At 38.9% G+C, this 288,358-nt stretch overlaps 2 protein-coding genes across 19 annotated transcripts; both read right to left on the bottom strand.

The window, feature by feature from the left end:
• Positions 1-17,312: 17,312 nt before the first annotated feature.
• POSTN (periostin) lies at positions 17,313-57,089 on the bottom strand. 14 transcript variants are annotated; one of them, XM_074913878.1, is made up of 24 exons: positions 56,965-57,089; positions 55,339-55,437; positions 46,644-46,708; positions 45,251-45,408; positions 44,461-44,625; positions 43,448-43,594; positions 40,741-40,882; positions 39,334-39,546; positions 39,041-39,175; positions 38,060-38,208; positions 37,382-37,518; positions 36,384-36,514; positions 33,944-34,074; positions 33,670-33,772; positions 33,229-33,296; positions 32,724-32,769; positions 29,633-29,680; positions 26,234-26,329; positions 25,545-25,634; positions 23,916-23,993; positions 23,431-23,511; positions 21,172-21,258; positions 19,077-19,118; positions 17,313-18,541 (listed from the first exon to the last, which is right to left on the bottom strand). In XM_074913878.1, the coding sequence occupies exons 1-24, from the start codon at positions 57,081-57,083 to the stop codon at positions 18,501-18,503; spliced, it is 2,571 nt and encodes an 856-aa protein (XP_074769979.1). In that variant the 5' UTR covers positions 57,084-57,089; the 3' UTR covers positions 17,313-18,500. The 14 variants fall into 14 exon arrangements, with proteins under 14 accessions (XP_074769979.1, XP_074769996.1, XP_074770006.1 ...); XM_074913895.1 differs by lacking the exon at positions 21,172-21,258; XM_074913905.1 differs by lacking the exon at positions 25,545-25,634.
• A 36,104-nt stretch (positions 57,090-93,193) lies between these two features.
• On the bottom strand, positions 93,194-258,224 carry TRPC4 (transient receptor potential cation channel subfamily C member 4). 5 transcript variants are annotated; one of them, XM_074913833.1, is made up of 12 exons: positions 257,715-258,224; positions 198,054-198,162; positions 196,610-197,014; positions 168,980-169,498; positions 135,269-135,605; positions 119,515-119,654; positions 113,115-113,428; positions 111,984-112,179; positions 110,122-110,316; positions 100,471-100,512; positions 98,576-98,665; positions 93,194-96,042 (listed from the first exon to the last, which is right to left on the bottom strand). In XM_074913833.1, exons 3-12 carry the CDS (start codon positions 196,985-196,987, stop codon positions 95,326-95,328), a joined length of 2,928 nt encoding a protein of 975 aa, XP_074769934.1. In that variant the 5' UTR covers positions 196,988-197,014; positions 198,054-198,162; positions 257,715-258,224; the 3' UTR covers positions 93,194-95,325. The 5 variants fall into 5 exon arrangements, with proteins under 5 accessions (XP_074769934.1, XP_074769924.1, XP_074769943.1 ...); XM_074913823.1 differs by lacking the exon at positions 198,054-198,162; XM_074913842.1 differs by lacking the exons at positions 168,980-169,498; positions 196,610-197,014; positions 198,054-198,162; positions 257,715-258,224 and adding an exon at positions 156,756-156,850.
• Positions 258,225-288,358: the final 30,134 nt, after the last annotated feature.

Below are 288,358 nucleotides of genomic sequence, written 5' to 3'. Positions count from 1 at the left end.
ATTCTCTTAGCCATTCAATTTCTTGAACAAGAGTGGTTCCAGCCAGTTTACCACCTCTATCTTATATAAAAGCACTAGCTTACTAGTTTCTACTGTCCATATAGACTCAACTTGTTAGAACACATCTGCTTTCCATGCCTCTTATTTTTGCTGAACATAGTAGTTCTCGGCAAGTTTCCACAGAAAACTGCTTTGTTTAGATGAACACAGTAGTCCTTAGTAGGTTTCCACAGAACAGCCAGGGCAAGCGGGATTATTAAGCAATATTTAGAAATCATTATAATTTGCTATAAGTAAATAAGTTGCAAAGCAGGTGATCATTTTCTTGTATCACTACTAACAAAAAATATAGTGATACAAGCAATCTAACAATATTGAGATTGAGACGAATTAGAGGGAACAGAAATCTTTCCCAAGTGAAGCCTGGGGAAGAAGATACGACTTTAGTGATGGGGATATACATTACACAATATAACTTGCCATGAGGGATGAGATCAGGGCCATGGTTTCTGCCTCCTTCTCTTTTGCTGCATTATTAAATATCTATCCTGGCCAAAAACCCCAGAGCAAAATATTATCCCAGATTTTTCTCTCAGTACATTGGAACTATCCCTGCATATGAAGATTGCACTGGATGATTTGGGATGTCTGGACTCTTTACAACATATCTGGCTGACTAATTTATGGTATGCCTCAAAGTAGCCCTGTAATCAAGCAAACATCATGACTGCATGTCTTCTGTCAGGCTCTGCTCACCTAAAGTCACCAGCTGTGTTTTGCCCTGGTATCTTTCCTTTTCTGCTTTTATGGGTAGATATTTTAACTGTGTGGGTGGGATCTGTGGTCTTCTCAAAATTTTGGTTGCCTGCTTGTCCACACCAGGTTGCCTGATACAGCACATCACTGTTCTTATGCACATGTATTTGGGTTTCCTTCTATTGGAAAATGTAGGCTTGTGAGATGATGCTATATATTCAGGTTTTGTCCCCATTTCAGTAACAGTGTCACAAGTGTGCTCTCAGGTCTGAAAAGAGAAAGCTCTCCCAGGTTCTCCAGGTGTATATATGATGTTTTTCAAATCAAAGCATTGCTTAATAGCAGAAGGAAAATCTAGTGTAAGAGAAAAATGTTAAAAAATAGCTGGACAAGCGTCTATTGTGTTGAAAGCTGTAGTAGATAGCAGTGTTTAACTAGGCAGGTCTCCACAGAAAGCTCTGTGTGGACTTGTGTGGTTGCCTGAACAGTCCTGTGCTGCTTTCTTATCAAGCTTGAGCACCTGTATTTTCTCACCCCATAGGTTTTCTGACTATGCAGTTAGCTAGTAACTATATACAAGTGAATAAATCTGCTTCAGGGACACTGTGTCATATGAGGACAGTGGTTGTATCCATATTGTTTAGAGACAGCTTCCTTTACTGTGAATTGGCTCATCCACACAGAGCATGAATCCAAGCTTTCTCTAAACCTTGCAATACTTTGGTCTGTGCCTTTCAGTCCAGAGTGTCAAAACCAATGTGAAGTCTGTGTTCAACCCAGCAGAAACATGTGTCATGAAACTTAAGGCAGGTGCTGAATTTCTTGGCACATAGTATGACCATGTAGGAGGGAATGAGGATGGAAAGCCCACTGGATGTCTGTACATAGGGCAGAGGGAGCACACCTCGCCAGCCCAGTAGTGCCTATGGACTCAGGACCCAGAGAGAACTATCACTTACAGCCAATTTTTGTCTTAGAGGGAGCCCCAAAGATGTTGTAGGAGTAGACTAACACTTCTACACAATGGACAATCAGGAAACTCAGAGAGACCTGCTGAGATAAGTTTCTGATTGCATAGAAATACAGAAGAATCAGTCCATAGTCTGCTTACCTGTGGCTCTCCAGTTGTCCTGTAATGATCCTTATATGTTTGCTCAAGCATGCCTTATCCTTAAGTATTGTTTACTTTCTCTTTTTTTTTCAGTAACACCATTCATTCAACGTACATAATCCCACCATAAAAATTCCCATAATGAGTTTACATCCAGTACTCATAAATTGTTACAGTTCCATGTCTGTCACCTGACTTAAATCTGATATTTTCACCATAATGTTATACAAGTATTTTTTAAAACATAGAAGTGATGTTCTGACAAGCTGCTAAGGATAGCTGATGTGATGAAAAGGATGGCTGGGTCAGGAGGACAAAAAAATCCTAAAATTGAATTAGCTGGAACACCATTATCCAAAACAGAGACTTTCTTTGTTAGAAGCAACATCAGTAAATCAGATTCCCCAGTTACACTGCTGTTTCAGTAAAAAAATCTGAACATGTTTTAACTAACCACATCTTAGACCATAAGCCAAATGTTCCATTTCTCACACTGGTATTTGAAAGCCAGTCACTTCGTACAGATGACAGCCTGTCATGGTTTAAACCCAGCTAGTGATCTCAGAGAAGAAAGAAGCCTGAAACCACCATCCCAAAAAACCCAGTGCAGCTTCCCAATCAACCCTTCCTGAGCATGATGTTAGATGATATGGAATATTCCACTGGCTGATTTGGGTCCATTGTTTTGTCTATGCTCCCCCCATCTTCTTGTGTACCTGTACACTAACAGAACACGAGAAATTGAAAAGTCCTTGATTTCTTAGCTACAACTAAAAGCATTAATACATTAGCAACATTCTTCTCATATCAAATCCCATACTAAAACAAAAACACAGCACTATTCTAGCTACTAAGAAGGAAGCAAAAAAAAAAAAAAAAAAAAAAAAATCCAGTTAGCTCTATCCCAGCTGAAACAAGGACATAGTCGTAATTGCAGACAATTCTTCTTCCTGGCTAGTGTAAAGGCTAAGACCCATAATCTGTCTCATATCTGTAGAGCAGATAACAGACTTGGGCATCTACCTCCATTTCTAAGTCCAGGAGGAGAGTGATATAGATCCAAACCACGCACCTGTCAGGACCTCCCACCCACAGCTCCCTTTGTTGTAGTTCACAAGTGCTGGGAGCAAGGCTATCTGATATATCAACCCACTGACACCATGTGTTTAAAAGTTGTATTCAGATTCAGAGTCACAGTTCCTCCTCTTCAGGTAATATAATAAATTGTTTGGAGAGACAGTATTTAAAAAAAAAAGGAAAAAGTCTATGATATAATCCCGCCTCCACTAAAATTAATGACAGAACTCCCACCAGTGTCTGCAGGGGTAGGATGTCTCCTCCCAGATAATATCCACCTACTGTCACTAGTCAAACAGCTGCTACAATCTTTGTCCCAGCCATACTTTTTGCATCTCCCAAGTTAATCTTATGAAATTACCTATTTTGCTGGTACTTCTGTGAGTCAGTTAATGAATGGTTCCACTTCATCCCTGATGAAGGGCCGGTGTACCTGGAAGCTTGTCTGTTACCTGCAGCTGTAGCCATTGCCAAAAGAAAAATATTTTTATTTCCTGCAGATTGGTGAAAGTGACAAAGAGAATAAAAAACCAATAATGGTGTCATAACAGCAAAAATAAATAATTAAATTACATAAGTAAAGGTTTATCACGCTGAATAGTGCAGAGAAATTTACGTAGATGAATCTCTGCCATGTACTATGGAGGAGGTTCATTAACCTGATTGTAATGTTATTCTGTGACCTGAGAGTACTTCTAAAGTGCTGGGCTTGTGTATGTCATGCCATTGCTCTTATGTTTATGTCAGCTTGTGTCATAGAGGGATTTCCACCCCACACTCTGGTTTCCCTGAGGGCAACATGGTGACCAAGGGGGATAGTGGAGCCAGGTCAGCTTCTGATACTGCCTCATCACTTGTGAATGAAAAATAGAGCATCCAGGAATAGAAAACATACAAAAAGTCTGGTTTGTCTCTTCAAAAATTGTTACTCCTTACGTGGCAACTTTCCACTGCAAAAATATTTTTAAAGGCATTCACACAGAAACCACAAAAAGATCATAACCTCACAATCTGATTAGATGACAGTATGTTAGCAATACTAGAAGGTGAGTCATAAATGCCACCAACAGATCCCTGTCATGATCCTTGTTGACCTGGAATTTTCAATAGGGGGAAAACAAAGGATCCAAACCAGCTGTTTAGCATTGGTCCTTGGATTTTAGTGCTGAAGGTGTCATGAATCATCGTTGGTGTCATGCATTTTAATGATTAAACCAGAATCCACCATTGAACTATCCTTGAGCAGAAGGAAGGCAGTCCCTGATCAGTACTTGGTTTGGTTCTTTAGCATTTCTAAGCCACAGACACATAGGTAGCATCTGTCTCTGGTTGCTTATATAAAATTTAGAGACTTTTTCACTTAGCATTTCAGACTGAATGGTTCTGTCCTAAGGCCTTTGACACCGTTTCCCACAGCATTCTCCTGGCAAGACTGGCTGCTTGTGGCTTGGATGGACACACAGTTTGCTGGGTGAAGAACTGTCTGGATGGCAAGGCCCAAAGAGTTGTGGTGAACGGAGTTAAATCCAGCTGGCGGCCAGTCACGAGTGGTGTCCCCCAGGGCTCAGGTTTGGGGCCACTCCTGTTTAACATCTTTATTGATGATCTAGACGAGGGGATCGAGTGCACCCTCAGTCAGTTTGCAGATGACAGCAAGCTGGGTGGGAGTGTTGATCTGCTCGAGGGTAGGGAGGCTCTGCAGAGAGACCTGGACAGGCTGGAGCCATGGGCTGAGGCCAACTGGAGGAGTTTCCATAAGGCCAAGTGCCGGGGGCTGCCCTTGGGCCACAACAACCCCCAGCAGCGCTACAGGCTTGGGGAGGAGCGGCTGGAGAGCTGCCAGTCAGAGAGGGACCTGGGGATGTTGATTGACAGCTGGCTGGACAGGAGCCAGCAGTGTGCCCAGGTGGCCAAGAAGGCCAATGGCATCCTGGCTTGTGTCAGCAATAGCGTGGCCAGCAGGGACAGGGAAGGGATCTGACCCCTGTACTCGGCACTGGTGAGGCCGCCCCTTGATTCCTGTGTTCAGTTTTGGGCCCCTCACTACAAAAAGGACATTGAATGACTCGAGCGTGTCCAGAGAAGGGCAACGGAGCTGGTGCAGGGTCTGGAGCACAGGTCGTACGAGGAGCAGCTGAGGGAACTGGGGGTGTTTAGTCTGGAGAAGAGGAGGCTGAGGGGAGACCTCATCGCCCTCTACAGCTCCCTGACAGGAGGTTGCAGAGAGCTGGGGATGAGTCTCTTTAACCAAGTAATAAGAGATAGGACAAGAGGGAATGGCCTCAAGTTGCACCAGAGAAGGTTTAGACTGGATATTAGGAAGCATTTCTTTCCAGAAGGGGTTGTTAGGTGTTGGAATGGGCTGCCCAGGGAGGTGGTGGAGTCCCCATCCCTGGACGTGTTTAAGAGTTGGGTCGACATAGCCCTGAGGGATATGGTGTAGTTGGGAACTGTCAGTGTTAGTTTGATGGTTGGACTGGGTGATCCTCAAGGTCTTTTCCAACCTAGACGATTCTGTGAATTATCCTACAGAACTGAGCTGAAAATTTTGACATTTGTAGTTGAGTGCACAGTTACAAAGTTTACAAAACTATCCATGTGGTAAACTCATCGTGACTGTGTATAGGTTCTGTATAGATAGAAGAGGCTTATACAATCTCGTTTCCCAGTGAACACACTGCAGATGCATATACTCTGCACATATGACTTACTCTTTCTCTGTGATCAACTAATACAGCCTCATTTTCTCTTGGTATTTCAGTCATCTGTGCTCCTACTTGCAAGCAATTCTATCTGTAAAACCAGAAGCCTAGAGGCTTTCTGAACTTTGATTCTCAGGGTCTAGCTGCCAAGATGCAAATGACTTGACATGGTTTTCTGCTGCCTGATTCTTCTGGGCAGCTCTGGTGTCCTGGCTGCCAGGCCGTAAAGACTTTTTGACCAGTAAGATTTTCAACAATGAAACTGAAAAGAGTGCTGAATCTTAGAGTCAACCTCTGCCACAATTCTACTGATGTAACTACTCAATTCATGAAGAGTGCAAACAATACATGAAATAGGTTCTCATTACACTGGTGTTTGAAAAACGCGTTTGATTTTGTACAAGGGGCGAAATACATAGATATATTTCCAGCTCATAAGACTGCAACTGAGTCTTTAAGTATTTTTCAGAACTCTCATTGACTCTGCTGGAGGAGGGGGGTTGGACCAGGTGACCTCCAGAGGTCCCTTCTAACCTTAAAAATTCTGTGCCTCTGTGATTTCATGAACCACATATCCTGAAATAATATGGCATCATCAAGAAGGCAATAAACTAGTGGCAGACCTACGAGGCAATCCACAAACTAAATAAAAGTCAATAGTTTGTTCAACACCAAAATAGATCTCCAATTGTACAGGAAAATATGGGCAAATCCATTACTGTCACATTAACAGGATTTTCATCCTTGTTATAGCTAAAACATCTGTCTTTTCTGCTGAAAGAGTACTTGATAGAATATGTCTGCCTAGTCTGATGGTGGGTAAGCCAGAAAGGGGATCAAAATACGGGAAAGTGCCTCTGAGGAGGGTGTGAGAGAATGACTGTGGGAAGGTACCACTCGCCTGGTCAAAGCATTATAGACTCTAACAGTGGGGAACAATCCAACCTTGGCAAGGAGATTGATAACATGATCTAATAAGACTTTTCCATATGTAATATCCCTGATCTGCAGCTGGAGAAATAATAAATACACAGTTGATGTACAACTATTTTGTTCCAGACTTGCTTCTGTTTGGATTGTGGCATGACATCTCCCCAGGTCATGTCAGAGTCCTTTCTGGTGACTGGAGAGGGAATAGAGTACACATTCAGGTGTTGTTCCAATAGACCTAGGACATATTTGGGATATACATGAAGATTCACTATCTTGGAAATGCTCCTGAGGCTTCTGCAGACTTGTACAGGAGGTGTATGCCTTGGAGTGGTCACAGGCAGTTTTGCCAAAGTCTTGACACTACAGAATAAGCCTTTCCAAAGACAACCTCATCCATATCCATTTTCATATAAAAATGCAAAAGAAAAAAAAAAAAAGCAGCAATATATATCTTATTTTAAAAAGGTCTTTGCCAGGATTCCTCTTTAAAAATTGTGCTTACTGTATTTCCTGTCTCTGACCAGCTGGGATCCAGAAATGAGTTATCCTTCTGCCTTCCCTGGAAAGAACAGTCTTTACCAATTAAATCATAGCTGTTTTTTTCTAGAGATGGAACACGGGGTCTCATCAGACTCACTCACCACTCCATCTATATCTTCCACTGCTGTATGGGTACTCTGTAATCAAGGTCTACTTGAAAGACAGAAACAAGCCCTGCTAAATCCTCCAGACAAATGGGTCTAGGTGTCTGTAGACAGATGGATCTGCACTTGCCATTGAGAGCTGTGGGGTCTGGATTCGTTATAGATCATGGTGACTGACAGTGACAGGCAGGCACCTGAGATCTGGGGTTTGCAGGGACACTGACAACCTTAAGAGGTTTCTTAGACTTCATTTGCAATAGTCAACAGCCTGAAGATCCTGTGGTAAACATCTACAAATCATACCCCAAGGCACTCCTGTCTATGCCCCTGAAAATATCCCCATCTCTTGCCAGTAGATTTTGCATTGATATATTTTTCTCAGTTAAAAAACATGCTGTTTTAATTCTGTTTAACATCACATTCACATCACATGGCTTCAATGTGGCCCTGATTCAGGCCACATGTTCCATTGTGGGAAATACAGCTGTTGAAGAAACTGTTAAATATTTTGGTGAGAAAAAAATTAAAAGATAATTGGACTAGCAATTATAGGGATAAATGCCTGTGATTCAACCCAGACATGATTAAAACAACCCTGAAATGTATCAGCAGGAGTTACATGAAATTAATTATTATAAAGCAGGCATGCAGTAAGCAGCACTGCTCATAGCTTAAACATCCAACAGACTGTGACCAGCACCATCTTTCATCTCATAGTGGCATATCCCAGAGGTCAGTACTGCGTTCAGTATTGGTTAACATCTACATTAATGACTTGGGCAATGGGACAGAGTGTACTCGCAGCAAGTTTGCATGGACTACAAAACGAGGTGTCATGATTGATATACCAGATGGCTGTTGTGCCATTCAGAAGACAAGTTGGAGAAATTGGGTGACAGGGATCTCATGAAGTTCAACAAAGGCAAAAGCCAAGTCTTGCCCCTGGGGAGGAACAATCCCAGGCATTAGTACAGGCTGTGGGTTAACAGGCTGGAAAGCAGATCTGCAGAGGAGGACATTGGGTCCTATTGGACAACACATTGACTATGGATCAGCATGTGCCCTCATGGAAGAGCAGGCCAACAGCCTGCTAGGAGAAGGTTTTCCATTAGGAAAACCACTGTTGGCATATCAAGGGAGCTGATCCTTCCCCTCTACTCAGCATTGGTGTGATGGTTTGACTTTGGCTAAATGCCAGGTATCCACCAAGTCACTCTATCACTCCCCCCACCTCTTTTCCCCTTGTTTTCTCAACAGGGCAAAGAGGGGAAAGAAAATAAGATAGACCAACCCTTGTGGGTAAAACAAAAGCAGTTTTAATATAAGAAAAGTGAAGCAAAGATCCACACGCAGAAGCAAAAATGAGAAAACATATTTATTCTCTACTTGCCATGAAGAGGCGATGTGGGGCCTTCTCAGGATCAGGGCTCCCATACGCATAGCGGTTGCCTCGGAGGACCAAGGGTGACCCCACTCCCTTCCTCCTTTCTCCTAGCTTTATACTCGAGCAGACGTCATGTGGTCTGGAATATCCCTTTGGTCCGTTCGGGGCAGCTGTCCTGGCTGTGTCCCCTCCCAAGATCTTGCCCACCCCGTCCCACTGGGAGGGGGGAAATGTCGGAGAGAGCCTTGGTGCTGTGTAAGCACCACTCAGCAGCAGCCACAACACCGGGGTGCTACCAACACCCTGCCAGCTCCAACATAAACACAGCACCGTGAGGGCTGCTATAGGGGGAAACCAATTCCAGTTCAGCCAGACCCAGTACAACTGGTTAGGCCACACCTGAAGAACTGTGATCAGTTTTGGGCTCCCCAATACAAGAGAGAAATAGAGCTACTGGAGTGAGTATAGCTAATGGCCACTAAGATAATGAGCATCTGGCAAATGAGGAGAGGCTGAGAGAGCTGGGGCTATTCAGCCTGGAGAAGACTCAGAGGGATCTAGGAAAGTGCATAAATACCTGAAGGAAAGGTATAAAAAAGTGGGAGCCATGCTCTTCTCAGAGGCTAACAAGGACAGAGAGGCAATGGGCAAAAACTGAAATACAAAAAAATGCCATTTAAACATAAGAAAAAGATATTTATTGTGAAGGTGGTCAATCACTAGCATAGGTTGTCCAGAGAGATTGTGGAGTCTCCATCCTTGAAGATACTTAACACCTGACTGGACAGATAACCAAGCAACTTGCCCTAGCTGCACTTGCTAAGTCAGGAAGGTTGAACTTGATGATCTCCAGAGATGCCTCCAAGCTTCAACCATTCTGTGATTCTGTGATGTCCAGGGAAAGTGTAAAGATTATATTTTTTTTTTCTACAAATAACCTAAATAATGTGATTTGTAGATAAAAGTGATCATCTTTCACAAGGTTAATCTCACACATTTTTTTCCAGAGGTGAGTTCATTATTGGAAATGAAAAAAAAAAAAAAAAAAAAAAAAAAGAAGAAGTGGCACGACAGTTGATAAAAGGATGTCTGAAACTAGTAATTTTTTCTTTTTTGTTCTCCCCCCATACATTTGAGTATGCCAGACCTATACAAATATTGCAGCACCTAATTTTTACTTGCTCAGATGAAGTTAAACATGAGGTACTGTATTAAAAAAGAGGGAATTCTAACTGTTCTAGTCCATAGCTACATCTGTACTATAAATAGTACAAAGTACTGGAAGCAGTACCCTGCTGATAGAGCACTCTATAGCATGGTTTTAGCCACATAAACTTGCCCTTTTTAAGCCATTCCCATGCCTTAATCTGTGGATAACAGATTCCAGGAAATGTTCCAACAGACAGCATAGACAAGGCTGCACAGATTTAGCTTTCTCTCTTCCTCCAAACTTGCTGCAGCAGACTTTGCACTCTGTTAACTCCTGTACACTTTATCACAGTACATACAATGCAAAACTTCTGTGTCATGTTAAAACAACATCTTCAAAAGCACCATGTTATTTCACACAAAGTGGGGAGGGGGAAAAATAAAAAGCATTCCCCCCAAGCCCCTGCCAAGAAAATTAAACCACAGGGGCACCAGCTAGTAAAAGAAGCTGAGGACAAATTGCTGTGTAGTGTGAATGCATACTGTATGTGCCACAGGATATAAACACATAAGCAAAGTCTTTAGTTCTGTTTGTATTTAGCAATACAGATATGGAAATTAAAATAATAAGTCAAGAAATCTGAGCAGGCAAGTGATGCATCAGATCAGAAAGTGAAGCAAGAATACAAAACCCAGCTTTATGATCCAAAGTGTAACTGCTAATGCCATTCCTCTGAGTTGCATGTTCCATCATAGAGGTTACTTCTGTTTAACAAGGAAGAAATCTATAAAAGAAAGCTTGAGCCCTGTGACATTTAAAAGATGTCATTTAAGATAACATTGGGAATAAATTAGGCTGTAAAGGAGACCAAAAAGTCTCCTGAATAAGAAGTTATGCTACCTTTCAATTAATATTATGCTGGGCTCCTAATAATATAGTGTCATCCTGAACTTCTGTGAATTGCTTGTACAACAAGGAATTGTTCTCCATGCATGGCAGAATCTGTATCTAGTATTTCCTCTTTTGTTCTAGCAGTTAAACACAAAACTCTTATATCACTGAATTATTGATTAGTGCTGTTTAAAAAAAGGTAATATACTAATGTAAAAATTTTTGTATAGGTCAAAAATGGATTATTGCTATACTGAAAAAAACAACTCCTGGAAAATTTTGGCAAACTTTTATACCTTCATACTTGCATTTTCCTGAAATGCTATAAAAACTTACATTTGGAGAAAGGTGACACAAAGGAGAAGGCAAGCTTTTGACCACACTTGTGGTTTATGCATAAGAGGAGGCAAACCTTCCTTTAATAATTGAACATGAAGCCCTATGCCATCATGAATTTTGAAAAGGATTTCTACAGCACACACAGTCCCATTACAAAGAGGATGCTATCTCGTGCTATCACGAGGAAGGAATCAGGTCTTCTTTTATTTGAGCTCTGCCTAGACTTTGGTATCCCTTTGTCCCTCCATTGGGGACTGGCATTTAGCAATTCAAAGCTTCAGACAGAAAAAGAAAAAAATCACTATATACATTTATCTCTCAGGTCTGCTGCCTCCACAAATTATCTTACTAAAATACTTTGTGGACAAAAGATGGAATTCATTAATTCAGTGTTGCTATTCTAGATATTTTGACAGATGAATGACACGAAAAAAGATATTAGGTTTACATTGAAAATGCTCACTTGCATAGCACGTTTTCATTTGTCAAAATGGAAATGGTAAAAAAAAAAAATCCTTCCTAACATTACTTAAGATTTCACACTACTGTCTTTATAAAAGGACTATCCATTTGATTTTACTTGGTAGCTTTTTATAGTTATTTCTGCAAAAGAAAGAATCTTGCATGTAAGAAACATGATTTTCAGACTTAAAACTCATCAAACATTATTCATCCAACAGAAATCTGCTACAATGTAGGGGTAGTCTATGTTTGAGCTTGTGACCTTAACACCACTTTTTACACAATGGATGTTCAGACGGTGTAGATTACAGTCCTTCTACCCTGGAGCAGATGCTTACTTTTACTCATATGAACCTAAATTGCTAAATTCTATTGACTATGCTGGGGCTGTCATTGACACTAGAGGGAAATGCTGTCAATTACCTCAGACAAATATACCGTGTAGACACTCCATGTTAGGTGAGAGGAACCTAATCTCCATTTGTAGTCAGCACCTGTGATGGATTTTATTTTTAAAACATATTACCACTCCTTTCCCAGGAATCAGAGATGCACCTTGGCCTTCCTGAAGCAGTAACTCTGCTCAGATCCTCCACTTGGCTAAGGAGAGCAATGAGCACCTACGACTGGGGTGAAGGAAGTACAAACAAGGTCTTATCCAGTCTTTATCTTTTTTAAGGCAGAAAGGCTACTTCAGGTTCCTAAAACAGTGAAACCAGGGAGCTAAGGAGAGGAATAGAGACAGAAGAAGACCAGCTGGCCCAAAATTGGTCACAAAACTGGTACTATACACACCATTTATACTAGCCAATAAAAAAGATGAAGGCCTGTTTCCTGGCAGTGCGGGAAAGTGGCACTTCATGGCTCTCTGTGAGTCTCAATACTCCACCCTGCTTAAATCAAGGTGGCCTTGGCTATGCTTCCTATTGGGAACAGTCTCTTCAGAGTGACCTCTGAACCTTGTCCAGACACTACTTGGTTTTCATAGGCAAAACCCAGTCCAAGGAGTGTACTATCAACTAAATAACATGAAGCACCAGACGTCAGTGCTCCAGCTTGTTTCCCCTCTCTCTTTAGTTTGCTAGCATAGACACAAATCTATTAGCCTGGCACTCTCCCCTTCCCATGCAGTAGTATGGTGCACATTGAGATTTGTGACGCTACTATAGTATCACCTTTCTTCTCCAGTTCATATATATGAACATATTTCTCACTCTGAGTGGCATGTGGAGGAACCTAATGTTTATCTAGCATCCATTGGAAAAGAACTGAAGGAAATGTAGGTCTGCCTGATGACAATGCATCCAGCTAAAGGATATAATCTGCTGCCAAGCACACCAGGACACTCAGTCTGTGCATTGTTCATGGAGCACCCAGATGGATCAGAAGCAGAAGATCAGGAGGCATGTCACCTCTACCAATTGTCCTATTAGTATAGCTGCTTTCATAAAACCATAAAAATTACCACCATCTGAGTAAGAAGATGTCAATTTTTTATGGCATTTCGATATCAAATGTTAGCTAGTGAAGAGGAAACCAGAGAAGTGTGATCTGGAAAATGGTGAAATGAACTGGAACTCAGAAGAGAGGATTTAATTTTTTTTCTGTGTCTCCATCTGTGGAACTGACAAAGTGGTGATTTTTTTTTTTTTTTTTTTTTTTAGATGCTTGGGAATCTGCTGACTTGCTCTTCTTCAAGCTAGAGAGGGAGAAATAGAGCTCAGTGAATCTTTTTGCTGAATCATGTAAAGAAAGAATCAGTCATTATTAGGAGTATTTTTTTCTCCTTTTTTTAGGCCTTGTTTCATCAGTCTTGTGGTCATGGTGAGGGTACACTGATGGGTATGTGTATAAGAGTATGGAAAGATTTGTACATGGATGTCAGTCATCTATTAAATTTTGCACGTCAGCAAATTTCAGATCATTTTGACAAAAGGGTATTGAACACAGAAGACAGAAATCTGTATGAAACAGCATATGATTGTGGTGCTGCTTTTAATGGTAGTTTATTTTATGTCTTTGATCCTTTACTTTTCAGCTTTAAAGGAAACATTAAACAAAGTTTTGTTTTGGAGAAGTCAGTTTTAGTTATTCTCTCTTATTCTTTATCATAGCCAAATTTGAGAAGTGGGCTTATTATGTAATATATATTATTAGACGATCAGTTTAGGAATGTTTTGACCACATAGATCCATGACAAAGAAGTGTTCAGGCCCTCTTGCTGGTCACTTCACATGGGAGATAAGAGAATGAGGAAGAGAGGACATGAGTGACCATTTTATATTCAAAAAAATCGTATTCAGTGATCTAGAATAAGGTCTATTTTCTGCCATTGCTATGTCAGGTATTTGCTCACCTCTCAAGTCTTCTCCAACAGTAATTATAACCATAAAATGCTTCATAAGTTTTCAGTCTTCTCTGACATATCTGTTGTATAAGAATTGATCTGCACCTCAACTTCAACATTATCTGAAAAACTTTGTAGAAACTTTCACTCAACGCTGGAAATATTTTTTTTACTCCTTAGGGATTCCTTTACATTTACCAGTTTTGTGGTTGAATTATTTCAGTGACATTGAAAAGAAAAAGGCTTTATTGCTATGTCAATTTCAAGGTCCTTCTCCGTCAACCCTGGGGTTGTTACTATGATGATATCCATTCTGTGGACTGTCACAATTGGAAGCTGCTCGGAACCCTGTATTATCATAGGTTTGGGGTACAGACTTACTTCTAATTTCCTGGAACAGTATGATTGGCTTTCTCTCCTTGGCATCAATGCAGATATACTTTAGTACCCTCTATTCCTCCTCCTACTGTGTTATTTCTCATATGGCATAGGTTAAATGAACGGAGATGAGAGCACCCTGTCAAATACAGACAATGAAGGCCTTGATGAACAAAGAACAAAGATGAAGAATTAGATATATGGTGATAGTAAAACGTAAAGTATTAATTCCAGGGCCATTTTGTCACGCACCTATAATGTCTGTCTTGTAGCTTCCACTTTTTATCATCTTACCCAATATATCAAAAACATTCATCATGGTCTTCTCTGTTCAATACTTGTCAAATTATGAATATTTATGAATATTCGCCTTCCTACATCACAAAGAAAATAAGTAGATACAAATCCGAGTTTCAAGAAAATTACAAGGTAAAAATTTAATGTGTAATTCTAGAATTTCTTTATTTTTAAAGAACTATATATTTTTAAAGACTATATAGTGATCTTATAGATCACTTACGTGCACCTACTGTTGTCAAAATTGACAGATATGTGAGCACTGCTGGTTACAAATTCTTTGGCATCCGTTTTTCATACAGGACACCAAAGGAAGCAGATAAAGCCTTTTAAGAATTCCATCACCAACTCAGCTGGGCATTCCTGCTTATAAATCCCCAAGAGATTATAAGGAAACAACAAAGAAAAGAGTGAGTTCTCTGTTATTAGTAAACATTCTGACTCAGTCGTATGCTAATCCCTTGTTTAATCACATTATATTAGTTTATGTTACTATAAGGTGAGGGGAAATAGATAACGGGGCAGGAGGATTTGTAGTCACAACAGTTCTCCAGATCTGCTCTTTGGCAAAAGACTGTCTGTGCTGAGACAGAAATTACTAAATATATGAAAAGCATTTAAAAGAACATGTTGATTTTCTTTCTACATTGAGTTGTGGGAGGATTGTTCAGATAAATAGAAAAAGCCAATCCATAAAAAGAGTTGTCAATGTACAGTGCAGCTGGACTCAGAGAGATGGAGTGTGTCAGAGAAACAACTGTTCATGGAGGAGTGCCCTTCATATATTCTTGCATTTCACCTGGATTATATTCAGGAAGGGTGAAGTACAGAAAGGTATTTTATTGACTACCAGAGCCTCTGAAATGTTATTAAAGCAGAAAATATACCAAAATTAGTATGTTACAAATTTATTCCCACTTGAAATGGTAAAAATGTACTACCACAGAATAGGTTTCAATCCATTTTCTTGCCTCCTCACGCTTCCTCCCTAGTTCCTGTACATACTTTATCTGTCAGCTCCATCCCATTTTCTTCCCCATCTCTTACTCTTTTTTGGGATAGGGCAGCACAGACACATTCCTCCCCTAACATAATTACTGCCCTTTAAAATCGTTCTTGACTGACAGTTCATAGTGGAAAAGCAGAGAAGAAAGTAGATTGAAGATAATGATTTAATAACAGTGAAAGGCCCCAGACAAAGGTGACAGCTTCAGTTCACCCTCTAGGGAGTACTAGAGCTCTCGTTCTTCCCTAAAAGTTCTCAGCAGGGTTAAAAGCTGTCTTTCTTCCAAAGTACTATGATAGTAAGTACTGAGGTCACATTACTGAGACAGTAACATCCCAGTAAAGCTACACAACATATCATTCCAATGATCAGAGATGTTTACCATTCAGGGACTAGTGCTTGTGGTATGTGATTAGGGAATTAGGGAAGGTTTTATCTGTGTTTAAGGAGACTGTTACAGTTTAAATACACTAATATATCACAGAATCATCAAGGTTGGAAAAGACTTTGAAGATCATTCCATCAAGAAGTAAGGTCGATTTAGAGCTTAAGGATATGCTGTAGGTGGGAACTGTGCTAGGTTAACGGTTAGACTAGATGATCTCCAGGGTCCTTTCCAACCTAAATGATTCTATTCTATTCAGTCCACCCATCAACCCAACATTAACAGTTCCTAAATACACCATATCCCTCAGCACTAAGTCGACCTGACTCTTAAACCCCTCCAGGGATGGGGACTCCACCACCTCCCTAAGCAGCCCATTGCAACACCTAACAACCCCTTCTGGAAAGAAATGCTTCCTAATACGCAGTCTAAACCTTCTCTGGTGCAACTTGAGGCCATTCCCTCTTGTCCTATCGCTTATTACTTGGTTAAAGAGACTCATCCCCAGCTCTCTGCAACCTCCTGTCAGGGAGCTGTAGAGGGCGATGAGGTCTCCCCTCAGCCTCCTCTTCTCCAGACTAAACACCCCCAGTTCCCTCAGCCGCTCCCCGTACGACCTGTGCTCCAGACCCTGCACCAGCTCCGTTGCCCTTCTCTGGACACGCTCGAGTCATTCAATGTCCTTTTTGGAGTGAGGGGCACAAAACTGAACACAGGAATCGAGGTGCGGCCTCACCAGTGCCGAGGACAGGGGTCAGATCCCTTCCCTGTCCCTGCTGGCCACGCTATTGCTGACACAAGCCAGGATGTCATTGGCCTTCTTGGCCACCTGGACACACTGCTGGCTCCTGTCCAGCCCGCTGTCAATCAACACCCCCAGGTCCCTCTCTGACTGGCAGCTCTCCAGCCACTCCTCCCCAAGCCTGTAGCGCTGCTGGGGGTTGTTGTGGCCCAAGGGCAGCCCCCGGCATTTGGCCTCATTGAAACTCCTCCAGTTGGCCTCAGCCCATGGCTCCAGCCTGTCCAGGTCTCTCTGCAGAGCCTCCCTACCCTCGAGCAGATCAACACTCCCACCCAGCTGGGTGTCATCTGCAAACTGACTGAGGGTGAACTCAATCCCCTCGTCTAGATCATCAATAAAGATGTTAAACAGGAGTGGCCCCAAAACCGAGCCCTGGGGGACACCACTTGTGACCAGCCAACAACTGGATTTAACTCCGTTCACCACAACTCTTTGGGCCTTGCCATCCAGATAGTTTTTTACCCAGCAAAGAGTGTGCCCATCCAAGCCACATGCAGTCAGTTTTGCCAGGAGAAAGCGCTAAGTGAGAAAGAGAAGCATCAGTTTGTTTTTGTGAAAGCACATTTTTTACCTAAAAACTACACTAAATGCTTCAGAATATTTAGAATTTACTTTACTATTCACAAAGTATTTATTAATGAAAGCAAGCACAGTTTATCCAAATCCTTTATTGAGTATTTGTTTCAAAAGAGAAGTATAAAAGCACATTAGATAACTCCTCTGAAACTTTGGTCTGCAGAATCAAGGCACTTTGAAGACATTTTTTCTATTTCATGAGTAATTGTTATCCAACTTTTGTTAATAAAGGTAAACAACTTTTATGAATACAAAACTAGAGTTATAAAATTAACATAATTTACAGAAAACTCCACATTAGTACCAGTCATTAACAAAGCATGTTTTGATAAAAAACTTTTCAGACTTAGCCTCATTTTTGTAAAACCTTCTTCCATGCTGTTAACTGTTTACATAGATTTTATTTATCCCTTTTATAATCCACTTTAATAATCAAAAGACACATTTAGGGAAAAGTGGGAAAACACTTTAGAATCTCAGTATATGTATTGGTATAATATTCCTTTAATGGGAATGATTTTTCTTATAAATAAAGAAGTCAACATGATCTCAAATACAGTTCAAGTTGTTCATGTTTGCTTTTTTCTTTTTAAGAGCTTCTATGAGCCACGTTACTAAAAGGCATTTGGATATGCAATGTAGAACAAAAAAAGAATACATTTAGTATAAGGCATATTTGTTTAGAAAGGGTAATATTACTGATGTCATTATGACACTAAACATGTAATGAATTTTTGACTTATAAAAAGCATACAATACTACTGAACCAAAAGTGCTATGTCAACATCTCATATTTCCTTAGATTACTCTAAAAGTCACCTGAAGTAATTTTTTTCTAGAAATGTTCTAATTTTATTTATATTTCTTATTTATTGGAAATAATAATAATAAAAAAATACACTCTGTAATGTTCCCTGCTCTTTTTGAATCCAATCCTGCAAACACTTACTAGCCATCATAAGAAGGAATCCTGGTTCTACAGATGTTCTGCAGCAGTTCCAGGATCCCACCCTGCATAGTGCTTACCATCAAGAGCAGTTAAAGCACCCCAAATAGACGACTACTCCGGGTGAGCACTGTGTTAGCAGTGAGTATCTGCAGCTTCACATTTTTTTGTGGATTCATGGTTCAGTTTACATTATGTTATCAAAACAACGTCATTTTCTAATGTTCTCATCTTTTTAAAAAACTGGTTTATCTTCCTCTCAAAGACCATGCTGTTAATTTGTAATTCTGTGGAATTTCTGTCTTGGAAAGCTTTTAGGGATAAGCCAGTCTTGTCCTCCTTCTTGCTGTTCCCCCTGAAAAAATGGAAAAAAGAACCATAATTATTACCTATAATTATATATAATGTAGTCACACTATATACTGTATGTACTTGTGAAACAGATATGTGAAGAAAGAAGCCTGATGCTTAATCTTTCACTCTTGTGCTGGCAGCTAGGAAATTACAATGATCTCTCAGCTTCTTAATGGATCAAAATAATGTAGAATCAGTGAGTCACAAATCCTATGGTGGGAAATCCCACAGTGCCATTTTCACAATGTTAGATTCCAGATTCAGATCTCACTTTGATGGCTTTATTCTAATCTAAACCACTGTTTGACCAACACATCTAATCTAAGTCATTTTCAGATAGAAATATATATAAGGAAAAAATCTAGAAACCTAGTAATTAACAACACAAAGCTTTGTCTTTTTCTTTTTTTTTTTTTAAAGCATAAATGCAACTCTCCTTTTGAACTTAGTTTTCTTAAGGGTATTTTTTTCCCTCCTGACTTTTAACATAATATTTGATGCATGTTAAAATGTTTAAACATATGTTTTGCTTTTACCTTGTGTTCTCCTGGTTGGTTGTACTTTCCGTACAGGTGCTTCTAGAAAACAAAAACATTGCTATCAGAAGTGATTTGTAAGAGCCTTTGAATTAAAACTCATTAGAAATGCTGAAAACCCATTGCTGACTTGTGAAGTTTGTTCTTTTAGTTTTTTGGTAAATTAAGAATTTTGTGCTATTAGCATGTTGACTTAATCACCTGTAACACGAATGCTTATAATACAATTCACCCACTTCTGTTACGTGCAATCATCCATCAAATCTTACAAACATTTCAAAAGTACTTTTACACTTTAACAGTATGTATTAATCTATTATTCACACTAATCTCTTACAAACGATATGTGATGTAGGCAGGTGCCAGGATGTTTTGCCCATGCTCTTCATTCAGCAAACACCATCTGACACTGCCAGCAATGTACAAGCTCAGGTTAATGTCCAGACTGGGTCTCAGTCTCAGCTATTGGCAGAGGATATCGAGGTCTGCTACACAGACATTACTTCAGAAATCATTTATAAGTTATGTTCTTGAAACTCAAACATCACAAGATGTTGGCCACATTTCCAGATGTGTTTGGGTCTTGATGTGTAACTGAATTGTGAGTCCACAGTATGATTCCACATTTAGAGTTCAGTTAATTTTCTCAGAGACTTCTGTTTTAAAGTGTAGAGTAGAGCAAGGACTATTGATAGGTACCACTCTCATTAGCAGGTATATCTATTTTCCAAAATACCTACTCAGTGAAACTATGGACACATTTTCCTCTTTCTCATCAAACCTTGAGACATTTTTTAAACCAGATGTCTCCTCATTGGAAAGAAAAACATTCCACGAGCATAAGAAATAATTGTTCTGTCACTGTCACAGAAATGTTATTGTGGTATTTTTTCCTTTTTTACATCTTTGCTTAATCGGATGAAGTCATTGTCTTTTCATCCTGAGGTACAGAGTATACGAATGCATAGCCCTGAGGTACAGGCTTCATCTCATTACAGCTGAGGTTAAACACTGGCTATCTGCACCAGTGTGGTGATAGAAAATTTCAAGATCTGCACTGCACTGACAAGGACAGACATTGGTCCATCCAAAGTATGCTTTCCATAGTTATATGCTGCCCATACACCTACGCTTTCAGGCAAACCTCATGGTCGAAGATCACATCTGTCATTTTCAGGCAATAGTTGACTTCCCTGCATGCCTCGTACTGCTCAACATCGAAGTAATACAAACACGACGGTATACATTCAGTACGTAGCATAAACTTCAAAATTTAAAAAGTAGAAATATATTTATTTAACTTCATTCTCCACAAGCCATAATAATTTTTCCTATGAATGTAGCTCAAAGGCTAACAGAATAACTTATTCTGCATTACTAGAATTAGAATTGGAAAAGGACATACTACAAATACAAAAGAAACCCTAAACAAGCTACTTAAATTCGTACAAAAATAATTAAAAAATAATTGTTAAACCTGAAGAAAAAATTCCTGGTATAAAGTCAGGGTGAATTGTATTTGGCTTCCTTAAGAGACTCATTTCAGACCTCAACACCATTCAGCTCTTTCAAACCCAAGTGTTTCCTTCATTTAACAATAGGATAAGGGTAAAGAAATTCCAAGACCCTGTGAGATATTTACTCAACCACAGGGTTATACTCCCTCCACCCTACACCCCCTTCACCAGGTTGAGAACCCCTCACATCAACAGATCATATTAACACTGACAAGAAATAACCAAGTTAAAAATAACTCACGTGGTCTTCTTCGGGATGTGCTGCTTAAGGAAAAGGCAATTCTTATGGTGCGTGTTCCTTCAAATGTTTTAACCTAGGCTTTGTGGTTAAACATTTCCTCTTGTCTACTATGTTTGCCAAATCTTTTAGTTATTTTAGCTACAAGATAAGCCTCAACATTTTTCTCTGCATTGTCTGCAACAGAATTCTTTTCCTAACTAATTTTAAATTTGTTCTTGTTAAAGTACTGGATTCAGACCTTAGTAATTTTTGTGAATAAATACTACAAAACCCCACCTGGAATGATCACTTCAGACAAAGCAAGTCCTAGTGATACTGGAATTTTAGACAAACTAACCTTCCAGATGGACTTTCTTGATTTCTCTCTCGATAATCTGTGGCTCTCCCTCAATTACTTTAGTAACCTTGGTGTACTCAGTTCCAGCTATGGTAAGCATCAAAAACAAATGAGTTAAATCTGGTATAGCATTTTTCCATATGCTAGGAGCCTTCAGTAGAAACAACATAATTTTGGGAGTGTAGGTGTATGCAGACCACCATGTTATCCATGCTGTAAGGTCCTGCTGATTTCCTTGGCCCTGCCACAGGTGATTCCTTTTGTACAGCTGAGGGACATTCGTTGCAATCTTTGCTTGAAGTGTTGTTTCAGCAAAGACTGCCAATTGTAATAAGCAGTGCTGGATATTGTACAAGTAGAATTATAGCCTATACAAAATAATTGTTTTACTTTAGACAGTGATAATACATTCATTTGTGACTGGACTTGGATTTAAATGTTTAGGAAATTTTCAGTAAAACAGAAATAATTTGATGTAGACAAGAGGGCCATAAAGCATTATCACCATTATCACCAACAGCCATAAAGCTACATGTGTATCTGGTTTTATTGGCTAAACATATGGTAAGGTATTATCATGGCAGCCAAGGGTAGCTGACTGGATAAATCATGGAAAAGATAGAGAAAATCAAATTAAAACAAGAGAATATCTGTCTATTTGGTCCATTCCGTAAAGCAGGATGCTTATGCAAACTAACATATAATAGCAAGGAAAAATAGTAAGAATTCAAGAGAATTACAGATTTACTACAGATAAATGATTTAGCTCTTTTCCATACACTTATAGTGTCACTGTAAGATGTATCTCTACAGATTATGTCTATTTAATTGTATATCTCTGTAACTAAAGATGATTATGATTACAATAGTAATTTTTGGATTCTGGCATCAGACCTGTCACAAGAATTTTGAACAGTTCCACAGATAAAGTTTGATCCTGCTCTTCATTGCCTGGTTGACACCAGTAGAACATAGTTCAGTATAGGGAGGGATTTTCTTGCTATAATTTCTTCAATTTTCAACCTTCTTTTCAAATATTCAACACTGAAACAAGCATCTTCAGAGAGCAACTCTTTTCACATGGCTGGGACACTTAAGACAAGATGAAAAACCCTCTGGAAGTTCCTATTTCTCTCCAATGATTATAGGCAAATCCTGGCTTAGATTTGTAAAACTAAAATTTAGATGTTTAAAATGGAAGAAATACAGTCAACAGTGCATAGCCATATCTTGGCTTTTCTCTAAGACTATGTATTATCATCTGTCGTGGTTTTATTTGGTGGAAAGCTGTTCAGCCATCTCTAAATTTTTTACTCATCTGGAGTTTAAGTCCCATGCACAGAGTAGTGCTTTTGAAGGACTACAGGATTTAGTTCAGTGAACACACAGCTAGCTGTAAGCTACTTCACTGGTATTCATGTTTGTAACTTACTAAAAAGTGAACATAAAATGAAGTGGCTTCAGTCAATTTATGCCAAGAGAAACATTCATACATATTCTTGAGCTTCTGTCTCAGGTTTACACAAACATTTACTAAAAACACAACACTTGAATTCTCTTTTTTCATTCCCCATTGCTATTATAGATAGGTTTTCTAATCTACATTAAGCAGAGAACATTCCAAATTCATAGACAGATTAATTTCATAAGCACAAGTTCTTTTACCAGTTTGCTACAGCTACTGGTTATATATTGCCAAAACTGTTAGAATTAAGAGAGCAAGAAGGAAAGAAAACCATTCATTGGAATGCTACATTTGAGGAGATTTAAAGTTAATGCCTTGATATCCATCACCTGTAAGCATTGAAAGAATGATGCTAAACATGCCTTTAATTATTAACTTGAGGGCAATGAATATTCATTTCTGAAGAACTGATAAGTAAGATGAATTTGGCCTATTACAATACTTTCTGCTTCATAAGTGTTTTTCACAGATTTAAATTTTCTGAAGAGCTCACAACTAGTGGAATAAATCTTCATTGCTCCCCTGAGTTTTAATTAGACAACTTTTTAAAGACTGAAAAAAAACAAACAATTTTTTTTCATGATCAATATAATAAAAAAATGATTAATCAAACTTCGGTACTTATTTCCATTTCACAGACATCTGGCACTTCATATATGGCATTCTATTTTTTCTCCCATTGTAATTATACTTCCTCTATGTCAGTCTTTAAAATGTTGAGATCAATATATCTGAGAGGGGTTTCAGTTATCATGACCTGTTGCAAAAAGGTTAGTTATAATACACTGAATTACCTCCCTGCAGAAGTCTTTTGATTTCTTCGTCTTCAAGTAAATGACCATCACCTTCAATAAATTTGGTCACCTTGGTAACCTCTGATAGGATACAGGTTATGGCAAAAAATTGATTTGCAGAAAACATTTGACAAACCTTTAACAGCATATTATTGAATTAATCCTGTCATAGCATTTTGTTGAATTACAAAATCTGTTATGGTATTAAATTCCATGTAAACTCTGAAAACACAGTATTTTATTATGAATGTAGCATACTACATATTAGATCCAAGCAGCCTCAACTCTGGAGCCGACTGAAATGTGAAAATCAAACCACAATGTTAGATTTGGACATTTTTCAGCTTCTGAGTTTTAATCTGGGTATGATTTTGCAGTATGAGCATTTTTGCTGAAAGCATGGAGTAGCCATTCAGTAATTACTTCAGTAATATATTTTTAGATTAGTTTTTATTAAAGTAAGGAAAGAAAAGAAGGATACTAACCTTCTTCAAGTAACTTCTTTAACTTCTCTTCATTGTCTGTTCCACCTGCAGTAATTCTGGTATATTTGATTTCAGGACCTGGAAAAAAGATGTGTAAGACAGTGACTTTAATTGGATATAACAGGATTGCGTTTTAAGGGTTTTTTCTTCCTGTTTGATGCTTAGTATGGTTCCATGGTTAACATGCTTTAAACTGCTTTTATGATAATTTTGTCTTTTACTGTGTCTCAAACTAAACTGAAAGAGGGTTACAAGTAGTATTTGGAGCTATTTAGGAAAGTACTTAAATTTAACATACTTACAGTAAATATCTGCTCATATTCTTGAAGTAAGACAGTTTTAAACACTTTGTTGTATTAGGTCATGGAACAGGTATTTTCTAAGTGCAAAAAGAGTCTGGATTCACTGTTGTAAATAGATGTTGTTGCTTTTATTACTGCTATGAATCATTTTAACATTTGAGATTCTTTATCAGTTTCTACTACAGAGGGAAGAGAAGGAAATATGAGGTCTGAAATACTGGCATTTTACATTACATTGACCATTTTAAGTGGGATATTAGTGAAATCTGAATTTCAGAAATGAGAAAATGGTGTATTACTTTTTTCCCCAGAAAATTTGTGTTGTAAAATAGTCCCAGTTTTATTCAGAAACCACCAAGGTTTTCAATTCAGTTATTTTCATTACAGTAAATAATTGTATGAGACTTGCTTAAGTCTGGTTCTCTATTTCTCTCTTGCTTGAATTACTTTGTAAATTGATTTTTAAGATTTTCTAAATAAACTAAATATTAAGACTTTTAGCTAAGTCAGTGTGCTTGTATAACACTGTCTTTCCCTTACAATTGCTCTGACTGACAGAATTTTAATGGCAGCATTTAAACTGATATTTAACCAAGGGGATCAAAATGTTTTAGCAAAGAATTTGTGATGTTGTACTCCACAATATCTCTGTAGTAGGTCAAATATAATTGAAATTGGCCAAAGAATTCGAAAGTTACTGTAGTAGAAGACTAAGGGACACAGATGCACATTAACTTTATCTTATATTAGCTGAATACAAATGTCTAACTTGTGGATGTCAGATCAGTCAAGGCCCCCTCTTACAGAGGAACAGAGAAGTTCTTTTTCTAAAACGATTGTCAAGGGAGCCTGGGATGACATGCAAAAGAAGGTATGTACACAATGAAGGTCTATCTTTGGTCAAATGCAACCTACCTGGAGATATACAACCCAAAAATTCAAGGAAAAAAAAAAAAAAAGTCTTTCTAAAGCAAACCAGTCTAAAAAAATGCAATAGAAGCAGTCTCATCCTGAAATAGTAGAAAGAAGCTTGCAAAAGCAGACACTTTGCAATACATTAAAAAGAAAAAAAAAAAGTTTTCATTGTTTCTCATGTTGTTAAAATACTGTTGGCATTTCTGTGTATGTGTGTGTAGCACACATAGCCAGAATTTGAACCATACATTGTCAGTGGGAAGCATTAGGGAAAAATCATCTCTCCAGGATATACAGTTTAGCCATTTCTCTCCAGGAAATGCAGTTTAGGCATTAGGACAGAACTTAAGATGTGTTACTGTTGTACATAATGGTAAACTTTACTAAGTATGAATAGCTCAGCATAATTTACCTTGAATAATTCTTTCTTCTGTTACTTTTTTCTCTGTCACTTCCACAGGTCGCCCATCAATAATTTTGGTGTATGTTTTAATAATTGGTTCTACAAGGATTTTAAAATTCAAGATATCAATCAAGTGATGAATAGTGTTACAAGTACTGGTTTGGGGATTCTGAAATTTACTGAAGCACACAAGAAAATACCATAGCACATTTTACAAAAATTAAAAATGTTCAGAGGAGACCAAAGCTTCCTCCAAAGTTACGATGGCCACATGCTGTTTTTCCTTTAAAAGCACCCTAGATGTGACCTTCTCAATGCCCCTAGCAAAGCAGAAGGCAAAGTTTACCTCTGTCTGATAAAACTGCCTTTCTATCATAGAATCACATACTGCATTTTTGATTCCAGGACAACAACCAGCAAATAATTCTTAACTAAGACAGATATTATGTCAGCATGTAGAGCATTTCTAGCACTGTCTTAACTGTAGATACGGGTCACAGCTAGGCAAAACCCCCATTTTCTTTGAAATACATAAGTGAAATGAAATTATGCAATATAATTCCAACACTTCCAGAGGGTCTTGTTAGAACAGTTGTCTAACGTGTGGCATGAATCACATACGTTAAGTAGAAGCTGATTGGGAATAGTGTATGTTTCAAATTAACTAATATAAATTGAGTTGCTGAAAGCATACCAACCTCCATGAATCACTTTAGTTATTGTCTCCCCTTCCCTGACTATTTTGAACTCAGGTTCCCCTTCAATTAATTTAGTGAGCTGTGTGATAGATGGGTCTGTGACACAGGAAAAAAACAACAGGTTACAAATAGTCATAAAAATATTTATAGAATTCCATGGAGCTAAGATGAAGCTAGTATTATTCCCCCCTAACCTAAATAAACCAGATGACTCTAATGGAGGATTTTTTAAATCTGAGAAGCCATTTGCATCAATGCTGGACAATCTTGCAATTCTTCCTCTGCCATCTCAAATTTAGATCCTATTGTACACTTCCTATGTACAATTGTTTTCATATATCTGATCTTTTTAACATCTGTTGACAAGTCTCAGGAAAAAAACAGATCCTCAGCAGCTGAAAGGAAGCCTTCCTCTCTATATATTGGAAAGAAGCCTGTGGAATTCTGGAATCTTATAGCTATTGCTCTCCTAGCGATCAGCATTCAAACTATTGTGTGAAGTTTTAGAAAAGAACTATATAGAGAAAAGTTTGGCGTTTTTTTTCCTACCAAATGTATAGATATCCAAGAAGAAACTAAGTCTTTCAATCAGAATTTCCTTGTCATTTGGGATTTTTTTTTTATTTATTTGGTGTTTTTGGAAACTTGTTTATCTGGTGTTTTGGGCACTTCTTATTTGGTTTTCTTTTCGGCCAGTAGTCACCCAGCTTAAAGAAAAAAATAAATAAACTTCAGAGATCAGATGGAATGGCTGTAAGGATATCTGTCATTCATTGAGTTACATGGGAGAGATGATCTTGAATTCAATGGCCTAAACAAACCTTTAATCCTGTGCAATCCCTGTACACTGATCCAAATATATCTGTCTGACAGGCTGGAGGAACAGATAATAAAAAAATTAGGAACATACCACTGATGCCACCAGTTAAGAGGAATAACGTTGTTCTTCTGTTACAAGTATTACAGCAACATCTTCTCCTTAAGAAGTTGCTGAAGCACACCCTTCCTTTATTCCCTGTTCAGAGTTAGAAACTTATAAAGTCCATTACTCTCACTTTACTTAAAAATCCCCTAAGAACCTTTCTTTATGTGAATTTATGTAGAAGTCAATGCTGCATAGATTTCTTTTTTTTTAAATTACTGATCAGGATTTAACAATAGATTTTTAATATGTCTGCCCAGTGTTAATTGTTGAAAACAGTGCAATTCAGGCTAACTAGTCCTTCAGTAGTAACAAATCCAAGCATATGTTTTGATTTGCTTTTGAAGCAGAAGATGATTGTATAAGTTAGACTTCAGAACTCAATAATTCATTTATTTGCTGCAGATGAGGTGATATGATAGGGTCATAATGATGCCCAGTTATTATAGAGCTCTATTCATCTACTCTGAGTTTTAAATAGCCAAACAAACCATTACTACTTTTTTTTTTTTTTTTTTTCTAATAAGTCTGGCTGAAAAACATTTATAAATATTTTAAAGAAGCAATCTTACAGATTCATTCACTTGCTTCTGTTTTAAATTTAGACACATTTCTGCATGTTGAGAATCCATTAAATACCAAAACACATTGATACAGGTGATGAATATTAATGAAAACGTCAGAGGCATATTTATGAATGTTTATAAATCCTTTAAATTTTTTTTAGATTTCTAAATTATTGTACCTTCCTATGTGATTGATGTAGCAGGTGTACACAAAACAAAAGGTAATGCCATAGTTTGCCCTACTGCCTAGTCTAGGATCAATCCTTTGAACATTTAATCCATTAAGATTTGGGTTTCCATCAGTTTTGATTCTTTAGATCCCTTTAACTTGCCTGTGTATGGACAATGGAAGAACAACTCAAGTAGAAAACACTGAGACAGGAAAGGGTAGACATCATCCCTAAACTTGGGGGCGTGGTGGTGGTTTTTCTTTTTGTACTGAAACCTCCTTTTCATCATGATCTGCTAGAACTTCCTGACGTGCTGTGAAAATTAACATGCAGCTTTGCCAACTTTTTTCTACAGAACATTGTGGGCTTATGTGGTTTTGATGAAAGCTGCCACTCACTTACTGTTACTACTAGCAAGCTCAGAAGGGCCAGAATTGGCTTGATTTAATCTATTTCTGAATCATCAGCAGGAAGGCTGTACTGGCCAAAGATCATTCCCTGGTGTCCCAAAGCAGAAACACTGTACTGGCAATGGAAAGGATTAACTCTTCAGTACTTACAAACTTTACATTTTTTCTCTCTCCGGTGAATAACAGTTGTTCATTTGACTATAGAAGTGCTCAGACATTTCATTTTTTCTATAAAAAAGGGTTTTGTTTCAGATAGCTTTCAACTTCTAAACATCATGTAAGTTATGTATATGTATTTGTCCTGTCTCTAGATTTAACATAGAAGAAGGTATAGGTACTTACAGAGGTAAGTTACATAGGTACTTTCAGAGAGGGATTGACCTATATCATAGGAAGATTTCTAAAATATCTTGGATTAATTACTACATAGAATCGTCTATCCATTTATAGTGCTCTGTGGATCTGATTTAATGATAGAGACTAGGCAACAGAGATCAGCATATATGCTAGACGGTGTCTAATCCTAAATGAGATGAAGCACAGACAAGCTGCTGAAAAAGCAGGTTCATGTCACTTCTGCTGGGAGGAAGTCCCCCCAGAAAGAATGATTAAACAGTCTGGGTAAAATTTTTGCAAGACATTTTTAACTGCCTTTCTTCTCAGCTGAGCTCAACCAGATTTCCTTTGAGCATTTTTATTTCAATAGGAAACTGGACCAAATTAACAGTGTACCTGGACTAGTGAAATCAATGTGTGTTTTAGTTATGAATCAGAAGTGATTTTGACATTTCCAGCCTACTTTTTGTTCTTTTCAGTCCCACCACTAATTTTTAAGTCATGCTTTTGTCTCAAGAAATTGAAAAATAAAGTTTGGCTAACACGCCTTTCCAGGCATCTGACAGATATTGGTATTTAGAACTGATTGAAAATTATAGAAAAACAAACTTATTTTTTTCTTCTTCAAAGTATACTAATATATATATAATTTTTAAAAATAACTGGTTTAATTAAACAAAAAAGATAAATGTTTTTATTGAAAGTATAGTAATATTGGGGGAATTTAAAAGAAATTAAAAAACCATTATTTTTAAAATCTTTTTTAAATGCTCATAGAAAAAGGAGAAAATCCATTTGGGGAGAAGAACTGTGGGAAATCTTAATATATTTCAGTCAGTTCTAACTGCAATATTTGTATCTTTGCTTTTCTAGCAAAGTGCTGAATGTCCTGGACTTATGTACAAATTCACCCTGTTAAAGAAATATATACAATATATATACTGTATATGTATATGAACATATACAGAAATATATATTCTAAGGGCCTCATTTACCTTCCTTTTTGATGATGGGCTGGACGTTGCTTTCAATTATGTTAATTTCTGAAAGTATAGAAAATGGAATATAAAACACATTCCATTCTTACAGTTTCTTTATGGTAATGATCAGTTAGATTTAGTCTGGTCCAAGAATGTGGATAAAATTACAGATATTAATGGATGGAAAAGTAACTTAAAAGCATCTAGAGTATGGATCTTAGTTCCACTTACTAAATTATGGTGTACATGGGTCACTTGCAGACGGAGTCTGCTGGCATGTTATTTGCCTTTGTTCATGCCTCATGAAACCCACTGGTCATGAAACCCTTAACAATGTAAGGTACATAATAATAATGGCTCATACAATTCCCACATGCAGATTTGCACAATTCTCTGAAATATTGTAAATTCAAATCTTGCCCTTATCATTAGGGAGCTGACCTGTTAAACAGAGGAAATTCTCTGACATTCAGAACTGATCTCACACTTGATAGAATATCATGAAGAGCATGCCTGTAGTGCCCTTGGAAGATCAAGCTGTCCCTTTATACACCTAAGACAGGTTTAAGTATTCACTGAACATATCTCACAGATAGTTATTTGATGCATATCCATTCACTGGTAAGAAGCCTTCACTGGTAGAGGTCCCAGCCTTCCCATTCCCGTATTCAACTAAGTCAACAATAACAACTTTCTTGATATCTGATATTGACCTCCTTTGCTTCGGTTCACAAGCATTACTTCTCATGCTACTCTCAGTGGCTATGGGAGGTAGAATCATAGATTATCTCAAATTAGAAGGGACCCATAAGGATAACTGAGTCCAACTTTCTGTTCCTCACAGATTACCTAAAACTAAACCATATGACTAAGAGTGTCATCTAGACACTCCTTGAACTCTGACAGGCTTGGTGCCATGGCCACTTCCCTCAGGAACCTGTTCCAGTGACCAACCACCCTCTCAGTGAAGAACCTTTTCCTAATGTACAGTCTGAACATCCCCTGACACAGCTTCATACCATTTCCTCTGTCAAGGAAATTTACTCAGATCAGCACCTCCCCCTCTGCTATTCCCCTTAAGGAATTTGCAGACGGTGATGAGGTCAACCCTCAACCTTCTTTTCTCTAAGCTGAACAAACCAAGTGATCTCATCTGCTCCTAATAAGTTTTGCCCTTGGGACCTTTCACCATCTTGGTTACAATCTCCTGGACACACTCTAATAGTGTGATGTCCTTCTAATATTTAGGCACCCAAAACTGCACACAATACTTGAGGTGGGGCTGCAACAGTGACTGTAGAGTGGGACAGTCGCCTCCCTTGACTGGCTAGCTATGCTGTGCTTGATGCAGCCCAGGACATGGTTGGCCCTTTTGGCTGCCAAGGCACACTGTTGACGCATATTCAACTTGCCAGCAAGATAAACTATTCCATTTTTTGTTCCAAGAGTCTTAACTTCAATGTGTCTATTCTCAGTTTTCAAAAGCCTAATGTGATGATCTCCATTTTTACTGAGAAATGTGGGTAGAATCCTATAGGAATTTAACTATCCGCCTAAATTCATATTCCCTCACAAGCCAAAGCTTCATCAGGATCTTTGTCTTCTAACAGTTTTCTTCAACAGATTCTACTTTATATGCAGAAACTAAATGCAAACCCTGAGACAGGCTACAAGAGAACAAAAAAAATGTTCCTTTTTTACATTTGCTCCCTAAAGAGAAAATGGTCAGAACAACTACCTCCCATACAAGCCTCATATTTCCACATATGGGAAACAGTTACAGTCTGTCCCACTGGAAGTATTTTTGAAAAAGAAAGCATCTCATTGCAGAGTTTCATAAAAGCTACATCTTGAAGAGTCAGTACAGTATAGTGCTATGTCTTGGAGAGAGAGGCAGTTGTGATGGTCTGATTAAACCATAGTTAATGTCTCAACCATCTGGTAAAGAACTTTCACAAAGGAAATTATTTCTGTGGAAACAGTGGGGCTGTGCAGGTAGTCAGGGAGGCACAGCAAGAAGCAGCTGTCCTGCAGAGGTGGGACCACACTTTTTGGAGGCTGAACCTCTCTATCTTAAGTGACTCTTAGACCCAGTAGAGACTCTAAGACCCAATAGAGAAGCCATTTTCACGATGCATGTGCCAAAAGGAATGGTCAAACAATGGTCACACCTGCAGGGAGGGGGAAGTAACTCCCCAAAGACTCCCAAGCCCACCGACTCATTTCCAGAAGAATCTGGAGGTATAAACTGTGCATGTACCAAAACCAAGGAGAATTCTAGAAGTGCAAACTGTGCATGATGCCTAATTAAACTCACAAGTCCAGATGACCTCCCAAGGGAGGGGCAAGGAATTATAAAAGGGCACAAGTCAAAGCGTGGGTGGCTGTGCCTCTCCAGAACTGGACCCAGGCTGGCTGGACCAACAGTGGAACCAGGACTGGCGAAATCTTCCTTTTTGTCTTTCTCTCCCTTCCTCTCTCCATTTTCTCTCCCATTCTTAGTCTGTATGTCCACATATAAGGCAAGGCTTGCTTGGGCATGTTTAAGGTTTAGCGGGGTATGTTGTAAGATCTGCCACTAGTTGGTGTAAGTTTAATGCCTGTTGCAGAGAATGCAAATATTACTGACAAGGTTTCATGTCAAATATCTGCTGTGAGTGAATGAAAAATTGAGTTTTGTGAACGGAAGATTCCCTGGTGTCATTTCACCTTAATCTTGACCTGTGAATCAGCGAATCTGAGTTTTCATCCCATGAAATCGGGACATGACAGCAGTACAACTCTACTATGCACCAAGCACTGAACCTTGGCTAAAAACTGAAAAACAATCTCTTCCATATGTATCTTGCCTATCCCAAAGAGTTTGAACAGCTTACTTCAGAGTTTCCTGTCACACATCTGGAGAGGGAAAAAAGTACATACAGTAGCACAACAGTCAGAAACATTCTACTTTGAGTCTTTCTCTTCCTGTGCTTCATTGGCACATCTTACTTTCCCATAAATTACTTTCTTTTTGATTGAAAAAAGATCTTCAATTCAAGATCAGAATTGGCAACATTTAAAAAGCAATTGCAAAACCATCTGGAAATATTTAAAATGAACTTACTGTAAAACGTCAGTGGAATCTCTTTGAAGGTACTGTCACGAATGAACTATAAATACAGAAAAGTAATTTTAAAATTTGAAAGAAAGAGGATTTCTAGTTTCCAAATGAGTGTGGGTAGGATTGACTATTGATCTAGAAGTTAGACTATGCTATTTGCCTAGGTTCTTGCATTTATTGTTGAGGGAGAATGTAACCTCAAGAGGTTATCTGAGATACATAAGAATGCCTATTTTTTTCACAGGCTATTGAGGCTGGTGGGCTTAGTGACAGCAGTTTAGCCACTCGATATTTCTTTCAAAGAGGGATTGCCTCAAGGATTCAGAAATGATTTATTTTGGTGGAGTTATAAGGTGTGCCTGAGCTAAAGAGCAGATTTGGGCTGGTTCACATTGAATTTGTTGTCTGCTGAAGAAACAGAGGGACCAGAGAATCGCTTATGAATAACAACATACATGGTCTCACAGTTCCTGCCAAAAAGACAAAAGGATTATTATTTAAAGAGTACCTTAATTTGAATGTACTTAATCAATTTCTTCAGGATTGTAAGCAACTGATCATTTCCAACAGGCAGATCTGACAAAAGAAATAGGCATGTAAGAGGAAACACACATGTATGTTCATTTTACTTTCATGTACAGCGATCAGGAGGTGTAATCACTCTCAAACACTCACACAAGCATGTACTTTTACATATACATTCTTCCGTATTGGTGAAAAAGATAGCCTGCAGCATCTTGTATTCCACATACTTGAATTTCACAGAATTTCAGAGTTGCCATGACTTCAGGCAAGGTTGTTCCACAAAATGGGTAGTGAGGTACATTTTCTGTTTCTTATTCCACATAGGAATTGTCTCTTCAAATGAATTAACTTTAAGTTACTGCAACTACATGACATGTAAACAGATTCAGAAGAGCATGTATAAATTCCTAGAACAAATATTCACCTGCTGGATATAGGAGTTTATCAATAACATGAATGACACCATTGGTTGCCATGAGATCAGATTCTCTTGATTTCAGTTCATTAACCAGAAGAGTATCATTCACCTGGTAAAGGATGAAAAGAGAACAGAAGTTATCAGAGACATTAAAAAAACAACTCCAAACCCTGGTATAATGCTCAGAGAAATGCATCCCATTCTGTAACATGGATGGACATAGAATGTCAAATCCCTGTTATGAGGCTGTATCAAGGAGACTTCTTTTTCAACACTTAACTGTTTTCAAGTAGAGTTTCCCTCCTTGGATGGTTTTAAGAATGTTTGTCACACCAGGCTCAAAGCCGCTTCCAATGAAAACTCCTTGTATCAAGTGATAAAGAAGAATATTCCTCAGAGCATTTTTGTCTCCTATTTAAAAACAAAATAAAAGTAGGAGTAAAATTTAAATAGTAATGGATAGTTCTTTCTGGAAGTTCAAAGAATTCACACAGCCTTGAGCTGGAATTAAGCACATTAAGAATGAAACTACCATGAACACATAAAATGTTAATCTGCTAAAATGAAGATGAAGGAAGAAAAGCAACCATATGACAAAAAGGCTCTCAGAACATAATCATAAAGATGCTATGAGAACTCCTATACAAAAGTACAGAAAAGCAGCCAGCATTTTTCCATTTTTCTGTATTATTTTCTCTTATTTGCTTGCTCTTTTAATAGGATTTTTTTGCCCTTTTCTTAAAGGTGCTTCACAAATCATTCACAAACACAATATTTTCAGGACCACTAAGCAGTCAGCAATATCAAATTTCACCAAGCTACTAGAAAAATGCCAGCTTTAATACTGTTGAAATTAAAGTGAACCATAGCTAACAATATAATTATTTTCTTGTGTTAATACCCTTCTAAGATGACTGGGGGTAGCTTGCAACTCTTTATATGCACACATATTTTCCCACCTGGGGCAGGAGAAAGTTGCTATTTACTTCACGCAGAAAAGGAGTCATTGAGAGTGCTGTTTTTGTCTGTTCTCATAGAGAACAGATGCAGCTTGAAGAAATTGGGAATTTGTGACTGGACCATTCATAGATAGCGTCAAGTTACATACAAAACCTAAACATGGACATTCAAAAGCTGTTTTCACAAGCATCAAATTATATGTTTTCTATGCCACAGTGGTTACTGCTTAAAATAATACTCGTTTTGTGCCTTTCTTACAGACAGATATTTTTTTATATTCCTTTAAAAAATTACATATTTTAAAGTTTCATTTTTTATGGAGAAAGCAACATAATATCTTTAATGAAAAACAAGACAGAATTGCAGAAGTAACCTGACACAAAATATTGACATTCTGCTGCAAAAAAACAGTAAGGGTAAATTAAAATCTCATCTACCAAGGAAGGTAAGTAGAAACTGAGTCACAAAGATGGGAAAAGATAGTACATAAAGCCCCTTGAAAAGCGGAATGGCAAATATATCTGTATTATTAATTACAGAAATAATCCAAAATGGTATGTACCTTGGGTGCAACGTCAAGCTGCGAATTGAAGACAAAAATAAACTCAATCTTAGTTAATAAAATAAATATACAGTTTAATAAAAACAGAATGATGGCATTTATCCAGTTACTTCAGTTCACAACCTTGAGAGAAGCTTCATTTAATTTTATAGCTATCTAATATTAGTCATTTAGGCTATCTGTTAATTTATGTTAGTCACTAGAGACACACTGGGCTAGAAGGTAATTTCGACCACTATCATAACTTTAAATGCCTGAAATGATAATGCGAATTCACAGTGCCTCATTAGTGAGTTAAAAGTTGTATAGTCCTGGGGTTGCTGCTTATCAGTGCTCTGAGCTTGACTCTAAAGTTGTTAAGGATTCACGGGATTTGGCTCTATGTCGTTGAACTTTGATCTGAAAAGTGCAGGAACAGAAAATGTAACTGACCTTCTGGATGTGGTATTCAAGGCAACCACTCCTCTTGCACTTACGCACGAGCCAGATTCACATTATTCTTAAATAAACTAAAAATATTTATAGTGCTTTGGCCACAGTCTACTGCTCTAGTGGAAGATTCTGCAGTAGATTTAATTATTCGCTCTGCATTTCTTCTCTTATGGAAATAAAGCATGACATTAAAGAAACTACTTGTAAATCTTGAGAAAAATCTATATAATTCCATAGTTAAGAGTGTAAGATGGAAAATAATTACTTAAGTTGGCATTTAGCAATATATACCCAATATTTAACTTGTGGAGCACCTGTGATATCAGAGATCACTGGGTGGATGCAGAAAAGAGGAAGGAAAGACAGAACAGTCAATACTCTGCATCTTTTAATGCGATGGTCACGACTAAAAAAGAAACATAATAAAAGAGTCTTTTCAGTTTAAGAAAATCTATAGCAAGGTTCAATGATGAAAAGTTGAAGCTAATTAAATTAATGTAGATTTTTAACTTGGAAGATAATTACAGTTTAGAATAATATATCAGGGATTGAAACTGAAATAGAAATTTTAATTCAGGTTTTCCGCTTTTTTTCCAGAAAGATATTTTCTCTATCCCCCAAGGAATTAATCTAGGGAAGACCTGTGACCTGCTCTATGCAAAAGGTAAGATATTTTATCAGATATCTTTTGTGTAAGAAATGCACTATCCACCTTTTCCATTAATTTTACCTTTGCTTATATTTCTGGTTTTCTTACATTACTTACTTATCAATATATCCTTATCGTCATCAGTCAAACCTTTAAAGGCATCATTAGTTGGCACAAACAGAGTCCATTCTCCAGGACGTGACAGAACATCATCTAAATCTGCAGCTTTCACCAGACTGAGGAAAACGCTGTTTACAACAAACAGACAAACCACAAATATATTCTATTGAAGTGTAGCAATTATACTTGGGTCCAGGCACTTAGTTGCCTCAATTTTTCTGACAGGCCATCAATCTTCAAACACTGCCACTATTTTTCCCAGAAATAAAGAGAGGGAAGGAGGGAAGGAGGGAAGGAGGGAAGGAGGGAAGGAGGGAAGGAGGGAAGGAGGGAAGGAGGGAAGGAGGGAAGGAGGGAAGGAGGGAAGGAGGGAAGGAGGGAAGGAGGGAAGGAGGTCTTTAAGAGTAGCAGAATGAGGAAAAAGGACTTGAGAAATCAAAATATATTGGCAACCTGGATCAGAGCAGAATGCATCACATAACCCCCCCACAGATCAAAGAGATGAAGAGAGGTTTCCAAGGGTAGTTGCTCTCTCTAGTATATTGAGATACTTGCAGGGAGGGGACAGAAATATATACTGGAAGGATAAGCAATCATGCTGCACCTGTATAGAATTATACTACACATTAATTAAACCTCCAGACTCAGCTGCATTTATAGCTCTGGATGTATCATCCTATCCCTTTTGTCCTCTTATTCCTCTCATTCTGGTGTTTTATGGACTCCAATGTGCTGTAAACAACCATTCTGACAAAGTCTGGGAGCCCTGTCAGCATACAGCTAGATGAAAACTCCCTTTGTTTTTTCTTTCCCACTGCCCAACCCCAACCCCCTCCCCCCCCCCCTTTTTTTTTTTTTTAAAAGGAGGTAATAACCACTTCCCTGCCCCCAAAATCCAGCAGCCCACAGTCCACAACTATTTCTCACACTAGCTGTGCCGTGTATACTGTTACCCTCCGTCGGTAGATCTCAGTGCTTTCAAAACCGCTACTCACCTAAAACGCTTATCATTTCTCAGCATTTCATGTAATGTCTTTTCTGCTGGATTGATGATCTGTCTGAAGACGTGAATAAAACCATTCCTTCCTTCTTTACTACCTCTGACCATGCATGAATTTTCTATACATACAGCCTGATTAAAAGAGAAAGACATGTAGCTATTCACACAATTATACACATTTAAATCTGTTCGATAAAATGAAATGGATGCTTACTTCCTAACAGGTTCCTACATTTAAAAAGAATATTCATATCTATTTCCCACAGTCAAATTGTATGTTCTTGCTAAGAACTATGGTATTGCTTGAGAAAACAAGAGTAGCAAAATCTGGTTAAGTTAATACGGTGTAAATATTTTCAAACTTGATCTTTTTGTTTCCCTTGATAAGGTTCTTAATTAGTTCTAAAAACTAGCTTTAAAAATTGGTAAATAATGAAGTATGAAATCTGTAGTCCTGTTTTGTTTTCCAAAAGGGTCTTCCATGCAAACAAAGGTCCCATCAATAATAAGGATCAGATTTACATTTTTCCCTAGCTTCAAATTTTTAAAGATTTTTGCTAGATAGTCGTAATGGTAAGCGTTGGAGGTTTCATTCAGCTTTGTCTTTTATTCTTGCGTGACTCTTCTTTTTCATAGTTGGGATATATATTGTTAGAAAGCCCCATTCACTTACTGTGCGATACACAAAGACTCTAAGCAGTTTTCCTCCAATTGTCTCCAACTCTTGTCCATTGTACAGTTCATTGAGACCAACTTTCACTTTTATAATGTGATTCTGCAGGATTGTTTTAAGAAGCCGTTGATCCATCCTTAAGGTGTCATCTAGAAAGCCATTTAGAAAATAATACATAGTGATTTATGTAGTGAGTTTTCATTCAGATAAGGTTAGCTGTGGATGCTATATTAAAACATGATGGAAATACTGAATCTTTCTTTGAAATGCTTGAGTTAAAGGCTTGTATGCAGATAATTAATAGTTAAGTAGTTTCTGCAATATGCCATTCCTTATTTTTGACATAGTCTTCATTAATTACTATAAATAATATGGCTGATGATTTATATGTGGGCCTGCTCCATCTTCTGAATTACTGTTGAAATTCTTATTACAACCTTTCCTTTCTGCATGTGCATTTTAAAACCTTTCCAGATTTGTTCAGTGGAGATGAATTAACACTCATATTCTTGACAGAAGGGCAGAATGCCCATGGTGCGCTTCTGCAAATATGCAAACACCAGTTTTCTAGTATATTTGTATCAGTTTTGCTCTGCTTTAATATACAGGAAAATACAAAACTCGTATACATTTTTTGAGAATAAATGTGAATTTAATGCAAGTAATGCAAAGATTAAGGGAACTGGCAGTTGATTAATAGCTTTCTTTTTGAACAATCTGTGCATATTTTATATCTTATTTTAGCGATACTATTTCCATTAACAAATGATACCACTAAAAACAAGCTGTGCAGCCTGGTGGAAAGGCTTATATTGTCTTTCTGTATGGTATGTATTTTGAAAGGATGAAGTATCTATTTCTCTATGACTTTCTTTCCTTGCGACTTAGAACACGTACTGGGGCTTATTTGGAAAACCATTAGGGTAGCATATATTCTTGTTTATTTTGACATTCAGAGCATAATCCTTTAAGGCTACTAACCTGAGAAAGCACCATTCAGAGGTGCCAGGAGTGTGTATTGGCCTTCTGGTCTTAGAGAAGATGCCAGTCCTAGCTGTGCCACCAGGTCAGTAAAAGTAGTCTGCTGGGCACCCCCAAGTTCAATGACTTGTTTGGCTGCCAATAAAGGAATAAGAAAAGGTATTTTAACACACAATTTATTCCTTTTCCAGTTTGATTCTCCATGCTTATCCATAACAATATATCTGAGGCAATCTAGGTAAGATTGTAGAAAACATCTTCAGTGTAGAAAGTTTTTCATACACATCACTGACCAGAATCAGGAATTAACACTTCATTAATGAGGTGGATAACACCATTGCTTGTCACAATATCTTTGCGTTTCACCATCTTCACTCCATTCACAGTCAGACTTTCACCATCACAACCAACTTCAACCGTGTTTCCTTCCAAGGTTTCATAGACAGCTCCACCTGTGATGGCTTCAGAGCACTGGAGAGTATTTAAAATATGGAACTTCATGAGAGCTGTAGAGAAAAGAGCAGGAAGTTCATATATACATGTTTGGACACATTATTCATATATATATATATATATATATATAATTCACATATAGGTATGGGATAAATCTACACTAATTTTAATAGTTTACCAGCTTATCCGGTATATTTGTTTATTTGCACTCAAGGATTATTTATTGAAAGTTATTTATATGAGAATTGATACTATAGGCCTCTAAACAATGCCTTTGGTCAAAAATCTTTGGTATTCCTTATATTACAAAAACCATACTGGTTATGCTGTGATCTGCATGTAACAGAGTATATAACTCAGTGACTGCAGATAATATGCTCTAAAAGGACCTCTGAGTACAAAGCTCTATAGGCTATGCCAAGTCAGCCCCAGATATATATTTTGTTATGCCTATGCTCACTATGAAGTGAGATTCAGTGTACTATCCTTTGTGGGTATCAAAAGAATCAGCCAAAAATTCCTGAAAGGAAACTGAAAAAAATAATTAAAGAACCACAACAAAAATATCACGTTATTTTAGGATTCCATTTTTAGTCAGTCTCATTAAAATTAGCCCAGATCCCTCTCTTCACTATTTTTCACTGAGATACTATACAGTGATTTAATCAGGCTATAATGAAATGACGGAGAATTTGTTTAGTGCAGTTGGAGCTCACAAATGAGAATAGAAATGAAGCCTTCCATTTCTTAGTGAACTGTTAGATTACTGTTCACATAACAGTTATTATTTAGTTTCACTGTAGTTCTCAGAAGCATAAGTGTGCTGACTGTTATAGTTTGCCAGTGTATATAGTATAAATTCAGTTCAACTTGCAGGACAGAACTTGCCTTTTACAAGAATATGTCTTTTTTGTATGAAAAAGTTGTTCATGAGAAAGCTATGAGAGAATCCCACATTCACATAGCCCTGCATTTCTAGAGGCAAGAATTTCTATCAGAACTATGCAGCTGAACTATTAGAATTATCAATGTGCCTATATTTTCACAGTTCCTTTTAAACTTTTGGAATCTAAATTTTCAGTGAATTTTAATCCTTAGGTAACTGGAAAAATCAGAGACAGAATAAGTAACTCCTCCTATATGTACGAAAGTACAGGTGCTTCATTTCAGAGCTACTAGGGTAATGTGGTTTCTACCTCCTGATCTACTCACCTGTATTTATGATTTACAATAACAAGGTTACATACCTTCAGAAGCTACCTTGTCACCCATGATCCTTTCTAAGACTCCCCTTGGAAGTCTCTCAAAAGCTTCATTAGTAGGAGCAAAGAGTGTGTAATGACCAGGCCTTCCAAGAATATCCAAGACATCTGATGCGATGGCAGCAGCCTAGAAAATAAATTTGGTTTTTAACACTGTTTATTAAAAATATTATCAAAATACATTATCTGTCTAGTTTCACCTAGTGCTTGCAGGTATGTTAATATTAGACTGAAATGAGATCAGTGTTATAAAAAGATGAAAAAAATAGTTGACAAAAAGGAATATAAAATTAATTTTGTGGGAAAAATGTGTCTTTATTTACCAAGTTACATTCTTAATTCAGCACACAGTAATCAACATATTCTGATAGAGGTGATAACAGGACAGAAATTTTTCTTATTATGGACTGAATTTTTAAATTAAAACTGAGATCATACATGTTTTCGCAAATTAGATGAAAGCAGATTATTATCAAATTATCAAAGCCAAAAATTTGCCCCTGAAATAACAAAAAATGTATTACAGGTGTATGACTAATTTGATTAAATACAAGGAGAAGGGTTTGAATCACAACAGGAGGCTGAGGGGTGGCCTCATTGGTCTCTACAGCTTCCTGAGGAGGTGAAGTGGAAAGTGTTGGTCTCTTCTACCTGGTATCCAGGGGCAGGATGCATGGGAATGGTTCAAAGCTGCACCAGTGGAGGTTCAGACTTGACATTAGGAAATATTTCTTTAAGAGACAGTAGTCAAACACTGGAACAGGCAGAGAGGTGGCTGATGCCCCAAGCCTGTCAGTGTTCTGAGACATTTGGACAACGTCTTTAATAACATGCTTTAACTTTTGGTCAGCCCTGAAGGGGTCAGGCATGGACTGATCATCTGATCATTGTAGGTCCTTTCCAAATGAATTATTCTATTCTATCTCAGGCTTTGAGGCCAGGAAAAATTATCTCCACATTTTTAATCCCCAAAGTGTTACTCAGCTGTGGACATTAAAAAAAGTAAAATGAAACACAGCTGATGAAAAATTCTCTACTTCCTAGTACTGAAGAAGAGATAAGCAGTCTGAACTAAATAAAACGCAATTCAATATTTTTCAAATAAATAAAATTTCCCTTTTATTCCTTAAATAAATGTTTTTAACTTGCTTAAAAATCTGTGTACAACCTCAAAATTTGGGTGTTTCTGTTACTGGATTAACCCTAAAGACTACTGTAACAATATGTATTTCTTTGGTGGCTGCAACCTGTCCTCATTAGAATCAAAGACTGAAGAAAAAGAACAATGCAGGAAAAGTAATCAGAGATCTTGTGAAAATATATGATGGATTAAGAGGGTAACATGATAAAGTATGCCAGTATAAAGTATGAATGGATTTTCTAGAAAAAGAACATATGTAAAATTGAATAGATCTGGACTTGAGTAAAAAATTTGCGCAGTTAAATATGAAATACTATTAGCTCAGTCTAAGACAGGAAGATAAAGTGCATGTGAAACTGGCAATCTGGAGGATAGGAATAACCATCCTAAAATAAATGTCATATTAGAGTCTTGGGGCTGATTTTGTTTAAGGGTTTCCTTAGCACATTTTCTTTTGGAGACAAAGTCATTAAAGTGGTATGAAGCGCAGAGGCACACACAAAGGAATTAGCAGGTGTATGTGATATAAACACAGACTTCACCCTTTGAAAAGTCAGAAAGGCAGAGTCCAATGTGATGCAACTGAAAATAAATAATCCAAGCGTGTACCCTGGAAACCAGTAAGTATTTTTCAGGCAGAGTTAGGGAGGTATGCAAGTTAATATAGAAGGAATAGGTAAGACCTTATCTAGGATTAGGTGAAAATGTCTGCTTAGAGTTCACAAAAGTTAAACCCAAATAGAAGAGATACAAGAGAGAATGCACCGGAAAAAATGAAATAGAGAGGGCTTCCTTTTCAACTGGAGACTAGAAAGGTGTGGCTTTTATATTCAGTTATTTTAAAGGGGTTTAATTATGTGGTTGGCTATTACATTCATAGACTAGATTTGACAGATCCAGAGGGTCTTTTCCACCTTTCTGTCTCTGCATTTAAAATATTTTATTTTTATTTATTAAACAGATGGAGGAGCAAAAAGGACAACAGCTATTTGCAAAACCATTACATATTTTTTTAAACATGTGCAGCATGAAATCCCATTAAACTAAGCAGACACATCCTCTAGAAAAAGGTGAAATTAGAAACTTGGACAGAAAAAAACATGCTGCTTCTGCAAGAAAAAATCCTTCTGACATGAATCTACCAGTGTTCTGAAACTTGCCATGAGTCAGGTTCTGGAATTTGAGTTGTCTACCATTTTCTGTTGTTCATTTTCGAATTATTCTTATTTTTCTAGCACCAGACACTAACTTATGCTCACGTTTCATTACGTCAGTTCCTGATGAGAAGACATGATTTTTATGTACAGGGACACATTCTGTCCCATTGATGTGGTCTTATTTGATCCACAAAAGAGCAAAAGTAGACTCCTTCTGTAAAATATACCTTACATTTTAATATAGCTAGATTTGCAATATTAGCTGGAGTTTTAAATTTAATTCATTTCTATCTCTTACTGAACTAACCCTTCCTACTTCCAGGTGTCATACACAAATAGAAAAGAAGGAAAAAAACAAAAGACCAGAGAAGCATTTTTATTTTTGCCCACTTACTCTAAGAGATGAAAGATCATCCTCAACTTCAATGAAATCTTGAATGGTATTTCCAACAGCGGTCAGGACACGGTCAATGACATGAACAACACCATTGGTAGCAATCTGGTTTCCATGGATGACCCTGGCACAGTTAACAGTAACAACCTATATTTGAGGAGACAAGCAGTAGAAGATTAAGTGTTAATTTGATCATATACTTGGAATGTGATACTTACAATTGGCAAAGCAGGTACTGTGCATTATGAATTAATTGTTGTTCTTTCAGTTTTTATTTTAAATTTTAAGTAAAACCTCGAAACATTTGAAAGGCTGACTAAGCTTCTGGAAAGCTAGCAGCAGATTTATTCAGGCTACACTGATTTCATATTTATGTTTTATTTCTTGTTGCAATTATTCAGATTTGTTTTCCATCTCTGATTAATATGGTGATTGTATTGGTTTTTACTGGTGTAAACTGCAGTCATACATAAACATTTTGATGTATTTAAGTCAACAAGGATGAGTGACTTAACTGGGAGATTTCAAACATTTTAAAAAATAATTTTTTTTCCAGCTAAATAATGGATGTGTGTCCCCTACAATCTTAAATGCTTCTACTGTGCACTCCAATTCAAATAAAAGATCTGATTTAATATTATTTTGTAAACACATGAAGATTAATAGTAGATTTGCTCTCAGATTTATTATGATCATATATTTTGACCACAAAAGGCTTTGCCTTTTAGGAAGAAAGTTCATTCTCGTTCAAACTTTGACTTCTAAACAGCAAACAGCACGTGTTCATTAATTCTTTCTTAGGGATTAGTCTACACAGCAGACACGATTTCTTCAGGAGAATATTATTTATTTTTGTCTGTGACAACTGACTTGCTAGATGTTGAACTTTCTATAACCTATTTTCTTAGCTATAGAAGAAAATAAAGACTATTGGCTATAACTGAATAATTATATTATGAAAAAAAAAAAAAAAAACCAACCAAAACCTAACAAAAAAACCAGAATAGACTTACCCCATTAGGATAATGGTTAATAAGTAATTTCTGGTCATTATACATAGACACCAAAGTCATGCCATTCTTAAGATCTTTTGTCAGCATGCGCTTGTTTACCATGTGATGGTGAAGAGCATTATACAGTTCTATATTTACATTGTCAACCAAATTCCTGTGAATTTCCTGAAGAAGAAAGGAATTTAATTAATTAGAAGCTTCAAAACATTCTTCCAGTCAGGAAGACATACATATTGCTTTAACTTAACATATGGTTTCAATATATTTAACAATGGATACTCCTTGTTAGGAGACACAACTTTGATACCTATCAATCTGGCTCTACTTAAATGATGTTTTAGTCTGATCTGCTTGTAAATGAAAGACAAGAGGTCTCATTACAGTCAAGTCATTGGAGGAGCTTTGATTCAATATTTAACTGAAAAGATTACTAAAATAAGAACACCTGAATCACTGACGCAGTACAATTTTACTCAACATCATGCAAATGCTGGAATTCCTGTCAGTTTTTTCAAAACTATGGTATTAACACTATTTGTCATGCAAGTGATTAAATAGGAAACACACATAGTTGTTTAGTACTCTTGAAAATAAATTCAGACTCTTTAGCTTCAGCAATGTATGTTAAATATGCAAATCACTTTATTATAATTTGTCTAATGTCCTTTCATATCTAAAATATCAATACAGTTTCTAGTCTACTTTATCACAGACTAGCCGTTCAAGCTAAAACAGCATTAGCTGAAAGAGAAACATACTTTAACACATGCATGCGCACACACACACTTACTGAATTTAATTGCTCCCATGCTTCATTGCTTGGTGCAAAGAAAGTGAATGATCCTCGTCCCTCAATCTCTTCTCTCAGCTTTGATATGTCAGAATACTGCTGTGTGGAGATAGCTCCCACAATACCCAGCGTACCATATACATGATCAATAGGAACAACTAAAATAAACATATGAATACTGTAAACTCTTCAGCCATCCAGTTTCTCACAATCAAATATACTTTGTTTCTTTTGTTTGGACAATACTATTGCCTTTCCAAAACTGTTTTAATATTGATTTAAACAGTGTGTTTGGATTAAAATTTTATTGTCAACATACTCAAAACCCACCCAAACAGATCTGCTTGTTATTCAGTTTTTTGGTTTGTTTAATGAAAAATTAGATCAAACAAAAACAAATAGTGTAATATTTTCTTTAGAAGAGTTGTCTTGTTTTGTGCCAACCCAGTCTGAAATGGGAAGCTATGCACTGTCAACATGAGTAAATTCCATCTATAATAACAAAAAATTTCAATGGAGTGGGTCTCATCTGGTCATGGTAGACCAGAATTATTCTTATGTGGCGTCTTGCTCTTCTTCCAGTGTGTGGTTAAACATTGCTTCATAAGAAAAAGATTCATCTCTCCTAATTCTAGGCATCTAGAAGTGAACCATCTGTATGGGAGCGAGTTGTTCTTGGCTCTTTTTATTGTCATGGAGCAGAACAGGCAATGCTAGAGTGTGACTGACCTCATCCTAATGTAAACTTCTAAAGTGAGATTAATTCATCTAAACAAACTGAACTCTGCCTTAGATATGCCTAGCTCTGTTGTTAAATGTCAAAGGATTCATTCAGATATAGGGATCTAAATTAATGAAATATATTCCTTCTCAGATTACTCTGTTTCAATGAATTTTATTTATGCAAAACAAAATAGCACAAATAGAAGAAATCAAGAATTCCTGTCTTCATTTTCATTCCTTCTTAGTTTATTTAAAGCTTATAACACTCCTTTAGTAAATAAGATTCAAGTCTTCTCAGGAAAAGGAATAAACAGAATTTAAATATGTCACACCTCATGTTTTGGGTTTCTGACCTCAGGGGTATGCTTTACGTTATTCTGGGGTGTGATGGGAATAGGAATAAAAGTTATTGTTTGGGAACTGAAGACACTATCTTTTCTCTCCAATTCAGCAGCTGTAAGGAGCTGGAAAATTCAATTTAAACTACATAATCAAATTCAGTGCTAGCTGATTTTCAAATGTCTTGGCTGTGTGTAAATGAAGCCATGTATTCTCAGGCAGTAATTCTTTAAAAAAAGGCAATAATTTCTCTAGACGACCATCACTGAAAGTCTCTTGTGTTGTAATGCCTCTCATATACTGACTCATCCATATGAAAATAAGCTTGTACCTGCAGGACATCCTCTCATACCATCCATCTTCATATAGCCAGGACAGCACTCATATAAGACAGTTCTGTGGGATATAGAAAAAAGCACAGTTAAATAATATACAGGACAAGGACAAGTGTATACTAATTTTAGTTGGGTCTAATTTTAAAATTTTTTTATTATTAATTTTTCATTGCTAAGTACACACTCTCCAGATCTTCATTCCTTTTTTATCTTTCAATCTTTTCTGTATAGACTACAAATTGGTGTATTTTACTAAATGCAAGGCTTTTGAATTTATAGAATGACTGCCATCACTAAGTTTAAGTGCCAGGAAAGAACATGGGATGGGATGTGGAACTTATGTAGAGTTACTAAAAGATGATGTGACTAGAAGAGCAGCTGAAGAAAATTAATTTAACTGGTCTAATTTGAAAAGATTAGGTAGGACTGAAAAAGGGGCAAAATAAAGAAAGTTACGATATTGAGAGAAACTGATGGCAACAGAGTTGTAAAGGGGAAAACAAATTAATTTAACTGAACAGAAATTAAATGACAAAACTACATGGGGTCATCTACATACTGGATATAGGAGCTAATCAGGTATTTAGGAGAAGGTCCTGTGGACTGTATGGTGGTAGAAAGTGGGACGGCAGAGCCTCGGTTTTTCAAGGAAGACTTTGAAGAAGCTCAGGAATGAGAGTGAGAACTAATTAAGAACAGACATAAAGCAGGTTATAGAGAAGGAAGACACTAAAGACTGGATGGATGGATGGATGGATGGATGGATGCAAGCAAAAGTTCACTGGTAGATGTAGTGAGGATAAAACCCAGACTACGAAAAATGAAAAACAGAGTTAAAAGAGTATGTCATCACAGCATATATAGAATTCAGCAATACCAGGGACCAGGAACTGTTATATAATGATGACAATAAAATATTCTCAATCTTGAATAACTGTAAGTTATACATAACGGCAAACTAGGGTTAACTGATAATTCTATACTGTAACACTCAATTTAGCATTGACGGTCTTATAGGTTATAATGTCTTCTTAATTAATATGTCAGAAATAGAAGCTCTACTATAGATCTGCTCTTCAAATTCTCCTCTCTTACACAAAAGTGAAAATTCACTAAAGTTATCACAGAGTTGATTCTGGCTCCTCAGGAGAGGGAATGCCAACAAATTATACAATCTTACCAAAGTCTAAAACAAACTTTTATACATTAGACTTCAAATATTATTTTTCAAATTGTGGTTCACTGTGAATGACAAGGGAAAATTACCATCATGGTTTTACATAATAGATTTATTTTTATAGGTGTGACTGTTGTTTGCAGTGCTAGAGTTCTGAACACTAATTCCTTGAAGGTTTTTGCTGAGTCTTTACCACTACATTCCAGCTTTTAATTTGTAGATTCTTTGGTGGCAGCTGAGTACACTCCTCTCATTTTTCACAAACTAAAACCAACAAAAGATTAACCATAAACACATTAAAATGAACAGCTTATTCACATGAACAGTTGAACTTAAGACCTTCGACATTCAAACTACTTGAGGAGATTAAGAAATGAAAGTAGACTGAAAGAAAAAATAGCATTACAAAGCATGATTATAAAAGTGAGCATTACTGTTCAATAATTGACAGCAATCTGATAGAGCTCATGAAGGTTAAATATTTTTTCTTAAAAAAAGATAGACTTCCATTGCTCTGTGTTACTAAAATACTTTGTCTCCATTCCCTCGTATTCATATACACACATGACATTGTGCCATGTGCATCTTTTTAACCAGGAAGCCTTATACTGAAAGTATTTGTATAGTTCTTTTAAATACATCTCTTTCTTTAAAACAATTTACTGAATGGCTAGTTCTTGGAAATGCAAGAACAGCATACAGTTTAGGCTACATATTTTCTTACTGATAAGGAAATTAACTTTATACTCTTCCTTCTGTTTCATCCCTGCTAGAGGCTAATTTAAAAAAAAAAAAAATCTATTTAAAGAAAACTGTGCAGCAGAATAGGAGTCAGAATGTTCTCCCAGTTGTGTGAACTGCTTTGTCATGAGAAAATATTCTTTTCTTCCATGGAATAGAAAAGATCTCCTCCTCACCCCATAAGCAGCTATGAAAGATTTCAGTCTTAATCAGCTTTTGGAAAAGGGAAAAAGGAAGCCGACTTATAAGCATAGAATAACACATGGCAAGGTTAGTCTTCTTACCATATCCAGCAATGACACAATTAATGAAAGGCAGAAAATTGGCTGAAGAACATAGTTAAGAAACAAAATGCTTTTTCAGCCAAGCATTACAAGATCAGTGCCTTTTTACCATGTAATTTGTTATACACAGCCAAGGCTTTTTTTCAGACATCAAGGATTACTCTAAGTTCCTACTTACAGTATTCATGTTTCCTTACAGTTGACTGCAATTAAAAGGTCCATATATCTTGTGTTCAAAATGTAGTGAGAAAGATGGAATGGGAGAAAGGGGTCTGTTTGGAGAATCCTATGATAAGGTTAGAACCGGATAAAACACTGTGGAAGATGCAGTTCCTCAACACTACTCATGTATAGACACAGTACACAGTGGAAGTCCCATCTCACACCTTAAGTTATCTTCACTCTTATTTCCCTACCGGTTCAATATAAGATGATGCCCAAGCAAAGAAAACTGTTACTCAGATAACAAGCAATGCTACATTCTTGAGTTTTAGGAGTGGTTTTTTTGTTTGTTTGTTTGTTTCTTTTGGGGTGGTCTTTCTTGTTTGGTTGGTTGTTGGAGGTTTTTTTAGCACAGAGTTATTCTGACCTCATCCAAAGGAGTATATTCCAAAGGAAAAAGGGGCAGAGCAACACTACTTTATATATTTGTTATTCTTGGCTAACAGAGACATTTTCAGTTTATTCAGATCAGCTCTGTGACTCATCTGTTTCTAGTCTTGCTGGCATGGAGATAAAATACTGCAGAGAAACTGTGGAAAGACTTCTGATCAAATAGGTTTTGATTTTAGCAAATCTTTAAGTTGCACCTCTATTGGAAACTTACAGCAGTGGGTAGAAAGTGTAAATAGTAAAAGCATTCTTAATATTTTATAGATCATATACACAAGTTAGGGAGGACATGTTAACATGCAAATTTTAACATGAGAAGATCCATTGTCATTTGGATTCACATTCTTATTACAGTAACCTCTTTAGTCATGTCTGCATTTCTGTTTTGAGTACACAGAGTGTAAAACTTCCATTAACAGCTAAGACTAAGTTGTAACAGATGCTCTATTACAGCCAAAGAAAAACCCCTCAGGAGTTCTATACACACTGTTTTCCCCCTCTAGCCTTGCCCTTTGAGTGCTTGTACAGTGGTAGGAGTGCTAAAAGAGGAGGGAGAAGGTAGGCGATAGTTTTGTGTAGACTCTCATGACCAAATCCACCCAGCCCCACTGATCAAGGTCCTCCTCTGTTTTGCTGTAGCAGGCTTCTTGACTAGGGACTTACACAGGCTCTGTAAAATGTTTTAGAGCTTACATGCCTCTAAATTCTAGTCAGTGAAGAGAAAAAAGTCACCACCTGACTTTAGTTCAGTGAGTCCAAACTGCATCTGGTTTCAAACTATTTTTCCTGACACATAAAGGTATCTATCGCTGCATAGCTCATTTTACTCAAAGTAATTAAATCCCTGTTAGATTTGTGTTAAGAGCAGACTTTCTCTCATGGGAAGACACTACATCTATCTAGGAATAAAACCACAAGAGTAGGTTGCTTTCTAAAACTGACTTTGAGAATATCCAAGTTTCAGTCTAAGTTGTTTTCAGGAAACACCCTTCTTCCCAATGTGTCTACAGTGGAATAAAATGTAGTGCCAAAAAAGTCAGTAGTATGGCAGACTTTGCACAAAAGGTGAAGTATTTTGGATGACTTGTAACATGTCCACTGAAGGAAAAGGGAAGTCAGTATTATAGAATCACAGAATCATCTAGGTTAGATAAAACCTTGAAGATCATCCAGTCCAACCATTAACCTAACACTGACAGTTCCCAACTACAGCATATCCCTCAGCACTATGTTGACTCTACTCTTAAACACCTCCAGGGATGGAGAAAACACCACTGCCCTGAGCATCCCTTTCCAACACCTAACAACCCCTTCTGGAAAGAAATGCTTCCTAATATCCAGTCTAAACCTTCTCTGGTGCAACTTGAGGCCATTACCTCTTGTCCTGTCGCTTATTACTTGGTTAAAGAGACTCATCCCCAGCTCTCTGCAACCTCCTTTCAGGGAGCTGTAGAGGGCGATGAGGTCTCCCCTCAGCCTCCTCTTCTCCAGACTAAACACCCCCAGTTCCCTCAGCCGCTCCCCGTACGACCTGTGCTCCAGACCCTGCACCAGCTTCGTTGCCCTTCTCTGGACACGCTCGAGTCATTCAATGTCCTTTTTGGAGTGAGGGGCCCAAAACTGAACACAGGAATCGAGGGGCGGCCTCACCAGTGCCGAGGACAGGGGTCAGATCCCTTCCCTGTCCCTGCTGGCCACGCTATTGCTGACACAAGCCAGGATGCCATTGGCCTTCTTGGCCACCTGGGCACACTGCTGGCTCCTGTCCAGCCAGCTGTCAATCAACCCCCCCAGGTCCCTCTCTGACTGGCAGCTCTCCAGCCACTCCTCCCCAAGCCTGTAGCGCTGCTGGGGGTTGTTGTGGCCCAAGGGCAGCCCCCGGCATTTGGCCTCATTGAAACTCCTCCAGTTGGCCTCAGCCCATGGCTCCAGCCTGTCCAGGTCTCTCTGCAGAGCCTCCCTACCCTCGAGCAGATCAACACTCCCACCCAACTGGGTGTCGTCTGCAAACTGCACTTGATCCCCTCGTCTAGATCATCAATAAAGATGTTAAACAGGAGTGGCCCCAAAACCGAGCCCTGGGGGACACCACTCATGACCAGCTGCCAGCTGGATTTAACTCCGTTCACCACAACTCTTTGGGCCCGGACATCCAGCCAGTTTTTTACCCATCAAAGCGTGTGCCCATCCAAGCCACATGCAGTCAGCTTTGTCAGGAGAATGCTGTGGGAAACAGTGTCAAAGGCCTTGCTAAAGTCAAGGTAAACACCATCCACAGCCTTTCCCTCATCCAATAAGCAGGTCGCTCTGTCATAGAAAGAGATCAGGTTTATCAGGCAGGACCTGCCTTTCATAAACCCATGCTGACTAGACCTGATCCCCTGGTTGTCCATTATATGACTTTTAATGGCACCCAAGATGCCCTGCTCCATGACCTTCCCTGGCACCGAGGTCAAACTGACAGGTCTATAGTTTCCTGGATCATGCTTTGTGCCTCTCTTGTAGATGGGTGTCACATTTGCCACCCTCCAGTCCAATGGCACCTCCCCAGTTAGCCATGACTTCAGGTAAATCATGGACAGCGACTTGGCGAGCACATCTGCCAACTCCCTCAGCACCCTGGGGTGTAACCCATCCGGTCCCACAGACTTGTGTGCATCCAAGTGGTGCAGCAGGTCTCTGACCACCTCCTCTTCCACTGTGCTGACCTCAATCTGCTTCCCCTCCCCATCTCCCAGCTCATGAGGCTGGGTGTCCAGGGAACAGCCAGTTCCACTGCTAAGGACTGAGGCAAAGTAGGCGTTGAGCACCTCAGCCTTTTCCTCATCCTTAGTTACCACGTTTCCCTCTGCATCCAGTAAGGGAGGGAGATTTTCCCTAATCCTCCTTTTGCTATTAATGAATTTACAGAAACATTTTTTGTTATCCTTAACAGCTGTAGCCAAGTTGAGCTCTAGCTGTGCCTTGGCTCTCCTAATGTTCTCCCTGCATAACTTCACTACATCTTTATAGTCTTCGTGAGAGACCTGGCCCCTCTTCCAAAGGCAATAGATTCCCCTTTTGTTCTTGAGATCCAGCCAAAGGTCCCTGTTTAGCCAGGCCGGTCTCCTTCCCCGCCTGCTCGTTTTTCAGCACACGGGCACAGCCTGCTCCTGTGCCTTTAGGACTTCTCTCTTGAAGTATGTCCAGCCTTCCTGGACTCCCATTTCCTTCAAGGCTGCCTCCCAAGGGATTTTGTTAATCAGTCTTTTGAACAGGTAAAAATTATTATAATGCCACCTGGAGGAGAAGATTCTAATAAAAAACTGTAAACCTATGGGTCCTGAAAAAATTGAAGGCAGTGGTAGGGCAAAGGACCACGCATAGTCTAGTTTGACTGGAAATTTATCATTAGTACCATCATCAAATGCAAACAAATCTGCAATCGGTATAAAAAAATGAGTTCTAATCTCTCCAGATTTGTTTATGAAAACAAAGCCAAAATCAAAATGGGAGTGACTGGTTAGGATTACAGACAGTCAGTTATATTCAAAAGAAACTTTTGGGGATACAGAATAATCAGATTTCTTGTCTTGCTAGTATGTTCATTATGATTTGTTCTAAATCTGCTCTAACTTACTGCTGTTACTTTCTTCCACCTCCTTAAGTAAGCAATTAGTAGCTAATAAAGTTTACAAGAGCAGAAAATATAGGGTCACAGGTTGGTCCATGAAAATCAGGTCTTTTTCTTGGCTCTGGTGGGGCTGTGGTATCATTCTTCTTGTCTAGACTGACTTTAAAGTTGAGACTTCAAAGCCATGGCAGTGCTTGAAAGGCAAGATTCTGTGTTGGAATCAGTGTTTCACTGTATTGGAAGTGTAACTCAGCTCCATTAATTTATGGTATACTGTCAGAGCACTGAAAACATTCTCTCAGAAATAAAATGGAAGAAAACTTTCTCCTAGTATATCTTCCCTCAGTCTTTTTCCTAAAGATCTTTTCCAACACTGTGTTGTGACATGTAGCATCTTTCAGGAATCAAAAAATTCAAAGCCTCTGACACCCAACAGCAGCAGATGAAACCACAATCCAAGCCCATGTCAGGTCCTTGCCTGACTACTATCTGATTACATGTCTCATTTTAACAGTGCGAAAATCATTACTAAAGGCATTTTCTCACATAAATACTCATTTGGGAGTCTGAATCAGTTTTACATTAGTAAGTATACAGATCACGCTCAAGAAGAACAATGAATATAATTGTTTCTCAGGACAGCTGAACCAGCCAAAAAATGAAACAAAATATAAAGATGGATTTAAAGAAAAATAAATAGGAAAAGGATACTTATTTAATTATGCCATATATGTAGATGTACTGAAGAGAGCATGAGAGACTGTAGTCTGCTAGTGATACATGCACACTGCACAATTTTTTGTGCTTCCCCTCATTCCCCAGCACAAACCCAGATTGCATCTGCATCTAATTATTTTTCAACATAGAATTCTTTGACTTTCTGTAAAGGACTGTTGAATGAATTTCATACAAGTTTACAAAGTCTTATAGTTTTACTTTGAACTTAAAAGTATCCTGTTTGTAAAAGGCCACTTAGATTAAATGTGAGCTATGTGTAACTGTTTAAAGTTAAATATATATATTTGTTTTCCAGAATTTATTGGTTTCTATATTTAGAAACACTTTTTTAAGCTTGAAGAGTTGACTGGAAAATGTGGAACACATTTATTCATTACTTTGACAATCAGGAGATCAGAGTATGACTAATTAATTGCAAATTATCAGTCTCTTCTTGTTCAAGCTCTTCCGACTAGTTCATTCAGTGAATTACTATTGAGTGTAAAAATGTTTTCAAGAGAATTTAAAAGATCTTTTACAAAGAGAGTCACCTTCAACTGTCTTATGTTACTACCACTGTGGATACTTTTCTTCCACATTATCTTCTGTTAAGGAAGCCTTTCTCACAGACACAAAAAAATCCTTATTCCATATTACATTGATATCTAAATCAGTGGTTGGTGTTCATTAAGAAAGTTTTAAATACACATCTTACTTTAAATGGAGTTAAGTTTCCTAAACATATAATTTCCACCAGGTTTCAATATAATATAACATCTTTATGTCTTAGTGCATATAATCACTCAGTGACTATTCACATTGTGTACTTAAATATTACTTGTGCATTTGGAAGAGTTTTATATGCTTTCACTAAGAGACTTCTAATACCCTAAGACAGTTGCAATTGAAGCCTGGACTCCCTGTTCACTCAAGCCTTTCTGAAAATGTCAGCCCAGACCTGTTTGGACCCTGTAATAAAATAATGAGAAAATAAAAATAGTGATTTCCTGTGACAACTACTGCAAAATGACAATTTAGATACACACGTAGATTCCAAAAGAATGCCAGCCTCACCCAGATTTAATCTGTACTCGCAACCGTATTTTTTTTTCCTCTGTGGAGAGTTGTGGTCTGAGCACACAGCTCTGCTGGGTAGTGCTGAGCTCTTTTCACAACTGGACTATTAGCTCCCTCTGTGTTTTTGGGTAGGTGACTTACATCATATCTGTGTTTAAAATAGAGCTATGAATACTTAACTCAGAGAAATACCGCTGAAACTAATACTCTGAAGCCTCTTAAACTTAAAAAAAGGCTATATACTATGCTGTCATTTGCAGACTTTCCACTCCTTTTATGAATGTTTTTGGCAACAATTATTGCATCAGTCACCCAGGTGGTTTTATAAGCAGCTAAAGAGAAGCTGTAACCCTGTAAAACTATGAATTCTCCTGTGCCTGCATTTGAAACAAACTTGTTTTCTCTGAGAAAAGAAGAATTTTCTATTGTCTCAATGAATGGGGAATAGTTTTGAAACAGAGCATACTTACGCTTTCTTTCCACAGATGGCTCCCTGGTACCAGTTTCTGCAGGTGCTAAAGTATTTCTTTTTTGTTCCCATAACTTGCTGAAGGGCACAGACATTTTGGCTATGGGTGGGAAGGAGAAAGATTTTAAAAATAAGTTTCTGTACATCTTTGGAAAAGTTTTACATAAAATAACAGCAGATACTATTTCTGTTGACCAAGAGTAAGAAATGAACATACGGCTTTATTTCCCAGGGCAAGTGTGTTTTCAAGCATCCACAGTGCAAGCTCCCAGGACTGCCCAACTGGGTTCCTTGACAAGCCCACCCTCCTGGCAGGGACAGAAGATTCCCCTCTGCTCTACCTTGACCTGCTGTCTCTGATGGGCAGTGATTGCCAGCTGTGCCTAGTCAAGTCTCAATATGCCTTACATTTTTCCCTTCCTCCTGTGAAGTGAATTAATTACCACCCACCAGAGAACAAGCTGTGAATACCATCAGCCTCTTTTCATTAAAGTTTTTGTCTTGTACACATCCGTGCAGCTGAAGGTCATGGGGAAATGGGGAAGAAAAGGTGCCTTGTTCTTTATGTAGAAGGAAAGCCTGTCTTCTGTAAATCAATCAGCTATTTTGATTACCAGACTTTTGGAGTACCGCAGGCACCTAAGTAAACATTCTGGGAATTACTGGGGATCAAAGGGTAAATTGACATGTAAATAAAAGGAGTCACAGATTTCAAATGAGGAATACTTTTTCCTTAGCATGGTAGTGCACAGAAGACAAATTTGTTGAGGGCAAATTCCATGGAACAAAGGCAGTTTGTCAATAATTTTTATACTTGCACCATGAAAAAAAAAAAATCACCAGTTCAAAAGTTAGAATCTATATTTTACATCAGTGAGAAACCAGTGAACTTTTTATATTTGAAATGTTCAGTGTGTGTGGCTATGTTTGTGTGTAGTAGACAGAGGAAATTCAACAAAGGAGGATAGGATGGTAAAGGGTTCTTATTCACAGAACGTTTTTTACTTAAAAAGACTGAAGGAAAATATCTTTAGAGACATGTGTCTCCCTGACATCAGCTGTTCAAATTATTTCCACATCTCTGAGCAGCATGGCTTGTAATCATTGTCTTTTGGGTACCCTGCCGAGCAGCTTGATGTATTGCTCCAGTGGGAACAGAAGTTTTACAAAGGGCTCCCAGTATATATTCCCATGTTAGAAAGCATTTAAATAAAATTCATGATTTTCGTCAGGATGGAATAAAGAAAGCAAATATTGTGGGATAGATGTCAACTCTATTCAAACATTTGAAATCTTACATTAAATGTACCTGACATCCCACTACATTAATTGTGAACTATAATTAACTTCAGTGAGTCAAAAATGCATTTATTTTATCCATTGAGAAGTGGTGATTTTAGATTTTTCCACAGTTTATGAAGTTTCACAGTATTCTGTCTCCTTTGGAAACTCCTCAAAAAGTTTTTTATTTAGGAACAATTCTTGTAAAATTAAGTGAGAAAGACAGTGCTTGAATGATAGTAAGAATTCATAGTGAAAAATCACATTTAATGTAATGCAAGAAGAAAGGGGAGAATAAAGATTAACAAACTCCCTTTTAAAATAGAAATAAAACCCAGTTACTCACCCTTGGTCGCGTGCCCTTATTCGACTATGAGTTAGAATCTTGTCATAGTGAGCAGAAGCAGCTGCTTGTTCAAAAGCAGACAACAAAGTGGAAAAGGTGAATAAGAAAAAGATCTTCATCTTTAGTCCTCTGTGGCTTCTGGCACGTCTAGAAGAGAGAACTGGCAAAGGGTCTGGAGAGCTGACAATTTATATACATGTTGGAAGGTGGTGGGAGGAACCACAGGATCAACCTGAAACTTTGTACCACCCCCCTCAGAACAGCAGCTTTTGCTGCCAGCTTCAGTGACCTAAATTAGTACCATACATTAACCATATAAACTATTTTTTTAATCCCCAATTGACTAATTTCTTCCTTATTACAGAAGGCTTAGCATTTCATTCTGCTGACACAACAGCAGAGAAAGTTTGAGAAGTTTAGACTTTGACTTATGATTTTGTATTTATAGCACTGAAGCATCCAGAGGTCATGATCATTGCATGTGGTTTTGTTCAAACCCAGAGGAAGATGCTGTCTGTTCCCAGAAGAACTGCACTGCTTTCCTTTGTTTTCCATGTCCTCACAGTTAATCAGCTATGAGCTGTTTAACTAATGAAGTTGATGAAATTTCCAACCAATACTGTTGTCAATAACCCGGAATAGCATTTTTTTCTTGAGAAAAATAAAAGCTGTATTAACACACTTCTGATTATGAAGTAGTTACACAATCAAATGCAGTATTAGCTTAAATATTAATTTTAATTCTAATAATAGTTGCTATTATATAATGCTTTTATTCAGAATTTTATGCAATCATATAAAAATCACTGAGTATCTCAAAATTTTAATATATACCTTTCTATACTTATTAGTCAGTCCTTGGGAGCCTCTTGTGAAGTAAATGGATTCCAAGCTGTAAATGAGGGAACTGTAGCAGAAGGGTGAAGTGACAGGGTCAAGCCCCCAGTGAAGTGACAGTGTTAAGGCTCCAGGGACCGTCGGCGTTTTTGGACTGCAATCCAGGAGTTTGCAATTTTCATGTCAAGGAAAAAAAATAAAATCAGCATTTATATAGAAATGTTTGCATATGAATAAAATTTCAAGGTATAGTCTATAGATTATTTTAGATCTTTATGAAAGTAAGGTGAGTTTGAACGGCAGTACTTTGCTGTAGCCTGTTCCTCCAAACCAGAACAAGTAGTGAGATGAATAACTGGAAATAATAACTGGAAATGGATGCAGTATTGGACTGACACACCTGGAACCAACCTCTCTTTATAGAACAGACACAAATGGGGCAATGAGTAGTGGGAAGAGACAATGAATATTTCCTATATATCATCATAGGTAAAGATTATAACTAGACACAGATATATAGATATTTTATTATTAAGGTCGTGTCTTACATAACCATAGTACTTCATGGTTTCTAAGGTTAAGAGTAGGGGAATTTGATTAAATGGTAGGTGGACTTCTTTTCTACTGCGATCTGTATTCATCCTACCTGCAAATGACTCAAGATAGTTCATGGAAGTATCAGCATCTCTAGAGTCACTGTGTGAGCTCAGTAAAACTCCATGCCTGAAACCATCACTTCAGATAACCTGATGGAGATGACAGGTCAACTCCTTGATATAATATTACAGGTTTTAGGGGAATATTACTGCTGCCCTCCTTCTATTCTTCTCAGAGTTTTTTATCTCTTTCTGGTCTTTGCAGCAAGAAATAACAGTGAGAAATGTCACCTCTTAAATGTCTAGCTATGACATTTCAAGCTGCTCATTGGCCTCAGTTGATTACCCTTACCCTCAATCTACAGATGAAAAAAATAGAAGATACTCTATTAAAGTAACTTGGCTAACTTCAGAAAGTCCCAGAACTGTCCCAGTAACCTGTCTTCTGTGCCTCCCTCCTGAGTCTCTCGACTCTCAGCATAGCTCATGTTCTTCTCTTCCACACTTTACCATGAACATCAAAAAATCAGTAGTAATTAATGTTGCTGCATGCACTGAGCCCCTGTTGTTTACAGAGCTATCCACCACAATTAAAGAAGCAATCTGAGCAGGGCAGGTATTTTTATTTCCAGATTTTTCCAGCTTTCTTATTAGTGACCCAGTCTCAAATCGCAGACAACCCTGTTTGTTCTCTGCGTAGAGTACAATAGGCTAGAATTCTTAATTTTTAATAGGCTAGGTCTTATTAGTAACACCTTACTCTGTTTCTACTTGTCTTTGATTGTGATAGGAACTGGATATAATGGGAATACATAATGATCCTAAGACCATTCACCTTCCCCCTTCCATACACTAAGTTTATAAATTTCTGCATTCCAATTCAGAGGTATAGAAGAAAAGATCTGAAGGATTGTTAGATGTGAAGCTTAATATCAAACATGGTTGCAGAAGTAATAGGGCAGCACAGAAACTGGTGATGAAGTAATGTGTAGATATAAAGTCATATTAATTAACCAGATTAAACATAATCAACATTAAATCTTATAGCAACCCTGGTGACATCATCATATTTAATGAGGCAAATGTGAGTAAAATATAGTCAATGTGTAATTAAAGTTCACTGAAATAAAATACCATGAGAAAAAAATAATGATCATGAGCTTGACTTTCTGAAAAATCTCTAAATCACTGAATGAGTTGTTCTGGTGAGTGGTGTAAAGATGCACAGATCCTAAAATAGATAAAGCTCATCTTTAACTGATTTATTTATTTATTTATTTATTTTTTAATTATCAACCCAACGGAAATTGCACAAACAATTTAAAAACTTCCAGGGGTAAAAAAAAAAAAGCAAACAAAAAAAAATTGAGAAGAAAAAATACTCCAACTACATGAATCTTATTCCTCACTTACGTTTACGTTAGCCTAGATATAAACACAAATAATAAAGGCAGGCTCTGTTTTGCCTTCTGTGATATAATGGCATGCTGAACAGCACACAATAGTAATAATTTTCTAATTTGCCAGCTAAAACACTGTTCTGGTTAACCAATACTTCACTTGTGCTCTTTGCTATTTTTTTAAAATTTTAATTTGTTCTTTATTTAGCAAGGTGGCTGCCCCAGTAAGTACCCACCTTAGTTTTTTTCTTACTTTGGCTAAATACTTATTGCAATATTATACTTACTAAGAAAGGTGATGTTAAAATTGTTATAACTGTTGAAAAGCTAATTATAAAATGAATTAAAGCACCTCACGGATGTGAATTATTATTGTGGTAATAAGTCTTTTTATTATCCACAGCAGAAGAAGCATATCCAAATAAATATCTGTTACAAGTATAGAACAAGTGTTGACTTCCATCTTCCACAAAATGTATATAGTGTCAGGAAGAAAAGCCTGAGGTGTCTGCGATTTTGAATTGTTTCTTGTATTTCTCTAGAGACCTCTAGTGGACAGAACTCTGTAAAAGTCGTTTTCTCAAAGCTGTGTTCTGTTTACACAATAATTTATTGTATGATAAAGCAGTTTATTTTATTATTCCTAAAGAGGATTGGTTTAATTATATGATGCAAGAATCCTTACATTCAAATATTTAGGAGTTTGAATAGGTGCCTTTACATCAAATTGAAGTAACAGAAGTATATTATTAGTAATTTGTTGCTAATTCTACTGATGATGTGCAGAAAATTAGCAAATAAGAATGGAAGGAAATCAAACATTTTTCAAATACTCTCTTCCCAGTTAAAACCTGCAGATGTTTCAGATCATTTATGTTGTGTGTCATCTGTTGTACATATTCTGCTTCTTTATTTTATAACTACTTTATGTGTTTACTTTTTATAGTGCATCTGTCTGTGCTCAGTGGAAAGAGCAAATGGGTGAAAAGGTTTCAAAATTAAAAGAGGCTCCCTCTATACTGCAGTTTCTTCTTGATTCTTAGTTTTCCTTGGAAACCTTGGTTGAGCAAATTTGGGACTTTTGTCATTAATTTCATTTAGATCAGCAATTTGCATCTGTAGTAACCTTCAGTGTCTCCTCTTAAAAACTAGTTTGTTTTTAGGAATGCCATCAATATGTACTAGAAGAACCCAATCAACCCATTGTTCTTTTGGACAAACTAAGAGGTTGATGGTAACACATGTATAAGAAATTTAGTGTTTGTAAATGCAAAGTGATACACCTTAGAAGTAAAAGGTTTAGTTGTAAAAGAGTTCTGTGTCAGTCACAGCTGGGGTACAGAGCTTCTTTGCATATCTGCCTTAGAGGAGTGTTGTAAGGGAGCTGCAGTCAGGGAAAGAAATATTTAACACCTGGTGGTTTAGTGCAGCACCGCTTAGGAACCCCATCAAATAAAGCGTGAATAAGCCATGTAAAAAGTCTTCTGTTTCCTTGAGAGTACCTAGCAAAGAACCATTGGGGATAAAGGTGTAAAGCATAGACAGTTTAATTTAGTAAGTATTTTTACCTTCTGGAGATTTAGATCAGACAATTTTTTTTTTTAAGTGCAGGGCATGGTGAGCCTCACTGCCAACACAAGCTACCAAGGGAGGTGAGTTTACCTGCTGTAGTGAAGGGCCCAGCAATACTTAGACCAGATGCAGCCTGGTTTCCACACAAACCGATATAATATACAGGGGTTTTAAATATCAGATAGAAGGAAGAGGGCTTGCTGTTTACATGGATACAAAGAAACCCAGATTTATAAAGTAAAAACCTAATAATAGAATAATAATAGTGATAATAATACCTAATGGAAATTTTGTAAAGGAATCAAATCAAGCTTGGTTTGACTGAAGGCAAGATCCAAAATATTAAGTGTGTTTCCAAGTAGATGGATTAACACCAAAACATTCACTGAATGGTTTCTGAAATAACTGCCTGGAAAAGGTTTACTGCTGTCAACTCTTTCCATACCTATTTTAGTGAAGATGAATCCATATATGACTATCACCACAAATGGGAAATGGAAATAGACCTCATGGAACTAGGAAAGACTTGATGGTGGATCCTGTGAAGAGGATGATCAGGAGTGCTTGTGTTGACAGTCATAGTCAGTCTCGTTGGGAAATTAAATAAAATAGTACAAGAAGGTTGCTGATTTTTTCACTATCCCCAGTGTTTAGAAGCCAGCAACCCTTCTTAAGTTACTCGCTTATTCTCTGTCACATCAGGGTTTTACTTTAAGGTATCCTAACTCACTTCTGAAACATCATGACCATGCTCATCTGACAATTATTGATGCGATCATTTTTCAAACTAGGGTTCAAATCACCTACATTTTAGCCATCTCAAAGTCAAAACTAGTCACCTTGGATCCCCTTTTATCCTAGATGGAGAGAGGGCAAGTCAGGTTTAATGTGCAGATAACTTGTGTTCTCAAGTGCTTTTCTCCTTTAACAGCAGAGCAGATGAGGTGACTGATTGGAACGAGACTTCTAATGTTTAGGCAACCCAGTGTCATGTGAGAAGAATCCCACCCTTTGCATTCTTTCTTGGGTGGTTTGCTTTTCAGGGAGTAGACACTTGGAAATATACTATGTTCAGTAAGATTCCTTTACAGTACAACACATTTTCTGGGGATCAGCTGGGTTATTACCTTTCCCTCTACTATTTCCCAACCTAATGACTAGCTCCACAGGGCCTCTTGATGGTATTCTGCCTAAATTTTCACTTTTAATAAGGTCATTCTATTAAGTATAGCTGCACCACACCTGCAGGAGCTAATTAATTTTCCTCTTACTGTTGTGTTTATTTATTCAAATGCTTTTAAACACTTCTCATAAGTCTCATTAGGTTTCTCATTGCCAAGCTATACAATTTGAAGTTTCTAGTGTTTACCTGTTACCCAGTTCTTCCAATTTATGTTGCTCTTGTCTGAACTTAGCCTCCTTTGTCAAAAATCTCTCAGCCAACAAAATACACAAAAGTTAAAACAAATCTCAACATGGCTGTAGTATGGTTCAAAAGAAGCTGGTATTAATTCTGGGTTCGTTTCTCTTTGGTCATTTACTGCAGAACTTAGACAAAGAATTCTGCTCCTATGGATTTTTTTTTTTTTTTTTTAATTTTAAAATTTAGATTTCATTTGACACACCTCTACAAATCATTTTTCACCTCATATTTGCACTTGTTTTCTAAATTTATTCCATACATTATTCTGTCTTCACAAGCTTAATCAATATATTAAGTAAGGTTTTAGCAAAGTAATTTGGTGTTGTTCTTCCCCATGACATCCTCCACTGAATGCATGTCACAGCATGCGTATGTATATGGGGATTAAATCACAGACAGCATTTCTAGATGGAGCAACATAAAGACAGCTCTAAGGCATCTGAATTTGGGAGAGAAGGGAAGGAGAAAAGAAGTCTCAAAGTTGTCATTATTGTGACTCATTGTTGGTGATACAAATCGATACTTTGGCTCCTCCAGTATGTAAGGAAATACCCATCCTTGGTTATCCTTGGAAGCTATAGATGTCTAATTTTTAGGCAAGTCAACAGAAGTTGTGAAATCAGTCTGATCCCTTAGAAAGTGTTATTTTATAGTTATATGCTGATGGAAGAAGAGCTATTGCTAAATTTTAAAATACCATGGTTTATACTACAGTTTTTGTTTATTACAAAATTATTCCATAATGTTTATGCATAATGTTTAAATTTAAAATGTAATGTTCCTAGATATGATTCTAAATTAAGACTCATAATATCTAATATGCCAGTTTTTGGTGTCGTGTTTTTTTTTTGTTTCACCTTTAGGAAACCATCTTGAATATTGATTTACAAACCCAGGGAAGGATTATTTCTAATAAATTCCTCACAAGGTTTTTGTAGTATGGACTAAGCTTCCTTATGTATTTTGGCATAAATCTACAGCCCCAAATAAAAAAATATTCTGCTTTCTCTCTGTCGAAGTGACACTAGAGATCCCAACATATGAATTATTTACTGACAAAGTTACGAGCATATGGCAATATTTTATAAAAAATTACAGTTCAGCATACGTTCTATGATTCTATTCCTCAATCCTGATCTGCATATTCAGCTCAGTTATGCTGAAAAAGAAAATGGGACTGTTAATTTCTCATCCAACAGCAGGTGATGCTGTTGCCGTAGGCAAACAGTTTTCTTAGAGAATTAACACATCGTCTGATAATGAAGCCTGAGATAAGATCCACAATAATAGCAAGTCCTTGTGATTAGACAGCACACGGTAAGTGTCAGTGCAGGACTGAGATAAGAGATGTGTGAACGAATCAATAGTCGCTAATAAGTGATTCAAGCAGCAGCGGAATGTAGTACATGGTCTCAAGGAAGCTGCAAACGCTTACATCAAGGGTGCTTGTGCCGTCACCCACTAATATTTCAAGGTTGTGTTGGTACTAGACTGTATGATAGTGATCTAGACTGCGTGCCCACAATCTCTGTTCTTTACTGCTTGAAGGAAGAAAACAGACAAACAAACAAAAATGCTGCAGTCAGCCAGTACCATCCAGTTTATTTATTTAGTTAACAGGTCTCCTTGCAAATAATTCTTCTCTGGCTGAGGTTGAAATGACAGCAAATTGTCAGCAATATGCATTCTAAATGGCCCAATTAAATGCTTATTTACTCTGCTGGAAAGCTTTTACAGATTTCAAAGATCGTTTAATCTACTCCAATGCAGGTAAAAATTACCACACTTCTAGCTAATCAAAAGGCCACTTCTTGCAGTGTCTACATTGTCAGGAACACTAAGAAGGGCTACCCAGGATATATATTACACAAATGGAAGCTGTTTCATCGGTTTTGAATTTTGTGGTGGTCACTACCAATTTAAGGGAAAATTCTAAGCTTCTCGTTATATTATAGACTTCACAGTCCTGATTGCCCCGAGTCCTTCCCGTTACAGCCTGGCTTTGGGACCTGAAATATAAAGCTTCTAGGGCATGAATCAAAACTGTAAGAAAGCTACTGGAATTTATCTGGGGGGATGGTGTATGTTCACTAAAAAAGCTCGGTATAAGAAATCAAACAAATAGTCGGTATTTAAGATTAAATAGATCTTTTGAGTTAGGCCTTTGGCCACATCGATAGGACTGAAATAATAAAAGAACTGGTATTGCTTTTCACTGAGTATAATGTAGAGAGATTTAGGAATAGCTCCAAATGAAACAAATACTTCCAGCTTTTATAATGTGGTGATGTTAAATACAGGGAAAAGTGACATTCTGGAAGATGGGAAGATAAGGATTACCAAAATTAAGGTGGAGTGAAACTTAAAAGCTTAACTTGCTCACTGCTAGTTGTGAAACATATGGAAGGAAAATGGATTTGATGTTAAAATTTAGGTTCATGGATTTTTTTCCCACGTTTCAAGTGCACATGCCATAACAAAATAAATTTAGTCTCACTGCTAAGTAAAGAATGTAGTATTGTCAACTGAATGTGGGAAAAGAGAAGTGGTCTAGGCGTTCAGATGCATTTTTTTGAGAATTATTTGTCCAATTCTCAAAGACCCCAGGAAAGGGAACCGTTAATATCATTAGCAAAATCTAAAAGTACTTCCAGTTCAGATTATCTTTTGAACTGGAAGCAATGTGGCTTGATTTCAGAAGTCATTACATAAACTGAATGCAAAACTGATCACTGATAAGGCAGTGATAAATACTAAAAATAGATTAAAATATTTTTCAGTGAAGAATATATCTCAAAAAACTAATTAAAATTAATATAATTCTATTTACCAGGTTGATTATAAAACACAGATTAAAATATTGAGTTTGAAGGGTCACTGGATATCCACAGCTTCCATTCAAACTGAGCAGGGAGGGATTGGACCCTGGATTCCCACATGGTGTCAAATATCAGGCATCTTTATTTGTCTGACATTCAAGTTTATATTCACTGCCCAGAGCTGAAATTAAATTCAGAGAACCAGTTCCAGGCATGACAAGATACACTGCCTTCCTTCTTCCCAGTTAAGTTCCTATCTAGCCTGTTGGGGTTCTATAAATTCTGGTGTTCCTTCTCCAAAACTAGTTATAGTATGTGGCACAAATCTTAGGGATTTCTCAGTACATGGTTAGGCTACTGTATTGTTAAGTGTAGAGTAAAAAGCCAGTATGGGTTCTAAAACAGGGTTTATTATAAATGTTCATTGCAAAAAGCAGGTAGTTTGAGCCTTGGAGAAGCTTAAGATGTGTAAGCTTTTCTAGGAAACAAAATATCTCTTCCAGGAATGGAGTATTTAGGTTTTTAACTTTTAAAAATTATGGGTTTACCCAATAAGCCAATAAATAGTCCTGCTAATAAGAATTCAGTGCAGAGGCTTTATCTCCTGCCAGTGAAACCCTTTACTGGGTTTATATTTTTGCACAAAACAAAGCACAATGAAAAGGACATAAAACAATTTATTTCCAGTGGCCAGACTGCAGTTCTCCTTACAATGTGATAAGGTCTGTCAAAACATAAATACTTTTTAACAAAAATCATGATCGTCTTCACCATTAATATCTTCAAATTCACAAGTTGTCTTCTGAAGAGCTAAGACAATATGAAAATATGAGCAATGTCACCTTTCTAAAGCGGATCGTATAAACCAGCTTGAAGGAAATCAAGCTTCTGACTTTAACTGGATTCTATATAGATTCAGTAAAACACATTTACAGAAAAATACTGTTGCTCTGGTAGATGAATGTGAGTTTCAGATTTACATTTCAATTCAGCAAGTCATATGAGCACATTTATTGCATTTTAGACTCTTCAAAGAATGCACAGACTTGATCTGCACTATATGTATCCGATGCAGTTCAGCATTTGCACATCAGTTTTATTTTCTGTCCTTTCTAGAATATGCAACTTTTCATAGGAGGTGACATCTACTATAACTCTCATTATTAAACTGAAACTTTTTTCAGTTTAAAGATCATGACTTCTAAGGCAAAATTACATAAACAAAATCATGCAGAATATAATCTATCTTGACAAATCAGTAGATTTCGTGCTGCAAGGTTGGAGAAAACGGATTTTCTCCTTGACGTGGGGAAAGGATTGAGGAAAAGATTAAGTATATCAGTATTGTATTTTGGAGGAAAAATGAAATCTTTATATATAATGTCAGGCACACAATTATTATTTCAGTGGTTACGTGGGTTACCATAGCAATACAACCCAGTGGCTTTTGAAATACTTTATTTAGCTTAATCACTGGGGGGAGGGGTTATTGTGTTCAAAATCAAGCTTAATCAAAATGACAGAATCATTTTTTTTCCCACAACTACAGTGAACAGCCCATAGCTTCACAAAATATGCTTATTACTTACTTACAGATCCATCTTTTGAAATCATCCTCACTTGTACTACTTAATGCATGAATATATTGTGAAGGACCAAGAGTAAATCACTTGACTGGTCACTTTTCATGCTATAAGGACCTGATCCATGGCTTTGTGTGATTCCTACCTACTTTGTGGTGCTTGTAGACACTAAAATGTATAGTTACATGACACAGCTGATTGCTGTGGGTTGGCATTGACACTAGCTTCAGGTGCTCAGAGAGGCAGGTGCAATAAGTAAAGTCAGAGACTGACTGATGCATCTTTAAGTGACCCATCTTACTTGTTTAGCAGGAAGTATTTATTGCAAGCAAGCACTTCAGTATCAGATAATCTCTTGCTGCAGAAAAGCTCAGTTGGTTGGAATTGGACTGTAAATTGGCTTTTAGGAGTAAAAACCACAGAACAAAACAAGTATCAATAGAAGATCAGATGTGTGGTGAATTAAAAATCAGATACTCAAAAGTTCATAGAAAGATCTATATATAAAATTACTGGATTGTTATGCTGATGAACAGAATTGCTGTTTATTCTGGCTCTGAAAAAGAAAGTTCTATAATTTCACATATCACCTAAAACAGTAAAGTAGAAGTCCAAACACTATACTGTATACCTTGGATGAGAGAAATATTGTCCTTGGAGATAACTATTGCAAAGAGATGTATTTTTTGTGTGTGGAGTAGCTTTTTCTTTTCAATCATGTGTAAAAGTTTATAACAGATTGTTTGAGCGGGTAAATTTATCCATTCTGCAGTACAGATGATACCATTATAGTGCTAAAGAATATACTACAGATGGCACAAATCTGACTGATCATTAAATAAAATTTAACTCCACTGAATATGCTGAATTTTAATGACATGATAGCTAATAGACTATTAGACACATAGCAACCACCTCTTTAAATAACTAGACAGTGACTTTCTCACTTCAGTGCTGCTGACTGTTGTGGAGTATCCATATCAGAAAATTTCTATATTATGTGACTGATTCTGAGGCTATCCAAGAAAATAACTAGTACCTACATTTCATATAAAACTCAGACTTTTGATTGATTAGTGTTAACGATGTGCAAAGCATTAGCTTCTTAGATGCTACCAATACAAACAGAAATAAGTTTATGTATCTAGTTACAACTGATAAGGAACAAAGTAAAAATTAACATATTCTACTGACTTTTAATGGACACCATATTTGTAAATCACTGAGTGACAAATGTTCTTAAAAACTATTTAGCAAATTAGAAAAAGCATTCTTACGCATGAGAAGAATTCCACCTACAATTCCATACAACTTCAAAATATTTCAGAAGTCTGTCCCCAGGACACCTTTGAAAGGTGACCTATTTCCAAGTCAGCACTAGAGCACCTGTCAGTATGCATGACTGAAGTTTCACTTTCAGACATTGGAAGAGACCTTTTGCAATGTGGAATGCTCCAATGTAGGGACAAATCTTTGTCACAATAATATAGGCAGCCAAGTATACAGTGAAAGAAAGAGGTCTTCAGAAAGAAGTCTACTTTAAGAAGACTACTTTGAACCAAGATGTGACAGGTAACGTGCTTCCCCACCCTGGGAAGTGGGACCAGTTACGGTAGTGGGTAGCCACAGCTCCTGGTTGAGAACTTCTCACCACACAGACAGGAGAAAGCAGGGAGGCACTCTGACCTCTGATACCAGCCATACCTTTCCCAGCCTCTCTCACAACTTCTGCCTAACATGCGCTGGGACACAATTCTACAGTGCCCCCTTCTTCTCCAAACCCACAAAAAAACCCTTCCAGCAGCTCCAGCTCTGCATATCACCCATCAAGAAAGTGGATCCTGGGGGGAGAATCCCTCAAGGACACTTTCCCAGGCCTCGGAGAGAGGCTCGGTGGTTGTGGCATTTGCTCTCCTTTGCTCTGCATGCGTGTTGTGCTGCCAGGAGTTGACTATTTACATACAAAAAAGCCAGAAGGATGGTCTCTGTACCCATGAGAACTGCCTGTTGAGTTTCCCTTCATCCGCCTCCTGCTTTCAGCTGGCATCCCAGTGAAATCCCATACCAACGACTCTGTGGAAGTCCCTTCCTCCTCAGAGTACCCTGGTGTTTTCGGTCAGCTCCAGAAAACACCCCCACATGTCCCAAGAGTTCCAGAGAGACTCCAGCATAAGTAGAAACTCCAGTCCGCAGCATGGAACTGCAGGATGTGACCCTGCAGCACCCAGATCCGTACACACTTCCCAAAGGTGTGGGTCAGGCCTTTGGGCCCCTGGACACTCCTGTGACAAGGGTCTGCTGTGCTCTTCCCAACATTGCTGTGTCTGTGGTGAGAGAGGGGCCACCATTGCCTGCTGGGAGAGATGATGTAAAGACAGCTTCCACTTCTCCCATGGCGGTGAAGAAGGATCTGTCTCTCAGTTCTTTGGGCAGTATGGGTAGGGGCTGACAGCCTTCATGAAAGGCTTCTTGTGCCCCTGCACCCCTCCCAGCAGCACTGGACAAGTAAAGGAGGAACCTGCTTGTCATGTCCCACAGTGACATGTCCTAGCAACCTCCCAGAGTCAAAGGTAGGACATGGAAGGCTCATTTATGTCCCTGGTGTCCCTAGTCTGGCTGCTGGAGCTGGACAGGACCCTCCAGACTCAGCAGTACCCTGAAAATTACTTGTTCTGGGTCCTCAGGGAGCTTGCGAAGTATCCCTGCCTCTATGCTGGAAAATGACTGTCTTTGTCAGGGCTCCTTCCCTGCAGGCAAGCTCCCACCTCAGCACAAGTGCCCCAGACCATTCCTGGAGGCTGATGCCTGGGCCTCAGCCAGAGTCTGCCAGAGCCCTTGGGTGGGACATACGCAGAAGAAGAGCACGAGAAGAGGGACATGTGCACAGTGTTCAGGAAGCAGTTAGCATCTACACCCTTTGGGACATCCTTGTCCAGAACAACACAAGGACTCAGTACTTCCTGACCTTTCCCACCTCTTCCATCCTCCATCACCCCAGGTCACCAGCATGGCTCAGCATGACCACTGCAGGCACACCACGATAGGGAAGCCTCCTGCATTACTATCCTGGAGTCCATGGGGTAAAAGCTGATCACATGATGGTGCTCCCCGTCTTTAGCCATGAGGGATACCATCGAAGCTGCATCCAGGTGCATGCGATTTTCTGGGGCATCCTGCAGGCATGGCAGTGCCCCGCAGCAGTGCCATGCTGACACTGGTTGTGTCTCTCTTGTAGTGACAGGCACTCCATGCAGGTTTGTTCTACTAATGATGCTTGAATCATAAAGATGGGGAGGAATTCCTGCTAGAAATATCTTCCATGGGGATTCCAGTCCCCAGCATGGTGATTCTCTTCTGCCCTTCCACCGTCCCTGCAAGACATAACAAAGGCACAATAGGAGTGCTGGACAAGCCCCTGGGCAGGGGCCTCTGACCTTATGCTCTTTAAAACCTGATAGAAAAAGGTGGCTTGACTCTTGTCCAGAAGGCCTTTATTCATATCTGTGGACATTGTACATATCTTTGCAAGTCCTGCACAAACTATTGTATAAAACTAATTTGACTGTAAATAAATTACACCTGTGGGTTGCCATGACCTAGAGAAATGGGTGCTCATCAGAAGTAAGGGAGGTAGGAGGAATAATAAGTAGGGACTAAAAGGGACTTGGCAATCATGATACATTACCTTTTCTGCCAAAAAAAAAAATCAGCTGGTTTTAGCTAGGCAGAGAGGACACCTTACTTAATGCAGAAAAGGAATATGTAAATTGTGTGTTCAGTAAATTGCCAAATGCCTTGTCATCTAATTAGTGATGTGCATGAATGGATGAATGAGTTTCCTACTGTCCCTACCTACTGTCCCGTGAACAGGCCTGGTGGAATCAACAGGGAAAGAAGACCCTGTTGAGTATGACTAGTTTGGCGCCCTGAAGAGAAATATGAGGTGTAGAATGAGTGGAAGGCCCACCCCACAGTCTCCTCTGTGGCTCTCCCCATGCTCTGTCTGCATTAAAAGGGAGTGCCAGGAGGAGAAGAGGATAGGGACCACCATGCAGGTACACTCCAAGTCCCAGGAACTCACCTGGCTGAACAGGAAGCTGGGTGATAGGAGTTATGAGCTCCCAGAGCTTGGCCAGTCACTTTTCTCTGATTTGGGCCAGCTAGCCATGGAGCATCATTCTACAACTCTCCATTGTCTCATTTTCACAAGAGCTCACTAGGTGGGTGTTTCAAACACTTCAGAAGATTTTCCATGGAAGGGGAATTCTGGCCTCTGCTTTCATGTTTCAGGGATTGCACAGGAACTCTTGGTGGCCTCCTAGGATGGATCGGTGGCCCTCTGGCATGTTTCAACTTTCTTGTGCCCATTGCCCCTGGCCAAGTTTGGAACCTCCTTTCCCAGCCTTGTGAACTTCCCTACCCCAGAGATGTGAGGGCTTGTTATGGGACCTTGTAAAGCTGGGTGCTCCAAACCTGCCATTTATTTTTGTTTAATTACTTTCTATTCACATCTAAACTTATTTTTTTCATTTTATTTTACTATTTTATTAAAGAATGTTTCCTACATTTTATACCAATACTTTCAGTCTGATCTGAAAGACGTCTCCTGGGGTTCCATCAGCATCTGATCCAGACACACAATGAAGAGTTGTTTCACCCAGCCAGAACCATATAAGCTACATATCTTGTGTCCATTTGAAAGAGCTTCCCTCATTCCAGATCAAACCAATCCTATCAGAAACAGCTGAAAAACAAATACTGAATCTCATGTTTCTTACCAAGCATTGCCTGACAATGGACAGCAAGTACTGTAAATAATGACATTATCAAGGTACCATTTTCCACTATTCCTCTCTGGATGAAACAGGAGTGCCTTCAGGAGCTCTACATAACACAGAACATAAGTATTCTGCCTTTCTGCAGCTGATATTCTTCAGTTGATAATCATTTCCTGACTTGGGCAATTACTGACAATGTCTGAGACTCCTTTTGTGGCTTTTTCAACTCAGTGAACTTCTGCATTTCTTTCATTTACTCAGCTGGCAAATTAAGATCATAGCTGCTTTATATACAGAGACAGTAAAGGAAAATAGTCATTGACCGATTAACAATAATACAGATAGCAATTTCATAGCTTTGATTGCAGAGATGTTTCCCATTATTAATTATTTTTGGCTCCTTTCTGTGTGTCTGCATGTTTTGTTCTACTCATGGATTTTGACTCTTTTATACTCATATATTTTTGGGGTTTTTTAGCACAGTGGGTGTATCAGCATCAGCTAAAGATGCCTGGTTTTGAAGAAGTGCAAATTTTCTCTGAAGAGTTATAAGTTGCCCTTCAGCAGTAATGATACAAATAGTATTGATTCCTTACTGGGCAAGTTACATAGTCAAATAATCCAACAATTGAAATAGCCTTGGGGTTTTCTTCTTCAAACACAAGTAGGAAAATCCAAGGATTCTGGCCTATTACTTCTGAAACAGTATGCAAAAGGTCCTAATCTGAGTGTGCTGTTTTTATCTGTCACAAATACGTTTAAAATTTCAAATGGAAAAATGCATTATTGGCAAAGAGGTGGTAATGATGAGTAGAGAAGACAAGGATATAATATAATTGTTATTTAGAGCTACACTGATGGACTGTTGTGACGTCTGGATAAAAAGTATGTGGAGAACAAAAAAATATTTTTTTTGGAAGTCATGAAAATTTAGAAAATTTTTATGACTTTAGGGTCTGATGTAGAAAAATGATAATCACAGTTTTAAGAGAAAAAAAAAAGTAGCATTAATTTATTCTAGCTTTAGACATTTAAACTTAGATACCTAAATCCCCTGGGTTTTTTACATTTCATGAAGTGAAATGAGCCTCTCCAGAGGTCTTAATTTAGCTTGGAAAGGATCATGCTCTAATAATACCTCTTTTCTTGTAGCCAGGTGGGTATTAATCTGTTTTCCCAAGTTGCAAGTGATAGGACAAGAGGAAACATCATCAAGTTGTACAGAGGAGGTTCAGTTTGGATATTAGGAAACATTTCTTCTCCAAAAGTGTTGTCAAGTGTTTTGGAACAGTCTCCCTAGGAAAGTGGTTGTGTCACCATCCCTGGAGGTACTTAAAAGACATGTAGACATGTTACTTAGGGACGTGGTTTAGTGGTGGACTTGGCAGTGTTAGGTTTACAGTTGAACTCAATGATCTTAAAGATCTTTTCCAACCCAAATGATTCTATCATTCTATGACTCTTTCCACTGAGTACAGAAGAAGCCTAAAGTGGCATTTAACTTTTGATCAATTAAGTTAGGGTGGATGAACATATACTTTGAATACTCTACTATAAAATAAAAGATGGTGAGAACACCAAATAGGAAACTGAGTTTATAAAGCATGAGAAAGTGTGCTAAGAGGAAATCCAAACCTGTGATTTTGGAATTAAGAAAAAAAAAGTACTATGGGAAGAAAACTTGAATTTTTTTGTCATCCTGGCCTCTTTGGTGAAATAATAAAGAATAAATGGTACAGTGCTCCTGCTCCTTGTCACCAATTAACAGGTCAATTATACAATCCAATAAAAATTAAAATTGTTTTGAAGTAACGAGCAGTGAATTTTATAGTGATAGCATCCAAGGTATATAGTGCAAAATGTTCTACAGGAAAATCTTTTTTTTTCCAGATTAGCAAGAAATAACACTTGTATATTTAATGACTACTTCAGTTCTCTTTCAAAATAATGGGAATGTCTTATCTTCCAGGAAGTCCTGGATTGTTCACTTTAACATTAAGTTAACAATACTGTTTGCTTAAATTGTAAGGCTACAACAGATGCTCTTCTATTGGACTGAGAGAAAGAGAAAGGAGGTCATGAATGAGTCCTGGTTCCTGTGTGTGATGGCCTTCCATCTGCAACTGTTTTTTAATGTTGCCAGTTTTCAGAAGTCAGATATATTTGTCACATACATCTGTTATAAAAAATGGATATAGAAATATTTCTCAAATTCTGCTGTAATGACTCTTGCCACTTACATGAATCAGGCAACCCATGCAAGAAATTACCATGATGATAGATGGGAGAAAGAAGCAAGATGCAAAATTGAAGCCACTAAATTTAAAGTTACTCTGCAGTGCACTACAAGTTTCAAAGAGCATACTTCCATTCTTTCTCGGTATAATATGATTTTCCATGATATGAATGAAGCATACTGTGGTTGGTAGACATGTATCAGATGTTTTTTTCTGTAGAATTTATATTATAGAAAGTTGACAGAATAATAACACCGTGTACAGATGCTTCCATAAAAAGTGATTTCTCCTGAGCTGAACACCCAGAGCTCCTGCAAGACAGTCTGGATACTTTTTTTCAGAATTCTATATTGAGCCAGTTTGACACAAACTATCCTTGATATAAACATGTCATCAAAATTATATGGAACAACAATTGGTCAATATTATGTTTCATTATACTTCTAACCGAATAATAATCTCCAGTTCTATCTTGAGTAACACTACATAATTCTAACATGAGTAATCATCAGTTCCAAGGTTTCCTTTTGAATATAAGGTTGTGTATAAATTAGAGTTTTTTTCTAGTTCTGCACACACAGACCTTAATTTGGATATGATAATCCTTGCATCTGTAATTAAAACCTGGAGTTAAAGAGGATGAAGAGCAAAAAATGTGAGAAAAGCAGCCCTGGGGATATTAAGATTGATCGTAATTTCTAACAGATGGTATAGTCATAGAGGTTAACAGGGAAAAACTTCATGCTTTGCTGTCATTTTTAGCAGTAATTCCAAATGCTTTGTCCTTTGTCACACCATTGCTTAAAAACACTTAAGGCCTCCTGGCTGGATAAGGATGGCTTAAATGGAAAGGAAATAAATATACACACTTTAAGGAAGACCTTGACTTCCAGAGTAAAATAAAATAGAAGACATATAAATGAGAATAAAGCTGTCAAAATTAATTATAATCAGTCCAAACTGTATATAAAGTTCACACCAGACTTTTAAACATACGGCTAACATTTACTAAGAGCTGTGAATGCATGTGGGTTTTGTGTCATTACAGAGCACTGCACATTTATGCTGATGCCTTGCCTACACTTGCCTTAAAGCTCTGGCTGTTACCATCAAAGCTGGAGAAATAAAACCCCTTTGAAGCCTTGGACTTCTGAAGTCAGTATGAACACAAGATATGAGATAGAGGGCATGACTCAGCCTCTAAACCCTGTGTACTGGGTAGCTACATGAATATAGAGTTTAAGAAATTCCTCTTTGCTGAAGGTGCCATCAGAAATGGTGCCTGGCTGTGGTCTGGTTCTCAGATGTTCAAACACAAAGGCTCTTGAAATGTCTAATTTCTGTCTGCAGAAATCCCCCTCCACAGCTAAGGGTTCAGACAGAGATGTAAGAGATGTTGGAGAACTAAGCTCTTATACAGCACATGGCTGCTCTTTATCTCCAGAGGGAATGTTTGAGAGCATCTTGAGCAGATGTCATTAAATAATAATGGACACATGACCCTGGGGCTGCAGGGTGGACTGTACTTGAGGAGGCTGGGATGGCCCAGTTCCAGCCAGTTCCAAACAGCTCAGCAGTGGGCAAACCAACTGTTCTTAAATACCTGTTTAGCAAGATGAAGGGTGGGGTGCATTGCACAAGCTTTTATTTTCTTGACTATTCATATTGAACTGTTGAATTCTCCCTCCTAAGATTTCTACAGTATTGCCTCTCTTAAAAAATTTTTAAACCATAAGAGCTGATTCTCCTGATAAAATTTTTAATCTTTCTTCTTATTTATTTGTGCTTGAAGGCAAGAGCAGATTTGTTTGGATTTGAATCAAAAGATGTCTTGAGGGTTTTTCTTCTCCCTAAGTCTTTAATTTGACTTTCTCAGTACAGAGATTCTCACTAGTTACTGTTTCATCAGCTACCCTGGAGCTGTATGGTTTATGAAATGAAAAATTAAACATGTGCATGTATTTCAGCAAATGTATCGATAAAGTTATGGTGCATATTTAGTATTCAAACATTGTTTTATTTATTTTCCTATTCAACTGAGGGTTAAACATTTGCTAATCTTTATAGGTCCTTAATATCTAAAGACATAAGATTTGTCTTCCAGGTGTGATTATTTCTGCAGGCAAGGTTCCTTTGCAGAAACAGCTTCTGGAAGCAGCAAATATTAATTTGGTGGATGTCAAAGAATTATTATGGAAAGTAAATTGGTAGAACACACCCTGTAAACACAGCTGAGCCAAGGAATTTTGCACGGGTCCTGGATTGTGATGATTTTGTTGGCCCCTGTGGCAGAGGCAGGATGTGTGTGTTAATGTGTGGTGTGTGTGTTCATGTTGACGTGCAGCCCACAGAGAAGCTTGCTCCAGCTGCTGCCTTCCAGTGCAGAACAATATGTCATTCTTGAAAATCCTTAAGGGACTGTGGCCATCTTAAGCTTAGAAAGCCTATTGGCTAAGTAAATAACCCCTATTCTAAGTGAATGACCCCTAAAATGCAAAGATGTTTAATAGCAAAATAAAGTCAATAAAAGATGGAAGGTTATTTGTGGTATTCTTACTATTCAAGAGTAACCACAGTCTACCCAGCATCAGAAGAAAACACAACTAAAGCTGAGTTCTCCTATTCAATAAGAAGTGTTGGTGTGGTTGCAACAACATGGTCACCTCCATGTGTGACTAAAACGTTTCTGTCTTACACTAGACATAGAATTGGAGATGTTTAGTGGAGCTCACAGTCTGAGTTCAAAGTCAGTTCTTTCAGGGAAGGCAAAACATTCCTGTCCAGGAAGTATCAAGGGACTGCAAAGAACAGCAACCAGACAGATCTGCTGACATTACTCTTACTGCCTTCAGAGTAAGAGCTGTGGCTGAGGAGCCTATGTCTGTGGAGAGCTGTTTTCAGATAATGTTGCTTAGCCCTTTGGGACTACTGAGAACTGATAAAGCTGCCCTTCCTTGAGTCTGGGCCAGTGCTATGGCTTGGGATCAGGAAATTATAAATGGAAACTGAATGCAACAGTTCAATCAGATGTCTTGCATTTACCCTTTATCTAACTGCTGTAGTTCGTAAGTATTGGTAAGTGTCACAGAAAGGAGGATACAAATCGGAAGATGAAACTAATACACAAACCAAACAGATGTGAGAGGAGTTCCTTCTGTCATTACCAAAAAAATAAGTCTAGCAGCGGTTTGATATGAGTTGAATGGAAAAAAAAGGAAGCCTCATGGTTAAATATTTTATACTTGACTATTTAAAAATTATTTTCAGCGAAACACCCCTAAATTTAGCAAAAAGGTTTTTTAAAAATAAACTAACTTATTTTCCTCTTTAGCTTTATAGCCAATTCGTAGTTGGCTCAGATTAAAAATAAATGACCATGCATAAACATTAAAAAGGAATTTCAAAGTCACCTTCTCTATTAGAGAAGTTTATGTTCCAGAACAGAGAGTTTTCCTTCATTTGTTTTATACATTATAGCCTTATCAAGTTCCTGATTGGTAAAGTAAACATTTCTCTAAGGACTGCAGATGCTGGAATGAGAGTAACGACTCAAAGAAAAGCTATGTTAACTGTGCCATGGGTCCTCTAGGAAGTGATTATGTATCCTCTGACATAATAAATAGTGAGAGTTTTATATGAGTCATTGCAGTTTATAAAGTAAATAACAGTTACTTTAACAAACATGTTACTACATAATTGTGCATGGCAATGATTACAGACCATCTGGAAAATATAGTCTGCTGCAACAGAAACACCATGGAGTTTAAAACCTGTGTGTGAATCTTAACCTTCTCAGATGCACAAAATTCTCTCCATGCCTACCTTCTTTATAAGAAAAAGCACAGGATCCCACAGCCTGAAGGAATCAGATGCTTTGCTACCATCCTTCCCACCTCCTGTATTGAGGGCTCGTTCTCAGGGAGGGAAAGTTAATCACATTGGATGGACCTCTCAAGGATGGATGGGTTTCAGCATGTGGACAAGCTTAGGACTGCTCATGTGGCTTCCCTGACCTCAAAAGTACATTCTGTGTACCCTGTTCAGTGCAGGCTTTACCACCTGGTGCCATTTACCACAAAGTAGCTATACAGTTCTCTTTGGAGGTGGACAATTGAGGTGAGAACTTAACTCCTGGTCTGTCTGCAAGCAAACTCTTTATTTTTGCAAGTTTTCCTTCTTGTAGGTTTCCAGGAACTCACTGCATTGTAAATCTAAAAAAAAAAAAGAGTAATGAGATTGTCAGTGGAGAGAATATGTTCATATGGCAGTTCTTCAAGCTATACTGTTCAAATTTCAAGCTCTTCGGATTTAAAAGATAGAGCTAGAAAAGAATGAGGCAGGAAGGCACCTCTGGAGATCACCTTGTCCACTTCCATGTTCAGAGCAGAGTCAGCTAGAGCAAGTTGCTCAGAGCTGTGTCCATGAAGGTTTTGCCTATCTCCAGCAATGGAGACTTCACAGCCTTTCTGGGAAACCTGTTCCAGTGTTTGATAAACCTCACAATGAAACATTTTTTCTTATGTTTAAATGGAATTTCCTGTATTTCAGTCTTTGCTCATTGCCTCTCATCCATTCACTAGATATCGTTGGCTATCTGTTGTCTTTACACCCTCCCATTAGATATATGGCTTTTTAAAAACAGTTATCTAAGTTCTTTCCAAAAATATCTATAGAGACTCAGCCGACTCTTGTGTACAGCAGAATGTGATTTTTTTTCTTGTTTCTGTGAACTAATGAATCAGGAATGTAAAAGTTCAGCAACTGTTTCATTATTAAACATATGGCAACAGAACCCGGGAGATCTGAACATGAAAACTTACCTTCACGAAAGCATTTCAACCATTATTCTTGGTGCTTGGCAGCTTTAAACCCAATGCCATATTGCTATAAGGTCTGTAATGGACCTTTTATTCCCCACTACAGATGTAGCAAAGGGTACTTCATGTTACATCCCTTTAGAACTCTGGATATAAAACCATAAACCTTCAGCTAGGATAATTGCTCATATAATGGTTCAATTTCAAGTGTTTTAGCCTTTCATTACTGCAGACTTCAGCTTCTTACATTCAGAGTCTATCAAAATGAAAGTGTGTTTTAAGCAAGTTTAATTTGATGTGGCTTATTTTTGTGTTACTTCTACATAATCTTTTTCTAAACCCCAAGAGCAGGCATAGCTCTTAAGCTAAACCAAAATACATTTCGATAAATAATTACTAGAATTATCTGAATGCTTTTTTTTTTCCTTTTTTTTTTTTTTTAATGAGATCAAAGCCCACAAATTTAAAAGAAATTTGTTTCCAATTACCTGTTTAAAATCGATTCACTAAAATACTTTGTAGATGTGAACAAACATTAAAAGCTGCTTGGAACACTTTGACTGCTTTATCATAGGTAGGTGAAAGCTTAACAAGGATCAGCCACTATGAATCTTGTGTGACACATCAGAGCCAATCAAGACCAGACAGTTCAGGTTTGGATACTGAGTACACAGAAGAAGCTGTTTACATACAATCTACAGCCCAAATTGTGTTCACCAGATTTAGTAACCTGGTTAGTTTTAAATAATTTAAATAAACTAACAGGAAATGTATGGCCTGAGCAATAAGGGAAATAGTAATGTAGGTAAGTGTTAAGAATTATAATTACAAGATAAATTCATACAGCTATGTTAAAAAGCTGCATGTAAACTGGTAAGAACTCAATTAGAAGTCCACATTATATTAAAAAAAATAATCCTATGGAGTCATCTAAATCTGTCTTTCTTTTCAACTCAATACTTCTAGAGGGTGTCTATTTAAACTAGGATCTCACCTACTCTGGCTTTCTATGACATGGTTGTCTCAAAAACTTCAGACAGTGCCTGAAGAACAGAGAATAACATTTTAATTATATCACTCAGAAACACAATAGACTTTTTTTTTTTTTTTTTTCCCTTATCACTCTCATATAGGGGAACTGATAATCTAATAGATTTCTATAAAAAAATCCCTAAAATCCTGTTCCCAATTGTAATGATTTTTTCCATGCCTATGACATTTAATGACTGTCATGAAGACATTATTGTAATAATGTCTTCTTGTTCTCCTCCCCATTTTAACAGTAGGATCAATCTGTGGTTACAGGGTTGTACATACATCTTTATTCACAATGGGAACCAGATATAATTAAAATCCGCAAGAGTGATTATTTAATATGTATAGTATAGTGTAGTTTCCTCTGCAATCTTTTACACAAAACTAAACCAGTGATCAGAAGAACGCAAAAACTAAACAAAAAAGAGCCTGACTGGGAAATTTCACCAACTTGCTTTTCTTATAGGTAAGGAAACCTTTAAAAGTTATCATAACATCTGAGGATTAATCAGAATACTTATTTCAGAAGAAGAGGTAGATGCTGAGTTCAAATCTAGAGTCATACTTAACACTGCCCCAATACTGGTGCCCCAGATAATTTGTTTGTAAGCTAAGAAGAATGTATAAAGAGAGAAGGAGGAAATGGATGAGAAAGTAGTGTTGCTAGAAGCTGAAATACTGCATCTATGTATTTGCAACATAGAGCAGTACAGGGCATTCACACAGTTATAATTTCAACGTACAGCTTATTGGATCTAAAGATTAATTCTGAGCAGGGCCCGCGGATGGATCTTGTTTTATTTTAATAGCTACCTAAAAGTAGACCCCGACGAAAGAGCATAATTCCGTTCAATGTAACATGAAAAAAAAAAGAACTCCAATTCCTATCATTCTATCAAGATCTCTAGTCACCATCACGTCCCTAGGGATGTGAGATCTAATACAATGTGAAGAATTTAATTATAAAGGTAGAATCAAGTCCTTTTAGTCAGACAGTACAAATAGAATAGTATTCAGAAATTTCTGGAGCTTTTTCTGTACAGATTGACTATATTTCACATTCCTGGCTTTCCTCAGAGGCTTGGGGAGCTCTCTGTGCTAAAGGAAAAAACTCAGAAACATTGCAACAAACTATTTAGCACAAATCCATGACAGCCTCTGGATGTCAGAGCTGAAGCCTGCAACTATCTCTCAAAATTCTGGGCAATTATTGAGGGGAAATATTCCCTTTGAGTTTCATAAAGCAAAGTATTTCTGAGATTTAAAATGTTTCTGTGTTTGACGACGAAGTTAAATCATGTTGCTCTTTTGACATGAGAAACTAATAATAACGTGCTTCGCTTTTCCTGAAGTTTCTAGTATTTCTCAACCCAATCAGCAGAACAGTTGATAGCACCCTGCATTACAGTGCAGAGAGGCTTCTGTTGCTTCATTGACTGACTAGTATCAACACAGGTATATAAAAATGAAAGAAACCCAGTCATTTTGCAAGGAGAAGCTGAATGTCTACATTCAATTGATAGTTCAATCTAGCTTCAATTTCAGTGGGAGTACTTGCATGTGCAAAGCTGAACATGGTGGTGTTTGTAGATTAAGGACTGTTTACTCTTGGTAAGAGTAAGTTCCTTTTGAGGGCAGAAAAAAAATTTTTTGCCAAAAGTTCTCTGAAATAAATACAAGTCAGTAAGAGTAGAATTTACAACTTGTTATTTTTTTTTCCTTTTTTTAAAATAAATACATTTTTTCAGGTTAATTTAGTTCAAGTATGGAAAGTCAACCTTATTTTTCTGTTTGTGTCCTAAAACTGGTTTGGAAATAGATCTTAGACTTCCAATTGTGTTGACCCCGAAGCTATAAAGCTACTCTAATGCTTCAGGTTTTGTTTTTATTTTTCTCCTCTGGATCAGTCATTTTAAGCATGTATAAAACATTTATTTTCATTTATAATATTTTTTATCCTATCTAATTTTAAAAATTCCCTGTATTGTGAACATTTTCAAGCTGTTAAATGTTCTGAACGGTTTCCTTATTTACCATAATGCTAGGTGGAGTCTGTAAATTCTCTACAGAGGTCTGAAAATTCAATTTAAGGTTTTACAGTACTGAAGTGATTAGGTAAGAAATCTTTCTTGATAAGTATCAGGATTAAGCCATCAAAAACTAATGGACAATTAAAAAATGAATGCAGCAATAGCTAGTCACCAAAGTCTCATCCTAGATTTATTTTTTCAAAGGCAGGGTCAAACAAGTAATATAATGATGAAAACACCAGCTCCTTCTATCTCACAGATTATTAGACATCAATCCCCTAAAATTGTTCAAGGCAGAAACAAGGAAAAGGGAGAAATTATTTTAAGCCATTTCTTAGCTTTTTGGCTATAGGATTCAAATAAAAAATCAGCATCTGATATATTTGTGTTCCCAGGGATATATTGGGTGGGGCTGGGACACTTCCAGAAATACTTGAGGGCTCAAGTTCATGGTGGAGGTGCTGCTGACAAAGTCACAACAGCCGCTCTGTGGTTGCTTCTCTTTCCAAATGAAGAACCCTCTGCAGTCTGAGCTAAGGTGCAGCTTCAAGTCCGCTGTGCCAGAGGGACACAAGCTCTTGGCAAGTCAAGCGTTTTCTCAGCTAAGTCTGGGTTATGCTTGACTTTTCACATCTGAATAGGTTAATGCTGAGAATACTCCAGTAGTCTGGCGAGAGACCTAGCTATTTGCTGGTGATGATACCATGATAAAGTCCCATCATAGACAATGTGTTGTAGCTGGGATGAATGCCAAATCCACCAGACTGTGGTGTTCAGGGTGCTTAGCTGAGATTTGGGACATCTAGGCTTCTTTTACAGTATTGTGCTGGGTTTGTGTGGTGGGGTTTTTGGTAGCCAAGGAGGGGGCTACAGCAGTGGCCCCTGTGAGAAGCTTCTTGAAGCTCCCCCAGATCTAAGTCAGAACCACCTTTGCACCAAGGCTGAGCCGATTAACAATGGTGGTTATGCCTCTGCAATAACATATTTAAGAAGGAGAACCTGGGAGGAGGAGTTGTGAGGGTAACACCTATGTGGACACTGAGGTCAGTGGAAGAAAGGAGAAAGGGGAAGGAGGTGCACCAGAGCAGAGACCTGCCTCTGCAGCCCATGGTGAGACAGCAGGGCCACCTGCCTTCCACCATGGAGGTCCATGGTGGAGCAGATGCCCACCTGTAGTGTGTGGAGTGCCCCACACTGGAGCGGACAGCTGTGCCCGAAGAAGACTGGGACGCTATGGGAAGAAGAAGCCCCTGCCCTTGTAATTTGGTGCTGGAAGGACTGCAACACGTGGAGGGTGACTGGTGCCAGAGAAGCACAGGAACAACTGTATCCCGTGGGAATGACTCACCTCAGAGAAAAATCATGAAGGACTGTCTCCCATGAGAGGGACACCATGTTGGAGCAGGGGAGAATGTGAGGAGTCCCTGCCCTGAGGAGGAAGGAGCGGTGGACTGACCATAACCCCCATTCCCTGCCCCCTGCGCCACTGCGAGGGACAAGGTAGAGAAATTGTGAGCAAAGCTGAGCCTGGGAAGAAGAGAGGGGTGGGGGAAAGTGTTTAAGATGTGGTAATGCTTCTCACCCACTCTGTTAAGTGTTGTTAGTGTTTGAATAGCACTTAGGGATAGGGTGTAGTTGAGAACAGTCAGTGTTAGGTTAACGGTTGGACTAGATGATCTTCAAGATCATTTCCATCCTAGATGATTCTGTGATTCTGTAATTATTGTGATGTTCTTTTTGTTCCCCTAGAAGTTTGTCTTTTGCTCCTGACCATAATGGGTGAGTGATCCCTCTTTGTCCTTATCTCAATTCCTGAGCCTTTATTTTCTCCTTCCCAGTTCTGAGGGGAAAGGGGTGAGTGAATGGCTGCATGGTGCTCAGTTTCTCTCTGGGTTCAAACCATGTAAATATGTATTTCGCCTAAGAGTGGGAAGCTTCCCCCAGGCTACCTAAGATCCTTGAGCTATCTTTCTGTAGATGTGCACCTCAGAGAGAGCAAGAATTTGAACCTGTTCTTCTGAGTTGAGTGTCCTTTAAAATAGGTCTACCAATATTTTGGAAAGAAGACCAGTCCTGTTCTCATTTAGGAGTCTAAGCCAGAGGGAAACACTTCCTTCCCCTTTGCCACTTCACTTTTCCCTGCAGTAGGTGAAGTGACTTGATACTCAGAGGTTTTCTTTCTAATCCTCAAAAATTGTAAAGGACGTTTGGGTGCTAAAGAAAGAGATAGGCATTTCTATTAAAAAAGGCAGATATTTTGCTAAGTCTGCTTTCAGGTATAGCAGTGAAATACTTAACTTTCAATATTTAGTTTACAAGTTCATAGTGCAATAAAGTAAACGTTAGCTTCTTCTCTGTTGTGATAGTTTCAAGAACCTTTGTGAAAAGAGATGTTCTAGGCATTATGAAGCTTGCTTGGATATTAAAAGTACATGCTTGCTCACTGCCTTGATGCCAAATCAAAAGCACATCCTAAACATGTCCAAGTCATTTACTGGAAAAATACAAAGATCACAAGGTCACGATTAGCAAACAAAACATGATTAAGAGCAGAAAATACACTACTAAAATACAACATATTCCCAAGGAGTAGAAGAACAGAACATTTCTGGGAAAGACATGAAAAGTGAAAACTTTAATAGCCAATAATATATGTAACTAAAAAAAAGAAAGAAAGAGAAGGCTATTTAAATTCCTTTTAAAAAATAATTTGTATTTAAAAAGAAAACAAATATTACTAGATTTTCCTGTACATAATGAGAATGCTTTAGTTGTCTTCATGTTCACTTCCTCCTTCCATTAACTGAAACGGTTCTGTATGAAAGCATCAGTATGAATCTCAGATAGGAAGGCATAAAACACAAAATAGGCTCCAAGCTGAAGATTGGAATGATGAAATATAATCCTAAATTCTCATTGCTTATCATAATTAAAAACCAGATGTCCCTATTGTGTGAATAGGTGTATTAGACTAAATGTTTTAATCAAACTGTATGGGATGTAAATTCCAACTGCATTTTCAGCTGGATATAATATTCTCCACTCAGCTTAAGCTTTTAGAGTACTCTTCAATATTTGTAGTGTCTGTTTAATGCATCGTGACCCAAAGTCAGCTGAAAAAATGTCATGTAGTATGATGACCCCCTGAAAAAAAAAGTGTTGTTTGTTGTTCTGTCTCATGCTTAATACTGACAAATAGTTAAAAAAAATATTTTGGTTACAACATATGCAATGAAGAATAGATAAACCAGGCTGAAAGACTGGTTGCATTTTTTTGAGATATATGAAGAGTGAATATACTAGTTCAGAAATAGTGTGTGACTGAATGACTTGACTGAGTGAACACTGAGGACAGAGGAGGGAAAGAGAGTATGCAAAAAACCTAGGAGATGTGAGAACAGTAAAAGAATGGTGGGAGAGGAAGAGATACTGGAGGACTGAATTTAGAAGGATGGAGAGTCAATAGTAAATACAGATAGAAACAGAAGGCAAGATAATTTGGAATACTAGAGACAAGCCTGGAAAAAAAAGAACCAAAGTGAACACAGAGGTGTGTAAATTGTACATCTGTGACATGTACTGATTGAATTGATTGCAAAGAACCATTGACTGTTTAATTTTGTGTGATTCCTGAAGCAGATGCTGAGGACATGACTTAGCATGCTGTTATTATGCCTCATAATATCTGTTCGCTACAGCTATTCTCACTCAGATGGTGTGGGAACTGAGGTATAGCCCTGCTATTCATACCACGCAGCTCAGCCTTGCGTCAAACTGCAGCAGCTGCAGGTATAAGTATTTCCAATAGGCAGCAGTCTTGGACTGTAGATGCAGTAATAATAGATAGTACTATTGGTGTAATTCACTTCTAAAGTTTTCAGCACGCCTAATATCTTAAACAGATGTAGAGACCTGAGTTATTCCATCTTGCTCTGCAATGTACCTATCTCTGAGATGAATCATTATCCCTGTTTAATGGGATAGTTACTCTTGTCTGAAGTATAAAGATGTGAACTAAATAAAGTCTTTCTTCCAATTGTATTCCTTTACTGTTTTTCAAACCGAGAAAGAAAAAAAAAGCAAAAAAAAGCCCGTAAAGCTGCTCCTAGTTTGAAGAACCGCTTTGACACAGTCAAGAGATAACATAAGTCAATGTTATAGGCTTTCTCTGACGCTGATGACAGTGTCACAGAACAGTAAGCAAATCCCAGGTGAGATTTCAGAAGTTGACTAATGTGAATACTACAAATGAGATTTCAATATTGTCTTTATATGGAAAATTGTTTTCCTAGGGAAATTGTGTTTTTCCTAGTTTCTTATAAAATCTTTTTTATTTTCCAATGCTAACAGCCAGTTTCAGGTTTATAATTGCTTTCACTTGATCTTTCATCACTTACCCTGACCATGCTGGGTAAATCTTGGCTCAGTATCATACATCTGGTTCTCTCTTCATCAGCTCCAGGGTGTGAGTCTGTGGGAATATTTCAGGTTTCAGAAGATATTTGTGTTCAGCAGAAATAGAAAACAAACAAAAACCAAAGAAGTAACTCTGAAAATGAAGTGCTCTTTCCCCACCATACATGGTCGTTAATGAACAAACTTTTTCAGTATTCACTTCTCCGGGAAATTTGGGCCAGATTTGGGTTTGAGTGTGACTTTCTAGAAGTAGAGATGTTTAGAGGGATGTTTTGGGTTGTACTGTTTTAGACAGAAGGTTGTTGCTTAAATACTGAAACATGGATTGTTCTCTCTTTTTTTCCAATATATATTGAGCAATTTTATTTTTTGTATTATTGCTATTATTCTTGACTGTTAAAAGACTATATATCTTACCCAGTGGGCCTCTCTTCTGAAAGAAAATGAGCAGAGCATGTTTCTCTGAGGCTGAAATTCTGACACCTCCTCCTTGTGGATCTGATTTCAGATCAGAGCCCGAGGATTGTAAATTAATTTGGGAAAGGGTCAGGGAGTTTTATATCTTGCAAAATTACAATTCTCTAAAAATAAAACCAGTAGGACTAGTCCTCATGTGAGGTGTCGGTCTCCTGATATACAATCTTTCAGTTAATTAAATTCTTATTAATTATTAAAGACAAAGTCTGGGTGTCTTGCAAAGCAAACCAAAGAAACAGCTGTATCATTAAAAACAATGAAATGGATGCTGAAAAAAACCAGAACCTTTAATTTTACTTAATAAGAGTGAAGGGAACAAAGGATGCTAATAAACACTACACAATGTCTAATTTAATAAAAATAAGTATCTCTTTCAATTTTCTTTTTATGCTTACTTCTTTTTCTTAGGGTAGAACTAGATTCAGTTAAATTAGTCATGAGGAAAGATTATTTCCATGCTTTGGTAGCTGGATATGGGTATTTATGTTTGTGATATGGCTGAACAATATCTCAGTATAACATGTAATTAATCCAAACAAAACTATTTCTAGTATTTCCTAGTAAACTATCCTGTAATCCTGTGGACACAAGGTCCCAGGTTGTACTCCACATAATGTAACATAAAATATTGCACTATTGGGTCTTACAGTGTATTTTTAAAAACGTAGTAGAAAAGTATAAATTATCTATCTTTATTGGGGAAGCAACATATGCTCTGTAAAATAAATCAGATGGGGATGATAAGAGGAAGAAAAAGGAATTAAAATTATTGCAGAAATGAGCATTTGTATAAGACTTCATGAGTTTTTCTGAATGTCTATGAATACTTACCATATTTAAAGACATAACTGACACTTTCAGAAAATTGTGATGTATGCATCTCCCATCCGGTATATTGCATTTTGTATCCTAAAATCATTAGTCATTAATCAGAGCGAGTTATTTTGCAGTTACTCTTGTCACTTGGCCACATTTAAGGAGCAATCTATGCAGTCCATTAAATTTGTGAAAGGTCAGCTCAATGCTTTCAGTTGTTCTTAGGGTACTAACTATACCAAGAAAACCCATGAATCTCTGAAGTCTGAAAAATCTGTGTATTTTTCTTTGGGGTTTTGGGGTTTGTTTTTGTTTAAATGGTGACTGGCGTTTTGGGATACAGCATTTCAATCTGTAAAGGTTTTCTGTTACAGAAGGAAAAAGTCTTTTCACTGCTAAATTGAAACAGAAAATGGATTTTGAGGTTATTTTATCTTCCTGGCTCATCATGGACTTTTATTGTCTGTTTAAACATTTGTGGAATAATTTTATTGTGAATGCTTTCGGTTTTTTAAAAGTTGAGCATACAAAACAAATATAGATGAGGCTATTCTTGCTTTTTCAATTCCATTGAATAAAAAGTATACAAGCTCTTATGAATTAACTCTTGATTCCATGCAGTGGAAGAGTTTCTCATGAATTTTGCATGTGTGAGGTTCCATTACTAATTTCCAGACTAGAAAGCATTAGTAATGGTAATTAGTTATTAGAAAGCATTAGTGTCTTTAGAGGCTCAGTCTTTTTGGAAGCTCCTATTTAACCTCTTGAATACTTTCTCTGTCCCTATTGAAAGCCCAACTCTGATACTCTTAAAGTGTAATAGTGAGATGATGCCTTAAAGAGACTGCATTATCGACAAGGTCATCATCTAATGCACTGTCAAAGAAGAGAGGCGAAAGAAAAACTACTGAAGAAGCAAGAACCGTGTGGAACTGGCATTCATTTCATCTACCAGCTATTGGAAAGCTAGGTTTCTAGTCATAGATAGCTATCTAAACTCCCTCTAAAATGTACCAAGGAGATGAGGATCTCTGTCAAAGACAATTAATCTGATGCTAAGGACAGTGTTTGAAATGGAAAGATACACGAATATATGTCCTGGTTTCGGCCAGGATGGAGTTAATTTTGATTGGGGTATTTCATACCATGTGATGTCATGCCCAGGTGAGGGTGTGGCTCTCTCGGGCTCTCTCTGTCGCCCTCTGCTCGTCAGTTGGTGTCGTTGCTGTGGGAGGCAGTTGCTCGGTAAGCCACTGCTGCATTTTACCTGTTTTCTTTTTGAACTCACTATTGTTACTGTTGTTCTCTTGTTATATTTAGTAAACTCTTTATTCAACCCACGAATCCTCTTCTTTTGTCCCTCCCCTATCTTACCAGAGGGGGGAGGGGAGGTGAACGGCCAGCCACGTGGTGTCTGGCTGCCGGCTGAGTTCAAACCTCCACAATGTACCAGTTTAGTTCCACAGTAGAAGGATACTAGATTACAAAATAAAGGCCAGACTGAAAAGAACACACCAGTACTGAACAGTGCAACACCTAATGCTGCACAACACTTGACTGTAACTATGACAGTCAGCTAAAGAGAGCAGAAAGTTTTAGTTAAAATTAAAATAGCATAATTGGTTTAAACTATACCCAGATAAACCCAGGGCTGAAGGGGGAAGAGTACAGTCAGAACAAACATTAGCCAGACAAAAGCTATAAAGTTAAAAGATAGTAACTGCCCAAAGGGTATGAATATAAACAGTTGAAATGATTCATGTGTATGAATCTTTCATAACTATATTTAAAAACAGCAGAGCATTTCATTAATTTGGGAAGAGAATTATGTGATGGAGGGACCTGTGATAAAATCCAAGTATATTGTATGACTGAGTTCTCTTATAGTGCTATATACATGAAGGTTGAAGTCTGCAACTTTTTTTTGGTGGTTTTAATCTTAATAAGCCACATCTGCTCCATTCTTTTACACTTCCACAAGTAAGGCAACTTCTCAAGCACTAAATCAGTGGTTAGTGAACTCAATTTCATGTAGTTCAATGGGTTCAATTCCTTTTCATATCTGGAGGGTTCAAACTCATCCTTAAGTGTAGCAGTGTATTTTGGAGTATGTCCAACTACTTAACCATAAACTGTGTCAGAAGATCTCTAATCTGCTCCTGCTGCAGTGAATGTAGGGTCCATAACTAAGACAAAGATTTGAAATACAAAGAAGTAAGGTTTTTAGTCTTGAGATTAGAATACTTTATGCTGGAGTACAGCTGTCCCCAAGGACAGTTTACCGGTGTTATCAAATGGTTGCTTAACATGGAAATCAGGCAAACTAGATCAGGAATTAGAATTGAGGAGCTCCACTTCCCAGGGCTAAATGAATGGGATTGCTAGCATTACACGTACATTTGCTACTACTATTGCTATTACTGTTAGTACTACTACTGCAATCACTACCACTACCATTACCATTATTTTTGTGAGGTTGCCCTACTCACTAAAGGTGTTGGTATCTCATAAGAAACTTGAAGATGAAGATGAATTATGCTGTTGTCCAATTTGTACCTCTATGTTCCTAGAAGAAAACTTGATACCAAATGTTTTGAGCTGTATTCAAAAATTCATTGCCTCATCACAATCTTTAAGCACGATCTGCTTCTTTTCTCTTTCATGCTACTTCCCAGAATCTGTATAAATGTTCATCTGAGGTTTAGAGAGGAAATGGGATGTTACAGCCTTCAATACGTATATAGTAGAATTTGAGAAAATATATAATAATTTCTTTGTATCTTGTGTCTGTGTTTTATTCCTGTGAGGAAGCTATGCAAAAATGCTCCTGAAAGACTGGTCCAAGAATGCTGTTCAAGAAGATATGCTTGTTTCAGAAATTCTGTTGAAGAACATCTGGGTGCTCAAATACCAGAAATTTCCTCAACTTTTAGAGCTCTCAATAGTTATAGCTATGAAGAAGATATAGATTCTCCTGGAACTAGACACTATTTATTCACAGAAAAACTCAGATTAGGAAAATTGTAGAATTTCTCATTAAATCCTGACCTATCAAAAATAAAAGCTCTGCATGCCAGGTGCCTCATGCAAACAGTACATATGAGATGTTTGGCCCACACCAATCAAAAATGCAATGGTCATTCTGTGGACCAAGAAAATAAGATTAAAACCAGCTGCAGAGCCATGTTTCCCCCCTGAGAGGCATTCTGCACTTGGGCCACAACAACCCCCTGCATGGCTACAGGCTTGGGCAGGTGTGGCTGGAGAGCTGTCTGGAAGAAAAGGATCTGGGTGTTCTAATTGACAAGCAGCTGAACACAAGCCAGCAGTGTGCCCGGGTGGCCAAGAAAGCCAACGGCATCCTGGCTTGGATTAGAAATAGTGTGGCCAGCAGAAGTAGGGAGGTGACAGTCCCCCTGTACTCTGCACTGGTGAGGCCACACCTGGAGGATTGTGACCAGTTTTGGGCACCTCAATACGAGAGAGATATCGAGGTGCTGGAGCGAGTGCAGAGGAGGGCAACGAAGCTGGTGAAGGGCCTGGAGAATAAATCCCATGAGGAGCGATTGAAGGAGCTGGGACTGTTCAGTCTGAGGACGAGAAGGCTGAGGGGAGACCTCATCACTCTCTACAGCTACCTGAAAGGACGTTGTAGAGAGGTTGGTGCTGGTCTCTTCTCACAGGTAATTAGTGACAGAACAAGGGGGAATGGCTTTAAACTCCAACAGGGGAGGTTTAGTCTGGACATTAGGAAAAAAATTTTCACAGAAAGAGTGGTCAGACAGTGGAATAGGCTGCCCAGGGAGGTGGTGGAGTCACCATCCCTGGATGTGTTTAAGGGTTGTTTGGATGAGATGTTGGGGGTTACAGTGTAGGGGAGAACTTTGTAGAGTAGGGCTGATGGCTGGACTCTATGAGCCCAAGGGTCATTTCCAACCTGAATTATTCTATGATTCTATGATCTACCTGGCTTGCTCTCCAGTGATACTTGATCACATACAGGTAGCACAGCAGCCTGCAGCCAGCAAACAGGGCCCTGGGGTCTGAACCCGCTGATGCATGGCTCCCACCTCTGCCATGCCCTTGAGGGCCAGCAAAGCATGCAGAGTCAGAAGGAGGTTTTGCAATTTTGTTTTGAAGGTATAGCGTGAAGTCCTTACTTCTCTGACCTCTTACTGTGAATCAGTGAGTAGCCTGGACAGACTGGAAGTCAAACCAACTTTGATAAAGATACCCACTACCCAGTCTGTTTTGGCTCAGACTTGCCGTGCTTGGGAGGTCTGGGTTGCTAGAGTTCAAGCTGGCTCCTGCCCAGCTATACCAGAGTAGAAAAGTCCTGCTCTGCTGTCTGCACTCTTTCTATTTCTCCAGGAGCTGATGAAAATGCAAAGGTCAGTCAGTTTTGTCTTTACAAAAAAAAAAAACCAAAAAACCCCCCAAAAAAACAAACAAAAACCTGAACATTTTGAACAATCTAATATTGGGATTAAACCCTGTTGCATTTAGATAATTTTCTAACTCCTTGAAACATTTCATGATTTTAAGCTCTGCTTTGAAACACTGTCTTTTATAGGAGTTTATATCCTGGGTTTTTGTATCTCTCCTATATTGATGCTAATGGAGGCTGCAGGGAGGGACAGGTAGGTTTGAACCTTTTATTTCTCTTGAGGAGAAGTATGCTCATCTTAATAATGCTTCTGCTGTGGTATTACAAAACTTTCTCTGTAAATCTTTCTTGGCACAGACGTCCTCTTGGAGATATTGAATTATAAAGGTGGGGTTTTTGGCTGTCTGCAAATCAATAAAAGTCCATTCAAATTTGGACATATTTTGGGCTCTTATCTGTTTCCACAGAATAAGGTGCTTATTTGCCATTAAATTTAAATGGAATGCGGTGAGGTCCTTACTGGTGTCAGGCTTCTCTGCCTAAGAATCACATGAAAATAGAGCAAATGGTTGATTTGATGTATGCTTTATTTAACAGACCATTTCAATATTTGGTTGTAAAAGAAAGAAAAGACAGCAAAAGACTGACCACCTATTGCTATGCAATATAATGCCATGGTCCTATGCCTAAGTAACTTGCCCACCTGCACTGCCTTTGCTGTTCTGTATCTTGTATCTACTACAAGACTTTGACTCCCAGCACATTGTGGTCATAACATTACAGCAAAGCTGATGGTTCAGATTAACTGTCCTGTGGTTTTGTCCTGTTGGGAACTTCATGTACAGGACAAACAGGCTCTTATGATGGCAGAGCTCTTTGACCTGCGGTAGTTAACTTGTTCTGATAATGGTGCTGGTGGCATTATAAATACCTTACTCAGGCACATTTTGTCTGGAATGAAACCATGTGGCTGGAATGCATTGCAAGCTCTTTGGAGCAAGGACTGTTTGTTTTGAATTTGGCTAGTGAAAATGTAGTAAGCTTAGGCCTCCAAGGTGTTACAAACCATGATGAAGAATGAGAAAGTGAAATCAGTGGTGGAGAAGGACTGTTAACAGGGATATAGAGAACTTTGTGGCATGTGACATATCGGCTTTATGTCATTCTTAGCACAAATGTTACAGTAGAAAAAACTCTCTAAAAGAGTTGTCCTAGTAAAAATGATATGAAGGTATTCCACCATTATTATTATTATTTATTTCTTGTTATGCTTTTAATAGTTCAGGTGCTTTCCAAACAGAAAAGCTACAGGCCCTGCTCCGAGGAGCTCACAATCTAAAAGTGGACAAGGAGAGAGACGTGAAGGAGAGGGGGTCCACAGAGAAGTCAAGACGCCAAGATGGAAATCAATCATATCTTAGCAATCAAATGTGGTTTGAATGCATTGCTGCAAAGCTATACAAATTATTTTCCAACTACTGCCCATATTTTTCATTCTGGTTCAACTAATTCACTCCTAGGTGCTGTGGCATAGATGGATGTGTAGGAAGGAAGCTTTCAATATGTGGGCTCAGAGAGAGTAGCACATGTTTAAAGTAGAGCTGGAAAATTCACCTAGAACTACAGAGATGAAAGGGGTTTGTCTGGATTTTCAAAACTCAGTTCATTACCCGGATAGTTTAGATCCAGAATGGTATGGCTTTAGGTCAGGTCCTACAAGGTGGGAGTTACATGTGATGGATTCCATCTGGAATGTAAGTGTAGTCTATGCATCTGGAGGTTCCTTAATACAGGCTAATATGAACTACAAAATCTATCATGGCAGGGCTAGGGCAGGTTAAGAAAGAAATGACCACACTGATGTGGTATATTCATGTGTTTCCAAGGGAGAAGAAGGATGGTGCTGAGAGTTTGAGGGTGGTCATTCTTAATGTCAGTTGTAAAATTACATTTTTAATAATGTAGGACACCAGTCACTGATTAAAAAGAAACAGACTGTTTAATTTTAAAAATACTGTTTTTGACTGACAGTAGGTCACTCATCAGTTATGAAAAATACTATTAGGTTTTCCTTATACATTTAAATGTCTAAGTATTTTTTATAAAACCTCCACTCAGGTTCCCCCAAACTCTGAAATTGTCAAAGAAACTCTCTTAAGGCTTGCCTTTAAAAACTTCTCAACAAATTGCCATATTTTTCCAAGTACTCAGGGGATCATTGTATGTTTGTTTATTCCTGAAGTGTCTTTCTCTTAGCAAATACGAGTGTATTGTGAAGGCAAAAGCTAATAAGCAGTTGAATATTAAAGTGCATAGGTTGTCCACGTTTAGAAAAATAAATGGTTGAAGAAGCAGTAGCTGTTGGGATTACAGATTTCCGTGGAGTAATCCGTCATGAGTTTTTAGCAAGCCACATATATTTTACTATAAGAAACATTTTTTTTACAGTCTTCAAATCCTGCAAATGCATTTCTAACAATGCTATCAGAGTGGTGATAATCCTCCTGCTGAGAGGGAGAAGCTGTAATTAAATAATCAAATAGACTGATCTTTCATAACTTACAGGTATTCATATTCCTTCAATAAATAAAAGAATATACTTTATCTTTTGATTCTGTATAGCTTTTGAAACAAATCAAGTTTCTAGCACTTTAAATAAATGATTCTAAGAGCTTGACATGAATTATGCTGACTGGAGCCACTTATGATAATTATGGTGCCCAGAATCTTTTAAGAACCTACAAAGTTAAATAAAGGCTTACAAGTCTCTTAAGCTATTTTTATTTGCATAGAAAAATATTTATCATAGGAGTCAACTATCTTATGAGAGAAATTGCATTTGTCGTAATTGAAAAAGATAGCTAAAAAGTTTCTGTGGGTTATTGCAACAGTACAAGAATACAAGATGCTTCCATTTATTAAAAAATGTAAAACAAATCGTGAAAGCTAAAGCAGGCTACAAAACAGAAGGCCCCCATATTATCTTTCTCTTGACTACTATGTTACAAGATCATGTGCCACAGTTGAGTACTATAAAGTGTAATTCTGCATTTGCTAATATAATTCTTAAAACATTCCCCCCCCCCCCCAAGCATTATGCAAAATATATATATTTGTAAATGTTTCCTTCTGTAAGCATCACAACCTTGTTATCACATAATCACCCTGATCAATTGTTTCCTGTTTCCCATCATAGTCAGTGCTGATATCCAACTCCTCGTCCAGCTGGTCCTGTGGTGTGGCTGGTTCTGAATTATGTAATTCCATTTCTTCTGTTTCTGAAGCACAAATACTTCCCTCTTCCTGTGAATCTGAAGAGTCACCATTATTTTGTGACTCATCTAACATGCATTTTTCGTCAGGACTTTGGACGTTTAATTCACAGTTCATGGTCAGTTCTCCCTCTTCCAGTTCAGCAGTTTTCTCACATTGTTCTTCTGCCTGTTGACGTGAAACTTCTTCAGAAACTGTGTATATTTTATTTGTACTCTGCTCCACAGAGTTTGTTTTTGATCGTCTGTGAAATAGCCCAAAATTTTTTATGTCTGTTACAAAATTCACACGCTTTTGTTTCTCCTTAGTGGACTCTGACACCATCATTGCTGAGCCGTTGCTTACATTATGTGCTTCAGAGGCAATAGTGGCTGATCTTGGATGAATCATTGTTGTTATGTCAAAAAGGCTGAAGGTCTTTTTCTTTGCTTTCTTGGTTCCTTCACTCTCACTATTTTCCTCATTTTCTGATAGAGAGGCAGCATCTTTGTTCATCTTTGCAGTCTGCAAATTAGACAGTTTGCTTCCTTTTAACAAACCCAGGACTTCAAAACGAAAGCTGGAAATATCTTGTTTTAACTCCTAAAATTAGGAAGAAAGACGAAACATCAGAGCATGAAAGCTAATTTGACTTTTCCTCTTGTAATTTTTTTTTTAAAGAAGGACTTATGCTAGGGATCAGTAATGAACCTCACCATCTGAATAATACCTGGCATCTTCAAGGTGCTTTGCAGACTCCCTAATGGGTCTTCCAGGTGTGAAGGAAAGATCAGCAATTTTACCAGAGAAAACTTCAGAGGAAAATGTGCCTTAGCGTAGACTACTCATAGAAATCACCAACAGTGGTGGAGGAAGGAGCATGGGCAACTTGAAGACCTACAGCTAACCTGCTAGACAGTATTATCCCATCATGGTAACAGCATTTTGATCAGCTCTTAACACCATCCCTTACATATGCACACAGGGACACAAGCACACACAAGGCATACACATGTGCATGCTTACCTGTGAATAGCAGTGCAGGTATGTCTTCATGCATTTCCACTAAATGTTTGGCAGATAGCAGCTAAGTCAGAGTTAATCATTGCAGGCTGCTTTCAGCCAGCGAAACCTCTGTCTTTTAAAGGCCTGTCTCAGGGAGAAAGTACCTTGCCTTCAAGAGGTCCCTATTTCTCTTCATTTTCTCTATAGGGATAATCATAGAATCATTTGGGTTGGAAAAGGTCTTTAAGATCATAAGAGCTCAACTGTAAATCTAACACTACCAGGATCACCACTAAACCATGTCCCTGAGCGCCACATCTGTGTCTTTTAAATACCTCCAGGGATGTAGACTCAACCACTTCCTGGGGCATCCTGTTCCAACACTTGATAACCCTTTCGGTGAAGACATTTTTCCTAATATCCTATCTAAACCTTCCCTGGTGCAACTTGAGGATGTTTCCTCTTATTCTATCACTTGTTACTTGGGAAAAGAGACCGACAGCCACCTCACTACAACCTCCTTTCAGGGAGCTGTAGAGGGCGATGAGGTCTCCCCTCAGCCTCCTCTTCTCCAGACTAAACACCCCCAGTTCCCTCAGCTGCTCCTCATAAGGCTTGTGCTCTAAACCCTTTACCAGATTCATTTCCTTTCTTTGACACGTTCAAGTGCCTCAACCTCTTCCTTGTAGTGAGGGGCTCAAAACTGAACACAGTAATCGAGGTGTGGCCTCACCAATGCCAAGTACAGGGGGATGACCACCTCCCTAGTCCTGCTGGCCACGCTATTTCTGATACAAATCAGGATGCTATTGGCCTTCTTGGCCACCTGGGCACACTGCTGGCTCATATTCATCTGTCTGTTGACCAACAACCCAGGTCCTTTTCTACTGGTCAGCTTTCCAGCCACTCTTCCCCAGGCCTGTAGCATTTAATGGGGTTGTTGTGACCCAAGTGCAGGACTCAGCACCGAGCCTTGTTGAACCTCCTCCAGTTGGCCTCAGCCCATGGCTCCAGCCTGTCCAGGTCTCTCTGCAGAGCCTCCCTACCCTCGAGCAGATCAACACTCCCACCCAGCTTGGTGTCATCTGCAAACTTACTGAGGGTGCACTCGATCCCCTTGTCCAGATCATTAATGAAGATATTAAACAGAACTGGCTCCAACACTGAGCCCTGGGGGACACCACTTGTGACGGGCTGCCAAGTGGATTTAACTCCATTCACCACAACTCTTTGGGCTTGGTCATCCAGCCAGTTTTCTACCCATTGAAGAGGATGCTCATCCAAGCCATGAGCATCAATTCACCAGGAGAACGCTGTGGAAAATGGTGTCAAAGGCTTTACTAAAGTCCAGGTAGACAACATCCACAGCCTTTCCCTCATCCACTAAGGGGATCCCCTTGTCATAGAAGGAGATTAGGTTTGTCAAGCAGGACCTGCCTTTCATAAACCCATGCTGACTGGGCCTGAGCATCTGGTTGTCCTGTACATGCCATGTGATGGCACTGGAGATGATCTGAATGAAGCAATAATGAAGCAAGTAGCTCAGGCTCTGGCAGTATCTTCTGTACATGTAAACTGGGGCAGATGAATATAATTTTGAATGTTTGGAGTTTGAGGTGTGACTAGTATCAAAAATGTTTGATGCTAGAACTACACAGTGATGGATATTTTGATATATGTATGTGATATATGGCCCAGTTCACTTCATCTGTGTCAAAGGATTTTAATATTTGACTGCTTCTTTAAGTTTTGTTTTTTCTTTTACGTCATAGAAAATGTGTTCTGTAAACAAATAAATGCACAACAGAACTCTATAGCAGAAAAATTGTATTTCCTACAGCACTGAAACTATTTGCACCTTACTTTAGCAGATGTTGTTACACACGCTTAGTCCCACTTTGGTGTCCCCTTACATGGGCACAATTCAAACTAGCTGATCAAACCAATTATTGCTGCAGCTAAAGAAAGACTTCTTGGAGTCCATGTACAACACTATCTCTGTGTGGTCCAACAGGACACAGACAGTGCTCTAGGAAGCAAGTTATATGCTACCTGAACAACTGAGGAGTGTGAGAAATATGCTTCACAGTCTTACAGTATCTTACCTATAAACATATAAATAAACACATACCTTAAAATTTTCTTCTGTCAGTCCTTCCTCAGTTTTGGCATCTCTTATCATTGCTGCAACATATCTCTTAACCAGATTTCTCATAACTTCCTAAAAATATAAAATACTGTGTTACCTTTTTTGGTATTAGTTACAAAACCTACATTCACTGGGCCTGATTGGACTCCATTGTGCTTTACGAACACGACAGAAAAAGTACACACCCTAGATCTGGTTGAAAATTTGTTCTGCTTTTCAATGTAAAGTGCTAATATCAATTATCCTGAGAACAGCTGTATTGGATTTGACCAAAGGTGTGTGTCATTCCAGTCACATGCAGTCTGACAATGAGTGGTTGCTGATCCCTCATGAAGAGCTTAAGTCTTGTGCAGTTGTATAATGTTATTTCCAGCTATACTCTCCCAAGCCTCCTGTGATGTGGGATTCAGAGACTTTCTGAATCAGAAATGATAGCTCTAAGTTTAATGGGTGGTGACAAGTTTTCCTATGTATTTTGAACTCACGTAAACTTTCAGCATCCACAAATCTTCTGCCATTGAATTCCTGGACTAAGATTCATATTTTTAACCTGCTCTCTGATAGTTTCCATTGTTGCCTTCCACTTCTAAGAATCCTAAAATTATTTAGGTTGGAAGACATGCTTGGAGGCTGTGTGATCCAGCTCAGGGCCATGTCCAGTCAAATGCTGAATATCTCCAACGGTGAAGATGATGCAGCCTCCCTGAGCAACTTTTTCCAGTTCTTTACTACACTCACTGTGATGATTATTCTCCTTACAGAATTTCCCTTCTTGCAACTTGTGTCCATTGGCTCCCCTTCTTTTACTGTGCACCTCCAAGAAAAATCTGTCTCCTTCTTTTCTCTAACCGCCCACTATGTTATTGAAGACAGCAATTAGATCCACCTTAAACTCCTCCAGGATGAAATCCAAGCTTCTCCTTTTATATCAGCCCTCTAATCATCTTGGTGGCCCTTTTGTGGATTCTTTCCAGTTTTTTAACATCTGTTGTGTAGTGGGGGGCCCAAAACAGGACACACTGCTCCAGATACAGTCTTACAAGTGTGGGCTGGAGGAGAATAATCACTTCCCTCGAAGTGCTGCCTACAGCTTTACTAATGCAGTATGGTACGTGTCTGGAATTCAGTTTGTGGATAGATGGTAAATAGGTTCTCTCTGTTCACCTTCTGCATGATTTTATAGATCCCTGTTGTACTTCCCACAGCTGTCTCTTTTTTCAGGTTGGAAAAGTCCTAGTTTACCTAGTTATTTTCCATATGGAATCCATTCATTACTAAACTTACAACTGTACACCCCACATCTTGCTTAACTTCCAGCCCTTTTAACACAACAAAAATTGAAAATAAACCTGAAAATTATCCCTTGTGCTACAACAGTCTCAAATAATCAAGGGTTGAAACAGGAAGAATGAAGCAGAAGAACAGCTTACAGGGGATCTAGGCAGAAGGGTTATTAAGGGACAGGAAGTTGTCTATGGGAGACCAGAGCTGGAGAGATGGAAAGCAGGTTCTGATGGAGCATGTCAGTGAGTTGCACATGCGATCCTGATGGATACCAACAGGGAGGTGGGACTACACGTTTGCTTTTTTAAAGGCAATCCATGTTAGAGTGGGCAAAATACTGGTTAGTATATTATTGCTCTAGGAAATATACTTTTGCACCCCAAAAGTAGAGAACCCTACTTCTCAAATGCTGCTGTTTAAACACCAAAAAATACTATGCTTGTTTTCTGAGGATGAAATAAATATGCATTTTGTGTTTTCTTTTCTTTTTTTCTTCTGCTTTCTCTTGAAATTCTTCCTCTTTTTTTGCCTCATGAAGACCTTTTTGAGGCATAGAAAAATAATTGCCCCCAAAAATTAACATGGGTCTGTACCTGGTATTGGTGATGTCTTCTCAGGTTGTCAGCTGCACGCCTCTGAAAAACAGAAAAAAAAAAGAACAAAACCCATGAATCCCTGTCTGGTAGTAAAACACTTACAGCATAGCAAAACATAAGGTCTGTGCAATATGTGGTATCTAGCAAGCTGAGAGAGATGGTTCAAAGTCTATTGAAAAAATGGTGGTGTTGGAGCAAAGCTTGTCATTAGCTTTACAGAAGAAAGAATGTTGTTCTTGGTAAGGTAAAGTGGATTTTCTACATTTTTGCCAATGTGCTGCTATTCCAGCATTGGTATCGATGTAATGGGGCAGTCAGGTCTCTAGTTGCAGAGCCGCAGAGTCACTGAGCTGAGACAGAAGGGTAACAGTGTGATCATATCACTCTCTTGCAAAGATTAAAGTGTATTTTAATGAGTTGAGAAAAGCTTGACATAAGCATGGTGTAAGCAACACACGTTATGGTTCCTAATGTTTCATTTAAGATAGAGCTAACCAAAACCTGCGCTATAAAACCATATTAAAGAGAAAATTTCCTTCTTAGTTCCCTGTTAAAAACACTTGGTTACAGAGAGGAATATGGAAGAGAGAAACTTACAATGCTGAGTTCGGTGTTGATAAGGAGGTAGGGTAAGAGGGATAGTAAGTCTGAAAAGGAACACCAAAATGATGTGTGCTACAATGAAAGCATGGTACAGGCTTCAAGCAAGTATTGCATTAGATTATACTGCCATACCTAAGGGCTGTCCAGAAGAAGATGGGGAAAAAAAAGTCCCAAATTAATTAGTCCTTGAATTACTGTCATCCTTAATAGCATATTGAGTCACATCTTCCTATTCTCTACCTTAATTATCCCTCACTGGTTAAAGACAGGCTTACAATTTTAACTTGAGTTCTTCTATCAACTGCTGGTGAGAAAAGAAGGTATCTGACCACTGATTGTATTCTACAAAACAGAATACTTGCCACATCTTAAAAGAGGGTAAAAGGACATCCAAGACACTTGTTAAAACTGACCTCACTTGCATAATGAGGTAGGCACAGTACGATAGTCATCTTCCTTTACTTGAAACTGATTGGCAATTTATGATTAACAATTTCCCTGTACTAGGAATCAGTTTACACTTCACGTTTGATTTGTTGTTTGTAATTAATTTGAGGGATACAGTAGCTGTGTGGTTGCGCTTGACAAAAGGTAACAGAAAGGGGACGATCATTATTTCCTAAGCACTCTGAACAGCCACTGTGGGGTATCAAGATACACAGGCATCTTGTCTTCAGTATTTTTCCAGATTGTGTTTCTGTATCGATGCCTCATACAAAGAGAAGATGGAAATTCTTTTTGCTTAAGGGTGGAGGGATGGATGAGCCTGTCCACCACCAGGGCTGGAGGGGGCAAGGCAGCCATGGGAAAGCCGATACCCTCCCACCACCTGCCTTTAGTTGTTTTTTAGAAAAAAAAAAATTAATTTTTCACAGTTGACCACATGATGGAGATGTTTCATTCCTGCTGAGAGAGCACTAAGGGGGTTCGTGGCAAAGAGAGCTCTCAACGACAGATCTGACTCACAGGTGAAGAGAAAAACACTTCAAGGTGTAATTGAAATGCACTTCAATTCAGGTAAAGCTAATAACTCCTATAAATAAAACAGATGCTGATTCTTGTCTCACAGAATACTTTCTGCAGTTGCTGTCTGTTTTGCTTTATTTTACAGTGAAATGTGAAATAAATGTATGGGTTTAATTCTGTACCCATAACAAGAAATAGCTAAATTAGGTTTATCCTTTTTTTTTACAATCCGTTCTGAAATTCTCAGAAATAGAGGCTGTGGCTTTTCCATTCAATGCACTGTCCACAAGAGCAATTTTGGATGACTATGTAAACAAATTTATTTGTCTAGTAACGTGTCCAGAAATGTTCTACTGTACTTAACAGTTGTTTTCAACCCATACCACTGAGAAGCTGAAAGAGAATGTATTTAATGGTGTGTTTTCATACACAAACACAGGCATACTACATCTTGAATTATGCATACACATAATCCATCAAAGTTGTTATCCCCAGCAGTTCTCTAGCTCTGTTTAAATGTTCAGATTCAGTCTCCAGTTCATAATCACTTTTTGATTCCTTCTGAAAGCAGAATAAATCTTTGCTTAAACACATCTGAAAATCAAGCTGTTCACTATAAATAAAATGGCATTAACACTCATATTGTCCTTATTTAGTTCTCAGCCAGCCTGCTTTTCTCTACCTGGTCATAGTCTAATTTGTGGTTCAAAACTTCTTTCAAGAAACCGTTGTGCTATGTGCATGAAGAAGTGTTGAAAACTATAGCTGACTAAAAATAGCAACAGAGAAACACTCTTCTGATGACAATGTTGTATGAGATCATGAAATTGATGGGGATACTTTTATCCCTTTCCAAAGGGGACACTAATATCCTTAAGGAAGCTTTTAATAGTAGTTCTACTAGTAGTGATAATTATTTTGGTCTTCCTGCTTATGCCGTTCCTAGTAATTTGCATGGTTTTAAAGAAAAATCTCTTTAGCAGTCAAAAATTTGTTAAAGTTAAATTACTTCTTTTGAAGTGTTTTATCAAAATTATAGCTTTTATAAAACAGGAATTTAAATTTAATGTCTGCATTTGACCTCAAACTGCTGAGTGATAAAGGTCCAGAGAATCTAAGGACTGTCTGAAATCATGGTATATATTCCTCATCTTGAATGGAAGCATCCCATAAAAAGGGTAACTAAGAACTTGACAAAGAGGTTTCCCCATGAAAGAGGTTTCCTTGGCTATACAACAAACACTTCACACTACTGATTTCCATTCCAGGTGGAAGGTGTTATTTCTTCACTCAACTTTCAATAACACACATTACAGAGAAAATACAAAATATGTATATTGACTTAGGAATTGCATCATTTTGCACTTGGAGAGCAAGGAATAGAAGAAGGAGAAAGAAGATCTTCTATTACAAATTATAATAATTATCATGTAGGTTGCTTGGAAAAATGGCATAAAAATCTAGATAGCTACAAAAGAGATAACTGTTTATCTAAACATCAGATGCACAAAGAAAAGTTAATTACTGAAGATATCCCTGACAATCCTTCCCATTTTCTCCTCTGAAATACTTGAAATTATAGGTAAAACACGTTTTGACAACTGATCAGACATGAAGTGAAATGTAATTTGAGGAAAATAGCCCAATTTATTCCAGTGGGACTGGGGTTCATTTTCTTACATCGCTTCTTTTTTTTTTAAAATAGCAATGGATTTCAGATGGCCAACAGGAGTTGTCTTGAGACACCTGAAGGCCTTGGGCAGTCGGGAAAACTTCAGCCTAATCGACAGAATTACATTACTAATCTGTTTTTTGCAAAGGCGAGCCGGCAAAGTTAACAGAACTGATATATAATTATATATATATATATATATATATATATGAGCATCACACACCTTTATTTCAGAGTTTTATGTGTAGGAGATACTTTGTGATAATAGCTAAAGAGAATGCTGCACACCCAGGATATGTCAAAATGACAGAAAATAAAAATGTGCTCAAATACGAAAGGTAGAAGATCTCTGTCTGATTAACAGCAGAGCTGAAGTATTCTAGTAAATCACATGTAAGTGTCCTGGCCTTCCTTCATCAGTAGCTGTGACTAGCTAATCTGCCATCAGCATGCATGGGCAGTGTGTTGCTTTGGAGAAAAAACCTTGAAAAAGTTCCCCTTGACTCAACCACTCGCAGCTTCAGCTGTCCCAGTAAAACAAAGGATGGCAGAACCACAGAACTGACATCCAAGGAGAAGCAAATGAATCAGCTCTCTTCAGAGGCACTTCACTTCCCTGCAGACCCTGTTCTTTCCCATGATAGCTTTGTTATAAGCAGTACTGTAGATGGTCCTCCCAAGCAACAAAGCCTTACTTCTGCTGACATTTTTCTTCATATGAGTCAGATAAATCCTTTCACTAGGATGTCTGTTGCAAGTCTGTTGCTGACCCTGAATGAGTTCTGCCTGCATATAATGAACTTGCAACTGTACATTTATATATATTTCTACAGTGGATTGTTGGTGCCACATTTAATACATCCTTGATTCATTCCTAGATCATGATTCCTGGTTTTTTGGTACTAAGGTTTCTTATGCGGATATCATGCCTAAGCCTTGAAAAATGCTGGCTTTAACAAGCCAACTTCATTCTGTCTATCATCTGTTTTGCATCCTCCAGCACTGACTCATCCTTTGGATGCACACTATTGCTTTTTCTAATGGAAAACACCATAGGACGTCACTACTGATTAGAGCTTCCTACTAGAAAAGTTAGCATTTAGAGGGTTCAGAACAAATGTTTTGAAATCTGAGTTCTGTCTTGCAGACAGCATGGCATCCATACATCCATATAGCCAATGTAAGAAAAAGAGCCTGAAACTGAATCCATAGTGGTTTTTTTCCCTAGTACTTGTCATAGGAAAGGGATCTGAGTTCATAATGCAGGACTCAATGAAAAGAAGTCAGCTGAACAAAGCTTATCTTGTAGCTCTGGGGCCACAATTATTACAGGGGAGATTCCAGTGAGCTGGTGTCAAACAGCTGTCGAGATTTCTGAACAAATAGCAGGATACTTCTCATTTCCCTTTGGTTGAAAGGGCATAGAGGTTCTAAATTTAATTTGTGATGCACGTTGTTGGGACAATTGAAGAAGTTTGGGAACCCAAGGTTGAGCTGTGGGTGACATAAGTAAGTTTTTCAAAGCCAGAAAGCAGTGCATTCCCCCCAGGATAAACTGTGAGATCACCATGATGTGCACATTCATTCTCTGATGACTTAACCTCTTGGGGAAAATCCAGTTAACAGCATCTGGTTTACATCTACCCAAATTCTGTGTAGACCTGACTGCTGGAGTGAATAGTGGCTTTCACACTGATGGGTATGGACAGATTTTCATAGTGTGGAAATCAGAGTGTGGAGCGCATACCCACACCTTAGCCCATTTTGGAGCCTGGGCACATAAGTGTTCCAAATTCAGATAGCCCTTATGGGGCTTCTGGTTATAGCAGAGAAGCTAACTGAAGAACTTCATATATTTATGAGATGCCCAGATGTGTGGACTGAATTTGCCTGGTCAGTCACAGCCACTCATGTTTTCCAGGCAGCTAGAAGTCTTGTTGCCTCGTGAGCCCTCTGTTTCAGAGGGATTTCAACTATACTTGCAGCTAAGCACCTACTCTGTAGTGGAAACTAGCAATGGCCCTACCGTTTCACAGACTTTGGGATTTCCATTTTCTCTCATCAAACAATTTCTTTACAGAAATTAACCAAAAATGTCCTATATCTTTCCCTCACCTATGTCCTCCACTCTCCAACAGTTCAGTAATTAGTGGTTCACGTTCAAATCATAAGGAAGCCAGGTTCAGCTCCTCTCTTCTGTTCTCCCAGGAGAGTGCTTCCCCCCCCCAGGATCTTAATGATTTTGAGATGGAAATCTCTCCTCTCAGAGCTGCTCTGCTTGGGGCAAATAATTAAATATCCACTGGAGAACAGAAGTGAACCTGGGTCTCCCTTAGTCCAAGCTATCTGCTTTACTTGGCACCTGCTCCTTCTCTCTCCAAACAAAAATTCCCTCCTGAACCTGAAAAGTCTTTCCCAACAAAAGCTTATTTGAAACTGGTATATATTAATTAGTTTGGGTTTTAAGGATTTGTCACAAACTGTTCATAAACAAGAAACTTTGTAAGAGGATGTCTCAAACAACTCCAGTGGGATGCCCTGTGGGGGGAAGCAGAGCAAGCCCTGCAGAGGTGGGATGGTGGGCTGTTTCTCTCCCCCTCCCTCCTGTTGTTGCCTAGAGGCAGAACTTGCCTAATTGCAGGTACAAGCCAGAGAAAATGAGAACCTTCTGGAACAACCTATTGTGCATGTGTAAGAACGACTATATAAAGGCAATACCCCATGTGTGTCTTTGTCAACTCACCACCTACAGACCAAGCTGGCTACTCTGAGATAATGCGGGATCCAAGGGTGGTGATTTCTCCTTTTCCTATCTCCTCCTCCTCTCTTTTCTCTTTACTCTTACTGCTCTCTCCCTCTCTTACATATATTCATGTGTGTAAGTTTTGTAGGAGTTGAATTGAGATCGGTTGATCATTGAGGTGTCTCATCGCCAAAGTGCCTTTATTCGCTCTCCTGATGGTGATCAGTTGATCATTTCCAAATTGTCTCCATTCACTTACTAAAGTGGTCAGTTAATAAAGTCACCAGCACAATTGTTCCTCTGAGCACTGTGGTGACTCGGCTGCCCTGCGGCTCTGCTGAGCAGAGACCGGCTCTTCCACCACATGCAGGCTCTCGGGGAATTCAAAAGATTCAACCCCCAACCCCTGTAACCCACTGCGTGGGATAAGACAGGATTTTGTATTTTTTTAATTAAAAAAAAAAAATCCAGTTGGAAAGCTTCGCAACCAGCTCTGTGTTTAGACTCTCTGCCCTTTGACCCTTTGCTGCACCAGTTTTCCAAACCCAAGCTGCTAATTTCCAGAAGGTGGCATTTATGTACCCCAGCAGGAGATAGCCGCAGGAAACCTCTTCCTCATCATGCCATTCAGCATGGGACTGACAGCACCCTCTCTCTTTATTATTCCACAGATCCAGGAATGAGTTACTCCCTGAGCTGCAGTTCAGAAAAGTCTGACAGAAAATATTGTACTGAAGGTTTTGCTAGGATATATAACGGTATTCTGGATCTGTCTCAGTCAGGGATTTTATGTTAACCAAGCCTAGATCCTCAGCTGTTATACACTGGCATCACTCCATTAATTTTAATATCACTCTATCAGTTTACACTAGCTAATCATCTCTACCAAATGTTTAACAAATGCCTAGAAGCATTGCCCACTCCCCCACACAGACAATTACATCATTCTCTTGATTTTCTCTTTCTAAGAAAATCTCAGTCTTTCCTCCCATTGATCTCTGCATTTACTTCTTTCCCTTGCTAGGTTACACAGTGTTGTTTTATGTTTTAAATTCTTCATCATTCATGCTTGTTCATGTCTTTTATTTTCATCTCTATCTGAATCACTGTTCATCTATCTTCACTGCTTTTCTAATATTAAAGGGATTTTTTAAGTGTTTTTTTCTTGTAGTCTATTACTGGTTTGTTTCAATGTCATCCTCATGCTTATAAGCTTCTTTTTCTGGCTGTTTCTTTCCTGTCTACAAGCATGATGGATAAGTGAAGCATATTTTGCTTTCACAAGGTTGATACTGGCCAACAAGATCAGGATATTGCAAAAAGCCTGATTAGAAGCTTTTCACAAAGAGGACAAAATCATCATTCATCAGCTGAGGAACTGTGGATTAGTTTTATATGTCACTCTTCCTCTTTACTGTATATCTGTACAGTCATGTGAACTTGTTACTCCAAGTATACCTGGTGATTAAATTGAATGCCAGGATATGACAGGAGAATACATAGGAAAAGCCTATCCTTATTATTCACTTCTCAGGATACTGGAAAGAAATATAAAGAAAAGGTTGTCAGAGTAATGGTCCAGCAAAGGATTGTATGATATCCCCTGGCTTCTTCTAAATTAATAGAAGTTTTGCTACCAGGGTCAACTGCATGAGTACTATAACACTTTCTTTTCTCCTTACCCACACATGACACTCTCATACTCTCACTTAATGATTTGCTATCTGAGTTCCTAACAGACTTGAAAACATTTATATTCACCAAATCCCTATGGTATAGGAAAAGTGCCATTATCCACATTCTATCCACAAGAGTTTTCTTTATGTTGGAGCTGACTAAATACAGTCTAATTATTGAGGTACTGACTTGCTTAGTGAGGGAAATGCAGAGAACATTAACTAGAGAGATTTAGTTGTTGTTGGGTCAGGTTGTTGCCTGGATATTTCCTCCGAAAATATATAACAACTGTGCTGCTGGCTGAGGTATCTCAACTGGATAAATCTAGGAGGTACAAATTCAAATCTGCCATACCCACTGCAGCTATCAGAGAAAGTCCATGGCTGAGATATTACACAGGCATCTTCTGAATCCAGGTGCAGGACTATTCTTGCTCTCCTTGTGTGGTTTTTTCCCCTCTTTTTTTTTTTTTTTTTTCTAGAAATTTCACTGCTAATCAGCACTATTAGAATGGAGTACCAATGTGAAGTGCTAAGGCTTGGACAATAAGCCCAAGCCAGAGTTGACCTATAGATGAATCCTGCATATTTTATAACTGATAACCATTGTGCCAATAGGTATTATACTAAGTTATAACAAACCACCTATTCTGATGTCAAAGGTGAAAGTATTGAAGCCTGAGCAACAGGCCCCGAGCCAAAGCTGCTAACTTAGTATGTAGTCACTAACGAAATATGTATGCTCATTAATGAAAGATGTAGCTTAGATACCATATACTCATTACTGGTGATGGATGTAATGAAAACACGTCTATCCTGAAAGTATCTTTCTACTTCTCTGTGTAGGGGTAAGTTATCAAAGCCATGAAGCCAGTTGTCCGGCCTTGGGACAGACGTATGGCCTTGTTTTAAAAAGAACATAAATAAATGAGATAAGGAGGGAAACTCCCTTAGCTTCTGCCTTGAGCCCTGGCCAGGCTCTGGGGGAATCTAATGAGAAAGTGAAACCAGATGTTACGCTCAAAACAAAGGTGCCAGCTCTTCTGGCTTGCTGATTTTTAGTATATAAGGCTGGACCCGCTCACAGTGACTTTGGCAGCCTCACTAATGGGTGGACAAACCACGCAGGATTTCTCCTTGCCAGGACAGGCTTCCCAAACCCTCGCTGTAACCGGGGCTGCCCAGCCACTGCGGGTCTGGGTGATGGGAACGTATGCAAGTGGTGATGGATCTTTCTTCATTACTATTTTCTCTCTCTCTCTCAGGTAGTAATGATTTGATGCATTACCCTGTATTTTCCTATTTGTTTAAGTACACTGTTCTGTCTTTTCTTACTGTATGTTTTCTGTATTATTCTGTTATATTATTTAGTTATTTCTAGTAAAATATGCCTGCTCTTTTCACTCTGTTGATTGAGTTTAATTGATATCCCTAATCAGCAAAACACAATGTGATTCTAAAATAATTGTACCTGTAAATTCAAATAAACCATTCCAAGTAAATGCTGGATTTCAAAATGATTTCTTAAATGGGAGCAGTTTTTTGGTAAGAATACTTTTATGGTAAACCCATTTCATTACAAGTAGAGAGAGAACATCCCATGATGAATACTTTACACGAGTCTGTGGTTCGTGATACATCAATGATACTTGAACTGTGACACTTGAACTAGAGACCATCAACCACAATTTTGGGATTGGCAGACAAGTATATACATTTGATCTCTCATACTTGGTTTGCTTTTAATCTTTTTTGCATTATCTGTAGATGAGGCACAGTCATGGTTCATATTGTCATTGCACAGGAATATGATGATGCTTTCTCTTCAAATACATTGACATGAATGTAAAAAAAAAACATTCTCTGCTAGAATTATTCCCTAACTCATATGCACATTATTTGACAGTTTGTATGCTCTGTAAGGCTGAAAAAGACTCATCTAGATAGCAAAAAGCAGGACTACAGGCAGAATAAAACACAGGACTTACCCCTATTGTTCCAAAACTTTCAGGCTTTCTTCTAATTTTTTTCTTGCAAAGGTGTCTCCATAACCATTTGATCAGATACCACAGAGACTTTGGGCTTGGTATAACATTAAAAGGAGTGGGCAGAGTTCCTCCTTCTTCAAAGTAACTCATCCATAGTTTTGTTCGAGCAAACTTCCACTCAATGTCTGCATGATCCTGCGCACAAGAAACACAACACCAGCAGAGATGTAAATAAGGAGATGAATCAAACCTCTACAAAAATCTGTAAACCTAAAACTAGAACAACCCTGAAATACTAATGAATTTTCTTGTTAAATGACTAGCATATTCTTTTGACACAAAGCAAAGCTAGGCTACTTTACTTCAGTTAAGAGATGTTAGATATGTACAGTATATATCCACTTTCAACCTTTCTTTCCTTGCTACAGGCTTTTAAATAATTAAAAGTCTCTCAAACAACAAAGGATAATTACAAGCAGAAAAATGCAACATTTCTGGAAGAGATGTTTTGTTATAAGAGCAGCTCATTATTCCACATAAATCACTCTAATTACTCTGCTGTGTAGCAGCTTCAACAAGTCTGTAAGTCTCATGCACTCTCTTAGTAATTGCCAGCCCCAGAAATTCACAAATAGATTATCCATCAAATCACGAGGCTACTTAAAACTGTTGAGTCAAGTATCTTTTTGTCCTCCTACTTCAGAAATAAATTTGGAATAGGTTGGGGGGTGGGGCAGTATTTTTATTTGAAATTTTATTTCTTTTGGATTCTATATAAGATTGTATAAATTTTAAAAGTTTGAAACAAATCAAAACTAAAGTCCATGGAAAGATTGCTAAGTCCTTGCAGCTGAACAAGAAGTTTAAATTACTAAGATTTGGAGAACAAATATAGTAGCCAAGAACTTAAACTACAGGTCTAGCTCTAGTCTTCAATGTTTAGTTAGTAAATATTAAAATATTTAGCCAGATCTACAGTAATCAAACCAGTAATTTAGAAGCTGTAGTAGGAGAAGTATTCTACATTCAGTCTGAGTTTTGATGAATGCTAGTATACTGTGTTATTGTGTATCAGACTTTGTCAACTAGCAAATAGTCAGTATTTCTTTTGTGGAAAAACTTGTAATTTCCAGATTAGCAAAAATGCACATTTTAAAATCTTAAGACTGTGAAGCTTTCTTTTGTTTGTTTGCTTTCTGCATGATCATCTTTGAATTATCATATGACGAATCTATTTATTTTCATTAGTCTTCACTGGCAGCTGAGAAATAAAAATAAGCCAATAGCTCTGATAAGGATAGAGACAGTTTTCACCAAAGGAGAGAAGAGGACACTGCTGAATAAGAAGTCATGACCTTTTGCTTGAATTGCTAATGGGTCCAAAATTGTCCATGAAACATGAGCACCCAATTTCTATTAACTGTATATTCATGCTATATAAAAATCCAAAAATAACAGCCTTTGAAAGGTTAATAAATATAATATATTAAAAATAAAGCAGAAGTAGAACAATCTTTGGCAGAGTCTCTTTCTTAGGAGAGGTCCTGCACAGTGCAGCTTGGGCAAGGCTGTAGCCCATCTCACTTGCCAGCAACTTCAGGACACCCTTCTCAACCTACAAGCTGTCTTCTGCAGCAGGGCCACCTCTTCCCCATCCAGAGTTGTGGGGAAATTCCCTTCTGCCCAAGCCAACTGGGGTCTGGTTTCTGTGTCCTTCCAGAACAGTGCAAAAGAATTAAAACAAATCAGGGAATTTGTCCCAATATCCTGTCCATAAAAAAGATTTACTGCCAGAAAAGTGGTATGTAGGAACAGAGAGAAGGTATATATTATGAATGATCTAAGGATAAGGAACAACTTACAGCAATAAGTTGGTAAGAATTATTCATCATGGCTATTAGCATGTTGAGTAGAACAACCAGAGAGATTACATTATAGGTACCAAACATGGTGGCCCCAACAAATTCAGTAAATTCATGCCTTGCTTTCACATTGGTCACATAGAGATTGATGAGTCCAAATATAGACCAGAATAATGACTGTAGCGTTTCAAATAATCTGAAAAACAAAACCCAAAAGGAATAGCTGTATAATAACAATTCACATACTTTTCAGATTGTTGTTTCCTAAACACACAAAAGCCCTTGACTTGACTGAGATGAATGATACTTATCACAATATAGGCAACATGGAATATCTTTCTGGGGAAACAATGGCTTAATGTTTCAAATTTGAACCTCTAGATATACAATACTGAATCTATAAATAGCCTATGAGTAAAAGGCTGATTGCGTTCAAACTTCTGAGGGATAAAGTTTTAGAGATCTTATTTTGGACATCTGCCTTTGAATTTTGATCCTTTGCCTTGACTGTAGAGGGTAGAATAAGGATCCAAAAGTAACTCAATGATTGTGTTCATGAAGATGTTAAGACAGTTATGGTATCCTTGCACCTTCTTAGTGTTGTCAGTTTAAGCAATTTCTGGTTTGTGTTGAGAGCCATTGAGATAAAAGGAGCTGTATAATTAGAAAGACATTATTATCATTAGCATATGTTTTGTTTTGCAAAGAATGGAGACATTAAAAAGACAAACGTTGCTCTCAAATGAAATTTGCTTTTATAACTAAATTTTACGATACTGCCTTAAGAGTAGTTTTGGACAACAGCTAGGAAGATAAATAACAATAACCAACTTTTAAAAAATCCTCTGCAATTAGGTAGCTTGACATAATTTCACTTTTGTACAATGTTCAGCTACACTATAGTGTCATAAGCATGGGTTGAATTGTATGGACTTCATTATGGTATGCAATGAACATAATTACAGTGATGTAATGTTAATATTTTTTTTTATTAGGGTAACTTTACATGTGTTTGTCAGGACACCACTGTAATACCAATAGAAAACAGACAGCCTCTTTCCTGTAAACAACATCTAAGTGATTAAAATATTGGGGGCAGAGAGGGGGAACAGAAATAGATCAGCCACTTACGTTGAAAATGCATTATTCTGCTTTTCACATCGTATTCCTTTGCAGTTGCCAGATTCATTTGTCTCATAGTAGAAGTACAGCTGGTTCAATCCATTTGCAAAAGCTAGCAGCACAAGGCAGTATATGAAGAGAAACTTCAAAATGTCCAGCAACATTCTTCCTAGAGATATCTGCAGAGGTCCCAGGTGAGAATTTGCAGTGAATAATGAGATCAAGCGTAGGGAGCTAAAGATGTTTGCAATTGCAAACAGGGCTTCAGCCACCAGGGTTGGATGCCACATGTCCCAGCTCTCCCGTGGAACTACCCCACTATACTGAAAACAAGCAGAAGGGAAGAAATTACTTCTCTATTTTTTATCAACAAATGAGTGTGTCAGTTTCTTAAGCTGTTCAATTAATTTGCAAGTAGTACAATAAAACTAAACATCTTTAGGAAAGCAACTTGTCTTCAGGATGGTTTTTTATTTTAGCAAACCCAAAAATGGGCAGTACCCATGTTCTTGTCCTTCATTTTTATCTGCAGGATGGTCTGTGCTTTCTAGGTTTTTGCCTGTGTTTTGCATTTGGTTATAATTTACAGTAGCAAAAGCAAGTCTAACAATTCTGACTGAGAGTAAAAGGAACAGTTTTTGTACACCTGGTTTTTCAGAATTATAGAAACTTTCAGCTGTAAAATCAGGTAAATTATTTATTTGGAAAACAGGGAAGCTATGACAATGATGGACAGAAACCTGCAAGAACTTTGGCAAGTTAGAAGAAAACATTTAATAAAGGAATGAGTATATTGCTTAATCACTAACACTGGACCAATGATTAAAAAGCTGTTTACTAATGAACCATGGCAAACTTTTTGTGTGTCTCCTTCTCAAAGAGTCTGATCCCTGGAACTGTGACGCTTTACTATTCCAGTTCTGCCAAAAAATTTTTTGAAGATGAAAGATGTTACTTTGAACTGAGGCTTAACTACTGTGGCAGACTCATTATTATTTATTTCGCCTCACTAATCTGTTTTACAGAATGTATCAGAGGACACAATTATGCTATGAAGCACTCCAAAATAATGCGATAATATAATATGAAGCAGATTTCAAACAGGGTCTATGGTGTGGTCCATATTTACCTACTCTATGCATCCTTCTGCCATTCTGCCTCATCCACTATTGTCCTCAGTCCAATTCTGATTGATTCAAGATCAGTGATGAAGCAATAGGCAGTAGAAAACAGAACTTAGTTACCAGAGACATCAGCTAATAGATAAAAGCAAGAAGAAAATGAAAAAAAAAATTTCAGTGTTTACTGAGATGAGAGGTGAGAACTCCTCAGCATGTTTTCAATAATGTCTTTCTTTGGATGATATTATACAGTATATTACTGTGAATTCTGATGGTTTACAACCATGGTATGAGAAAACTAGCATCTATTAAATAGCCAGGAACAACTGTTAGTACAAGCAAAGATTAGGTGCTGAACAGTGCAGTAGACGCTCAGATTAGGGAAAAATACACAAGGTGTGTTGGGGGAATAAGGCAAATTATATTAATGAAAAAATGTAAAGATATTTGAAACTAGGAAGAAATTGAGTTTTTGGCAAAGAATCAAAAGCATCCAACTGCAGACATATATTAAGTGAAGGTAAGTAATGGCAGATTCCAAGGACATTAAACAAGCTGGGGCGGGGTGTGTGTGGGTGGGTGGGTGTGTGTGGGGGGGGGGGGGGCGGAGGCGTAAGAAAAAAAATCTAAGGAAATACTGCTCTGAGAAAAACATGGAACTACAGAACACTGAATACTATGATTAGTAAGACAGCAAGGATCAAGTTAAGCCAATCGGGTGTGGACAGCCACATCTGTGCTCTGTCACTTGCTTTTACAGTCAGCAAAGAAAAATGGGCATTTCTAGAGTAGTAGGAAAGCAGATATCCCAAAGAGGTCAGATGAGTTCCTCTTTAACTTCCTCTGTTTCTCCTCATTGATGGGGTAGGGGAGAAGGTATCTTATGGTTGTAGTCTGACAAGATTGTCACGTTTTCTAGAGGAGATCAGGTTAATGAGAAAGGTGAGCAGAAAGGACTTTATCTCTGATGTTCCAGGTTGAGACACAGAACTGGTGTGTTAAAATAGTCAGAAAAGATCAAATGTCCTCTTATTTCTAAAGGGGAAATCAAAAGCACAAATGTGTCATTTCAGCTTAACTGACTCTGCCTTTCTTGGGCCCTAGTGCTTCCTACATGTGTGGATGCAATGCAAAAGGATTCATGGTTGTAAGCAGAGAGTGAGGGCTTTTACTTTAGTTTTGAAGAGACAGGATTTAATAGACTGGAAATAGTTGGCTGAAAAATAGTGAGAAAGGTGAAGGCCTGAGAAGTAAGTTTGGAAATGATCTGTGAAATATACTATCTGAAAGAAGACAGCAAATAATATAAAGAAAATAATGAGTATAAGAGAGTTTTGACAACAAAGCCCTATTGATTCCACTAACTATAAGATGCTGAATTCCAGAAATACCAAAGAAGAACCAGGAAAACGAAGAAGCTCACAGGTGAAAAGGAAAAGAAAGCAAAGGAGCGAGAATTACTAGGCATATTAAAACCAGAAACAGTGAAAATATGAAAAAAAGAAAAAACGCATTTTAGGACTAAACAATCCAAAACATTCAGAATTGAAGTATTTGTTCTCTCACTCATGCTTGTTCTTCTGTTCTATATAGAATAAATAAATGATTGTTGTCCTAGGAAATGGAAAATGGTAAGAGCAAATATAGCAACAATGACCTTGTTGTAAATCATGATGTTGATACTGTGCGGTCTGTCTTTTATTATTTTGTGACCCTGTTGAGTTTCTGTCCCCACTTAAAATGCAAACACAACCTTTTGACATATTACAAAGCGAACCATTACTTCATGTGATTAAATTATACCTATCATTGGCTGGTTGGTTGAAGGAAATGTACATGGCACATCAATGGAAAATTAAGAGCAGAAAACAAGCTAAGCAGCAAATACATGATGATTGTGCAATGTCACCCAGAGAATACAAGATAATAATGTTTGATCCTTACTCAAAGAAATTCAAATGCAAATCTAGTATCAGATTTGTGAGAAAGAAGCTGATTGATCATTGCTTTCCCATGAAAACAAAGTCATGAACAGTAGATCTCATGGAAGCACCAAGAGAGATCAAATGGAAATGTAGATCGGGCTACTTGAATATTTAATGGGCTGTTGGACCTTGGTCAGATGTGACCCCCTTTTTTTCTGATAGCAAAAAGAAAAGTTAAATAATACCCATTTCAGGAATTGTAATTTAAATTCTTTCCTGAAAGGCCATATGCGAATGTGAACTCTTCCCATTTTAAAATGTATGTCCCAATCTTTCCATTCATTATGACGAATTTCAGAGCAGCGGTAGGAAGAAGGAAGGGGGATGACCTAGCAAAGAGCTTTGAAACAGCAATTATATTGAGGAATCGAGTCCATAACTTTGGGGGGAGGGTGGGGGGTTAATACTCCTATGTCAATGGACATTTGGTCTGTCAATCTGGTGAAACATCAATCAAAACCATTTTACAATGCATATAATACATATAAGATGTGAGCTTCTGCTGAAATGGTGGCAGAAGAGAAATACAATATTTACTACTGAACAAATTAGATCTGACACAGTGATCACCAAGACAGTAAATACTGAGAAAAATAATGTATTTTTAGTTAATGTTAAGAGTCCTTGCCTTGAATAGGAACCTGTTTCCTTACTAGCTTTTCATGTCAATGGCTGAGACATATAACCAGTAATATGAACTTCATGCAATTTCTAGCAGAATTTGAAACAAGCAGCACTAGGTCCAATGCTCAGATTTAACAAGTACTTAAGATAAAGAAAGCAGGGTCTGCACCTAAGTTGGCACTGCACCTAACTTTATGCATCAGTACAAAATACATTATCTTCCAAAAGCATACCCCTCCCTCCTCCATTTTTCTTAGAGTACAATGATTTCTGTTTCTATTTATAACCCTCCATCAAAACAGATGTATTGCTTAAAATCTGTCATCTTGTAGTCTCATAAAATACGTGATAATGCACTATTTATAATGACATTATTTATCAGGAGAAAGCATTTTCAGTGGATACACTGGGTAATTTCAAAAGGCTTCACATGTTGATAAAAAAGCATAGCCCTTTGAAAAATATGACATGTACTCATTTATTTGAATACTAGCAATGAAACGGGTAACTCTGAGTTATCTTAGCAATTCTCTCATCCTGAAATTACACTCTTTGGTGTATTTTACACTATCCCATCATCTGCTTAACTACTGTGTCAGTCAGAAAGCCTCAAATAGGCAATAAACACTACATTTTTCTCTGGGAATATTTATCACACAGGAGAGTACTACAAGGACACTCTCATAATTTTATTCAAGGGAGCTGATTAAAATGTTTTCTTAGGTGACCTGAGCTGATTCACAGAAGGTAGAATATATCTAAGAACTGGGCTTATATATTTGATTCAGTAAATACAGTAAAGCTGTATTTTAGAAAAACCTATCTTGCAAGGTTTAGGAAATGAAAATAAGAGCTTTACATCAAAACATACTGGTTACATTTGGCATTCTCCTAATCTCATCTGGCACAGAGGTGGGGAACTCTGCTGTAGGTATCTGAAGGAAATGTGGCTGGGTATTAAATTACACTTGTATTACTCTGTTCATTACATCATCATGTGTTTGAACTGATACCACAACTGAGTCTCTAAGGAATAAAAAGGTATTTGGGTGCAACGTTGCATATGCAGTAAAAAATGAATCGCCGCAGAACCAAAGATAGTGCTTTATGCACTGTGTTGATTATGTCATGCAAGCACCAATTTGGAGAGTAAATGGATGCACATTATCCCAGATACTGTCACCCTGGAATCTGATTACCACAAGCAGAAGCTGTCTGGGAGATGAAAGGATTGTAACATCTTCTAATTAATATTATGCTGAAGTGAGTAATTAGCCATCTCCAATGCTTTGGAGACATACATTTTCAATGAACTGGTTGCTTTGTTACACAGGACAGTGAAATGGCTATTTATTTTCCAGTCACTTTATGGTAAGGCATCCTTGTGTGTAAAAAGGCATTTCATCAGTTTTAAATGACAGCTCTCCTCACACTTTTGAGCATCTTCCTCTTTCAAGCAACATCTCCGAATCTCTTTGAGTGAGAAGACTTCCAAAGGTTTGCAGCCAGAGAGACAGCACGCCAGAAACCTTTTGTCACAGGAGGAGGCTGGTGTGTCAACGGATCACAGGTCTTTGCTCATCCCTGCCCTGATCAGCTGACACGTGAACCCTTATGAATAGACACAAGATGATATAAATTAGAGGTTCTTGTGTTCCTCTATACTTATGGCAGGGCTGCAGCATGAACAGCTGCTGTTTGAGGACAGGGAGCTGTAACCAGCTACTTGATGGCTCTCTCCTCTTCTTTACCCAGCCAAAAGGATCTTGGCAGAGAAGAGACTCTCTTTTCATGCATGTAGGGTAGCTGGTGGCAGGGAACTCGAAAAAGCTGAAATACAATGCTGATCACAGTGACCAGTAAAAATGGGCTTGTTATCTTTACTTGGATGTGATAACAGGTCCATGACAGATGCTAAGAAATGCTTTCATTTCCTTTCAGATGTGGTTTCCTTACATTTGAGACCATTTTTTGATTAAACTATTTCATTTTATGAGGAATTTCTATCATATTATAGATTCATGTTGAATACACACAAAATGCAACATGTTACATGGCTTTAGAAAGAAGGGCTGTTTTGCTGGAAGATATTTCAAACAGTGGGAATATAAAACTATTCATAAAATGTCCATGAAAAGCATGAGAAAATGAACATACCCAGCCTTGAGTGACCATTTTATCCTGTTCAGCTTTACTTTTTCATGTTGCACTTATCATAAATTTTCAAATCAAATTTAAAATTTTGCTCTTTAGCTTCCCCCCCACTATTATGAATAAATATTTTTCTTGTACTCCTGTCCAGAAGTTTTGCACAGTGCATAAAATTGTCCTAGGGGTAATAATTTCTTACTGAAAAATAGTAACACAAAACATAATTTTTGCAAACATTATTAAATATTACCAGTGATTTTTCCAAGAAAATGACAGTATGACTATTCAGGATCAAATAACAAAAGATTGCCTGGGCCAAGAAGGAAGAAGTATAAATCACAAGGTTTTGTTCACTCTTATCCTGGTCTAGCTTCTTGTCATAAGTTGCAGAACATTCAATGAGCGCATCTAACATCTCTTGCACTGCTAAACCTGAGAACCTCCAAATACCGAAGAAATTTTGAAAAAGCCTAATTTCATTTATCTTAAATATTTTGCTGAGTTTTTTTTTTTTTTTTAAATATTTACCTTTGAAAATGCAACAATTTTCAAAGAGATTGTTGCTAAATACAAGGAGTTCATTACAAAATCCATGAGGTTCCACCAGTCATGAATGTAGTCCTGTAGTCCACCATCCCACATCTGTTTAATTTCACCCCAGATAAAACCTGTAAATAGAACATAATTAATTAAGCATGAATATTACATTAAAAAGGCTGTGACTATTCTAGACACTCATCTCACAACGGAGCGATTCTCCTTACATTAGTTATAAAGGGAAGGTGGATAAGTGCTCTAAACTACACATCTATTTAGGTGAAATTTTATCTTCCCATTAATGTTTCCGGAATTAATTTGTCAGGAAAAAAACAAACAAAAAAAATCTGCCTGTACAAGGGCAGTTTGGATTCCCTCAATCTCTTTTCCCACTATATCCTAATAAGAACAGTCTTAAAACCAGTCACCACTGCCAACTCTCTTCTTGGTATCTGCTGCAATGTAATTCAAACTGGAAAATGACGACAGGAGTCCACCCTGGAATACATTAATTTATTCCAACTGGAACCCACACAATAAGGAAGAGAATTTCTATTGTTATTGTCATTGCTAAACTAAAGTCTCCCTTTTCCATAGGAAAAAGCGGTGTCTCCAGCAGAGTACTTTCTGTTGATTCCTTCCTTTGGAATATGAATGAATGGAAACTGTTTTCAGGTGTACAGAGCACGCATTGTGCTGGACAGAAACTGATACAGAAATATTCAGTCCAAATGAGAAATTTTGCAAGTTCTCCAGCATGAACTTGGTTTAGTGGCTCCAGAGACAACTGTGTGGAGACTCCTTAATGCTATAAACATTAAAACCTCTCTGAAGAAGATTCTCCACATTACTGTACAATATGGTATGATTAAAAAAATGGAATATTTAGATGCATGTTTCATATTATTATCTATAGAGCTTTTTTGATAAAAATACCAATAGAGCTTTAAATTTTTCACAGATAACTTTTTTCTTAAATAAATTTATTACTCTTGTGCTCATTAAAAGGACAAAATTCACCACAGAAGAGACCAGTCTCACACATATAGATGTTGAGACATGGTTAATTCAACATGGATTTTCTCCACCTGCTTATCACATCTTTGTTTAGAAAATGTTGAAGAGATTTCATGCAGGCACTTACAGAGTCCTGCATCACTATTCTGGTTTAATTAATCTTGAACCTTCACTTTTTGTCTTAATGGTCTTTTAGTTGACTGCATGGAAAAATCATGTCTTCTCTCAAACATGATCCCTAAGTAGTAATTCCAGGTCTATTCTTGTTTGTGTCAGGTAGGTTTTTGAGTTATTTGGAAGGCAGGAAGGGGACAGATGTGAGGAGTACAATTTAATTTTTTAGTGTTTTGTCTTGAGTCTTTCTGTCTTCTGATTGCTTTCAAAAGGAAAGGTTCCCTTCCTCACTGCTTTCTCCCCTCAAATCTCAGCCATATGTTCCCATCTTGTTTCTCTGTGTCATCATAAGTAATCTTGAGCCTCAGGATCATTTTCAGCCATGCCACCATCACTATTTCAGCATTCTGCAGAGCTGAGGGGAACACCATGGTGGGACATGTAGAAAGGAAAGTGGGATACGCCCGTTTTAGTGCCTACAACAGCCTAGACAGGCTGATTGCAACTCTATTAGGTTATCAGATAAAACTAATCCACAAAATATAGCACTATTAAGAAGCACTATTTTTTTTTTTTTTTCAAGCAGCAATCAGTTGTGATGAGTCACAGTGAGAAAACAGCTGAACTTTATTGCATGGCAGGGTCAATATCCACTAACAGCATCCACTACTGCTGTTAATTGCGCAAGTGTCATCACAAAGGAAACACACCTTCACAGGCTCCTACATGCCTGCCCTTTTCAGCCTGTGAAATGACTTAACCACTTACTCTTCAAAGACCTGACACACAGTATGAACATGATGACAGCAGGTTTGGCTTCCCCTTCCCTTCGCAGTACCCTCCAACCCTTCAACATGCAGTTCATGTATTTGCAAATATCCCTGCTTGCTCTTCCACTACCTTTTAGACATAACATGTTAAGCACTATTGGGTCATAAAAGCAGCTGTTTTGTGGGCTGCAGTATACACCTCACATTTAAGACACCGCTCTGAATCACCCCTGCTCCACATGCAGAATGGCACATAAAATCACCATTGCGCTGCAGGAGCCTGAGGAGACCTGGAGCCAAAGGCTGTGTAATATGGATATGGCCTCTGAGACTCAGTGTTAGAGAACAGTTCCTTGCTCTTTTTTATTTAATAATACAGCTATAGCCCAAGGTTCTTGACACTGGGAAGACTGCTGTGGCACAGAAAGCAGACAGATGCATCGATAGATCCCCAAATAAGAAGACCTTACAGGAATCAATGCACATGCTCACAGAATTAAATGAACTCTTTTGTAATTCATCACAGTTAAGCATTCTCTTTAAAATGTGTTTTAAAAACAGAGCAGAAATAACAAGATGAATGCTTAAGCAAGAGGCTGTAGGTTCATCAGTCTTCTTTCATGACTCCAAGGAGCCAAAGATGTGAACTGACACAAATACAACAGGGCTGTTCTCTGTAAGACTGTTGCTCAGCATCATATGCTTTGATAGTACTGCCTAAAATATAATAGAATCATGTAGAGATTGAAAAACAAATGTTGACTAATGCTGCTACATTTGATCTGTTTTGTGAGTGAACTGCCAGAGTGTTTTTCCAAGCACTTCCTGTGCTTCAGAAAATGAAAGGTAAAGTTGACACTAACAGAAATACTGACCTATTACAGAACAGTGGAAGAGGGTATATGGCTATTATAAATTACATAATTTTGAATTAGAAACACAACTAATCCAAACTACCAGCAATGTTGAAGTCATTCGGCAGCTGAAAGTTCTGAGTATTCTTTGGCATCATAATGGTGTTGGTTTTAATTTTTTTCCTTGGTTCAAGACAACTTTTATGTTCATCCTCATGCAGGCTTGTTCTTTTCAGGAAAATGATAATGGAAAACTGGAAATCCTACATTTTTGTTGGCTGAAACGGAGATGTGATAGTTAGCCTTTCTTGCCAGCCAAAGCACCTAAGTGCAAACTCCATATATAAATACTGTTACTGAGTTCTCATCTGACTCCAGAGAACTCGAAGCTAGGCTGATGGATGCTGCGTTTGTGACACACACACACAATCCTTGCAAGCACAGTAGAACTTCCTAGACATGCCTTTTTGAAGGCAAATCTTTGAAGGTACAAAGTCCTAAGGTTGACTGACAAAACCCACAACTCCAGGGCAATCTCACTATGAAAGCTGAGATCAGAGTCTTTGCAGGCACCAGGTCTCTATGGCTAGGTATCCTGAAGGGTGCTCAATTGGAGCAAATGAATGGTGGAAGAACAGGGATCTCTGGAGCACTGTAAATCCTTCCAAGTGTGCCTGAAGGGTTATCCTAGAAACGTGTACTCTGAAATCCCAGAGCCATTCTGCAAAGCTGAAGATTTCTTTAAGGCCTGGTGAGCTTACATGACAGAGCTATTGCGAACAATGAACCTCAGGGATTCCAAGTTGTGCTGTTTAGGACTAATTTACAGTCACATAGGCAGAGGCCTTGAAATCCTGTTGTAGATCATAGCTACACTTTTTTGGCAAAAAGGAAGGGTCAGCAGGGAGAAGTCAGTCAGCTCTCATCTTCACAGGGTCTGATACAATATGCCAATTTTGTTCTGTGACATTCATTGAGAGAATCAAGAAAAGGCTAAGAAAATCTATGTATTTTTTTAAAAAAGACATCCAGAGATCAGAGCAGCATTACCTCTGTGACCTTGCACACTTTCCCTTTCTATTTAGAAGACTTATGGATAGCTGAACACAACCTGACTTTTTATCTAAGGAGACTTTTGGGCAATTGCAAAACATGACCTGACATTATAGAAGAGGAGAAGACATGCAGTGACAGGAGCGTCTAATGGGTGCATTATTACAGGCAGGAAAGAGATCTAGAGTCCAGGCATTGTCTGCTTATTATTGTGCCAAAACAGCAATGTTACCACATGGTGACTGAGATCATGTCAGAGCTACATGTTCAACAGCAAGAAAGATGACATCTCAAAAAAGCAGAGGGGACAGACATCGCCAGTCTGTACACAGGTACTGGGGAAAAACTGCTAATAGGAATCAACCAAATACAAAGGGTAGATCTAAAAGCAAGAGTGTTCAAACAGTCAGGCTAGGGACAAGTTCGTTGCCCAAAGCTCTCTTTATCTCCCTGGAAGGAAGCAAGCATCTCCAAGGCAATAATCCTGTCATCTGCAGGGGGGTCAAAAGGGAGGCATGGATAATCAGGCTCAATTAAAACAGATGTCTAACTTCCAGGTGCCTGTTTTTAGGTGAAATAATTCCACGCAGAGCAGATTTCACTGTTTTAGCTGGATAATCTTTTCTATGTTGTGGTTGCCTCTTTGCTCCAATTGTGTCCTTCCTATCTCTTCACACCAGCTAGAATTCACACCTGCCTCTTATGTCCTCACTGATCCATTCCCCATCAGCCTGTTTCTATCATTTATTGCCACTTACAAGGAAATGATCAACATTATGCAGCTCTTCCACCTCATTAATCAAGGATTTAAATTGTAAAGTTGAAGGTGAGGCTTTCAAGCATTTGTTGCATTGTTTATAGCTAGATACTGGAGCAATAAAAGAGAAATAACAGCATGGGTATTTTGAAACAGGCTGAGATGATGGAAACACATTTCATTAAATGCCCCATGGTTTTAATGGAATGAAAGAGACATAAATTCAGGGCAGGAATCTCACAGACCACATGAGGCCCTGGGAATGACGGACATAATGGAGAGGTTGCATACAGCACTGTGAAGTATTATACATGCAAGCTGATCAATGCAACCATTTGAATGAAGTCCAGTTTACATGATGTAATAAAGAAACTAAAATAGATCAAATAAAGTTGGAGAAAAAATGGAATTTGTGTGTTAAGTACATTTTCTTTTTTGCAGAAAACATTTCTGAATATTAATGAAAAAAGTTCTTTCTTCTAAAATAAACCCTACATATTGTAGAAATGCATTTTATCCAAGCCAACAAAACAAATAGGAATTGAAATACTTCTTAGTGAAGAACAAAAGGTGCTAAAATAATAATTTTCTTTAAAAAGTACCATCTTTCATTAAAATTACCTCATAACAATTTTAAAAATCCTTAAGAATTGAATAATGGATATCATGTACTCCATAGGATCATTGTGTAGATTTTTGTATATGTAGATACATCAATACATGTACACTAATAAGACTAACTTTATTTTATATATTTATCTATAGACTTAGATTTTGAAGGTGTATTTCCCACTGAAATGCCTTTTAAAAAATGTGGAACTACTTTTCCATTCATAAAGTAAGATGCCATTCGCAAACCTTGCAACTGTGAGCAGGGCAGCAGCTCAATACTCTTACAAATATTCTCTGTCTGTTTGGATAAAGCCTTAGGTTAGACAGTATTTTTTTGTGGGGGCTGCAAGGTAACTTTCAGACTGTAAAAATTCTGGATCTATCCTGACTGATCCAATACCTGTTTTCAGCTACCCAGACCTGTAATTTTACTCACAAGGAAAATGTCTCTTACTGCCATGCAAAAGAAACAAACAACAAATGAATTAAATTACCTCTGAAATCCATTCAAAGGTGTATTAAATTCTAAGAGAAAAAATCTCAGATACACTTTGTCTAAATTCCTGTCTTCTACTGAATCTTGAATAACAATTTTCCAGCAACTGTGGAAATACACAAAAATGTTATGCCATCTCCACAACACTGCCTTTTATTGTTTATAATTATGGTTAAAGTCTCACTGTAAATAATGACATCAAGATTTGTCAAAGAAAGAAATGAAAGGCAGTATCCGGAACTATTTTTGTTTTTAAAGAGATTTATGGATCCCTAGCTAATTTTGGCCTTACCTTTCCCAAAAAAGGTTGGTTGGTCTGTGCTATTTTTGCTCCTTACCATTAAGTGATGGGAAGCAAGAGGTTTCTCAGAGTCAACTCTGCATGCCAAATTCAGCAATAACCTTTTAGTATGTTTCTTGGAGAATATATTTTCACTGGACTGTGAAACCATTTAACTGACAAACTCAACTTTGTTCTACTACACAATTTAGAGTTTCTCAGGTACAACAAGAAGTGAGGCAAGCTGCTAAAGATCTAACGCTCTCTGAAGCAAAGGGAAGTCATTCCACAGAATTCACTGAACATTGATATGGATTGAAATATCTCTCTGGCTGATGAACTGATCTCTGCTGAAGGTATATGAAGGTTACAAGAGGAATGGAGAGGCATCCTGGCATAATACGGGGGCTCCCAATCTCTGGGATATATTTTGTTAACAGAATGCAGCTACTTTAAAGGAACATGCACAAAATCAAAAGCAGGCCTCTGCTTTCCCCTGGGGTCAGGGAAATGGCTGTTTGGGAGGGGGACAACTGTGCACAGTGTCTGGGTCCTGTGTCAGGTCAGGCAAAGTGCTGGGACTGACATGGTCAGAGGCACCATTTATATCCCAGCTCTCTTCCCAGGACAGTTACACTCAAGCAAGTTGAGCCTGGGAATGATGATTTAAATTATCTGTGCACACCACTCAACACTGAGAATACTTAATATCTAACCTCAACTGACTCTTTGTCTTCACTTTCCTATCTGTACAATTAACTTAATTCCTTCTCTCAAAGAAGCAGTGAAGACGAATTTAGTAATGCCTCTGGAGTGCAGTGAAAAGGTAATGAACAACAGAAGGATTATGGAGCATTCGAGCCTTTTGGATGAAATATACTCTGTCAGAGGTAGGAGTATTCAGTTCTGAATATGTACCAGGAGTGCGTTTACTCTTGTGTTCAAGGAAAAATGTAATTTCTAAGAAACAGTGATCAGCTGCGAATGAAACTGGTCTAGGCACGGCATTATGAATTATGGTGTTATATATATGTATTTCACCCACTATGGAATGTCAGGTGCAAACGGTTTGGACAATCATTATTGAACAGTCCCTCAAATATTTATGACTTAGTTTCACCAACTAGTCTAGTAGCACTAGATTGTGCAGTTGCTTGAGTATTTATGCAGTAAGGCATCCATATAAGCGGAACAGCTGTTTCCTAACCCAGTATCTTTAGAAGGGACAGTAACTAGCATCTTTAGACCACACACTTTATTTCATAACTTGAATAGCAATAAGTCTGAATTTCACAGTACTCCTATAAGTGCCAAAAGGAAATATATGTAATTAGCAGTTAAATTTTTTAAGCAATCTTTTGAATTTCCTTTTCAAAATATTCTGAAATGCAAATACATTGTAGTTCATTATCACAGTGGAAGCTTAAAGTAGATTTAAATTGCTACATTTATCTTAACATTAATGGTCTTTTTTTTTGCCTCTAAAACAGGTTTTATGTAAAAAATAGAAATATAAGCAAAGAGAAAATGTTTAATGTCCTAGAGTGTATGCAAAAATAAACTGTAACCCTGGATTGACTGTTATGTTCAATATGCATTGGCTAGTAGGGTTAATAAAGTTTGAATTAACCAAAGATGACCATCCAAACCATTTCAGGTTCATGCACCTCAGCCTTCCATATGAGTGGACTGTAAATGGTGATGGTATAGTTGTCTCGATCTAGGGGAACATGAAAGATACTGTATTTTTTTAATGTATCATGTCTAAATAGAAGTGTCTAGTGCCATTTTAGATGCCCTACTTATCCAAGCTGGCCATGCCATGTATTGCCAAAAAAGGTACAGGTTTCATGTAGGGTATTTATCACAGGAACATCCTCTCTGTGAGTATATCGGACTTCAAAAATGGGACCAGGTACCTCTTTATAGGCATGTGAGTAGCTTTCTCTATGTTTACTTTGATTTAATCTCCCAATTCATAACAACCAAACCTGCTAAATGCCTGAGTTTGGAGTTAGAGGCTATGGACAGGTACCTAAATAGGGAGACAAGAGTACAGAAATTCTGCATATTTCTGCTTTTGAACTCTGCTCTACAATAACGTAGACAGAAATTTAGCCAGCCAAAAGTATCAGTCCAATTCTCTAAGGTACTTTTGCACAGGAGTCTATAAATCTCTTTAAAGTATATCCTCATTTACTGCTTGTAAATCTCTATTAAGCTCAACAGGTTTACATGTGGAGTGAAGCATGCATAATTTTACTTGTTATCCTTTAATCTCCATGGCTTAATTGAAACTGTTTGTGGCATGTATTTATCCAAATTATTTAATACAGAAAATAGTTTCTTGCTTTCACAAAAATAGTGTGGAGAGGGTAAGGAGCAAGGTTTATGTCTTAACTATTACCACAGACAACCATCATTTATAAAGCAATATTTATGTACAGTACTGCAATCTAATATTAATTAAAGTGTATCTCCAAACATATGCATGTTCCTTATCTTTGCCAGCACTTACTACATTCTCTCAGTGTTGCTAGAATAACATGATTTATAGTTAATAGTAGTAGTAGTTAATAGTAAGTAGTTAATAGTAAGAAATAGTCTTCAAGGATGCACAGGGATTAGATCCACAAAGGATCCTGCAGGCAGAATAAATGCATGGATAGCTTGTTTATGAAACACAGAAAGGACTTTAAAGCATTGCTCAATAGCTTTCAGAGTCCTGCACAGACCAGCTTGGCATCGTATGTGCAACTCTAGGAAAGGCCAGAAGTAGATATCCCCTTCTCTCCTATTAACAAGCATATAAGGATTCAGACATCTCAATACTGAGATTCTAAAATTATATTTGGGAGCTCAGTCCCATGAAGGGGTTTAGTCATTGAAATACTCTGTGATTCCATGTCTAAATTAAGTACACAGTACTGAGTAAAATTCACCATGCAAGGGACAATTGAATTCATAAAATTCCCTATAAATTGCATTTTATGCTCACTTGGAGCTTCAAGCACGTATCTGACGTCCACAGCCTATGAATACTGAGTGCTAAAACAGCCTGAACAAGAGGAACAGCAGGAATTGGAAAGAAGAATGAATCTCAAACACTGCGTCTCACCAGCACTTAGAAGCCTATCTCAGGGCTTCAGTTAGGTATCTACATGAGACTGAATTTCAGTATCCCAAACAACTTCCTCTCCTGAGATGTTTAAACCATATCCTCCAAGAGTAGTGTGAATATTTGGCGCTGCAGCTTTATGGCTAACGTTCCTGCACAGGGCACAGGAAACCGGGAACCTGTCTTTTCTCAGCCTAAGGGAAGACTGAACCTCTATACCAGGAGAGTACTAAGGGCAGGAATAGTGCAGGGGTCAAACATCCACCACTCCTGCTACAAAAGGAAAAAAGGGAAATTTAAGGAGAGAGAATTAAAGAAGAAAAAAAACTCAACAGGTGTCTTTTTGCCTCATTTCTAAGGGACTCTACTAGAAAGCAAAGGCATCAAAGCTAGGCTTTGCACACCCACTGCAGGCCTTTTCTGTTTATCCTCAGGACTGTAATGTTTAAACATGAAATATTTGGATGCTAGGGGAGCAAGCACAATGGTACTCAGTTGAAAACAGAACTGAAGTCCAAAGAGTATCTCAGGATCCTGCTAAAACCTGCTTCCTTCAGCAAAATACTGTGATTGCAAGAAAACATCTCATTGCATTGCACTTGTCTTTATATGATTATGTTATCCTGTAAAAGCAGAGTCCTTGCTTGCAGTTCTAAGACACTGCCTGTGGGAGGGAAGTTTTCCATAGTTAATAAAAGTGTATGTAAAATGAATGTTCAGACAGTCATTGTTAAGGAAGAGAACTCCTATTTAAACACTGAAAAAGGCCAGTAAGTATAGGCAGATCACTGTTCCATCTAGCCTAAACTGCAGCAAATCCTGAATGCTTAGGGAAAGGATTCAAAGAAAGGATAAAGTAAAAGCTTCCATGTTTGCTAAGTTTAGGGATATCCTTGTCCAGAGATCACATCTCTGTCACTGTGACTAGGAGCCACTGATTAAGTCTGGTTGTGACACTATGGATGGCATTCAGGAACCAAAGCAGTCTGTAGCTCCATTTTAGATTGAGACACATTTACAAAGGCTTTTCAAATTTAGGATAGACTTTTACTAGAATATCAAGAAACCCTATATGGCTACCTATATTTAACTGGAGGTTATGGCACCACTGAAAGTGTTTTTCCAAAGAAAAAGACTCCTGACTTTTTTTATCATAATCGAAACAAGACATTTTTCTTTGGCCTTGGTTTTGGAAATGGCAAGACCATTCTAGAGTAAATCTTAAACACAAAAAGACATGTATCAGCCAACATCAGTAAAAACCAGAATAAAATAAAATCATCTACACAGAAAAACGTTCATCTTAAATATTTGTAACCTGGTAAACCTACAAGTAACTAAGTAAAAGGTCCTATTACGTCACGATTCATGCAGTCCTGACACAAAGTAGCTTTCCTGATTTTTAAATAAAAAATTTCATTAGTATGTCCAGTTTTGGGATCCCAACAAAAAAAGAGATTTACTGACTGAAGTGAACCTAGTAGAACGCCATCAAGATGACTGGGGTTTGGACCATATGATGTACAAGAAGAGGCTGAGGAAGCAGAGTTGTTCAGCCTAGAGAACACTAATGGGGGGATATTGCTGCTGTCATCCACTAATGAAATAGATACTTATGAATAACTGGAGCCAGACTTGTCCTAGAGGTGCACATTGGAAGGATAAGAAGTAATGGTTGCATGTTGTGGCACACAATATTCCAACTGATACTAGGAAAAAAGTTCACCAGTGGCTAGAGACAGGCATGGTTTGCTGAGAGAGGCAGTAAAGTATCTGTCTCTGGAGAAATTCAAGATTTGACTGGACAAGAACCTGAACAATCTGATCTATCTTTGCAGTTAGCCTGTGTTGATCAGTAATTCGGACTAAATGGTCTTGAGTGGTCATTATGTGCATTATCCTTCTTTCTGACTGAAGTTGTGTTCCAGCTTTGTCTGGCATTATTTTCTTCTTCTGCACTTTATTTGTCACTACTGGTTATGTACTGTTTCATCTTGCTGGTTATATTATTCTTTATATCTGCTTCCTGGACCATGCCAATTTGTACTAGCTGTTCAAATTTTTACACAACACTTTCTTGACAAAATTTAGAAGATGATGCACAGTGTACTTGCCACTTCTATGATCACTTCATCTGAAGTGTCTTGCTGTGCCATTGGTTTGAATGTACAATGTGCTAAGTACTGACAAGACTGTACACTCCAATACATCCCACCAGCAGTTTGCTGACCACAAAAGTCTGCTGTTTGCACAGTTCCCAAACATCCACATTCTCTATAGATTCACGTACTCCAATAGCAGAAACCACTCTGACAGAAAGGATGGAGAACACATTGTTAAAGAGATCCACTAAGGCTGCATTTCTGCTCCAGGCTGTATTCTCAACAACAAAATTACGATGAACATTTAAAGATGCCCATAAAATAGCAAAAAACTCATCAAAACATATTTGCCTAAAAAATGTTCTTATTGCTGTAGCCACCACGAACAACTGGCAGGGAGCTTTTTAATCACATCTACTAAGCACTAAATTTGTCTGGTTGTTGGCTTTCTCCTCTGAATTTTGTAGCATTCCTTAGTGAGCCAAATGCCCACTGTGAGGACATTTAGCATGGTCACAGCTGGGTTTGAGGGTAGGGGTTAGGGCAGAAGAACAGGTATGACAAGTCTACAGGGATCAATAAGATCTTTATGTGAGCTGCACTCAAGACACACAGAAGATGAGGCTGGGTCTTATTTGATTTCCCTTTGCATGACTGTTATCATGCTCAGAGGCCACTCAGCAACTGGATGGCAATTAGATGATAGAAAACACTGTTCTTCCTCACTTTTTTTTCAAGGTTCTTGTTTTTCCTGTCTTCTTTTTCAGTGGTGATAGATTCTCAAGTATAGGAAACAGGCCTACATTTCTGTAGTTTGAAGCATCTGGCATGCTTGGGAGATCAGAATCAACAGCAAATCAGAACAAAATTAATTTTCGTTACCAGCAAAAGCTCATTTCTTATTTGTTTAAATATAAGGACAGGAGTCTCTGACTCATCCTACTGTGAGTTTTTTCCACAAATGCTTCTTAAAGCTGTAACATTAGCCTTGGTATACTGACTTATTGTTCCATGGATAAACACCACATACTGTAACACCACTTGTGTAATCACCTAATCATGCAAAAGACAGAATTAATGCAGAAGTTTCCTGAAGAGACTTTTAAAATGTAAAATCAATAGTCTCCATGGAAATGTAGCACAATACAGGTTTTTCCTCTGAGCTTCCTACTCTAGTGACACTTTTAATATATGCTAATTATGCACATTCAGTCTTCTAGTACATAGTAGTAGGTAAATGCTAATTCCTGGAGAGCTTAGATTGTTATGGACAATCTTGAAACTTTTTAAGTTCTGTGAAATATACGTATGCTGAAATTGATGTTGATGAGAAGACTACAAAGCAGAGCACCTCATCCTCTCTTCATTTTAAGGGAGGTAGCTCTTAAAATGCAAACCTCACACATTACTACTGTAATTAAGAGAAGGACAAGCAGAGAATTCTATTGTTGAAAATGTTAAGAATTTTGACATGATGTAGCTGCTTCAGGATAATCTTTGCTTTGGGAAAAGGTTTTACTTGGTCATGTTTCCAATTTGAGAGAAAAACTGTAACCCTAGAGTGACATTAGTTTTGTCTCAGATGTCAACATTTTTTGTCTACATCCAGAAAATGCAAAGATTTACCTCAGATTTAAGCTCCACTGTGTAATTCAAGAGTTCTGCATTTACGCTTTTTTAAGGATACTGCATAACTGTATAGTTTAAAGAGATGAGATGACAGACTAACTTGTGGCCTGGTAACTAACCTTAGATAAGGAGTTAATAAAACTATTTCGTTTATTAAAAGATGAGTAGATCAAAGTTTGTATGTATGTGAATATGAAAATAACAGGTTTTGGCTGAGGTTCCTTCCTTTAAAAGAAAGAAACAAACAAAAAGATGAAATAAGACATATTCATCACATGCTGTCACTGAAGTGTCCTCTGGAGATGTGTGTCTGTCTCCTCCAATGATGGGGGGAACTTAGGTACCTAATGAATTGCCTGAGATTACAATGGCTGAATCTGGGGCCTTATTATTTGGGTGGGTTAAGGCTGAAAGTCTGAAAACTGAACCCAGCAGGAACTACAGGAAAACACTAGTTAGAAACTGCTAGAGATCAGTGTGTAAAATACATCTTTTTAGGTGAAAGAGATTTTGGAAGGCACAGTTTCTCTGAACATTACAGTCTAGATTAACCACAAGCTATTTGACCACATGGTATCTGCTACTGATTTTTATTCATGCTCATGAATATTTGTTTATGCAAGCAGTTCCCTTGACTTGACCGGTACTGCTTGCAGAGGAAGGGCTTATTCAGCACAGGCAGTACTGGTGTAATCTGGCCATATGAGTCTATACTGCAAATATTAATGCTGCTTTTAGAAATGATAGTCATCTTCATAGTCATAATTCTCAGGGTTAATGGCTTCTTCAAACAAGTGCTTTGGGATGCTGAGTTACTAAAACCTTTCCTAAGTAAACAGCAGTGTCAGAGGTTGAGGGCAATGGAGGTTCTTCCTCTTCTCACTGGATGTTTTCTGGAGAGGAGATAGTCACCAAGGTTTTAGAACTGCCTTTAGCTGAAACTAGCCCTTGCCCTTCTCAAATTGTGCCTTTTTCTCTGGGCTCTAATTTCTTTCTTTAAAAAGACAGGTTAAAATCCACTTTGGCACGTCAAGGTTTATGTGTCAGCTATGCATCTGTTGTTATTATCCTTCAGACTCAGGATACCATGAAAGCTGGGCAGATACTGACCAATTGCTATTTTGAAAGGTTGGACAGAAAAGCTACTAATATCTCCTCTGGGCATATGGGACAGCACAGAAGAGACCCTTTCTCCTCCTCAGCATTGCAGCATTTATTTCTAAGGAAGTAATGTATCAAACTAATTATTTTTATATTGGTTTCTTAATTCTTGATGGTATAAAACTGGGAAAGTTTACTGGAGAAAATTTTGGTTTTAATATTTAAATGTCAATCTCACCCACAGAAGTTAGTCTGACTTGTCTGTGGGAAATGTCATTCTAAGCAGCCTTCCAGATTGATTAATTCCTTTGCAATTATACTAGATACTGGCTTTTTTAATGTTAGTAGCAATTTTTACCCAATGAAGGACAACACAACTTACAGTGAAGGCTGGTGGTAAGGATTGTTTTATGCTGTGCTATCATGGGGGACATCTCAGAAAGCAGTTCATCTGTGGAAGGCAGGTTCTTCTGAACGGTTCCCAACAATTAAGTGTACACAGGGTTTTCAGTCCTGCATGCTTGTTTTCTTAAGTAAAACAGATGTAGCCCTACTTCTTGCAGTGCTCTACCAAGGAACACAGAGGAAAAGCCACTGACTCATTCTCCTTTGCAGTATCAGGCACTGCCAATTAGTGTATTACAAATTCAACACTGCATTGTAAATTATATATGATTAATGATGACAAAAGCCTTGTCAGTTTGGTTGCTTTTAAAAAAGCCAGGTGTTTGAGAAAAGTTGCAAAAGTGAAGAGAAACGGCATCTTAATGGGAAACTCTAGGAGAGGTAAAAGTACCAAAATCCCACCAAAACATTTCAGAAAATTTTGTGCATGAACTTGTCTATGTGATGACAATTTAAATGAAGATATCAAACTTAAATTCTTGCAGTTAAGACTACTAAGTCCCTCCTACAATTTCATTCCACTCAAGACCAAATATATTTGGCCTGATCTTGTCCAACTTGTGTTTGTTCCTAAAACAAGAATCAGGGAAAAGACCATGGCACACCAAGAGAGACATCACCTAGTAGGGTAGACACACAAAGGTAGGGAGGACCTACAATAATACAATCTGATAGGACTGAGCAATCACACAGGAAGACATTTAAGGCCAACATGGCCCACACAAAGTAGGCTTTCAATAATCTGAGACCAAAAATTTTATTTTAATCTATCAGGACAGAATGGTAATCTTTGTTCCCATTTAAAAAATGCTAGGGGATTTTCTTATTTCTTCTGATAAAATATTTTGTTTGAAGTTGTTTGACAAGTTCTCATCAATGGTTTTGCCCATAAAAAATACTCTGCATGCATATTTTAATGAAAATACTCACTTGAAATGGTGATCATCACTATTTGCAATAGGTAGGTCTGTCATATTAGAAAGAAACATATTTGAGGTAACTAAGGTCCAGAAATGACATTAGACCTCATTCTAATACAAGAAAAATAATTATCATGGTAAAGGTGCCCTTTTTAAAAAAGTAGACTCAGAAGACACTCAGAAGAATCAGAACAATTTCTGGGCTGGAGAAAATAGATATTAAAAAGAATATCAATATGTATGTTTCAGGGCACTGATTAATCACAGGAAGGAACACCCAATATCTTTTGTTTTCCCTCACTGTAGTATATCAGGTGGTGATACTTTGGATTTTTAAACTCTTCCCAAGTTGTCTACTACTCTTGCTAGGTATTGGAGGAGACGGACTGTTTGCCTGTTTTGATAAGTCAATAATTTATGACAGAACTCTCTACTGTATCTTCCTCCCTCAGAATGCTTGGCAAAACCACAGAGGTCAAAACACTTTTCACTGTATTTTCTTTAGTAATACATTTACCCAGGACCCACGGTAATATCATCCACTCGATGATGGTTGGTGGTGGTCCCTGCATGCGCAAGTCTGACCTGTCAATGTGCTGAGAGGCAAGCAACAGTAGGAACAGAAAAGTCAAGTAAGATGCAGTATGGCAGATAAATTTGATAAATGGCTTTCTGATGAACAGCCCCAATGGGCTTTTGGGAGCTATCAGGTAGCACACAGAGAAGACCGGGAAAAGGAGTCCTATCACAACACATGTCAACATCTTCACAGCCCAGTGTCGCCTCCTCCATCCAGGGAACTCATCGTACCAGCGGGATGCGAGCAGCTGCTGGCAGTTGGGCTGGGCAACAAACTATAAAGAGAAAAATAAAGGAAAATTATTAGCTCCTTGTTAGCTCTGTCAAGTTATTTCCATGCCATGTATGTTATGATAAGTAACTTTTGGGTAGAGATTAAAAAAAAAAAAATAAAATCCACAGCCTGTGCAAGCTCACTCATACTGATAATACTAGTAAGACAGGGCTGGGTCAGCCTGCCCTTCATTCAATGCAAAAAGTATAGTACAAAGCCATCAAAATTCACTTTTCACAATAAAGCTTGACTTCCCTGTCAGTTGAATACACAAGGAGCCAACAGACTTTAAAACACATGTACCTCAAAAGCTGATTTCAAACTGAAAAAAAAGTTCACAAATATTTCCATTATTCAACCAGCAACATCTGTGGAGAATTCATAGAACATGAGGTAGAAGTCACTATGAAAATGAAAAGCACAACTGAGATCTGTAAACAGTGAAACTAAATTCCACATCCATGAATAAATTATTGTTAGTATCTTCCCTGCTAATTCTCCAAAACTCAGGCTTACATGCTTTTATACTGACAAAACTCTTACAAATACATTACATAACACTTGCACAATATAAACTAAGCATTAGCATTTCCCAGTGTTTCACTAATCCTTGTCAAGATATATTCCTAACCTGTAGTACAATATTTTATGGTCTGTCTGTTCTCCATGATGGGATTTCAGTTTTTAAAATACGATCCTCAAGATTGAATGTCACCAAAAAAAATCCCAAACCCAGGAAATATTTAATATTTTTCAGAAAGCTTTTCAAAGAACTTTAAGTATATTCCAGGGTTTTATGTCATATTTTTATCTGATCACCAGTTCCTATTTTCCCTAATGCTAACTTTCATAAAGGGGACATTGAATAGCAGCATGCTAGACTTCACATAAGAGATATAGAATAGAAAAAACATATGTATTGAAGAGAGCCAGAGCTGTTGCATTTTGCTTTAAAAAAAAAAGGAAAAGAAAGAAAATAAGCATTTTCCTTATGTTACTGTGGTGGCTTGATGTTGGCTGGATGCCAGGTGCCCAGAAAGCTGCTCTATCACTCCCCCTCCTCAGCTGGACAGGGGAAAGAAAATCACAGAATCATCTAGGTTGGAAAGGACCCCAGAGATCATCTAGTCCAACCGTTCGCCTAGCACAGTTCATAAATACAGCATATCCTTAAGCTCTAAATCGACCCTACTCTTGAACACCTCCAGGATGGGGACTCCACCACTGCCCTGGGCAGCCCATTCCAACGCCTAACAACCCCTTCTGGAAAGAAATGCTTCCTAATATCCAGTCTAAACTTTCCCTGGTGCAACTTGAGACCATTACCTCTTGTCCTATCGCTTATTACTTGGTTAAAGAGACTCATCCCCAGCTCTCTGCAACCTCCTTTCAGGGAGCTGTAGAGGGCGATGAGGTCTCCCCTCAGCCTCCTCTTCTCCAGACTAAACACCCCCAGTTCCCTCAGCCGCTCCCCGTACGACCTGTGCTCCAGACCCTGCACCAGCTTCGTTGCCCTTCTCTGGACATGCTCGAGTCATTCAATGTCCTTTTTGTAGTGAGGGGCCCAAAACTGAACACAGGAATCGAGGGGCGGCCTCACCAGTGCCGAGGACAGGGGTCAGATCCCTTCCCTGTCCCTGCTGGCCACGCTATTGCTGACACAAGCCAGGATGCCATTGGCCTTCTTGGCCACCTGGACACACTGCTGGCTCCTGTTCAGCCGGCTGTCAATCAACCCCCCCAGGTCCCTCTCTGACTGGCAGCTCTCCAGCCACTCCTCCCCAAGCCTGTAGCGCTGCTGGGGGTTGTTGTGGCCCAAGGGCAGCCCCTGGCATTTGGCCTCATTGAAACTCCCCCAGTTGGCCTCAGCCCATGGCTCCAGCCTGTCCAGGTCTCTCTGCAGAGCCTCCCTACCCTCGAGCACATCAACACTCCCACCCAACTGGGTGTCATCTGCAAACTGACTGAGGGTGCACTCGATCCCCTCGTCTAGATCATCAATAAAGATGTTAAACAGGAGTGGCCCCAAAACCGAGCCCTGGGGGACACCACTCGTGACCGGCCGCCAACGGGATTTAACTCCGTTTGCCACAACTCTCTGGGCCTGGGCATCCAGACAGTTTTTACCCAGCGAAGTGTGCGATTGTCCAAACCTCGAGCAGCCATTTTTGCCAGGAGAATGCTGTGGGAAACGGTGTCAAAAGCCTTGCTAAAGTCAAGGTAAATTACATCCACAACCTTTCCCTCATCCAGTAAGTGGGTCACCCTGTCGTAGAAGGAGATCAGGTTTGTCAGGCAGGACCTGCCTTTCATAAACCCATGCTGACTGGGCCTGAGCATCTGGTTGTCCCGCATGTGTTGCATGATGGTGTTTAGGATGAGCGGCTCCAGCAGCTTCCCAGGCACTAAAGTCAAGCTGACAGGCCTGTAACTTCTCGGATCATCCTTCCAACCCTTCCTATAGATGGGTTTCACATTGGCCAATTTCCAATCAGTTGGGACCTCCCCGGTCAGCCAGGACTGCTGGAAAATGATAGAAAGTGGCCTGGCGAGCACCCCAGCCAGCTCCTTCAGTACTCTCAGGTGTATCCCATCCAGTCCCATAGACTTGTGTGTGTCTGTGTGATGCAGCAGGTCACTGACTGTCTTCTGGATTGCAGGGGGGTCGTTCCCCCAGTCTCTGTATTCTGGCTGTGGAGGCTGGATTTCATCAATACAACTGATCTTGTTATTAAAGACTGAGGCAAAGAAGGCATTAAGCACCTCAGCCTTCTCCTCATCACTTGTTACCATGTTTCCTCCTGCATCTAGCAGGGGATGGAGGCTCTCCCTGGACTTTCTTTTGCTACTGACATACTTATAGAAACTTTTCTTGTTATCCTTGATTGCAGAGTCCAAATTAATTTCCAGATGGGTTTTAGCCCTCCTGATTTCCACCCTGCATAGCCTCACAGCCTCTCTGTAATCGCTGTGTGTGGCTAGCCCCTTCCTCCAAAGGCTGTAAACTCTCCTTTTCTCCCTGAGTTGCAGCCAAAGCTCCCTGTTCAGCCAGGGTGGTCTTCTCTGGCATCGGCTTCTCTTAGAGCACCTGGGGACCGCCTGCTCCTGAGCCATTAACACTCCTTCTTAAAGAGCGCCCAGCCTTCCTGGGCCCCTACACCCTTCAGGAGAGTCTCCCAGGGGATCCTTTCAAGCAGGTGCCTAAACAAGAAAAAGTCAGCCCTTCTGAAGTCCAGGATGTCAGTCCTACTTAGCTCTCTCCTGACCTCTCTAAGAATAGAGAACTCTATTATTTTGTTATTGCTGTGCCCTAGTCGACCTCCAACCTCCACGTCGTCCACCAGCCCTTCCCTGTTCACAAAGAGGAGATCCAGCAGGGCACCTTCTCTGGTCGATTTACTCATCAGCTGCGTCAGGAAGTTGTCTCCCACACATTCTAGGAATCTCCGGGACTGGTCTCGTTCTGCCGTGTTGTATTTCCAGCAGATGTCTGGGAAGTTAAAGTCGCCCACAAGAACAAGGGCAAGCGATCGTGAGATTTCACCTAAGTGCCTCTAAAATATCTCGTCCATCTCTCTGTCCTGGGTGGGTTGCCTATAGTAGACTCCTACTACAACATCTGCCCTGTTGGCCTTCCCCCTGATTCTAGCACAAAGACACTTCACCCTGTCTTCACTACACCTGTGCTCAAAGCAATCGTAACAGTCCTTAACATACAGAGCCACCCCACCACCTCTCCTTCCCTGTCTGTCCCTCCTAAAGAGCTTGTAACCATCAACTGGCACACTCCCGTCATGGGAGACATCCCACAATGTTTCTGTAATAGCAACACCATTGTAATTTTCCTGTTTCATCACGGCTACAAGCTCCTCCTGTTTGTTACCCATGCTGTGTGCATTGGTATACATGCACTTCAGATGGGCCGATGTTTTGCCCCTTCCCTCTTCAAATCTAGTTTAAAGCTCTGACAATGAGCCCAGCTAACTCCTGCCTCAAAATCCCCTTCCCTCTCTGGGAAAGGTGCATCCCATCTAATGTCAAAATATAATGAAAGGTTCGTGGGTCAAGATATAGACAGGGAGATCACTGAGCAATTACCATCATGGGCAAAACAGATTTGACTTGGGGAAAATTAATTTAATTCATTGCCAATAAAATCAGACTAAAGTAATGAGAAATAAAACCAAATCTTAAAACGCCTTCCCCCCACCTCTCCCTTCTTCCCAGGCTCATCTTCACTCCCGATTTCTCTACCTCCTCCCTCCAGGCAGCAGAGGGGGGATAGGGAATGGAAGTTGTGGTCAATTTATCACACATTGTCTCTGCCGCTCCTTCCTCCTCAACTGGAGGACTTCTCACACTCTTTCCCTGCTCCAGTGTGGGGTCCCTCTCATGGGAGACAGTCCTCCATGAACTTCTCCAACAGGAGTCCTTCCCACAGGCTGCAGTTCTTCCCAAAATGTTCCAGCGTGGGTCCCTTCCACAGGGTTCAGTCCTTCAGGAACAGGCTGCTCCAGTGTGGGTCCACCACAGGGTCACAAGTCCTGACAGCAAACCTGCTCTAGTGTGGGCTTCTGTCTCCATGGGTCCAGAGGTCCTGCTCCAGTGTGGTCTCTCCATGGGGTCACAATCTTCTTCAGGCATCCATCTGCTCCCCCGTTACCCTCCATGGGCTGCAGGGGCACAGCTGCCTCACCATGGGCTGCCCCACAGCCTGCAGGGTAACCTGATCTGGCACCTGGAGCACCTCCTGCCCCTTCTTCTTCACTGACCTCGGTGTCTGTAGAGTTGTTCCTCTCACATATTCTCGCTTCTCTCTCCAGCTGCTGTTGCTGCTGTGCATTTTTTTTTTCCCCTTCTTAAGCATACCCCTGAGGCACAACCACTGTCACTGATAGGCTCAGCCTTGGCCAGCAGCAGGTCCATCATGTAGCTGTCTGGCATTGGCTCTATGATACATGGGGGAAGCTTCTAGCAGCTTCTCACAGAGCCACCCCTGTAGCCCACCCCCCCCCCCCCAACCTTGCCATGCAAACACAATACAGTTACACACATGCATACATACATCCAGTGGATTAAATAATTAGTAGAAACTTCATCTTATTAAATAATAAATTTGTAAATGTACACAAAATAATTTCAGATTTGAATTCTTATCAAATGCACCTATTTGGGGATTTTACATTATTTTGATAATACTTATAACCACAGAAGCCATGTTCCTTTGGGGAGGAATAATAGGTAACTTCTCAGTTTCTGAAATCACTGGGATTACTACTGGTAGAAAATGCTATTTAGTTTGAACTGAAACAAGAGTCATCATGCATCTTTTTATATATGTCTGGATCTTGTCAGAAATGCTAACCTGAGCCAAGTTCAAACCTGGTGTATGTTAATGAAATGCCAGTGTCTTTAGCAGAGACATATTTGCCTACCAGACACCAACACTGAAGCTGCTTCTGACTGTTGTGAAAAACAAGAAAATTTACTCATACCATAAGCATCTTGAAAATAGCCTTAAAGAAGAGTAACAGAGTGTTCTCTTCCATTAGCAAAAAATGCATTCACAAGGTTTCAGAGTGTCTGTTTCAAGATACAAATATCTGGAATAATACTGCATGCAGTCAGAGCAGATGGTTTCAAAGTTACGTTTTTGCCAAGTTATTAATGGGGGTCTCCCTACAAAGTTTTTTACCAAAATTTGATTGGGTAGGTACAGATTAGCGCTTTGCTTGACTAGTGAAGAAGTATGACTCGTGGACTAATTCCTGAGTAAAATGTTTGTTGTGTTGTTTTTTTTTTTTCCCCCTGAGTGTGCCAGATCTGTGTTTGTTTCCCTTTCTTCATAATATCTTCCTATTACTGGTCCTCTCACCTAAAATTAAAAGTTCCTAAGTCTGGCCTGTGTTCCTTTTTGCAACACCTTTGGGCTGCCTCATTGTGTTGGGGACCCAGGTGAAGGAACAACTTCCAGTGGCTAGCAAAGGCTGGTGATAGACCTAGGGGGCCTACTCCTTGCCAAGCATGGCTAAAAAGGAATTAACTTCCCTTGACCTAATGTGGAGGAAATTAAGGAAAAGGAGGCGTTTTTCCGATGTCCACCAAGTATTGGGCTGCCCTGGGGTTGGGTAGACCAGAACTGATGCAGAGGTACCTCATGCCATGAGGAGATGGTTGCTGACTGCACAATCTGGAAAGTGCTCCACACTAGGTGGGCAGTAGCTGCTTAGTTCTAAACAGATTAATATGCAAAACTTTCAATGTTAATACTGCAAGCATTTCTGTGTAGGCTTGAAAAATTGTTTCTTGTCTCCTAATATCCATATTAGATTTTCTCATGTTGTGACCAAGGTATGATGTGTTAAAGACAAGGATTGCTTTTGGAGGCACAGTAAGTTTTTCAGTAAGTGCAGAAAATTTTCAAATCCCAGATACTGAAGAGTCAATTTTTTAAATTGTAATTTTAAAATAAATTAGCTCTCACAATTTTCTTTAAATTATGACTGTGAAAGGACAGATTTACCACTGGTTGGATTCTTCTGACTGCAACAGAAAACTAACATAGACTGTATAGTTGATATGGCTAGAGTTAAGGGGAGAACCATTGGCAACATACTTCAAATTACTAACTAGACATAAAACACATAAGAAACAACTAATATGGAGCACACATATAAAATATCATGTCAACATTTTAAGAACTGCATGAATAGGAAAGCAGTTCTAGGAGTGCAGGCAAAGGTCTATAACAGAAACCACAATGCAATGCCTACAGATGATATACTGCATTTCTGAGAGGCCCAGATATCCAGTTTCATACTGTCATTTTTATCTAACAACACTGTTGGCAAGGTTAATTAATGATGTCCTGAAGCAACAAAAATATCTGGATCTTCACTGCAGCCTTTTCTTTATGGTTCTTTGCTCCACTGACCACATAACATACACCAGGAACCACTCCAAAGTATCTTCTTCAGACAACTGGAAAATTACCCTAAATCTCTTGACACTTTTATAGTTATGCTTTTCTGATTCATTTATCAAGAAATTGTATGACATCATTAAAAATGTTCAAATTACTTTTCACAAATTTGACTACTTGCTCCATTTTTGTGGTTGAGAGATTGTCATCATATGCTGTGAAATATGTTCAGCAGAGATACCTAATTTATTAAATTAGCTGAATAATGAAGGAAGTTCTTGCATGGGGAACAATTGGGGTACCCTGATGGAAGAAAACTGTACTCAATGGTGAATGCTACAGTCTTGTTCCTCAGCTGTCCAGAGAAGGGGAGCTTGTTACTGCACACTGCATCTCCCTTCTTGTCCTTGTGGACATGTTTCCTCCAGACAAAACAAGGAGATGTGTACCCACACCTTGTCTTCATATTTAATAAGTAAGTATTTGAGGCCATATAGGAACTGGGGGCAGGGAAACTGGGACCCACAGCATAAATGGTGCCTCTATAGGCTCTCTCAGAGATATTACTCATAGGTCACATATATTATCTGTGACTAATATATTTTGTTACTAATCCTGAATTCTTATTTACACTTGACTTTCTGATTTAGTCACTAAAAAGCCCTTCTCTACAGAAAAAAAAAAAAAAAAAAAAAGTCTTCATGGCAAAATTCTCTAGTCAAATGAGATTTATACTCTATTATAAACCTTTCTATTAGAACAACAGAAGTGGATGGAAAAAAGACATGCTCCAAGCCATAAGACACTTCCTGTATAAACGGATAGGATCGCATCTAGGATGATCACATAGTAAGGCTAAGTAGATATATAAGTCCTCTGCTAAACTGGCAACTAAAAAAATATTTTTGAAAAAGTATTTTACACAAATATTTTATGATTGGCAGAAACAGAAATACTCTGTGATATTAATTTGCCAGTTCTGCATTTCCTATGCCAAAATATTTTTACTGTAGTGTATTTTTTCTTCCTTAATTGGAGATATTACATCCTGAAGTATTCAAAGTATCTGTTGTACTGTCAGTATTATGTTGTATGGTATTTGACTTTGACATTGTCTCCATATAATTAGCAATCATCAAGTTTATATTTTCACATTACAGTGGCTTCCAATAGCTTCCAGCAGTTTGTAATTATGCGAGGGATTTTGCTATAATGATTATTCCTGGTTGTAGATCTTTAGCTCCTTCATAGAGTCTGCCCATCTGAAAATGTTATGCTACTCTTTCTCTAAGCTGTCATGCTGGGAATTGGCTCTTCCTTGAGACTGGTGAAAATCAAAAATTATTCACAGTGCCAGCAAAAATAATCTGGTATAAATAATGGCAGCCTGATTCTAGTGATATCAAGCATATACAGAGCCCAGAATTTAATTTTTGATTAAATCTGATATTTAGTTGTGTTATAATACCTATTCTTCAGCCAATGGAAATGATGAAGAATAACACAAGTGATACTATTAACTATATACTGTCTTTCTAGAAATAATACTTCTATAAAAATAATTCTTTTTATAACTAATATATCATCAGAATATCAAGTCAGTTCTTAACTGTAGCACAATATTACCTTTAAGTATTTATTTCATTGTATGAGGAAATATGCAGATATCAAAAAACCCACTTGTAATAGAGTGCTCATTTTTACACTTACAAAGCAGTCTAACAAAATCTGAGGTCCAAATTAAATTCTCATTCTGCAACAGTAGATGGTTTAGTATATGTTACATAGAAAAATAATGTGATTTATCATCTATAAATGAAAGATGTCAAAGGAAAGTGATTTCCTTTTTGACTTATGTACAAATGAATTATGCTGTAATACAAAGAACTATCCCTGACACCACACTCTAACAGACGAATGCTGAAGATCTTTTCTGGGGGAGGAAGCAAAGAAAATGCTTATCATAAACTTTCTTAGTAATACTTTTTTAAAGTCATGGACAGATTTTCTGTTGTGCTGGTTTGTACTGCCTTACAGCCAAGCTGGTAGGAAATGTTAGCTCTGACGTCTGCTGCTTTGTCACACACATTTTCCAATGATCGTGCCTCAGTTCAACAAGAATTAAACCCAATTACTTTTTCTTTCTCTAGAACATTTTACTTTTCATATTTTACATATTTTCCCAGATAGTTAATGAAAACCCAAGCTCTTCTAGTTATTTTAACTTCAAATTTAGATGTCAAAATGCTCTATCTACTGGTTGTGAAAAGTGTATTTGCTTGGCACGAATGACAGATTCAAGTCCCAACCTCATTAAGCAGATTTGTTAGATTGTTTCTCCCTCTAGAGACATCACTGCATATTCTTTTCTGTATCTTCCCCCAAAGATTACATTTGTGGATTTCTGCACTTACTCTGTGAGGATCGGTTCGTTAAGACAAATAACATTTAATTGCAATTTAAATGCTTTAATGTTATTGACTGGATCAGCACTAGATGTTCCTTTCTAAAAGCTAGAGACCATGTTCTGGACTCCTTTGGGTACAGTTATACTGTCTGTTTTCTGTCTCAGGCCAGAAGCCCTGTTTCCTCTGCCAATTACTGTGAATCTTCCCATGTCCATCCCATCTATATCTAGTGCCAACTGGACCAGACTATCATCATGATCATGATTCTGGCTGGACCCAAACCCCTGGGTCAAATTTTCCTCATCTCTGCCTGCAGCTGTGTCATTAAGGAAACTAGTCAGCTCACTTGGGTTCAGAGCACCAGAGCACAGTAGTTTGTATATCATCAGGACAATTTGCTTCAGCTCAGGTCCCTATAGCAAAACAAATTCACAGCATAGTCGTCTTCAGCATAAAAGCCAGAGTTTACACTGCTCTCACCAAGAATAGAATAAAATGCCAGGTTTTTTTATTGTAATTATCCTGTTGTTTAACTTCAGCTATGAGGAGGAAGAAACAAAGAAGAAGGAAAACATAAAAGTGAAGACTGAAATGCTTTGTTAAAAGGATTAATGAACAATATTATACAAACAATGACACTGCAGTTTTTAACATTTTAAATTTCCTTTTTGCTGCATCAACATGAGCAGAAAGTCTTCATTTGATTCATTGCTCCTTCTCAATAAAATGAATCAGCACAGAGAAAACTATTAAATATCTATTAAATAAGTCAAGACTTATCTATAATTGCAGTGATTCTGATTAATTGCTTAGACAAGGCAAAGGCAGCTGAAACCAGAATGCAGTCCTTAGGAACCAGCTATGCCTGAATAGCCTTGTTAGACTTCCCAATGTAAAAGAAAAGTCAATCAGTTGTTGGGCTTCGGGATGAGTGTGTAAAATAGCTCCAAACTTCAGAACTGGGATGCTGGTATAATACTTCTTGTTCCCATTCTGGGCAGGTGTTAAACTCACCACAATTCAAAACATTTTTGTAGGGAAAATCAATTAAGGAACCCCTGTAAATATCTGCAGAGATAATACAATATGATCTTGCTTCTTTTACATTGGATCCGTGTTTCTCACACCTAGCTGGTGTATATCCATGCATAGCAAACAAAAAAATAAGACTGATTTATATGCAAAGTCCTATACTTATGACAGAATAACGCTATGCAACAGTACAGGCTGGAATTCCCTGTCTAGGGAGTAGCTCTGCAGAAAAGACCTGGGGACACGAGTAAGCAAGAAGCTTGAAATATGACTGGGTCCATGCAGGGCAAAAATATAGCCTGAGCTGCAGTAGCTGAAGCATAGCCAGCGTGTCAAATAGGGTAATAATTTCCCTCTCTTTGGCACTTGTGAGACTACATGTGGAGTGCTGTGTCCTGTTTTGAATCTTTCACTACAACAGAGACATAAGCAAACTGAAGCAAGTCCAACAGGGCACCTCCAAAAGGTTACGGGGCTGGCTCCCATGATGTACAGGGACAGAAGGGAGTTGGGTGTGTTCAGCCTCAAAGAGAAGAATCATGGTGGGAACTGCCACTCACTTGCTGTCTTACACAAACGAAAGGGAGGTTATGGATAAAAGTAGTCTTTTCTCGGGAGCACAGTGAAAGGATGAGGGTGATCATAAACTGCATCAACAGAAATTCTAGTCTGATCTAAGGAAAATATTCTTCCCTATGACAGTAGTTAAGCACTGGCATAGGTTGTCCAAGGAAGATGTGGAATCTCCATCCTTGTAAATATTCAAAACTTGGCTGGGCAAGTTCCTTAGCAACCTGATTTATCATCAGTGTTAGCCTGGTTTTGACCAGGAGGCTGGATCTTGAGAGGTATCTTTCAATCCTACAAACTTACTGCATTAAGCCAAGCAGTGTTTTCTGGGGCAACAAAACTCTTAGAAAGTCACAGTAATTGTGTTTACAGGTTTGAATTTATTTATCTAGGTTTGAATTTATTTATTCCTATTTTTCTAGGAATACAAAGTATTACGAAGTTCTTTTTCACTATTGGTTATTCCCTTTGAAAAGAGGCAGAGCCTGTCTCTCTCATATGATTGAATCATATTATTCCCAAACAATACATAAAATAATTTCAACTGTTACAAACACTTGTGGTGTAATAATCTGCATCATGTGTATGGAAAAAGACATAATAGTCAAAATACTGGCTTAGGTATCAGTTATTTCAATCCTGTTATTCCCAAAGCAGTCTTCAGAGACCTCTCACACCATTTGCTGTCTGCACCAATAGTTTCTACAAAATAAATTAACTGGTAAGAGAATAGAAATAGTGACTGACCATTCTCCCAGTATTCATTCTAACATCGAATAAACTGAGATGGTAAACACATTTTGTTTATAATCTCAAAAGTCCAAGGGCATTTTAGGAGACTAAAATCAATACATATCCTAAGTAACTTCATATATTAACACAGGTAGCAATCACATGCACTGTTCATAGCGTACAGTTCATGTAAATCATTCTATCAACTCAAACTATGGAAACAAATAGCCACTTGTATAGTCTGTTGTCAGCCCCGGGGGCTGTAAAAAGAAAAAAACCCCACACCTCTGGACCAGTGAGCAATTACCAGTAGCATGTTTCTTGCATCCAAGCTTGCTGTGTCTCCTGTATTGGTAAGGCTTCTAAGCATAATGGTCAGCCAGAAGGGGTTAGAATTTGTTAGTTACAATCCCACTATATGAGAAAACCAATGAGTTCCCTCACATCCAGTTCATCGTACCACTTTGTCTACTTTTGTAGCTGCCATGTCGCCAGAAGGAAAAGTTAGAAATTAATAAACCAACCTTTCAAAATTCATGAGGGAGCTGCAAATATGTTGAAAGCAACTGAAGCACTGAACGCAGTGTGAGTTTAATTGGAGAAAAATTAGCTGGGTAAAGCTCTGAGTGAGGGAAGGGTAGGAAAGCGACTAGAAAAGCTAGATTCTTCCCCTAGGCAGTGTTTGCTCATCTGAGAATTTCTACTGGGATCCCTGGAGACCACCCTGTTCCTCATTTGCTCAGATTGTTGCAGAGGCCAAAACAAGGTAGAGAGACATTCTTGGCTCTATTTTCTCTTTTTGAATGTCCTTTCAGATTTGGGCAGGGTATTGAGCTATTTGGAAGAAACCTGACTATAATTTTTTTTCTTCCTTCTTTTTCTTTATTTTTCAGGCTCTTTGCCTGCGAAGAGAAACCTTCTTGCAGCATTATTTGATTTTTTTTTCTGTAAAAACAATGGTAATCACCTTCCATTAGCACCAGGCAAATTTACGTTTCACTCTGTTAGCTAAGTTTTATGAGGTGCCATCCTGCATCCCGATGTGAAAAATGGGTATGAGCATAACTGTTCTTGACTCCAAGATTATGCTGTTCCAGCCAAGTGATAAGAGAGCCAATAACAGTAACACTGAACTCCAAGGTTTCTGACTTTCTTTAGAAGTGGCTGTTTATTATGTGAAGCTTGTGTGGAACTGAAGATGCCAAAGTTCCCCAAAAGCAGTGTGAATCCAGTTTTTGGAAAGCATAACACTCATTTGAAGGTTGACTGAATACAGAATCAGAGGGATAAGGGAAAAATAAAAACAGGCTGATTACAAAGGCATTCAAACTAAATAAAGCAATAAACTGCACATTTTTCTCTTGAAAGTTCTCTATTAACATGTTGTAGGGAGGTCTGGCTTTGTAGTTTCATTAATACTTAGGAACAGAATGTATATAGTCACTCAATCTGCTTTTCTTTCTCTTCAAATACTTTACCATTTTACATCTTTAAGTTCTCCTTGTTTAACTTGGCTGTGTGTTTATCTGAGAATGTTAAAGGCTGAGAAATCAGATTAATCATCCAGTTCCTGCATGAAGCCTAAGCTGAAATGATAGGTCTTTGGCAATGATACTCAGTGAGCATTATTGTAAGACCATTTGCAGGAGAAATGCATGTGAGTCTGAAGCGATGCATCAATAATATCAGTCAAGTGTGGCCTTCAAGAACCCTCCTTCTGGCCTTCAGAAATTACGCTTTTCAATTTTTTCATTATCTGCACCTTTCTTCCCAGTTTCACCTTAAATGAGTTCAGCGGCACTGCACTTGAATGGCCAGTTGACAGCTACCATGTGTAGCTTCTGTGGTTTAAACACAGAATCTGAATCTTGGAAAGAACTGCAGGGAGTATAATTTCTTGTTCACAAGCCTTGCTCTCCAACAGCTCCATTACACTTCAGAGTAGGTTGTGGTTGAAGAAAATGTCCTTCTCTTGTAAACAGATATAAGAAATACTGTGCTTTCCCATAAAGGGAAAATACCTACAAAGTTTGTTAATGAAATTCTGTACACCCAGCATCTGCCAGCCTGAAGAAATAATGACAGTCCTTGGGTAATTCTTCCCCCTTATGAAGCTCTGCTATTTGTGGCAAAACATTAGAGTCTGATATCTCAAATGAAAACCTGGAGCTTTTCTCCCTGTTCTCGTTCAGAAAGATCTCTGAACACTGCTTGTTTCTTTCATACTGAGGAACAAGAGCAATGAAGGAATCAATAAAGACCCTTTTTTTACTTGAGTTTTACATATGTGTCACTTTTAGAGGTGTTCAGGTTGCACCTACACTGAAGAAATCAAACAGCAATTGAGTCTGAGCGCTAGACCACAGTCACCCCCACTACTTACTTGCTCTTGCCTGGTTCCAGTTTTGACCTCTCCAGATGGCTCTCCGCAAAGCAAATCTGCAACTTGCTGTAGACTGTTTGCATGTAAAACTCTTAGTATCACTTGGTCTTACGGTCAGGCTATGGTCTGCTTTCATTCAGTAGTACAGATAACATCTCAAAGAACAGTTCCTTGCACAATATTTTACTGATTTACGTCACACATTTCTGTGTTAGACTGGTGTTTCTAAAATTCATTGCATGTTCCTGGAAACTGGGTAACTCAAAATGTGGTTGCGTGCCCAACTTACACAGCTATTCCTTATGGAGATGGAGTAGAACACATTGGCTTATATTTTCAGAGAAAGGAATAGATTTTATTTTAAAATGTGGATGAAAAATGACCACTTGAAAAAAGACAGAGGTGGAAGAGGAGTATGTGGAATAATATCAGCAAAGGCTGTGTTTCAGTCCCTGAAGGTTTGAGGCTACATTCTTCCTTGGCAAATCACAGATGATTTGTTCACTGACAGAAAAATACACTTCATAGTCTGTTGTCACTGCTTCATGACATGCATGCCCTAGCTTCTGCTCTAGCAAGTCAGAAAGGGTACATTTCTAAGAAAGAGCTGCTCTTTAATCGTTGTCAAAGATAGCTTCACTGGTACTCTGAAGGAATATTTTCTTCTGCCTCCTTTGCACTCTTCTGAGGTGTTAAGCAGATATATCCTGATCATGTGCATGAAATCATGATTTCCTAAACTGAAACTTGAGAATCAGATATATGTTACAATTAAGAATAAAGAAACTTACTGTATAGTAAGATAAAAGTGAATACAGAGAAAATATTCTAAGCAAACCTACAAAACCAATGAAGTTCCTATGTGATATGAAATTTAAATTTAGATTGCATATGTACCTTTCTCATGCCCTGCACTTTTACATAACACACATGCTTTAATGAAATCAGCCAGCTGGAGGACTTCTGCCTTGACCCACAGGCAGGCTGGGTGATGCCTCCTGATCTAGAGTCATATTCAGTATCTATTTTTCACCACAATATCCAGCCTGCAGCTGTAAAGGTCTCATGCTAAAACCATCAAACACTGTAATCGGGGAAGCAAGACCTTTTCTTTTCCAAACGCCTCTCTCAAATTCACTCTTGAAATACTCCCTTGATGAGCCAACAGTGGTGAGACCCCCATACATCTCTATTACTTACTGCTGCCTACTCTGTGTCAGGCAGCTCCAACCCTGACAGAGCTGTAGTGCTCCTGACTCCAGCCTCTATCAACATCACAAAATTGTGATTTCTTCAGCATCCAAACACTTCAAATCAGAGGCAGAGGATGGCAGCCAAAGCAATGCATACTTGGTAACTAAACTATAATGTCAACTAAAAATTACACTGTAATTGTGCAGGGAAACAGTGACAACGCTCTTAAATTTCAGCTGTGAGCTCCTTCAGTGCTTCATTTGAGAACTTCAAAGATACATCACTGGTTTTTTATGGGAAATTTTAGAAACCCCAACAAGGGATCTGACACACAAACCCCTTAATTCTCTAAACTTGACTGCTCACAAAGGCAAAAACTCACCTCCTGTTCTGAAAAGATTTGATGGCAGATATATCTCACTACTGCTTTGGGGAAATGTTTTGCCTCTTTTGAAGTACTGAACTTGCTGGACTTGTTGCAAAACCCACCTCTTCCATGGAAATGGAGGGAGGATAGAAGCCAAAGGACCCAAGGCTGAGACAATAATATTTGTGTTTGTATTGGCAGAATATTTATATTGACAGTGTTTCAACTATGGTCAATTTACATTAATTGCATTTGTGAAGAAGGGAAAGCAGAAAGAAAGGGATCATTTTTGGTTTAATCTTCTTTTTGAAAATTACAGGATAATTTTCACCTCAATGTTCTGAGGTGGTATCATCATATTTGTTGAAAAGTTGGTAGAGGAAGAATAATATACAACCTCTAAATATTCCATTGTTTGAATTTTTGTTTATTTTTCTACTTTTACTTCTAAGTATTTGTGTTTCATTCGGGGGGGGGGGGGGGAATCTAAGCTGAACACTTTCATATTCTGCCTTCTGATGTAATAAATAATTTTATATTGATCCACCCTTTTCCTTCCTTAATAATTTGAAAATTCATGTTGCTTGGTTATTTCAAACTTGTTGAACTATATGTAAAGTTCAATATCCCTGTAATACTGCTAAATTATTAAAAACAGCAGCAGTATTCTTTCTGTACTCTTTTTTCTATCTTCTTAACCCTTACCACCTCTTAAATGTTTCTCTCTCTATGCTTTCAGCTGAAATGCCAGAGCATACACCAGTAAACACATATGAGAAAGACTAACATGGTCCAATTCCTTAATACCACAGAAGGAGAGGCAAGTATCTCATCCTCTGTACACTTGATGACAGCTTCACAGAGACGTCCAAGCACACCGGGTACAATGGATATGGCTTCTCAGTTCCTGTCATCAGATCATAGGATAATTCAGCTTAGAAGGGAACTCTTGTCCATCCTCCTGCTCAAACCGGGGTCACCTATGAGATAGACTGGGTTGCTCAGAGCTCTATCCAGTTAAGCCTTAAAAATCTTCAGGGATGAAGACAGAACAACCTGTCTGGGAAACCTGTTCCAATGCCTGACTGTCATCATGGGGAAATCTTCTCTTTATCTCCAGTCCAAACCTTTCTTCTTGTAATGGATGCCATCGTTTACAGTCCTTCCACCATGAACCACTGTGAAAAGCCTGGCTCACTATCTATCCTCAATGATGTCCCTGTAGTCACTGGGGAGTGATGTTAGTTCCCCTTGAAGCAACCTCTGCTCCAGGCTGAATGGGCCCTGCTCCATCAGGTCCTCCTCAGAGGGCAAGTGCTCCAGCCCCCTGCCATACCAGTGACCCTCCACAGAATTTGGTCCAGTTTGATGCATGTTTTTTGTATTGAGGGACACAAAGCTGGATAAAGTTTCAAGATCAAATGAGTGCTGATTAGAGTGGGACAATCACTTGCCTCAATACACTACTTATCACAGAATGGTTTGGGTTGGGAGGGACCTTCAAAGATCTAGTTCCAACCCCCCTGCCATGGGCAGGGACACCTTCCACTAGACCAGGTTGCTCAAAGCCCCGTCCAACCTGGCCTTGAACACTGCCAGGGAGGGGGCTGTTCCTGTTAATACAGCCCAGGTTATTGTGAGACTTCTTTGCCACTGGCTCTCGTTCAGCTGGCAGCTCCTTTTCTGAATTGCATTCCCCAGCCTGTGTCACTACAGAGGTTTCTTCCTTTCCAGGTTCAGGACTTTGCATTTGACTTTTTGAATTTCATTAGGGTCCTGTCAGCCTGTTCCTCCAGCCTCGAGCATATCAGCTGGTCTCTCTTGCTGGTTGTCATCTGAACACATTTCAAGAGGGCATCTTCTCCTGGTCACTGATAAATCTGGGCCAGTAAAGATCCTTGTATCACTGCAGAGTTTCTACTTGTCTTCAGGTAGAGTACTACTCATTAACCACAATCCTTTGAGCTTGATCATCCAACCAGTTTTTTACCTATCTTGTTCTTCCATCCAGACTGTAACATTCTAACCTGGATACAATACAGTGAGAAATGGTGTCAAAAGTCTTGCTAAATTCAAGGTAAATGACATCTCTTTGGCCACAAATCTAGTCAGTGTTCAAGCAGTATTTCTGTGGTCAGGTTATGTATACTCTACCTAACTGAAAAAGTTGCAACAGAAAAGCAAGTCAACTTCAAACCAATATAAAGTATTGACATGGTCTTGTTTAACCATCACTTGTACACTGTAATTTGCAATGATTATACCTAGAAAGATCTGTCACCAAACCAAAAAGTGGTCCTACTCCCAGACTACTTTTGGCAAGGTTTAGTACAGAGCAAAGAGCAAATTTTCACAGCCAGGTTAGGAGGACCTGACTTTAATTTACTGTAACAAAAATTATGACTTCTCTTTGTGTGATTATGCTACTCACCTTTAATGTGATTTGACTAATATATCTGTATTGACAATAGGGCCACATGAAGTGAACGAAAACATTTTTTCAGTGCGTATAAAAGCTTTGTCTTTTATTTCAAATTTGATGATTTTGAGTAAGTCCACTACAGATTTCCAGCTTTGGAAATAATGATGAAAAAATGGCTCAACACAAGAGGAGTCTTGCAGGCTGTCACAGCTATAACAACAGTTATCTCTTGCAAAACTTTCCATCTCATCTTGAGAATCTTCATGTAAAATTGAGGATTTTTCCCTCAGACCAAACCTTTGAAATGCAGCTTTGCATGATGCTTACTTCTCTATGCAAAATCTGAAATCATCACCCAATCTCTGTATGTTGGTGTGAAATGTCGTAGCATGGCATGAAGGGGGCTCCTAAAGACTTGATGTTCCTAGGAGGAAGGTGCTGCCTGTGCAAACAGTACGAGTCCTATAAATCTATCTTCCAAGGACACATTGCAGTCTCCTCTGTAAGGTGGATACATGGATAATGGTGGTCAAAGAGAAGTTATGTTTCACTGAAAAGTGAAGAGTAGGTTCACACACATTAGTTCTTGATATTAGTCCAGCGAACTCTGAGGCTTGCATACTTTTGTTCAAATCGTGGGCTCTTCATCTTTGTGTAGCTCAGGTCTGGGAAGATTAAAGTGCTTAGGAAGAGCTGATCTGAGGCTGTTTGACCAGTTCTATAACCCCAGCATGATCTGTCCAGATGGCATGAGTGGGGCCTTGGCCCTAAAGCAAGACAGACTTTTAACACAGAATAATAGAATTACTGAATGGATTGGGTTGGAAGGGACCTTAAAGATCATCTGTTTAGGCTTTTCCCCTCCAATGAACTCTAGAGTGAGTCTAAGCCCACTAAGTCTAAATATGTAACTGTCTATGAACAATATACGTAAGTCTTTGTGGGAAACATGGTTTCCCTCTGAATTTACCTGCTAAGGCAGACCCCTTAGATCACACAACACATTAGAAAGGATTCCTGTAAACAGGTTCATCTATTTCAGTTTAAGGGGCTTTTCCAGTCCTCAGAACAACAGAATATCAAGACTTAAAAAAATTAGCTTTTGTCCACTGTCACCTACCTTCTAGAAACTAACATGCTATTCTACTTAAAGGATCTTATCTTCTTTCTAGCCTATACAATGCATCTAGTTATCCCATGTCTCCTCTGCAGTAAGTGTAAGTGACATAGGTAGTGACAAAAATTATTTTGTTCTTAGATGGTCTTAGTTGCTGTTTGGAGACATCTGTCTCTTCCCATGAACTATGAAGGCACCCAAGGCTAGGCTGCTGACATAGGTGCATTAGTTAAATACCTGAGGTTATGTGGAATGAGTCAGGGACTTACAGCACAAACACTCTAGAAGAATGGCTATTTCTAGTTTATTTCTGCATGCTATTAAAAAGGCAAAAAGAACCAGTCAAAGCCTTGAACTAATTTTATTAATAAAGTGTCAAATGTTTTTTACCTTCTGTTACACTTTCAGCTTGCCTTAATGTCAAATGCTGCATAATTGAGTCATGTTTTTTGTGAACCATAACAGGGCTGCTAATGAACCCCTTAAGGTTAGCTATTTGGAACAACCTCTAATTTAAATTACTGCATTACCCTGGTAATTAAATATTACTATCTTTTCTGCACAGCAGACAGAATAAAACGTTTCTTTTTCCTCTTCATCCACCTAAAAAAATAATGAGCCAGATCCCGTACTTGAACAACAGAGCACAGGCATGTTGCACTTCATAGACCTTCAGCAATTTCTACATGCTGAAGGTCTGCATTGCTCTTTCTCTCCCACAAATGTTAAGGACCCTCACATTTTTCCAACATTATTCTGGAATGAAACACATTCAAAGCATAAAAGCAATGACTTGATGTAATGAGTAACATGACAGAGGATGTTAGGGTCCGGATTTTTTTATTTTATTCATATGCATTCACCTTTGGCTTTCTCCTCTTCTTCAAAATTTTCTGTAAAATCCTTCCTTATCAAGTCCTTGCTTGTTTGCAAGTGTTCACCCACAACTGAGCCAGCCTATTCTCTTGCAAGCAAAAGAGTTTTCACTTTCTTAAAATCTTTCCTCAAAATGCTTATTTTTGCAAAATACCTCAACTATTTCTTCAGTCTTTTGCCTCACTAAAACTTTTGCATCTTTCACTAGAGGTGTATTTGATATTAATACAGTAGCAGAAACAGTAAATATCCGGTTAGAATAGCAGAACCTGAATTAAAGCAGAAAGATTTAAAAAAAAAACAAAAAACAAAAAACACCCTATTTGGAGATTCCACAGAGATTCCATAATTCAAGCCAAGAATGAAATTAAAAACTGAGTGGAAATACTGGTGGATTCACTGTGTCAGAGAAGAACAGAAATGAGGGAAAGAAACAGCAACTTGAGAGAAAGAAAGAGCAACTTAAGTAGCTGGCGCTGTCAAAATGCTATTCAATAACATACACAGAGGACAGGGAAATCTGTCCCTCCAGAATGGACACATAGTTGTATGGAACTGGTCAAGAATAGTGATAAATCACTGGATAGTAAAGAAACAGTCCTTACCAAACCACACAGCTGTGTGACTTTTGTTCTCTAAGAAACACTGCCAGTTGCTGTTGTATACGGTTACTGAGGGGCAAGTGACAGTATAAAATGGTGATGCCAGAAGGCATTTCCCTTCTTGTGCTAACACTCGTAGATAGCAGCATTTCAGAGAAACTCTGAATAATGCAACACTGGACACCTAAGTTGAAATAAATTCCATTATAAATTCAGCTATAGAAAATGAGGTCTAAGACAGTCATCAGGACCTCTCTTCACCAGCCAATGGTAACTTCAAACACCAAATAATCTCATTCTAGATTAGATAAACAAAATAATATTTTGAAAGTTTCTGTTCCTCTCCATGAATGACTACCACTGACTAGGGATCAAGTTTGAGGTTGAAACACCTAAATTTAGGCATATGTAAGTAGTGTGCATTACTTAACTAAGCTCCCATCATCAGTGACTATCTAGTTAATACAGTCAATTGATCCTAGGAAGAAATTTACCTTACATCTGGAGATACAATTCAGTTACTTACATACAGACACCTAGTGCTGTTTCAGATTTCCTGAAGTATTTAGTTTTGTCATCTTGATCCAGAAGGGCACATATCCCCTGTAGGTATTGTGCCATATCTATCAGCTCTGTTTATTCATCTCAGATAGCTTAGGTGATCTCAAATACCAGTAGACAGCTGTGCTTAGGAAACTAAGCTGATTGCTTGTGCCTGTTAAGCTGAATCATGCTCTAGGACCCACTGACTGTAAACTAGTGAGTGTAACAGGAGCTTACCCATCTAGCTCTCCTATAAACCACAGGCAGACCTTAAAGAGGTTTCAATTCCTCCATCTCTCCTACCAACTGACATGCCCAAGTATATCCACGGTACCTGCACAAGACTGAGATACACAGAAAATACGGGTTATTGTAGAAAGGAAAACTACTGGTCTGTTGAATCCCTGGAATACCTTCTAATGGGGAGTATACAGGATATGATGTGTACGGGAAGAGTCTGCAATCTCAATTCTTTGTTTGGGGCTGGCTAAGCATTTGCCTAAGCAGAAAAAGAAAGAAAACTGAAAGCAGTTACATGTCAGATAAGCAGATCAGTTCCTGAGTGTGTCTGCAAAGCCTAACATGTAGTACATATAACCTGCTAAACGGTCTACTTCCATTATTGTGAGACCAAATTTAATACAAATATAATTGTGCTTTCAGTGCTATCATCTATCGTTTAACCCACACACAGGTTTTATGTTCTGTCAGGTCCTGTAAATTTAGCACATATAAATGTAAGTCAAATTACCATGAAAGTTAAGCAACATAGAAGAAAGACTGTTATATTCTATATTCATTAGTGATATTAATGAAATACAACTATCTAGGCAACAAAATTAGTAAGCTTTTCACAGTCTTTCAGTAAAAACTCAGCATGCTTTTATTTTTTTCCCCAATCCTTCCTTCAGTCCTCACAACAGTACTTAGCAGATATTGATGTGTTGTTTTCCAGACTACTGAAGCTGTAACTAACAACAGCAATTTCTTCTGGAGTTTTGCCCTCAAAAGGCATAATCCTTGCTTTGTTGTCATGTTTTAAAAGACAGTTAAGAATTTATTTTAAGGAGAAGAAATGGATGATACTGTATTCACAGAAGCAAATGAAGAAAAATCCTTTTTCTTGTCCCAAGAAAACATTCTCTTAGGCAGATACAAATGACAAAAGGTCCTCAAAATTTCACTGAAGCACAAGAAATAGAGCAGTTCTGTGGTACATCTAAGCAGGAGCTTTATCAAGTAACACAAAAGCAGGAGTACCATAGCGTACCATAAACTGCTCTAGCTGTACGCTCTCTGCTGAGGTAAATTGTATTAGTTTCATTCATTAAGTAGAAAAAAAAACATTAGAGTATTTGTTTTGCCAGTGTCATGAGTGCATTATCCACAAAACAAGTAAAATACAAGCCTTAAAAAAAAAAAAAAAAAAAAGTTATTCCTGTCGTATTTGCTGCACCCTTCATTATTAGGACCTGCAATCAGCCTTACAGTGTAATTATTGATCTCAAGGTGCCCTATCTGTAACCACCTTGAAATCTGACCTGAAGCACACTTATCAACTTCATCAGAAAGGACTGAGACAATCCTAAGGCAGTGTAAATTGGGGCACTCTTCATGGTTACGGAAGTTTCAAGGAGCACCCCTTCAGAGTAAGAAGTTCATGTCTCCCTTTGGGAATCCTTTTGTGTCTTGGGTATGAATAAGGCACCAGGAAACTCAACATACATTTCAATGACTTGGATGAATAGCCAAGTGGCACAGATAACAACACAAGTAATTATTCCATAAATCTTTAAGTGATTAGGGAGTTAACATACTTATAAAGTTGGACAGAAGCTGTGGATACCTATACTTTCTTTGTGAATCTAACATGCAATCAACTTTCTAAAATCACCGAGGAAGCTGGTGACAAAGGAAGGACTAAAATCCACTGTTCTGCCTACTTAACCATACTGATTCTTGTGTTACTGAGACTGGGAAACAAGAGAAGTTTCCTTTCCTGAGTGTGTATTAACAAGGGTTTTTATTCCTAGGAGTCCTGTTTGATCTGCTCTATCTCCCAAGATGGAGTCATTAAATTAGGGAAAACAAGATTCAACAGAAATGTGTGAGAGTGCATGGCTCTGAGACACTGTTCTCCGGGTGCTCAGCCTAGGGAGCGATTGTATCTAAACCTCAAGCTCCTTCTGCCTCCTGCTGTGTGTAGCTTCCTTCTTTGGGAGGCAAAAGCAGTGACCTTGGATGGGGCCCAGGAATATTTGCAGTAGTATCAGCTGTGTGGATAGGGCAACAGAGAATGGGCAGTTTAGTAAGAAAAGAGAGGCAGAGTGTTAGAAAAAGGAGGAGACAAAGGGTGATGAAGACATAAATATGGATCTTGAGATTCCTCGAGTGTGCCAATAAAAAGGAGAAAGGACATTTAAATGTATCACTAGGCAAAGCTATTGAGTCTCATGGTATATTTTGTGTCCAAATAACCACAAATGGCGGGTTTTTTCAGCAGTCTCATTCAATCCAAATTACTGAGTGAAAGCTATTCTAGTATTTGGACTAACCATGAAAAAATAGATTGTGAAAGCTCAAAGTTCAAATGAGCATTATCAGAGTGCTGACAAATTCCCCTTACTTGTGATACCTCCACTGTGCATCAGGATTTATCAAGTCTTGGGCTAGAAGGAAGTGGGTCAAAGGAGAATAGAAGACTCCGCTAGACCATGCCAAAGGAGATGGTCTGATGATGATCTAATGGAGTGGGGAAGAATGCCGTCCTATTATTTGCAGAAGAAAGCCAAGTGTCTCTGTAAGGAGGACGTAATAGTTTTGTGTGAACATTTTCTTTTCAGTATGGAAAATACCCTAGAAGTTCAAAGGCTAACAGTCAAACTTGAGAGCTATATGACTTTCACAAATATAAGCTCCTGTTTCTCATACCGGTTCCATACTCAACACCTCTCTTTATTTTTCCACCTTAACTCCTGACTTGAAAATTTAGAAACTTTTATTCTCTGCTCAAAAATTTCAGTAGAGATCTGATCTCTTTAGAAACACAAGAGTATGAGTTAATACAACAGGAGTTTGTTTTTCTCATTAAACTTTGGTTTGATAATGGATGTACATATTGATGGAAACAATGGAAGAAGAAACCCTTTACTATTTTAATCGCAATAACTAAGGCCTACAGCAAAAACAAAGGGTACGGAGGGAAGAGAAGAATGCCCTGTGGACATCTGGTGGTGCAAAGAGAAGGCAGATAAAAGAACCAGCAGACAGGCCTCAAACAAGTTTGCTTTGGCTGTCTTGTCTTATTGTTCAATAAACACTTATATTAATGGAGGGAGTCCTGCCAATCAGTGGAAAAATCTGCACTGCAACAGCATGCAAAAGTTTCAGTCAGCAGGTTCAAATGTGCTTTGGTTAAGTAGTCATTCTATCTTACGCCAGTTGCACCTAGCACAGGCATGGAAAGATTAAATCTTGGACAAGAGGACAGAAAACTTTGTGTAAGAGCCTTCTACGAGGTATGAGATGTTTAAGAGTGCCCTGGGAGCTAAGAAACAGAAAAAATAGAAAGGAATTAAATACTCCTCTATGAGTTAGATGCCTCTATGAGCTCTCCATGCTACAAGGGCAGTTACTAGAGCTGAAATAATGCTAATTATTTGAAGCTCCTGGGCTTTGCCAAAATGACTTGCAGTGAGGAGTGAAGCGTAGCTGTTGGTGTAGCTGTAGCAGAAGGTGTGGGGAGCACGAAGGAGTAGCTACACAAGGGAGGGTGTGGCAGCAGTCAGGAATGGCTGATGGAGGCCATGGGAGGAACGGAGGTAGCTCGGGCTCATCACACAGCAAAACTAACTAACCTGAGCTGTGGGTTAGGTGCGCTTGCAGGGGTTCGAGGAAGAACAGCCAGATCCTCAGCAAATATATGGAGGGAGGAAAGAGTACATTCCTATAGTTACAGGTTTACATTGAAAACGAAATCCTGTATGCTAACTTTATTTATTCACCTTGTTCAAGATTATTTTTTTTCTCTAAAATTTTGTTTGCTAAGCAAATGTTTTGTGATTCTAAGTAGCAAAAAATAGCTCATGGTGAGAAATCTACCCCAGGTTTGTAGGGAAGCTTGTAGGTACATTAGTAGTGACTCCTTCAAGCCAAAAGCCAATTTCTGTTGCTGCCAGTCATATTCTAACAGAAGGGTTATGAACTGCTGATTAGGGATATTCCTTACTGGTTTTTCCTGCTTGAGGCTGACAGTCCAGAAACATTTCTTTTAAGGAAGATGCAGAAAAGGAAGCGAAACGAGAGATTTCCACTGCACTTCATTAAGAGCAGATCTCCTCCTCTTTGAGTTAATTACTTCTAGCAAGTGTTCAAAATAAAAAGACGGTGTCAATTCATGGCTAGTTTAACCAGAACTGTGATGAGAGGGTTGCAACTTGTGTGGAGCATATAGCATTCAAAGGTTACTGACGCCTTCTGAGACATCTTTAAAAAGTTAGTGCCGAGATCAATTTCCCCTTATGTGGGCTCTAAGCCTTCAGAAGCTGAAATCTGTTACCACAGGGTAGAAATCGCAGTTGATGCTGTAAATTGTCTAACTTGGATCTACATTTTCATTGCCTAGTAAAGTAATTCTTCTAATTGAAGTGCCCGGTTTCCTTAGCCAGCCAAGGGAGCAGGGAGATGTCTCTGGAGTTAACTTAGATGTCTTATCTTGAGCAGACGGGATCTCCCTCTGCGCATACCTCTGTCTTTTGACTGTATAAGGAATTTGCTCATATACTTTAGGAAGATTGCTTTAACATGCATTTAAAATGTAGGCACAATTAAATGCTGTATTAAGCATATATGCTCCAACCCTGTGATTAAAGAATATTTTTTTCTAGCAGCAATAAGTACAGCTTTCACAGGGACACCTACACTTCATTCAGTTCTGAGGTAATAGATTACCAATTAGAGTAAGACTTTAAGTATGTGTAGCAGATAAGGTACGTACATAATTTATGCTATTTAACAATCCGTGAAGTCTTTATCTATAAACACAGAGATTTTTATATGATTTACAAAGCAAACATATGACCTATTTTAGACTACCTGGCTCTTTCCTGGAAAAATGTTTATCAAACTTTTCGAACACTATAGCTGAGAGTCTGCAGAAAAGGATCTTTTGGAGACATGGACCTAAATGTGCATACATCACTCCTCCCAGTTATGGGATTCATAGACTAAACACATCTTCCTTTGGTGTTAAAAATGTCCAAACATTATCAGAGTCCACTTTTTGTGGGGTTTTGCTATTTTTCCCATGAAGACTTCTGACTACACCTTTCCAGTCTTCTGACAAATATTCACATACACAGTGACTTGCTAAGAGATGGCTATTGTGTTTCTGTTTATCTTTCAGGTGCGTTTTTTGTTTAAACACAGGTTAATTCGTAGATGTTGTGTTTCCAAAGTCATTCCTGCTTGCAGAGTCAATAATTCAGGTTGGTGCATCTGAAAGAGTTTTAATGAGAAATTAATTGTAATTGCTACTAAAATTACTCAAAATCAATCTGTGGTTCCAGAGGAAAATTATACTCTCTGAGACAGTCACAAAGCTTGACTTAGACTCTTAAACTATATTGTTCCTGGAGGTGTTCTACAGAAATTCTCAGCATTTCCAGACATATTTTATATTCCACAGGTGAATAGAAGGCCAATGTTCCAGCAGAACGGCAGTTTATACATTAAAAAACATTACTAAGAACATAGCAACTTCTCATTTCAGTACTTTAAAATTATTTTCTGTAGGCATTGTTGAGATACGAAATTTTGGTAAGGAATAACTTTTGCTTTCTCTCATATTTATACTGCTTTGTTTAATAATATTATATGGATGATATAAGGTATAATTAAGCATTGCATTGTCAAAAATGCTAAAGTCCAAGTGAAATAAGAAGAAACTGCAGTCAAACAAAATGCTTTATTGAAATGTTTAGACATAAACATGAAATGACAGATTTGAAATTATTTAACATGTTTTAAATGAAAATTTCACTGAATTTGTGACATTATTATGAAACATTTCCACTTCACTGAGGCTGTACTTTGCATAGAAAACTAGGAGAGAACTGATGATTGCATTTTGAAAAGTCCTCTTTTGAGCAGGAGCAAACAGATGGCTTTTATTATCAAGAACAAACACCTTTTTTTTCCCTTTTCATAGAAAACAAGAATTGATCATTGAAATGTGAATATCATATTACTTTATTTAAGACTTTAATTAAACAATTAATAATTTAGTGATACTGCTCATATTGGTAATCACTGCTGTGTGTTTTATGGGAACATAGAAGTTTATGTTAAAAACAATTTATCAATGATGTGTATTACCTACGTGGGGGAGTCCTATCTCACTTCTTGTCAACTTGCAAATAAGTGAGCAAGCTAGTCTCAAGCTGGTCTCCCTGAAATATTTTCTGTGAAATTCTTATTAATAAAGCCTATACTCTTGTAAATATTTTTAACTGTGTTAAATTGTTAAAATACTCTTTCACTCTTTCTCTGCCTCTTTGCCAGTTCAAGGTTCTGCAGGGGCTAATAACTCAGAAAACCAGGGCCTGCTCCTGGGAAGTAAGAACTACTATAAGATCAACTAGAGGTATTTGGGTGAGTTTTAGTAGTTAAGCAGCTGAATTACTGCTAAACATTGATTATTCAGGTGCACATAAATGTACTGAAAAGAGAAATGAAAATTTAGAAATGGTTGTATGTTTTAAATCAAACCTTTAAAAAAGTTAATTCATGATCAGGAAAAATGTCCTTCCTGAATGTATCTTTTAGCACATTTAGTTCCTGCTTCTTTATCTACACCTCAGCACGATACATAACTATGCATGGGTGCTAGATAAACTATGCATTCAGTTTTTAAAGTAGTAAAAAAGCTTATTAAAATGCTTCCAGAGCATCAGAACTGAAACAGAGAGAATTTAACCCACTTCACATCCAGCTAATATCAAGTATTCTAAATTGTCCAATGATCTTGTACTTACAGAAGAAGGTAAAAATGATCAGAATAAATTAAGATGGAAAATTAAAAAAAAAAACTCAAACCAAAATCAGCTAGTCTTTATTCATTTGAAAAGTGAAAGAGAAAAAAGTAACAGCTATATACTTAAAAATTTATATTTCCGCCGTATTGATATCATAATGTCTAATAACAAAGCAAAATGAGACAGCACTGACGATAATTATAACCTCATCCTGTTACTATGTTTGAGCTTATACAGATATAGTTTAAATGACATGGGCCAGTTCGCTTGAGAAGAGACAGAGATATAAATTATTAGTACTATTAGTACTTAAATTGCACTAATTAAACTTATTGGGAAATCAGAGCATATTGATTTAGTCTATTAATCCCTCCCCCTACTTCATCTCACATATATGGGAAAATTAGTGAGCATTTTAGTAAGCACCTTCTCACGTATGTGACGATATACATGTAATTCCTAAAAAAGAACCAAAGCTAAAACAAAGCTAACTGAAGGGTGAGAGACGCTGGGGTTTTGCTGTAATTTCTCTATTAAAAAACTCTCAATATATGAGACAGAACATTCATTTTTGAAATTAGTGACAAAGATGACTGTCCACTAACTATTATAGACTGCTACTATTCACTGCTACTTAATTGCATTGTTGCACCCGTGTTTTCCAATATACTTGAAGTCAGAATGTCATATTATTATTACAGGTAGAATAATTTTTGCTTGTGAATCATATACAGAACTGGAGATTTCCCTTTTACATCCATGAATGAAGCTGCAGTTTAATCAGGTAACATTTTTATTTGGTTCAGGAAAATGGGAAACTATTTCTCATTACTCATTGTGTGCTTAGAATCTAGCAAAATTAAACTGTAAGTGACAGCCTTCATAAAGCCAAATTCTCCCTTAGTTGAGATAGTATTATACGGTAGATAATTAGACAACAAAATGTTTGTGCCCAATGCAGAGTGGCTGCATGAGTTCAGGGAATTGCTCTTTGCTGTTAGTTGTAGCCCAGGCAACAGTAGGTGTCAGAAACAGGCACCATAAGCATCAGCATGTCTTTGCTTTTAATCAAACAGCATCAGTGGTACAAAATGAACAGGAAAAAAAATGGTACCTTGGGTGCTCTGTCCCATGTGCTACGCTTAAAAATATCTGTGGGTAAGCACACAAAATATACATGCTGGTAGATACTCTCTGGTTCTGCCACCTTACTCAGAACAGATAGTATCCACCGTCTTGCCAGACATTATTCTGAATTGTAAACCTGAACCTATAAATATCTTTCAACATCATTAGTTATTAATGAAAGAAGATAGATGGTTTTATCAGGGAATTTTCTTCTTTGGTAATACATAGTAGATTCCCTCATGACTCCATGGACTGAGAATTTATATCACTGAGATGCTTTTTGACAGTACACAAATGTGGATCACAGTATTATGGCAAGTGTGAAAGGCATGGATATGCAGAAGATAAGCACCCTTCCCTGGGGAGAACCTCAAATCCAGCTGGCATAAACTTTTTGGTTTTGTGGAGAAGGTCCACTTCAGGAGCAATCTGGTGACCATGAACAATGTAGACAACTCTGAGAATGAATGTGCTTTCTTCATCTCCATAGATCATAATACAGAAGTGGTACCAGGGATTTGCAGACCACTACACTAAGCATTGCTTAATCACTTCACTTACAAGAGCTCTTCTCTGTTCATTACAAATTTCTAGATCTACATTTGATCAAACACTATGTAATTTTAGAAGCTTCTCAACAACTCCCAGCTTGATAATTATCTTTTCTCACATTTGTCAACTTTCCTTTCTTTACACAATGAAAATTCTTCACTATCCACTTGTCTGCTTTTCGTACAAGTACCTTCATAATCTCCTGTTCCTACCCAGCCTTTGGGATTAAACCAAGTTGTATTATCCAAAGGCGACTCCAGTCCTTTACAAAGACTAACGTGTTTCATACTCCCTTGATTATTAATGCCAAGAGGAATTACTACTGATAATTTCTGGTCTTGTACTAATAAGTTTTGGTGTTTTGGTAAAGAAAAAAAGTAATTAACTACTGAGCAAATAATTGTAGAAGCAATGTAAAAGGACAGGTGTTCCTATTTTACTTGTCCTCATTCTTCATTATTTTATTACTTTTTCCTGCAATTTCTGGACTTAAGACTGGATGTTCTGAAAACCAGACCTGATTGCTTACTTGTCAGCTCTGACCTCAGCCTCAATATAGAATTACAATATCCTATGGTAACAGCGTGAATAAAGGCTAGGTGTTAGGGATGGGTGATAAAATAAGAAGAGAAGACTATGTATTCTTACTTGTTTTGATGCTTTTCTGGGGTGGGGGTGAGGGGGCAGGAATAGGCTGGAGGGCTTATTTTGTTATTATTTTGCAGGATGCAGGAAAGTTAAGAGAAAGAGAGATAATGATTAAAACTGATAGCATCAAAAAACTATGTCAAAATCCATGTTTGCTTCTTCCATGATAGAAAAGTCTTTGGTGGAGAACTGACTCTTGGTGGCTGAGACACACAGAGCAAAGGAAGCAGATGTATCACCCCAAACCAGTATTTTTAAACGGGTTAAATCCAAAATAATGTATTAATGCATTAATTAAAATCCACCCCACACTTTCTCCTGCCATTTTAAAAATAAAATTTGTAAGTTGCATCTACTGCTTGCCATTAAGCTTACCTTAGATAGTTGCAGTGTAAGGATATATGAAATGTGAGAGCATCTGGTTCACTGAATTATTTGTTAATTTAATTATCTGGTTAAGGATTAATTAGTACAACAGAAATAGAAAACAACAAGAAAAGTGATAAATTCAACACAGTATCCAGGGTATAATAGAGACAATGATGAAGATGACGACTTCAGACTCTGACAAATGGGCCGTTAAAGGATCGGCTGCAACTACCTTGAGGAGGGTCAACCCAACGAGTATTATGGGATGTTTGAGGGGGTTCATGGGACTCATGGGAAGTTCAAAGTTATTATGGGATTTCAGCGGGGTCTTGTGGGATTATATAGAATTTATTATGGGATGTTTAGGGAAAGGGTAAATGGTGGGGAAGGGTCAAGGAGGAACAAGCATGGCAAAATAGAGAGAGGAACGCAATCAAGGGGTGGGTCATGTGTAAGCAGGGCCAGTCAATATGCTTGTGCCTGTGACAGAGACCCTGGGGTCTCCGGGTGCTCCTGGCTGGGCTCCAGTCCCTGGGCTGACATAATCCTCAGGCCCTGAACACTGCTGGATTCAGTGGTGCCTGTAACAACCTTAACACAAGGAACAGACTTGTCTGATCTCTTTTCATCATGATCCATACGCACTACGACAGTCAGAATCCAAGCATGTGCTATGCCTGAAGTAAGTTTCTTGACCTTGGAGCTGTACCTACTAGAATACTGGGTTAATAATCAGAAATAAAACAACTGATCAGTTACAGTGGCTACTATTTGATCCAGAATCTAGCAGGGAATACATTTAGAAACACAGTAAAAGAATCTAATAAAACTTGATTTTACTTCGGGGAGACTCAAATGGTAGGGATAATGGGAAATATTTATAGAAATGTTAAATCTATGTAAAATATAGACGATTCACTGATTTAGAATTGTTGCACTAAATCAGTATTTCTTTAACATTTCCTATTACGAAGAATCAATGAAGTGGAATCAGCTGTATTACTGCATTTTAATTAGGCATGGGAATCAGATGCGACTATAAAAAACACTTCATCCTACAGATGTCTCTCACTGTCTCTATCTCAAATTTTAAAAATTCAAGCTTTGTATTTAAGTTTAAAAAACAACAACCATGGGAGGTCAGGATTCTATTTCAATGCATGTACCCTTTTGAAAACAAGTCCAAGCTAGAATTTCCTAAGACTGTAGGACAAGACTGGCATTTCAAGAAATAGAAATAGTAGTTATTAAGAAAAATCTGGAATAGAACCATCTGAAAATAATTTACAATGGGAGTGAGTATGTTGCCTAAAACATTATACTATCAAATATAAAATTATGCAATAAATTTTATGAAGGAAAAAATGTTTCTAAGAAGACTTATGAAGTAAGAGACCAATTGAGATATCTTACCAGCCGTACTTCAGTAGGTCCCTACCTTCACAGTAACTTCTTAGAACTACTAAATTGTATTTCAAATGGACAACAGAATAATCACATATTTGGTTCTCGTTTCTGCAAATCTTTCTAACATACTTAATATATTAAACCATTTACTATTATATTGTGCAGAACAGAGATTTAGCAGTGATAGACTAGTTCAGTACAACACAGATTTCTTAAGCATTTGCCATATTTTATATGAACAAGTAATATTTCATTACTAACAGCATTTGTCTTGCCTATATACTTTCACAGTTCAGCTGACTGGATGTACAGGTTCCAAATGAGATGATAAAACATGTCCTGACATGATGATGAGCAGGGATCAAGTGAAGTTTTGGAAATATCAGAGGAACTGTCTTCCTAACTCATTTTTCTGGTTTGATTCTTTTGCTTTTGCATGCACATAATAACCAGAGGATTTTTAAAAGAAATGCAGACATCCTCTTATATCAATTGAATAGCTATATCAGTGAATCAAACTCATGAAGTTTTAACTGTCATGGAAACCAATACCCAGGTAACTCCATTTTGGATTCTTTATGAAAAAGAATATGAATGTCAAAATTTTGAGGAGTCATGCATTGCTATTAATCTTATGTTTCTGTATCTATTTATAATAGCTATTTTTTGAAGAAACCTCTCTATAGAAGTACCATAGTATTTATAGGTGTTTAAACACATAGCCTCCTTTTTCTGTTAGACAAAATTAAAGCTAATTTGAAGTATGCTGTATATATTTCTCCTCTTATTACTGAAGAGCTCTTCAGAGCACAACTACTGGAGGCTATCTCTATTCAGGTGCAAAAGAAAAAAAAAGTTTCTGTACTATAACAGAACATTTTAAATTCTGATACTATCAAACTATAACAGCTGCTCAAACTCATCTAATTAAAAATATTAAAAAAAGAAGAGACTCTGTAGAACAAAAAAAAGATAAGCAGCAATTTGTCTCAGTTAGAAGGATGTATTTCAGGCTATTATCTATCACATTACTACTACTAAATATGCTTAAATATTCTCCAGCACTCACCTCTTTTTGACGGTACTTAATTGCCAGTTTCAATCTTGCAAGATCATTACCACTCTGTTCTTCTATCAAGCTATTATCATCTCTGTAATTAAGAATAATTTCCAATTCCCTGGAACTCCGTGTCTGATCCAGGAGATCTTTTGCAAATTGCTTGCATTGCCGTGACAGTTCCTCATACTCTGACTTAAATTCATTTTCGACTTTACTCAGTTCCTGAAGCTCCCAGCTCAGTTGAAAAGCAGTAAGGAAAGGATCCTCGCTGGACAAAGCAATCAATGATGGGCTTGCCAGAGCCTTGTAGATATTGAGTCTGGATCGAGAGTGGCGCAGGCTGTCCACGTCTGAACTTGAGACACATTCAACACAGTTACAGCGGACCTCATGTGGCCTGGGCACAGAGACCCCTTTCTGCACAAGGAGCTTTATGATTTCATAATTGTTAGTGTGGGCAGCCAGAATAATGGGTGTGATATCCGGTGTAAATTCTGAAAACTGCTTGTCCAGAAGCACTGGTGGCACCTGTGAAAAAAGGCAAAACCCTTACAGGCCTCTTCATTGAACAAGAGCTATAGAAAATTAGCTACCAACAGTTTACCGGATAGTACACTTACTGATGGATCTTTGCTTCTGGCTAGAGTTGAAGGAAACACTTTAAATGTAACAATTCAGTTAGCTAAGATAGCCTCTCTTCAGTTAATAAATTGCTATAAACAGGGTGTGATTTTTCATAAAAACTGTAAGTAAGCAACCCATGGGCAACAATTTGTTAGAGCAAATGATCAGATAAACAAGGAAGACTCAGACACAAAGCTCCTGTTGGGTCCCTTCAAGTGCCAGCTGTAAGCAAGATGAAACTGATTTCTCATCTCTCACTGGTTAATCTGAGTTTTATAGGGAAGACAGAATCATGGAGGCGTAATTTTCATTATCTGAAGGAAGCTGTGAACAGGGCACAGACAAGTTAGAGTTATAAAATAAAATGGGCAAATAAATGAGAAAGAAAGGATACATTTTCTTAAAGAGAAGGTTGGAAATGTGACCGTGTAGAGAAACAAAGACACCTGCTGCAAAGACCTTAACATCTTAAGACTCAGTTCTACATTTACATGCACAAAGATACTCTCTTTAAAGGAAAATGGGTGAGTTGACAGAACAAGGGCCCCAAGAGACCATTTTTAAAGCCTCTTATGATGTGTATTTCTGTATTTTCAGTCTTCTGGTGTGTTTCTGTATTTTATCAGAAGACTGTAAGTTCTTTCATTTTAAACTTTTTTCTTTATTTCAGAATACCAGACTCTTAAGTCTTTCCCAGATCAAGACAGGTCATTAGACTAGTATGATGAAGTCATATGTGTATTTAGCCAATGTCAATCAAAAAAATGGTACTGGCATCATCACTTCTGAACTGCCTTTAGTCCATAGCTCAATAACCAAGTACAAACTCAATCCATGACTGAGGTGCTCTGAGTGATGCTCCTTTAGGAGGAAGGAAAAGGGAAAACATTTGACTCAAAGTTATCTGAAGGCTAGGGAAATAGATGGCCACTGAAGGAAGGAAGGAAAAAATGTTTGCTAGAAGTCTTATAACAGCAGAACGACCTTGTTGCCAGCTGGAAAAAACACAAATATTTATGAAGAAACGTTAATAGGAAACAGGTAAAGCATGTGAGAACAGTGTGAGAATGAGTTGAAATGAGCTATTTTAGAGCCTTGAGAGGGAAAGAACCAAAGCAAAAATGGAATCAGGCAGAAACTCAGTGTAAAAGAAAACTAGAATGAAATTAAGCTGAAAATAAATGGTAGTCTGTAGATCTAAATCCATATAAAATCCATAGATCCATGATTTTTCTTCTCCCTCCTTCTAATGAAGACATTATGTACTTTGTACATTTTCTAGCTGTTCTGCATGTAAACCAGCTCATGTTTGTTCAATGGGACTGTGTCCATGTAGAGGAGCTGCTATGTGTGTGGGCTGTAAAACAGGGGCCTGAAGCGCTAATTAGCTGAATGAGAAAATCACTTTGGGAGGTGGACACTTATTAATGTAAAAAGGGTTGGAAAGTCAAAACTGGAGATCTGGCATTCAGGATTGTAATCATATATCCCTAGGGAAACCATCCCCGCCCATCCATAGCATATTGCTGACCTTGAGCAGCTGTGCCAGATTCTGAGAAGGTATGGGGAGCCAACGGGCAGAAATCCCTTTTCTCTCTTCCCACGCACTCACACATACACACCTGGCTTGGCACTGGGGAAAGCTGGCACACAGTATGTTTTAGAGCAGGACTGTGGAATGCCTGAGCTAGCCCACTCACCCACACGACCCTATGCAGAGGGAGCAACCATCCTCACAGCCCTCCCCATGAGCTTATGGGAGATGTTTATAACCAGCGGTTTTGGGCTGAGCATCTCCTGAGCAAATTCTCTTCTGCTTTCTTTATTCTGAGGTACAAACAAGATAGCATAGAGTCTGCAGGAATACAGAGAAATATGGGTTTAAAATTACTCAGGAGGTAAGGAACCCAACTGAGAATATACTGAAAGTACATATGAATGCGGGAGACACAAGAACAAGCAAAAGGTCTGTGTGCTGTGCCTGGTCTCAGCTGTGGTCAGAACAATAAACACAACATGGGCATATGTGTCCTGAGAGGACTCTCTGGCTATGTCCACACTGCTCTGTCAGGTCTTTTCCAGAGCACCTCTGGGTCATCTGTCACCTCCAGGTTGAACACTGGGCAGAGCCCACCTGGGGATGCCCATGTGTCCTGAAAACTTCATTATTCCTGTCCAGTGTGGACCAAGGCTTGACATCCATATCTGTTTTCTCACCTGTCTGTGGTGTCAGTGAGGAAAATGAGACCCATTTCCAACCCCAGACCTCACTGGTTTTTGTGTCTTAGATTTATCTTCTCTTTTACTTACATATTATATAGAAAAAGAAGAGAGCATATGCGTGCATATACACACTACTCCTCTTTCTAAACTGCAACTGTGGCAAATGCTTTTGAGGCTAAAAAGAGATGAAAATGGCAGTAGAGTATTAAACTTTGCATTAGAACTGAGATTTTGGGCTACACAGGTCTGAAAAAGGATTACAGGGAGAGATATGTTGTGCTCAGACAGTGTCTGCCACAATTAGTGAGACTCCCTCATAGACCCAGGGTCAGGGTATCAGGGAGTAGAGGAGAGAGCTGCAAGGGCAGAAAACTCAAGCCTACAAAGCTGTAACTCCAAACTCACTGACTGCTCAGAGTATTCCTCTGTCAATTAGCGTGTCATTATCTTTTTACTTTCTGACAGTACTAAACCAATATTTGCTTCAACCCCTGCCAGAACTGAAGGCTATCTTAACATGTCATTAACCACAATCTTCTCTGAAAAATTAACAGAGACACAGCTTCAAACAACATGGCATTACAATGATTGACTTGTATGTGGGGTCCATTAACTTAAAAGCTGCTTATTTTTCTCATAGGTTATCAAAACCTTTCATCTTAAGGTAACTCAGCTATAAAGCTAATGCATGCATTTTGGAAGTCACACCATCAGAATTTACCCAAATATAGAATAGTGTATGAAATAATTTCAGCCTTAACTTACAGAAACATTTAAACTTAAAGAGCAAACACTAAGACTGCAACTTTAATTACATCATGAATTTAACCCCCTGACCCTTTACCTCCTATTTTAAGATTTCCTACTCAATTAAACCAAAGATACAGAGAAACCAAAGCAATAAGGTCAAATTATTCCCTCATCTGCAGCATAATGAAGTACTTATCTTTTGAAGTTCTGAGTGCTCTCATGGCACTCAGAATATTTCAGCATTTAACTGTTGACCCAGAGTACTTGCTCTAAAGTCACCAGACTCATGATGAATTTTACTCTCAAGCCTCTGAAAAAAAAATCCACTCTAAAGAAGCCAAAACAAATAACCAGCACACTTTGATATTAGCCACATAATCTAAAGCTTTGACAGAACAGTCACAGACAACATATGAATCTTCCTTAAATCCTGGGACAATGGGAAGCTACTAGGTCTTACAGTCACTGACAGTGATTGTGACTTCCGCAGGGTTAGGAGTGGTGTAACTACATTATACACTTCAGCATTACGTGTTAGCATGAGTCTGCTTAAACGTAGAAAGGTCAAATGATTTTTGCCTTCATACATTTTGTTGAAAATTTTCTACTTCAACACTAGTTATAGAATCACAGAATTATTTGGGTTGGAAGTGACATTAAAGATGATCTAGTTCCAACCCCCCTGCCATGGGCAGGGACACCTTCCACTAGCCCAGGTTGCTCAAAGCCCCGTCCAACCTGGCCTTGAACACTGCCAGGGAGGGGGCAGCCACAGCTTCAATGAGCAATCTGTTCCCTCACAGGGAAGAATTTCTTCCTTACATCTAATTTAAATCTGCCCTCTTTCAGTTTAAAGCTATTACCCCTTGTCCTATCACTACACTCCCTGAGAAAGAGTCCCTCCCCAGCATTCTTGTAGGGCCTCTTTAGGTACTGGAAGGCTGCTATAAGGTCTCTCCAGAGTCTCTTCTTCTCCAGGCTGAAAAACCCTAAGTCTCTCAGCCTGTCCTCATAAGGGAGGTGCTCTAGCCCTCTGTCCTTCTTCATGGCCCTCCCCTGGAGTAACTCGCACAGGTTCATGTCCTTTTTATGCTGGAGGTCCCAGAGCTGAACACAGTACTCCATGTGAGGTCTCACAAGAGCGGAGTAGAAGGGGAGAATCACCTCCCTCTACCTGCTAGTCAGACTTCTCTTGATGCAGCCCAGGAAATAGTTGTCTTTCTGGGCTGCAAACACACATTACTGGGTCCTGTTGAGCTTCTTGTCAACCAATACCTGTAAGTCCTTCTCCTCAGGGCTGCTATCAATCCATGCTCTGCCGAGTCTGTATTTGTGCATGGGATTGCCTTGACCCATGTGCAGGACCTCGCACTTGGCCTTGCTGACCTCTCAAGCCTGTCCAGTCCCTCTGGATGGCACATCCCTTCCCTCCAGCATGTTGACTGCACCACACAGCTTGGTGTCACTGGCAAACCTGAGGGTGCGCTCAATCCCACTGTCCATGTCATCAACAAAGATGTTAAACAGCACCAGTCCCAACACCGACCCCTGAGGAACACCACTCGTCACTGCTCTCCACTTGGATGTCAAACTGTTCACTGCACCACTTCGAGTGTGACCACCGAGCCAATTCCTTATCCACTGAGTTCCATCTGCCAAATCCATGTCTCCCCAATTCAGACACAAGGATGACATGTGAGACAGTGTCAAAAGCTTTGCACAACTCCAGGTAGATTACATCAGTTGTTCAGTTATAGGGCAGTTTATCAGTTTGCTAATTATAGGGCTGAGCAAAGCAGTTTGGTGACTGTGTATACTTGTAAGCATATTTGCATGGAGATGAATAGGCAAAAAGAAAACAAAACAGAAAAGAAAGCATAGCTCAAAGTCTGTACACTTCATTGCTCAAGGACGTGAGATGTTCTTATTGCATTCCTTTTCCCTGCACTTACTGCAAGTGGGAATGAGTTAGGCTGACTTATATATCGAACAATTTTTTTAGATACCAACTTGACCAGCCCTCTTCAATATATGTTTAAGCTCCCTGTGTGGTTTGTGTGAAGAGAAGCCTCTTTGCTATGACAGAAAGAGAAATCTTGGATAAATTAATGCCAGTTAGGTCTGAGGCATTTTCTGTCCCTAATGACATCAAAATAGAAAGACCAACTGCTTATGATCTCTTAGATATCCAGGAAACAGAAAAACTTAACAGTCAGTTTGTAAAAGGAGGAACAGAAACACCAGGTGTGCTAACTTCTCTATCTAGATTTCTCATAATGGCTCTCATTACTGCAGTATCTTAACAGAGAGACTGAAAACTGCAGTGCCCCTTTACCTACATTTTAAGTGAAAGAGCTCAGAATCTGCATAAAGCAACCTATTTCACTGGGCAAACAGACAGCTTAACTGCTTCTTGTCTTTATTTATTTACAATTATTTTGCCTTTTGCTTTAAAAGGAGAGCAAATCCTGCAATGGCTGCAAGTAGTTAGGTGAATAAATTTCTGAGACATGTCAATCATGACAGCATGATTCATGGAGAAACCTAAACCAAAGAAAAAAAATTATATGTGACATAACAAGATGAATATGTATGTCATCTCAAGCAGTACCACATTATATAAGGAAATTAATATTATAAAGGTGTCTCATCAAGCTCATCAGTTGCTTCAGCACTATTGTTCTATAGCTGTCATCAGTCAAACACCTAGAAAATGCTGAACTCTACATTTTGGTACAACTCACAGCATACATGTTATCCCTATGCACATACAGTTTTCTGATTTACATTCTGGTTTGTTGAGTTCTCTTTTTTGGTTTCATACTACTGTATCAGCTGAAATACATCCCTATTATGATGATGGAAGTAGCTCCACCAAGAAGGATTCAAAAAATCCTCCTACCCCAATTCCTTTCACATGCACTAAGACACAGGTAACTTGAATGATTTCAAGACATAACTTCAAGATTACTTGCATTCAGTTGTCACACCACTGAAGGGGTCTGTACACAGTCTATCCTGAAAGCCATGCTGAAACTATCATCACAAGACTGCACAAACTGCAGGCCTGTAATGGTGACCCCAGATTTGGCCAGAAGTCCTTTTCCCCATACCAGGTTGCTTGCTGTGCGTTGCACAGCTGGCATGTTGTTTGGCTGTCGAGCAAGTGGATGGAAGTTGCCAAGCTGAGCCCAGGGACGTCATCATTTCAAAGCAGTGTGCAATATTAGCCATGTAACACCCATCTGGTGTACTGTCATTTTCTGCTTTCCATAAGCAGCTTCCCTGCCCTCCCTGGAAAGGGATCAACTTGTTTATTGTCCTTGGACTCATTACATTTCCTAAAGGTAAGTACCACACTCTTAATGTGCTACCGAAGTACTGTCTTTCCTATTAGAGTATTTTGCCTCTATGTCTGTTCTTTATCTGGGAAACATGTATCCACAAAACCCCACCCTTGCTCTGAAGCATTGTAAGCTAACTGACATTAGTCTGAGGACTAAATCTAAATGTATGAAGTGCAATGAAATTTCTTAAAAGATCTTCTAAAGAATGCACACTTTGAATACTAATTAAATATTTGAAATGCTGCCTAAGTCCAGCAGATAAGATTTCATTACACACTGTGTCCTTTAACATTTTCACACCCACAGTTCAGCTCACTGCTGTCAAGGTATGTAATGATCATCTTCCAGATTTCTTTTCTCTGGAGACTAACCACAAGCAACAGAGATGATAAAAATGTGTCAGTATATATTTGAGGTTAAATGATGCTTATCTTTTTGGGTCTTAAATAAAATATTGAATCTTAAATGAAGTGTGCTTAAAAAAATAACATATTGGTTCTTCTATAAAATATATTAAGACCTCCAATTAAAATTCTAAATGATAGACATATAAGGCCATAAAACCTCTCTGAAGTGTTAATTATAGGATGAGGTTCACAGCAAAATGAAAGGACTGATTAGCCAAAATGAAATTCTAACCAAAAGTTGAGAGTTTGTGGTGGAAAGGTTTCTTTGGGCTGCAGCTTTGAGATGGAAGTATCTTTTGTTGGATTCCAAACTATGTTATGAATGGAAAAAGTGGAGGATTCCTTGAGGGGAAAAAAACACATGAATATGACTTAAGGCAGTAACAGATGGACAACTTATCTGGACTTCAGGACATGGGTTTTGTTACCAGTTCTGGCAGTAACGCTAGGTTGCCTAGGCAGACCATCATTTTCTGCTTCTCTTCCCAGTTGGGTATACCTTTTTGAGCAAATGTTTTATAACCCCAAATTTAATTCCAGTTCTGGCTTAATGTCAGGAATATACAGCAAAAAATAATAATTAAAAAGTCAGATATTTTTGTGTGCACATTAACAAAAATTTATGCATTTAAAAAAATTATAAAATCTTATTTTATTCCAATATTTGCATGTAATTTAATAAGAAGGACCAATCCCCAACATTTTGTTTCAGATTATTGTGATTATACTATTTTATTATGACAATTCTAGCTATTAATTTTATAAAATGTTCCTCATATTTTCTTATTAAAATATTATATTTCAAGTCAGACAAGAAAGGTGTTTAACAGAGAGAAGCTTTGATAAGCAACCCAAAACAGATATCTAATTTTAGATAACTAAAGTTGAGTAAGGTAAACACTCCCCTATAGCCCAACAGAATTTATTCAGCAGATACAAGCCATAAGCTGAACTAGCTCAGAAGAGCTAGCCATAGCTAACCATAGCTCATGCTTCCTAACCTGCATTGCTGCAATACAAGATGGGTATTTTTCAGAAGTACTGGATTCATAATTCTTGCCATTTTTGCAGGCTTTGTGAGAGGAACGTATGAACAGTTAACGCTGAATGTGTTACCTTTAGGAGTTCGCTTTTTGTCTATCTTCTATTGGTAGAGAGGGTGCTGCCACTTTTTCCTCCTTGCAAACGCTTCTCAGTGTCTCAGTGTCTCATCATAAATATTTCCAAGTACTGGGCCTAAATGTCCTTATCTGCTGCTAATATGCATTATTGTTAGCAAAGGATAACTTCCCCCCAGTTAGAATAGTGGTTTATGTAATATCATGTCCATTTTTTTTTCTGAAAATTTACTTTCAGATTTGCTTGGACATGACTAGGAACAGGTATATTGCCATAACTAATACAAAATCCCTGTCACGTTTAAGGAGGCTCCAGTGCTTGACTTTCTGTGTATATAGGAATTTGGAAAGTTAAATTTACACGTTTGAGATATTTTAGTTTTTCTTTTCCCAAATACAAGATGAGCTTTCAAAATCTTGGAGTTTATCTTTTTTCTTTTTTTTTTTTATCAGTTACACTTAACCTACCCTAAAATGTGAGCCAATGATTTTCTAATGCTTTTTCATGCTCATCCTATTACAGCTGAATCAATTTGGGTGTCACAATAGTCACAGCATGGACTGATGACTTCCAGGCTCTGTGCCAGCCACACTGCACAAAAGGCATTAATGTTACATATTAAGAAAAAGAATTACAATAGCATTTCGTAATTCACTGAAACCAACATCACTTTTCTAAACAATGAGGATGACTCGCATAACCACATGATAGAAATAATGGTATATACTTAACACATCTGCAGAACATTCAAGCAAACAGTATACAAGAATTAAGCAACAGAAGCACTGGGCAGCAGGAAGGCACTTGTCAAAAGGTCTTTTTGCTCGTTTAAACCCGAAGTATGGTAAGTATGCCTAGATCAATCGCCACAGATATTTGACCAATCTGTTCTTAAAGCCTTGCAGTGGTGAGTGGATATGTTGCAACAGTTCCAGACAATGTTTCTGATACTTATTTATTTTACCTTTGTGCAGTTTAAGCCTATAATGTCTTGTTCTACAAAATGTGGATACAGAGAATACATTATTTATTTACCATAGTTTTCGTTTTCTCTTTTAAACACTCATTCCTTCAGACTTGCCTTATGGGATATATTTTCTAATTTTCAGAACCTTTTTATTTCTTTCTGCACATTCCTTACTACTTCTGAGTATAACAGAGGGCAAATTCACATATATCTTATAATCTGTGCTCATGCTGATGTGACCAAATACGATATTGACTTTTGCACAGTAATACAGTATTGTCCAGTCTTTTTCCATTAGTCTTGTTTTAATCCCCCCTGCAGACTGTTATCTTAATCGTTTTCAATTCCAATATATGCTTGGCTGATTATTTCCGCTCTATTTAGAACCTTACACTTTTTCTTACTGAACTGTTTTATTTTTTACAGAAATGATTTCTCTTGCTTGACAAAACCATCCTGAATTCTGTGTCCTGCAACAGCTTTCTGATCCCCTCAACTTTGTGTTGTCTACAGATTTAACACACCCTCTATTTTATCTGAAATGTCAGAAATTAATATACTGGTTGAGACAGACCCCTGCAGAACTGCGCATTTCATCCCTCTGTCTGAGGGTTGAAATTCATCTGTCCTGTTACACCAAGTACTGTTGGCAACTACTCTTGAGTGTGGTTTTCTTAGACTGTATTTTGAGTGACAGTTTATGAAATCTTTATGAAACAGTCACAGCATGGACTCAAGCTATATGATACGTACTGCTTCTCCCCAACACACAGATCTTGCTATCTGGTGATGAATGAAAATTACATAGTTATGACAAGATTTGTTCTTGACAAATCCTGGTAGGCTGCTACTCATGTCGATGTTTTCTTCTAGGTGCTTACAAGCAGAATGTTTTATTATTTTCTTCATGATCCTCCCTGGTGTGAAAAAGTATAGGTTTCTTTTATTTGAAAAAGGATAATAGAACACGGAAAGGAAATGCTGTAAAATATATTGAAAATATTTTCCAGATAGAATCAGAGGAAAAGATACTTGATGTGATAGATACAGGTTATGCATTTGTTGGGTGGGACTGATGACAAAAAGCTTCAGCACGTTCTCTTTTTTTTTCTTTTTTTCTCCTTCCTGTGCCTCTGAGAGCTGATCCAAAATACAGCCTATATATACAAAACTGGTCTTTTTCAATTAATGTTTTTCTGTGAGCATTATTAGTGTATGGATATGCCCTTCCTTCAGTCAATGTCAATAGCATGAGCAAGGATGGGATATGACTTAAAAGTAGACTCTCAATAAAAGACTCTCAGGATATTCTGAATTTGTTTTCAGATCTGAAACTCATACCTACTCTCTCACCACATATCTTTTTAAAACTAGGTAGAGGAGTGTTTTGAGTAGAATTCTGGGCATTGCTTGAGTACTCCTAATTTAAAATGACGAGCAAACAGTGTTTTCATTCAGGGACAGTGAAAGAAGAAAATGAAAGTGGTTTGGAAAAATGAGAGCTAAGAAAGAAAAATGTTTTTATTATGGAAATTATTAAATGACAACTCTAAATATTTCTGTCACATCATAATAAAGCTCATATACACCTCTGTCAAAGTTTGCATGATAAGCAAAACCAATACAGAATCACAGGATCATAGAATCATTCAGGTTGAAAAAGACCCTTGGGATCATCGAGTCCAACCATCAGCCCTACTCTACAAAGTTCTCCCCTACACTATCCCTGCAAATCACATCCAAACGACCCTTAAACACATCCAGGGATGGTGACTCCACCACCTCCCTGGGCAGCCTATTCCACTGTCTGACCACTCTTTCTGTGAAAATTTTTTTCCTAATGTCCAGTCTAAACCTCCCCTGTTGCAGTTTAAAGCTGTTCCCCCTTGTTCTGTCACTAATTACCTGTGAGAAGAGACCAGCACCAACCTCTCTACAACGTCCTTTCAGGTAGCTGTAGAGAGTGATGAGGTCTCCCCTCAGCCTTCTCTTCTTCAAACTAAACAGTCCCAGCTCCTACAATCTCTCCTCATAGGATTTATTCTCCAGGCCCTTCACCATCTTTGTTGCCCTCCTCTGCACTCGCTCCAGCACCTCGATATCTCTCTCGCATTGAGGTGCCCAAAACTGGTCACAATCCTCCAGGTGTGGCCTCACCAGTGCAGAGCACAGGGGGACTGTCACCTCCCTACTTCTGCTGGCTACACTATTTCTAATCCAAGCCAGGATGCCGTTGGCTTTCTTGGCCACCTGGGCACACTGCTGGCTCATGTTCAGCTGCTTGTCAATGAGAACCCCCAGATCCTTTTCTTCCAGACAGCTCTCCAGCCACACCTGCCCAAGCCTGTAGCCATGCAGGGGGTTGTTGTGGCCCAAGTGCAGGACCTGGCACTTGGCCTTGTTGAAGCTCATCCCATTAACATTGGCCCACGGATCCAATCTAGACAAGTCTCTCTGTAGAGTCTCCCTATCCTCATGCAGATCGACAGTCCTGCTTAACTTGGTGTCATCTGTGAACTTACTGATGATACACTCTGTGTCCTTATCAAGATCATCAATAAAGATGCTGAACAGAAATGGTCCCAACACCGAGCCCTGAGGAACACCACTTGTGACTGGCTGCCAGCTGGATTCAGCTCCATTGACCACCACTCTCTGGGACCATCCATCCAGCCAGTGCTTGACCCAGCAGACCGTTTGCTCATCCAGGCCATGGGCAGCCAGTTTTTCTATGAGAATTCTATGGGGAACTGTGTCGAATGCTTTTCAAAAATCCAGGTAGACAATATCCACATCCAATAGTTGGGTCATCTTTTCATACGAAAAGATCAGGTTTGTCAGGCAGGACCTGCCTTTCATAAACCCATGCTGACTAGACCTGATCCCCTGGTTGTCCATTATATGACTTTTAATGGCACCCAAGATGACCTGCTTCATGACCTTCCCTGGCACCGAGGTCAGACTACAGGTCTATAGTTTCCTGGATCATGCTTTGTGCCTTTCTTGTAGATGGGTGTCACATTTGCCACCCTCCAGTCCAACGGGATGTCCCCAGTTAGCCATGATTTTAGGTAAATCATGGACAGCAGCTTGGTGAGAACATCTGCCAACTCCCTCAGCACCCTTGGGTGTAACCCATCCAGTCCCACAGACTTGTGTGCATCCAAGTGGTGCACCAGGTCTCTGACCACCTCCTCTTCAACTGTGCTGACCTCAATCTGCGTCCCCTCCCCATCTCCCAGCTCATGAGGCTGGGTGTCCAGGGAACAGCCAGTTCCACTGCTAAAGACTGAGGCAAAGTTGGCGTTGAGCACCTCAGCCTTTTCCTCATCCTTAGTTACCATGTTTCCCTCTGCATCCAGTAAAGGAGGGAGATTTTCCCTAATCCTCCTTTTGCTGTTAACGAATTTATAGAAACATTTTTTATTCTTAAAAGTTGTGGCCAAGTTGAGCTCTAGCTGTGCTTTGGCTCTCCTCATGTTCTCCCTGCATAACTTCATCTTTATAGTCTTCGTAAGAGACCTGGCCCCTCTTCCAAAGGCAACAGATTCCCCTTTTGTTCTTGAGATCCAGCCAAAGGTCCCTGTTTAGCCAGGCTGGTCTCCTTCCCTGCCTGCTTGTTATTCAGCACATGGGCACAGCCTGCTCCTGTGCCTTTAGGACTTCTCTCTTCAAGTATGTCCAGCCTTCCTGGACTCCCATTTCCTTCAAGGCAGCCTCCCAAGGGATTTGGTTAATCTGTCTTTTGAACGGGTCAAAGTTAGCCCCGTGGAAGTCTAAGGTGGCAGTTTTACTAACCCCTCTGTTTTTCCAAGGATCGAAAACTCAACCATCTCACGGTCACTGCACCCTAGACGGCCTCCAGCCTTTACCTCCCCCACAAGCTCTTCCCTGTTCACAAGCAGCAGGTCCAGGAGGGCACCTTCCCTGGTCGGCTCACTCACCAGCTGTGTGAGGAAGTTATCCTCCACACATTCCAGGAACCTCCTGGATTGTTCCCTCTCTGCTGTGTTGTGTTCTCAGCAGATACCCGGGAGGTTAAAGTCCCCCACAAGAACAACGGCACATGACTGCAAGATTTCTCCCAACTGTTTGTAGAAAGCTTCATCCACCTCACCGCTTTGATTGGGGGGTCTATAGCAGACTCCCACAGCAAGATCTGCTTTATTGGCCCTTAACCTAATCCACACACTCTCAACCCCGTTATCACTATACTTGATTTCTGAGCTGTCATAGCATTCTCTTACATATAGGGCCACTCCACCACCTCTCCTTCCCTGTCCATCCCTCCTGAAAAGCTTGTAGCCATTGACTGCAACACTCCAGTCATATGAGGTATCCCACCATGTTTCTGTGATAGCCACTATGTCATATTATGAAACTTCATCGTTCAAAGCAGACCTAGTGGGGAGCATCCCAACTGAATGTTTTTAAATGGGTGCATAGATACTTTCCTCAAACACAAACTGGTTCATAAAGGTAAAATCATTCCAGTGAGGTTTATGTCTGACACTGCATTTCCTGAGAATCCTTGTCTGGTCTGATTAAAAAACTGTGGAAAAGCTCTTGCATTTCCCTGGTTTTTGCTTTCTCCCAGAATGGCTCCCATAGTTAGCTGAGGCAGCAGGATGAAATCAGCTTGCTTCTCCAGTGGGGTCTTGAGAGAAGTTAGAAAAAGAGTTCTTAGAATCTGAGCTGGATCCTTTATTTTTCCCTAAGCTTCACAGATCTAGAAACAAGAAAAGGCATCCCACATGCTAAGGAATGAGTAAGATAGTTTTTGAAAAGAAGCTTTTGCAGAAAGAACAGTAACAGATTGGTGGCCTCTCTACGTATCAACAAACTGTTAAGAGATACAGGCATCTCAGAGGGAAGGGTGGGAATTAGTTAAGCTTCTTTACAGCTGATTGCAATTATTTAGCATTGCAAAGTAATCTGAGATATCTTCACAGCTGGGAAGTAAATATCATGTCTGAGAAAATTAGAAGGGTTATACACTCGAAGAACTAAGTGGGAATCAGGCAAATTTGCAAAACACTTAACGAAAAATATTGTCTGTATTTTCAAAATATTATGAGAAAGGAATACAAAAGAGTATGGCAGGAACATAAAAACTCCATAAATCTGCAGAGCATGCAGAGAAATGTCACAGTAAGCTGTTTCATAAATATGTTATTCATGGTATGTTGTTCAGTGGTTTGCTATTTAGCAGTTCTAGTTTTTGTACCACACTATACATTTTCCATATTTTACAGATGCAAAACAGGACTTGTTTCTGAAATAGAGGACAGAGGAAACCAAGGGTGGCAACTATGCTAGGATATTCTGGGAGTGAAAAATAGAAGTTCCATTGAGAGGCAAAGGATTGACAATTGCATTTTATTACAGGTTAAGAATATTCTCAGCTGTGTTCAATTCCTTAACAATAGACACTTTAATCCTCCCTACAAGCAAGAATCAACTAAACAATCCTACTGATTATGAGGTTTTGGAAAGATATAGTGGTAAACAACAGAGTTTGCTAGAAATAAAAAATTTCCTGTTGCATTTTCACTGCAAAGAGACCAAAGGAGAAATGGGAGAGGCGTGTACTATTATACCATGTCTTATGCAGTGAAAGACCAGGAACAGAATAGTTAGTTAGAGGTATTTAAGGGTAGTTTGCTAGAAAGAAGTCTTTGAAACTGGTGCCAAAGGGAATGGATTGGTTCAAATCCTTTAATACTGTGAGTTCTTGTTTCAGGTTAGTCTTATCTTACTGTTGCATTTCTCTTGAGCTGATTGATTACAGATCTTGATCTTTACACTTCTTATACACATGGTGCATCCTAAGATAAAGAAGTATTTATATATATATATATTTATATATATACACACTAAAGGTAAAGAAGTATTCGTAATGTGCTTTTGGATACAGAAAGGTTTTTTCTTTGAGCTTATGTAAGTATATTTTTACTCATTTCAGTGCATGGTAGTAACAGAGGCTTATTAAGCAGAGGTTTAAATGAGCAGCAAAGAGAAATTTCATCTTGTCAGCCAGCTTGTGCGTACTTACAGTTGACATCATAAAGTTAGTTAGGAACAAATAAAATGGCAGCAGACTTTTTTGCATTTTCTGCAAATATTCAGCCACATCTTGGCAGTACATAATAAGAAATCAAAAGCTTTAAGGGTAGATATTTCAGGTTTCCTCTTTTTTTCTGCTAGGAAGCCTCACACATTGTGACAAGACTGCAAACTTAAATAATATTTTATTAACAACCCTCAGTAATATTTTAGTTGCTGAATTGAAAGGGGAAATAATTTTGCTTCTACCCAGTCTGGGGTGAAGTGGAAGATATGTATCCTGGCATGGGCATAAAGGACTATTAAAACACTTCTGTCAGCACAATATGTGATGTGTATCCTCTATCCAGAAAACAGCTGGTAAATTGATAGGCTAAACTGGTAGTCTCCTAAGAAGAGTAAGCCTCTGTAATCACATTAATGGACTCTGTCAGTTACACCATCGTAACTTTTGAATTTGTTGGGCTATTCCAGCTGGATGTTAACAGGAAGGAACATTAGAGATACTAAATTCCTGCAAGTTTCCTAAAAGAGGTGGGTGATTGACATCTGAAGAAAATTCTGGAGTGTGAGATCAACTGTGTTACTAGATACCAGAGAACTCATACAAAAAGAGGATATTGTGAGTGCATCAGCCTCTTAAAAAGCTTTGATGAACAGTCATGACATTAAAAACTGAGGAAATTCAATCATGACGCACACAGCTGTGTGGAAATCAGACTTCATAAACTTCACTGCCCACAGAACAATTTGACAAGGGATGCCCTATGACAAGAGCAAAGTTGATGGTGGAGTGTTGAGGACTGTACATGAGCAAGCTTCTCAACACTGGCATGTTTCTGTTTTTTTACATTTTCATAGGGTTTTCCTAAGGCTGAAGGTTTGAAAAGCCATTCATTTTAAAGATTATTAGGTATGATTGCACATTTGACTCAAAAACTAATGTTCACTTTGAAAAAGTCTTCTGAATTCTACTCCTCCTTGCATAAAACTTATTTAAGAGGTTATCTCCACAGGAATGTTCCAGGTAACTGCATTTTAGCACAGTGGCTCACAGACAAGGAAGAACTCTAGAATGGCTCTTTGAAAGTATTTTTCAGTGGACCACTTTGTGGCACTGGATTGCCTGGAAGTTTGTGTCCATCAGGAACTTCAGAGCCTTCGAAAGAGATTCTTTCAACAACAGGGCTCTGGTGTTCCTATTCCTAAAGTCTTTCCTGGGTTTATGCATTGGACACTGCCAGAGAAAGGATATGTTGTAAATGAACCTACAGGATGGGATTTATCTCTGGATTTAAACACTTAACTATAAACTCTATATGTGGATTAGGTTTTTAAGCTCCTGTTATACCCAGTGTAAATCTAGGGCTCATCTCAATTGCCCCACATAGGTGCGTAGTGCTATTTCAGATAGTCCAGGTGTCCTGTGTGACCTCCAGCCACCACTCCACATAGGTACAGGTCTCGCACAGGTCTGCACAGGTCCTGTCTCGTAACTTCCAGGCCCACATGTCTTACAGATATACTAGGGTGCCTCACATTTCACCTATCCGCTACATGTGAGCCTCCAAGCTGTGCCCCTTGTTGATGCAGTCAATAGGGTCCAGAGAACTATTTTTCTTAGCTTAAGGTGGACACTTGTATTTGGTCAGCAGATCATTTAGCTCTTTACTGAACTTACTGGGAGCTCAGATACCTGGATTATATGTAACCACTAAAGGAGTGATTCAGGTACCTAGAGATAGGCATCTAGTACCATGTAAAATACCCGAGAGAATCAGAGAGACTTACATAGATATGACACAAGACTTACTGGAGGGTATCACCCCTTTGCAGCACAGGTGAAGCACAGACAAGCTGCCCTGACACAGGAGACATCTCTGCATAGACCCCTGGTTCTTCTGCTACATTGAATTCAGATTCATGCGTCTGAATTGGGCGCTGACGCCCACCCCTTACATACATATATCTGTGCAATATATAGCACAGATCTTCTCAATCTGTTTTATCAAGGACAAAATCATTAACTGTCCCCTGGGAGGCTGCTCTGGGCAGAGAAGATACTGGTTTGTTTATATTGCTCCTTTATAAATTTGTTAACTTCCTAAGTTAAATTGCATAGCCGAATGTAAAGATAATTGGCTATGGGGATTTATAGACCTTAGAAGACTACTCAACAAACTCTATTTGGTAGACCTCTTGCTCTTTTTAATAGATTTACAATTCCAGCTTCAGAGCTGATGTTTATCCTGTTTTCAAGCATTGAAAAGCTGTTAAAATCTTTAGTTGAAACTGTATTTACAGTTGTTGAGTTGTCAGGAAGGGAAAGCAGGTAGGTTTGGCAAAAAGGATTCCAGGCATGGAGGTTTATGAAGATGACAGTACAGGACCACTAATTGTGGAAAACAGAGATTTGGGACATCTTCTTTTCTTATTTGTATGCTGTCCCTATTCTGATTGTAAACTTGGGTGAGTCCTGTAAAGTATGAGTTAACCTTCTAAAGATTTTGAATTATTTTAGATTTTTCTAAAGATTTTTATTTAGTTTAGATTTTCAAGTGCTTATTGATAACAGCACTCATCTTCTCCTGGTAGCAAGTGCCTTCATTTTCAGCATAAACTGAAAAAAAGAAGTCTGAAAAAGACAGAAAATAATGACAGAAAAGCACTTAATCTTTCTGAATCTATGACACTTAAAGTTTAGGTAGAAGTTTGGTTCACAAATTGTCTTTGAACTAAATCTGTATTTGTCATCATCCATATTTTCTGAACTTCTACAAACTCTCAAAACAGACAATTTCACAGCTGGTGTAAATCATCATAAATAACACTACCTGCCAGGAATCTATCTGTAAGAATTCTGCAGGTAAGATTTTTTTTAATGTTGCAAATAAAAAATGGCTCATCATTTTGTACAGGTCAAGAAACTATCACATTTCCCCATATTTTGGCATGCTTCTTTTGCCATTGCTTCAGTTTTGGAATATTATGATTTAGCATTTGTTACAAGGTGATTGGTGCATATTGCAGAACACATTGCCTACCTCAATAGTGAAATTGCTAGCAGCTCTATTTGATGGAACCAGCAACCCAGCTTCTTGAGTCTTTGGTAATCATCACAGGTTTTTCTACACAGTCACCTACCCTACCTCTGATGCTTATAAATACAGACAGTTTGGGTTTATTGCTTAGGTGCAGATTTTTTTGAAACTTGAAAACAATCAGCGTCCCTCTAAAAAAATCAAAGAACAATTCTTATTTAAATCCATATCTCTATCTCATATGCAATTAGTCATCTCCACCTTTATGGTACACCTTTCCTTAAAAACTACATGCTGATGTGTGTACCCAAATGATTATATGAGTGACTGAATATGTGGATAGGCTGCTATATCTGTTTCATCAGTAAACTGAAATATCCCCTACAGAGCCTCTTCCATTCATCTCTGTCTATCAATATGTTAAAACCTGTCAGAAAATTCTAATTAATCAGATGCCACTAGGAAAAACATACTCAGCTACCCACTCAGGCAGCTAGGAGTGGGAAGAACCAACTCTGTGCCCTCACATTCCACTTCGAGACTGTGTACTTCAAGCCTGACAAAATAGCTTTGCATTGCCTCCTCCATACTCATTACTAGCTAGACTGTCATTAATCAGAACATTCAGAAAAGGCACTTAGTTCATGAACTTCTGTGGGAGACATTTTCAAAACAAGAATGATGCTTTAATCTCAACAGACGAAGAGCATTACACAAGTGATTGTGAATTATATTTTCCAGTTACTGGAGAAAGAGTTTTCGATAAGAAAAACTTATCTAAGTGGTCATAAAATCTTTTTTCTTTCTGTCCCCAATTCACCAGTATATGTCCCAGTTCAGTAACTACATGAAAATTTTACTAACCTCTTAACACAACAGGTCCAACATCTTTGTAGTTACAAGTCCACTGGAGGTGTGCTGGGCCTACAACCTGTATACATTCCCTGGTCTTCTTCATGATGACCCACACTGTTACCAAGAGGAGGCAGAACCCTGACAAAGCAACTTCCCCACGTACACTGTTGGGTTGTGTGGCAATGCAGGGCTGAGAAAATGTTATCATCCCATGAGGCTTGGAAGCAAAATAATGAATCAAAGCCAACTAAAGGCTCTGCATGTACTAAGAGGAGGCTGACTGAGTCTGAAGCTGGCCTACAAGCACAGCTCCAGAGAAGAGCACTGGCTTCATATCAGGACCCTGGGACTCCTCAAAGGGCAGCTTCAAGAAGGCCAAAGATACTAAGAGACACAAAAGGAACAGAGCGGGTGATGAGGACACGTGGGGTATTCCCTAGAAAATAGGCACTCTGTCAGACCTGATAGGAGCTCTGTCAGAAGAGCAGATTCTATGCTGCCAACATTTCAGAAATGGAAAATGACTCTTCAGGCTCTGTGCTGCTTTTATGCTGTTTCCTGACTTTTCACCTTTAGACTTTTTATCTGTTTCTGGGAATGCTGCCAGACAAAGGCACTTTGCCTGCATGGCTGTCTAGCCCTGCTGTCTGTAACCCTTCCCAGACAGGTTAGGCGAGTGCCTGAACATCCATGTAGCAGCCTGCCCCAGTGGCCTAGAAACTATACTGTACATCCTTGACACATCCTCACACAGGACCATTCCCTCCTCCTGACTGTTCTCTCATATCCTTTCATTCTCTCCAAAACTACATGGCAACACTGCTAAAAATATCAGATGTTGAGACACATTTTGGCATAAGATCGAACTCTGTTTATGCTGATGAGAACTGCATGCAGTAGATTCAAGTGAAAGACAACTTGTATTGGCAGCACCTCTACTTCTACCTTCCCACACCCCAAATAATTATCAATCAGCTAAATGCGTCAAGATTTGTAAAATATAACTTTAGCCTGTGACAGCAAAATAACACCCCTTCTCTCCCCACCTCCCAAAAAATGCCAAGATAGCAAGCCTTCCTACTGATCCACCTGGGTAACTCTTCCTGTCCATAGTGCTCATAGTGGCTGCTAAAACACTGAGTAGCACATAAATGCCAGAGCAAGCTCTGAGGTGCTGGTCTGCCTATCATCCAGATCAGGGGGCTGGCCAGACCTCCCTCTAGCTTTCTGATAGCTCTTTCAACACCCAGATGTGGGATGATGGACTCTTGCCTCTTGGGTGAAGATGCTCTCACCACACATCCTGGGGCTCTGGAACTCCAAAATGTCCTGGATCCTATTTTTCAGACATGGCTAAAATGTCCCTGGCAAGCATTGGGCATGCAGCATAAAGCACTGTTAGGATGCTTGGCTGGGTTAGATTTCTGGATTCACATCTGGTTTGCAAGGTATCAGAGCTGCTATCCTCCTACATACGACTTCTCACATTGCCCATCTCTTCCAGATGCCATTTTCCTTATAATATAAAAGCATATAATCACAGCTTGCTGTCCTTGCCTCCTACACAAAAGTTTAATCTCTTTCATTTCTGTCCTTTCTCCCAGAGATAAAGGCTAGAACATACCATACCTTTTGCCCAGCTGCTCAGGAATATCCCAGTTGTAAAGCCTACCATGACCAGAGAGACTACTAAAGAGTTGATTAAGAAGGGTTTCTCACGGTCTGCCTGGAGATAAAATGGTGAGTCTCAGACCTAGTAGCAAAGTCAGAAACTTAAATCTATAGCTCTGAGTACAACACAAGTGGTAGCTAACCAGGTTTGCAGAAAACATGGGAACAATGGGAAGAACTGGGATAGTGGAAGTGGATTTTGCAAAGTGAGTATAATGTTACTCTGGAGTAGGTGGACATTTTCAGGTCCAGTGTAACCAGGTGGCATTGACAATCCCTGCTGTGATCATCTACATCTTAACTAACTTCTAGCCTTGAAAAGGCAGTAAAAACTCATGAAGGTGCTGATATGCTAATTCAGGTATCAGTATCTTCTACCACTTCCTAACCACATGCCAGACTCTTATACTCTGTCTCTGGTACCCATATGCAATACGCTCTTCACCAAGGAATATGATATGTCTTTCAGTCCTTCCAAAATGTCTGTCTGTACATTTTAAGCTTTTGAGGTTTGGGGTTTGCCTGTTATTTTTTTTTTTTTTTTCCCCCCAATACTTAGACAACACATTGAACTTATTCTTTCTTGGGCCTTCAAGACACTGCCAGGAAAATTAATGAAAACCAATGAAAAAAACCTGTCTATGCTATGTACTTGCATTTTTAGAGGCCAACACATTGAAGAAGCTGAGGCCTGTCTTTCCAGTTTGTCTTTGACTGTCAGAAACAAAGACTGAATTTGTAGAAGTGAGCAAGCAGCAGAAAAAGAGGTTGCAATTACGATGGAGAAATCCAACATGTATAACATCTCTCAGCACAATAAGTAGAAGGTGGGGATTTTGCATAAAGTATAATCTGACTTTATTGGTTGTCCCAGGGGAGCAAAAAGGTTGCAGGAGGTGGATATAGTCTCTTTTCAGCTTTCCATCTTCCAGTACTATGCCAGCAATTTCTTATTTTCTCTGCACGTGGTGTGAGAGCACAGTACACAAAAGAAAAGAGGAGTCAAGCTGATCCCAAAGACCTTCTGTCTCCCCTTCAGGAAATGAAATGCACAATTCACAGCATTTTTGCAGAGGTGGAGTCAATTGTAGCAATTCTTACAAAGGTTTCCCAAGTCAGGGTATCAGAAAGTATGCACTGACTGCTATTCATCGACTGTTCTGCTGATGTTGACCAAACAAGAGATGAGAAAAATTTAGATATCATGTACTTTGCTGTGACACCCTGGAAATGCAGAGGTGATGTACAAGGAGCTGATGCACTACAGGCAGACAGATCATCCTGTTAACAGAGAAACCTGTCTGGACAGTGGGCAGGGATAGAAGCCTCACTGAAGACACCAGAACCTCTAGGAAAGACTGTGTAAGGGTGACATTTGATCTGTGCATCCAAAGCACACACAGACTATAATCTGTTATACAGATTTACCTCCCAAACTGCCTTGATGGCTACTAACTTTTTGGTTCCAAACTGACTGGAAAAAAGCTGCAGGGGCTAAAGTGTGCCAGCTTCCACCCCCTTACCATGACCTTCCCTCCGTGCCCAGCACTGTTTTCATTTTAATTGACTTTTGCACCACAGAAGGAGTGAAGGAGGGACATATCACTGTGATCACTTCCCTCCATGTCCTAAAGTTCTCGCTCCTCTAGGAATTCTCTTATGTTTGCAAATGCCATTCTGGCATTAGCACAATATTTTTTTCAGACATCTGCAGAAAGCTATCCCCTAGGGTGTCCACCTATAAAAAGACGCACAGTATCACAAAACTGACTTCTAATAGCGAACAGAGAGGTACAAGAGCACTACCATGTGCTTCTGCTAGCAAGGCAATACCTGTAAACATTGCAATCAGGTTCCCATGTCCTAAGTCTAGACTGCCAGCTAATACAGTGCTACACAAATTCGAGTTTAATAACTGAGACTTGGTTTACTTTTGTGCTTTGTAGCATCCTTAGAAGACAGCTATACCTCTGCTGGAATACTGAAGTATTCCTTAAATATATGCATGTCTAGGTGGTCAACCACCCAGCTAGAGGTTCATGCGGGTACCTCAAGCAGTAGAGCAAGCTGTGATTTAGATAAAGGTATTCTTTGTTGTTGTTGTTACCTAACCCCCATCCCATCTGTAGATGCTGCATGTAATTTAACAAGATAAAAATGTTTTCTGCAGATATCAAATTTTAAAGAACAGCTTTTTTCCCTCCTAATTTGGCATTCAACTATCCATCACATTAAGCAACAAGTGACTTGGCAGATAATTTAGGACATATGGCTTTGAAGAACTGGTAATTTAAAAGTACTTGGACAAGTTTCCTCAACTCATTCACCTAAATTTGTGTTATTCTCTTTTACATGTCCTCTAGCAGCTGGTACAGCTAAAAAAGTGTAGAAAATAGAATGCAAATGACAAAATAACCTTTTCCTGAGTTGTACTGATGTATACCATAAAAACCTCACTCACAGAGTACCAGGTGTCAAACACAATTCAAAGCTGTTGATGTACATCCCTCATCTGTAGTCACCAGATGTATCCACCACATATTGATAATCAGATTTAACTCACTGTAATCCATGTGGTCATTGAATACAAAGCACATCAGATATGGATATTAGGTAGAGCCCAACAGCTGAGTGGTCAGTAGACTAGGGAGTTTAGATAAAACTTTAACAAGATCTGACTGTTGTTTCCTGTGGGTTTTTTTTGGGGTTTTATGTTGTTGTTTGTTTGGGGGTTTTCTGGTTTTTTTTAGGAGGAAGCATTAGTGCAAGATTCAGTGGCATCTCCTAATTTTGAAGATAATGGTTGGAAAACTTTTCCAAAAATGCAAAAATGCATTATTTTAAATAAATTCATTGATTCTTGGTTGGAACTAACATATTTTTACATTTTTCCCCTTTTTAAAAATTTTAATGTTGAAAGAATTACATTTTGGAGAAAAAATAGTTATTACAAAAGATACATTTCAGCTGTCCTGAAGAATTGTAGCTTTCTGTTGGTACAAGAAGACTTTTTTTTCTAGCTTTCTGACATTGTCAATGAGCTCTAGAATTATGTAGGAAATACTATGCTTAAAAATTCTTTGATTTTATAAATATAATTACATTATTGTATGAGGGTGAATCTGAAATTAGATATGCATCATACATAGAATATTATCTCATTAATATAAAAATATTAAGAGCTAATTCATTTACTTGTAAATCATGAGTCATCAGTTTTTTCTGCATTTGAATGTTCATAACTTTCATCACTAATGAAATATTTGAGAACCTAAACTGTTTAAGCTTGGCAGTATTTGGCGCATGTATTTTTCTTATTCCTTATTATCTGTCTCCTCTATGAATAACTTTTCATCAGGGGCAAAGATAAATGAGCAAAAGGGTGAAATCATGACCTCAATCGAACCAATGGCAATTCTCCCACTAACTTCAAGGGGCTAGGATTTTACCACACATGACCAGCTTTATACAAGCAAGGAAAACCAAACAGGCAAAGATATCATGTTATTAAAAGCACAGAGTCTGAAAATGAATCATCATCTAAACAATATGGCAAATGTTTACAAATAAAAGTAATCAAAAAATGTCAAGTTATAGTTTGAAATAGAGTTTCAAAAGGAACTTGATTCTCCAGGGAAAAAATGCATCTTTGTGTCTAAACACTGAAAATATAGATTTTAGTATATAATTCAAAGCATCCAGATTTTATATCTTTAGCCTACCATAGTGATTTTCCAGTCATCAAGTGCTTTTGATTATATTAAATATGCACAGTTGTATCTGCTTCACTGCAGCATTACTGGCAAAATGTAATCCATGTTTACCTTGTCTTCAACATGACCTGTTCCTAAAAATGAACCAACTTGATTATTTACACATACAACAACCATAGAAGCTTAATGATTGTTGGGGTCCCCAGTGCAAAAAAACGGCATGTGTGTGTAAATAATTTATTTGTTTAAAGACCATTCTTTGCAAACACTGGCTTGCAAGCAGTATTTGCATTTGCAGTGGGCAAGCCTAGCCTTGTACAGACACAGAAGGATATGTGTCTATTCAAATGCTTCATGATTATTCTTCATGCTTTACAGTAATGGGAAGACCCTTAGCAAGTGCAACCAGGGAAACTGAGGAAGAGAGGGAGAAGCAGCACTCTCCATACCAGCCAGCAGTGGAGTCTGGCACTGAAACAATTCTCTTAAGCTCCAGCCCAGAGAACTAACCTCTAGTTTGAACCAAAGCAGTTTGTGGCTAATTTAACACTGTAGTATGCACCCAAAAAAGTAAGCCTATCTTTTGTTTGTTACAGCATGAAGCTTACCCGAAACAAATTTTGCTATTTGTATTCATGCAGTTACATTGAGGTAGCTGTGGTACATACAAAAAAGTAGTCTGAAAGTCTAAATAAAAGCCTGAAATTTAAGCTCCTAGTGTGAGGTAAATCTGTAGACTCTACCTAGTTGAAAAACTGGTTTATGCCATCTTAACACACGTAATTGAGAAAGACAGCATGAGTTGCTCTCCAGGGATCTCCTTTTTTTTTTTCCACTGGCAAAGGGAGCCTAGGCAGCCACATCAGAGATGAGGTACAACTTTGGATGGCTACTGTCCAGTGAGATGAACTCCACTCTGCACATAACAACTTCCATTACAGATGATGGAGAAGGGAGACACAGGTGGTTTAACTGGCTTGTCACAGGGCTATGCACTGATCCTTCTGGGTCCTGACTCACTGCACTGAGAAATTTCCATATATTGTATTCTCATCTCACTATCAGCTGAGAAATAATGAAATGAGACAAACATAAAGTGAATCTAATTTTTTTCCCTTTCTCTTGAAATAAAACTGTTGTCATTATAAAGGATCTCTGCTTTTATTGTCTAGAAGAGAAGGCAGACACACACATTTGTACAAAGGCCTACTATATTTCTTTCTTTCCTTAACAAAAAAAGCATAGAATTCATGTTATTTTATCAGCAAAAATTATACTCTTTACCTATTATCTGCAATTCTATCTATAGCAAGTACATTATACTGTAATTAAAACATATTGTATGCATTATCTGTAAAAGACCTGTAATCATTTCAACATACTATCTATTGAAATACATTAATACAGTACCTGTAAAGCATGAAAATTTGAATATATGAAAATATAATACAATATTCTAACTATTTTAAAGGTTTTTCTTCCTGTAAGAGTCCTAGGAATATCAGAATTTTGGGGCTATGATATCCTGTCTCCACTAGTATCTCAAAATGAGAAGGATACAAAGGAGGCTATTGACCTCCTAGAGATGTCTCAAGGCAGTGAAAGGGGAAGCAGAGTAGGTATCACATTTATCATGAATGAGACTGTATGTAATGATTTTTTCCTTTGAGAGAAGACAGGGAGAAAGAGAGTGGAGTTTGTAACTTTTTAGCTGTACTAGATAGGATAGACCACTACCGGAGACAGGGATGAAGTTCTCATCAATTCGGTCATGTCTTCCAGTATTGCCTTCCTGACTTGGGTGATGGTGGCCTCCACATGGAGGGGTTGAAACCCTCATTGACAGAGGTGACCTTGATATGCTTGAGAAGTGAGCACCATGTCAACCTCATGAAGTTCAACAAGGTCAAGTGAAAGACCCTGCAACTGGGTTGGGGAAAACACCAGTAACAATATAGACTGGGGTGTGAAGGGATTGAGAGCAACCCTGCCAAGAAGGACTTGAGGATGCTGGTGGATGAAAAATATTGGCATAAACGAACAATGTGCGCTTGCAGCCCAGAAAGCCACCTGTATCCTGGGCCACACAACAAGAGGCATAGTCAGCAGGCTAAAGGAGGTGATTCTCATCCTCTACTCGGCTCTTGTGAGACCCCACCTGGAGTACTGCACCCAGCTCTGGGGTCCCCAGCACAAGAAAGACACGGACCTGTTGAAGTGGATTCACAGGAGGGCCACAAAAACTGTCAGAGCGGTGGAACACATCCCCTGTGAGAAAAGTCTCAGAGTTGGCGTTCTTCAGCCTGTAGGAGAGAAGGCTCCAGAGAGACCTTATTGCAGCCTTCCAGTACTTAAAGGGGGATTATGAGAAAGATGAAGAGAGGCTTTTAACCAAGGCCTGGAGTGACAGGATAAGGGGCAACTATTTTAAAGTGGAGGAGGGCAGGTTTAGATTGGACATAAGGAAGACATTTTTTACACAATGGGAGTGGTGAGACACTGGCACAGTTTTCCTAGAGAAGTTGTGGCTGCCCCCTCCCTGGAAGTGTTCAAGGCCAGGTTGGACTGAGCTTTGAGCAACCTGGGCTAGTAGAAGGTGTCACTGTCCATGGCAGGGGGGTTGGACTAGATGATCTTCAAGGGTTCATTCTGACTCAAACCATTCTACGATTCTATGATGTCTGACAAAACCACAAATGAATACAATGCATATGGCATCAAAGCAATTGATTTTCTGATTTTAAATACTTGTGTGGAAGGATGATGGGTTTAGTTTTCTTTTTGCTTACTTCCTTTGCATAATTCTTCTCTTTTCATTAGAGTAGACTACAAACATAGAGAAAATCCTGTACATACCTGTTTCTCCCCACTGGGCTTCTTGTGGTTTAACAGCAGCTCCACAGCACCAACTACCTCCTTTCTTATGGCATGCAACAAAGCGTCTCCCACATATACATTAAAACTTAAGAGCAGCTCAATAAGCTCAAGGTTCTCATTTTCAATTGCAATAAGGAGTGCAGTTCTTCCCAAGGGATCAATGCAATTAATATTGATCTTGAAATAAATTTCTGCTTCCTCCAAAGCTTTCTTTACACTGGCATAATCTCCTTTCTCCACGGCGTTCAGATAGGCTTTCTCTGAATGAGACAGTTCAGATTCTGCCCGCACAATGCGAAGAGGAATACGATCTCTGTAGGGAGCATTGACACTTCTTTTGTAGTAGAACTGGGCCATATTTTATGCCATTCTAATGCTTTGTCTCTGCAATATGAAAAGAAAAATTAAATCAGTAATATATTTTGGGGGTACAGTGCACCAAATTAATTTTTGCAAAATACAAGTATTTCAAACTCCTACTAAAAAGTGATGTTGAAACAAGTACAAATGGTCTTTATAAACAGAACTCGTAAGATCACCAGCAAAACATGGAAACCAAAACATATAACCAAACTGTTGCGATTTACCAAGTCAAAGCTTATCTGTTAGCATAATATTCTCCTCTATGTATTCCTTAAATCTGTAGTAAGCATGAGGTGATAACGATACAATGTACTTTGCACCAAATGTGTAGCTCTACTTCATCCTTAATTTCTTCATTAAGTTCCACTACCTCATGTTTCCCACAGTTTAAGAGTATGCTCACACACAATTGCAGCTGCTCAGCAGACTACAGGGCACCTACATATTTTAAGCTTGATGGTAGCAGTAGCTGTGTAACTTAGAGACTGGTTCAGTTGCCCGTCTAAGGTACCCAGACCCCTTTGAGATGCACTAGTTATCTCATCAGCACTGCAGCATGGCTTGCGTCTTTCATAAGGCCTGTGAATATCTGGTATCTCCATGTAAATCTCTCTGATATCCCACACAAGCCTGGTGTCACTCAATGCTTGTGTGTGGACAACTAAATACAGCCCTTCGTATTTGTTTCTTTAGCTTAGGGAGACAGAACACATTAGAACTGGCATACTTATTAGCATTTACATCTTCCCATTGCTGCTGAAATACTCTGACTTATCTGTGGCAGGCACAAGATTGCACAGGTCAGTGGTGAGCTTTCCTACTAAGATTTGCATTCAATCTCATATGCTATTAGAAAAACATTCATGTAAAATGCTTTTCCAACCAGCACTTACTAACATACAAGTCAAAAGTCAGAGCCTAAAAGGAAAAACAAAATCCATATGAAATAAATCTCCAAGGACTGCCAGATAATAATCATGGTTTTGATTCTGAAATATTCAGTTCTAAACTAAAATTAATACTGAAACACTATGACTATAAAATAACTCTAAAGTCTTACATATAATAAAGCATTTAATGACTCTGCTTTTAGCCTGGATACTTTGTGCAAGGACTCTGCAAAATAATCCCTTCTAACAGGATGATTTTCTCCTGGCTCTGTCTTCTACCTGGGGGGAAAAAAAAAAAAAAAAAGAGGGAAGAGGAAATTCACCTTCAATAACAAGGTACACAAAAAATATTTCCTTCTGCAGCTCAATTAGAGGTTGAACAGCTTATTGGTCAAAGAACTGTAGTTTCTTGTAATTTTAACTACTGACAATGCAAACTGCAGTAACCCACTGTCTTTTCCTCCATTTCCTTCAGGCTTTAAAAAAATATCTCTGTTGAGATCCTAGTTTGGAAAAGATAATACACATTTTTATTATTGTGAGGTTTTGATTCATCAAAAATTTGACTAAACACTGTGAGGAACACAGTAATTAATCTGTTCCAGTCTCCTTACGCAGTGTGATGAGAGGTAAGTACAAAGGCTGTTACTATTTGTTTGTTTTCCAGAGCAGATCAACAGTGCTTTAGGCAGGCAGGAGAGAGAAAAGGAAACACATTAGAAAGAACTTCCCTCCAGATCCATACACAGGAGCTGAGCAATTGCAATCCTTTGCAAGATGTTTCCCACTTCCCCCTCCAAGACAGTATTGGTCTGCATGCAGTCTGGGCTACTAGAGGTTGCACAGCCTGTGGATTATGTTCTGTTAATCTCACTCCATGTAAAATAAAGTACATGTCTATTGCACAGTTTTTTACCTCTGGAACAGAGATACCACATTCTTACTGTTAATGCACTGTTATTTTACCAGTTTGCTTTTCATTCTTGTTTTTCAAAATTGCAAGTTCAATTCAAGAAGAAAAGTGTGTCATGTACGTTCAGTTCCACATTAACTGTAGATGTTCACAAGGAGGTATCTACAAGAAAAGTGGGTTGCTATATTCCCATTACAGCCACCAGAAATTTAGGGCTCCATTCCACTGCTCACAAATTGTCATCTGATGCTGGATGCTGAAGGGCATTCTGCCTGACTCCAGCTGCTGCCTCAGAAAGACTTAGGTCTCCCAAGGGGTCTATTTCATATCTGTCAGACAGATGTTGGGTTAACCCACAACAATGAACAAAAATGACTCAGTTTCTTAAAATTTACAGAGTTCCTCAAGACCTCTGGAGTAAACTGAGTGACTGCAACTGGGAGGTTATTGCTAAAAGCTCCTTTCTTGAAAGCACAGGAATCAATAAATGGATCACTGACTTCCCATTTATTAGGAGCTAAACCAGCAATTAACTTTTATCAATGAAATTTGGCATCATAGAGATGATTATGGTAGAAGAAGAGTACAGCAATTTGCAGATGGTATCTATTATGATTTCATTACGATGATTTGGGGGTTTTTTATTTCTTTGTTTTCATGGTAAATCTGAGAAAGGTCTGTTGTTGCGCTTCACTGTAAGCCCTAAGGAAAACACTTGCTGGAACCTCTTTTGTTTACCTTTTCATGATTCCTGAATGGGGAAATTTAAATCTAAGCTTAGTTTGTCTCTTTCAGAAGAGACACATTAAACACACATTTGTCATTCTTCTGAATAGCTGTCCTTTGCCAGTCTTTCTCACTCGCTGTACCCTGTCTTGAAAATAATCAACCATAAATAAAGTTCTGTCATAACTAAAAATATATGTGTACATGCAATCAGAAAGTAGAGATTGATTGCTGATACAGTACACTTCTGGGAGGTGAAATACAAATCAAAGATAATGTTTCATGGGTGTTTACAAAAATAAAACATTTATTTTGATTTTATCTACAGGTAGATAGATAGACAACTGATACTGTGCTGTCACATGTAAATGCATGCTTATGATAAATTTACATGGGCTCACCATGAGAGCTGTAAGAGCTAGGAGCAGACAGCAGCGGTAAGGAAATCTCCATTTGCTTTGAGTTCCTCTACAGGAACAAGAGTCTAAAGAAACAGGAGATCCAGTACACTAGACCAGTGTGAGGGGAATAAAAGAAAATAAAAAAATCTATGGTGCAAGACTCCACAAAAGTGGAATTATAGTTTCCACATAGTCCATACAATTGACACATAATAAAAACACTTCAGAGAAGAGATAAAGACAAAAAAACTTGCCCTGAAAATAGGAATATATTCAACCAACAGAAATTAATTATAACCAGATGCCAGTAAACACTATCTGACAGACTGTACCTGAGCCATCCAAATAATTAGACTCAGAGTGCTTAAATTCATATCCTGGAGGAATTCTTTTTGTCTCTTTATTGAACTTGCTGAGGGGAATTAGGGAGTGGGAAAGAAGTTCAAGACAAAGAGAAGAACTGATCTTCAATACTGTTCTGCTCTTGACTGTCATCCCCATAATCCTGACTGGATATATTTAAAATGTGCCGTAAATAACATAATTTATTCAACATCTGGAGTAACGCTCTCTGACTTGAAGAAGAACATATAATGGACTTGGTATAGCAAAATAAATCCTTTTGATCAGTTTGGAGAAATATCACAATGACTTCTTTCTACATAATCTGTGGGTTGGTTTGTATTTTTGAAAAGAAAAATAAAACATTAGAATTGGCTTCGCAAGACATCTGATAATTCTTCTGACCCAACTGATAGCACTGAAAATTACTACTGCTTTAAGAAGTAATAGTACATTGATCAGTATTCTGATCTACTAATCCATGCTCTATTAATCCAGATAAGGGACTTAGTTACAGCACTTACAATAAAAGAGCTAAAACTTAACAATATCAAGCTGTGCAAGTACTGAATTTATTCTTTAAGACACCTTGTATGAAGAGATTATATAAAATACTATGTCTCTGTAATACCTGAATAGCAAGGCCTCAACATGCACAGAAGATTTTGAAATTGTGGTGACTAAATGTAAACCCAGCTGTGAAATGTTTTAGGATTAAGATTTATGCTAGAAAAAAAAGCCTCACTGCATGCAAAAAGAAGATGTATTAATTTCAAAATAATCTTTACAAGATAATTATCTCATAGCAGAAAATGTATCCATTTTGAAAGTGCATGTTTCTCCAAATACAGTTAAAACCCAATAAAACAGCCTAACTTTTCCACAACAAAAGAAATGAGCATCAAATAGGGTCAGACAGTTCGGTGATGAATGGACTGAGAGCAGCCCTGTGGAAAAGGACCTGGGGATGCTGGTGGATGAAAAGCTGGATATAAGCCAGCAGTGTGCACTGACAGTCCAGAAAGTCAACCATATCCTGGACTGCAACAAAAGCGTGGCCTGTAGGTTGAGGGAGGTGATTCTCCCTGTCTCTCCCACTGTGGTGAGACCCCACCTGGAGTACTGCACCCAGCTCTGGGGTCCCCAGCACAAGAAAGACACGGACCTGTTGAAGTGGATTCACAGGAGGGCCACAAAAACTGTCAGAGCGCTGGAACACATCCCCTGTGAGAAAAGTCTCAGAGTTGGCGTTCTTCAGCCTGTAGGAGAGAAGGCTCCAGAGAGACCTTATTGCAGCCTTCCAGTACTTAAAGGGGGATTATGAGAAAGATGAAGAGAGGCTTTTAACCAAGGCCTGGAGTGACAGGATAAGGGGCAACTATTTTAAAGTGGAGGAGGGCAGGTTTAGATTGGACATAAGGAAGACATTTTTTACACAATGGGAGTGGTGAGACGCTGGCACAGTTTTCCCAGAGAAGTTGTGGATGCCCCTCCCTGGAAGTGTTCAAGGTCATTCTGGATAGGGCTTTGAGCAATATCTGATCTAGTGAAAGATGTTCTTGCCCATGGCAAGGGGTTGGACTAGATGATTTTTCAGTGTTCCTTCCAACCCAAATCATTCTATGATTCTATGTTTTCTTTATGATAATCTTTATCAATATTTGCAAATATGCTGTTTATCACCAAGCTAGCTGTAGAAACTGTAGAACAAATATTAACAAAAATATTGAATAATATGATATACAATATCATAAAAAAATATTTAATTATTTTTCTGCTATTAGTTTGACCACATTATATACTATATACTTTAAGATACATTTAAGGGAAGTTTTCAAAAATTCAATACTAAATCTACAAAACATTGCAGCTTCACATTGGTAAATTTTTTAGCTGTAAGTTAAGTAATTACAACACATGAAATATAATGGGTCTATTGATCCCCTGAGTCAAGACATATGCAATGACAGGAAGTCAGGCAGAATGCTTTAGTGCTTCTCCAGTGTTATGAGATGTGTCCAAACAGGGCACAGAGCCAACCTCCTAAGGAAGATTCTTCTCAGTTTTAGGAGCACAGTTGATTTATTTAAATATTGACATTTATCATCATATTTTTACATCGCCTAGGATATGTCACTGCACTTTCCACTGTTTCTACAGAAGGGCACAGGTTTTCTTGGCAGGTCCCATGTCATACCTGCCAGACCTGGATGACAAAAGTTATACCCTTCTATTAACATGGTTAAAAACTAATTTGCTTTTTATTTCCCTTTCAAGGGCCTCCTCAGCTTGATTTATGGCTGCTCTCACACTACTGGACTTTGTGACATCTAAACCTAGCTTACTGTATTGATCAGTCCTTTCTTCCTTGTTTGTGGGTTCCCAGTTACTCCGAGTTTCCTTTCTAAACTGAATCACAGAATCATCTAGGTTGGAAAAGACCTTGAAGATCATCTAGTCCAACCACTACCCTAACACTGACAGTTCCCAACTACACCATATCCCTCAGCGCTATGTCGACCCGACTCTTAAACACCTCCAGGGATGGGGACTCCACCACCTCCCTGGGCAGCCCATTCCAACACCTAACAACCCCTTCTGGAAAGAAATGCTTCCTAATACCCAGTCTAAACCTTCCCTGGTGCAACTTGAGGCCATTCCCTCTTGTCCTATCGCTTGTTACTTCATTAAAATAATTGACTAAGATCTTGAGCTATCACTGGCCTACAGCAGCTGTATCCATCAAAACACATGTGCACACACACACAAGCACTCTCTCTCTCTACAGTGCTTCCTGCCTTCTGCAGCTATCAGAGAAATATCAGCATCTGACAAGAAATATACAAAAGAAGAAAACCATAATACTTGCAGAGAAAATGGATTTTTATGAGGTAAGATTTCTTTCGTAACAGACAGTTTCATTTACACCTGCTACAAAGCACTATTTCAAATGATATGGGACTGTTTTTCCATAGACTGTTATTTAGGGCGGAATGGCAATGTTCCACTTTATTTGCAAACTTTTAACATTTCCACTCCTTTTATCATTATCCGATAATTCAATATTTCTTAAGAAAAGCTGATATTAATTTTACCGATGCTAAAATAAATCACTGGAAATTGTCTTCTGCTGCTACATCATGTGTATATATACATGTGTAATATAACCACAGGTACACGGAAGTTTCTCCATCAAACTTAAAGCTCAAAAAAAAATGCAGTTAGAACTCATTGACTTTTATTCAACCTCTGCTTTTGCCTTATTTGCTTCCTCTACATATATGATCAATTCCTCACTATTTTCCCAGGGGACCCTGACTTGAATTTCCCTTGCATGCTGTCCCCTACCCCAAAACACTATCGTAGCTGGGTGTGATGGAGAAAGAGGAGTATCAGAATGACCCACGAGCAGGCACCAAGGGCCTCTGTGACAAGCCACTTCTATTACCAGCCACAGTAACTGTGCTTATGTATCATAGCCCTCTCAGAGACAGGAAAGACACCCCATGACAACACAGCTCCTTGAGCAGATGGGCAGCTGGATGGACAAAGATGTGCTACATAGTATCCACATGTGAAACTTCTGAAATCCTCACCGATGCTACCCTTCTAGAGATATTTTATTTCCATCACTGTTCACAAAGTTATACTTACCTTAGCATTATTATACTATACAGCTTCTTCTATGAAGCTTCTATCAAAAGTACACTTCTGATTTTTCTCATGGGTTTGGTTTTCAGATGGCATGAAAGAAAAGTGAAACTTCATAAGAAGTAACTATGGAAGCACCCTGCTTAGGAAACCAGAACATTTATGACAAGTGAATAACATGCTGATTTCTCTGTGATCTTCTGAAACTACTTTATACGCACTTTTCATGGCAAAGGAAAGTTTCTGACATTTGCTATACTGCTGAAAGTATTAAAATTTTCTTTCTAAAATAGATCTGTGACATACCAGCTTTAATCTGACACAGAATCCAATTCACAGGAAAAATTATGTTCAAAGGGAATTTTTGAAAGCAAGACTCTAGCTCTGATAAATCCCAGTCCAAAAGAAGCATGAAGTTCCTTCACTTTCAGTTACCAGAACAGGTTCTTTCATTTGAACAAGAACAAAAGAAATTCAGATAAACCTTTGATTTCTGAACCCAGCATCAGTCCAGATACTGGTGTATAACCATATGTCCAGACAAGTAACTTAAACCTAGCACTGAGGTCAACTGGATAGGCTGTGCTCATACTGTTAAACCCTCTCAGCCCCCAAATAGGACAGCTGAATGTAAACTGTCTACTGGGAATAATTTGGGGTCCATGCTAACTCATAAACTGTGTCTGGAAATTGAACAGGAAGATGTTAATTGGCTTGAGCCAACACCATTCCAGGGACTGTTCTAACAACTCCAGCTGCAGGTGATGGAGTTCTACTGCCCATGCACACCTTCTAGCACTGTTTATTTTACAACTGTTTTAGCTGGCAATACAGTATACGAGGTGCTCAATTGAAAGTCATTTTTCATTGTTAGAACTATGGTCAGCCTCAGACTGGAAAGCTAACCATAGCAAAAGTACCAATTTGGACTTTAACACTGAGTCATGCATGCAGGAAATAAACTGAATAGCTCAATATGGTATATGTTCCCTATGAGACTGTTGATTAATTTGGAATAGAGCTAAACATCTTGTTTGTGCTCTGGTTTAAAGTACACTATAATCCAAGCTGCAGTAAAGCAAAGAACATGACATAGTACACAGCTGTCAGAGGATGATGTGGGCACACTGTCATGTTGTCTGCTTATATGTGTTCTGGCTTCACAACCAGCAATGCAGGATACCAGCTAGAAAGGACAACTTGCAGGGGCCAAGACACAATGGATATATGACAGATTAAATTCTACCAGTGTCTCACATTAGCAGCTTAAGAGATCAAGTCACAGGAGAGTGAAAATGCACACACTGAATGTGATAAACCTTTCATCATAGAATCACAGAATGATTTGGGTTGGACGGGACCTTAAAGATCATTTAGTTCCAACCCCCCTGCCATGGGCAGGGACACCTTCCACTAGCCCAGGCTGCTCAAAGCCCCGTCCAACCTGGCCTTGAACACTGCCAGGGAGGGGGCAGCCACAGCTTCTCTGGGCAATCTGTTCCAGTGCCTTACCGCCTTCACACGAAAGAATTTCTTCCTTACATCTAATGTAGATCTCTTTCAGTTTAAAACCATCACCCCTCATCCTATCACTACACTCCGTGATAGAGTCCCTCCTCATTCCTGTAGGATCCCTTTAAGTAATCTGGAAGGCTGCTATAAGGCCTCCCTGAAGCCTTCTCTTCTCCAGCCTGAATAATTCCAACTCTCTCAGCCTGTCTTCCTATGGGAGGTGCTCTATCTTCTTGATCATCTTCGTGGCCCTCCTCCGGATTTGCTCAAACAGGTCCATGCCCTTCTTATGTTGGGGACACCAGAGCTGAACACAGTACTACAGGTGGGGTCTCATGAGAGTGGAGTAGAGGAGGAGAATCACCTCCCTCAACTTGTTGCCACACTTCTCTTGATGCAGCCCAGGGTATGGTTGGCTTTCTGGGCTGCAAGCACACATTGCTGGCTCATATTCAGTTTTTGCATCTACTAATACCCCCAAGTCCTTCTCTGCAGGGCTGCAATCCACTCATCGCAGAGCCTGTATTTGTACACAGGATTGCCCTGATCCATGTGCAGGACCTTACACTTGGCCTTGTTGAACTTCATGAGGTTTACATGGGCCCAACTCTCAAGCCTGCCAAGGTCCCTCTGGATGGAACATCCCTTCCCTCTAGCGTGTTGACCACACCACACAGCTTGATACCATAGGCAAACTTGCTGTGGGTGCACTCAATCCACCGTCCATGTTGCCAACAAAGATGTTAAACAACACCGGTCCCAATACCAACACCTGAGGAACAGCACTTGTCACTGCTCTCCACTTGGACATTGAGGCGTTTACCATAACTCTTTGAGTGTGACCATTCAGCCAACTCCTTATCCACCAAGTGGTCACACAGATTACTTGCTTAGATGTTTTTTTGTCAATTTTAAGATAGGATGCATCTTCATAGTAATTCTGGGAGTTTAAAGCATAGTGATTTATATATACTGTAAGGATGTTCTGTATGTTCACTTAGGCTCACTGAATGGGAGGAATAGGGCTAACATTACATCAGATATTAGCTAACAATGACAGGTTCTTTTTGTAACAGCAACCTTTAAAGTCAGGACTGGTAGCAGGCTGAGGTTTGAGAAATATCAAGAGATCACTTTTAGGAGATTATGGGAAAAACATTTTTGAGAGATATTATAAATTATTAACAGATCATATGGGGTAGGATGATTTGGGGTCAGGCACAGAGTATTTCAAATCTGCATAATTGTTAAAATCAGAGGTATTCAAGAACCCGATTCTTCAAATACAGCTAAAACTGAGCCTAATTTCACTTACCTTATGGGCAAAAAATCAGATGGCTCCCCACATGAAAAAATGAGGACCACAAGCTCACAGAAGTACCATCAGATGATAACAGCTCTCTAGTAGATATTAAATTAGTTCATCTTCTCAATTTTATTTACACTAGAATGAAGTACTCTGAAGAAAACAACGTGCCTGGTTACCTCTTGCTGATAGGTATATCCTTGGGAAAGACCCTAAAGCTTGAACTATTTGTTCTTTGCTCAGAGGGGAATTCTGATACATCAAAACCTTCTACCAAGAGCAAAGGAGAGAAAGACTGCTTTCCACTGACTGACATGAACTTGTTCTTTAAAATAATGGAGCATGAACAATGTCAGCCCAGCCTACATGCTGTAGGCAGTCAGTTTGAGATGGGAAGGACAGAGAGGGCAATAACACAGATAATGATCTTAATGAGTGACTGCACCATCCAGTTGAGCTGACCTCCCTGTCTCCTTGGCTAGTATTATTCTCCTGGGTAAATCAAGGAGCTCTCCACAATAATTTTCAAGAGAAAGTACTTCAGTGTCATCTGGCTACACAGAAGGCTGCCTTCCAGCATTTCCAACAGTAGCGCTGACCTTATGCTCTGTGGATGTGATCCTGCAGCATTCATACAGCACAGCAACATTTCTCAGGAGACATGAGGAGGGGGCTGTCCCTTGCTGATGGAGATTGTGGGCTGTCTGTCTCCAAATGAGGAAAGCATGGGAGAAAAAACACATAACACAGTTTCTGCTGAGAAATGAAACTATGGTTGGGCAGAAAGGGTCTGACTGTACAAGTTCACTTGAGGACAAAAGGGGAGGGGAGGCAGAGTGGCTTGGGAAACACAGGACAGGAGCATTACTTGTGGGAGTTATGCTACAAGTGGCAGTAACTTTTCTATGCTTCAGGATATGTTTACGTGTAGATCCACATGTCTTCCCATGCTTCACGTGATGAAGCTCCAGGCAGCATGCAGTTTCTCCAGAAAAGGGAGGTTTGGGGCAGACTGCCCAAATACCTTCAGTAAAGACTTGCTAATAAAAACACACCAATGTGGGTCCATTTTCAGATGTACAAGCTAAGCCACCCCGAGAAGAAGTTAAAACACTTTCTAGTGTTTAGGGCCAATAGAGAGCCAGCTGTTCAGAGATCTGTGTACAAACATACACGGTCACATAAACATTTTAGTACTGGCTGCTGCCCTCAGAGTGGTATGTGCATTTTGTGGGGAGCCTCAAAAGAGGCTAAGCTAAAATAAAACAAAAGCTAGCAAGAAATAAAGACTAGTTAGGGGGAACTATTCAGTCTTTGGAATTTATTGGACTGTTTCCACCCAGATCCTTAATGGTTCTGCCTTGCTTATTCAGAGACACGTTGAGTCAGTGCATTTTAACATATTTTACTAAAAGAGTTCATAAAAAAAAAATCAGGAAAACTTATTACCTAAGCTCAGCTACCAATAATAACACACTAACTCAAATAAAACAACCAATCAAATCAGAATCAAATTGATATCAAACCAAACCAACTACACTCAATAGTAGATAATGTTCCACAATCCAGTTAGTGAGATAACATAAAATGTAGTTATGCAAGTCTAGAAAAGATGGTTACCCACTGGCTATAAAACTTAACAAAGAATTTGATTTAAAACAATCAAATATATATCATTTAATTAGTTAACTAACTTAACACCAAAACCTAATTACTATCTGGACCAAAGCATGACAAAAATAATAATTCTTCTGTCAAGAAATTCTATTCCTATGTGATGATTAACCTCTTCCTGTCCTTGCAGCAATAAAGACTTCAAATAATAGAATAGAAAACCAGAAGTCTGACAACTCCAATTTATCAGAAGTCATAAAATGACAGCTTCATGTCACTGAGGACCTTTAAATGTATAGCACAGAACATGGCCAGATGAATAGCTTGATGAGGTACTATACAATGCTGCCTAAATCCAGGAGAACATTTCTTTCCAGAAATTTGCCTGCATGGCCAAATTGTCATTTATGCATATGCCCAAGTCACAATTCAAGATTAAATGTCTCTGGATAAATTGGAATAGGAGTAAAAACCATGAATAGTAACAATAAGAGAATTCTCACAGCTAGGAAGTGGTGAAACTAGAAAGCTGTCTTGTGAATTCCCTGGCTTACAAAGGCATGTCTATTATAGTGCTCAATAGATACCTGACCTAGCAGTAATTATGTGAGCTTGGTAATAGCTGAAATACTTTGAGCACCCTTCAGGAAGTTTGTATTTTCTTCCTTGGGTGGGAAAAGGTCAGAAGAATGTCTACAACACAAAAGCTTTAAAGACAGATCACATGAAGATCTTAAACCTAGCTCCTCAGCACTCACTTATGAGCTGCTTTCTGAAGTATTATGTAAAGTCTTTTCTCCTGAAAAATTACTCCTCTCCCAATACAATTATTCCAGCATGTTATTCACAGGAAAAATATATTTGGCAGAGATGGAAATAGGAAATAATTGATAAATAAAACTTTAACTGTAGAAAATGCATTATTTCATGATTTCCAACTGGCAGAGGATTAACTGTGCACTCTTTTAGATAAGGCTTTCACTCATCTAGTTTAAAAAGTAGTCATTCATATTTATCTGTGGAACTAGGAGCAAGAAACTTGTTTTTGAAGCATCTGTGGTATGTTTCCTGCATCTAGAGCCAGAGGGGACAAGTTCATCTAAACACAAACTAGCCTAACTCAGAGCTGCAACCAATTCTCAATTTCAGAATACTTGCCTGGCAAGACAATCAAATAAAATCTGAAGAGAACAGGAAGTGCTATTAAAATTTCAGCAAAACAAAACTTGGGTTACCAGGAGCTCTTTGAAACATTATTTTAGCTATGAAGAAGCTCAAGTTATGAGAGAGTCACAAATTTAAGGATTACTACAAACACTTCATCTGAACTCTGTTGTAAAGCAGGTCAAGAAAAAATCAGCATTGCTTCCTGGTCCTGAGAAGCCAGAACTGGAAGAGGCTTCCTGAGTCAGCAAACAAAGCCTCTTTATCACGGGCAGCTCACTCAGACAATCTTTCCTTGAACAGATCAGACTGTCTGTTAAAAACAGTTGGGATCTCCCTGCTTAATCCATCTTCCCCTCCACTGTTTCTGTGAGCGGTGGTAGACAGAGCCTCATTTTTCTGACAGGATAATTTCCTCAATCCTAAATTATGTTCAGCTCTTGAGAACTACTGACAGAATTACCCTTCCTCCAGAATGTTTGGAGAAAGAGCTGTCCTTTCTTTAGACTTCGTTTTGCCAGGCCGCACAAACCTGGGTCCTTTACAGCTCCAGCCCACTGCTCCCACACTGATGTCACCATGGTGTCCTACCTGTCACCCAGATGCTGCCCTGAAAGGCCATGGGTCCACTCCAGCTCTTGTGTCATACCCCAAGCCCCTGGTACCCTCACACATTTGACTGGCAGTAGGAATCTACAAGCAAGCAGCTGTATTGAATCCTTCCACGTTTGCACTATTTCTGTGTCATATCCCTTTTTCTGAGTGACCTGAAGTGTACATGTTATTCCAAGACATACTTCCCTGCCTTCTCATACAATGATTTCAATACTTCTCTATCTCATGCTTAAGTATTTTTCTTGATTAAGTGCTAGACCTACAATCACCTTGTTTAAGGCTATAGCATAATCGTCACCTTCAATCTGCTGATAAGCTATGTCCTTTTCCTCCTCAGCTGTTTTCAGTCAATAAACTTCCAGTTCAAGTTAAAAGAAACCTTTAAAAATTATTCTGTAAATGCTTAATCTTGTAATTTGCACTGCTAGATAGATTAGACTAACCTTTTGTACTTTGCTTCCTGCAATAGTGAAATCTGGTCTCAAGGGCAAAGCAAAAGAAACCTCATGATGCATGTACTTGATTCTGCAATGATGCATATATATAAAAATGTTTTTCTTCCAGCTTTGCAGCAATCAGCTTTCTCCTCAATGCTTGAGTTTTAGTAATTTTTCTCTTTACTTACATGTCTCACAGGTCTTTGCCTCTAATAGTACTCAGTAACTCTTTGACTGTATGACCTCTTGTAGTTATGAATGTCAAATGTTCCCTGTGAACCACATGAACTTTATTCTTGAATATTTTGTTCTAAATATATCTGCCATCATTTTATTTTACTGGGTAAGACAGGTGGAACACAAATATAAGCCGTTCCTTCTTTCCTTCTTTCCTTCTCTATTTCTCTATTTCACTTTATTTATCAGATTTGCCAGTGAGGCACAACAGAGGCCATTATCAAGTATCTAAAAAGAGAAGTTTACAGTGTTCACTTTTTTTTCAAGAAAATAAAATTACATCCATCTCATACTAGTGAATGTAAGAGGTAAATACTGTAGATAATAATCACATTCATTGGTGCTGTACCTAGATTCAATGTACCTAAATTTATATAGCTTACTAAGTTTTCTAAGTTGGAATGCCTTTATCTTGGACTCCCAGAGTTAAGTGGAGAAAGAGAAGGAAAGTCCTGCTACAAGCAATTCAGTCAAATCTCTATTTCCTTCTTCTGACTGGCATGAACCTAGGACATGAAGGCGGACATGAATCTAGGCCTGAACATCTGCATTTGAAGAAGTTTCCGTACCAAAGATGTTCAGAAAGTTAATTCTGAAAATGCAAATAAGAAATTACATTTGGTCAACCACAAAGGAAGCCAAATGTACAAAGGAAGACATGCCCCTACCTTGATTAGGAATATCTCCTGATATATGAGATATGCAGGTTCCTGTCACTATTGTAAATCAAATACAGAAATAACCTAACTGCAGGCTATGAGCCAATCTTGTTTTAGAAGGATTTTCCTTTGCAGGAAACCCATTTCTTACTCTGATTCCCTTCTAAGTATGAATACATATAGCAGCAGCTGATGGACTGTATCATGAGTTGTGGCACATGTCCCCTTGCAGATATGGTGCTAAACCAACATACCAAACCATTGGTGACCACTAGAAATCTTATTAAATGTCCTGAAAGATTAAAGAAGGGATATATACGTACAGTCCTCCATATCTGGTAAGGGGAGCAATAGCTACTTTTCCTTAAAATTAGTTTTCTAAGAGGTGAAATTGACCCCAAGCTACATAAAGAAGATGACCTTCAAATACCTATGTACAACCTACTATTATTAATCATCATTGTGCAGGTGTATTCTACATTCTCCACAGTTCCCTGCCTGATAACATTGCAGTTACATATTGAGTGTATGAATTTCTTTCAAACTCAGCTGATAGTAATGGAGCTTCCATTTGCAATTATTTTTTTCTTCTGTAGATGAGAGTTTAATACATGCAGCTGAGCAAAATCCACATAAGCCAAAGGTAAAACCAGCCATTAGTAACACAGCTATATACTTCTCCTAAAAATCTTCATGCTCTCTTTTGAAAGTAATTAGTTTCTTGATTCCATGCATCTACTACAATCATTGAAAAACACACTTTAAAATCCTAATTTTCAGTCTAAAATTACTCACAGACATTCATACTTTTTTTTCTCATTCTAGCAACCTGCTTCTAGAATAACTTTTCAAACTCTCCAACATATACCTTCATGATGCATTAGCAGGAAAAACAATAATATGTTGGGCTCTTTGGGTCTCTGAGTCACTCTGGGATTCATCTTAAATGAAGGATTAAGGTTATCTTTAGCAGAAATAGATAGACTACCTGCATTGTCATTTTCCCTTTAAGAAATAATTCAGCTTTCTTTCTGACTTCAGGGAACAGGAAGAAATTGAAATAATGCTATTTTGATACTGAACAGAAGTTCAATATCAAACTTATTCCTGTGAGCAAGGAATAAAGGAGTACTAATAAAATGGATGAGAACTGTTTGGTGTAGCTACAAAAAACAATGAGTTTGTAAAGACAGTGTATGTTTAGATATTATCTAACAGCTGCAGGATTTTATATTTCATTTTCTCACTTCTTAGATTGCCATGTTAATATGAGATCAAGCTAATGTTTTGAATAATCAGCATATTGTTCCAAAGCATCATGGTTCTAAACATTAATTTAAGCACTTTTTAACATAATTTTTAAAAAATAACACCAGACTCCATCCAAGCCAGTGTAGGCTCTCAGAAAATTTTATCTATAAAATCAGAACACACTTCAAGGTGCTTACACATATATTTTGAACACAGGAGATCAACACCAAATAAATTGGTTTCAGGTTCTAAGTAAGTGCAAGACAGAAGATCCAGGCCAAGATGAAATTTAGTTGCCAGGAAATCTTGCTAGAGTAAAATAGAGAGGCAAAGCAAGCAAGAAAATTGCCTGTGAAGTAGATAAGAGTGGACATACCCAGACCTGATGAAAGAAAAGCAAGTTATCTAGGGTAGATACATAGGGAGAACAGCAGGGCACAAATGAAACTGCAAAGAAAATGCTGAAAAAATAACAATGACCTTGTTAGAAATTCCACGTGCAGAAGGTGCATTAGCTAAGTAAGGAACAGATTATTCTGGCCTGACAGTAACATCTCTGATAGCTCAGCTAGCACATTTCATTACAGCAACATGCCCTCCAGCCACCGCTTCCCTATAACCAAACTGGTGTCCTTGGCAGGGATCTCCACCGGTCCCTGCTGGGCTGTGCTGCCCCACATGACAGAGATCACCTCCAGGCTAGCCACAGCTGGCTATGCTGAACACTGCACACCACTGAAGTGGGTTAGTGCCCTGATGTTCTGGCCAAGACTAGTGGTTTCTATTCAAGGAAATCTAAAATTATGTAATGACATTCTTTCCATTGAGAGCTACAGCTCCAGACATGCAATAGCCCTTAACAAAAAATCAGGAACTGTTAACGTAGCATCACCCACCATAAAAAAAACCTGATACTGTTTTACCAGAGTTCTGAGGAGAAAAGCTGGCAAATAAATTAAAACCATCCCATTTAAAATTAAGGCTTGTGAATGGAAAGAAGATTCCCTTTGGGAAAGCTTAAGAATCAAAATATTCAAAGTTTTTTTTTTTACAGGAGCAAAAATTTAAGGCTATCAGATGCCTGGGATAGCTTGTTACTAAAGCACGCATCCCTCAGTCCTCTACACTCACTGCTTGGAACAAGAGGGAAAATGAAATTGCCATTGGTACATGCTCTGCTTGAGTGCTTACTCAACTCTGGTTGAGTAAGGAGAGACTGGAAGAGGTTTTAATGCATTCACACTAATCATTCTCACGGTAAAAATGAGTAACTTTGTTTTTCAGCATTCAAACTGTTTCTAGACTAATCACACTCAGTTGCTTAGATAGCGAGGCAAGTGGGACTAATTCAAAGGTAGTGTAATTTAGACTGCCTTTGCAGAGTAGTTCCACTGCTCATTGCACAGTGGCATGTCAGGAAGAACTTAATCAAGCTAATTGTCTGAAAATATAAGGTCAACCTCAAGGTAGAAAAACAGCTGGTAGTAAAACCCTCTTCTTCTCGGAAACAATTATTTGGTCTGACTGAATGAGGGTATCTTGGTGCTGCATATTGTGGTGATCAGTAGGAGTAAAAAATGTTCACCATTTTTAGCAGCGGCTTAGCAACTGACAGAACTGAGCCAGAAAAGAAATTGTAACAAATCAACAACAGCAACAACAAATGGGCAGTGTATGGAGCAACAGAACGTGTCCATCTGATTATGGTAAACTACACAGAACTGAGAGTCACATCTAGTGGCAAGGGACCCTAAAAGCATACTCGTATTTATTTCTGAAAAGCCACCAACTGTTTGGATGAGAGCTGTGTCAAAGTGCTGCATATATTTGACAATCATTTACTGGAAAGTTCTTGGCATTTTGCTTCAGGCAATCTCATGCCCTTAAGACTACTTCCTTTTGGAGGATGAAACTGTGGGTGGCATTCAGTTCAGGGTTAAGACACCTACGCTAATGTCTAAATGTAGACATTGACATTGAGGTAAGTCCCTAAACTCCTTGTCAGTGGATAGCCAGGATGAGATTAGATTTTCTAAACAGAGAGTCTAATGACTTTTAAGATATCCTATGTGCTCGGGACATCCCTGGGGACTGACCAAAAGGAGTATACCCTTCTTTGTCCACAAGTAGAAAGCAAGCAGGATGCCATCTCAGATGTCACTAGACACCCACCTTTACGCAACTTTATCACAGCTTTAGTCAGCAGAATTATGATAGAGGCACTTGCAAAGAGATTCAGCTTGCCTTAAGAATCTACATGCCAGTCAGCTGCAACACTTTTGAGGCTATGCTCTCACCTAGCATACTTATGGGCACCTGCGTGTAGGCTCTGTGTGCGTCTGGAGGCAAATTGCACAATGCTGAGCAGAATTCAGTTGTCTGAATTGGTGTTCAGAATTGGTGTGTAGGGGCATCAAATGATACATTAGGTTATCAGAGATGTCCACAGGAAACTACCCACACACCTCTAGAGCGACAGCGAAGCTATATTCTGCTGCACACACATGCAGAGTGTGGCTCTGCCCCACAACCAGTGATGCCAGTAAGCCATCCCGTGTCTCAGATCAGCAGTGCAAGCTCCAGCTCACAGACTCCCTGTGGATACCCACAGTCACCTCTAATTAATGGTAGCTGGATCTAAAACATCAGTAGGGAAAGAACAGTCAGTTCACCTGAACTGGGTCAGGTGAAAGTCATGACAGGCAGGAAACTGGCTGCCTCTACAGCAAGTATCCTCTGCTAGGTTACTCATTAGGAAGAGCCAAGGAGCACACTGAGTTTAGGTATCTGCTGGGGAAGGAGGAATGCACACAGCGTGCAGCAAGGCAGCTGCAACACCAGGGGTGTTACTATCAAACTGCTCCCTGGCTGTTCAGTCTATAAAAAGCCACACACTGGGTCAGAGGGATGGTAAGGAGCATGTCTATTCTCCCCACAGTGTCAGAAGTCAGCAAAGACTGAGACTTAAAAGATACTGGCAACACATCGGGGTGGATGGAAAATGCCTGTACAGTTGCACCTCACTGCATGATCCCAGAGTTTGCCATGCACTTGTTGCTACTAATAGTGAAGTCAAGAATGTCTCCCGTTAAATCCGTATCTGATGAGAAAAATCAAGAGATAATACATTAGCAGTTGTCACTTGGCACATATGAGGCTGTTGCAGGCACTGCTCCACTTTTGGGGCAATTAAAGTTTTTGCCTTGACACAAAGTGCTAGTGTGCAACCGGGTGTCATCATCCCACAGTTTGGTACCCTGTTACTCCACATTTGAGCAGACGTCACGGCCCTTCTGGGTTGCCATCTGGTTATTTCTGATCTATGATACTTGGCTTGCTGTTTGCCCCACGAGAGATACATACCGCTAGGATTAAATCAGAGGCGCCAAGATTTCCCAATAATTTTCATAGATACATGATTATCATATCACATTAGAAAGGCAAAGCAGCACAAAATATAAATGATATGCAAGCATTTCAACACTAGGAGAGAAAGTTTCACAGTCCAACACACTTCAATATTCAAAATGCTTTCCGGATATTAGCTGATATTTTACTTTGCTAACTTCCACCTCATTACTTCTAATTATACTTACACTGACCTACTTAAGTACATTTTACTAACAGCCTGCTTATTGACAACCATTCATCCAAGATGCTTTCATCTAGGACATCCATTAACTAGAAATATCTGAGGTATATTGGCTATATGTCTGCCTTTCACTAGGGGACAAAGGGCAAAGCTTTCTAGTTCATTCACAACTTCCTGCTGTCACGTTTTCAGGGGTAACAGCACAAGATGACTTCAGTACCATGTGCCACCAGTGAAACAAGAGTCTTTATCCTTACCTTTACTTTCACATTTCTTCTATCAACTTTTCATTTCATCCACACCTCTCCTCCAAAAAAACCCCAAACCCAGACTAAACCAAAAATAGCAAGTGTAAAGGAAAACAAGCCAGCGCTCTCGAGAAAACTGTTAGCAGCCTATCTGCTAAACTTGAGTTTGTGTCAGGTGAGAAGGTAGAAGTGAAGAATTGAATTGGCTGGTGACCAGCTCTACTTCTACTCTGCAAGTCCAGCCTGATTCAATGAAAACAGCTGAGTGACTGCTAAAATAGCTAAACACTGCAACATTGCTTCTAATTGCAAAGCAAGCCTGATGAAGAGCAACCACCAAAGAAGAAGCAGGAGCAGGTGTACCTGTGCCTGCCATGACAAGGACCCTGCTGTCTTAGCTATATTCAGAAAACCGCCTGCTACTGCAGTTCTGTAAGTGACAGAACCAAGGCATAAGGAAGGTACCAAGTTTGCTTGTTGAGAATTGCTTTGTCCTCCTGAAAAGCACCTGCAAGCCTTCAGTGAGTCACGACAGTGCACTGGAGCTTGAACGTTATTTTTTTTCTTGCTGTGATGCCTAGAGGAATAGATACTCTAAGACTGCATCTGCCTCAGCAAATAATGCAGTGCAACAGGAGGAGACCTCTAGAGTGACAAAAAAAATTGCCAAAAGCCTTGTATTTCAGGAGATTTACTTCAGATGAGCTCTATCCTGGTCCTGAAAGCTGAGTGTTAGCAGCTGGAGTGTGGTAGGCACACCCCTGGAGTGAATGCACTGGCTCTGGGTCCTGTGGAGGAATCTAGTGCACATGCTCCAGGCTGCTCTGCAGTGCCAAACAAACTGTGGGAGGAGAAGAAAAATTAGGAGATTCACTGAAAGGGTACTCCGCTGATATGATACCAGACTAATGTAGATGCAGCTACAATAACTGTATCATTTTCAGAGTTGAAACTCTGTGCTGACATAAATTGCTCTGATCATTAAATACCTAAGAAAGTTCCCCTCAGCTTGTTTGTACTTGAGAGTACTGCAGTTATTTTCATGGGTTCTGGTGGCTGGTACATGAAATTGGTTATTTTTTTAAGAGTTACTTGGCTTGATCAAGGGAAGAATTCAGTTAGCTGTATTACAGCATGATTTTTACTGCATGAATACATTCTTACTCCATGTGATAAAATGCTTAAATCCTTCAGAATGGCATCTCAAAGTGACAATATTTCAAAAAGATATAGCCAAGGAATGCACATACATGGAAGGGTGTGCAGGAAGGGCATCAATCACCCTACCAGCTCAAAAGGTGAGTTCAGTTGGTGGCTATCCCTCTCCCAGAGTTTAGCTATGGTATCCACCCAGCAGAAGGCTATGTCCTTGACAGAACTGATGTGGTACCCCAGACAGAGCTCCCTCAAAAACATGCAACCATTCAGGTCTCAGGCTGTAGGGTGTGCCAGAGCCTTTCACGAATAACTGATGGCAGTAGCTAGAACATCTGTGTGAGCTGTCTGTGGCAGCACTACAAGAGGAAGTAGAAAGGTTAAGGAGCATCAGGGAGTCTGAAAAAGAGATAAGACTGGTAGAACCATGCTCTGCTCTCCCTCAGGAAGAAATAGGAATAGACACCAGCAAATAAAAAGATCAGGTGGATCCTGTACCCTCTCCCTGCCAAGCAGAAGACAGTAACTTAAAGGAGTGAATGGAGGCAAGTCTATGCTCAGGGCAGCAGGCAAACTCCCTCCTTCCTTACCTCACCTCCCCAGAAGCCTCTATGCAACAGGCTTTGTATCTGGAAGGTCAGTCAACTGATGATATGGATGATGGCCAAGGTCAGAAAGGCCCACCCTCCGTATCATGGCCACCTCCACACAGAGGAAAAGATGGATTATAATTGTAGTGCTCCCTTCTGAGGAGAATGGAGTGTTCAATATGCTGGTCAGACCCTCTTACGGAAGGCTACTGCCTTCCCGGGACTTGGGTTAAGGACATGTGCTGGTTTTGGCTGGGGTAGAGTTAATTTTCTTCATAGCAGCTAGTATGGGGCTATCTTTTGGATTTGTGCTAGAAATAGTGTTGATAATTCAGGGATGTTTTAGTTGTTGCTGAGCAGTGCTTACACTAAGCCAAGGACTTCTCAGTTTCTATGCTTCCCTGCCAGTAAATCAGCTGGGGGTGCACAAGAAGTTGGGAGGAGACACAGACAGGACAGCTGACCCCAGCTGACCAAAGGGATATTCCATATCATATGACATCATGCTCAGCATATAAATCTAGGGAATAAAGAAGGAAGGGAGGATATTTGGAGTAATGGTGTTTGTCTTCACAAGTAACCATTACGCATGATGAAGCCCTGCTTTCCTGGAGATGGCTGAACACCTGCCTGCTGATGTGAAGTAGTGAATGAATTTCTGGTTTTGCTTTGCTTGTGTGCACAGCTTTTGCTTAACTTAAACTGTCTTTATCTCAACCCACGAGTTTTCTCACTTTTCTGATTCTCTTCCCGATCTCACTGTGGGAGAGTGAACGAGCAGCTGTGTGGTGCTTAGCTGCCAGCTGGGGTTAAACCATGATAGGACATCCCTAGGACATTTCCTAGCCTGGTACAGTCCTCAGACTATTACCCATTATTTATCTAAGGAAGTGGGTGGCAATGAAGCTGCAACACATAGTCCAAGGGCAATCAAAAGAGACTTCAGGGCCTTGGGACAGTTGGTAAGGGAATTCAGAGCAGGTAATTTTTTCCTCTACCCTTCCAGATGTAGGCAGGGAAGCATGGTATTAGAATTACTGCAGGACTGTAATCAGATATGTTCAAATTTATGACATGGTCTACAAATAGAGAAAATGAACTGAAATTTATAAAGTAATTTTTGCCCTATAAACTCTTTGGTTATAACTGGCCATAGCAAAAGGTTGTTCTGCCAGTGTGTAATCTTGATTCTGAACATGCATTGAAAAGAATTTGGATTTATGCTTTCTATGCAGGCCACAGTACAGATCAAGTAAGCAGAATATTAAACACGGAAAAGTCATTCTATTTTGAATGGCACTACAGACTTTTAAAACTATAGTTCTTCAACTCTATTCATGATTTGTACTGACCTTCAGAATAAGACAAGAGTGATTTGTCTCTAGCTACGTCTACTTTTTTTCTTCTTCTTGATTGAAAAGAAACCTCTGCAACTGCTTGTTGGTTTTTGGTTGGCTTTTGGGTTTTTTTTTGTGTGTTTTTTTTTTTTTTATTTTGTAAAGTGTCTATATATAATGGACCAGAATGGGTAGAATATTATGAACGATTCATCAGCTTTTTTTTAAGGTTCAGATTTCTGCAAATTAACCTTGACAGTGAAATACTGCTTCAGATGGTAAGACAAGGAAAAACTGGTTTATGCTTAAAAATATCTTTGGAGAAGTCTCCTAGGAACAATAATTAAGGGATTTCCAATTGCTTATGTTCATTTGCAGGTCAGAATGAACTCTGTCATCTGGAAAACTATAAGAGTTGCTGAATTAATTAACATGTGGCCTTTATAGAAGCAAATCTGCCTAGTTGCTACAGCTATGTTGAGTCTGAATAAAGATGCTTTGTATATTCTTAAGATAATGTTCTCCACACACCACCTACAAATGCCTAAATGGAGCTACATTGTATTGTGATACTATTTCTGATTATTACTAAAAGAAATCTAAAAAAAGCTCCTCACATGAGAGCGCTTTATTCTCTATGTTTGCTTCAGTAGACATGGCAGTATTCTAAATTATAGAGAACATATGGATCAAATACATCTTCAGCATGGATGTTTCCTCTGAAAATACATTCCTATGACTTCAATCTTCTACTTGCGTAGTTTGCAAAATGCAGTTGGGAGGATAGAGACAGAGATGTCAAGCAGTCTGGTAGGTTGCCAGGTACAGGGGATGTGAGATGTTTCCTGCTGCTTTAAAGTGGAACCAGTTATGACTTTTTTAATAGTTGGACATTTGAGAATAATGAAACCCCAAGGACCATTCTATCAAACTTGCAATATAGCGTTAAAGGAAAAAGGCTGTAAGCTTCCATCAAGTTAATGCAACACAAATAATTACCACTCCTGTAAGACCATCACTCTCCATCTCAAATAGATCAGTTGCCAAGTGCAAAACTCTAAGCTTTTGTCAGCCAGCTGATGAATATTTCTAACTCTTCCATGCTGAGCTTGTAAATCAAGAAAAAATGTAGTTAAAAGAAGATGTTCTTAACTACACCTTCCACAGTGGTCTAGTCAAAAACTAAAAACTACCTCATTACTTATATAAATATATAATTTGTCTTATTGGAATACCTAGAAGCTAATAACTGAAATGAAGAGCCATCACAGTAGTTACTGCAAAAGTTACTTTGGAATGTAATAGATGATGTTTGAAAAAGGAAACAGATATAAACACCCAGTATCACATACTATGCCAGAAACATACTTGGAAAAAACCCTCAGATTTCTCTGTACTTTTTCTGATCCCTGGCCATTAATTCACACTGCAAGTGTACTCAGGGCTGTGCAGTTTAAGAGTGTAACTAACTATTTCATCTTGAGTGAGAGGATGCAGTCAAAGAAAATCATCTAATCATGACAAGATGACAATGAAATGACTCTCAATCAGTTTTGAAGCGAATTGCATGAGGAACATACTGGAGTGACTAATGCGTCTCTAGTAGCTTCTCAAAACAGACACAAAATGGGGCAATTGTGAAAGCTTCTCCATGTCCTGATACTATGCCTTTGCTCTCACCACGACAGCCAGTTTCATCTTTGCCCACGACAGTGAGATCATCATTTCTAACTGGCATGTAAACTGTTGTGGAGTAATTCCTCCCACCTAAGTTTAGTTGTCTAAATTTAGTTGTCTACAGTAGGCTTAGTTAAATTTAGCTGATTAACTAAGGGGAGTCCTCCTTTACAGTCAGTGTAGTGAAACAGGCCGCTACAGAGGGAGATTTCTCATACATTATCTTAGATACTTCCTTTAGGACCACATTAATTCCTCCTGGCAATCTTGGGGACTACAAGGCAGGCTGACATTGATTTGCTTAGATTTAGACATGTCTAAATGAAGTAGGAAGACTCTTAGTATGTCATCCAGAAGATGGATTTAGCCTGCAAACTCTTTCCACGTGGGACACAAAAGAGTTACGAAAGGCAGCCAAAGAAGGCTTAATAATACATTAAAATGTGTTTTGGAGAGATGGTTATTTAGATCCGCAGTATGCATTTTTATACATTTAGAGTTATATTAACCTTTATAACAACTTCAACAATTATATTTGTAAAAAAAAAAAAAAGTGTGACATGCCTAATTTTAACACTCGATAAATTATTTGTAACAAACCTTAATTAATAGGTCTTAGTTTAATTCATGTTTCAAAGAAGTTACTCTGAAGACTGACAAGTTTTATCAGTTTTGGGAGACTGTACTATTGTGCCTTTAAGGAAACTTAATTTTATCTATTATAAAATAAATTCTTATTAACTTATTTTACCCAAAACCCTGTATCCATTTACATACTTGCTATATAAAAGGAGTTATGACCATTTGGAAAATGTATTTTTCCCTTTCTTGTTAGGTGAACACAATGTCTCTGGTACAACACGTAACTTAAATTATGGAGTCACCATATGACAATGCCAGGCACATTGGAGAACTCAGTTCTAAAATGGTACAATTCTTGGATTTTAAATCTTTCATTCATGCCACTGTGTGAAGGTCAGATGTTGATGTTTGAGTTGGTTAAAGACTGTGGAATGTTTTGCTTCTCAGCTGAGAATATTCTTCCCAAGCAGCCACAGGGCTCGTTCCTGGGCCTAAATCAAGACTCAAAACATTCCATGACCCTTTGCCTTGTAAACTGAAACATCAACATCTGCCCCACATACCACCTCTCCAGAAAGAGGACATATGGACTGAAATGTCATCAGAACTATTTTTACATATTATTTAGGAAGAGACACCTTCAAGTCATGACAGCGGTTGTAAATAATTAATTAGATTTTAAAAGCTATTATTAATAGGGTTTTTAGCTGGTATAGCTTTGAAAGAGCAAATTCCAGGAGATGTCAGCTTCTGCAGGTTTTGTTTTAATTTTGTAAATAATTTGGTCATGAGAGTAGCCAGAAGGAACGATTCTCCAGACTTTCTGCTGTAATGGAGTGTGCACTACAGCTTTTAAAACCTGGTGGTGGGAAACTTTAATTTACTACCTTCAATTTCACATCTTTTTGTACAGTTTCTCCAGGACATACACCTTACTGGAGACAGAGCAAATAAGCTGTTACCAGAAATGAGTACTTCAGTAGCATTTTTATCACCATTTCCTATTTTTAATAACGATATTCATCATTAGGCTTTGTACTTCAGATGGTTGCTTATGTTCAGAACTGCTTCTTTTCTATTTTTGGATCTGATCTTTCAGCACTAAACATTTTATTCCCACACAACAGCCTTAAAGAGACACTAAGGCGATGTAGGAAACTACCAAAAAACAAAAAAAAAAAGTTTAGAAACAAATACCCTTGCAGCATGTACACAAAGTGTAGCTGCCATCTTACAGAATCTTCACGTCTCTAATATATCACATATTCTCCCTGTGGTTCCAAAAAAAATCAAGGTCAGCCAGACGACATGCACCCTGACAGTAAACTGTGAAAATGCTTGTTTATTACTTAATCTACTGCATATTTCCTGTTTGTTTTTAAGCATAGAAAGATCTTCCAAAAAGATAGCCATTTTGTGGTAAGAAGCATCTACCTCTATTAAATCAGGAGGCAAACAATACCTTTGATTTTATGATTAAATCCTACTGAATAGCTAGTTTAAATTACAATATATTCAGCAATGGATTGGGATCAGGCAACGATCAGGATGAGTCCAAATTGGGACAAAGAAAATGTGGTAATGTGGGAAGCTGTCACTAATTCAGGTCTTCAAGGAGTCAGGGAGTGATCCAGGAGACCTGCAGAGGGAAGCAAGTGATCCAGTACAATGGCTTGTTAGGTTCAGATGCTATCACTCAAGAAAACCAGCTGCAGAAAGCAGGCAGAAAAAGAGTGCAATTCACGGCAGACTGAAGAAAGTGTGGAGAAAGAAAACATTCACTATAGGGAAGGAAGAAGACTATGGTTTAGGAGGAGAGCACCAGAATCATCACCAACTTCCCTTGGAAGACTGCAGCCTGGACAGAAATATGCTACATGAAGACTGAAATGTAGGGTAAGTCTCACATTTCAGGGGACTTTTCATCCAAAATAATTCCAGTACCTCCCTAAATGACATGATCTATGCCAACAAAAGCACTTGTCTGTTGCCATAGCATTTTTACAAGTATATCTGTGTTTTCTGGAGAGTATGGCCTTTCTTACCCAGCTAAATGACATAAATATGTAAGGAAAATATTTTGAAAGATACCTCTCCAAATTTAAGCAAGAAGTCTGTTGAATGACTGAAGGTTTCTAATTAATTAAAGGTTTTCTTCCCTCTCTCTGGATCATGTAAAAATTTTTAACCTCTCACCTATGTGAGATACATTTAAGAAACTGCTCTGAGATAGGTATAATTATTTTTTTAATGGATCAGTGACATTTACTCCCTGAGTGGATACAGTATGTCCTCTCCAAATGAACATTACTGAAAGCAGGATCTTAAACTAAAAAACAGTCTGTTACTGGCTCCACCTTAATTACCAAATGTAACAGGATACTAGGCTGAAATGATTACTAAATTGATTACTAAATTTCTTCATAAGTAGTCAAAATTTACTAACGCAGAACACCAAATGCAGTACCATTAGATACAGTTCCAACAGCTAGTCTTTAGTGCAGTTCTTACTTTTAAAAGTAAAATAGATTAAATTTTGCCTTAATGTCTTAAACTTTTGTCTTAAAAGGTGGGAATCAAGTGGTGTTTATTCTTTGCTGCACTATCTTTTAAATAAGGTGTGCAAAATGTTGATTCAATAAGCGTTCTGAAAGGGGAACACAGTTGATTTGGAAATGAGCACCTTTTCAGCTTGATTTTTTGGTCTCAGGTCAGACCTGGGCAAACATCTCCATTTTCTTAAGTCCCATCAGAATTTTCCAAAGCAAATAGAACACATAGATGAGATTACTTTAGTAAATTGTAAAACCATCTTTTATGGTATTTCTTTCTAGAGAGAGGTAAGAGTCCAGGTTTGGTTTTGGGTTTGGTTGTTTGTTTTTTTTTTTTCTATTTAAGCCTGTGTGTTAGCAAATATAAAGCAGATTATACTGCTCAGAAATTTTCTCAAGCATTTTATAGCATGATTTTTTGAGGTGTGTTTATTCTTCTGGTTTGCTCAAATTCAGATTTGAGATCAGTAGCTTTACTGATAATCAGGTGAATTATTGCATCATCTTCCACTGCCAGGAGCATGAATATATTTCTGCTTGCAGAAATATGACAAAAAATTTCTGACAAATTCTTTTCTACTTAAAGTTGTGTTCAATTTATATAATTTTCATTCTAAACGAAATACCCAAATTTGGAAAAAAAAATTTTTTTGCATAGAACTAAGAGTATAAACTACTAGGAGCAAGTACTACTAGTTTAGATGAGAATTTTTTTTTTTTTTTTGAAGGGCTGCTGTAATAGTTCTTACATACTACATCTATTTCAACAGAAGAGCAACCGAGGTTGAGAAAGTTACTGGGGAAAAACAATAACCTGAAAGCTAGAGGGTGTGGAAATACCTAATTAAAGTTTGAGTAATAATCTCTGCTTTGCTGATTTCCTTTGTATGGAAGAAGAGAAACCTAGCAATTATCCTCTAAAATAAATTACACTCCCTCTAGCCTTTCTGAATGAAAACAGTGTGCTGTGTTGATACACGGAAACATAGAGTATCTCTGTCCTTTGGACATGCTCAGAAGGTGTGTCACTAAAAAGCAGTGCTGATGGGCTTGGGGTGGGTTTAGTCCTTCATTAATACCAGGAAGTATCTAGTGCCCCTGTGTTGAGTGAATGGTGGCACAGCCCCTTCCCAGTGATCATCCCAGTGCCTATGTAGTATAACAGCGTGTAGACACACATCTTCTTCCCTCCTCTGCATTTTGATCAGAGCTACATTTGCTGCTGGACTTACTTGCTGTCAGTGCATTAAACATGAAGTTTTTGATGTGGTGCAGGAACCTGCTGAGCTTGAACAGAAACGGCAAAAATAAAGGGTGATTATCAATGCAATTCCAGCTTGCGGAGACAGTAGCTGAGACACCTTGTTGTCAAATCTGCCAATAAAAATACACTTCTTTAAAAATACACTTCTTTCTTGGTATTTCTTCTCCTTCTTCATATCCTTTAAAAGTTAATTTTTCATTAGATAATTTATTCTTACATTTACCAGTGTAGCTACTTGTTCGACCTTGGTGTAGCTCCAAGCAGGGGCCATTATGCAGATAGACCTCCAGGAACCTTTTAATTTAACCCTACTCAGAGCTGAGAGAGGGTACAACAGTTCAACTGTACTAGGTAATCTCCACTTTTTTCCCCAGCATAGAAACAACCCAAGGAAACATTCAGGGAAATAAAGCTAATGTGAACAGACTGCCTGTGTACTTACTTTCTCCTCTCTTTTGCTCTCAGTATAGAAAACCTTCAACTCAGAGGCACAGTGCCCTAGGCATTGCATTTCTTTGGAAGTTTATGCAAATTTAAAGCAATGTGCATTCGTTTTGTCCCTCACTACTCTGTTTGTTTTTTCTATTACTAATCACAAAGTAATTTTGCAGGGAAATTTATTGACGTGCAAAGACCATGTCAGAGGAGGTAGCTTTGCTCCAGGTGCCCAGAAAGCCCACCTGAAACGCACAGTATTTGTAATAGCTAGTTGTCTGAGTGTATTATTTGGGCCTTCTCTTCTCTGCAGACTTCTATACTTAACATGTTTTATGTTAATAATTCATAACTCAAATTACATTAAAACTTTTTCATCATGTCAATAGTCCAAGGACCTAATGAACGTGCTAATCAACTCTTACAATTTACAGAGTATTACACAATGTGCTGCCAAAAAATAAGATGAAATCTGCACACTGAAATACTGACAAAGTCTTTTAGTTTGGGGTCATTACTTAATGACAGACTAAGGCTTTGCAGAGGATCAAAATGCAATTTTGCAGTGGATATCAAAGTTCCAAAATCAGGTTTAGTTCCAAATGAGACTATGTCAATATTCCTCAAGAAAATAAAATGCTGAGAGACAGAAGTGTGGGGAGAGACTATGCTGATGAATCAAAAGTAAAAATAAAATGTTACAATTTGGACATTAATAATGTATTTAAATAATTTTAAAATTAAGTAAAAAATCAAGTAACTAAAACTTTTTAAACATTGTTCCAAATATATCAAATCTGATTATTTCAACATTCTGAGAATATTTATCTCCCCCTACAGTTTTCATCCAAAATATATTTCTGATCTCAATTATTCTGCTAAATGTTAGGTGCAATTTTAATCTGTCTTCTTATTTTTACCATCTCTAAGTTTTACTGACTTTGATTTACATTGAATGGCAACTCATCAATCTCATTAGTAGAATGGATTACATTAATTACTTTCTACTTCAGACTTCAGATGCAGTGATTTAATTTTTTTTTAACGCGTAATTTGTTAAATACACATTACCAAATCTGTGGGCACAGAACAAACTGCAATATGAACTATCTCAAAAAATATTATTACTGGAGATGCTCCTACCATATAACAGGTCTGCATTCCTACTGGGATATTTATATTTTTTTATATTCATATCTGAATATATATTTATATATGCTATTAAACTGATGGCATTTGTGCTATGGCTTACATATTTAAAGACAAAAATAATTTGCAATTATGACTGAAATAGATCCAAATCTCTGTAACATTCAACAGATTTTTGGATCAAAATGTAAGGTTACAAATATGGCATATATAATATTTTATGTGATTTCATTAAGAACACTCACATACTCTTTAAGTCACATAGATAACAAACTACATTGAAAGAAATTTCTGTCCTTCATATCACACCAGTGTAACCCGGGTGCCTATTCCCATGGAAATATTCCATTATAAATTAAAATTAAATAATAAAAACCTCTGATTTGTGTGTTTATGTTTGTGTGTTTGCACGTGGGGAAATTTGGTAGTTCTTACAGGGAAGTTGATGCCTCTCTTTTATTACCTTCCTATTTGGTTGATGAAGTTAGAGGAACACTGCATTGAGATTCAGCATTTTTTATATAAAATATGCAAATAGCAGCTATAAAAGATTCAGGTGATCTGCATAAAGTGCCCTCAGGCAATGTTCATTACACCTTAATGGAACCAGAAATTTGAAAAAAGTCTCATGTGCCCATGTTTAACTACCTGAAATAAATCATGAGCCGAACCATGCAACGCTGATTCATTTCCTCAGTAGGTGTTTTACTCAGGTAAAGACTCTCATAAAGAAGACGGAATTAGCAAGAACCTAAGATACACTGCCAAAGGCACCACAGCAGTATCGCTAAAGAATCTCCACAGAGCAAGAAAAGTTGGTCCAAGCCTTATTTAGGAGTTTACTGATCCTTACTGTACCTTAACTATGCTGATCTGCCACCATCCCTGCTGCCTGTGAAGATCTGCCAACAGTCCTGTGTTGCTCACTGCAAAACGCTTTCACAGGTGATGTACCACCCTGTTATGGGAAGTGGGAGCCTCTGACCCACTGAGGACAGAGGGGAGGATGCCTTCATGCTTTAGCTGTTGGTTTAGCTGCTGCTAGACTGTCCCACTCACACATGCTGAGATGCTTGAGTCCTGGGCTCCAAGCAGAGAGACAGAAGGACAGGGATGGAGCTGAGGACCACATTGCCCACCTATGGCCAGACATGGCTTGTGTCACACTGCATTTCTGCCTGCCAGGCAGATCTATGCAGAGGAATTGCATGTATCTTCCTCCCTGGGCCTCTCGACCTCTACAATACAAATTAAGCCTTGATCTTCCTTGGGGTTTTGTCTTGTCTACAGAGGTGGGTAAAAGAATATGCTTCAGACATACTCAGCCTTGTACTGAGGTAACAGAGGGACATAAAATTTATATATTATTGTCTCTATTCTTCCCTTTGGGCAAAGAGATGCAACCAGCCTGAGTGGGATGGGATGGGATAAATAGAATAGAATAGAATAATTTCAGTTGGAAGGTACCTAAAATGACAATCTAGTCTAGCTGCCTGACAACTCTAGGGCTGACTGAAAGTTAAAGCAAATTATTAAGGGCATTGTCCACATTCCTCTTAAACATTCCCCACCAGACGCAGTGCACATCCTGCTGCTTCGTGAGAGACTTCTTGTCAGGCGAGGGAGTGCTCAGGTGCCACGTGCCCAGTATTAATTTACAAATGAGTCTTTCTATCCACAAAATGCCGAGCAGCTTGATCTGAGGATAGTGCTGTGGGTGTGTATGCTGGGTCGCGAACTTTCTGCGTACACTGACAGTGTAAAAGTACCATAAGTATTCGGGTTAGAAGATTAACAACATCTAAATTAATGACGCACTTGTGTTAGAAGACTAACAGCATCCAGATTAACGACAGCTAAAACTAAAAGAATTTGTGCTTTTTAGGTAAGAAACAGATAATAAGGGATTCCTTAAAATAACAAAGCAGAAACTTATCTACTGGCTGCGCGCAGTTAGTAGTATTTGTCGAAAGTGCTGAGAAGAACTAGTTTTTGAAATGAGCATGTGCAAGAGCAACATACGGATCTGCTGTTATTTTTAGAATGTACAAGAATATATAAGGACTTATTTTTCTAATAAATTTTGGAGCATGACTGTTAGCCATACTGGTGTGTGTCTTGACTCTGGCCTCATCCTGAAAAAAAGAGTTCCTGCTACATAGTGCCTTCACCCTGTGTTTGCTGACAGCCTGGGTGTGAAGATAACTTTTTGTTTGGCTGTGTGGTTTCAGTTTGCTTGGTAAAAGTTTAGCTCGGTTGTAGTTTGGTTTTCATTGCCTGAAGGATACATGAGGCTGCCTGATGATGCAAATTGCAGATCGGCTTAATGAAAGCAAGAATAATAAACAGTCTCAATAAATTCAAAAGTCTTTTGATCGGGAAAATGTCAGCGAAGGACAAAGGTTTTCTCGCCCAGTTATTGTGAAGAATGAAACAGTTAAACATTATTTAACTCTAAAAAAATTAGGCAAGACACATTTTTATACTACATATTGATGAATAATCACCAAAAAAAAGCAAATCAAGATTGAATAAAAACTGCTACCTTTTCCTTAATTTACTCTGATATTGCAGCTCAAATAAAGGTACAATTTTATATTTTGAAATTCCTGATACACTTATGGGGAAAACTTGGCTTTCATTAATGATATCAGAAGAGGCACAAGCGAGATGCTTGAAAGGAAAAGCCTGTAGCTTTCATTTTAATTTCATTTCTATTGTTTCAATTATTTTTAAAGGAAATTACCTTCTTGTTTGTGATATATGGCACTGACATTCAAGTATAGCGCACTGAAGTAATGTGACAGTGATGACTTCAAAGCACAGTCATTGCAAGACCTATATTCAGAGAAGTTCCACTGTTTCTGCTGTTATTATGCAAGAAAACATGATGTATAAGGAAAGAATTAGAGTACTAATTGGAAAGACAAGTAACAAAAATATGCTTATTTTCAGCTGTCTTCAACTGCTTGATACCATGTATCTGCTACAGCAGCACTGACAGGACATCCCTCCCCCAGAGGGGCATGATGCTGATGGTCTTATTGCCAGCTAATGGTCGTATTCTGATGTCCATAAACCAGGAAACCTCAGTTGAAATTGTTCCCTGAATGACAGATTATCTCTCTTTTACAGACAAAGTCTGAGGCTGAATTTGTATTGACTTGCACAGTGGCACAAAGGCAGCTCATTGCCCAGGGGGAGGTGAAGTCCTGTCTCTAATGTCTTAGTCCAAATGTGAAAGACTATCTTTTATTTGACTGAAAGTGCTTTCTGCCATTCTGATGAAGCATCAGTTATGGATTTGCTACATTGAGAAGGAGAGGGCAAGGAGAGCTGTCAGAATCATTGATCTGCCCATAAACAGCAAGGATTGGACCCCATGCTTCTTGTTACACCATGAAAGAGGCCATGTCCTCTTCTTCCCTTCCTCCCACACACATCAGGCGAGTTTTGCATGGGCCCAACTCTCAAGCCTGTCCAGGTCCCTCTGGATGGCATCCCTTCCCTCCAGCATGTTGACCACAGCACACAGCTTGGTGTCATCAGCAAACTTGCTGAGGGCGAGCTCAATCCCACTGTCCATGTCACCAACAAAGATGTTAAAAAGTGCTGGTCCCAACACTGACTCCTGAGGAACTCCACTCATCCCTGCTCTCCACTTGGACATCAAGCTGTTGACTGCAACTCTGAGTGACCATCCAGCCAATTCCTTATCCACCGAGTGGTCCATCCATCAAATCCATGTCTCGCCAATTTAGAGATAAGGATGTCATGCAGGACAGTGTCAAATGCTTTGCACAAGTTCAAGCAGATGATGTTAGTCGCTCTTCCCTTATCCACCAATGCTGCAACCCTGTCATATAAGGCCACCAGATGTCAGGCACAATTTGCCCTTAGTGAAGCCATGCTGGCCGTCACCAATCACCTCCTTATTTTCCATGTGCCCTAGCATAGTTTCTAGGAGGATCCGCTCCATGATCTTGCTGGGCACAGAAGTGAGATTGACTGGCCTGTAGTTCCCTGGGTCTTATTTCCTTTTTTAAAAATGGGGGTTATGTTACACCTTTTCCAGTCAGTGGGAACTTCACCATGCTGCAGCGACTTCTCAAATATGGTGGATAGTGGCTTAGCCACTTCGTCCGCCAGTTCTCTTAGGACCTGTAGAGGCATCTCATCAGGTCCCATGGACTTGTGCACCTTCAGGTTCTTTAGATGGTCTTGAACATGATATTCTCCTACAGTGGGCTTTTCTTCATTCTACCAGTCCCTGCCTTTGATTTCTGCATCTTGGGCTGTGTGGCAGGAGCACTTGCCGGTGAAGACTGAGGCAGAGAAGTCGTTGAACATCTCAGCCTTCTCTATGTACTGGGTGACAAGGTCTCCCGTTTCCTTCTGGAGAGGGCCCACATTTTCCCTAGGTTTCCTTTTATCACTGACATACCTATAGAAGATTTTCTTGTTGTTCTGGATGTTCCTGGCCAGATTTAATTCTGTCAGGGGTTTAGCTTTCCTAACCTGATCCCTGGCTGTTTGGACAATTTCCCTATATTCCTCCTAGGCTACCTGTCCTTACTTCCACCCTCTGTAGGCTTCCTTTTTGTGTTTGAGCTTGTCCAGGAGCTCATTCATCCATGAAGGCCTCCTGGACTTCTCACCTGACTTCCGCTTTGTTGGGATGCATCACTTCTAAGCTTGGAGGAGGTGATCCTTGAATATTAACCACCTTTCTTGAGCCCCTCTTCCCTGCAGGGATTTATCCCATGGTACTCTGCCAAACAGATTCCAGAAGAAGCCAATGTCTGCTTCAATTTAAGACACCTTTGGGCATGCAGTGCTGTGGAAAACAATTTAGTAGTAGTAGCAACAACAGCAAAGCAAAATAGCTATTACCTAAGATCTGTTTCCCCAATTGTAAATTATCCAAGAAGACCAAACCACATTTTATTACAAGACTGGACCAGCCACACCAGATGAAATTTGCCAAACACACTGTCATCTTACAAGAGGCAACTACTCAATTACTATCACCAAACAAGTCAGCACAGTCCAGACAGAGCTAAAGCAGCTTCAGAAGAGACCATAAAAGCATAAAAAGCTAATTCTCCAACTTCCCTGTTTAAAATTGTATATTTAAGACCTATATTTAGAATAAAATTCCACTACTCTGGGATTTTAAATGGAATATGATTTTATGCATCTTCATTATATCTGTGGTGACCTATCATGAACTTGGGAACTATGCCAGTGAGGGAGCCCCAGGCTGGCTCAGAGGGGACACAGATTAACTGTGATGGACAGAAGGAAACCATTCTCATGACTGTGTGCTGCAGGGAAGAGCATATGTGCTTGGGAGGTAATGTCACTGTGGGACACCAGGCACAGACTGACATACAGTTTCTTCCTGATAAAGGAACACTGATGATTACCAACTCAGATGGCAAAAGCTTTTACTCATCATACTCAGTGAGGCTGCCATCCCCTCAACTTCCCACGATCACAATGCCCATGGCAATTTAGAAAACACTCACAGCACGGCCCAGAGAGAAACTCTGCAAATGATCTCTGGTTTCAGATAGCTGGATCATGAAGCAGAGAACCAGTGAAAGACTGAACAAGCCATGAAAAGCTCTCTAGCCATGGACTTCCCTAAAACTCCTCCAAAATAATTGTTCTGCTATGTCAACAGCATTCACTCCCATACTAACTAGAATTTCATCCATAAAAGCGAAATGGCACCCTAGGAGATTGTCCTACCAATCAAGACTTGCTCAGATGCTAAGAAACTGGAGGAAGCAACAAAAGGAAAACCCATCACAGCAGGGACAAGTTCATTCCTCCACCTCCACCCAAAAGGAAAATAACATGTCCTTTTTCAGGCCAGTAAGCCTAATGTTTGCCTGAGTGTCTCCATGTTTCCTACTTGATCTAAACTAGGTCTGTAAAAGCAGGGCCAGTGATTGACAGGTTTTGAATGAGAGCATGGCAAGAACAACCTGAGCTTTTTACTGTTTGTATCCTTGAGGTATGGACAGTACCCATCTCTCAGCTACCTGATACTTACATGCAAGCAGGAGATCTGTGGCCTGACTGAGTTATCTCAGTGCAGTCTTGTGGGACAGCATATTAGCACTGAGACCTTGGGGAGAAGAGAACGGCAAAGAGACAGTGGTGCTGAAGCATCACAGGGAACACTCTGCACAAAATGAAGGCTCCCTCAGCTCTTCTCTACCATCTCTCATCATTTGCTCACACATGGCTGCTATGGGTAGGGCCAATGTTTTTCTTCTAAAGTGGCATCTGTGGTGGATTTAAATTTAGAGGTGGGACATGAAAATAAATAGCAAATATATTTTCATAAACAAAGTCCTACAAACAGAGCGAGAGAAGACTACCCTCAATTCAGAAAGCACTCTTAGTTTAAAGGTACTCTGGATGCTTTGTCCTACACAGCCATTACAAGTGATGCTGTGAATGCACAGTGCATATAAAAGATTGTATTAGGCTTATGAAGACCTCATTTTTCCTTGAGTTGTACAACTTTATATGAAGAAAATCTTGAAGGAGACCATTATTCCAGGTAATTTTGTTGCTTACATTTACCTACTAGCTTTCTGTTTTACTGTTTCACTTTTACATCACTCCCTGTCTACCATATCCTGAAAAGCAAAAATCCAAGACAGAAAGGAAATTACATAAAGATCTTGGTTAAACTGAGTAATACACGTCAGAATTTAGCTACAAAATTATGTTTGGGATTTCAAGAAATAGGCCACATTTCAGATCTTTAAATGTCATGTGATAGAAAGTATTCACAGACTTTCTTCCTGCACATGCCGAGATTTCTTTTTTTTCTAGAGCCACTGTATAAAAGCAACCTTTAATATAAATGAAAAGTGAATTTCATTTGAAATGCAAGTGGTGTGGCAAATTAAAAGGAATTAAATGTGCAATCAGTGGATCTAACTTTGGCCTAACAAAATTTTTATTAAATTGTTCCACTTACAGATCACATTACCATATTTAACTTTTTTTTCCTCTTTGCTAAAACATTCATCCTACAGTATAAAAATTAAAGGAGGCTCTGAGTTCACTGTGTACATGAGCTAAATCCTAAGTACCTGTTTAAGAATGACAAAAAAGTTTTATTTCCAGAAGAATGGCACATATCCCCTTCACCTCCATTCAAAAGGAAAAAAGCCACAGATATTGCAAGGCTGAATAAAAGAACTCATGCATGCAGCTTCATATGGCAGAACTATATATACACTCATATACAGTCACATTTCTTCTTGTATCAGTGAGAAGTCTTATTGTGCTTACATAATCTGCTTAGGAGAGACTCTTGGGAAGGGAAACAAAAGATTTCAGAATAGCTGTACTTCTGTTCAGTTACCTGGTGAGCAAAGCATCAGGCTGGAATTTGAGATACTGTTGGGTGAGAGTGGGTGACTCACATCACCCAGTGACTCACAGAATTAGGACTGTAAAACTGATTTTACCTGGGACAAGCACTGCATACAGAAGAGCCATCATTCTCATTCCTGACAGGGGAAGAATGTCCAATACTGCTTTTACTGAACCTAATGAAGAAATTGCAGATTGACCTGATTCAAAACTCAAAATGAAGTCAATATTCACAAGTTCAAATGGATTTGGGATGAAGCTATTGGATCTACTCATACACGCAACCAAAATGCACATAGGCATAGTGGACTGGCTAAAATCCACTGGTTTTATCCATTAAAAAAAAAAATAATAATGTTCAGAGCTCTAGAATCTAGAATGAAATTAATATATTTTGAAAATCCTTTTAAACTCAAACACAGAAAGCGTCCACAATGAGAGACACCATATCCTCATTACAGTACAGCAGAAAGTTTCTCAGAGTCTCTATTTGAGGTTCTTAGCTTGCTTGCAAAAGATCTATGTACATGGTAGCAATTACTTTAAATACACCTTTTTTATTAAAACCTATTTACATGCATTTTCATCACTGTTATTCTGTTTTTGATTTACTCATTTCAACTTAGCTGCCACATCAACAGAAAACTTTTTAATTGTAAGCATAATGAAGAAAAGGTGGAATCACCATAATCAAGAGCATTTTAGGAATGCTTTAGATAAACAACTGTCATTAACACAGGAGACATGCTTTTTGTAAATATACATGAAGTCAATTGTCATTGTCTCTGTTCCTTGATTAAATAAGCCTAGTTCATATAATCAGGAGTGTCTGTGAAGAACTAGTTTTAAATCCTGTCAAGCAAAATTTTCATGAAAACTGAACTGAACTAAGATCATAATTTGAACAAGAAGTAATGAGAAAACATCGTTTTGCTTAAAAAAAAATAAAATCACCAGATTAAAACAACTTCCTTTTATTAAAGGCAAATCAAAATAGCACTAGGACTCTTGACCGGTATCAGACCAGACCAGAAATATCCATCATGTTTATGTTTATGTTATGGTTAAGAAAGCTGGAAATTAAATATATAGTTTTTCTTCGTTCTTCTGTATCACAGAGTACTTTGCAAATGTTCACCCTCCACTGTCGACTAATCACTGCAGCATTCGGGGAACTTTCACGTGGCACATAGACTTCTACTGGCAAAAAAACACAGATTTGTCTGAGACAGAAGAAATATTTGGATCAATATCACAGCAATAGTCTTGGAGAATATCTGGCATTCACTATGCCATAATCAGACACTTGAATACATCGGTAGATGTCCATAAAATTGCAGGGATTTAAATGTCTTTCTTTGCTCTGTTCCCCGCAATGCTTTCCCCTCATCTTTAGCATGTAGCAGATGAGGTTCTTTATTGTTCTCACAGCAAAGACCAGCCTGAAATGATGTTACCAAAGTATGAAGCTTCTGTTCAGTTATGAATGTTCATGCTCATGTGTCCACGCACTGTGACTGAGAAAAAAATGAGGGACACTTTCTAAGACAATATTTTGTTCATAAGTGATTAAATTGTCGAGACACTGTGTATGTGTATGTATGTATGTATATTGTGTGTATTTGTACATGCCTCACTACTTTGGGATAATTAAACAAAAAAAGTTTTTAAAATGTATGTGATTACTTCATTTTTGCTTTGCCCAGCACACAGAGATTTTCAAAATTACAGAATAACCGCTCTTGGTTTATGAAACGTTTGAAACAACTTCTAACGATTAATCTAAAAGGTTCAGAGATAAACAGAGTTATTGAAAGGTGACTCTCTCTGTGCAAGAATGCTGGTTTTCTGTAACAACTATTAATAAAAGGAAGCTCTACACAAAATTAATCTCTTCTCCCAAACTGTTCGGATGGTATCAAATTCAGGGGCCAGCACTTTAGGCAGTTATTTAGGAAAAATTTCAATGGCATTTGCAGGTGTGTTCAGGTATTCAGTGTCACCAGTGTGAACAATACAGATGTGATTATTTTCAAATAAAGCTGTTTATCTTTTTAAGCTTTTTCTCATCAAATGCATTTTTTTTCTCCATATGTAAATATGTCTTGGGTTGAAAGGTCTAGAAATTTTGTACCTAAAAAGTAATCTTTTAATGTTACTTTGTCTAGCTATAATCAACAAGCAATATAGTACCATTTCTAAAAGTTGACTGCTTGGTTATACTATGACATTTATTCTGCAGTTTTAAGTATTATCTCACAAGCAAAAGTGAAACTCTATTTACTGTATATGAATGGCAGAAGTAGCACTACCTACTTACCACAGTGTTTATATACAGTTCACTTCTATAAGTCTAGTACAGTCTCTTGTTTGGAAGTAACTGTTGGAAATGTTTTTGATATATATTGTCTTTTAGTTCTTAACTTCTCCTACTGCACACTAAAAGTACTATGAAAAATCCAAATCATGACTCTTCCTTTAGGTATTTTTTCTTGTTACAGTCAGCTAAGTGAAATGTACAGTCCAACCACACTCACCTGCACTTTTTATGTTCCTTTATAAAGTAGGATCATTTTTTCCAGGGCAGTAGTTATTATCTATACCCTGCAAATAGCCTGATCTCCCATAATGTAAGGAGTCCATTTCAGGAAGGATGACTTACTACCATGTTCTGCTACTGCTACGACTCCTGCTGTTTTGTCCTGCCTTCTTCCTCCTTTTTCTCTTCTAGTCATAGCGTTAACATTTATGATGAGTATAAACAGACCCATACTTGGCAACTGCAAGATCCAGATGCCTTGCTTGGGAATATATTTCCAATGTCAGCCTTTGAGGTTTGTTCCTTCATTAGCTACTCTTCTAGCAGCGCTGATGGAGCAGAGAGGTCTATTGGGCTTGGCTGATAGGACTTCTCTCTCCCTCTGTTTCTCTATGACTCACTCTTGATTCTCAGGATGACACATTTATCTTAATTCTCATATACAAGATAATAATTTCTGTTGATAGTTACCTCCAAAATATATGTGTAAATACTTTTCATCCCAATCAGTCTTGAAATGGAAATACGCATAGTTTTTATTTTATACCAGTGAATAATTGAAATTTTGGATGTCTATTTCTTTATTAATCTTTGTAAACTAGACAAAATTTAACCAATCACTGACTGATTCCCATCTTATAATGTGCTATTGTTAATAATAACTGTGCCACAAGGAAATGCGATTTTTCAGGGTAAACAACATGTGCTTTGGACCACTGCAGATAAGGACAATGACATCAAGAAGAAAATGGAGAAACTGGTTAATCAGAAGAGAGACCTCTTAATTATGGAGACATTAAGATGCAATGTGAAGAGTGCTGTTTTTGAACGAGTATCATGAGTTTAGTGAGTCAAGCATTAGATCCGTCTGGGGCTCAGCAGAGCCCAAGATGGAGCATACAGATGTCATCACACAAGGAATAATGAATTTTAACAAAAGATCACAGAGATTTTAAACAATGACGCAGCAACACTCTTTTCAACAAACTTACATTCACTAGAGGAGAAAGCAAAGATCTGGTGTCTAACAGACTCTTCCAGATAAACTAGGATTTTAGATAATATCAGTCTTGGATGCATCAGTGGCATGGGGGCAATTTAAATTGTCTGATTGCATCAGGGAAGATAACACACTAAGCTACAAAGAAGATCATCCAGAGTATGAATGACGCACTTCTTATCTTCTGAACAGGAAGCTGAAGAACACAATATTAGCTCTTAATATAACATACACTGGGAGAAATTAATATCACTTCTATGCTGAACTGCAGTACAGAGCTAATTTGTCTACACCAAAACTGCTGAGAAAGAGCTAGGTACGTTCTACTGGCACTTTGCTTCACAGCACAGCGAAGAAAGCGAAGGAATATGTGTGTAACCAATATCATCAGAAGGCCAGCAGGATTAGCATGAAGTAAACAAGACAAAATCTAGAAACTTTTTTCTGCTTTGCATTTTTTCCAGTTTGTTTTTCCCTAAATGAAGATTTGCTGTCCTATTGTCCAGCTTTAGTGAGCTGATTTTACTCAAATATGGTACAAATTACAGTGGAAATTCAGGACTCTTCATAGAACTAAAAAGGTGAAAGTAATCACTAGGATGACTCCTAACAAATTGTCCCATTCAGTAGTTGAACCATGAAGACAGTATGTGTTAGACTGCCTGATTACAGGCCAACTGCAGTGAACACAGTGACCCACAAGGACCAGAGGAACTGGGTCAGAGGGAGGAACCCAAATAGCCCACCTGAAGCAAAGGGAGCCCCTGGACCTGTCTGCTCTCTGAGATCCTTGCAGGGGAATGATTCAATTACTGTGTGGTGTGAAACCCACCCAGAAGAGTCACTTTCCCCCGAAAGCCATGCCAACCAGAGGCAGTTACTGCCTACAGGGTACAGGACTTCTTGTGAGGGGTAGGAGAAAGATTGTTGGGATTGTGTAAAACTTATTATGGGATGTTTTAGGGTGGGCTGGTAAATGTGCAAAACTTTGGATGTTTAGAGGAATGATCAAAAGCATGGAAAAGAAGAGATCATGGTGGATTGGGAAGAAAAGAACCCCAGACAGATGCACCGCTCACATTAGATTCGTGGGTCCCATAACCAGAGTTGGCCACCTGTAACAGTAAAGATTATTCATCATTGATGCCCAAGAGAGAAAACTGAGGGACTAAAGCTTATCTGTGGTGTTCTGTAACCCTATCAAGATTTTCAGCAAAAGTCAAACTAAGCCATTGCAGGCATTACTCTTTCAGAGAGAATTATGCAAATGTGTGATGTCCCAAGGGTTTGCACAGAGAAATGTCAACAGTGTGACCTTTGTCAGTAAGATCAAGATGCTGGGCACTGCTAGAATCAGGTGAATATATGAATCCTAGATCAAAATGCATCAAAAGGAGAATAAGCTTTGTGATGCAGTTATGAGGAAAGAACCCAGCAACACAACGAAATGAAAAGCGCAAAGGGGTGTTTTATTCAGATTATATAGCAGTGACTTGAGTTACAGACTTTGTGGCATTTCTGAACTACAAGATTATCATCTCTAATGCTCTGCCACAGATTTGCATGATAGAATCATATCACTTTTATATTGTTGGTAATTAAAAATGTATTGTGAACCACGATGGGGAAGGTAGACAGTGAAAAACTTCCAAGCTTAATGGCTCCTCAAAGTTTGGACATGGCTCAGCCATGGGCTTGCTGTGTGGCTTTTGCCTACTCAGCCTTCCCTCTACTTCAGCTGTTCATATACAGTAGCAAAGGCAACACCTTGCGGTGTTAGGGAATTGACATCGTTATTTGGCATGTGTGAAGTTTTCAAATACGACTCTGGTGAAAATCAGAATCACTCTAGCCCATGGCTGGGTTATGTTTCTGTCAATGCCACTGACGGGCAACTTGACTATAAATATATCTCAACGGTACTATAATATAAATTCTAAATTTTCTAGGTAGATGTGAGAGAAGTGAGATTGAGTGATGACTCCTTTCCCTTCAACGGGCAAACTGGAAAAACAAATGAACTGTTAACTTTTTGTTAAAAGGATCTCTGATTTATTTCCCTAGGATGTCTTTAAGAGAAACACATTCTACACTTCAATTCTGAAAAAGAAGAGGGATTTGAACTTTGTGATACATATGATTGCAGTGCAAAAGACAGAAAAGAATGGTGGATTTTGAATGGCTCAGTGGGTAGTCTCCCTTGTCTTATTTTCCATATGAAGTGACTCAGTAAATTCCTATTCTCTTAAATTCTACACTTCCACAGCCTGAGATATGTTTTTAACAAACTCAAAATGACAAGTTCAGCTCGGCAGAGAATCATTAGAGTGCAAAACCAGTGAAAATTCAAGTGAATAATGAAAGTTCTTGAAAAGGTTGCATTAGATCCATATGCTACAGTGAGTAATAAGCAGAGTATTAACACATGTACAGGAATTAAAAGAACTGGTTACTTGTATTAGCAAGCATTTCCACAAGATAATGATTCAGGTTTTACGGAGTTATTTGATCTTTATTTTGGATAGAAGAACAGAAGTTACACTCCCAGCATTGAAACAGACTTCCACAAACAAAAAAGAAGATATTTTATAAATCTTCCTTTCTTGTCTAAGCCTAAAGGAATCATGACCAAGTATATTCCCACGTCTCAGCTACCTCTGCCAAGTTGACTTCAGGAAAAAGAAACTATTCTGTAACTCTTCTTTTATAACAAGGGGCAAGGCAAAGAATTTGGAGTCATGGTTCCCAAAAAATAAGATTAATTTTCTCTAATTCATATGCCCATTTCCTGTCAAACAGAATTTGCTTCACTCATACTAATGGAAATGTATATGTGTCTTTAATTTCAGAGTAGCACAAAGGATTGAACATGCATTTCTAGGCTCCTTATCTCAGAAAAGGAGCCAGTAGCACTGGAAAACATTCAAAGAAGGACAGCAGATGATTAAACTTACAGAAGAACTTCCAGAATTGGAATGACTAAGTAAACTGCAAATCTTCACTCTGTAAAAGTATGACAGATGGAAGGTGTAATACAGGTCTCTGTAACTATGGGTGTCACAAAGAGGACAGACATGGTTTAATTTTCACTGGCTTTTCAGGTACTAGATCCAGGAACAATCAAACGAAGGCAGCAGGAGTCAGGTTGAAATAAAACAAGAGCTGATGAGTCTTCAGGCAGTTACTTGAGGAATTCATTGCTGAATGATTGTGAAGATGCTAAAAGTATATATGAGTTACACAGAAGACTGGATGAGTTCATGGAAGAAAAACCCGCAGAGGATTACAAAACACAGAGAAACCTTCTCTGGCAAAGAAAGGCAGTGTACTGAAAGTGGCTGGAGTCTGGGAGAGTACTAGAACAAGTGATGGTATATGCTTCCTCCATTCCTGTACTACTGTCTAGAAATAGGCTTTTTGCCACTATCAAACACAAGCTACTAGGCTTAAAAGAATTTAGATGGAGGCAATAAGGCTGTGACTATATTAAAATTAGTTGAAAAACTTCCATTAACTTCATCATGGGTTATTTTCTTCATTTCAGTTAGTATCTTCCAGGTTTTAATCCACCACAGTTTATTAGTTCACTGTGTTACATTGTACAAGTAATGAGGTCTACATACCCTATACTTAGGAAGTCAAAACTTACAGTGAAAGTAACATCATTTTTACAGCACTTTGAAAAACACAAATTACCAAGATCAGCTGACACTTGAAATGGGAGTCTTTCACTTTCAGTTGATTTTACTTGAAAAAAATTCTTTCTATTGCCCAGCTTCATCTATCTGTTCAAGCAGAGTTTAAGAGATCTGTTACAATGCTTTCATTGTTTGGAGTATCTCCTTCTTGACTGCCAAGACTCAGTGTAGATCTTGGTCTGTGCTACTTCTTATTCAACAACTGGAGAATATTTTGAGAATTGATATGATTAATAATTTTGTATCACCCAAATACATGATTCACTTGATTTTCAAAAGCTGCCAGGATTGCTATAGTTCAGCAATTACATCCATGATACTACATCGAGCTGACTTTTGGTGTCACTCAGATAATGTTATTTAAGGCTCCACTGGTATTATCATGTTTTGCTTCCTTTGTGCTTTCCCAGGCAATTTTAAGCACATTCTCATGTCCCATTTAATTTGTTTCATGTGAAATCTCCAAGATGATATATCGTAAAATGTTCCACCCTCTACTGCCAACACTACAGTAAGCCATTTTGTCCTGCCACTCACATCTTTCAATCTTTGCTGCTAAAATATCAAAGGCATTATGATGACTCAGTAGTGGAAGTAATACCACAGCTGAAGTCATTGGCAAAGCAAACTCTGACTTAAATGGGGATCACTCACAGTGCAAGGAATATATCTTTGCAGGGCTAGGGTTAAGGAAATGATAAATTAATTCATTAGCTGAGGATTTCTGTTTAAATGTGCCAAATACTACAGGTCAGAAAGCAATGAAGAAATACACATGCATAAGTGTAACAATACTGCTATACTACAAATGCAGTTCAATAGTTCTGGTTATTCTACACCCTAAAAACTACTATTTGTCAAATTACTCCTACCCATTTCTGTCATCTCCACTAACAAATCACAGAGCAAGTGATTTTCACAGCTTTCTGGATTGCTGTGATCTGGCTTTACTGTACTACTCCATCTTTTAACCTTCTACTTCAAGTGACCTCTTCACTCTTCATCAAACCATGGTTTTATCTACTCTTAAAATCTCTTTGAAATCTTTTCAGTATTTGTCTATTCCCTGGTGTGCTTCCTCCTATTTTGTGTGTTTTATTTAAACAGTATCTTAATCTTTTTGAACAGCTGCTAAATCTTTTTTTATTTTTTTTTAATGGTCTTAATCACTATTGCTTTCTGTTCTCATTTCTAATCCATTTTACACCTGTAATCCTGCAGCAATACTTTTTTTTTTTTTTTTTTAAATAAAACTTGATACAGATATTTTGGAATTGTCCCCTTCTTGCTTTAGCATTATAGGAAACTTGTGGGTGCCTGTACTTACCTGTTTTAGTTCAGTCGTGTTTCTGACCACTGCTGAAACCCAGAGAAGCATCAGAGGAAACTGGGAGAGATGAGGCTTACAGCTGCCACTCTTTTTGCCACTTCAGCCCTCTGATTAGGAATATATTCATTGTCAGCAGTCTAGAGATATTAAGCTATGATTACTTAGGATCTCTCACTCAATACAGGATGTTGAAAGGTTGTTTCCTTCTCTAGTGTACTTGAAGACAATGATTTGCTCCTGAAGAGGGCTATTCAGTTCTTTGCATTGGTATTAAAGGTTTAGAAAGGAGGAATACCAATGCCCTCGGCTCTGTCTGTGTTTCAACATTAGGACAGACTGTGTATTTTTTCTGGCATGCCACAGTAAAATGATTATAATGATTAAAAAAGGAATACATGATTATAAACAACGAGGAGATAAGCAGTAGACTGTTACAGGAAAGAAATATGAAAATGTGTCTGTGAAAACCTAGTTCCCAATCAATGAAGAAAAGAGCCTGCTTTATGGACCTCCGCAAAAATTAGTATGTGCTTTATCTATGTTCTTCAGAACAGCTGTTACGGACCTCATTTGAACTAGCAAATCTATTTTGTGTACAGCTTTCGGCTATCTTAATTTCTGACCTGGCAATCCAAGTCAAATCCTTGCATTTTATTAATTTTTTCTTGGTATTAGCACTTACTCTGATTTCATCTGGGAAGTTACCAGTTCCACTGCATAAATGACTAGCTAACACTCAAAGGAACTGGATAAATTATCGACAGATGATAGATACTAATGAATCTGAAGTCATTTAACCTTTCTGTGCCACAATTCTGAAAACTTCAAAATATTTTTTTTAAACATATGAGATCAAGACCTGAAATGTAATTTCTAAGGACCAGTTTGCAACTAGCTCAAACATGGTCATCCAGAGAAATCAAAGGGATTTGCTGTCTTTGTCCTCTCCAGTTCCTTTACCCTCAATCACTCTGTGCAGCTACTTCACAGGTCCAGGCAAAAAAGGGGCTGCTCGTTCAGTGTTTTGTAGACAGGTGAGTACAGAGATGATAAGAGGTTTAAGGCAAGAAGATGGAATATTGGTTATGTGTTTCCTGTTTATGTCAAGAAAGCAAATTTATCAGATATTTCAAGGAACTGCTTTTCTGAACCAAGCAACAAGGACCGTATTCGGGTGCATGTCACAGTGGGACTGAAACTGTCAGCCCAGGCTGATGTTTTCTAGATTGGCTTAGATGATATATACCACTTACTCTAAAATACCATTTTTTCTTATGCCCATTTCCTCCTCTTCTATTCTCATAACAGTTCTTACACTTGAGTGCAGGAGATCACAAAACACAATCTGCTCCCAGGCTTCTGCTGTTGTGATGACTCTGTGAAACAACCCAGAAGATCCTGAAGGATCAACTACCTTTTCTTTTTATATCATGCACACTGTGGGCTCTACACTCAGATGCAGGTTTCTGAGTAAGTTCTGAAGCAGCACAGCACAAAAGTATCCTGTCTCCTTTCAGAAGCTTTCCCTGACAGGTGCCACGTGCAGTTCATCTAAGGATCAGTTAAAAATGTTGTTGTTAGACTCACATCAATCTGATTAATAGACTGCTGTGTTTTTAAATGGGTGAGTTATTATTTCTGCATAAAATTCTATTTAAAAAAATCCTTCTGGATAATAAACAAAGTGAAATACACTGGCTCAGATCTAGTCAAGCAGTTATTTGCTGCTAGACTTAAGAAAAAAATTCCTCAGTAGAAGCTGTACCTAAGTTCACACAGTGTCAGAGCTGTGAACTCCATGCCCAGAAGTTGCTAGCTGTTAAGAAGCCTCCACCTCCTGGAAGTCTCTATGAGGAAAGGAACTGCCTCTGGACTAATTTTCCATGTGCTGGTAGGTTGCCATTACAGTTAAATTCACAGCTGTTATTTGCTTGGGGTGGCAAAGAAGCCATACTTGGCCAAGAACTGCACTCAAACACTTAGCGTTTAAATCATATACGCAAGGGCAGAGAGAGGTAAATATTTCCAGCCAACCAGATACAGATAACTCTGTATGTACACACACAAGATAGACAGTTTAATGGGCTATATTCCTGACCTCTGGATAGCTCTACTCTTTCATTCACCAGAGCAAAAATTAACCTTTAATGTAGTAACACAGGGCACATAAATATCTCTACATATGTAAGCATACATATGTGTTCTTCTGTTGTGTGTGTATATAAAGATGTGTGTTAAATGTACATACACACAAAAATATAAATACTTATAAGAATATTTTGGCAGAATACAATTTAGGCATCCATAAATCTGTAAATCTTGCAGATTATGGATGTAGACACTATTTCCTTCTAATTATCAAAATATAAAAAGAATTATTTACCTTTCCTATAAAACCTGTTAGTGGCATGCCCACACTGGAAATTAGCTCTATTGCAGCATTTTGAGCTATTACTCCGAAGAGTTATTGCGATGTCACAAGACATTAAGCAAAGTTGAGGAAACTGAACAGAAATTTTGATGATTCCTTCATAACACAACACCTGCTTTCACAGTTGACATAAGTAGATAAAATGTTAAAACAAAACTGTGTTACCTTATGTTCAATGAAGTATGTGTGATCTACTGGAAGTATGAATAACAGCTTGAACATATTGAATATATAATAGTACACTAGAGTTCTGCTTCTAATAGAGACTTCCAAGACTGTTGGTTTTTTTTTTTACTTTGATGTGCTGTAATCTTGAAATGGCAATCAGTTTCCTGGCAATTCTACAAAAAACTGTTCAGAATGGCTCCTAAATGTTTTACAAACTATTAAAGAAAAGGTTTGCTTTAAAAATTACATGTGTCATTGCCTACTTAATTTTCATTTTTAAAGCAAATTTCCCAGCAAAAGAAAAATGCAGGAATTCTTATAATCAGATGCAGTGGTATTTCAGTCCTTGTCACCTACAGCAGTATACTTAAAGGCAAAGATTCACTGCTTCCCTCCAAGAAAAGATTCAATATATGAGTCTGTGAACTGCAACAGAAAAAAATATTTAGATAGAGAATAGAGAAAACGATTGAGAGCCATCCCAACATTACACAGGGGAGATGCAGGCTGCAACCATGGCAATGATGGCAGATTAATGTTTTAGGCCTACAGATTTTTCTAAAATACTCAACAGCAGCAAGATTTTGGACTAGATTCTCTACAACTTGTAATTGCATTGACTGCACTGGAGTGGAGAAGGAGACACAATATATTTTTCATAAACTGCTAAATTATTGAGAAGAAACAAGAAGCTGCCAGAGCATTATAATTCTCTTAGAAGCAAGGGGGGAAATTTTCAAAATTAAATCTTCCATCTGAACCAATGCATGTATGATTGATGAGAAGGCACAATTGTTTCACTTTGTACTTCGTAAAATTTCACATTAGGGTGCCAGAATTTCAAATTATTTTGACCATTACCATCATTTTAAATTCACCTGTGATCTTCATATTTCTCTAAGCCCAAAGACCACACAGAGCTGCAATCTAAAACAAATAAGTACACAAATAAATAAAAAAGCAGACAAATTGTGGGATTTTAGAAAGCTTTCCAGTGTGCAAAAGACATTGAGAGTGTTTCTGAATATAGCATATTTGGCTATAAAATGGGCTTGCTAAATGACAGCTACCTAGACAATAAAAGCATGTAATAAAATGAATTTTCTCAGACAGCTATGATAAACTAATGAGGAAAAAAATCAAGTAATGAGTTGCATCTCTGTGAACCACAGTAACACTTCCAGACAACAATGTAAACATGCATAGTAGAAACATCTTTCATGTAATTCTAGCCCATGTGAAATTGCTAAAGGGATGCTGGATTCTCTATACAAATTTGTGTTGTATTGCTATTTTTCTTTGTTATCATATATAAAATGTTCACCTCAACTTTCAAATTATACTTCTTAAACCTGGATTCAAGCAGATGTCTTATACTGAGGAGAGGAATGAAGCTTATCAAGAAGCACCCCGTGAAGCACTGCTTTCAGTAGAACACCAAGACTTCTTTACATTTGAATACTTTCTTGAACTAAGGCTAAATTACAAAACATGGGTAGCATCTTATTTCTTCAAAATTAATTCCATCATATGCTGATCATAAAGTTTTGCTATTACAAGTAGTTTTAGGTAACTCTTATTGTAGACTTTGTTTTTCAGCGAAGTGTTCAAATCAATAGTGTTAAAATAACAGTAAACAGAAAAGTGGGCAAGAAAACAGTAAGAAAACAGTAAGAATAACTAAAGTATCATTCCTCCCAGTATACTTGTCTACCAAACCACTATGTTTCCAAAAGGAAATCAAGCCTCAAAAGACATATATTACTTGTCAATGGGAATATCATAGAGAACATGAGCTGACCTATTTCAATGCACTAGTGTCTATCGACAGAGGTCACAGTCTTCACTGTCCTTTATTTATATGACTGCTTTGAAGAACTACAGCAGTTTTGAGGACTGAGCAGCTAACCAGAAGACAGAGACTGGGAGAACGACCCCACGCATTCCAGGAGGAGACAGTCAGTGACCTGCTGCATCACACAGACACACACAAGGATGGGACCAGATGGGATACACCCGAGGGTGCTGAAGGATCTGGCTGGGGTGCTCGCCAAGCTGCTTTCCATCATTCACCAGCAGTCCTGGCTGACTGGGGAGGTCCCAACAGATTGGAAATTGGCCAATGTGACGCCCATATATAAGAAGGGTTGAAAGGATGATCAGGGAAATTACAGGCCTGTCAGCTTGATGTTGGTGCCTGGGAAGCTGATGGAGCTTCCTGAATACCACCATACAACACATGCGGGAGAACCAGGGGATCAGGCCCAGTCAGCATGGGTTTATGAAAGGCAGGTACTGCCTAACAAACCCGATCTCCTTCTACGACAGGGAGACCTGCTTATTGGATGAGGGAAAGGCTGTGGATGTTGTTTACCTTGACTTTAGTGAGGCTTTTGACACCGTTTCCCACAGCATTCTCCTGGCAAAAATGCCTGCTTGTGGCTTGGATGGGCACACGCTTTGCTGGGTAAAAATCTATCTGGATGGCCAGGCCCAGAGAGTTGTGGTGAACGGAGTTAAATCCAGTTGGCGGCCGGTCACGAGTGGTGTCCCCCAGGGCTCGGTTTTGGGGCCATTCCTGTTTAACATCTTTATTGATGATCTAGACGAGGGGATCGAGTGCACCCTCAGTCAGTTTGCAGATGACAGCAAGCTGGGTGGGAGTGTTGATCTGCTCGAGGGTAGGGAGGCTCTGCAGAGAGACCTGGACAGGCTGGAGCCATGGGCTGAGGCCAACTGGAGGAGTTTCAATAAGGCCAAATGCCGGGGGCTGCCCTTGGGCCACAACAACCCCCAGCAGCGCTACAGGCTTGGGGAGGAGTGGCTGGAGAGCTGCCAGTCAGAGAGGGACCTGGGGGTGTTGATTGACAGCCGGCTGAACAGGAGCCAGCAGTGTGCCCAGGTGGCCAAGAAGGCCAATGGCATCCTGGCTTGTGTCAGCAATAGCGTGGCCAGCAGGGACAGGGAAGGGATCTGACCCCTGTACTCGGCACTGGTGAGGCCGCCCCTCGATTCCTGTGTTCAGTTTTGGGCCCCTCACTACAAAAAGGACATTGAATGACTCGAGCGTGTCCAGAGAAGGGCAACGGAGCTGGTGCAGGGTCTGGAGCACAGGTCATACGGGGAGCGGCTGAGGGAACTGGGGGTGTTTAGTCTGGAGAAGAGGAGGCTGAGGGGAGACCTCATCGCCCTCTACAGCTCCCTGAAAGGAGGCTGCAGAGAGCTGGGGATGAATCGCTTTAACCAAGTAATAAGTGATAGGATAAGAGGGAATGGCCTCAAGTTGCACCAGGGAAGGTTTAGACTGAATAGTAGGAAACATTTCTCTATAGAACGGGTTGTTAGGCGTTGGAATGTGCTGCCCAGGGAGGTGGTGGAGTCCCCATCCCTGGAGGTGTTCAAGAGTTGGGCCAACACAGCGCTGAGGGATATGGTGTAGTTGGGAACTGTCAGTGTTAGGTTAATGGCCGGACTGGATCATTGTCAAGGTCTTTTCCAACCCAGATGATTCTGTGATTCTGAGTTCTCTGAACGCTTCTCATCAGACAGACCTGCAGACCCACACATGGGTACTGCTGGCCTAAACCTCTCCTTAGGCTTAGGTTTTTGGCACTTCCCCAGAGACTCTGGTGCTTCATAACACTATAGCCAGATGAAATCCTTTTCAGTGTAACTAGGACTTAACATACTGAGTGAGTGGGAAATCTGGCCTTAATAAGGGACATGGGTGAATAAATCCATAAGAAGACACTGGTAAAACAGTGTGGTGCTTCACTGAAGATGTTAAGCATGGAAACAGCCTGTTATGAGTGTAATGTTTCTTTAACAAAATAAAATGACAGAACAGATTGAAGGCATACATCCAGATCATATCTTAGCACTGACTATTTTTTTTTAATTACAAAGATCTAAAGAGCTAGATCGTGTCTACTGTTAACCCAAAGGAATTCTTCAGACGGAGGAAAGCTCCCACTTGGCCTAAAGCCAGCAGAAGCAGAAGCAAAATGGGGGTAGTTTCCAAGAAATGAGTGAAGAGGAAGCACTCTGGGGATGAGTGAGAAATCCTTCTTTTCTCCTAACCCATCCCTACAGAATGCAGTGTGTGCTGTCAGTTAGTTCAGCAAGTCAGTGTAACTCTGAGGCTGGACTAAGTGCCTGACCACTGAAATGCAACCTGAGCATCCCCTACTTCCCTCCCCTGTGGACAATGTCACACTGAAAAGAAGGGAGATTCTTGCTCAGTGTGCTTGTTTTAAGTACTGTGGAAGAAGCAAAGCCTCAGTCAAAAAAAAAAAAGAAAAAAAAAAGTTTTGTAGAAGTTTAGTTCTACATAAAGACACTGAAGTAGTAGATGTTAATTGTCTCAAATCACGTCAGTATTTGGTACAACCAGCCTCAGTGCATAAAAAAATATGCTCAAACTTAGTATCACTAAGTTAAACAATCATGAATACATTTTTTTTATGCAAGTTGGCAGACCAAACTATTATTTTGCAATTGCTCTGTACTAAGCCTGATGCCTTTTTACAGAAAAACCAAGAGTAGTTATAGCCCAGGACATAGGACAAGTACCTACCTATGTCATCAATTTGCAACATGTGATTTCTGTGCTATAGGTGCCAGGTTACTGAATAGTTAAAAAAATTAATATAACATATTCTTCATATTAGACTTAGGAAGCTTTATTAATCATTATATGGCACGATGAAGTACTTAATTTTAAAACATTTGAAAAACAAAGGCGATATTCATATTCACTAACCTAGGAATCCAAAACCCTGACATCCAAGGCTGGTTTGTCATCCCAATCTTCCTTTATTACAAACTGGAAGAAATGCACCCCCTGCAGAGGGCAATTAATTTCCTTCAAGATAGGTCACATGAATCACTCTACAAAGTTACCAGGTTCCTTCTAAAAGCTATAAAGACTTGCTGTGACTCACAGGTCTGACATTAAGGTGTCTAGATATATTCAAAGACAAGGAGTTACTGCCTTTGGAATGACAGTTTTGTAGCTAAGAGGCTCAAGGCAAATTAGACAATTGTTCTGTAGGCAACTTGTTTTTCATTTTATTCATGGCCAAAATTCCTTCTGTAGGGTATCTGTTAGTTAAAGCCACCACAAGAAAAGCATATGCTTTGAAACTGATGGTGTTGCAGGTACAAATGTACTATAGGACACATCAAATTTGAAAAGCAAACCCACCGTGCCAGCATAAACAAGTTCAACGGATTGACTGCAGCTCTAATCGTTTTATGCGATTACCATCAAAAATGAAAGGCAAACATCTCTCCCAATCTAAAACAAACGTTGTCAGTATAAGTAAAACACAAATGGGATATTTTAGTTATTTTCCAGTGGAAGATAGGCAGGATGTATATAGCAGTCAGTGCTGAAGCGTAGCAGAAGGATTTATTTTGAAGTGTTTTGATAATAATGAACATTTCCACATGAACAGATTAAAACAACTATGTCATGACTGAAAGATAATTTCTGTTGTAATTATGTATTCAGTAGACTAAGGTACATTGTGGAGATGGCAATGTTGAGAGCATTTGAAGAGAATCTGTGCTTGCTTTCCCTTGCTCTGCAGATGCAGCACGCTGTCTCTGGAAGAGAGACATCTTGCACTCGCAGGACGCAAGATGCGAGTGCCCAGAACGGTATGTTTTTCTTTCACAAGAGTCCAGTTAACACTCCCGTTTCCCTTGGCATAACTACGAACTGTATTTCAGCTACCCAATCCAATAACAAACTCCTAAAAAATCTGAGAACAGACAACATGATATCTGAATTATGTTGTAGTTGTCTAGTTATTTATACAATGTCTGTATCAGTACCATGAAGGTCAACAGGACCTTGAGATACCTTGGAAGAAAACAAATGTCCATCTTCTGTCCCCTCTATTGTTTTTTTTTATATACCACTAGGGTGAGATTCATCTTGATAAACTTCAGCTGTGTGAAATCCAACAACAATCAGCAACAATAAATACCTGATTCCTCCCACTCTATGTCAGGGTGGATGGATTACATGGATTAGCTTTTTTAAGGGAAGTTTCTGCCTCTCTACAGTGATTACAGAAGGAACACAGATGGTTGGTTTACAACTGGCAATCAAATTTGTGGTGGCTAGGTGAAAAAAAAACAACTATCCTTTGGTGCAAAAATCCCTTTTTAAAGCTTTTCAAGATTTGTCAGAAAAAATGTTTTTGACATAAATTACTATTACAAATGTACTGGAGGTAATCTTAAATCAAACACAGTACGACCTGTGTCTCATGCTACAATCTTATTGTTCCTTCCTCTACTCAAAAATTTCTACTGTTTTACTTTTTATAATGGAAATTGTAGTTGCAAATCAATGCATGAAATAAAATATTTATTGGCAAATACAAACTAAATTTAACATATATAAATCTTTAGAAGAAAAAAATTAAATATAGAAGACAATAGAATTTTTATTGGGAGTAAATTTGGTGTTCTTAGTCCAGTACTCTCAGGTCTGATCCTGAACTGCTAATCTGCTAGAAACATCTGTATGCTAGGGAATACTACAGATTCTATCTTAAAAATAAAATCCTTTCGTATTCTTCCCCAGATTTAGGGCAACACAGTAGGAACATAGGCAAAAGCATGTCCATTAATCTAAAGAATATAGGACTGCACTGATTTTCCTGTGACTACCAACCTCCTCTGATGTGAGCAGGCACTTTGACGAAATGATGGTTAAAGTGAGAAATTTTAATTCTGTCTATCCCACCTGGAGTCTACTGCAGGAAGGTCTTTATTGGCAGAATACCCACCATCTCTCTTGTAAGGAGCAGCAAAGCTGTCAGGACATGCCAATTTCTCACCATACATTTTGGGCTGGATACAGTTGTATTAATGCTCCTCTCATGCTTTATGACCTGGGTTAATAATCACCCCCACTAATTGGCCTTCACTAAGAAAATTGTTGGCTCTTGGGCAGCTGCTGCCTCTCTCTGACAGACATGAGAACCAGACACCTGAGCTGAAGTGTGACAAATGTTTTAGGTAGTTATTGACATCTTGCATAAGATTATGTTTTGAAGAATCTTGTGTAAGGAAACTGGATTGCAGAGCCGGCAGCTGGCAAACCCAGAAGTGCACATTCAACAGGCAGTTGTGAGTTCATGCTATTTACAGATTGTTTCAAAGTTAGTACAGCAGCTTGGGGCATATGCATGTGTAGACATGTTTTGGTTTGTCTTGTTTTCTTTTTAAATGTGCATTTTAGCCTGATTATAGTAACCATTTGTCCTGGATCTACTGACCTCTGTGCTTATTTAACCTTTATTCTGTACTACCACAGCCTGCTCCGCACAGCTGGGATTCAGCTAACCTAGCTTAAGAAGGAAGGTTCCTTGCCTTGGGTCTTGCTGCATAGATAGCAAAGAGAGTCAGGCACCTCTGGAGGATGCTTGTTCTGGTATAAAGATGACAAAATACAGGGGATGGTTCACTCTCTGCTTCTGCCTCTCTCCTTCCAGGAAATAAAGAGAGACACTTCACGTTCACTTCAACAGCTGACAAATAGGTATTTCATGTCAGTTCAGGGTATCAGATGTAGCCACAAAAGGCTATCTGTTATGTTACAAGACCTACAAGAGACTGGTGTCCTCCTAGAGTGGCAGTTTTAACTGAACTGAACTGTGCTTTGCATGACTAGCTGGCACAAGGACATGCAGACCCTAGTACCTGTTTTTCCAGTCTGGTCTTAGGTGTGAATGCAGGTAGCATAAGCTTTACGATTCTCTGAGCCAAGGAAGGATGTGGTTTTGATCCTTAAAACTGGTATCAGAAGGAATCACTTTAACAAAAAAAAAATAAAATCTTGTGGTCATGGAAAACCAGCGTGTGCTGAGCTAGGATTGGAAGAGCTTAGGGGCACCACCACAGGGCTTGGCTGCTCGCTGACTGTCCCTGCACTAGCAGTGTGTTGGGGGGACTTTGCCCCCTGGGGAAATACTGCTTGGTCCTCAGAAGTTTTCAATGATATGTGGAAAGTATCTCCAGAATTATCCCATAACCTCTGTCTCAGGAAAGCCCAGTGAAAAATCTTTCTCCATCTACCACCCCCTCCTCTACCCATTGCATAATACACTGGGTAATAATATTATCATAACATTCAAATAGTTGATCTGATGTGCACAGGCATGTGAGAAGCTTTTTCAGATGTGTGTACTGAGCACAGGCTCAGTGACCAAGCAATTGCAGAAGCTGTCATAGACTTCAAAGGTTAGGTTTGACTGGTTCATATTCTTAGACATATGTAAAACTCACTGAAATTTAAGGAAGTTTTCCTGTCCCACTTCAGCCCACATTCACTGAAAAATAGCTTAGCTGTAAAAAAAGGTAATTTTTATCCAAGGTTCTTTTCAGTTTTTGTCTCACACCAATCACTATCTAAATTAGAAATAGGAGGTTGTAAAAGAGTGGAAGAAGTACTTGGAGAATTTAAACCAAAACAGAAGTTTGAAGAGAGGGGAAAAAAAAAAACCAACACCCAACAAAACCAACAACCCACAACTCTAAAAAAACCCTGCTATAATAAATAATCTTAATTTATTTGTTGCCTGTCTCTGTGTGGCACACTTAAAACCCTTCAATTTCTTTGAAAACATCATGTGCAAAGCAGTTATGTCTTATTCCCTGGTGTTCTTGGAAGTTTCAAATTCTATTTGACTGAAAGCTAAAGAACCTATGAAGGATTTCCGCACAAGTGTCACAAAAAAAATTAATTTGCTCAGCTTTCCTTGGTGTTCACTGTATAAAACTATAATAATTAATATGAGCTTTCTGGCACCATTGCTGCTGGTGTTATATTAACATTATGCCACGCTACTTAAAGCAGTATCACTGTAGTAAGGTCAAGTCTGTCTTATTTTCTTGAATGGACTCAGGCCTCTAAAACAGATGCTTTCTGGAAGAATTTTGTTTGTTGTAACAAAACATGGTGATAGAAGATTGACATACAGAGTTTTACCTTCAACCCGCTTTCAGTAATTTAAAATACTATATTTGATAAAGTAACCAGAATAAAACCCAACAGAAAACAGAAAAGGTAATGGCAAATCTGACACTCATAAAGACATTGAATAGTGCTTCCTCTATTCTCGTCTGCTTTTTCTTGAAACAGGTTACAACAGAGTCTTTTCTTCCTGCTTCTATGTTGCCTTTCTTTAAGACAAGCTATGGTGACTTACTCATCTTCATAAGGAATTCATTCCCTTTTAGCACTGATTACCAGAATCACCGGTGGCAGGCAGAGATGCTACACAGCACTGCCCCTGTTGATTTTGCCACCTCATTCCAATGAATCATGTCCCAGAAAAAGCTGACAGATTAAAAGCTGTACTGACATGGAGGCAGGTCTCAGGTGTTGGGAGGAGCAGTCATGCTCATTTTCAGTTGTCATTTAAGTGAGGCAATATACACACACATATAAAGGTGAAAGGTGATCCCATAATAGTTTTCTCTACACATGTCCTTCAATATATACTTTGTGGGCTCTCCATACTGGAGTAATGCAAATCCACTTTCACCAAGAATGAAGCAACACTGCTTGGGACCCAAAATTTTCAGAAGGCATACTCAAAAAGATAAGCAAAATCATGCAAGATCTGTAATGACCTCAGCTGACTTAAATTTCAACTAGCAGTGTTTGGCTATTTCACAGTAAGATGAGATAAGAAGAAATGAAATTTCTTTGTGGAGCTATTTTAAGGACAACGACTACTATATATAGAGTCAGAATAAGTGGCTGAAATTGAATTTAAAATACTTCTTGGTTTTTGCTGTTTCCAAATACAGCGTCATCTATTCCAAAGTCTGAACAACAGAAGAAAAAGAAGAACTATAGTAGAGAACACCATCCTTCTGCAAGCAATACCAAGGTTTTCCAGTATAGAAGGCAACACCAAAGAAAACCAAAGTGTGTTACAAGAGTTTTGGCTGGTTTGATATTAAAGGACAAAGATTATTCCTGAGTCTTGCCTGAAAAACTTGGGACTTCTATAAATGCAGAATAAATTCTGCTATTCTAAGACAGTTCTAATGCAGTCTCACTCTGGCATCTAGCTTCTCTGACTGTACGTAAAACTCTTGCTTATGTGAATGAGGTTAAATTATGGAAAGATCTGTATGTTTGCACAGATAACCTTGCTCAGCTATCCAGGTCCAGGCTTTGGAGAAAGTAACGTAAACACAGAAACATGCTATGTCACTGCAGAACAATTAAATTTGAAATTTCAAGTAGATTGGACTTAAAAGGTGCTGTAATGTTGGCATTTAGTTTAGTGTGTAGGACTTATAATAAACTATTTCCCATTCTGTCTATACTGTATTCTGTAGGAAATTTGTATGTGTACTAATTCATATGAAAAGAAGTATTTCTTTCTCAGATGAAATCAAGGTCCAATCTTTAGGTTTTTTGCATTGTTTGGGTTTGGGTTTTTGGTTTTTTGGTTGGGTTTTTGGTTTTGTTTTTTTTTTTTTTTTTGAGGAGGAGGAGGAGGACTACCCATTCTGTGGAAGAAAAACAGACTGGAAAGTGTTTTTATTTACTTCCATCTAAAAGGTTTTTTAGCATTGGAAGAACCATGTCACTTACAAGGCACGCTTAGAGAAATATATATTTCGGTTGCCATGCTAACAGGAAATCACTCAATTGAGTCCAGTAAAAAAAAAGTGCAATAAACGACATTTTCTTGTAAAAACAGGGAAATATTGCACCAACGAGGCTGCAGGTTTTGCAGCGAATTTCACAGTTCTGCCCCTCCGTAGAGTGTGATTTTCTGTCGGCGTTTAAGCCTCCAGAGCATCAGCTGCTCCTTTCCAACAGGCTTAGAGCGTCTGTCCGACCGCCGCAGCTGTCAGGATCTTTCAAGTGCAAACCCAGCGCAGGGATGAATCTCATCTGGCTCTTGACGGTCTCCACGAGCCGTCCCACGGCTCCTGTCACCGAGCTCTCCTCCCATCCACCTGCCTTTCGCCGCCCCCCACGTTCCCCCCTGGAGGCTTCCCGGAGGGACCCGACGCTTCCCTGGAGGGTCCCTGCGGGCTGCACCGCCGGGGAGCGAGGTCCCGTCGGGGGTGGGGGGACGAACAGCGGGGACACCCCAGCCGCGGCCGCCGGCACAGGGAGGGGGGGAGCAGCGGGGGCCCGCGGCGTGACGCGCCCCGCTGCGCGCCGGCTCCCCGCCAGCACCCCGCGGCGGGGCGGGGGGCACCCCGGCGGGAGTCCCCCCACCCCGTGTGCGCGGGGCCGAAGGCGGGGGCAGCCCCCGTGCGGGACACGTTAAGTCGTGCTGCCGGGGGGCACTCAGCCCCGGCCGGGCCGCAGGGGCCGCGGGTGCGGGACAGGCCAGCGGGGCTCCCGCCCGCGGCCGTCCCCGCTAGCGGGCAGCAGGCGCGGAGCACGGCCCGCTGCCTGCCCCGGCCCCCCGCCCGCTGCCTGCCCCGGCCCGCTGCCTGCCCCGGCCCCCCGCCCGCTGCCTGCCCCGGCCGCCCTGCTGTCCTGCAGGTGTCACACTTAACCCAGCCACCGAGGGATGCCGCTGCCCGCCGCGGCGGCGAGGGAAAAATCACGGTTACTACGTATAGGAGAAAGAAAGGGATCTTAATGCTCCTCTGGGCTGTGACCACGGAGTGCACAACGTCGCTTGTGTCAGCGCAAAAGTTACCTCAGACGGTCCTAGGGACGTTTTTTGTTTGTCTTTTTTCTTTTCTTTTTTTTTTTCTTTTTTTTTTTTTTTTTTTTTTTTAGAGGAACAAGAGATAATCAAAGATTTGGAGAGAATATATCAAAGTTAACAAGAACTTACTTGGTTTAGGTGCATGCGTGGACAACCGGCATCTTCCTTCAGCAGTTTTAAGAGATCGCATTTTCCCTTGGAAGTAGCGCCCTTCTGTAAATTAAATCCCTTTATGAGGTGTTTGTTTTATTTCACAGGCTCTCATCCATCTCAGCCACTTTTCCCCATTTTTGCTTTATTCTCTTCATGTTCGCCACACGTGCAGGCACCCCCGGATACACGCCCACGAGTTAGCGGGTGTCCATCACCTCCAGCCGGGGGGACCGCGCCTGCCGCCGGGCTCCGGTGCAACAGATGAGAGGCAGACGATTCTTCCCCGGCTGCTTAGTGCGGCATCTCCTCGTTCCCTCGGGGAGCCTCATGCTGGCTGTAAAAAGTAACAGCTCCTTCCGAGGCGACGGCTCCCTCCGGGGCGCAGGCTGCGCAGCATGCGGAGGGAGGAAAGACACCGAAAGAAAGGCACAACGAGCGCAGAGGGGCAGAGCGCTGAGGTTCCTCGCCGAGGCGCTCTCTCCTCGGCCGGCGCAGGCTTTGCCTCGGCGGGCCCGGCCCGCCGCCCTCCGCCCTCCGCCCTCCGCCCGGCCCGCCGCCCCCCCGCGGCCGCGCCGCTCCCCTCGTCCGCCGCCCCCTGCGCGCCGCGGCGCCACCGGCACCGCCCGCCCGCCCGCGCCCCCCCGCGGCCGCGCCGCACACTGCGCCTCCGCGCCGGGCTCCGCGGGGCTCCGCGCACTGCCCCGGCACACGCCGCCGGGCCGCCCCGCCCGCCCTTTCCGCGGGTGCGCCGCTGTTCCGCGTTGGCGCGGTGCCCTCCCGGAGAGGGAGGAGGAGGGAGCCGCGGCGCCCACCTGGAGCTGCCGCGGGGCTCGTCGGTGAGCCGGGAACGTGCACCGCGCGGGACCGCCCCAAGGCGGAGGCACCACGAGCGGCGGCCGGCTCCCGGGAAAGTTTGCCGTTACATCTCTGTGCAGACCGCGCCGTGCAGCCGCAGCCGGGGCTCCGTGAGTCCACCCCCGAGGGGTCTCCGCCGCCGCGCTTCGAGCCCGGAGCCGAGATCGGGGCTCGGCGGCTTTCGCCATGCTCCTTCCCGGGGCGCGGCGAAAGCGCTGACGGTGCCGCCGAGCCGGGGCTCGGGCTGGGCCGGTCCCGGGTGCGCCCCGCCGCGCCCCGTCCAGGGGGGATGGTGCCAGCCCCTTGCTGCCCCAGCCTCGCCCGCTGCGGCCGGGTCAGGCCGGCCTGGACGTTCACGGGAGGCCGTGCGGGACCAAGCCGCAGCCAGGATTCACCAGCGAGGAGCGGAGGGAATGAGGCTGGACACCATATCCTCACTTTACTTTCCCCCCCAAAATTAGGACAGAACTTCAGTGCGCGAGTTTAGAAATGGTAAGAAAAACACACAACGTGCGAGACGGAGATGCACGACGACTATAGGCAGGTCCTTTTCTTGTATTTTTGTTTTTGTTTGTTGTGTTTTTGTTTGTTTTCTTGGTTTTTTTTCCACCACCCCTCTGCATTCGGCCCCGTGTTGAGGACTGGACACAGTGCTGGTACGAAGCTCAGGGGGGCACTTGCCGCCGCTATGCAGAGGCCACCGTGCCCCGCGCTGCCCCTGCCCGGGCCCACATCCCGCCCGCCCCGGGCGGCTCGCCCCTGCCCGCCCCGCCGCCCCTGGTTTGGCCCGTCCCTGTAGGTGAACAGCTTCCACCTTGGGGGTCCCGCGGAGGCGGGGCGGAAGGGGGGTGAAATAACCCCAGGAAGGAGCCGCCGGCCGCGGCCGAGCCCCGGCGGAGCGCGCAGTGGCGCGCAATCTGCGCGGCCGCCGGCAGCCTCCTTGCTGCCCGTCCTGCCAGGCTGCCGACGGCCGGGGGCGGCGGCGCAAAGAGCGAGATTATCGGCCGTGCTGAGCTTCACCCCTCTCTCTGGAAGAGACTTGAGCGCACGAGTGGGGAAGCGCTTGACGAGGCAGAGGAGCCTGAAAGTGCCCTTAGAGCAGCCGCTGAGGGACCGGCAGCTACCCGCTACACCGCTGTCGGTGGCAGCTGTTTGTACAGGCACCAGACCTCCCCGGGCAGCAGAGGGGAAGGAGGCGGTGGTGCAGGTACTCTGCATTAAGTGCAGCAGGAGCTGAGCGGTGAAAATGCCCAACTGATTCTGCTCGGGGCCTCCCGTGGTTGCAAGCATCGAGCCTCTGCATCGGACTACTGCGTGAACCACTGGCATGCATGTTGCACACGTGCCCCACATCCGTTATAGTTAAGATTTTGGCAGAAACGTGGTGCCTTCGGGGGTCTGCTGAGAAAACAGCCTAGTGCCACAGAGCAGTGTGCGGTACAGGCACGTTGTACCAGGTCTCTGCATGGCTCTTCCCAAGAGATGTTAACTGAACTCATGAGATCAACTCACGTTGATTCAAATACAGATCAAATGCCACCATTTGGGGAAGATGAGCAGTCGTTCTAGTACACACACGTTTCTGTGTCCCATATATATGTATATATGTATATGCACACAGACCCATAGGTGCCCACCCACCCAAAGGCAAAGATGGAGAATTGAGTAAGTAGAGGCACCCCAGCACAGAGAGCCGGAGAGCCTGCAATGATGATGGATGGAAAAGGCTGCACCATTAGATTGCCTTGGAATTGTTAGTGTGAGAGGTGATCTACCTATTGTTGGAGTATTTGTGCCCCTTGTGCATGCGATCAGCACTGCTGAGGTTGCACTGTGTTACCACAGGTTGGAAGTGCAGACAAGACTTACTTGGAGAGGTATTTGATGCTCACTTCCCAGAGCAGAAAGTGCTTTTTCCCCCATGTATTTCCTTATTAGACCTTGAGAAGCAAAATTCTGTTTTGAGTGTAAGGTTTAATTTCTCACAAGCAAATACCTCTATAATTAGCAGTATTTTATTTGTCTTTATGTGTATTGTTGTGACTTTTTTCTTTTTAGGGATGAATGCAACATGGCACTATCAGTGTGCTTTATGCTTTCTGGCATTTTATATATGATAACCCATTAGCAGTCTCCTGTGGGTCTTGCCAGTGTTTGTAATTCCCAATTAAACTAATGTTCAGATAAAATCTCTGTGGCATTACTCAGATGAAAATGAAGTAAATAGAATTTTATCTCTGATTCAGGACAGTGGGGTCTGGATCTTTGCAATGTTCTGAGTGTATTCTAGTATGTTTTATTCCTAGCACGTAGCTAGCTGCCAAATGTTTCTCAGCAGTAAGTACTGTGGCAGAGAGAGAGTGATATAGGGGGAAAATTAAACGTTCTGTGAAACCCGTATCATACACTGAAGTTTTAGAGGCTTTATGGTAACAGCATGACAGGACCTTCCTTTAATCTGTCACACCAAATTAGGTTCCTCTTGGGATCTTCTCCATTTCTACCCCCATGTTACACCATTCTCCTCAGAACACCTGCTGACGCATGCCCAGCAGCTGACCATTTGCAATTCAGCTAAATCTTACGTATCCAAACTACCAAGCAGGCTGGGTTTTCTCCCCTCTCTCTACAGTTTGTGCAAATATCACTAGGGTGTATCTCTTGTTTTATTTCATGAACCACTACAAACAAAATCCAAAATATTAAAGGCAGCTTGAAAAATAAGTATAAGTTGGAGCATTTAGAAAATTCTAATGGATTTTGCCTTCTAATATCAAGGGGTACAGGTAAGAATGTCTGCAGCAGGTGCGAAACAGTATAATTTTACCCAAATCAGTGGCTTACCTGGAGAGATGACTCATTATCTTTAAAGAGGAAAGAAAAAGCGGTGCAGAAATTTGAAACAGATTTGCTCAGTCAGTACCAGGTAGAAAGTGCCATAATATTCCCATGTCTCAGCATCTTTTCTTCCTGTATTAATGGCAGCTTTTCTTCCTAGTGGCATTAAAGTTTAAAGGATTCAGAAATTTTCACTAAGATGGAGATTTACATGCATAAGAAATAAATTTAGAGCAATTATTTAAAATAATCGTAGTCAGTTAAAACATGAATTGTATTAAATTTTATTAATTTAGGATAATGGAGGAAGATTTCCTTGGGTTTCTATTCTTTCCATGTAATTTTAAATCTGCTTCTAGTGATCTACAACTCATTAGCGATGATGTAAACTGTGAAATCATGCAGTACAATAGTATTTTTGCAGTTTAGATTCTTTTCTGTCTGTTTTGGAGACTACATTGTTACAAAGAATAAGGATTTTTTTTTCTCTGTATTAATCTAATTTATGAAATCTGTAACAAGTTAATTCCATTAGTTCTATTGTTGTAGGCCGTGCACTTCTCTCAGCCAGAACTTTTTGCAAGTGATAAATTATTCTTGCCAGCCCACACCAAGCATTCCATACTATTAAGTCTTCCTTCCACATAACTCAATGTACTGCCATTTATGTACTGAAATACCATTAGTTGAAACTCAAGTTTACAAGACTTGAGAAAAAGAGATTCCTTTTATTGAATGTTTGAAGAACATGAGGGATTTTTGAAAGAAGGGGAGGGGAGAAAAACAGCAGAGATCTTTCAGTTTTAGTGAAACATTTATTGGTGGAGAAATTGTTCTTGTGAACAGGGGAAAAGGGTTGTTAGTGGAGAGAGAGACAGGAACATGCAAGGGAAAGGCGAAGTAGAGGGAGAGACATTGCTCCAGGGAAACAAATAAATAGTTTATGCTTTCCTTAAAGCAGGCAAGTACTGACCTCTGCTCTGGCACCTTTAGACTCAGGCTCTTTTTCTATGTCAGGTCGACTAGAATCTTGAACTATATTTCTTTGTTTATTTTTTAGTTTGTTCTCATTAAAAGGAAAAAAAATAGACAGGGCCAAACACAAGAGAACTACTGGAAAAAAAGTCCAATACCAAATTTTGGTATTTGCTTAACCTTAATTCCAGGTCACGACAAACAGGTCCTTGTCTGATTTTCTCAAGACTTCCAAGATACTCAGGTGTGATGGTTTGACTCTAGCTAAATGCCAGGTATCCACCAAGTCGTTCTATTACTTCCCCCCCTCCCCCCTTTCCCCTTGTTTTCTCAACAGGGTAAAGAGGGGAAAGAAGATAAACTAACCCTTGTGGGTGAAACAAAAGCAGTTTTAATATAAGCAAAGTGAAGCAAAGGTCCACGCGTGGAAGCAAAAGCAAACAGATTTATTCTCTACTTGCCATGAAGAGGCGATGTCGGGCCTTCTCAGGATCAGGGCTCCCATACGGGTAGTGGTTGCCTCGGAGGACCAAGGGTGACCCCACTCCCTTCCTCCTTTCTCCCAGCTTTATACTCGAGCAGACGTCATGTGGTCTGGAATATCCCTTTGGTCCGTTCGGGGCAGCTGTCCTGGCTGTGTCCCCTCCCAAGATCTTGCCCACCCCGTCCCACTGGGAGGGGGGAAATGTCGGAGAGAGCCTTGGTGCTGTGTAAGCACCACTCAGCAGCAGCCACAACACCAGGGTGCTACCAACACCCTGCCAGCTCCCAACATAAACACAGCACCGTGAGGGCTGCTATAGGGGGAAACCGATTCCAGTTCAGCCAGACCCAGTACATCAGGTGAGAAGATATTAATATTTGGGGTTTGTATTTTAATAGAGAGAAGCAGCTCCCTTAGCTTTATTGTCAGTTCAATTGCTATTCAATTTTATTTTTTGCATCCTACATTAGAATTATTACACAGACTTCTAGGTGGACTTCCCATTTGATTACTATTTAAATCTCAACAATTCTTATCTTTAGTGGACAGCAAACAATTAAACTTCCTTTACCTACCTACATTTGTCAGCTTCCCAGAATTCACATCTGTTTTACTGACATGCTACAAACTCTTTCTCCTTTCTTGTCCTGCCCCGAGTTTTTGAATTATTTAAACTTATTTTTCTGATATCAGAGGGCAGACATGGGTGAACTAAGGTTCATGGTTTTCTTCTGCAATTTTTAATGAGTGACATCCTCCACATTTTTGGTGTTTTTCAAAGCCATTTAGTTTGTGTCCTCCACGATTATTTTCAGATGTCTGTGCTTTCCAGCAGGCATTTACACTCTTTCAGAATACCCAGCTGTTACATTTTTTGAGATTTTTCTGCCACAGTCTTGCAGTGTAGGGGTTTTAGGAAAGCACAGGTCTAACAGATCTACCCCAGTGCTGGAGTGGGATTCAGCTCCAGACTAGAGACATCTAAATTTAGGTGTACACACTTGAACTGCTGAGTGTCTTAAACTCCCTTTAGAGTCAATGGAAATCTGTTCAATGCTGTCGTGAGAGCTTAGAGAAAAGATCAGCTTTGCATGTTGGTTTTGACTTCAGGATGGGCTAAATAGTCTCTAAGCACTGACAGGAGGGGGCAAACACCAATGCAGAGGTACCTCACAGTGTCTGAGGTTCCCAAGCCTATCCAAGGCATCCACAGAAGGTGAGCTGATAGAATTTGCCTTGTCGTGCCTTGGCAAGGAACTTGTCTTGTAAGTGACCCGTACCTTTCTGGGGATCAGGCCAGATACTCTGTGTCATCTTGCAGGGCATTGAACACCTATGCACAGGCACCTGAATCCACACTAGATCCCTTCTGGCTCTAACAGGAGATCAGACCCCTATCTCACATGTAAACACCGGTGTTCTAGACACACAAAATCGCATGTTTGCACATGATCTTTACACTTACACAGTGAAAGCAATGGCAAAGTTTATTGAAGAAGAGGAGAATGTAAACTTAAACAATGATCCCTTTGTGAAAGGAATCCTTTTTCTGAAAGAGTTGAAACCTTTACCTGTGTTTGTTAAGAGTGGTAATTTGATAAAAGACCTGAAATATTGGAAACAAACGGGGTCTTTCATTAGGGAGATAAAAGGAAACAAGAGGCAGGATTCCAGGGCAACTAGCCAAACATTTTAGGTATCTCTAAGAGTATGTGGAATAAACAGAAAGAACGAGATGTCTTGCTGCACAAACAAAGCTATAACTTAATTGGCAAGACAGAGACTTTGTAGGATAAATCAAAGGATTGAAGTGTTGATATAGAAGGGTACAGGCTGTTCAGGAAAGAAAGGCTGGGAAAAGGAGAAGGCAACATTACATTACCAAGAACGTGTTTATGATCTTCTAAAAGAGAAGGCAGATACATCAAAAGTCTCTAGGGAAAGAAAAAAAGGGTTTCAAAAGAGATCTACCTCAAATCAATTTGGGAGAAGTCGTGGTTGAACATCTTAAACATGTTCTGAAGCATAAAAAATAAAAATAAAAAGGAAACTTTTATTGGAGTTGTCAAGATGCAGTTTTGCATCCTCAACAGGTAGAGTGTATAGCTAGATTTTATTCTGTCTTAATGGGGCGGAACAGCTGAAAATATAAAGGTGGAGGCTCTCAGATCTGATAAAAGTCAGTTTGAAATAATACGAATGAGAACAGCAAAGAACAGCACTTCAAAATAGGAAGGTGGTGACAAACTTAGACGGGTGGTAGGAAAAGTTTGGAGGTTTTAGTGGAACATACGCTCAGAGAGTCAGCCATGAGAAGCTGTTGCAAAAAAAAGCAATAGTTGCAAGAAAGCCATAGTCGTTCAGAATGTATTAGCAGGAGTGTAACACACGAGAAATCACTGTTTTGCTCTAGCTAAGAAGCACTTTACCTAAGCTTTGGACCTCATGTTTGACAGTGGTGTGAAAAAAAAAAACGTTCAGGGACCCTAAAGGTTAGCATCATGGACAGTAAGGTAATGTGACCTTTCAGAAATATTTCAACAGGGCTTGTTATGCCTAAGAAAAGGTACCTTTAAGCTATAGTTTTATAGTTTATAGCTGTGTAAAAGAGAGTTGTAAAGAGACAGCTAACATTTTGACCAGAAGTAGAAGTAGTAATCAGTTTTTTGTCTTTGCAAGAAAAACCTAAACTATACATAAGTAAGATGTTTCTACCTATAAAAAGATTTAAATACTGAAAGATTTCTTAACGTTGTGGAATCCATATCTTTAAAACATGTGAACTTTTTTCCCAAGAGTAGCTTTTCTCCTATTTTAGGATTCTCTAAGTGGCTGTAATGAGACATTTTTTCTCCAAAAGTTAGTGTACCCCTTTTTATAGACGGTATTTTGGGAAAATGAGTTTTCATGCTTTTAAGAAAGACATGCAGCCAATCTGTTTGCACTCTCGGATGCCATTTGAACAGCGTGATTCAACTTTGGAAGCATATGTAGCTTAAGAGAGCAAATACTGTCCTGGCCTTTACATCAGAAAATGGGGAATTCTTCCCTTTGGACAGAGTCCTATAAAAGTCAGCAGGGTACTAGTGTGTGCAAGTACAGGAATTTGGCTTGTGCCCGTTACGTTTTAAGACAATAGGACTTTAAATGAGGAATTGAATTACCTAACCATAAGCACCATTTTAGATTCCTTAGGTTATCCCAAAGGTCCATGTAGGTCTGGCAGGTGTAACCCCAGCCTGACAGCAGATCCACAGCCACCCAAAGGAGCAGGTGGGGTACCCCACCGGCCAGGTGCTCCACAGTGCCTAAAATGGCATCAGGCAACCTAATCCTGTCCTAAAGGTGTTTTTTGACAGTTCTATCACTTCCATATTTTTTTCAACTAACATTCTGATAAAGCATACTATTTTTTTCCTTGACCTCTATTTGGAACTCTGTTTTAAATGCAAATCACAGACTAATTACCCAAGCCTTTAAAAAAACAATTCTTCTCTCTCCACCAGACAAAGGCATCAGGAATGCTTTTAATGTGTGAGAAAGGGAGATGTTTTTAAAAACGTATAGGTTTTACAGTATATCAATGATCTGTTTCCTACAATCTGCAGAATAGCAACAGTTCAGCTTGGTGGTGGGTTGCATTGAAAGTGTGTGGAACCTGAGACAGCATATAAAATTCACTCATTTTGCAGATGGACACTAGAACAAGTAGGGAGTGGAAGATATTCAGGCTTGAGTCATCAGTTTTCTTCTTACCTTGTAAATACCTATTTAGTGTTCTTTCTGAGACTTGGTTTTCTTACATATGATGTGGCAATCACCTTTCTTTATCACTCCTTTATGACTGTGTACTCAGTAACTAGGAAGAGACCATAAATACCTGTAAAACCATTAAATACTCTGTAAGTAGTAACAACAGTAACAATAAGAGATTTGCCTAGAATGAATGCTGCACTGATTCTGCATTTTAGGTAAAAATAATTAATCTTTTTTTTTACATGTTTTCATGAATATGAAATGCTGGAAGAGGTTTATTTCTGTGTATAAAGGATTGCTGATAACCAGTCTTGCTATGCATACTGAGACTCACTAATAGTTAAACCTAATGATCATATATATATATATATATATATATATTTAATGGCAGGTCATACTGATGACACTGAGAGAGGCAGAGGGTATCAAGAAGGCATCAAAGTATGTTTCAGGATTGAAGCTGATTTCCTTTAAGAGCTAGAACAGCTCTTTTGCCAGATCTTTTATGCCTGTATATAGCTAAGAAGAAATAAACTAAAAGATATTTGACTTATGTTTTTATTGTTATCATTGTATAGTGCTTTGGTAGCTCTCTGATTATTTTTTTTTCCATGTATGGCAGAGCAGTATGAAATTGGCTTCGTGGATTTCAAATTGCTTAATGCAGTCTTTAGCTACATTTTTGGTATTATATTCTCCGAGTAATGATAAACTCAGAAGGAAATTTGCTTCACATTTGATTATGTGTAACAGAAAAGCAAGATAATTTCTTGCATAGACTTTCAGAATGCTGCTTAATGAGTAATTCTGAGAGCGAGCTTCTATTTATCTTAAAATAAATGGAGAACATTATATTCCCCAGTTACTCCAGTGTGTTGTGCCCATAATTATTAGCTGAAGAGAAGTGACAGAAGCCGGGCAGGGCAGAGAACAAGCTTATCGAGAAGCTTGCCTCAGCCCTGAGGTGTACAATTTCTAGGTGTCTGTTTTGAAGCCAAGGGAAGACCGATAGATGGTGCTGTGGAGACAATTTGAAGTCTGCACAGATGTGGAAGGTGCACATCATTGTACTCCTACACATCTGCGTGAGGCATGAAATAGGCTCACACAAAGAATTACTTTTACCCTTCTCTTTCTTTTATTTCTTATCTCACACACTTTGTAGAGTTTCATGCTCAATTCTAAGTCAAAGAACAAAAATAATGGACGATCTTGAAAAATGTGTATCGAATATGTGGGTGTATGTTTGTAGATATTTTTTATTAAAGGAGAGAAGTTGGTCAGTATTTTATTTCAGTTCAGTATCTTTTCTGGCACCATACTCACCATAAAATAGTTATAAAGTTGTTAGTTTGATTTGTTTGGTGAAAGTCTGTAGTACAGAATATCATCTCTCCAGGTACTTTGTGCAGGTTTGTCTTCATGCACAGAGATTTAGCCTCTTATCACCTGATGACTGACTGTGTGGGAGCGAGGGGCAGCAGCTTTGTGTCTGTTCCCTGCCTCTGGTCACTGCTGCCCTTGATGGGGGAAGGGTGATTGATTAACACAAGAGTTTATTTTCAATCAGCTGTTGTGGGACCAGTACTGGGGATCAAGAAAACAGGGAACTAGCACATTCAGATTGTCATCTCCTCAAGAAGCTTCTGTATCTCAGGGTAGCTCAGCACTTAATACGGTGCTCAGATCCTGCTTCCATGGGTGCCTAGTTTCAATGTGGGTCCTAAGACCTCTAGTGAGATCCACCTCACCAGATGTTAAGCAGCTACAGTACAGGTGTCTGTATGAGATACTTTATTCCATATAAGCTACACTGAAACAATGTAGACAAAATGCTTAGGCCAAGTATTTTCATATGTGAGATGCATCTTGCCATAGGAATGCCCTTTTGTCCTCAATGACTACAAAGACGGAACATGTACTTACTTAGTCTTCATATAAACACCTGCAATGAATCTCATCCTTGTAACCCACAGAAACAACTGAGCATGGACTTCTGGGAAAGGACATGTAAGCAGTATTGCAACTTGAAAGGAGGAATTTACAGACATATTCATAAGTGTGTGGAGTAAGCTGGGTTACATCATCTCAGCTGCATCCTTTAAGTCAAGATCCAATTTGCTTGATAAGCTATGAGTCCTTTAATTTTCTAGGCGTGACATGGTCTATGGAGTGTGTGTGGGATTGCTCTCTTCTGCAACAACCACAAAACTGTGCCATAAGTGAAGGAATAGTGAGGAGTTGGGCAGGCAGCTATGGTTTGTGCCCATAACCTACACATGGTCTGATAACGAAGGGGTACTACATCTTCTAGTAAGAAAATTTAGACCAGTCAGAGCTTGAGATGTGTTAAGCAGTTAAGAGATACAATAAGGAATAACTGCATTTCATGGCACCATTTTCCAGCTGAAGATTCTATGAGGCAACAGAATATGATGTGAAAATAATTTGGACCTGTACTGTCTCATTCTTCACACTCTCTATGGAGTCCAGTGGAGTTACTGGATTGCCTTTCTCAGGGTCTGTAAAGACTCTACAATCACTATTACTCAGTCATCAGAGGCAGAACTGAGAAAAATATTGAAATAACTATTTAATCTCTTTGAAATTAATTATTTGTTCAAAATTACTTCCTTAATGTTTCTATACAATAAGTCCAGTTCATTCCAGATCAGCTTTGAGTATCTAGATTTTGTAAATACTGTGTTGCATTCTCTTCTATTCATTAAATTTCTGGGAATTCCTGACTGTGACTATAATAACTAGAATGATCATGCAGATGAGCACACTAAAGGAGAAGATGCAGTTAATGTAAATACATTTTTAATATCAGAATGAGAGTTATTGAGGATGTGTTTCTAATAGTCATCCAACTTTGCTCATGATGCATCTCTAGGGGAGAGAAATATTTGAAGCAGCTGTTCAGATAATTTGAAATAGGGCTTAAAGACTATTTGGAATACTATTGGAGTTATTCATGTTGTTGCTGTAGAAGAATGGTAATAAATAAATATACTCACTAAACAAAGTATATTTAGTGCAATAGAATAGTCTCTGTTTGTATAAACTAGGGCAGCACTGTTGATAATAATGACTTGTAAAAGCTAACCCTGATTTTGTCCAGAAAAGACTTGGACACATGGCAAAAATGACCTGAATATGACAATCCAAAAGCTTTATCAATAGCTGCCTCCTGGGGCTTGGTTGATATCCACTGGCAAATATAATGTAATGCTGGCATTTTAGCTGAGATTTTACACTTTTCACTGCTACCCAAAGATACTGCCTAAATACATAATGTAGTATTTGATGACTTGCTAGAAATCTTTTTTTTTTTTCTTTTCCCTTCTTAGATAATTTTGTGGGTGGAAATAATTATCTGTGTAATTGTATCATTTGTACAAGTGACTGTCAAGATTTTCAAGAATTTTTAGGTTTATTATGCATGTTAACATTTATGAATAGTTTCCCAAAACTAGAGATTGCTTGAACTATGGAAAAATCAAATTTTCTAATCACTGAGATCCTGTGACTGTTAGATCATTTTCCTTCTTTGTAGTGACTTCTCTAAGAATTTTGTGTCTATAGAGACCTTTCCCTCTGCTAAAATATTTGTATTTTTCATAATTTAGTTTTAATGCTAAATCACTTCATAATGTAAGAATCATTTCATCTGTCACCGTAGAAAAAAATTTCTGTGCACTAACTGCTTTCACACCTCATGCATGAATAATGAACATTTTTCATGCTGGGTCTCCTAAACAATGGTTTCCAAAACAGTCAATATTGACCATATAAAATGCTACATTTGAAAGTGATTTAACAAAAATAATAATGACTCTTTCACATCTTGTTTCCATCTGGGAAAACTGCTGAGGTCTGATGGCTCATGAAATTAATATATTTAATTTAGAGGCAATAAATCTTCTAAAAGTAACCCTCTGCATGATTAGTCTTAATAGGTTACTGATAGTGAAGAGAAATGGCCCATGTAGAGTAAAAAGGAAGATATAATACCATTTTCATTCAATAAACAAAAAAGATATTGCAAAGAATGTAGGGTTAGATTATTCTTAGCCTTTGGATAAATGCTCCAGGAGGGGAACGGGGTAGAAATTCTCTTCATGGAGCACAGACTTACATTTCCTGGATCTTTGTTCTAACACTGCCTCTGCCCCATGAGAAGATAGCACTGGTGTCATCACTGGTTTTGATTTGTTCTGTTAGACAGGAAACAGGGCTCTAATCATGGTAAAAAAGTATCCGTAAGTTTTTCCTGACATGGGAGACGACTCACTTCATCACTGTGTTTTAGCCATGAGGAGGGCTGCTGGAGTCAGGAGGCATGCAAGCAGCTCAGAGAGGCACAGTGATGCTGGAGGAGCTGAGAGATGCACTCAGATCTGTTTTCAACTTAATCGAACAGGGTCTTCAAAATGAAAATGCAGCTATTGGATAATTATACTAATAGAGGAAAAGACGATAAAAATGGCAGGATACTCAATCTCGGGCTCTGTAAATTCTGAAGCTGCGTCAGGGTCAGTGACTGCAGTGTCTCACTGGAGAGGAGCTTTCAGGAGCTGCTGGGAGGGCTGTACTGGGGAACCAAAATCATCCTAAAGCAGAACTGGCCACCCCTGAACCATGTCTTACAGGTGCTTGTGTATAGCTCTGTACTATTTTTAAGCTGTAAATACTGTAGTCCTGCCACCTAAACCAGTCTAGTGCTGAATTCCCAGTGTTAGAAATCTTCTCAAGTCTACAGTAATTCCTCCTCTTGTAATTGTGCAAACTATCATATAAACTTAATTGTACTGTTAATAAATGGATTTTTGTGGGAGTCATGACCTTAAGGAGGAAGGAAGGAATGAAGAAGAGCTCATGTGGGTGACAAAAGCCTGAGAAGAGTTTAAGAATGATAGTAGGTAGGGACTAAAAGAGGCTCAGTATCATGATGTGTTATTTTACCTGATGATGACAATTTACTGGTCTTAGGCAGATGGGTCACCTTGCTTAACCCTGAAAAGGAACGTGTATGTGTTCAATAAAAAAAAACCATTTCATCCAGGTCCTGTGGAAAACCTTATTCAATACATTTTTTCAACCCTCATGTCCAGACTTAGACTGCTTTCATGTTTCTTAGTTTTATTTTATCTAAAATGCCCAGGACAAATACTTTGGGTCATTTATCTATATTACTGACAACTTCTATACAATAAATATTCCTTATTCGTATCTAATCAAGTCATAACACTTCTATTAATACTCTTCAGTGTCTGATAACCAATTAAAGCATTGACTTCGATCTTCTTGTTTTTTGTCTTTAACCTGTGTCTTGCATTGATATGCAGGCAACCTGAGATATTCAAGAGACTTCTCCTTTATCTACTTTTTATCTCTTGTTCAGAGTCACTCTGCATCAGCTTAATGACACAGATAGTAGTAGCTCTACTGCTTTGGTAACATTGCAGAAACATTTCCAGTCATCATTCAGGCACCAGGCAGTGACAGTCAAATGGCTGGATGAGTCTGAAACATTTCTCAAAACCCTTTGGATTCCTGTAAGGCAGTATGTACCCACAGATGCCATACAAGCTCAGTGGGGTAGGCTTCTCCAACCACGGTCACCAGCATAGCTGGCTGCAGCCACCCACCCCTTTGGGAGCCCTGGGGGCAGGTGCTGGCACCGGGATTCACAGCTCAGGTCTCTCCCTTGTGCCCCAGCATCCACAGCCAGCTCTCGGCTGTCTGCTCAGCACAGGGCCCCCATGCAGACCACCACCCAAGCTATACTCTCCTACCAACTACGGCAGAGAAAATATCTTCTTTGTGTAGATTTCATCCAAATTTCTCTCTTTTTCTCTCTTCTAATTCTAAAAAAAAATGCACTGTGAGCAGTGTGTGCTGTACTGTAGTGGTTTCTTTATCACAAGGAGATAGAAAAAATTATTCTAGAAGCCCAAAATGCTTTATTAATAACCCTGTTAGGAGCACTAAATCACACACACATGCACGAACTTCCTTGGCTTTTTAATTCTGGATTCAAACATTATATAGAGAACTATTTTCTTTTAAGAAATCAGGTAATATTTTTGCAGTGGTATCCTCTCTCACAATTTAACTGGCTTGTAGTAAAAGATAAAAAGCTGTTTAGCTGAGGAAATTTTTCACCAGGAGCAGAACCAGTAATTCTGAAAGTCAAATTTCATCTGTCCTTCCTAGATATGCTCCAAAAATACTTTTAAATTTTGCTACTTTGTTTGACATGTTGCCTTAATGTATTATTTTCAGATGTATTTTCAGAAATATTTTTCAGAGCTGCTGAAGCTCACAGGACGGTTTGGAGGAAGTCAGTTTAATCCAGAATTGCCTTGCATGGAAAGTTAACCCTATATTGTGTATGGATTTACTAAATATTTTATTTCTTGTCTACAAATGGTCTCAGTCACCATCTGCTGTACCTTGCCAGTTTCATGTGAGAAATAAATCTTCTGTGATAGCAGGACATGATGCAGACTCTGAACACTGGCAATTTTCTGTCTATCGCCTGTAAAAGCATGTGTCTAATAAAAAATAACTCCATCTTTAACAATGACAGAGAAGCTAAAGGAAAAAATATATAGCCTTCCTTCCTGTGATTAATGTCTCTACATAATAAAGAGACAGTGTTTGAATTCTAGCATTTTGTCCGATGTCTTGGTGTCCAACCAGGAATATTCTAATTAAAGATATAAATTAAAATGCTTGTTGATTTTCTATTTTCTGTTTTTGTTCATTAATCTTCATTAGGCAACCTCCAATCCATGATCTAGAATGACCCAGACATTAATGAATGTGTTTCCCAGACTGGTACCCAATCTGCTTGAATACATGGGTGACATCAAACTATTTATAACTGTCTTGTTCAACAAATAGCCCTATATTTACAATGGAACTTGGTAAAGTTTCATCTTATGTCAGTAATGATACACAGAGAGCATCTATGTTTTTAAACAGACAGCATGATCACAGAATCTGTGCATGTACTGGCAAACCTAAACCACAGTGATTGCATTTTACTTGTTTGGGGATTCTTTTAGTTCTGAGGTTTGGGGTAATTTTTTTTTTTTTTCCGCCTCCCTCCCCACCCTGTTCAAAGCCTCCAAAACAATCTGAGGGCTCTGCTACAGTACTATTTTTTATGTCAAGAAACAGGGGTGAAAGTTGAATGTCCAGGGCTGTGACATGAAGTCATGGTGGGTGCTCAAAGGTGCAGAACTTGCTGGGGTGGTGTTGGGTAGTAGGAGAAGGATCTAAATCCACACCTGTCCTGCCATGCTGAGTTTTGTTGCGAGATGAACACTCAGAAAAGAAACACCAACACAAAATAACTTTAATGCTATATGGACGATCTGTGGACAAAGGCCCGGGAGTGCAATGAAAAGGTTTTTGACAGTGAAAAAATACCCAGAGCTTCACAGATAAAAGCTGCCATGTCTTTTCCTTCTACTGTTTTTAAAATATATATATGGTAGCACAACGAATATAACCATGGTGGAAAATGTATTAAATAAAGTCAGGGAACAAGCTTGGACACTGAGCTTCAATTATCCACAGCTTAGGGTTTTTTGGGACCTCTCTAATTAGCTGTAAACCAAAGTACACTAAATGCTGCTATTTACCCACTTTCTCACTTAGACATTTAATTTTGTCACCTATTTGCAGTGAAGTGCCTATTTTGAGGATACTATATGTATGTTGATCTATTACATCAATCTGAGCTGAATAAATGAATTTACTATGCATGAATGAGCATAGTTTGTCTATAATAACAATGTTTATATGCTCCACTGCATATATTTGGTGATACTGATTTTCTCAAATGCATTTGCACTGCTTTTTTTGGACTTGAGTATTGCTGAGATTCCTTGAAGCACAGTATATTTGAGTTGTCTGTTGTGCTCATTTATTGAATTTCAGAGCAACTGTATTGGTTGTTTATTTATTCATAGTTGGGTTGGTTTTGTTTTTTTTTCTTTCTGTGGGGATAATTCCATTACTTATTTGGCAAATATGCTTCTAAATAAAGTCATGGAAATGCCTTATTATAATAAGAATAAATGTTATAATACTTCAGAGAGCCAACAGTTAACTTTATTTATTTCACATTGAAGTCACCAATATCCCTTGCATATTTGTGTAGATCTATTTTTTATAAATAATCTTTATTTGCATGAAAGTAATTACAAAAATTTTAAAGCACATTTTGATCTATCATTTACTGTGCTTTTATATCCTACTTTGTGTAGCTTAATGTCCAAATTTTATACATTTAAAATCCTTTATTTTTTAATTATTTTAACATTAAAGTAATTCAGAGTCAGAATTTATATGGCACATTCATACATTAAGTGGGTGATTGCATGTATTTACACAGAATTGTGTTAAATCATTAACTCATCATAAAGCTATCATATTCATTTTAGCTTTGAAGAGAGAAAACTATTTTTCGATTTCTTTTCCATTGTTACATACTTTTTTTTCACTCTTTATTACTGCTGTCTCCCTTAGACATTTGGTTTGAAAAACAATAAGCACACAGAAATACACACACAAATACCAATTACCAGCCTCTATGTTGCTTTATTTAAGTAGACACTAAGACAACATCCCCATTTAAAATAAGAGAGCTTTGATCTATCAGTGAAAAATTGCAAACTTTTTTTTTTTTTTTTTAACTGAGAATGATTATGTTGACTGTATAAACATGTGTAGGAGAGTGTACATGTCTGTGCAGGCATGCGAACGTCAGAAAGAACTGAGAATTACTGGTATGCTGTGGCAGTAATGCCTAGGACAATGGAGCTACAGTGCATGTGTTTTTTGGCAAAAAATTCCATCAGAGTGTAGCTGGTGATGGGGTGCCATTTTTTCTATTTAGTGATACCACTGTCATCACCTCTGGCTTTCATGAAGAGGTAACTATCTGAGGGTGCTTAAACCTCTGAACATGTAAACAAAGGACTTCTTGTTTCTGGCAATCACTGTCTGTTTGGATGCGAAGGTCTCCTCGGTGGCTCCATGGGGCTCACAACACAGGCAAGGAGCCTGGCCAGGAAGCAGGGAGCAGCCTGGTGCTCCTGCTGCGCACACACAGCCTCCCCAGGGCCACCACGAAAGCTCTCTTCTGCCCTGCAGACCTTTTGGCCTCATCATCTGTGAATTTAGGGAGTAATGTCAGTTTAAAAATAGCAATGAAAGACAGGAGGATAAAATAAAATAGAAAAACTGTGCAGGGACTTCAGCATGTCAGCAATTGAATGAAATAATAGGCTTACTGAGGACAGTAAGAAAGTTGACACAAGAACTCCTAACCACAAATATATACTTAATTACAAAAACCACAATACATAATCACTTGCAATGCCTCCTGGTCTAAAGCCAGCTAAAACCTGTAAACATATTTCTGACAAAATGTAGTTATCTGACATATTCATTGCTCTACATAGAGGTAAGGGAAGGCCTTTCACTCAAATGTTGTAGAGAACATAATCCAGTAGCTCCTAATTTATTTAGTTCAGCACAGGGGACAAACATTATGACAGAAACTTGGAAAGAATCAGTGATCATCATCTGGCCTCAAGCAAAATGTAAAGAATAAAACAGGGCTGACTGGCAGACAATATCAGTCCCTAGGCTGTCTCAGGGAAATGGTGGAAACTACACCAAATAACATATTGAGAAAGAAAAAAAAAAAGAAAAAAACAATCAGTGTTAGCATACAAAAATAGGAATGGACAAAAACTTTACAGTTTCTAGTCAATGTTTGGTTAAATGGGATTATATAACAAAATAATAAAACTATGTTAAAATTTTTATTTTTAAAAGGTTGTATTTCCTAATGAAATGAAAGGAAGTTCTCTCTCAGCTGGACAGCCAGGCAGCCTGCTCAAGGATGAAACAGTTATTTGCAAGTTATCATCACTGTGAGGAAGACTCTAAATGCTATAGCTGTGATGATATCAGGAATTAAATTTATTTTGTTTTCTAGTCATTTTTCTGAAGTGATTTAGTTTATAGTTTTGTAGAGCTGCAAAGGAGTTCTATTTACTTCTAACACTCAGATTTTCAAATTTTTCTAGAGATAAAGATTTAGAGAACTGGTAGCAATAATGGGAGAGGTCTCTGGGTGTAAAACTCCTAAGAGTAGGCTACTATTTTTCAAGAACCCTACTCACAGACAGGGTTCTTCTTGTTCAAAGATTTGTACATGGAAATGGTCATCCAAAAATATGAACTCTAAGCTCATGTGCAGATGTGAGAAAATATCACATATTATCAAAACAAAGTTAGAACCAAAATAGTAAGAATGAACACCAAACAAATACCTAATACATGTTTAGAATAAAACTGTTGAAGGCAATGAACCAAACCCAAAAGGAACATCGGAGTGAATATGGCTTCTCATAACACATGCCCAAATTGTTATTGTTCTTCCACAGTTGCTTGTGCAACACTAGATATATTTAACTGGCCTGCTCTTCGGGGATCAGGCTGTTTTCTAATACATATATTTTTGCAATTGACTCACGCATGGGTTACACAAGCATGTTAACTTTGTTTCTAGTCTGTTGACTGACGAAACACGATGCTTTTCATTCTGGTAGAGGTAGAGTGAGGCAATGGAAAAAAAGTATACCCCCGAATACTGCTGGTGAAGATCATATTTAAATAGTCTCCATGGCCATTTTACTAAAGAATTCTGGAAATGCATTGTATCTTGCGAAATACTGGGGCTACATGTTTTGCTATTGCCAAGGGCAAAAATCTATGTAGAAATTGCTTTCTGGTTCAGTACCTCTTTGAAGGGAGAAAAGTAAAAGATCTTCTTACCACATCTATGACTGTAGATGTTTTTTGGCCTTCTGCCCCTTTATGCCTAAAATAAATATGGAAATAATGAGTGAAGAAAAACATGTTCATTTCTTAAGTATGATTTGCATCTTTCCTTTCGAAAGCAGTTGCTTATCTTTTTTTTATTTACTTAAATCATAAACATTACTGAACACAGACATGCTTTTTTTATATATATATATATTTGGTAAAAAATTCCAGAATAAAATATAGCAATTATAGTCAATGAATAAAAACTCCTTAATTTGCAAGTTAGAAAACCCAAACTAACACAATACTCTATTTCAGCTTCCACAGAAAATTTACTTCTTTCACATGTTAACGAAATTCTTGCTTCTGGAAAACAATTCACTGAGAGAAAACATTTCTTACCAACAAAATACAGATGTCTATTAAAAAATGGAGACGGAAGTAGTCATTAAACAGAACTTAACAGCTGTATGCAGTTGAATAAGGCAAAAAGAATCTCATATTAAAATGAACCTCAAAGATACTTGTGACATGCAAAATGCAATTTTTCAACACAATTTCCCACCAAGAATCAGGTCTATCATCCCATTGATATGAACAATTCTACTGATAGGTGTTTTTATAACAGTGCTTCCTGCTTCCATGTTTTTTTCAAACAACAGTGTCTGCTTTCCACAAAACAGCAGGAGTCAATCTTCACATTAATGTGTGATTGGTTAGAGATGGGAGGGCCCTTTCCATTTCTTTGATACTCTAAAGCAGCTGGTGACCTTTTGGGAGACCTGTTGCAAAATGAAATAAATAAACTGTGTGGCCATAGTAGTAAAACCTAAATTTGTACTTGTGAAGGTAATTATGACTTGCCCAGAAAAAAATTACAATGACCCAGGAACCACTGATTGTGTTCCCCAGGCAAGATAATGGTGAAGGCAAAGGCTACTTTTTTCACCACACTGTAAAGTTTTCCTGAGTTGCAATATAGTTGCACAGTCTCAAAGATAAAAAGAATGAATATGATGGTCAGAGATGAGGGTATTAAAATTTTCACAATATAAGTTCTTTGCTAGTGGGGGGGAAACACAGAAGTCAGTGGATCAAGATTGCTTGGAAATAAAAAAACATCTCCAAATTCACTCAGCTGAGTTTCTGAAGGACAAGTGGGACCTTGTCCAAGGGAAAAACCAGACAACACATGCAAGCCCAGATATGTTAACTGGAATGCTACCCTCCTCTTTCCAGCATTAATGAATCCAGTGGAAAATACATGCAGACTGGCAGAAATTAGTTCTGACCCAAAGTTTTGAAAACTTCAGCAGTCGTTAACAGAGATGTGTGACAATAATCAAGTGTCTTGCTGAACTCCATGTCAGTTTCTTCTCTGGTTTCTCAGGCTCACTCTGGGAGTTCTGGCTTCATAAAACTCTTAACACTCGAAGCAAAACATAGGCTAATGTGTTATGTTCCCATGTAAAACTACAGAGCTTTGTCAGGTTTCCAATGGAAACCACAATGCCTCCCCAGCATATCCTCCCCTGGCATCAGCAGGTGTCATGTTTTGTGAATTACTGGAATCACACTGGAAGGTTATAGTTAGGAGCCAGCATGAGTATGGAGAAACAGAATAAAAGAGTTTCAGTAACTTATCAAAACTGCTATTTGAAACTTGTACAGAGAAAAGAAAAAAATAAACCACCTGAAGTCTCTCAATAACTATTGGCAAGTCAGTGAGCTTAATATAGATCAACAAAGCACACCTTGTTATATCCTGTCACTAACAGAAACGTTCTTACTATGCTGGTGATAATTATGATGACTTCATCTTACCAACTGTGGATATTCTATTCCTAACTTTACATTCAAATGATAGAAACACAAGTCTGAGCTGGTGGTAAAAGTATATCCCAATATCACAGATAATGTCTCAGAAATCTAATGCTTTTCTAAATGTCATTATTTTTAAAAAGAAATTAAATCAGGACTTCTCTGTTGAGAAGTCTGCAGTGCTGCAGAACCTGTCAGTTGGAAATACGGATTGCAAAGCAGAACTCTCAAAGAGTGAGAAAATATTTGGAAAAAGATTATAGAAAAGACAGGGGCACACCACTTCATCCATAGAAACCTGCTGCCGTATACAAATAACCTGTTAGCCCAGGCATCTTCAGGTTCCAGTAACCACTGAAAAGGAGTAGGAAGTTACACATAATATTTAGGAAACAATTTGTCAGAACTCACGAAGTCTATCAGCCTGTTGGCACATCATGTCTGAGAAGTACTGTGTAGGAAACTCCTGGATCAGGAGTCCTGGTGGACACAATGATGGTGGTAGACATGTGACACCATAAAAGAGATTAGGAAAAATGAGGTTTAAGTATGAGAACTGTTATTTTAATGTGTTTGCTGTGGGTGGAAGACCATCTCAAGAGGTAGTCTTTCTTGACGGTGCCCGAAACTTGTGTGCAATTACATGATTAAGACTGATTGCTATTTAGAGCCTGGGCTGGCAAGTTACATGGCATATCAACAAAAGACTGTCATTCAGTCTTGATCATTTTTAGTTGCTGTGAAAAGGACTAAAGGTGGAAAAGAGGTGATTGTCAAATTCTTTACTGTTCCTGTGTTCCTCTCTTCTGCTGGCAAGCAGATTTCATTAATGTCTTTGCCATGTTCCTCACCATTGGCTAAAATGGAAAGTCCATTTACTTCTTACAAGCCAACATTTATCTGAAGGCCTTGTGTTCTGTCACTAAAGAACATCATGTTGCAAGCTGTTAGACATAGGAAACAAAGGAAGGTTACTTCATACTTCAAAAAGTAGAATACGATTATGTGATCCAGCATTATACAGTAAATATTTCTCAGTTGATGCAGGGGAGGAAAAGGCCAACAAAAGAACAAATCCTAAACCACTGCAATGGTTGTTTTATTTCTTACGATGAAATTAGGTGTGATCCTCTGTTCACTCTGAGTACTGTAAATAAGGAATACGAATATTCCTGACATCTCCATGAAGATGAATGTTTACCTACTAGGAGAGAGACAGAATAAATAATCATAATACCTGGAAAAGAGTGTATCTTTTGCATTTAATTAGGATTGAACCCAGGTCAAAATTATGTTCTTTTTCCTGCTTGTCTTATGTCTTATCAGGAGCAACACCAGTTACCTAGCTGATTACATTAGCATGAATCAACATATGTAATTTGACATTCAGGTCATTATTTCATAGCCTGTGAATACAATTTGATGTTGAAGCTCATCATAAGCATAATAATAAAAATGTAGGGCTAGGGACAGCTACAGGAGACCTTGCAATTCATCCTATATTGTAAGGCAGAATTAAGTATATCCTAAAGATGATGCCCTTCCAAATATCTGTTTAATTATTTCTTGAAAATCTTATTTGATAGGAATTTGCTGACCTTCTGATATAGTTTGCTTAAGTGCTTTAAGTAACCTCAGGCTAGAAGATTTTTTAATAATTTTATTAATATTTCTTCTAAATCAGATTTTCTGCTGAATAAGTTGGTACAGCTCATCCGACCCATAAGGAACACACAGATTGAATCAACAACTTTTTTTCAGACATGTTGTGTCATCTCTTCTGGTTGTTTTTCCTGGTCACAAAAACACGCAACTCATCCATGCTTTGTTCAGATATCTTGTTTTCTTAGCCATTATATTTTTCTCTTTCTGACTCCTAGCTTGACTCAGTTTTTAAGGTGTATTCCAGCACTGGGCATATGTACTCCCATCAAAGCCTAACTAGTTCTGAGGACTTTTCACATCTTATGTGTAACGTGCTTGCTAGTTTTGAATAATTGCATTACACCAATGACTCATTTTCCACCTGCAATCCAGTCCAAGCTGAGACACATTTTTGTGGTAGTTGTATCGACCCAGTTTTCCCCATTTTGTATTCTTCCCTTTTAATTTTCTTTCTCTTTGATTCCCGTGAAAACAGTATGAGTCAAGGTCTGAGGGAAGAGGAGACACAGAGTTGCTCTAGCCAACTCCTTTCCTGGCAACTTGGGGGACCTGAATCCTGGACTTCAGGACCACGTTATCCCAGTGTGCTCTCCAGAGGCTCCACTGATACTCCATTGATACTCCATGATATGAGACTCCGTTGATAGAGTCCTTCAGTACAAGTGAAGTCTTCAACTTGTCTTTGAATATTATCTTTCCGCTAGTACTTACCTTACAAAATCACTGCATCCAGACCATAGTTCTCTATTTTGCTTACAAGAATATACTTTGGGACACAATGAAGCCTTACTCAAGGCAACATTTATGGTGTAATCTACTTGTTTCCTATCCGGTAGTCTCAAAGTTAGGTTAAAGAAGAAAAGTATGTATGATTGGCATAATAATGTATTGTCAATTCCCATTCTCACTTACTATCATCCTCTCTTGTTGTCAGGAATATTTCAATACTTACAAATTTAACATGTGTGATTATTTTCAGGATCCTTTTTGGTGCTGAAGCTAGTCTGCCTGATCTATATATTCCCAGGTCATTCATTTCATAGCTTTTTAGAAATAGCTGTTGTTTGCCCATTAAGGATCTTTGAGGTCTTGTATTTCCTCCAGGGACTCCTGAAGACAATTTCTAGAGTCAAAGATTATTTTGCCACGTTATGTCCAAATCCTGCAGTATATTTCTTGTCTTGCTGACAACTCTAAATATTAAGTATAATTTTTTCTGGTTTGACCTGTGTTTCTGTTGTTAATTTTAACTGTGATGAATATGTGACTATTGTTAACCTTTTTACAGAATCTTGAAACAAGTCTGATTTTTCGAAACAATCAAAAAAAGAAAGAAGGCAAATTAATTATTTTCCATGTCAACAATTTATTGTTTGTCTTCCTTACAAAGAGGCTATACTGCTCTACCTATTCTAATGTATTTTTTGTCTTCCTTTAAATTTTATATGTTTCTTTGCATATTTCATTATCTTCTTTGTTTTTCCTTGATTTTCTCACAACAGATTTGCACTATACTTTTCTGTATATCCTTAGTACTCAGTGTTTGAGCCCCTTTTTTATATGTCTGTTAATTAATGTCATGGTCATTAAAAGCCTTTGGGTACTGAAATATCAGCATATAACAAAAAGGCAGTTTTCTCCTTCGCATTTAAAAACTTTGCGTATCTGAACCATGTTATGCTTTGGAGCACCATCTCAGGAGATCTTACCATTTTCTTGAGTTTTTTGAAAACTGCATTTGGGAGGTTCTTTCTCCTCGTTTACAATGAGAAACACTTGTGTTGGAACTGTTTTCATCCAAATTGCTTTCCATCTTCATATTTTTAGTCACTTCCTCAGAATCAGATCTGAACCAGCAAAAGCCAAATTTCTTTTTCCAACTACTGGATGAAGGGTCATGCGTAACCATTTTGTGAAGGTTTGGCTCATTCTATCACAGGTACTGATCGTCATGACTACTTTAGATCCCTCATCATATTGTACTTAAGAGCTTGGCAAGAAAATGATAAACTAAATAAAGATAGTGTAGTACAGTGTCTTATTGAAGACTAACATTTTAAATCTAAGTGTTAATATGTCATGGGGATACTGTACAGCAGAATGATTGAGTAAAAATTGATTAAAGCAGGCAGTTCCAGATGTCAAAGAACACATTTTTTAAATCGGTAGGCTCCACAAGGATTGCAGAAAGCATTTGAAAACATATATGTAAAACCCCATTTTGAGACATGATTAAAATACGATAGACATGTCCAACAAAGAGTGGGAAGAAGACATCTGGTGGAGATCCAAAACTATAAAGTTTAGAAGTAAAATTATTATTTAAAATATATTTGAAGGAACTAAAAAACCAGCAGGGAAGGCAGTGTGGGTGTGGGAGGGAATCACTTTGAAATCTTTGGATTTCCAATCTATAGAGGAAAATGGTTTTGAAATATTTTATACTTTCAGATACAATCAACAACCATCCTATCCTGAAATAAAAAAAAAAAAATATATATTTATGAAGCTTTTGATTACATTAAAATAAGTTTTTTTCTGTTACTTTTGTGCTAAGGAAATCTGCAATAACACACTTTCTGTAGAGCCTGATACAAAGACCACTGAGATTAATAGACTTTTTTACTGACACCAATGTTCTTGGAGTAGATCCAGGAATGCATTATAGGCCAGCTTTTGCACTACTCTGTAAAAACGCTTGTATTATTCTAACTCCAGGATAAGAGAATTGTTGAGTTCAACATACTAACAGAGACATAAGCAACAACGTGTTAAGAATTGTGGTTAGAAGAGCAAGGGAATAATATATTTTTTTTGCACTGATCACTTAAGTGTGAGCTCCATAATATCAGCTTATAATTAGTGATTTTATATTTTCAAATTATATCAAAGTTAATAAAAAAATAGTGTGAAAAGGTGTCCTTAACAGTTGTCATAGATCAATAGAATAATGACGATTGTTCAGTATGATTTTAAAAATACCTTCCTTAAATTAAATTGGTTTAAATTTCATATTACAATGTCTTAATTTTTTTTGGTGAAAATAGAAAGCATTGATATAGAAAGTATTTTGCAGGTCTTTTAAAATAAGTTTGGGGATTTTCTTTTGTTAATTCCTGTTACACAAAAACAATGACCAACTACAAGGTTTGCTTCCTCTCAGAATAGTGGAGAAGCAAAAGAAGGTACTTTATAACCTTTAGGTTTTGGGGGAGCTCAGCTGAGCAGGTGTAGAATGTGTTGGAAATAAATTGTCATGGGAGGGGATTCAGATGTGAAAATGAACAGTTTATGCTTGTTCTGCCTCTGTAAAAGTACACGGTAGAGTTCAGCAGCTTTCAATGCAATTCTGCCATGTTTTCTCCTTGAATACTACATTTACACTCTGTAGTGAAAAACAAAAGAAAAACAACCAAACCCCACATTTTTCTAGTGGAAATCAAGTTTTGATTATATTGTTCTTCAAAACAAACCAGCTTACATGAAAAGTTTTAATTAAAAAATTGAAGACCTGTGTATAGGACACTCATGTAATTCACTGAAAAGATATATTTCCATTTAGAAAGGCTTCTGTCATAGAAGTTATAGTGTGATTTCCTGCTATCAGCACTTTCTTCTTCTGGTCGCGTTCTCCAGTCAGACTCAGCCTTCAATGATTCACTAAAGATAGAAGTCCCAGGAGCAGGAGGCAATAGTGCATTACATAAAAGTGTATTCTAGCCAGGGAATCTGTCATATGGAGGATGGTAATAGCAGAAAGCATGTGAAGTACTTTTACTATCAGGCTGGGGTAAAGCTGTCACAGTTTTTCCATATAAAAATGGCTGATTTCAAATTTTCAAATATTTTCATCACTCGATTTTCCAATGAAATATAAACAGTTGTTGGGGGGGGGGGGGGGGAAGCTGTCATCCATATCTACTTAAACAAAACAGCTACATTTGAATGTTTGATCCATACATGAATAAAGCCCAAATATATAGCAGCTATTCTAAGCCAGCTCTAATGATACTTTTTAGAAAGCATGAGAATATGTTTTAGATAATATGTCATTGTCATCCAGGTTGAAATCTAGGCATTAAAAAGTTGAATGTGGAAGCACACATTTCTGTACATAGCTAAGAGCTGATTTTTCTATTTTAATTAGCTTTTCATATTGATAGTCATGAGATTTAGAAGTCAGGAGCAGAAGCATAATGTTTAACTTGCCAAACTGTGTAATGACTCTCATAAACCAAAATTACAGCCAAAGAGCCAATGCAAAGGACTTCTGAATGGCCCTATGAAGCCAGCATGTTTGCCTCTTTATAATAACGTGAAATATGAGCCTAATTTTGAGTCTGCATAAAATGGGATGAATACATGGTAAAACTCCACCGCAGTTAGAGGGAGTCTGCAGGAGCTGTGTGTGAGCCTGGTTTTACAAACCTGATGAAAAGCAGGTCATGACAAAATTATTGGCGGGAAAGAACAGCCAAGATACAAAGGCTCCCTTGGACTCAGACCATGAAATATGGAGTCTCATAGACCAGCTTTCTTTACTTTGATGAGGAATACTCTGAGTTTCTGCTGCATTAAGTATCACTTCAGCAATTCAGTTTTAAACCAAATATCTGTTTTATTTGTTGACCTCCAAAAAAGAGGTTTATAGTGATGAAGAACAGCTCCAAGCAGAAGAGCCTTATAATTTAAAATTGATGGAACAGGATCATTAACTGTATGGCTGCAAAGTTTAAGCAGCAAGCAGGCAGAGATTTCATCTGCTTTGGTTTTTTATGTCTGCAAACCATGTAATTCGCATGTTACCAAGGCTATTGTTAGGATAGCAGGAAAACAAATAACATATTTTATTTCCAATGCTGCTTAAACAGATGTCGTCCAGAAACTTCACTGTAAGAGACAACTCCAGGAGTTTCTGAAATTGCTGACAGGAGACTACGATGCATCCAATAAAACGAAAATCTGTACTGATAATTTCCATCTAGTCTAATTGTACTACCTGGGTGCCCTCAGACTGGATTTCCATTATTTCCTGTCTCATTTCCTTGTTAGGTAGTGTTGTTGAGATTTTAAGCTTCTTCTTGTACTTCTTAGTAGTAGCAGTAGCACTAGAAGTAGTATGGTAGTTCCTAGAGGTCAAAGCTAGATTCTCTACTAATACCTAAGGAAGAGATTATCTCTGTCTTGAAGGCTCAGAGATTTTATTTACAGTGGAGTAAAACATATAATTATATTGCATGTTGTCATAACAATGCCAGCTTAAATACGGCTAGCATGAAAAACAACAGCAATAATGATATTCACTACTGATGTCAGCATACGCTAGTAACCTGGGCACGTATCCAGGATCCTCGCTATGCTTCTAGACATTTCACTGAAGCCTGTATCATCGTCCCTTTATTAAAGTTATCTGGAGTATGCCTTCCAGGTGGATAAATTGAATGGATAGGGAGAATACAAGAATAAATATTAACCCATCAGCATGATGAATGTGATCATAGAAAACCTGTTAACTAGATGTTCTCATTTTGGTAGACATCTTGGCAGAAGAGTATTTCAGGGAGGGACCTAGGAAGGGTAATAAAGCGTTGTGATTGTGTGCAGCTGGATTTGTTATTCAGTCTTTTTTTGGACTGTGATGCTCCATAAGAGCCCTGTATACAAGAATATATAAAAACGAAAGATTACAAAAAAAGCTTAAATAATTGAGTAAAAACCTAGTATTTTTAACAGTGAAGTTTCAAATTATATCTAAAATATATTTTTCTGCTTATTAATGACCTAAGGAGTCAGTCCTCTCAGTGTGAAGCTCACTCTTGGATGGAGAACCAGAAGAAAACATGCAATGGTTTAAAATCTTATTCTGGGCATACAATAGAACTAAACGTACATTTCATTGCCAGAAGAGAAATGTCATGATTCACTGACCCCCATCGTTCCTGAGAAGTACAAATATAAGTCTGATCTCATCAGCGACATCTCTGAATCAAACATGTTGCTACAGCCTCTGAATTTTTCCTTCTCTATATTCAGTTTCTTCTGAAACAGATTTATGTAGTTTGATTCTACATTTCAACCAGTCTGGGTATAAAGAAATTCCACCTCAAAATGCTTACAAATTTAGACTGTCCCTTAGCAATAATACATTGAAAGAATTACTCTTTCCATATCATTATACTCTGTTCTCCTAGTATTGTTTATGTGTGTTTTCCCCTAGAAACTGTTGAGCAGCCTATTGGAGATTTACCGTGTCACAGAATCACAGAATCATTCAGGTTGGAAAAGACCCTTGGGATCACTGAGTCCAACCATCAGCCCTACTCTACAAAGTTCTCCCCTACCATATCCCCCAACATCTCATCTAAATGACCCTTAAACACATCCAGGGATGGTGACTCCACCACCACCCTGGGCAGCTCATTCCACTGTCTGACCACTCTTTCTGTGAAATTTTTTTCCCTAATGTCCAGTCTAAACCTCCCCTGTTGGAGTTTAAAGCCATTCCCCCTTGTTCTGTCACTAATCACCTGTGAGAAGAGACCAGCACCAACCTCTCTACAACGTCCTTTCAGGTAGCTGTAGAGAGTGATGAGGTCTCCCCTCAGCCTTCTCTTCCTCAAACTGAACAGTCCCAGCTCCTACAATCGCTCCTCATAGGATTTATTCTCCAGGCCCTTCACCAGCTTCGTTGCCCTCCTCTGCACTCGCTCCAGCACCTCGATATCTCTCTCGCATTGAGGTGCCCAAAACTGGTCACAATCCTCCAGGTGTGGCCTCACCAGTGCAGAGTACAGGGGGACTGTCACCTCCCTACTTCTGCTGGCCACACTATTTCTAATCCAAGCCAGGATGCCGTTGGCTTTCTTGGCCACCCGGGCACACTGCTGGCTTGTGTTCAGCTGCTTGTCAATGAGAACCCCCAGATCCTTTTCTTCCAGACAGCTCTCCAGCCACACCTGCCCAAGCCTGTAGCCATGCAGGGGGTTGTTGTGGCCCAAGTGCAGGACCTGGCACTTGGCCTTGTTGAAGCTCATCCCGTTAACGTTGGCCCACCGAGCCAATCTATCCAAGTCTCTCTGTAGAGCCTCCCTATCTTCATACAGATCAACAGTCCTGCTTAACTTGGTGTCATCTGTGAACGTACTGATGATACACTCTGTGTCCTTATCAAGATCATCAGTAAAGATGTTGAACAGAAATGGTCCCAACACTGAGCCCTGAGGAACACCACTTGTGCCGCCAGATGGATTCAACTCCATTGACCACCACTCTCTGGGACCGTCCATCCAGCCAGTGCTTGAACCAGCAGACTGTTTGCTCATCCAGGCCATGGGCAGCCATGAGAATTCTATGGGGAACTGTG

This window comes from Athene noctua, chromosome 1 (assembly GCF_965140245.1).
Source record: "Athene noctua chromosome 1, bAthNoc1.hap1.1, whole genome shotgun sequence".
Lineage (NCBI taxonomy): Eukaryota > Metazoa > Chordata > Aves > Strigiformes > Strigidae > Athene > Athene noctua.
The sequence above is the reverse complement of the archived record's forward strand: the minus strand, read 5'-3'. Positions and strand labels throughout refer to the sequence as shown.

Coding starts and splice junctions, on each gene's coding strand:
- POSTN (XM_074913878.1), bottom strand. CDS start 57,083: ATGAAGATCTTTTTCTTATTCACCTTTTCCACTTTGTTGTCTGCTTTT. Junction 34,075..36,383: donor CGATAAGGATATATTGATAA/GTAAGTAATGTA, acceptor GTTTTTAAATAG/GAGACAAAAATGCTCTGAGG. Junction 21,259..23,430: donor CAAAAGACTTCTGCAGGGAG/GTAATTCAGTGT, acceptor TGCTTACCATAG/CTGGAACTGAGTACACCAAG.
- TRPC4 (XM_074913833.1), bottom strand. CDS start 196,987: ATGGCCCAGTTCTACTACAAAAGAAGTGTCAATGCTCCCTACAGAGAT. Junction 169,499..196,609: donor AGCCCAGTGGGGAGAAACAG/GTATGTACAGGA, acceptor CTTTTTTCACAG/GTGCCACCAGTGCTTCTGGA. Junction 110,317..111,983: donor ATTCTTACCAACTTATTGCT/GTAAGTTGTTCC, acceptor TCTTGTGCGCAG/GATCATGCAGACATTGAGTG.